The sequence below is a fragment of the Oncorhynchus mykiss genome, chromosome 1, assembly GCF_013265735.2.
Source record: "Oncorhynchus mykiss isolate Arlee chromosome 1, USDA_OmykA_1.1, whole genome shotgun sequence".
Taxonomy (NCBI): Eukaryota; Metazoa; Chordata; class Actinopteri; order Salmoniformes; family Salmonidae; genus Oncorhynchus; species Oncorhynchus mykiss.
Window position 1 is genome coordinate 67,644,507 of NC_048565.1, and position 288,358 is coordinate 67,932,864.

The following is a 288,358-nucleotide window of genomic DNA, read 5'->3' on the forward strand; positions in this document are numbered from 1 at the left end:
AAGGTAGCCGGCTAGTGACAGGGACTAAGTTCAGGGTAGGGTACTGGATGGAGGCCAGCTAGTGATGGCTATTTAACAGTCTGATGGGCTTGGGATAGAAGCTGTTTTTCAGTCTCTCGGCCCCACCTGTACTGGCCTGGCCTTCTGGATGATAGCGGAATGAACAGGCCGTGGTTCGGGTGGTTGATGTTCTACCTGTCCTGGAGGGCAGGTAGTGTTCCCCTGGTGATGTATTGGGCAGACCTCACTACCCTCTGGAGAGCCCTGCAGTTGTGGGCGGTGCAGTTGCCGTACCCGGCGGGGATACAGCACGACAGGATGCTCTCAATGGTGCATCTGTAAAAGTTTGTGAGGTTTTAGGGGCCAAGCCAAATTTCTTCAGCCTCCTGAGGTTGCACCTTCTTCACCACACAGTCTGTGTAGGTGGACCATTTCAGATTGTCAGTGACGTGTACGCAGAGGAACTTGAAGCTTTTCACCTTCTCCACTGCGGCCCCGTTGATGTGGATAGTGGTTGGCTCCCTCTGCTGTCTCCTGAAGTCCACGATCAGCTCCTTCATTTTGTTGACGTTGAGGGAGAGGTTATTTTCCTGGCGCCAATCTTCCAGGGCCCTCACCTCCACCCTGTAGGCTGTCTCGTTATTGTTGGTAATCAGACCTAGTACTGTTGTGCCGTCTGCAAACTTGATGATTGAGTTGGAGGCGTGCATGTCCATGGAGTACAGGAGGGGGCTGAGCACGCACCCTTGTGGGGAGTTGAGGATCAGCGTAGTGGAGGAGATGTTTCCTACATTCACCACCTGGGGGCGGCCCTTCTGGAAGTCCAGGACACAGTTGCACAGGGCAGGGTTCAGACCCAGGGCCCCAAGCTTAATGATGAGCTTGGAGGGTACTATGGTGTTGAAGGCTGAGCTGTAGTCAATGAACAGTGTTCTTACATAGGTATTCCTCTTATCCAGATGGGATAGGGCAGTGTGCAGTGCGATGGAGATTGCATCGTCTTTGGATCTATTGGGGCGGTATACAAATTGAAGTGGATATAGGGTGTCAGGTAAGGTAGAGGTGATATGATCTTTAACTAGCCAGTCAAAGCCTTTCATGATGACAGAAGTGAGTGCTACACGGCAATAGTAATTTAGTTCAGTTACCTTTGCTTTCTTGGGTACAGGAACAATAGTGGACATCTTGAAGCAAGTGGGGACAGCAGAGATTGAATATGTCTGTAAACCCTCAAGCCAGATGGTCTGAGCATGCTCTGAGGACGCAGCAAGGGATGCCGTCTGGGCCGGCAGCCTTGCGAGAGTTAACATGCTTAAATGTCTTACACACATCGGCCAAGGAGAATTAGTGCCCACAGTCCTTGGGAGCGGCACTCGTTGGTGGCACTGTGTTATCCTCAAAGCAGGTGAAGGTGTTTAACGTGTCTGGGAGCAAGACGTTGGTGTTCGCGACCTGACTGGTTTCACATTCGTAATCCGTTGTTTTCTGGAGTCCCTGCCACATACAGTGGGGCAAAAAACTATTTAGTCAGCCACCAATTGTGCAAGTTTTCCCACTTAAAAAGATGAGAGAGGCCTGTAATTTTCATCATAGGTACACTTCAACTATGACAGACAAAATGAGGAAAAAAATTCAGAAAATCACATTGTAGGATTTTTAATGAATTTGTTTGCAAATTATGGTGGAAAATAAGTGTTTGGTCAATAACAAAGGTTTATCTCAATACTTTGTCATATACCCTTTGTTGGCAATGACAGAGGTCAAACGTATTCTGTAAGTCTTCACAAGGTTTTCACACACTTTTGCTGGTATTTTGGCCCATTCCTCCATGCAGATCTCCTCTAGAGCAGTGATGTTTTGGGGCTGTTGCTGGGCAACACATACTTTCAACTCCCTCCAAAGATGTTCTATGGGGTTGAGACTTGCACAATTGGTGGCTGACTAAATACTTTTTTGCCCCACTGTATATAAATATATACAGTTGAAGTCGGAAGTTTACATACACCTTATCCAAATACATTTAATCCGAGGTAAAACTTCCCTGTCTTAGGTCAGTTAGGATCACCTCTTTATTTTAAGAATGTGAAATATCAGAATAATAGTAGAGAGAATGATTTATTTCAGCTTTTATTTCTTTCATCACATTCCCAGTGGGTCAGAAGTTTACATATACTCAATTAGTATTTGGTATCATTGCCTTTAAATTGTTTAACTTGGGTCAAACGTTTTGGGTAGCCTTCCACAAGCTTCCCACAAAAAAATTGGGTGAATTTTGGCCCATTCCTCCTGACAGAGCTGGTGTAACTGAGTTAGGTTTGTAGGCCTCCTTGCTTGGACACACTTTTTCAGTTCTGCCCACAAATCTTCTATTGGATTGAGGTCAGGGCTTTTTGATGGCCACTCCAATACCTTGACTTTGTTGTCCTTAAGCAATTTTGCCACAACTTTGGAAGTATGCTTGGGGTCATTGTCCATTTGGAAGACCCATTTGTGACCAAGCTTTGACTTCCTGACTGATGTCTTGAGATGTTGCTTCAATATATCCACGTAATTTTCCATCCTCATGATGCCATCTATTTTCTGAAGTGCACCAGTCCCTTCTGCAGCAAAGCACCCCCACAACATGATGCTGCCATCCCCGTGCTTCACGGGTGGGATGGTGTTCTTCGGCTTGCAAGCATCCCCCTTTTCCCTCCAAACATAACGATGGTCATTATGGCCAAACAGTTCCATTTTTGTTTCATCAGACCAGAGAACATTTCTCTAAAAAGTATGATCTTTGTCCCCATGTGCACTTGCAAACTGTAGTCTGGCTTTTTTATGGTGGGTTTGGCGCAGTGGCTTCTTCCTTGCTGGGCGGTCTTTTTCAGTTTATGTCGATATAGGACTCGGTTTACTATGGATATAGATACTTTTGTACCTGTTTCCTCCAGCATCTTCACTTGCTCTGGGATTGATTTGCACTTTTCTCACCAAAGTACGTTCATCTCTAGGAGACAGAATGCATCTCCTTCCTGGGCGGTATGACGGCTGCGTGGTCCCATGGTGTTTATACTTGCGTACTATTGTTTGTACAGATGAACGTGGTACCTTCAGGCGTTTGGAAATTGCTCAGTCAGGCACACTCAGGCACAGTCAATTTAGTGTATGTAAACTTCTGACCCACTGGAATTGTGATACAGTGAATTATAAGTGAAATAATCTGTCTGTAAACAATTGTTGGAAAATTACTTGTGTCATGCACAAAATAGATGTCCTAACCGACTTGCCAAAACTATAGTTTGTTAAGTCATTTTGTGTGCAGTGGTGTCATTAATTTGTGAGGACACATTTAAAAATAAGGGGGGGAAATGTAACTGGGTGGAACCGTCAACCTATTTTGACCACACCCTTGTTGGTCTGCCAGTGCCAGTTGTATGTGATTGTTAATTAAGGGCTTGGCCTTTTGTATAAAAGCCTTCCTGTGTGCCATTCTGGTTTTTGCCTTGCTATGTGCTGGTCAGTGTGCCTTGGGAGGACGGGAGTGGGAGTGGGAGTGGGAGTGGGAGTGGGAGTGGTGGTGGTGGTGGGAGTAGTCGTGGTGGTGGTGGTTTTAATAAAGTAAGTATAAGAAATAGGAATGAACTGAGAAATAGGATTGATCGTACATGCAGTGTTTTTAGGCGTTGACGCCCATATTCCACCTAGACCTGCTGTCCTTTTCCCTGGGCACACCCTCCGTGAGCGTTGCAACACGTTATTGTCTGTTTGATTATGTGAATGACATGTATGAACCAAGTGATATTTTGCTTGTTTCAGGTCCTGCCAAAACATCTCAATCAGGTTAACACGGAACCCAAACCTGCTGTGCGCGTGCGCAATCGTGCATAAATGTATTTTGTCTCCCCACACCAAACGCGATCACGACACGCAAGTTAAAATATCGAAATAAACTCTGAACCAATGATATTAATTTGGGGACAGGTCGAAAAGCATTAAACATGTATGGCTAGCTTGCACTTGCTAGGTAATTTGTCCTGGGATATAAACATTGAGTTGTAATTTTACCTGAAATGCACAAGATCCTCTACTCTGACAATTAATCCACACATAAAACGGTCAACCGAGTTGTTCCTAGTCATCTCTCCTCCTTCCAGGATTTTTCATCTTTGAACTTATATGGTGATTGGCATCTAAACTTTCATAGTATTACCATGACTACCGGCAACACAATTTGTCTATATATCACCCTTGTGGGTATAACCAATGAGGAGATGGCAATGGGGAACCTCCACACGCGAGCGGTGTGGTCAGCCTGTTAGGTCTGGACTTTGACTAGGCCATTCCAAAACCTTTCAGACATTCTGATGTAGACTGCTTGTGTTTTTTGGATCATTGTCTTGTTGCATGACCCAACTGTGCTTTAGCTTCAGCAGACACACTGATGGTCTGACATTCTCCTTTTAGAATTTACTGATGCAGATCAGAATTCATGGTTCCTTCAATGGTAAAGGGGATACCTAGTCAGTTGCACAACTGAAATGAGTCTCTTTTTTGGGGCCCAACACTCTTAACCACTAGGTTACCTGCTGACCAATGATGGCAGGTCGTCCAGTCCTGAGGCATCAACGCATCCCTAAACAATCGCACTACCACAAACACAAGGCCAACCGTTGGTAAGAAGTTCTTACTGTGGAAGGCAGTGGTTGGTTTTCGCCAGACATAACGGGACCCATGTCATCCAAAAAGTCCCACTTTTGACTCATCGGTTCATAGAACATTCTTCCAGGAGTCTTGACGGTCATCCAGGTGCTTCCAGGTGCTTAATGGCAAACTTGAGTTGACTTTTTAGATTACATTGGTCACGTTATGACAGGGGAGCAAGTTGGAGAGAAACTGGATATCAAACTTTAAATTATACTTAAAAAATGGAATGAAACTGAGATCTCTAATCACCAAAACCAAGAGCTCTCTTTCCCTCTCACCTACTCCTTCCTCTTTTTTATTTTTGTATTTCAACTTTATTTAACCAGGTAGGCTAGTTGAGAACAAGTTCTCATTTGCAACTGCGACCTGGCCAAGATAAAGCAAAGCAGTGTGACACAGACAACAACACAGAGTTACACATGGAGTAAACAATAAACAAGCCAATAACACAATAAACAAGTCAATGACACAGTAGAAAAAAGAAAGTCTATATACATTGTGTGCAAAAGGCATGAGGATGTAGGCAATAAATAGGCCATAGTGAATAATTAAAACTTAGCAGATTAACACTGGAGTGATAAATGAGCAGATGATGATGTGCAAGTAGAGATACTGGTGTGCAAAAGAGCAGAAAAGTAAATCAAATAAAAACAGTATGGGGATGAGGTAGGTAGATTGGGTGGGCTATTTACAGATGGACTATGTACAGCTGCAGCGATCGGTTAGCTGCTCAGATAGTTGATGTTTAAAGTTGGTGAAGGAAATAAAAGTCTCCAACTTCAGCGATTTTTGCAATTCGTTCCAGTCACTGGCAGCAGAGAACTGGAAGGAAAGTCGGCCAAATGAGGTGTTGGCTTTGGGGATGATCAGTGAGATATACCTGATCGTGACCAGTGAACTGAGGTGGAGCTAACAACTAGCATAGACTTATAGATGACCTGGAGCCAGTGGGTCTGGCGACGAATATGTAGCGCGGACCAGCCGACTAGAGCATACAGGTCGCAGTGGTGGGCGGTACAAGGTGATTTGGTAACAAAACGGATGGCACTGTAGTAGTCGGCAGGATCAGGGATCGGAGCATGGGAATTGGTTTTACTGGTATGGGATCTTTAATTAGTATATATGTATCGGTGCATTTAGTTTTGGTATGCGGCCCTGGTTGGCCTTGGGTTTTAGTGGAGCCTTAATGCTTTTTGGGGGGAGTGGGATGGCGGTGTGCTGACGGGCACTCGGCCGGCACTTTGTGCATTGAACGTTTTGCTCATCTTTATTTATTTTGCCAAGACCTTCATTTTTTCATGAAGAAAAAAACATTTACAGTTAATAGCAAAAAAACAAGAATGGCTTCAGATCAAAGTCTACGTTGAAAACATAGGGAGCAAGGGTCTTTAAATGTAAGACCCAGGCAGCCTCTCATTTTAACAATAAATTGTCGGTCCCCCCTCTCCTGTGTTCAATGCCGAAATAACGTAGGGATGAAATCGAGTGGTAAGCTTCCAAAAAGTGGTCCACAACTGGGTAGGTCGATTTTGCACCTAATGGTGCTACGATGCTCCGAGATTTGTACTCTTAATTGTCGTTTTGTTTTACCCCCCCAAAAAATGTACACAAGGACAAGTTATAAGATAAATAACTGCCTTAGTGGAGCATGTGATAACACCTTTGATTAGGATCTGTTTCCCTGTTTGGGGGATGTTTTTGAAGGATGTACATTTGTAAGTGCCATTGTATTGAGCGCAGCCATTTCACTTGTAGTTTCCATCCGGTAGAGGTCCAAATAGACATTGTGCAGGGGTATTTTGGGGTGGTAAATCAGTTTACCAATTGATCTCTGAGATTTATGCCCCGTGAGAATAGGACCAAGGGAGAGTTTAACACATTACCGATACTGTGATCGGAGCTTAGAATGTGCCAATGTTTGTGAACAATTCCCTTAATTCAGAGCACTTAGAACAGCGGGTATTAAGACTGCAAGAACGATTATTTTTGTGAGACAGTCCTTGAAAGGGATGTCTAGATTTGTTTGGGATTTTCTCAAAGCGGGTGTCAGCTATCAGCCCTTAACATACTGTTATGATAGTAGGTTTCCTGTAAAGATCAGTGTATAGAATATTCTCCTCACACAAAATCAGAAGATCAAGGAAACTGATTTGACGTGTGTCAGATTACATAGTAAATCTCAGGTACTGAGAACAAGAGTTAAGAAAAGCATGGAATGCCTGGAGCTGTTTTGCATCACCCCTCCATAGGGAAAAAAAAATCAATGTACTGTTTCCAAATAATGTTAGGCAAGAAAGCATTTGAGAGGACTGAGAATGGACTGTTTTCTAACTATTAGCATAGTTTGGAGCCACGGGGATTCCAAAGCAGTACCCTTTGTCTGAATAAAGAGAGTGACGTTCATAAGGGTAACGTTGCAGAAGAAAATGCTCCATGGCTTCAATACCGCCCTTGTGTGGAATATTCATGTATAACGACTCAACATCAAAAGTTACCAACGAAGTATTCTCAGGGAGAGGATCAAGAGATTCACTTCTGAGTTTTTTGTAAAAGGTGTTGTCAAGCTGTTGTCTATGACTCAATCACATAAACTGTCCTATCCATGAGTACAACCAACCCACCCTTGTCAGCAGGGTGGGTAAGGACTGACGTATCAGATCGTAAATCAAGCAAAACTTGTTTTTCATCCATAGGTAAATGATGGAAAGATATGTACTCATGTTTGTTCTTTAGCATGAGCTGGCGCACACCCAGAGATGAGTTTTTAATTTAGAGGTGCCAACATCTTTTGTGTAGAGATTACCAACATATTTTTCAACGAGTGTGCATTATGTCTCAATAGTGATTGCGATTGGCTGGAAGTTTACCTTTAAGTAATTTAGTGTCCAGTGGTTTAATTTATTTTGTGTCAAATGTGAGGACACAATGAGGGGGGAAAGTGCCATTCAGGGGTTCCCCTTACTATGTGCTGGTCATCGAGCCTTGGAATGACTGGCGCGATTGTGGTTAAGAAAGTATGTATGAGAAACAGAAACTATTGTACAGTGTTTTTAGGCATTGGCGCCCATATTCCACCTAGACGTGAGGTCCTCGGGACTAAGCTAAACATAACAGGCTTGTTGCATCAAGGAGTAGAGCATTGGAATCGGACAATATCAGGATGCAACAACCAATTTATTTTCAGCGTAACAAGGCCCAATCTCCATAGGCTTACATCATTTCCATACATCATTTCCATACATCTTCAGCTCCAGGAGCTTTGTACAAAGGTACTAATAGACAGACTTCAACAGATAGTAATATTAGATTTCACAAACAAATACCACTAGGTTTATATGTTTCATTCACATGAACACAATGTGTTACAATGCTCACAGAGGGTGTGCCCAGGGAGAAGAGCAGGTCTTGGTGGAATATGGGTGCCAACGCCTAAACACATGTACAATCATTCCTATTTCTCATACATATAATGTCAGACATTTCAAACAGAAAGAACAAGAGCCCAAAGGTTGCCTTGTTAAATAATTTGAAAGGCTGCAAACGGGAGATTGAGGGATTTTTACAGCCATAACCCAGTACGACCCAAGTGACCGCAGTGAAATATTGATCTGTGATGAGGTATTGAAAATTGTTCTTTGACTTGCAAAGTTTTATATTACCTTTTTTTAAGGGCCATCCAGACCAAGGGAGATAACGGTAACTATATAATGATAAACTATACACAACTATAAAATGTTGGCGAGCATCCACACTACAGGACAAGATGTTTTTATATTTTACCGTAACCTACACCTGTCAATCAACTGATCAACGCATTCTACTGCATGAATGCACGCTGTACAGTGCCTTCAGAAATTCATACCCCTTGACTTTATCCACATTTTGTTACAGCCTGAATTTAAAACTGGATAAACTTGAGATTTGTCACTGGGCTACACACAATAACTGCCTTGTTCAGGGGCAGAGCGACAGATGTTTACCTTGTTATCTCTGAGATTTGATCTTGGATCAACAACATTGTTACTCCACAACACTAACCTAATTGACAAAGTGAAAAGAAGGAAGCCTTCCTGTCCGGCAACTGTGTTAGGATGGACGCCTGTATCTTTGTAGTGACTGGGTGTATTGACACACCATCCAAAGTGTAATAACTTCACCATTCTCAAAGGTATATTCAATGTCTGCTTTTTTTGTGTACCCATCTACCAATAGTTGCCCCTTGCGAGGTACTGGAAAACCTCCCTCGTCTTTGTGGTTGAATCCGTTTGAAATTCACTGCACAAATAAGGGACCTTACAATTTTCTGTGTGTGTGGGGTACAGAGATGAGCTAGTCATTCAAAAATCATGTCAAGCACTATTGCACACAGTGAGTCCATCCAACATATGTGACTTGTTAAGCAAATTTTTACTCCTGAACTTATTTAGGCTTGCCATAAAAGCGGTTGAATAGTTATTGACTGACTTATCGACTCAGCTTTTAATTTAACTCCACTTTGACATTGTGGGGTATTGTGTGTAGGCCAGTGTCGCCAATAGGATGGAAAGCTAGCTACTGTAGCCAGCCTGGCTCCTGGTAGCCCACTTTTCACAGTTTCCAGCAAGTTCGAATCCCAAGTGAGATATTGTTGTTTCCTTTGAAATTTAGATTCACATTTATTGTGATAGATTCGCGAAAGGAAGCACAACCAAAATCGTGTAAATGAAGATTACAAATATATTTAATGAGGAGCTTCTTGTTGTCCCTCTTGCGCGCATGGGAAACTTACTCAAACGTGTTCTCAGAGCAGAAATTGATTATGATTGGTTGCATCAGGCAACCAATGAAAATGGAGAGGAGGCGGGAATACCAAACAGCAGGCGAGGCAGTGGACATGTCATTAGACGGGTTTTGAAAACATTTGAGGGATTTAAGTAAGGAAGAAGAGGAACAAGCAGCAATAAATAGTGAAACATTGAGCATTTCCAGCCAATTGTGTCAAATAGGGTCATTAATAGAGGCTTTGATCAACACATTGTACACTAGTGGCACATGCTGATCAAAATAATTAAAAATAGCCAAATTAGTATTGATGACGTCACACGCCGCAACGCGTGTCCAGGGTATCCTTTTTGTCTTCAACCGAAACCAATACCAAACCAAGCAGGTGGTAGTTCAACAAAACGAAGCTTCGGACGTCATTGATCACGTGCTTCTAATGAAGTGATTCAAGCATAGCCACACTGCTTCGAAGTAAACTGCTTAGTGATTTCGACACATGCCTCTGAGCTCCGGTATCAAACGTAACATTACTAGCAAGAAAGAAAAACAAGGTACATTGGCCACGACTTGTACTTTTTTCAAATAATGCACCATTTCTTGCTGAAACTGTTGAAATGAAAAAAATATTTTGGTATCCACATATGTATGACTTTGGTTTACAGTTGGAAAAAAAATCATAAAATGGCCCAGACAATATTATTGGCACCTTCTATAAATCATTTTATTTCAAGCAGGTGGTTCTCCTTTACTTTGGAATTATACTCACCTGTGGTGAGTTGCAGGTGCCTGCAATATAAAAATCATTAAACCAGTCTGAACGATGCTGGGCCAATCACAGCCGGATGTGATTCAGCCTGGATTCAAACTAGGGACTGTAGTGACACGTAGACCACTGAGCCACTCAGGAGCCCATATAGCTCTTCTTAGAGCAGTTTGAGTTAACTGGGTCCCCTGCTGTTTGGATGTTAAATTACGAGACAGAGGCATTGATGCAAGTAACCAGTCTTGTTCAGTACATTGCAATACATCCAGGTATCTCAAACACCGGTAAAAACACTGGAGATGCAGTAATTAACATTTACCAACAGATAGCATCACTGTGCCATCTTACACCCATAACATCTTCCCTTTTATAAAATAGGACAGGAGCTGTCAATTCACTAACAAAACAAACCTAGTAATCATTTCCAACATGAACAGTTTAGTTTTTTTTTCAGGTATCAATTTAACACATTTTGATAGTCTCTTAATTTTTCTCTATTTTTTATATCTCTGTCTGTCAATAATCCCTAATGGGAAACCTACAGATTATGTCGAGCAAAACTGTACTGTGTTATCTTGATGCTGCTGCTCTATGAGCATTTTAGGTTAACTAGCAGCGCTGCTGCTGAACTAACCCTGTTTTAGTCAATTTTCTTCCGTTTGGTGCCTAATGAATATGACCCAGGGCTCAGATCCAAACTAACGACATTCAGATCTTACATAAGGATATTTTTGACCAAAATCCATGCCACCACGCTCATGATAATAGGTGGGCTGGCAGCACACACCCTTCTCATTGTTGGCCGCCACCAGCAGGGGTGGAGCAGGGACACAGATTAGTACACTGCACAGCACTGAGAATTAACCAACATCTTTTTAACCTCTATAGCAGTAACTTGTTTTTATATACACTGAGTGTACAAAAAATGAAGGCCCTCCTCGAGCCTTATTGCTTAAGTATAACGTTCCTGTACTTCATTTCTTATGTGGGCTAAACTTACGTTTTATTTGCATTATTATGATCATCCACTTCATCAGATATGCGTTATTTGTATTCCTTGACAAAAAAGCTTGATGCAAGTAGGCCTCGAATCTGTGATTAAAGTGCATTGATGTTTACAAGTCAAGTGCTTTAGTGGTATGTGGCAACGGGAAAGCAGTGATAGACGTAGTAGGCTACATGACAGCTACTTGACAAGTCCATAAGGCTCTTTTGACTTTTTAAAATGAATGATGTAGGATGAACTTATATGTTGTATAGACCTCTATCTTTTCTCCTTAAAATGTATGTGAAACGAATAAGCAAAGACGTGGGATTTTGTCACGTATGTGAAAACGATCTTTGTCAAAATGTAAATTTGCTCTGGCTATCTACTCCGATTTCAGAGCACTTTCGTCTGTGCCTGCAGAATAACTGCACCCGTTGTATATGGCCGGTGTCAGTAAACGCCCGCAAAAAAATAATTAAATTGTTGCCAGCAGCACAGTTGGTACACCAACGCTCTGGATAACATGAGAACAGCCTAACCAGCTCTGCTACGGCGAGGAAAAAAGGTCAGAGTGAGGTGTTCTCTCATTTATGTCTGGAAGTCTGGAAGCTAGCTAACTTTAGCCACTTAGCTTGGGTGCTTGACTGCAGCTGAGGTCAGAACGCTCAGAACGCTCGTACCAACCCTATCAACCCTAGTGGGGTGGCAGGTAGCCAGCAGGGGTGGAGCAGAAGGTATAAATCTGTCGTTCTGCCCCAGAACAAGGCAGTTAACACACTGTTCCTAGGCCATCAATGTAAATAAGATTTTTTCTTAACTGACTTGCCTAGTTATAAAAGTTCAATAAAATTATCCTTGCCAGAGCGTCGTGTGCGCTCTGAATGCTATGAGAATGAAATGCTCTGAATTTAGGAATGGACAATCTGACAAAGCTCTGGTACTCCAGAGTGAATTTACAAACGCACCCAATAGTAAGCAGCCTTTCAACGATGCGTTGAGCATGCAATATTGACACTCTATACTTGAGATAGACCAAGTGAGAGGGAACAAAAGTAAACCTTGAATTTGGAGGTTTAAATAAATCCGGTTGCGGTGTTGATCTATTTAAAGAAATATCATTGGTTTGTGAATAAAAAGTTTAAGATCTTTCATAGGCTGATGCGGAATTTGTTACAGGAAATAATCACTGCCACCTTGCTAGGTTAGCATAGGGCTAAATGTGCCAAGGAATGTAATGGGATCTGCTACTGTAACATGTAGTCTTTGAATACGTGCAACTACGTCAACAATTTTAATTGGCTGATGCTTAAACGAAAACAACGTTTTTCTTTTGTTTGCAAGTATGGCTGGCATGTGTTGTGCTAATTTTACCATTGATATGTTCTAGGCTATTTTGAGAGCATCAGATACTTGGAATGTCTACAAATGTCATGTCCATCTTTTTCTTAGAAATTACACTGATCACTCAAAACATTTATAAAGTATAAAAAGCCCTCAATTTAGATTAGATTATGCAAAAATGGTTTACTTATGATTAGTAAATGGTTTATAAGGACCTATCTTATGAATCATTATTACCTAATTTAAAAGTTATTTATAAATGTGTGAATAACTTGCTTACTAACATGTACAAATATGGGAGTAATGATGAATAAATTAGTAAACTAGTTTCTAATCCATTAGAAATGCTTTAGTACAATGTGTTATTATGAAGTACTAACAAAAAAGTTACCAGAATATGAAATGATAGGTGGATCATTCCACGAAATGAGTCCCTTTTGTGTAGTGTAACTTGGTGAATTATTTATTTTTATTTCACAATTTTAACATTCTATCATAACCCTTACAACAATGGACCATGGTACTACCATGGTACTTTCATTCATACATGGTACTACTATGGTACTTTCACTCATAGCCTTGAAGTATGATGGTACTGCCATTGTACCTAAATATCACCACGGTATGACATCATTTATACCATGGTATAGATCTGAATCATGGAAACGTACAATGACTTTAGCTTTGTAGTGTGATGGTACTGCCATGCATCTAAATAATATCAATGGTATTGCCTAGTTTATCTAGAAGAAAAAGAAACGCACACCTATTAAGACGAGGTGCTGGCTAGCGGAGTAGAAACTTGAAAATAAAAGAGAGCTGCACACTCTAGGAGCTCAGATGCAAACATTTAATACCAACGTTTCGACAGCCAAGCGCCAAGCTGTCTTCATCAGGGTATAATCACAAACACTGCGGGATGACTCGTTTATATAGTGTCAAAAGACACAGGTGTCTGTAATCATGGCCAGGAGTGGCCTAATATCATTGGTTAATAATCAAATATTAAAATGTCATACAAAGAACAGCATACAAACAAATGGATAGCATACGATCATAGATTAATTTGACTATACAAGTTTACAAACAATTAATGTAACAGTACTCTTCTTGCGTTGTGTACAATCAGTCATCGACACGGAACTCCAACATGTAGCTTTATTCTGATAAGAACGACACAAAATTGCACGTCATGCAATGCACGTCTCACCATCCAACTCTGCACTCACGCACGCTGGTTTGGTGCTTGTTCACTGGGCTAGTTACCAAAATAATACAATTACAATATACAATATAATATCTTTAACAATGTACCTGATAAGAACGACACAAAATTGCACGTCATGCAATGCACGTCTCACCATCCAACTCTGCACTCACGCACTGTACAAAATATATGAACCCCCCCCACCAGACACAGTAAGTTGCTAGCTAGTACTGGCGGGAATTCTCTACAACAAAATGCACAACAAATATTATGCAAAAACCGCTGCATCTTATGTGTGATGTTCGAATAGCATTTACAAACAATTTGATATAAATTGTACATTTAAATCATCACTTGAGAGTATAAAAATCACTTTTGATGTACAGTGCTTTGCAACCAAAAACTCACCGCTGGTTTGGTGCTTGTTCACTGGGACGATTCTAACTGGAACATCCCCCCTCGTAAGCAAGCTACGCAAACCAGCCAATAAGATGCCATGTTGAGTAGGTGAAGGCAAGACAAACTCAAACCAAAACCCCATTGGCTTAACAATAAAGTGGCAAGAGGAATCACCAATATAACCCTGTTACACAAAGTCACAATAATCACAAGAATGGCTTCAGATCAAAGTCTACGTTGAGACCGAAGCGCGCAAGGGTCTTTAAAATTAAAGATCCAGGCAGCCTCTCGTTTTAACAATAAATTATCAAGTACAAGGGTGACATGTTCGATGCCAATATAACGCAGAGACGAAATCGAGTGGCCTGCCTCCAAGAAGTGGGCCGCAACTGGATAAGTAAAGTTTTTACACCTAATGGTGCTACGATGCTCTGAGATACGTACTTTTAATTCGCGCTTTGTTTTACCCACATCATTTTTACCACAAGGACAAGTTATAAGATAAATAACTGCCTTAGTGGAGCACGTAATAACACTTTTTATTGGGATCGATTTCCCTGTTTGTGGGTGTTTGAAGGATCTACATTTATAAGTGCCATTGCATTGAGCACAGCCATTACATTTGTAATTTCCATCCAGTAGGGGCGCAAATAGACGTTGTTCAGGAATATATTGGGGTGGTAAATCAGAGTTTTACCATTGGTCTCTGAGATTTCTGCCCCGCGAGAATACGACCAAGGGAAGGTCCGAAAACACATTACCGAGACTATCATCGGATTTTAGGATGTGCCAATGTTTGTGAACAATTCCCTTAATTTGTTCAGAGCACTTTGAATAGCGGGTAGTTAGAACGCAAGAATGCGTCTTTTTGCGAGACTGACCTTGAAAAACGTCATGTCTCGTTTTGTTTTGAATTTTCTCAATGGCAATATTAATCTGACCATTCTTGTAGCCCCTCTCCTTGAACTTTCTTTGCGTCTCAGCCATATTTCTGTCGAAATCGGATTGTTTTTTGCAAATTCTTTTGATTCGACAGAATTGGCTGTAGGGCAAACTATTTTTCAAGGGAAGTGGGTGACAACTATCAGCCCTCAACAAACTGTTACGATCAGTAGGCTTCCTGTAAAGATCAGTGTATAGAACATTATCTTCACACAAGATCAGAAGATCAAGAAAACTGATTTGACGTGTATCAGATTGCATAGTAAATCTCAGATGCTCAGAACAGGAGTTAAGAAAAGCATGGAACGCCTGGAGCTGTTTTGCATCACCCCTCCATAGAACAAAAATATCATCAATATACCGTTTCCAAATAATGATGTGAGGCAAGAAAACATTTTTGAGAGGATTGAAAATAGACTGTTCCTCCATGTAACCCACATACAAATTAGCATAGTTAGGAGCCATGGGGGATCCCATAGCAGTACCTTTCGTCTGAATAAAGAAATCAATGAGAAACATGAAATAGTTATGCGTGAGTACTATTTCAGCCAATGTTACAATTCATGCACTGGAAGGTAGTTCATTAGGGTCACGTTGCAGCATAAAATGTTCCATAGCCTCAATATCGCCCTCGTGTGGAATGTTAGTGTATAATGACTCAACATCAAAAGTAACTAACAAGGTATTCTCAGGGAGAGGATCAAGAGATTCAATGATAGAGATCATACTGCTGGTGTCCTTTGCAAAGGAGGGGAGCTGTTCTGCGAGTGGTCTAATAAAACAGTCAACAAAAGTAGATAGAGGGGCCGTTACTGCATCAATGCCCGCTACAATAGGGCGCCCTGGAGGTTGTGTAACATTCTTGTGTAATTTCGGCAAAGTATAGAAAGTGGCAATGTTAGGGTGTTGAATAGCCAAAAAAGCATGTTCTTTTTTGGTTATCTGACCAGAACTTAAATACCCATCTAGGACAGACAAGATAGTATTCTGAAATTGGGAAGTGGGGTCACTTCTGAGTTTCTTGTAAAAGGTGTTGTCAAGCAGCTGTCTATGACATTCATGTACATAAACTGTCCTATCCATGAGTACAACCGACCCACCCTTATCAGCGGGACGAATAAGGACGGACGTATCAGATTGTAAATCAAGCAAAGCTTGTTTTTCATTCTTGGGTAAATTATGGAAAGATTTGGATCCCTGTTTATTCTTAAGGAGAAGTCCAACATCACTTTCCACACGTCTGCAACATGTCTCGATAGAGTGTTTGCGATTGGCTGGAGGTATAAAATAACTCTTGCTTCTAAAAGGAGTCGGAGTATGTGCCTAGTTTATACCATGGTATAGATGTGGATCATGGAAATACCATGGTTTTAAACTGCATTATGCATTCTACCATGGTAATGGTAGAATTATGCTAAATGGTACCAAACATTATTATACTGTCCCATTTTATTAATTGTGTTACCATAGTCCAATGTCAGTATAATGCATTAAATAAATGAACACCCCAAGGTTTGTATTATATTGATTAATTTATACACCAGTATGGGCAAGTTTCTATTGTTGGTCCTAGTTTGTTACATGGAAGAAAAAGGGAAATTGTTGGTATGATAAAGGTGTAATTAATAGTACCGTTTTTTTTCTCATGTTTGGGTTCCCTGTGTTGCCTACTTGAAATGTGGGAGAATGTGCGATATATTGTAGCCTAATCTTTATCATTTTGTAATAATTTACAACATTTAAAGTCAAGGGGTGTTGTGCTTGTTTCGGACAGCAGAGAGAGCCGCTCACTCTAGTGGTTGCTTCATCCGCTTACTCTACAGTGTCGCTAGCCTGCCTAGTCGGTGTCAGTTGAATGAGAGAGTCATGCCAATTGAACTGAAGAGAGAAGCACCAGATAAACTAAATATTTTCAACGTTATCATAACGGTTGTCATAGAAGCGAACGTCAGCTAAAGTTAGCTCAAGTCAAGCTAGCCTGTCATAGTCATGGCGACAGAACCAATGAACGTTCACACAGTGTAACTTGCTGTTTTTAGGGATATTTTGATAATTACATGATACATGTATCTATGAGAAGATAATTTTTTTTATTATGGCTATTTTTATAATTGTATAAGAGAAGCCAAGTCAGAGCCAACTGATAACTGTATTGAAGGGATGCACCAGATAAACATCACTATTTAAAATATTCAGTGTTTCAGATCATTCATTATTTTCACCAGTGGCTGTTCTCCCCCCCGCCCCCCCCAAAAAAGCACCATTCTGCACTAACTGTAATTTTTATTCAGACATTTGGAACAACACAAATAAATGACCATAACATTTAAAACTATATAAATATACAAATATATACAAAAATAAGACTCATAAATATAAAAAAGAAGTAACAACGACAAATAGAAACAAATGTGTTGAATTGGCACTTGAGCATCAATACATTACCCATCCCCCAACACTGTCAACCAAGAGTCAAGACTAAACCAATTCACCTGGGTGGTGTGTAGACTGGTTTTATATTATTCTTAACAATTTTACACAAACCAGAAAAAAATGCAACTATGTCTTGAAACTATATATTCACAGTTATGAATGAATTGTGGTTTATTTGGTAGCATTTCGTAGCCTGACTGATTTTAATAATTGCATCAGTACAAAGTTAAAGGTGTGCTATTTTATAGATTCCCCCTACCTTGGGCTTTCAGTGGGGAGACCTAGGTCAACCTACCCCTGCCCCATCTCGTACTTCTGAGTGGGAGACCTTTCCAGGCAGTAGCCTGCCTATCTCACAAACTAGAATCAGGGCGCCCACTCCAACAAGGTTAATTGACTCACAGTCCAACACGGTGACATGATATCATTGACGTAGCGTGCAAATGAGTGATAGAAAACCGATCGTGCAAATGTCAGCATTCCCCCCCAAAATTGTCCGGGTGTCCCATGCCGCCCACAGCAAGATGCCGCCCTGGGCGGCTGCCCATGTCGCCTATACCTAAATCAGCCACTGTTTCTCACCATACATTAGTAAGGTCTCAAGCAAGGTTTATGAGGGTACACTACTAGACCATGTGTGTTGTGGTTTTTCACGGAGTTAAAGGGATTTAAGAGGGTACTAGGCCTATGCTTTGCCATTGCAGAGCAAGTATATTACCTGAAAAAGGGTGGGACACGGACATCATAATACATTGTAAACAACTACCATGATTTCATGTTTCACTACATGCTGCTAGTACAAAAGCATGATATTTGTTTTATTGTACTGCCACGGTTGATTTGTGTACCATGGTAGTACAATGGGTGAAACATATGTTTTTTTGGTCACTACCATGGCAAGAAAATACCATGGTATTTGCACCAGTACCATGGTATTTTCCTGTGATTGTAGTGACAAAAAAAACATGGTATTCGTTTCAATGTACTACCATGGTACATGTTTGTAAGGGAAAGAACATATGTTAAATTTAAAGAGCAACTGCCCCTAAAAACCAACGCCTCATTTATAAAACAGCCTGTGGCATCGATATGAGTTAAACATTTATTCTGTCAAAATTGACTACAAAGTGTAAATAGGATAAGTTTGGTCATAAAGTGAGTCTTGTCCAAAATGAGTATGTCAAAACGAGAAAGGAAGGTTGGGTTTATTTCAATCCTGCCCACAGCTGGCCGCACACAAGTAATCATCAAGTCAGAGTGCAGCTGCACGAGACCCGATGTTAATGCCTGTGGTAAATGTGGAATCAATTTGGATATCCCTAAGGGGCTAATTAGGGACCATTGGTAAATTACACTGTTAAAATGTCAATGACTTAAAGAGGGACTGTTTTTCCTGATTTGGCCTTGTTATAGATTTGGTATATAAGAAATGTTAGCGGCCATGGCTGAATTCAAACATCAGTCGGGTTCCATTCATTTTTTGAACTGGTTCCAGGGGACCTTCAGACGAGTCTGGTGAGACCTGTGGGCGTCCTAGAGAAGTGTGTACGTAGTCAACTGTTTGGATGCTCCAGACAGAAGTTGGCAGATCCGCTGCACCGAGTCCCAAAACACTTGTGGGCATCGTAGAGCAATACAGAGAACACCATCGTGTTCGTGAGACTCATCTGTCCATAGAGGGGTCATAAGTTTGTAGGCCAAACCATTCGGACGCTACAGACGATTTGGTGTGAAGACTGATTTTTGGGATGTCTCATGGTCTGACAAACACAGCTCTAGCTCTGTCACCTTTCTCCACAGATCCAGAATCGCGACATAGGTGGATGCAGTTGTTTGAGACGCATCCAATGCCAAATAACATATCTAGCTTAAACTGACATTTTTATGGGGATTTTTTCAATTTCTGCTGGGGCGTGGACATTGACCTCAGGGTTTTAAAAATAAAAAACGCAGTCGCCCACTCAAGAGGTTAAATAAAACTATTACAATATTAAGTGCCAAATAAAGTAACAGGGTTGACGATTTCATCTTAAATCAGCCATAAATCCCCTTGTGACAGGGGGAATGGCAGCTTGTTGCGTGCAACAGGGAGTGGCAATTGAATGCCAGCTTCACCATTAAAAACAAACCAAAATTCTAGCCTGTCTATCTCTGGGTAACAGGGTTAACATGTTATGCTTGAACTGTTCAGCTTTCCACCACAAAACACAAGAAAATGGCCAAAAGATATAACCAGCTCACCTGCTATTACAATATGATTTGACTATTAGAATTTCTTTAGATTGTTATTTATTTTTTATAAAAGTTTCATCATAGTTGCCCTTTCCTGCAGTCAATGACCAAAAGTTCCCTCTTTGGCCTCATGGGTGGAATGTTACTATACTGAACAAAAATATCAAGCAACATTCATTGATTTTGATTTTGAGTTACAGTTCATATAAGGAAATCGGTCAATTGAAATAAATTTGTTAGGCCCTAATCTATGGATTTCATGACTAGGCAGGGATGCAGCCATGGGTGGCCCTGGGAAGGCATAGGCCCACCCACTGGGGAGCCTGGACCAGCCAATCAGAAATAGTTTCCCCCCACAAACGGGCTTCATTACAGGCACAAATACACCTCTGCACCCCCTTTCCCCGCTGACAATCCCACAGGAGAAGAAGCTGGATGTGGAGGTCCTGGGCTGGTGTGGTTACAGATGGTCTGCATTTGTGAGGCCAGTTGGACGTATTGCAAAATTCTCTAAAATGACGTTGGAGGCGACTTATGGTAGAGAAATTAGCATTGAATTATCTGGCAACAGCTCTGGTGGACATTCCTGTAATCAGAATGCCAATTGCATGCTCCCTCAACTGGCGTTGTGACAACTGCACATTTTAGTGGCCTTTTATTGTCCCCAGCACAAGGTGCACCTGTGTAATGATCATGCTGTTTAATCAACTTATTGATATGCCACCTGTCGGGTGAATGGATTATCTTGACAAAGGATAAAATGCTCACTATCAGGGATGTAAACAAATGTGTGCACAAAATTGTAGAGAAAAATATATTTGTCTTTATGGAAAATTTGGGGGATCTTTTATTTCAGTTCATGAAACATGGGACCAGCACTTTACATGTTGCGTTTATATTTTTGTTCAGTGTAATTTTTGAAAATGTCATAATTAATAAAAAATATATATAATTAACAACAAATCTGGTGTTTCTATGTCAAACAGTTTTGTTATATTTCAGTCTTCTGTGATGTACATAAAGTGTAATATTGGGACGGTAACTCAAAATTGAATACATTTCAACTCTATCTGACATGGTACAGGTCTTATTTTTTTAAGCCCATAAGCATGTGAGATGTATACTTTTTTCCCCAAGACTACCAAGAATCACTCTGTGACCCTGATTTTAGCCCAGTGCAGTAAAAGGTTAAAACGAGAGTTAAGTTCACATAAACTTAAAATGGGGGACAGTTTTTTTTATTTTTTTTTGCCTTCAAATGAATCACTAATCACTTTAAATAAATAATCATCAATAACTAGGCCTTTACAATGGTGGTGAAAACATGGAGAAATGTTGGGGTTAAGTGGGTTAAAATCTTCCTAGAATTCACATAGGGTGCACATGTTGGCACTTTAGCAAGTATTTATTCATATTTAAAATGAAATGTATAACATTTTCCATGTGGTCAATATTACTGGGAACTTCATTTGCAGTTTTTTTCAATTGCTAAACGACAGTGGACACAACTGGAGTCACATGTGCAAAACTCTAACTACAGTCTGCACAGCAGCAGTTCATGTGGACCAAACTCTAGTTCGTTTTTCATTGCTTGAACACAGTTTTCAAAACTCTACACACTTATCCCATGACTTTAACCACAACCTGCACAACACTGTGGATTTACAGCACTTTGTTCAAATGCTAACACACTGCTGTCAAAACTGTGAACCACACATTCAAAACGGAATAGATTTCAGCCTTGTGCCTTTCAAACACTGCTGATTGCAATTTCAGCTGAAAGGCTAAGCAGGTGTCTTGTTTTAGACTTGTTAGTGAACACACACACATATTACAGTATATATAGGTAGAGCTCAGAAAGACTCATTTTGGAAATGGAACAAGGAAGATGGGTTCGTGGAGGGAGAAGGGTGACAGGGAGAGGGCGGATGCGTGGAGGAAGACAAAGAAGACAAAGAGCTGTTATTTCAGATGAAATAAGGGCTACACTTATAGACCATGTCGTGAACCATGGTCTCTCATTGAGAGAGGCAGGGTTGAGGGTGCAACCCAATCTGCAAAGATCCACAGTGGCATCTGTAATGCGAATTTTCCATCATGCAAACAGGTGAGAGTTACATCCTTACAGTAAATGAAAACATTACAGGAATCTATTTTGTATTGCAATTATAGAATATTTACACAGATATATATTACAGTAAGTTTGACTGTAAAATATATTTTTACAACAGGACCGAAAGGCTGCCCCCAACAGGGGGAAGAGGAAAAATATTTTCAGATGCGCAGGAAAATGCTATTGTTGACATGGTTGTTGTCAACAATGCAATAAAACAGTGGGAGATTCAAGATAGAGTGCTGGCTGATAATGATATATTTGAAAATGTGAATTCTGTCAGCACAACAACTATTGCTCGAGTCCTAAAGAAACACCAAGTTACAATGAAACAGTTATACACTGTACCGTTCGAGAGAAACAGTGAACAACGGGTAAAAGAGCAAAGATACCAATATGTCCAGGTAAGACGTCTGAGGTTACGTACACAGCTATACAAAATATTTACAGTAAAAAAAAACACTAGCATTTCTACAGTAAAACTGTGCACTTACTGTTTTTCAGAGAGTAATGGAGGTGGAAGCACTGGAAAGACCACATTCATTTGTATTTATCGATGAAGCTGGATTTAACCTTGCCAAAACACGGCGCAGAGGAAGGAATGTTATAGGTCAAAGGGCCACTGTGGAGGTTCCAGGCCAAAGGGGGGGAAATATCACCATGTGTGCTGCAATGGCCAATGATGGTTTGCTTCTCAACACACCACTCATTGGCCCATACAACACAGAAAGGCTTATAGCTTTCCTAGAACAGCTCTATGCTCAGCTAGTGCCAGCAGAACAGGGGGAGCCAGTAAGAAACCCCCAAGTTTTTGTCATAGTTTGCGATAACGTTGCTTTTCACCACTCTGCAGCTGTCACAGATTGGTTTGCAGCACATCACAGATTTATGGTTTTGTACCTGCCTGCATATTCACCCTTCCTCAGCCCAATAGAGGAGTTTTTCTCTGCCTGGAGGTGGAAAGTGTTTGGTCAACACCCACATGACCAAATGTCTCTTTTGGAAGCCATGCGTGCCGGATGTGAGGACACGAGTCCAGAGGACTGCCAGGGATGGATAAGGCACTCCAGAAGGTTCTTCCCCAGGTGCATGGCAAGAGAAAACATTAGATGTGATGTTGAAGAAAACCTGTGGCCTGATACTAGAGAGAGGCAGGATTAGCCCCTCAATTATTTGTTCGAATTACGGTATGTACTTTTAGTTTCTACCTTTTTTTTCTCATTACTGTAATTCCGTAAATTACTACAGACTATTGAAGCAAACTGCTAATTTTCATTTACCTTAAAGAATTGTTATGTTCTAAAAAATTTAATAAATCATGTGAAAGAATGTCACTCTTTTCTTTGAAGAAAATATTACTTTGTATGAAGTCACTGAAATTGTTCAAACTGTAAAGATGAAAAGTTTGTATTTTCTGTATTGGTGTTTGATGCTAGTGTTTTTACTCTCAGTGTGTTCTGAGTGACAGTGTGTGTTATCTCAGTGGGGGTTGTGCATAGTGTTTGGCTGCACTGAGCGTGTTTTGAGCCATGTGTTAAGAGTTGTGTTGCTTGGAATGAGTTTTGCAGGTGATGTGAACTGTTTAGCTCAGGTGACTGTTGGTAGTGCAGACTGTAGTTAGAGTTTTGCACATGTGACTCCAGTTGTGCCCACTATTGTTTAGCAATCGAAAAAAACTGTAATATATTTGTAATATAGTCAACAACTAATTCTAAAACACTGAGAAATATAGACATTTCATTGATTTAGACATGACCCTCCCCTGGACTAAATAAAAAAAATACTAAACCTTGCCCCAGACTGAAATGACTCTCCCCAAAATTCCTCCATGTACCACATTCCGTGAATTATGAAAGGTCCCTAAGAATATGAACACTTTCTAATATGAAGCCAGTATGATGAAAGCGCATTAAAATGCCTCTCCAGTTTAATTTCCTTGGAGCCCAGTAAACCCTGATTTCCTGCCAGTGTCATGTTGGAACATGTAAATTATGTGCAAATGTTATCGACCAAGTGAACACACTCTACAATCTCTGGCTGTGAGAGCTGTACATACTCTGTGGCCTGTTTATTAGGTACACCCGCCTAGTACTGGGTTAAACCCCCCCCAACCCTTTGCCTACAGAACAGGCTGAATTCTTTGAGGCATGGATTCTACAAGGTGTCGGAAACGTTCGTTGCTCAATTGGTATCAAGGGACCTAACGCTTGCCAGGAAAACCTTCCCCACACTAGTACACCACCACCACTAGCCTGTACCATTGACAACGGGCAGGATGGGTCCATGGACTCATGCTGCTTACACCAAATCTTAACTCTACAGTCAGCATGACGCAACAGGAACTGGGATTCGTCAGACCAGGCAATGTTTTTCCACTCAATTGTCCGGTGTTGGTGAGCGGGTGCCCACTGGAGCCGCTTCTTGCAATGTTCTTGGTAAACTATTGTGCAAGAGGTTGGCCGTTTCTGAGATGCTGGATCCGGCGTGCCTGGCACCGACGATCACACCACGCTCAAAGTCGCTTAGGTCACTCGTTTTGCCCATTCTAACGTTCTCTCAAACAGTAACTGAATTCCTCAATGCCTGTCTGCCTGCTTTATGCAGCAAGTCATGGCCACATAATTCACTGTAGGACATTTTTTGTGAACGGGGTGGTGTACCTAATAAACTGTATAGTGTATGTTTAAACGTGAGTGCATCGTGTGTGTCCATGCCTCCTTGTGTGTGCACGAGTGTGTCCATTCCTCCATCCGTATGTGCCGGTCTATGTACTGTATGACACATGTTTGAGGTATATGTTCATGCTTTGAGTGGTGAAGGTGTGTTTGCTTCTTCTCCTATCCCTGGCGAATCACTCTGATGCAAATGGAAGTGCAGGCAGGACATGTGGTTTAAATAAGTTATAGCTCTGTGGCTGTTACTAACAAAAGCCAAGCGCTCTGCTTTCACCACTCAACACCAGGTGGCAGTTGGGAGAGCGTGTGACGTCTATTGCTGCCACTGCTCCTTTGCTGTTGGTCTCTCTGCAGATCAGCACAGCAGCCAGCAAGTCAATAGAATAGCAGAATGATCATCCAGTTTACACTGTATGGTATTATTTATAGAGGCCGTAATTATGCTCCACTGCACAGATGTGTGTGGGGTGGGTGGGCTGAGAATAATAAAGGAGTAGCCAAGAATATCATGCAATAGAAAGTGTAAATAATTCAAATGAGCAGTCTAGGTATGTTTGCCTCAATTTGGTATTGTCTCAGGAAATTATTATGCCACAGTGAAAGATAATAAAAACAGAAAAAAAGTATTTTGGATTTAAACATTTTTATTTCAGTTCAGTTGTACTGTTTATAAAAGAGTCTGCTTTGATACCAACATATATTTGCATGTCTGTGTGAATGTGTGTCACCTCTAATTCTTGGATAAATGTGTGATATGTGCATTTTAATTTGTGAGGTTGTTTTTTAGTACCAATGAATGTGTGTCTGAGTATGTGTCTGAGTATGTGTCTGGTTGTTAGTAAGGCAACATGCAGTCTCGTTTCAGATGGCTTCAAAGGGCAAACACTGTAATGGTTTAAAAGACCTGTTTTAGCCAGGAGAGCAGACACAGGGGAGGGGCCAGGGCACATTGTTGAGTGACAGGAGGTGTGTCTTGTATGACTGAGCAGTAAAAGCATGACGAATGGGTGGAGAGATTTGTTTCCTCTGAGACCAGATGTATGGGATGTCAAGCAGTGGAGGCTGGTGGGAGGCGCTATAGAAGGATGGGCTCATTGTAATGGCTGGAATGGAATAAATGGAATGACATGAAACCACATTGGACTCCGTTCCATATATTCCATTCCAGTCATTACAATGAGCCCATCCTCCTATAACGCCTCCCACCAGCCACCACTGATGTCAAGGTATTTCACCTGGCGACTACTTGCATCCACTTCTGAGGTAGGCCTACATACTGAATCTGTTGGGCACTTTATCTTTAATCTGATCACATGCAAAAACACCTCAACAGATCTTATTTATTGCCTTTCATTGCAACTAGTGAAATTATAAAGGCCATTGCAAACCCCCCATGTAACCGTTCTCTCTTTGATAACGCTATAATTGCAGACCCAGGTTTGAGTGGAAAGACAGCTGGAAACACCAGACAGTATCTGTTTATGAGATACATAGTTCCCTGTATGTACTGCAGCCCCATTGAAGGTGTGAGACTGGGTAACGTGATCGGTCATGTGAATATGGGGAGTAAAACAGACAATATGATACTGTTAACCCATAACTCCACTTTCACTCCGACCCTGAACCCCGATCTGTCATAATAAGGGGATTTCAGGCATTAAGACACAAGGGGTTAAATATACACAGGCTTCAAACACATATTAATCAACAAACCTGGCTAAAGCATACACTGATATAAGTACATCTACAGTATAAGTACAGGTGTTACGTTAGCTGACAGCGTGAACACTACCAGTAAGTCTCACATTTCCGAAACTCTTGGGGAGAAAAAATATATATTGTTCTGAGAAGTCTTTCTCAACGTTGTGGTGTATATGCGTGTGTGTGTATATGCGTGTGTGTACTGTATGTGTGATAAGGTGATCTTGAGTGGGCACAGGGGATGGTGGGTGAGGATGGTCACAGTGGTAAGGTGGGTAAATGTCGGGGATGAGGTATATGGACGGTAAAGGCATTAGGGTAGGAATGTGTAGAGTGTTTATGGTTGAGGGTTGTTTTGGCTGGGGAGGATCTTTTTGATTTTTTGTTGTTGTTTCCATCGATTCACACAAAGAAAGCATCAGAGAGGAGACGCTGGGGGCAGTAAGGTTCCCCAGGACCCATTGGGTGACGATGGGATACGCAGGACAAGCAGCAGCTCTTCTAAATCAGAAGACGAGGGAGACCGCTGCTAATCACTGAGGTCAGGACCAACACTCCTGAGAGAGAGAAAGAACATTTTAAATATTGTGAGTGAGAGAAGCAGAAGTAACAGATTTCTGCTGCAGATGTATTCATCAAAATGGACTTGCCAACATGTGCGTTTTGGCAGAGTAGTGGATTATCTGGCATCTTTGGTGCCACCCTAATTTTCAGTCCCCATGTATTAAGAGGTGTGCTTTCAATATATGAGAACATGTAGTTCCTGCATTAGGATATGGTTGACTGATACCCAGGTGTAAAACATCCCCTAGCTCACACCTAACCCCATACCTCACACCTAACCCCATACCTCACACCTAACCCCATACCCCACACCTAACCCCATACCCCACACCTAACCCCATACCCCACACCTAACCCCATACCTCACACCTAACCCCATACCTCACACCTAACCCCATACCTCACACCTAACCCCATACCTCACACCTAACCCCATACCTCACACCTAACCCCATACCTCATACCTAACCCCATACCTAACCCCATACCTAACCCCATACCTAACCCCATACCTCACACCTAACCCCATACCTCACACCTAACCCCATACCTCACACCTAACCCCATACCTCACACCTAACCCCATACCTCACACCTAACCCCATACCTCACACCTAACCCCATACCTCACATCTAACCCCATACCTCACATCTAACCCCATACCTGTCACTGTATGTCCATTTTGACTCTGTGCGCTGAGGCTTTTTGCCATGGCCCTTCAGTTAAAGGCTTTACCTTTACATATTAGTAGATCGCCTGCTGTTATTTGGATACTGCATCAAATGTCACAGCAATTTTAGGACTGCCTCAAGCACATCAAATTGACATATCGCTATTTCAAGAGGATATACCACCTTGCTCCCTGACTATACGCAAACACTTGCACATAAATATGACCACACACACACACACCTCCATACAAGTACAAACACACACTCACCTACTGTCCGGCCTGCTCAGCTCCCTGTGAGAAGTCACCCTGTGTGGCACAAACAAAGAAAGCGGATTAGCAAGAGAACTAATATATACATAATCTCTACTACTACTACTTCTGCAGCCGCCCATGCTGCTACAGAGGAGAATGGTGATGACAACTTCCTCTGATGTAATCTCCAGCTGAGCATGTGAGTAATGATTGGGAGGAGGGTTAAGCTGGAGAGAAAGAGAGATGTTAGTGTTTTCAAACCACGGTTCTGGTTAATCGACATGCACAGGCATCTCTTTAGTAGGGTAGTTATGGCTTCAATGGCAGACAATGAATTGAGATATCAGGGGCTCAGGCACTCAGGAAAAAGATCCTTGATAGTTTCCTCAGTTGATTAATGCCCAACAATTACCATGGCAATCATCTGTATTAGGGTAGAAATTATCATTCTGACTCCTGGCATGGAATTAGGATATTAGTTTGGTGAATGGTGTGGAGTTTGATTGTGATTATTCATGGAAGTAGCAATATCCCCTGATTTGGTTATAAAAATGTTAATATGATGTTATTGCTGTGGGAATAATTATGAGCTCAATCACTAATATAATTATTCCTCTGATTAGAACCGGTGGGTAATAATTCTAGCAAGAAGATGCCGCAATCATGTCCTTACCACATTCTATAACAGTGACGGAAAATTTGATAATGAGGATGATTTGTGCCATATCATAGTATGTCTACGGTTGTTTACTCTGACCTTGCCTCTACTGTACTCTCCTACAAAAGGCTTTTTAGTGCCTTTGAAAATGAACATATAATAGAGCCGGGAGAGAGATGGAGCGATGGGAGATTGAAAAAGGAAGGGGGTTGATTGCCTGCTGCGGTGAGGAGCGATGGAGAGATTGTTAGGGCTGTGGATTTAATTACAGATGGATCTTGCTTTATATTACAAAGAGCCTGAAAGAAGAAAGGACACACAGATGTGCACACACGCACACCGGCATACGTACACTCACGCATGCCTGCATGTTCACCCACACCCACAAACAAGAACAAAGAACATATTTCAATTGAGTGGAATTAAGTAATGCTATCAATATGCTGCGAACAAACAAAGATGTTGTCCCAGAGTACACTCCATCTGTCCTGCAGCCATAGAGCCCAGCCTGCTGGGTCAGAGGCAGGAGACGCATGTTAATGTAGCGGGGACACCGCCATCTTTACTGCACTACAAATGACCACAACATACTGGCGAGCAGCTTTTAAATTAACCTTCATCAATGTCATATTTGAAAGGGATCTATACTCTACCTTTTAAATTCATTACATCTTTTCAATGGTGTGTATTCCTTTGAATTCATTGTATGATTTGGGATTGGGGGCTTGTGTTCTTGCAATGTTTTTCTCAATGGGGCCGATTCAGATTTAGGACATTTATTATTTTCCTACACACTTCTCTTGTATTTGATATTCAGACTCTGCAGGTGTGGCAAACCTTGCGCGCTCTGAATACATTTCATTCAATCGCTAAAAATCCATTTGCTGGCCAACAGATCTTCTCATTGAGTTTTCATTCAGTAGGGTTTTCAGTACATTTATCTTAAGCCATCCTTTAAATATGATGTACCTTTTTAAGTTAGATTTTTTCGACACTCACTGGAATATATAGAGAGAAAGGGTTCTGAATATTAGAGATCATTGCTGGAAAGCCATCTAAATATATGCATATTCGTCTTAGTTTCAGCACCAATTGGTAGATTAAAAAAAGACTCATTTTGTAAATTATTTTAGGTTTAGGAAATTATTTTTGAAATCAAACAGGGGTTGAAGAGCCTTTACGCACGAAAAAAAAAAGTTTTGATTCATTCTGAAAATGTCCACATTCAGTTCTTCAACCCATGGTAATGTAGGAAGAATAGTGTACAAATGAAGGTAAACGAAACAATGTAATTAAATGGACTGATAATGCTGGCTATACCAACTGAAGGGAACTAACAGTAAATTGGCAGTTGAATATGCGGTTATTAGGCCTGCAGACGGTCGATACTGATAGTGGTTCATATTTAACATGATAATTAAGACAGTAATGCCAAAAATAAACATAAATGACATTTGAGAGTGCCCATCTCTGCAAGGTAGAAGGCCATACAAATTCTGCATAATGGCACAGCGTTTCTTAAACTTTACTGTGGGAAAGTTGATATCCTTCAGTTTTCTGCCACATAACAAGTGTCATTTGTATGTATAATTCCCTTATCCAAACGCATTACTCATTGACCTCTTATCAAGTTGTAAATTATAGTGCATGTAGAATGGTGTTCTCTCTATCGGGAAAAAGAAAAGAAAGGAGATACTTTTTCCACATGGACCCGGCAGGTTCGCTAGACCTTATTCATGGTTTCCTTGCGCGTAAAAGATGGTGGAATTAAGTCAAGGTCAGAATAGGGTGTAGCTGTAGACACACTGCATTTATTCCATCTCCACCCCAAACTAATAGCGTTTGAATAGCATGCTATTCTCATGCTTAAATTCAAGGTCAGAAAACGCAGAGAGAGAAAAGTGCATGAAAAGGAATTTACGTTCCATATCCCCACGTTTCACGTAGGTTGGAATTCTACCCAGTGTGAACATACACTAGCAGCTTGAGGAAATGTTGACTCATTTGGAGCTGAGCAGTCGCACATCCATCTGTCCTCCTTCAAGCCAACCAGCACCCAAACACCACTGTAGCCTACCAGCCAGCATCCACCTTGACTGCTAATTACTGCATAAAGTCATGGTGCTTCAATCACAAGGCAATAAAGGCAGCAAGCATCATGCAGTGCATTCATTTATTCGTTTGTTCTACTAAACTCTCCACCCACCCCCCCTTCCAAACCAAAACCAGAACCAGCCACCTCAGTTACAGCTTCTTCCTGTCCCTGTTCCTGCCAGACACCCCAGTTATGGATGGAAAGAGAAGAAACAATACAAGTTACCAACAACACTCACAGACACAAAAGGTCCAAGTAGGCTTTGATCCTTTAACTCAGCATTCCTTATATCTGACAAGACATTTGCACACAAGTCAACTTCGAACAATCAGTGTTTTTGACCAGGATTAGATTGTTGATAGAAGGACATGTTGAAGACTCCTCTCCTGGAATCCCAAGGCTGATCTCAACTCTGTTATAACTAGGGTTGCAAAGGGGAGGGTATAATACTGTAAACTTCTGAAGTTTACCAGTAAACTACCAGAATTTTGGGAACGTTCAAGGAATATGACATTTTATCAGATGACATCTAGTGGCCTTTTTGGGTACTTCAGAGCGTTTTGGGTCTTATAAAACCATACCAAACGTAACATATCGTACTAATTTGAATGTCCCCGGATTTATATTTACTGTTATGTCTAGTCAGGCTCTGGGGTCAAACCAGGCTGTGGGGTCGAACTGGTGAGAGTTGTGAAAAAAGACAATAGTTAGAAGAGTACCATTGTTGATTATATGCTTTTCTCATTCATTAGGCTATTTTCTCTGGAACCCTACAGTCTATCCACTAGAAACACATGGACAATATGGACTCATATGTATAGAACATAAAAAATAATACTATAAACTAATGCATTCGGTATACGTTATTCAAGTATAATTTACCAAAGTTACCATACATGACCTGTTAATTACCGATAGCTTTGCAACCCTTGTTATAACTGTATATGGCTTTAATTCAACCACCTCTAACCGACCAGCCCACAGTTCCCTGTAGAGGAAAGGAGTTTGTCATCTTCACAATATGAAAAGGCAGGATGTGACGCACCTGGTTCACCAATCCGGAGTTCACTGCCACATTCTCCAACCCCTCCACTGTTTGCTGAGACAGCTCATTGGCCCCGGCGACCGTTGCGTCCCCGACAATATTGGCCTGGTCAGTCGTTCTCTGGGCCACTGGGAAAAGGGGACAGGGAGTTGTCATACTCTGTCCTTGGACCAATGTTTCTCCTCAGAATTTGGTATGTGAAAAAACCTGTGTGAGTCTGATCCCTGTATAGTTAGAAATGTAATGCAGTGTATTTTCTGTGGGTAGTGTTGCACTGACCTGTGTTCACACCTGCTACCATCCCGTCCTTTGTCTTGTTCCCTGTAAAAGAGAGAAACAACCTTCTTAAAAAGAGGTAGATGATTTATGTTTAAATAGCGTTTCTCAAACTCAAAGAGCTTAACATTGGATGGGGGGTAACTCACCCCTTCCACCATCAATGCAGCTTCAAAATCATTTGATAACATGGAATAGCTCAGTAAGGACACCAAGTTTTGTACAATATACTATACCATCCACTACCAATTTATTTGGACAGTGAAGCTAAAACGTTTAATTTGGCTCTATACTCCAGCATTTTGGATTTGAGATGTTTCATATGAGGCAAGAGTACAGAATGTCACCTTTTATTTTAGGGTATGTTCATACAATACACAAAGTTTAGTATTTGGTCCCATATTCCTAGCACCCAATGACTGCATCAAGCTTGTGACTCTGCAAACTTGTTGGATGCATTTGCAGTTTGTTTTGGTTGTGTTTCAGATTATTTTGTGCCCAATAGAAATTAATGGTAAGTAATGTATTCTGTCACTTTTATTGTAAATAAGAATAGAATATGTTTCTGATCACTTCTACATGAATGCTACCATGATTACAGATAATCATGAAGGAATCATGAATAATGATGAGTGAGAAAGTCAGAGGCACAAAGATCATACCTCCAAGACAAGCTAACCGCTCACCATTACCAATAACAGGGGAGGTTAGCATTTTATATTATACCTCCAAGACATGCTAACCTCTCACTATTACCAATAACAGGAGAGGCTAGCATTTTATATCATACCTCCAAGACAAGCTAACCTAACCTCTCACCATTACCAATAACAGGGGAGGTTAGCATTTTATACCATACCTCCAAGACATGCTAACCTCTCACATTACCAATAACAGGGGAGGTTAGCATTTTATATCATACCTCCAAGACATGCTAACCTCTCACCATTACCAATAACAGGGGAGGTTAGCATTTTACATCATACCTCCAAGACAAGCTAACCTCTCACCATTACCAATAACAGGGGAGGTTAGCATTTTCTGGCGTATGATATTTATGCCTCTAATTTTCTTACTCATCATTCTTCATATAAACAAACTGTAAAGGAATCCAACAAGTTTGTAGAGTCACAAGCTTGATGTAATCATTGCGTGCTAGGAATTAATACACATGCGTTCATTTGTACAAATACTTAAAACACTTTCAAATGGAGGGGAAAGGGGGATACCAAGTCAGTTGTACCGATGAATGCCTTCAACTGTAATGTGTCTTCCATATTTAATCCAGCCCCTTTGAATCAGAGAGGTGCGGGGGGGGGGGGCAGCCATAATCGACATCCACATCTTCGGCGCCCGGGGAACAGTGGGTTAACTGCCTTGCTCGGACTATGTACATAAAAATGCTTTCATATCTAAATAACAAATATGTATGAAAATACCCTCAAAGAAAAGGTGACATTCTGTACTGCCGACTCATGAAACATTTGATCGCAAATCCAAAATGAGTACAGAGCTAAATTAAAAGCTTTACCTTAACTGTCCAAATCAATATGTAGAGAAGTGTACAAGCCCGATCAACATCTACAGGCTTCCCTAACACTTCAATACTTAATGATTTGGGCACAGAAACAGTCTCCCTCTCTCATGGTTATTTTATAGGGCCAGATCCTTGGTGTCTGTTTAAAGACCAATGGGTTCTGCTCAGCTGGTCCAGTACTGTCTGTTCTCTCCCATTCTCTCTGGGCCCTTTGGAGCTCAGCCCATCTCTGCCTCACAAAGAGTCCTTGAGGGAAGATAAAGGTCAGTCATTCCACCAGACACAGAACTGTATGGGTCGAGTCCTGCTGGCCAGCCAAACCCACTCAACGTCCTCAAAACAACTGGCATGGAGCATTGGAGTGGGTTTCCCCCTCCCTCCCACTCAAATCACCAACACAACAAGCCTTGCTCTGTTCTCCCTTCTGACCCTTTTGAGCCGGGAGACGTGTTTGAAAGTCCCTCCCAGTCCCTGCACAAAAACACATTTCTCTTGTCAAGCGTGTCATTGTTATTGTACTCCTTACACGACAATGGGCTAATTTAGTACTGGGGATGTAGAAATTGCCATGGGCTAAAGTCCTCCTGTCCTATGTAGAACACAGACAGACACAAGAGCCAGGCTATTGTATTGTCAATGCTCTAATCAATACAGAGGAGGTAATATCGCCAAGCAACTATCGACGTTGTAACATGGTCAGTTTTTGTGAGGAATCGAACAATCTGTGGTTACAAATACTTCCCCTGCAGCTAAGATGGTAGATACTGATACTATAATACACGACTACACACCCACAAAACACAATGTTAGAGTGATAACGAGCGAAGATAACTGAAATACAGCACCTCATTGTCTCATAAGAACGTGATAGCATCTTTGATTTTGTATGTAGTAATGTCTGCACCCAGAACCAGATTTCACATGGACGCTGGCAAGTTAATTGTTTAGTCTGTCACGAGAGAGATATTTAGCATCACATGAACGCCACTCTGCACAACAATTATGTGTTTAGGGTGTTCATTTGAGGTGGGTTCCATTGCATCTCTCTCTGATTAATTTACACCGTCGTAGTCTAGTTTCCTCACATCCTGCTATGATAAGATGACACTTCTGTCAGAGACAGAAGAGGAAGCGAGACCAGAGGGAGGGAGAACAAAATGGCTAAGTGAATGTGGTGCTGAATGGAGAGCGGCACAATCCAAACAGAATGGGATGATTACGTGTGCATACATATAAAGGTAACTCTGACCTCTCATCTGTGATTTTACCTCTCTCCCTCCCCTCCACACACTCACCATCCTGTAGCACTAGGCCTCGTGACTGTCTACCACCCACCCAGGAGCAGCTGAGCATCGGACACACACACACACACACACACACACACACACACACACACACACACAGGATTAGCACTCAGTGTAGATAGAGAGGCAGCAGATCAGGGACAGGGGGGGATTTGAGACGGTTCTCCTCTTTAAAAAAAAATCCTAATCCATTCTCTCTCATACCGTAGATGACTCAGACAGTAAAGTGCTTGATGCCTGGTGGGCCTTTGCTGTGTGTCAGTACGCTCAGCACGCTCCACTGCTCCGACCGCACTCTCAGGGCACTCCCTCTTTTCTTAGTCCCGCAGCTAGCTCCCCTGGTAGGGCACTGGGCTCTCTCTATGGCTGTCTGTCTGTGTGTGCATATCTGCTTGCCTTTCCGGAGTAGAATGCTGCCACTCTTTTAGCAGTCACTCCAATCTCTGCCACCCCCACCTCCTTCACCCCACCACCACCCCACAGTCCACTTATCAGTGCTACCTGTCTGTCAGGATCGCTCACTGAGAAGAGATGCAGGCAGTGAAGGAGAGCCACTGTCTCAAGACTGACAGTTGTTTGATCATAGAAAGGCAGATCTGACTGTCCCAGCCACAGTAAGTCCAGTGATGAATTTGGATGGATATATAGGGATTCACACTGACAGGGATGGGGGGGGATTGGTACGCTGCATTGGCATTCAGACGAAGAGGAGAGAACCACAAAGATTTTAAAAAGGAGACAAAAATGAAGCTGATGATAAGATATGACTGAGCAGTAATGTTAGAGGTCAGATGATCTCTTTACAGCTCTGTGAAGATCAATAAACCAGTGAAATGTGATGGGCCCTGCCCTCTGTGGCTGAATGGCTCCACGAGGTCCTTCAGCAGAACAGGGTGGATCCCCTGTGGTGGGGATGATTTTGGATTAATGGATAAGGATTATCCCACAGCCTCCTCCTCTGTCTCTGCTTATTGACAGCCAATGAATGAGAAACTGTAATTATTGGAATCTGAGAGTACGCCACCCATTCATTCATTGTCTCGTTACCTCATTCTCATGATCTCTTTTTCTTCTCTCTCTCTCTCTCTCTCTCTCTCTCTCCCTTTCTCTTCTCCCCTCCTTCTACCGGAAATTAAACCAGGAATCAGATGACACTCAAATGTTTCATTCATTTGTTTATCGTTGCCCTCTTTCTCTCCTTCCCTCTCTTCCCTTTCCTCTTCTCCAGGTTGTCATCGCTGTAACAGAGACAGTGACAGAGTCATGTTTCAGCATTCTGTATGAATCTGTGTATGATTCAGTGTTGTAATGTGTCAGTGTTCTCTCGATGTCTCAGTGTTCTGTATGTGTTAGTGGTGCTCAGGGCTGTTGAACTGGCCTGTGCTGAGTTGGGTGGGGTTGGGCTGACGGGGGTGGGGGTGGGGGGGGTTCTGACCATGGGGCGAGCTGCATTAGTCACGCTCCGAGACGCCCATGATAAATCTCACTGCTGCAGCGGACAGACAGGCAGGTGGGTGGGTGGCATAGCAGATACAGAGACCCCTCCCTCTCACCCCGGTAGCACCATATTGTACTATCACACATACAACCTAACAAGCACATACACACCCATCTAAATATGTGAAAAAACACACATCTATTCAGTTTGATAACACTGAGCAATATTATAGTACAATCACCTCCCCCTGCTCTAAAATGTGTGTGTGTCACATGTAGAGAGATAGATTGCATTTAATTTAATTGACCATAAATATTATTGACAATATTTTGTTGGCCAATATCCACTACATAATGAATAGAATACCTCAGTACTGCTCAACCAGACTTTTCCCTCTTAAATTAGAACATCTTGTGCCTGAGGCATGTGCAAATAAATAAATATCTTCCTCTACCTTTCTGCCCCTTTTATCTGCTCTTCTCCATTCTCTTGCCCCTCTCCTTTGGTCCTTTGTCATCTTTCTCTTTTTCCTTGTTCTAAATTCCCTCCAGCTCTCTACAGTATCTATGTTTCCATCACAAGTAAGATTTAGCACATGCACTGCCTGGATGTGGATCCCATTTTATTCAAACATCGCAGACAGACCAGTGCACTCACCCATCAAAAACAAGCACAGCAGGCAAGCGTCACAGGATCAAAACGGAAACCAGATTATCCCACATAAAAACTGTGATGTACTATTTTCAGCTAACCACCTCGGTCTATCCTCCACACCCTTCACCATCATCACCACTCCTGTACTCACCCACATACATGACTCCCTCCTTAGTTTTGGCAGCTGCCTCCTCCACCCCTGCCTTGGTCTTCTCTGCTGCTGCCACGACGCCCTCCTTGGCAATTGAGAATCCTTTCTTCAGTGCATCCATGCTGGTCTGCTGTTATGGGGCTGTGTCTTTTAGCTGGCTCTGGCTGCGTCTTGGAGCTGGTAGATTAGGCTGCTCGGTGTGCCTGTCTGCGTGTGCGTCTGTGTGTGTGAGTGTGCCTGCGAGTGTGTATCTCTGCGTGTTGGGTGTGTGAGTGTGCGAGCATACGTTTATGCGCTGCTCTTATGAGAGAGCGGGGCTGGACTGATCTGTACTGCTGAGGCAGATTGGAACACCCTCAACAAGGAGAGCAGCTGAGTGAATGAGAGGGAGGCGGGGGGGGGGGGGGGGGGGGGGGGGGAGAGATGGAGAGGCTGGGAGAGAGGGATGGAAAGAGATGGGAGAGAAGAGGTAGAAAAAGAGAGAGCAAGTGGGTGAGGAGCAGAAATGCAGAGATGGATTCCACAAGACACTGCTGCATTTCTCAGTTATGATACCTACCCCATTTCTTCTGCTATCGTGCACACAGAGGCAAATACAAATAGGATTAGTGGATTATTCAAGACTGGATTTATCTGTGTGTCAACCCTGGAATCACACCTTTTCCATTTTATTCAACACCAAAACTGCAGTTCTCTGCTCTCCCTCACGACATTTAAGATTCACCAACCTGCCATCCTCAACAATATACTATACAGGCACTGATATATTGATATGATACAATGCAGTATATGATGATTCAATGAGATACAGTACTTTACACTTTATTGCCCATTTCCATGAAAATTCATTTTATGAAGTCAGCAGCATCTCGAACATACAGATTTAGGATCTCAATTTGAGCCAGTTTGCTACAGCAGGAAAATAATCCTCCAGCAACAGGAAATGTGAATTATTATGTGGATTATAATTAATGGTACTTTTTGTAGGGGTTGAACATTTTTTTTGTGAGGGAAAATCAAGTCTGACATTTCAAAGTGGAAATTGCAAACTTAAGCCTTTTTAAACCTCTAGTAAACTACAAGTAAAACATGTTCTGCATTGTAGGAATGTTCTCCTGCAACAGGGTGATCAAATTAAGATCCTACATCTGTATTGTACATACCATACATCCCACTATGCATAATTCATAGACAGTACATATGTAGGATCTTAATTTGATCACTGATTTGTTGCTTAGAATTTACCTGGAGATGAGCTTCTTGATTGACATAAATTCACTGAAAACCCACACTAACACATGGTTATATTAACAGTATTGCACTTTTCATGTAGCCTATTTTTGGCCAGCTAAAAGCCTAACCACTGATCAAGCAACATTATGGACCAAATATTCAAATACTGTTGCTGCAGGATTATTCTCGCTGTGACAATATGTCAAATTAAGATCCTACATCTGTATATACACCACACTCACTCGTACGCAGGTTTCGTACGCAGGTTTCTCCCTGGAAATTGAGATTCGATTCCACTTCGATCTCTCGTAGCAAGAGGACTGGGAGGGGGAATGGATCATAAAAAAAAAAATATTTTACCTTTATTTAACAAGTCAGTTAAGAACAAATTCTTATTTTCAATGACGGCCTAGGAACAGTGGGTTAACTGCCTGTTCAGGGGCAGAACGATAGATTTGTACCTCGTCAGCTCGGGGGTTTGAACTTGCAACCTTCCGGTTACTAGTCCAACGCTCTAACCACTAGGCTACCCTGCCGCCCCATCATGAAGCCCAGAGCTATAATTAGCGCTTGTGAAGCTAGTTACACATGGCTGCTAAAGCACATCCATTCAATACACACAGCATCCCCCCACTCTACATCAAAGTGAATGGCAGAGAGCCCTTTTAGATTGCCTGACCTGTAAAAGCTATCCAAACTAATGGTAATACTAAATGGTGGTGCAGATAAAGTATTTTTAGAGATATAGCTAAATAAATATACAATAGTATCATTGTATATGTACGTATGCTTCAGTTTAATAAAGCTCAGGACTTTCTATAAGGAGAGTGCTGTAGTGCCATTGAGGGAAACATTCAAACAACAGGGTCAACATTCAAACAGGTCATCATGACTTGATGTTCTATCAGAGAAACACAACTTGTTATTGATGTCGGCTGCACTCGTTTCCACTCAACATTATCCAGCAAGAAATAGAGAACCAGACACCGTGTCACTCCCTTATGTATCAGTAAGGAAATAGAGATCCAGACACCGTGTCACTGCCCTCTGTATCAGTAAGGAAATAGAGATCCAGACACTGTGTCACTCCCCTCTGTATCAGTAAGGAAATAGAGATCCAGACACCGTGTCACTCCCCTCTGTATCAGTAAGGAAATAGAGATCCAGACACCGTGTCACTACCCTCTGTATCAGTAAGGAAATAGAGATCCAGACACCGTGTCACTACCCTCTGTATCAGTAAGGAAATAGAGATCCAGACACCGTGTCACTCCCCTCTGTATCAGTAAGGAAATAGAGATCCAGACACCGTGTCACTACCCTCTGTATCAGTTAGGAAAGTAGGATGGGGATATATCCTGAGGTAGCATGGTATTACTAATGAAGCGGATTAATGTCCGAATCTCTGTACGATGCATGTGACGTGAATGTATGAACGAAACAGACATCGAATGAGAATCACATGGAAAGGAGGGGCTAAGAGAATGCTAAAATATGTTGAGGTCAGGTGTATGGGAGATTGGGGACTTAAAGTCTGCTGTGTTAGGGCTTATTGGGATGAGAGGGAATCGGAGACGTAGAGTTTTAGTCCCAGGGGTGTGGATGTCCATTGGAGTGTAAAGAGGAACCAACATCAGGAGTAATGAAATGGTTCTATGGACCCATTCAGACAACCAATGACCTCATCTATTAATGAGAAATGGAGGATTGCCTACACTGTGATAATGGGTTTTACAATACAGCCACTGCTACTTTGGCCTTAGATACACAGTGGTGGTACAGAAGGGGGGGGGGGGGTCATCCCCTAGCTCCATATGCGACCTCATATTATTAAAAGGTAAATATTATACAATTGAAAATAATTATCCCTTAATATGTAACAAGATAAAGCACTTAGAATGTGAGAAAATATCTTCCCAGATGATATTTATATTCAGGCTAAGTGGCCAATTGGAAAATTAATGAAGAGCTGCAAATGGAGAGTGATAATTGGATAATTTTTTGCACCATTATCTCTGCTGAAAATCAGTTTGTTGTCTGTTCGGTTCCCCTGGAGTTATCCATTTCAACCCTGAACAGGCTGAAAAAGGCAGACGTTTCACCCCTGTGATCGGGTTTGTTGGCCAGACACCTTGCACAGTCCCAGATTTGCAGCTGCCTCAATCCCCTTGTGTCCTGAATCCTGGGCAGAAAACAGAGTGACTCAGAGAATAACCTCTAGCAGGCAGACAACATGGCAGCCTGCCTGCAGCCCCAATACCCGACCAGCCTCCTCCAGCCACCTTTCTCCCTCCTCCCTGCAGCCTCAGTCTCTCCTCGGATTGGCTAAGGGCCAGCGCAGGGCTATTTTTAGAGGAGCTCACTTCTCGTATAACAAGGAGAGAATGCATAGTGGATCAGCTCCTATGGGTAGCTGTGATAGCAGATCGCCCGCCCTACAGGAAGGGGTGGAGTGATACGATGGTCAGAAGAGCAGTGGTCAATACAGATCACGAGAATGTCTGTGAAATATCTCCCTCTTTACACCCTCCCTTCCCTATCATGTGCCATGGCACATGACCATGTTGGGAGTGGCAGCAGGAGGCAAGGCCTATAGACCAGGAAAAGGAGAGTGATGGATGCCTACAATCTCCACATTCACCGCAGGCTGAAATCAAATCAAATTTATTTATATAGCCCTTCGTACATCAGCTGATATCTCAAAGTGCTGTACAGAAACCCAGCCTAAAACCCCAAACAACAAGCACTGCAGGTGTAGAAGCACGGTGGCTAGGAAAAACTCCCTAGAAAGGCCAAAACCTAGGAAGAAACCTAGAGCGGAACCAGGCTATGAGGGGTGGCCAGTCCTCTTCTGGCTATGCCGGGTGGAGATTATAACAGAACATGGCCAAGATATTCAAATGTTCATAAATGAACAGCATGGTCAAATAATAATAATCACAGTAGGTGTCGGGGGGGGGGGGGGGGGCAGAAAGTCAGCACCTCAGGAGTAAATGTCAGTTGGCTTTTCATAGCTGATAATTAAGAGTATCTCTACCACTCCTGCTGTCTCTAGAGAGTTGAAAACAGCAGGTCTGGGATAGGTAGCACGTCCGGTGAACAGCTCAGGATTCCATAGCCGGAGGCAGAACAGTTGAAACTGGAGCAGCAGCACGGCCAGGTGGACTGGGGACAGCAAGGAGTCATCATGCCAGGTAGTCCTGAGGCATGGTCCTAGGGCTCAGGTCCTCAGAGAGAATTAGAGAGAGCATACTTAAATTCACACAGGACACCGGATAAGACAGGAGAAGTACTCCAGATATAACAAACTGACCATAGCCCCCCGACACATAAACTACTGCAGCATAAATACTGGAGGCTGAGACAGGAGGGGTCAGGTGACACTGTGGCCCCATCCGATGATACCCCCGGACAGGGCCAAACAGGAAGGATATAACCCCACCCACTTTGCCAAAGCACAGCCCCCACACCACTAGAGGGATATCTTCAACCACCAACTTACCATCCTGAGACAAGGCCGAGTATAGCCCACAAAGATCTCCGCCACGGCACAACCCAAGGGAGGGCACCAACCCAGACAGGAAGATCACGTCAGTGACTCAACCCACTCAAGTGACGCACCCCTCCTAGGGACAGCATGAAAGAGCACCAGTAAGCCAGTGACTCAGCCCCTGTAATAGGGTTAGAGGCAGAGAATCCCAGTGAAGAGAGTGGAACCGGCCAGGCAGAGACAGCAAGGGCGGTTCGTTGCTCCAGAGCCTTTCCGTTCACCTTCACACTCCTGGGCCAGACTACACTCAATCATATGACCCACTGAAGAGATGAGTCTTCAGTAAAGACTTAAAAGGTTGAGACCGAGTCTGCGTCTCTCACATGGGTAGGCAGACCATTCCATAAAAATGGAGCTCTATAGGAGAAAGCCCTGCCTCCAGCTGTTTGCTTAGAAATTCTAGGGACAATTAGGAGGCCCGCGTCTTGTGACTGTAGCGTACGTGTAGGTATGTACGGCAGAAAGATAGGTAGGAGCAAGCCCATGTAATGCTTTGTAGGTTAGCAGTAAAACCTTGAAATCAGCCCTTGCCTTAACAGGAAGCCAGTGTAGGGAGGCTAGCACTGGAGTAATATGATCAAATTTTGGGGTTCTAGTCAGGATTCTAGCAGCCGTATTTAGCACTAACTGAAGTTTATTTAGTGCTTTATCCGGGAGCTGAAAGGAGCTGAAGTCCTTCATTAGGATTCAGTTTTGGCATAAAGGATGTGTCAGATGACCTACAGACAAAGTCTGCTAAATCTTAAAAAGCTCCTATTCTCCCCACCATGTATTTTGTTTTCAATGGAGCATTTCAGATACAGTACAACATCTGTGTTGAGAACCACAGCACCCCTACCACGGCCAACAGCTCTTCACCCCCCGCAGCAATCTGCCCAAGCGCCCCCGCTTCTCCTTCACCCAAATCCAGATAGCTGATGTTCTGAAAGAGCTGCAAAATCTGGACCCCTACAAATCAACTGGGCTAGACAATCTGGACCCTCTCTTTCTAAAATTATCCGTCGCAATTGTTACCACCCCTATTACGAGCCTGTTCAACCTCTCTATCATATCGTCTGAGATTGGAAAGCTTGGAAAGCTGCCGTGGTCGTCCCCCTCTTTTAAGGGGGTGACACTCTAGACCCAAACTGTTACAGACCTATATCAATCCTGCCCTGCCTTTCTAAAGTCTTCGAAAGCCAAGTTAACAAACAGATCCCCGACCATTTTGAAACCAACCGTACCGTCTCTGCTTTGCAATCTGGTTTCCGAGCTGGTCATGGGTGCACCTCAGCTATGCTCAAGGTCCTAAACGATATCATAACCACCATCGATAAAAGACAGTACTGTGCAGCCGTCTTCATCGACCTGGCCAAGGCTTTCGACTCTGTCAATCACCTCATTCTTATCGGCAGACTCAATAGCCTTGGTTTCTCAAATGACTGCCTTGCCTGGTTCACCAACTACTTCTCAGATTGAGCTCAGTGTGTCAAATCGGAGGGCCTGTTGTCCGGACCTCTGGCAGTCTCTATGGGGGTACCACAGGGTTCAATTCTCGGGACGAGTCTTTTCTCTGTATGTATCAATGATGTCGCTCTTGCTGCTGGTGATTCTCTGATCCACCACTATACATCTGAGCCTTCTTTGGATACTGTGTTAACAAATCTCCAAATGAGCTTCAATGCCATACAACACTCCTTCCGTGGCCTCCAACTGTTCTTAAATGCTAGTAAAACTAAATGCATGCTCTTCAACCGATCGCTGCCCACACCCTCCTGCCCGACTAGTGTCACTACTCTGGACGGTTCTGAGTTAGAACATGTGGACAACTACAAATACCTAGATGTCTGGTTAGACTGTAAACTCTCCTTCCAGAGTCACATTAAGCATCTCCAATCCAAAATTAAATCTAGAATCGGCTTCCTATTTCGCAACAAAGCCTCCTTCAATCATGCTGCCAAACATAACCTCATAAAACCGACTATCCTACCGATCCTTGACTTCGGCGATGTCATTTACAAAATAGCCTCCAACACTCTACTCAGCAAATTGGATGTAGTCTATCACAGTGCCATCCGCTTTGTCACCAAAGCCCCATATAATACCCACCACTGCAACCTGTATGCTCTCATTGGCTGGCCCTCGCTACATATCCGTCACCAAACCCACTAGCTCCAGGTCATCGATAAGTCTTTGCTAGGTAAAGCCCTGCCTTATCTCAGCTCACTGGTCACTATAGCAACACCCACCAGTAGGTCCAGTAGGTATATTTTACTGGTCATCCCCAAAGCCAACACCTCTTTGACCGCCTTTCCTTCCAGTTCTCTTCTGCCAATGAATGGAACGAATTGCAAAAGTCACTGAAGCTGGAGACTTGTATCTCCCTCACTAACTATAAGCATCAGCTGTCAGAGCAGTTTACCGATCACTGTACCTGTACACAGCCCACCCAACTACCTCATCCCCACATTATATTTTTGAACTCCAGTATTCTCTACTTCCACATCATCATCTGCACATCTATCACTCCAGTGTTAATGTTAAATTGTAATTATTCTATGGCCTATTTATTGCCTTTCTACGTTTGCATATACTGTATATAGATTTTTCTATTGTGTTATTGACTGTAGGTTTGTTCATCCCATGTATAACTAACTCTGTGTTGTTGTTTTTGTCACACTGCTTTGCTTCATCTTGGCCAGGTCGCAGTTGTAAATGAGAACTTGTTCTTACTGGCCTACCTGGTTAAATGAAGGTGAAATTAAAAAATAAATGAACAATGTTTTTCCCAGTCCAGTCAGGGCAGTAGATACATGTGCTTTATTAAGATCAGGCAGCTTTTGTTTTGAGCTCTCTCTTGACCCAATTTAAACATGTATTTTTACCATATATAGACACACCCTATGTGTTTAAATCAAATCAACTATATGCACTGAGCTTGACTGATCGTTTAAGCACACTGCTCCATTAAATAATTAAGACACACAAATGACTATAGAGGGAGTATGACCACAATTGATTTGATTGTATTCAGACTTTTTCTGCGCTGTGTTAAAAAAGAATGACAGCGAGTGACTTTGACTAGCACCGTTGTCGCTCTCGCACCTCCACGTGCTGCAGCTACCATTACAGAACGTGGTTATCGCGCTGAAGCTGCAACATAATTAGAGCCATTTCTGACGGAACATTTCTGTTACCGAAATCCCTCATTTGTTTAGGATAAACATGACCCATTCCCTCAACCCTTGTTCTCCATATGACACATGTATGCATCTCATGCACGTGACCCATAGGGCCTGACCTACAGAACCAGTCAAAAGTTTGGACACCTACTGTACTCATTCAAGGGTTTTTCTTCGTTTTAATATTTTCTACATTGTAGAATAATAGTAAAAGACATCAAAACTATGAAATAACACCTATGGAATCATGTAATAACCAAAAAAGTGCTAAACAAATCAAAATAAAAGTATTTGAGTAGCCACCGTTTGCCTTGATGACAGCTTTGCACACTCTTGGCATTCTCTCAACCTGCTTCATGAGTTAGTCGCCTGGAATACATTTCAATTAATAGAGCCAATCAGTTGTGTTGTGACAAGGTAGAGGTGAATTACAGAAGATAGCCCTATTTGTTTAATGACCAAGTCCATATTATGTCAAGAACATCTCAAATAAGCAAAGAGAAATGACAGCCCATTATTACTTTAAGACATGAAGGTCAGTCAATGAGGAACATTTTTACTTCAATCTTCTTCAAGTGCAGTCGCAAAAACCGTCATGCGCTATCATGAAACTGGCTCTCATGACGACTGCCACAGGAAAGAAAGACCCAGAGTTACTTCTGCTGCAGAGGATAAGTTCATTAGGATTTCCAGCCTCAGAAATTGCAGCCCAAATAAATGCTTCACAGAGTTCAAGTAACAGACATCTCAACATCAACTGTTCAGAGGAACTGCGTGAATTTTTATATTTTTAATTTATCCGTTATTTTACCAGGTAAGTTGACTGAGAACACATTCTCATTTACAGCAAATTACCCGGGGATTAGTTACAGGGGAGAGGAGGGGGATGAATGAGCCAATTGTAAACTGGGGATTATTAGGTGACCATGATGGTTTGAGGGCCAGATTAGGAATTTAGCCAGGACACCGGGGTTAACACCCCTACTGTTATGATAAGTGCCATGGGATCTTTAATGACCTCAAAGAGTCAGAACACCCGTTTAACGTCCCATCCGAAAGACGGCACCCAAGTCAGGGCAGTGTCATCACCAGAGGAAAGAGTGCCTCCTACTGGCCCTCCAACACCACTTCCAGCAGCATCTGGTCTCTCATCCAGGGACTGACCAGGACCAACCCTGCTTAGCTTCAGAAGCAAGCCAGCAGTGGTATGCAGGGTGGTATGCTGAGGTAGTCGCCTGAATCAGGCCTTCGTGGTCAAATTGCTGCAAAGAAAACACTACTAAAAGGTCACCAATAAGAAGAAAATACTTGCTTGGGCCAAGAAACACAAGCAATGGACATTAGACTGGTGGAAATCTGTCCTTTGGTCTGATGAGTCCAAATTTGAGATTTTTGGTTCCAACCGCCGTGTATTTGTGAGACCATTACAGGTAGGTGAACGAATGAGCTGCCATAGTTTGAAATTAGGGGATTACAGACAACATCCGCACTGAGCTAAAGGCTAGAGCTGCAACTTTCAAGGAGCAGGACACTAATCCGGACTCATAAGAAATCACGCTACACCCTCCGACGAACAATCAAACAGGGAAAGCGTCAATACATTATAAAGGAAAAGCCAGCCGCAAGCTGCCCAGTGACACAAGCCCACTAGATGAGCTAAATGCCTTCTATGCTCGTTTCGAGGCAAGCAACGAACCATTCATGAGAGCACCAGCTGTTCTGGACGACTGTATGATCATGCTCTCCATAGCCGATGTGAGTAAGAACTTTAAACAAGTCAACATTCACAAGGATTACCATGAAACATACTCAGAGCATGCGCTGACTAGCTGGCAAGTGTCTTCACTGATATTTTCAACCTGTCCCTGACGCAGTCTGTAATACCTATATGTTTCAAGCAGACCATCATAGTCCCTGTGCCCAGGAATGCCAAGGTAACCTGACTAAATGATTATCACCCCGTAGCACTCACATTTGTAGCCATGAAATGCTTTGAAAGGCTGGTCATGGCTCACATGAACACAATCATCCCAGGCACCCTGAACCCACTCCAATGCACATACCGCCCAAACAGATCCACATATGACACAATCTCTACTGCACTCCACACTGCCCTTTCCCACCTGGACAAGAGGAACACCTATCTGAGAATGTTGTTCATTGACTACAGCTCAGAGTTCAACACCATAGTGCCCTCCATGCTCATCACTAAGCTAAGGATCCTGGGACTGAACACCTCCCTCTGCAACTGGACCCTGGACTTCTTGACAGGCCGCCCCCCAGGTGGTAAGGGTAGGCAACAACACATCGCCATGCTGACCCTCAACACGGGGGCCCCTCAGAGGTGCTTGCTTAGTCTCCTCCTGTACTTCCTGTTCACCCACGACTGCATGGCCACACACGACTCCAACACCATCATTAAGTCTTCTGATGACAACGGTTGAGCTGAACCAAGTTATCGTTACTCATTGCGTATGTATTATTACTTATATTATTACGTGTTTTACTTTTCTATTATTTCTAAATTTTCTTTCTCTCTGCATTGTTGGGAAGGGTCCACAAGTCAGCATTTCAATGTTAGTCGACAACTGTTGTTTACAAAGCATGTGACAAACACAATTTGATTTGATTCAGTTAAAAAGGTTGCCCTTCAGAGAGGAGAGGGAGGATAGAGCTGTGATACAGTACATCTTAGTGTGACGACCACTGCTTTATCCAAAAACCTGAAGGTGAATGACTGCTGGAGTGCTGCCTGAAAACCTATTGTTAACGTGTCCAAGATACATAACAAAACATTTGCTACGAACACATCTGCTGTGTAGATTTGTTACTGCCAAGAAGAAGAAGGGGGGGTCAATCATGTAGCTAAAAAGTCCTGTAAAAGTTTGCTGTCCGGGTTAGGGTTGGGTTGATGTATTTTGGGTCACTGTTGTCATGAAAACAAAACAGGCGCATGGAGGGTCATCAATACAGGACCCATGCACGTGACCTCCCCCTCATTAAATGTCAAGAGAGGACCTATTAGCAAGGGGGTGCTAAATTACACATGGTGGTTGGTTGAAGCATGCCACTGTCTGATGTCCTCACCTAGGGTTTACTACAGTACATAGGCCTACACACTGTTACGGGCCAAGTGTATTGCACATGGAGACTGATACATCCATCCAATGGACTGTATCAGTCCCCTAAGTCTAACAAAACAAAGGCTATCAATGAAAGAGTTATGAAAATATGGTGTAAATCTAGTTAAATTATGATCTTGCAGCAGACATTAACAGATTGGCCAGCAGGATATCAATACTGATTCCATTTGGATTAATCATACCCCTTTACACTGGAGCTCCCCAGGGGTGTGTGCTCAGTCCCCTCCTGTACTCCCTGTTCACCCATGACTCCATGGTCAGGCACGACTCCAACACCATCATTAAGTTTGCAGATGACACAATAGTGGTAGGCCTGATCACGAACAACGACGAGACAGCCTATAGGGAGGAGGTCAGAGACCTGGCCGGGTGGTGCCAGAATAACAACCTATCCCTCAACTTAACCAAGACTAAAGAGATGATTGTGGACTACAGGAAAAGGAGGACCGAGCACGCCCCCATTCTCATCGACGGGGCTATAGTGGAGCAGGCTGAGAGTGTCAAATTCCTTGGTGTCCACATCAACAACAAACTAGAATGGTCCAAACACACCAAGACAGTCGTGAAGAGGGCACAACAAAGCCTATTTCCCTTCAAGAAACTAAAAAGATTAGGCACGGGTCCTGAGATCCTCAAAAGGTTCTACAGCTGCAACATCGAGAGCACTGGTTGCATCACTGCCTGGTACGGCAATTGCTCAGCCTCCAACCGCACGGCACTACAGAGGGTAGTGCGTACGGCCCAGTACATCACTGGGGCTAAGCTGCCTGCCATCCAGGACCTCTACACCAGGCGGTGTCAGAGAAAGGCCCTAAAAATTGTCAAAGACCCAAGCCTCCCCAGTCAGACTGTTCTCTCTACTACCACATGGCAAGTGGTACCGGAGTGCCAAGTCTAGGGCAAAAAGGCTTCAACAGTTTTTACCCCCAAGCCATAAGACTCCTGAACAGGTAATCAAATGGGTACCCAGACTATTTGCATTGTGTGCCCCCCCCAACCCCTCTTTTTATGCTGCTGCTACTCTCCGTTTATCATATATGCATAGTCACTTTAACTATACATTAATGTACGTACTACCTCAATTGGGCTGACCAACCAGTGCTCCCGCACATTGGCTAACCGGGCTATCTGCATTGAGGCTCACCACCCGCCCACCACCCGCCAACCCCTCTTTTACGCTACTGCATGTTCATCGTATATGCAGTCAGTTTAACCATATCTACATGTACATACTACCTCAATCAGCCTGACTAACAGGTGTCTGTAGCCTCGCTACTTTTATACCCACGCTACTGTATACAGCCTGTCTTTTTACTGTTGTTTTATTTCTTTACTAAACCTATTATTCACCTATTACCTTTTTTGCACTATTGGTTAGAGCCTGTAAGTAAGCATTTCACTGAAAGGTCTACCTACACCTGTTGTATTCGGCGCACGTGACAAATACATTTTGATTTGATTTATGACTGTACAGGCTGCTAAACAGACCCTCTCACCATTCTCCAATGTTATATCAACACTAATGGATCAACACTAATGGAGTCAACTATAGCCTGTTAACCCCAGCTCCAAGTGCCAGAATCCATAGAGCAATATTATTGTGGTAGTAATCGGCTAACCACTTCATAGCTGTTACTCAAGGCTCTCCATATCATTCTCCACTCTCTGCTCCTCTTCAGGCTGTGGGAGAGGACAATCCAAGTGTCCTAATGTCCGTTAACCCCAGAGTCTAAGCCCTGTACAAACCGGGGGGCTTACTGTTATTAGCCAATAGAAACACAATGAATAAAAGATTCACTACATGGAACAACAGTCCCCAAAGAAATCTAAAGGAAGTTTGTTCTGAAGTGTCTGTCCTGTATCTGAGCGAAATAAGAAATATCAGGAAACTATATATATATTTTACATGTATTTATCCCCATTATTTGTCTTCTCCCACTGCATTATTTTAGGCACTGGTACTGGGTGAGTCTTCAGATGACAGAACGGAGAAAACCATAGTGTCTGTGAGAGTCTCAGCTTCAACAGAGTGGTCATAGTTTCTAGGCCAACCTTTCAGACGCTACAGACGTATTTGTGAGAAGACTGATTTTCGAGACGTCTCCTGGTCTGACAAACACCGCTCTAGCTCTGCCATCATTAACTGCAGATGTGGATGCGCGATATCGGCAGAAATAATCCTCCACCTATTTCTCCACCAAATGCCTCCATTCAGGGCAAATGATAAATAAAGTGCCAAATAGTGGGCCTGCTGCCAGTTAGTTCCAGACAGACCCACCATGCAAAGGCTGCTGCCACCACACCTTGCAGATCAGTGCATCGCTGCAGTCCGTCCCATCATGCACCTGTGTATAGTCATACAGTTGGGGCCAGGCAGGAGGAGTAACGAGGCCATAAAAATAAGAAATCTATGACGCGAGACACAATAGATATTACCTCAGAGCAGCCAGCCGTGGCACCAATACAGTCTGCTGCCGGCGTCCCACTGTGCCACACAGCAACATGGAAAGGGTCATGTCGCCACTATAATATTGATATGGCTATTGGCCGAAGGACTATTATACAGCACTCCCTGTGAAACAGAAGTCTAATACACCCTCAAAGAGATATTACGGTTTTCACCAATTCTCTGATTAGATTTCCTCCCCCTCAACCCTTTTTGTTGCGTCTTAACTAACACTACAGTTCTATTTGAAAACTCCTCATGTGCATAATTTGACTGTTGTTTCCTTGTATTTTGACAATAATGGTCCAGTACCTCACATGGCCTCCTCATCCAAACAGCAAGAGGATGCTTTTATCCAATGAATGTGGGGCCCAGAATTTACAGTATCAGTATGGGTGGTGTGTGTGTGTGAAACAAAAGTATGCCTGTTACAAAATATCTTGGAAGTTGGCCATGGGCCCGTGACATTTAACTCGTCAGCTTTGTTAGAAAACTGTTGGGTGAGTCACAGCCTTGGGTTATTTCAAGAATCGCCTGTACCAGGTTACTGATGTTTTCCTTTAGGTACTCAGAGTCCCCACCGGGGTCCCACAGTAAAAAAAAGCTGCCTATTTCTCTCTCATTGTCTTTCTCAAGGAAAATCAAATCACACTGCTTCTCTTTTGGAAAAACAAAAACACAGCACTAAATTGACAGTGTTGGAGTCCAGCTTTGCCAACTTTGATGTTGAGCTTGGTCTAACGCCACAGAACCCTCCAACCCCCCGCCCTCCCTGTCCCTTCAACTATGGCCCTGTGCTCTGCTTGACCTTTTGACATTTAAGACATTCATCATCGGGCCGGAAAAGCTCTATTCCTATGTCAACTTTAAACTTCAGTCACAGTTTTTTCTCCAAACGACATCAATTTCTGTGATTTAAGAGGAAACTCATGCATTGGGCCTGCTGGGTAAATAAATTAGCTATATACCCTCCCCGCTAAAGCCAATACATCATTTGCACAGTATGGGGAACTACTGTTGGATGCATTCCACTTGAGTTTTGAAACCAGCTGGGTCCCGTATATGTATGTGTATATATACAGTGGGGAGAACAAGTATTTGATACACTGCCGATTTTGCAGGTTTTCCTACTTACAAAGCATGTAGAAGTCTGTAATTTTTTATCATAGGTACACTTCAACTGTGAGAGACGGAATCTAAAACAAAAATCCAGAAAATCACATTGTATGATTTTTAAGTAATTAATTTGCATTTTGACATAAGTATTTGATCACCTCCAACCAGTAAGAATTCCAGCTCTCACAGACCTGTTCGATTTTCTTTAAGAAGCCCTCCTGTTCTCCACTCATTACCTGTATTAACTGCACCTGTTTGAACTCGTTACCTGTATAAAAGACACCTGTCCACACACTCAATCAAACAGACTCCAACCTCTCCACAATGGCCAAGACCAGTGAGCTGTGTAAGGACATCAGGGATAACATTGTAGACCTGCACAAGGCTGCGATGGGCTACAAGACAATAGGCAAGCAGCTTGGTGAGAAGGCAACAACTGTTGGCGCAATTATTAGAAAATGGAAGAAGTTCAAGATGACGGTCAATCACCCTCGGTCTGGGGCTCCATGCAAGATCTCACCTTGTGGGGCATCAATGATCATGAGGAAGGTGAGGGATCAGCCCAGAACTACACGGCAGGACCTGGTCAATGACCTGAAGAGAGCTGGGACCACAGTCCCACAGAAAACCATTAGTAACACACTACGCCGTCATGGATTAAAATCCTGCAGCGCACGCAAGGTCCCCCTGCTTAAGCCAGGCCCGTCTGAAGTTTGCCAATGACCATCTGGATGATCCAGAGGAGGAATGGGAGAAGGTCATGTGGTTTGATGAGACAAAAATAGAGCTTTTTGGTCTAAACTCAACTCGCCGTGTTTGGAGGAAGAAGAAGGATGAGTACAACCCCAAGAACACCATCCCAACCATGAAGCATGGAGGTGGAAACATCATTCTTTGGGGATGCTTTTCTGCAAAGGGGACAGGACGACTGCACCGTATTGAGGGGAGGATGGATGGGGTCATGTATCACAAGATCTTGGTCAACAACCTCCTTCCCTCAGTAAGAGCATTGAAGATGGATTGTGGCTGGGTCTTCCAGCATGACAACGACCCGAAACACACAGCCAGGGCAACTAATGAGTGGCTCCGTAAGAAGCATCTCAAGGTCCTGGAGTGTCCTAGCCAGTCTCCAGACCTGAACCCAATAGAAATCTTTGGAGGGAGCTGAAAGTCTGTATTGCCCAGCGAAAGCCCCGAAACCTGAAGGATCTGGAGAAGGTCTGTATGGAGGAGTGCGCCAAAATCCCTGCTGCAGTGTATGCAAACCTGGTCAAGAACTACAGGAAACGTATGATCTCTGTAATTGCAAACAAAACTTCCTGTACCAAATATTAAGTTCTGCTTTTCTGATGTATCAAATACTTATGTCACGCAATAAAATGCAAATTAATGACTTAATGACGTTCTCCCCACTGTATATATACTGTACATATACACTACCGTTCAAATGTTTGGGATCACTTAGAAATGTCCTTGTTTTCCATGAAAATATACATGAAATGAGTTGCAAAATGAATAGGAACTATAGTCAAGACATTGACAAGGTTACAAATAATGATTTTAATAGTAATGGTGTCCTTAATAATAATAAGTGTCCTTAAAACTTTGCTTTTGTCAAAGAATCCTCCATTTGTAGCAATTACAGCCCTGCAGACCTTTGACATTCTAGCTGTCAATTTGTTGAGGTAATCTCACAACAGCTCAATAGGGTTGAGATCCGGTGACTGTGCTGGCCACTCCATTATAGACAGAATACCAGCCGACTGCTTCTTCCACAAATCGTTATTGCATAGTTTGGAGCTGTGCTTTGGGTCATTTTTCCTGTTGAAGGAGGAAATAGGCTCCAATTAAGTGCCGTCCACAGGGTATGGCATGGCGTTGCAAAATGGAGTGATAGCCTTCCTTCTTCAAGGTCCATTTTACCCTGTACAAATCTCCCACTTTACCACCAAAGACCATCATATTGCCTCCACCATGCTTGACAGATGGTGTCAAGCACTCCGGCAGCATTTTTTCTGCATCTCACAAATGTTCTTCTTTGTGATCTGAACACCTCAAACTTAGATTCGTCTGTCTGTAACACTTTTTTTCCAATCTTCCTCTGTCCAGTGTCGGTGTTCTTTCGCCCATGTTAATATTTCATTTTTATTGGCCAGTCTGAGATATGGCTTTTTCTTTGCAACTCTGCCTAGAAGGCCAACATCCTGGAGTCGTCTCTTCACTGTTGATGTTGAGACTGGTGTTTTGAGGGTACTGTTTAATGAAGCTGCCAGTTGAGGACTTGTGAGGCATCTGTTTCTCAAACTAGACACTAATGTACTTGTCCTCTTGCTCAGTTGTGCACTGGGGCCTCCCACTCCTCTTTCTATTCTGGTTAGACAGTTTGCGCTGTTCTGTGAAGGGAGTAGTACACAGCGTTGTACGAGGTCTTCAGTTTCTTGGCAATTTCTCGCATGGAATAGCCTTCATTTCTCAGAACAAGAATAGACTGACGAGTTTCAGAAGAAAGTTATTTGTTTCTGGCCATTTTGAGCCTGTAATCGAACTCACAAATGCTGATGCTCCAGATACTGAACTAGTTTGAAGAAGGCCAGTTTTATTGCTTCTTTAAATCAGAACAGTTTTCAGCTGTGCTAACATAATTGCAAAAGGGTTTTCTAATGATCAATTAGCCTTTTAAAATGATAAACTTGGATTAGCTAACACAATGTGCCATTGGAAGGACATCAGGGTGGTTGTTGATAATGGGCCTCTGTACGCTTATGTAGATATTCCATTTAAAAAAAAAATAGAAAAAAGTCGTTTCCAGCTACAAGTCATTTACAACATTAACAATGTTTACACTGTATTTCTGATAAATTTGATGTCATTTTAAAATGGACAAAAAAAGTACTTTTCTTTCAAAAACAAGGACATTTCTAAGTGACCCAAAACTTTTGAACGGTAGTGTACGGTCGTGGCCAAAAGTTTTGAGAACGACAAATATTAATTTTCACAAAGTCTGCTGCCTCAGTGTCTTTAGATATGTTTGTCAAATGTTACTATGGAATACTGAAGTATAATTACACGCATTTCATAAGTATCAAAGGCTTTTATTGACAATTACATGAAGTTGATGCAAAGAGTCAATATTTGCAGTGTTGACCCTTCTTTTTCAAGACCTCTGCAATCTGCCCTGGCATGCTGTCAATTAACTTCTGGGCCACATCCTGACTGATGGCAGCCCATTCTTGCATAATCAATGCTTGGAGTTTGTCAGAATTTGTGGGTTTTTGTTTGTCCACCCACCTCTTGAGGATTGACCACAAGTTCTCAATGGGATTAAGGTCTGGGGGATTTCCTGGCCATGGACCCAAAATATCAATGTTTTGTTCCCCGAGCCACTTAGCTATCACTTTTGCCTTATGGCAAGGTGCTCCATCATGCTGGAAAAGGCATTGTTCGTCACCAAACTGTTCCTGGATGGTTGGGAGATGTTGCTCTTGGAGGATGTGTTGGTACCATTCATTATTCATGCTGTGTTCTTAGGCAAAATTGTGAGTGAGCCCACTCCCTTGGCTGAGAAGCAACCCCACACATGAATGGTCTCAGGATGCTTTACCTTGGGCATGACACAGGACTGATGGTAGCGCTCACCTGGTCTTCCCCGGACAAGCTTTTTTCCAGATGCCCCAAACAATCGGAAAGGGGATTCATAAGAGAAAGTGACTTTACCCCTGTCCTCAGCAGTCCAATCCCTGTACCTTTTGCAGAATATGAATATGTCCCTGATGTTTTTCCTGGAGAGAAGTAGCTTCTTTGCTCCCCTTCTTGACATCAGGCCATCCTCCAAATGTCACGTTCTGACCTCTATTTCTGTTGTTTTGTATTTATTTAGTATGGTCAGGGCGTGAGTTGGGTGGGCAGTCTGTTTGTTTTTCTATGTTTTGGGGCATTTCTATGTTTTCGGCCTAGTATGGTTCTCAATCAGAGGCAGGTGTCAATAGTTGTCTCTGATTGAGAATCATACTTAGGTAGCCTGGGTTTCACTGTGTGTTTGTGGGTGATTGTTCCTGTCACTGTGTTTGTTGTCACAGGATAGGACTGTTTTGCGTTGTCACATTTCTTGTTTTTGTTAGTTTGTTCATGTGTAGTGATTTATTAAAACATGAATAACCACCACGCTGCGCTTTGGTCCGCTTCTCTTCCTCCTACAGACGAACGCCCTTACAGAATCACCCACCACAACAGGACCAAGCAGCGTGTCAACAGGCAGGAGCAGCAGGAGAAGCAACAGCGGCTGCAGGAGATACGTAGTAAGGAATTCTGGACATGGGAGGAAATCCTCGAAGGGAGAGGACCCTGGGCTAAGCCAGGAGAATATTGCCGCCCCAAGGCCGAGCTGGAGGCAGCAAAAGCAGAGAGGCGGCATTCTGAGAAGCAAGCACGGCGGCGCGGACGGAAGCCCGAGAGTCACCCCCAAAAATTTATTGGGGGGGGGCACAGGGGGAGTGTGGCAGAGTCAGGAGTCAGACCTGAGCCAACTCCCCCCGTTTATCGTGAGGAGCCAAGGAGGAGCTCAGAACCAGAGCTGGTGTTGGAGGTGAGCGAAGCAGAGACTGTGAAGGAGTTAATGGGGAAATTGGAGGAGAGTGATATGAGGGACTTGCTGGTTTGGTGCATGAGGCACGACATTCGCCCGACGGAGCGTGTCAGGGATTTAATGGCACCGGGGTCAGCTCTCCATACTCATCCTGAGGTGCGTGCGAGGGGTCTGGTGAAGACTGTGCCAGCCTCACGCACCAGGCCTCCTGTGCATCTCCCTAGCCTTGCACGTCCTGTGCCATCTCAGCACTACAGTGCTCCTAGCAGTGCTAACTGTGGCGGGCGTGGTGCTGGTCAGGCACCGTGTTATGCAGTTGTGCGCACGGTGTCCCCAGTACGCGTGCTTAGCCCGGTGCGCTACATCCCAGCTCCCCACATCTGCCGGGCTAGGGTGAAGATCCAGCCAGGGCGGTTGGTGCCAGCCCTGCTCTCAAGATCTCCAGTACGCCTTCACGGCCCGGTCTATCCGTCACCACCTCCACGCACCAGCCCTCCGGTGGCAGCCCCCCGTACCAGGCTGTCTCTCCGGCCCATCCTTACAGGGGCTTCCTCCTCTCCAGCGCTGCCGGAGCCTCACACCTGTCCGGCGCCTCTGCCGGAGCCTCTCGCCTGTCCGGCGCCGCTGCCGGAGCCTCTCGCCTGTCCGGCGCCTCTGCCGGAGCCTCCCGCCTGTCCGGCGCCTCTGCCGGAGCCTCCCGCCTGTCCGGCGCCTCTGCCGGAGCCTCCCGCCTGTCCGGCGCCTCTGCCGGAGCCTCCCGCCTGTCCGGCGCCGCTGCCGGAGCCTCCCGCCTGTCCGGCGCCGCTGCCGGAGTCTCCCGCCTCTCTGGCGCTACCAGGGCCTTCCTCTTCTCCAGCGTTGCCGGAGCTTCCCGTCTGCCCAGCGCCAGCTGAGCTTCCCGTCTGCCCAGCGCCAGCTGAGCTTCCCGTCTGCCCAGCGCCAGCTGAGCTTCCCGTCTGCCCAGCGCCAGCTGAGCTTCCCGTCTGCCCAGCGCCAGCTGAGCTTCCCGTCTGCCCAGCGCCGCCCGTCTGCCCAGTGCCGCCAGCGCCGCCCGTCTGCCCGGCGCCGCCAGCGCCGCCCGTCTGCCCGGCGCCGCCAGCGCCGCCCGTCTGCCCGGCGCCGCCAGCGCCGCCCGTCTGCCCGGCGCCGCCAGCGCCGCCCGTCTGCCCGGCGCCGCCAGCGCCGCCCGTCTGCCCGGCGCCGCCAGCGCCGCCCGTCTGCCAGGGGCCGCCAGCGCCGCCCGTCAGCCAGGGGCCGCCAGCGCCGCCCGTCAGCCAGGGGCCGCCAGCGCCGCCCGTCAGCCAGGGGCCGCAAGTGCCGCCCGTCAGCCAGGGGCCGCCAGTGCCGCCAGTCAGCCAGGGGCCGCCAGTGCCGCCAGTCAGCCAGGGGCCGCCAGTGCCGCCAGTCAGCCAGGGGCCGCCAGTGTCGCCAGTAAGCCAGGGGCCGCCAGTGCCGCCAGTCAGCCAGGGGCCGCCAGTAAGCCAGGGGCCGCCAGTGCCGTCAGTCAGCCAGGGGCCGCCCGAGCAGCTGCCCCTCTGTCCAGAGCAGCTGTCGCCCCTCTGTCCCAAGCAGCTGCCGCCCCTCTGTCCCGAGCTGCTATCGCCCCTCTGTCCCGAGCTGCTATCGCCCCTCTGTCCCGAGCAGTTGTCCCTCTGTCCCGAGCAGTTGTCCCTCTGTCCCGAGCAGCTGCTTCACCTCTGTCCCGAGCTGCCCCTCTGTCCCGAGCAGCCCCTCTGTCCAGTGGGGTCATTGAGAGGGGTGGCCATGGTGAGTAAGCCAGGGAGGCGGACAATAAGGCGGACTAAGACAATGGTGAAGTGGGGTCCGCGTCCCGCGCCAGAGCCGCCCCCGCGGACAGACGCCCACCCAGACCCTCCCCTATAGGTCAAGGTTTTGCGGCCGGAGTCCGCACCTTTGGGGGGGGGGGGTACTGTCACGTTCTGACCTCTATTTCTGTTGTTTTGTATTTATTTAGTATGGTCAGGGCGTGAGTTGGGTGGGCAGTCTATGTTTGTTTTTCTATGTTTTGGGGCATTTCTATGTTTTCGGCCTAGTATGGTTCTCAATCAGAGGCAGGTGTCAATAGTTGTCTCTTATTGAGAATCATACTTAGGTAGCCTGGGTTTCACTGTGTGTTTGTGGGTGATTGTTCCTGTCACTGTGTTTGTTGTCACAGGATAGGACTGTTTTGCGTTGTCACATTTCTTGTTTTTGTTAGTTTGTTCATGTGTAGTGATTTATTAAAACATGAATAACCACCACGCTGCGCTTTGGTCCGCTTCTCTTCCTCCTACAGACGAACGCCCTTACACCAAAAGTCTTCGCCTCACTGTCCGTGCAGATGCACTCACACCTGCCTGCTGCCATTCCTGAGCAAGCTACCGCAGCTGAATCAACTTTATGGACTTTCTTGGGCGCCCTGAAGCCTTCTTCACAACAATTGAACCGCTCTCCTTGAAGTTCTTGATGATCCGATAAATGGTTCATTTAGGTGCAATCTTACTGGCAGCAATATTCTTGCCTGTGAAGCCCTTTTTGTGCAAAGCAATGATGACGGCACGTGTTTCCTTGCAGGTAACCATGATTGACAGAGAAAGAACAATGATTCCAAGCACCACACTCCTTTTGAAGCTTCCAGTCTGTTATTCGAACTCAATCAGCATGACAGAGTGATCTCCAGCCTTGTCCTCATCAACACTCACACCTGTGTTAACGATACAATCACTGACATGATGTCAGCTGGTCCTTTTGTGGCAGCGCTGAAATGCACTGGAAATGTTTTTGGGGATTCAGTTCATTTGCATGGCAAAGAGGGACTTTGCGAATAATTACAATTCATCTGATCACTCTTCATAACATTCTGGAGTATATGCAAATGGCCATCATACAAACTGAGGCAGCAGACTTTGTGGAAATTAATATGTGTGTCATTCTCAAACCTTTTGGCCACGACTGTATATATAAACAATGGTGTAAAGCACTTACGTAAAAATACATTAAAGTGCTACTTAAGTAGTTTTTTTAGGGTATCTGTACTTTACTATTTATATTTTTGCCAACTTTTACTTCACTATATTCCTAAAGAAAATAATGTACTTTTTACTCCTTACATTTTCCCTGACACCCAAAAAGAACTCATTACATTTTGACAGGAAAATGGTCCAATTCACACACTTATCAAGAGAACATCCCTGGTCATCCCTACTGCCTTTGATCTGGCGGGGTCACTAAACACAAATGCTTTGTTTGTAAATGATGTCTGAGTGTTGGAGTGTCCCCCTGGCTATCCGTCATTTTAAAAAAAATTGTGCCGTCTGGTTTGCTTAATTTAAGGAATTTGAAATGGTTTATACTTTTGATACTTAAGTACATATTAGTAATTCCATTTACTTTTGATACTTAAATATATTCCAAATCAAATACTTTGACTTTTACTCAAGTAGTATTTTACTGGGTGACTTACTTTTACTTGAGTAATTTTCTATTAAAAAGGTATCTTTATTTTTACTCAAGTATGACAATTGGGTACTTTTTCCTACCACTGTATATAAACTACTATGCTGCATATACAGTTACACAGTTCTAATAAAATAACAGAGATCAGTAACGACCAGAGCTCTCCTCCTTGCCCGTCCCATCTGTGTGAGGCAACCTCTCTCCTGGTGGGATGTTGATCCCCAGCCCCAGCTAGCCATAACATCTGAGGTTACCTCTCCGCCCATAAAAGCTGGCAAAACAAGGCCCATCAGCTTTCTACGTGTAAAACTAGCGCCACCTGCTGATGATCCAGTGAACACTAATTTATCTCTATGCTCATAATTTACCCTGGGGTCCCCCCGCTGCTCCGGCTGCAGCCAAGAACACAAAATCAAGTCCACGATCACACAGACCACCCGCAGGGAGTGACCCCACTGCTAGAGCTACATCTGGAAGAAAACAAGTAAAGCACAACGCAGAGGATTAAGTTCTTATGGAGAAGAAGAAAAACATTTCCTTTCTTTTTGTTTTCCTTTCCACAGTCAGAATCTAGGGCAGCAGACCCTACAGTGTCCCAGCCTGTTACTGTACTGTATATGATCATGGTAGTCTGTCTATTTTAATGGGCTTCCACAGTCTGTCTCTCCTTGTATATAAGGGAGGCACTTCAGATGTCCCCAGGTCCTGCTGCTACTAAAGAGTTACAAGGCCATCCATGTTTAGGAGCACAGTAAATTATACCATAGTGAACAAGTCTGTCCTAAGCACTGGGGAAGATAAGCACAGCAACAGCACACATTCCAAGTCAACTCTTAAAGTTAATGTGACAATAACACTGTCACTGAGACTTATACAGAAGTGTTACCATGGTAGGTGACTTTCACTATAACCACTCCACTATTGGAACATCTGTCGCCATGGCGATACAATTTCAACTCAAACACTGACTCATCCTGAAGCTAAACAACGTATCGTCATAACGTCATTCATCTCCTCTTTCTCACACTGCTGCCAGTGACATGGGGAATCCCACTAAATATTTAATAGGCGATTACTCATATGGGCCAGTTTGTGATCCTGATGCATAGAGACAGAGATAACCAGAGGGGAAGTCTTGAAGTCTCTCCCATGCAGATACATTTGACTGATTCACTATATCCACTGGCTAACACCCCTTTACACTCCTTTAAAAAACACGTCCAATCCCTCGCTCTCTCCCCTAACATCCTTTTCCTGCACTATGCCAATCGGAGGAAGAGAGACAGAGGCGAGGTGATAAGAACATTAGAATTCCAGTGACCTGCCAACTTGCCAAGAGAAATGGGCTGCTTCCTCACCGGCCCGGCTGGTGTGTGTGTGCTGCGTTTGTGCTTGTGTGTGTGGTGGTGGGGGGGGGGGGATCCTAATAACACCTCCAGCCTGTGGGCCTGAGAGAGGGGAGAGAGACACAGCCAGGCTCATTGTTCCAGGGCCTGCGACCTTTCCATAGGGAACTGGCTGGTGGGTGGGAGGCTCATTTCCGAGGATTGTTGGAGAGCTTTGAAAACTTCAGAAGGAGGGGAGATGTGGTGTGAGTGCATGTGTTCTGCGAGTATATGTGAGTGAGGGGAACAGGGGGAGGGGAATCTGAGACTGGGGAGGATTTTTGGAGATGGGGCGGGGTATTTCCAAAACCAACTCTTAAAACAAATAGCAGTCCCGGAGAGGCCTCAGATGCTTTTGGCAGCTAGCTAGCGTGGATAGATCAGGACCAGGCAGGGAAGCAGACATGACAGCCGTGGGGGAACTGATGCTGCTGGTGCTGGGGCTGATGGTGACGGCCCACTGTGAGGTCAGGGCTAGAGACCCTGAGGTGGAGGAAGAGGACCAAGGTTTGCCTGTGGAGAGAGGAGGCTGGGATACCCAGGGGGTGGGTGTCCACCCTGGACCTGGGAAGTTTGACATCCCCCACATGAGGAATGGACCCCATGGCCGCAGACCTGACATCCCTGGCTCTGCCCACCACCCCGTAAGGCACGGACCACATGGGCAACCCCATCAGGCTGGTCCTGGACAACACCCCCTGGGTCTGCTGCCCAAGGAGACTGCACCAGCACCAGGAGAGGGAGGGAGCTACCCAGCCCGCACCGGGTAAGTTTGTTCACAGTAGTCACTTCTCAGCTGATAGGCAGCCAGTGCAGACAAGTATCTATAGGAGTCGAAAAACACACCACCTGTGGATCTACAAACATGCACTTTCTCAGTATGCACATCTAACAGAACATTCAATGTTTGGTCTACCAGCATGTATGTAATAGCAGCAACTACCCAGGTTGAGAACCTGGGGTAGCACACAAATGCCTAGAAATACGTATTTTATGAGGGCTGGGTTTCAAAAGGGGGTGTCAGCCTGCAGGCTTTTCCCCTCTCAGCACATTCAACTCTTTCCGACCTCTCCTATGTGGAAACATTTGGTATCTCTTCAATCTTCCTCTGCAATCAGCACGAAGCTTGTGCTCATGGGGGAAACTAAACAAAAGGCAAAGTGGTTGAGCAAATATTTACATGTGCCCTCAGCAGAAGGAGTCCGTAAACAAACTGCTACGGTTTCACTGGCCGGGTGTGTCATAACTAGGCTCATGGTTTTCCTTCGCCAAGCCTAATCAATAGCAATTCATCTTAATGGCAGAGAAAGCCATAAGACAGCCATAGGTTTCCTGTACTTTGTGCTCAAAGCCCAAGCTGCTGGCAGAGCCTGATCTTTGCTCCAGACAGTTACTGGACACCGTCATTCTTCTAACCCAGATACATACATTACACCCCAAATTGTCTGATCTCCCGATAATGTGCTCCCTGGGGAGCTAGCCCAAACAGCAAGCGATTAGCCCTCCTTAAGAGCAGCCACTTAAACGTTTACTTTCCGATGTTGTTCAAAGAATACCTTTTTCTTGTGTGTCACCCCCATTACTGTAATGGAGTGCAGGTTTGGGCCGGGGAGTGTGAGGTTGTGACCCGTGATATCTCTGATGGACAATTTTAATTGGAGGCTCTTCTGGCGGAGGAGGCTGGGGGGGTCAATGAGAGGTTCAACTTGTGAATAGAGGTATATTCAGTCAGTGTGTGAAGAGCTCTTACTCTGCAATGGAAAAAGTATACTGTATTTTGCTACCTCGGAATTCAACCCAGGTTCATGGTTAGACTGGATATGTGAAAAGGTATTCAGGAGAGTCCTTCCTCTTCATTGTTAAAAAAAATCTATGCACTTCGGCCTTGTAATCTGTAAAGGGAAAACACATTGGTTGTTAAGAATACAAATAAATAAAACATTCTGTAAACTGAAATGTCAGAGTGAGCACCAACTATGCAAAGGAAAAAGCGTTTCTTCTTAAAATGTCCATTTTTTGTTGTTACAAACTTATATTTGTCCTCCAACAGTGTCGGAGTACCTTTTAGCACATGAATAACACTGACTAACAGATCAGATCTCAGTGTATTTTAGTGCTGAATGGTTTTCAGTACAGTGTTATTGGCATCCCCAGGGTGTAACAGATCCGGTTGTTTTGGTGTGTATACCGCCTGAGAGAGTGCTCAGGGTCTAGATGATACGTATGTGTGTGTGCTACGATGCTAGGATAATTCCCTCCGGTAGTACAAACATTGTGCTTCACTGCTGGGTCTGAGGAGGTTTCATTCTGCACACAATGCATGTGTAAGAACCCAGGGGGTGGGGCGATGAATGTGGATATGCGAGGGGCGTCGGGATGGACGGCTCACGGCTGACCTGAGGCTTTGGGCCATTGGGAGCTCTGAAAGGCCACAGACAGGGAGGGAATGTACTGTAGACCTGTGGGCTACTACATTGTAGCTAGCAAACAGAACTGTGTGGACGCAAAGTGGAGCAGGCCCAGACAACAGGCTAAGCAACTCAATACAAGAACCCATGAACAAGGCAAGTATGAGGGAGGAGTAGTTTAACTGCTTCAGCTGTTTTAATTCATTCTGCTCAGATATTTAAATGCAACGTAGAGCACTCTAGTGTGTGATGGAGGTACCATCTGTAGCATCATCGCTAATGGCATTGCATGATTAACTGTCCTTTTACACAAATGTATTTCATTACGCACTATCATTACAATCAACATAATAGGAAGAAAAGCTAAAATAATGAAATCAAGACATGTTCAAGTCTAAAACCTGACGCTCCGGCTGGGGTCCGTAGAAGGGTTCTGAGGCTGTACTTACCCCCCTCGCGGGAGGCTCTGCCGTGGGCTCCGCTGATTACATCTCCCAGCTCCAGGTTCCAGAGCGGAAACTCCGTCCCATCCGCTCCCTTCCTCTCTCTCAGCCGGCCGTTCCGGACCACTCGGAAAAGGGCCTTCCAACCCACCACCGACGCAGCACGAATGGCTTCGTGTCTGGAATGGATGTGTGGCAAATTCTGCTTTGTTGCTGCTATGCGCTTACTTTACACTCAACCTCTGACTCACAGTCATAAAATATGGCCTAAGGGAATCAGCTTTGATTCTCAGTGTGCTTGGCCTTGCTGCTCTGCCAGTGGCATTGGCACAAAGGCCTTTTGTGTACAGTCGGGTTTCAGAGTCCATGTCGACTCAATGGCTAACAGGGCCTCCATAATCATCTGGTTATTTTCTCTTTTGTTTCTGAATCAACATCTGCAGCAGTCAGGGTCCACACTTTGAACACTCTCCGACACAATGTGGCTTTTCTTGAACTAAATAAAACATGTAAAAAAGGCCACGGCGCAGTATAAAGGGGACAGTGTTATCCAGGCCAGCTGTACTGTATAAGCAACAAGCAAAGAGGAGTCTGGGCTTTGAAACCAAAAACAAAGCTCTTCTGTTAATATTAGTTCTTCACTTATCTTGCAAAAGGAGTATCTGGGTCTGGTGTTGTTAGTACTATAAAAAATAAAAAAACGGATTTAGCGTCATGACATGACTCTTCAACCTTGAACAAGACTACAGAGCCTCTTAGCTAACTTGATTAACCGGGGCGGCAGGGTAGCCTAGTGGTTAGAGCGTTGGACTAAGGTTGCAAGTTCGAATCCCCGAGCTGACAAGGTACAAATCTGTCGTTCTGCCCCTGAAAAGGCAGTTAACCCACTGTCCCTAGGGCGTCATTGAAAATAAGAATTTGTTCTTAACTGACTTGCCTAGTTAAATAAAAGGTAAAAAAAAAAAAACTGTTTGGCAACCTCGGCTCTCCTCCCAGCCAGAGGCCTAATCAACCCCACTGACCTCAATGATTAGACTGTGGGAGAGGCCGGTGTCGAAGTGTGAACACAGCTCTAGTATCATATCACCATGATAGAGAAACTCCCCACCAAAGCTGTGTGAGGGTTTGCCAAATGCATTTGCAGTGGAAAGTGACTGGGGGAAAGGATTTGAGATTCTCACATCTTCCCCAGAGTGTGTATGTTGTCTGTGTTTGTTGATATGCTGCGTGGGGGAGTGTCCCAGGATAGAGTAGGTTACGATGTATGAGAGCGTCAGAGACTTCCTTCCTGGTTGAAGCCAGAGATGGGAGCCGTAGGCCTACAGGAGGTAATTACACAGCTATTGTGCTCTCCCAGGAATGGCCCTCCCATGATGTCACAGCAGACCAGGAGTAAGTGACATGGGGCAGATCTGACGCAGGCCTGCCAAGCGAGTAGCATGCCGGTGGGGTTGAAGGGAAAGGGGCAAGTAATCGTAGAGGTCAAGAGGACATTGACAAATTGGAATTCATATTGAGAAATGTGAATTTCCAATGAAAATGTTCAACTGTTCAAGCAAGCAGTATGTGAGAAACCTAATTCCTAGAATTTTATGAACCACATTGCCACTGCTGGGGTCTGGTAAGAATCCAGTCTCCACTTTTTTTCTCTGCCAGCAAGTTAGTGCACATTTCACTTGGGATAGCAGAAAGAGCAGGGGCCACCAGACCAACGTTCCCATATTGTAAAAAATGGCATAATATTGTTCTATTGTGTAATATCAAAAGACGAGCTCAAGCGCAGAACACCGTTTGTGACACACTAGAGGCCAAAACAAACTGTACGGGGACAAATAGTCAAAGTATCAGTGACCCTCCAGTCATTCCACCAAACATTCCACACTGAGTTTACATTCAGTCCTGCTGAACAAGGATATTGCTCAAGATTTGATCTGTTTGGCATCGGAAGGGAAACAATCTCCTTGTATTTGCTGTCTTATGGCGATCCTCACGTACTGAACATTTATTAGAGGAGCTTGTTTGTTGTGGCACTGTTTAGTCTGTGTGGAGGTGAACACTGTGGTAGAGCTGGAGACTGTTCGAGGGGAATCTCTCAGTTTATGAAATATGAGATTAGTGCTGGGTTGTTGTGACACCCCTCCCACTAACTCTTTATTCAGCATGAGTTCCCCTCCTACAGAGCCCACGCATGTATAGCTATCCTGGCCAAGAGAAAGACAGGCTTGGATCGGAGTGAGGGAAAAGGTGAACCCTCTTGTTCTCCTCATCAGTAGAGGTCCAAATGTCTCCGGTCTCTACACATTCTCGGGCTCTGCAGTCTAGAATAATTCTCAAACGAGCCGTGGCGGTACGTGTGTCTGTGCAATACATGAAGGACTTTGGCCACACTCCAATATCAGGGCCACAACGATGCGGTCACTTGCTTGTTAACCACCTGTTGTCTTGGAAACAGAGGAAGTATTTTGGTTGAATCCTCTCCACTCCTCTGCAGCTGCACCTCTGAATACTTCAAGGGTCTTTGTTTGGTGTGGCCCGGACACAGAGGTGGTAGATTAGAGAGCCAATGACACACTCATGTTGAGGATCTTCCAATACAAGGTCCTGGTACCATGACTGAGGAACAGAGAGGGGGGATAAGGCTGAGAATGGCACATGCATTCATATCTATGTCTAAAAGGGATTCTTAACCTTGAACGGTTGAGCTAGGTCAGATCGAGGTTTTCCTGAGTAGGAAAACCTCGCAGTCAAACGCACATAAACACACACACGCAGAGTTAATTAACCCTTGACCGGCGTCCCCTCCGTACAATGCTACAGACCACAGTGGGAGGGAGTGGTTTGGCAAAACATGACAGCCACTTCACTTCGCCTTTCCATCCCCGTCTCTGAGTCACAGGTTCAGCAAGGTGAGCCAGAAAAAAAACACTAAAAACCAGATCTGACGTGTCACACTAACTGCTCCCCCATCACACGCATCAGTTCGAGGGGCCCCAGGGCGCCTGCTCGCCTGGTGTTTACAGTCAACTCTTTCCCTCGTTGATGACCTCACGTCTGATCGTGTCTTGATTGCGAGGGACAAGGGGGCGTGGGGTTCGTCTCAGACAGGGCCACCCAGGAGTGGTGAAATCCATCCCCCCTCCACACCTGTTTCACCTGGGTCAGGGGCCGGTGGAGAGATGACCCCTGCTGTGATGTAGACTGACCCCTGGCTATCTTTCATCTTCTCTAATGGGATGTTTGGACAGTCGGTCTGGAACAGGTTAGCACAGATCAGTGACGTGCTGGTTAGGCAGGGTCAGAAGGGGAGAGCCGCTGTAGCAAATTAAGGTCATGGGGGTCAAATGGAATACGACGGCATAAGTCTCCAGAAACCATCTGAGATAGATAAATACTTGTGGAATTCATTGAAATCAAACAATTCTGCTGGAAAATGAAAGGGAATACCATTTCCCTGATTAGATATGCAGACAGCGGTGTGAAGGTCCTGAAAAGAAATCCAGCCCATAGATGTCTTTGGCCGGTCATTAGGCGCTATGTACGTGCTGAGAAGGCAGAGTTGTAAGCAGGGAATCCTTGTTTCAGCGCTACCCTTGGGAGGAACCAGGTGGGTGAGTCACCATGCCAAGGCTCTGAAGCGGACTGTAAAAGTGGGGGGTAGATAGGGGTCAGGAGGGAGACCGCACTAGGAGCGATAAGACAACTCAACAACAAAGCCCCGGTAAAACTGAAAAATATTTGTGAAACGCCTTTTGAAATGCAGGCCACCCAAACAATACATGCTTCAAGAGTCTAACAGCACCCAAATAAGGATGAATGAAAAGGCAGATGCTGCCGCATGGATTTACATTTTTAGCCCTGTTCACAATGAATCAAGATAAATGAAAAGGAACACTATGAATTATAACTGTTAAGTTATGGGAAAGTCCAGTGGTCGGTGCCTCTCTGGAGCGGATGTTATGTTTGTAGCCCTGACCTGTAGAAACAGGAAGGATAACCACAGAATTGCAAACAAGCAAACTGTGAGACAGCAGCAGCAGCAAAGACGGAGAGAGCTGTAAGTCCAGGAGGAAGATGGACCTTCACCCCTGGCAACCTGATTATCTCAACCGTCTCCCGTCTTCCTGTTTCATTACACATAGATATTGCACAGTATCAATGGAATGACGCTGTGTGCTTGTGTGCTCTTCCAGAAACTGGTGTGCATTCGTGCACCGCCGCATTGAATCCATTGTTGAATCCTGTGGCACAGAAAAATACACCATCAAGTCCCAGAGCCCCTGTCCCAATGGCACGCCTGACTGCCAGCTCGTCATGTGAGTTCAGCCCACTGTGCATTCAAACGTCAACTTCAACCACATGTTAACAGCACACTGCCTTACATTACAGATTGACAATGCACACTCAAATTCCCCACACACTGCTCGATCCAGCATTCTCATATAATAACAATGATAACACAAATATCTCCAACACACATCTTATTTACGATCCATCAGTTCAATTTGCAGGCAAAATCCAATGTGTGTGTGTGGTTGTAACCTTGTTTTCTGTGTTTAGGTACAAGCTCTCTACCCGGCCAGTGTACAGAGAGAAGCAAAAGATCTTCACAGCCCTGTTGTGGAGGTGCTGCCCAGGACACGGAGGGGAGAACTGTGAGGAAACAGGTACTGAAACAGAGATGCACACATGCTGTATACTTTAGGACCCCTAGTAGTGGCGATTTTAGCATGTACATCTTGGTGGGGCAAACAAACAAAATATGTTCAGATGCATGCCAGAAAAGACACTACACTAAACAATACATTAATTGCACTATAATGGTGACAAGCGGTGCCCACATACTGTTAGGGCCAACATAAAGCTGTCCCAACAACAGAGCTTTCTTTCCAGTGCAATGGAGTGAACCCTTACCACTGCTACACCTGGCTATCAGCGCAGCCTTGTCTGGCAACGAAACAGTTCATTCAGTCTTCTTTACTGCCTTTTTAAAAACATAGTTGATATGGCTGACTTGCTTAAAGAAATGTGGGTTCTACTGACAATTGAGATGTAGAAACTATGGCATAAGGGAAAGATGAGCGGATAAGAGGCATTCTGTAATTTCGATTAAAACATTAACGAGCGAGCTACGATGGACGTAGTCAACATGACTATGTGTTCAGCACTTGAAAAGTACAGCGACAGAAGGCAGAACATGGTCTGCTCTTACAGTATTTTCCCTGTACACCAAGTCAGAACCGTTGGTATAAATAAAGGGGGCATAAAAGCAGACAATGAAAGCTCTTACAATATTAGATGACATTTCTCAAACAGGTTATAGGCTACATGTGCAGCACCACCGAGTCAGAACAGTAACGTTAGGCGAAATTAAGAGGTGAAAATACACCAAATTATTAGGGTGAGGCACATGGGCTACTAACAGCTTACTACACAAGAAACACTTCTTTGGACTCACCTTGGCTTGTGATGTGCTCACTTAAACATGAAGGTGGTTTTGTTATCAAACTTTGCCATCAAAGTCTGTCATTCTCTGGATTTATGGTGGGAACTCTGGGGAGAAAAAAAAACACAGGCTTGAATAGCAGGCTACTGTTTGCTTTGCAGTGCTTGCAGTTGGCCACTGATTCCTTCCAAACGACTCATTGTTGAATTTGCAATTTCCAACCTGTTGTGTAATCTTCATGGCCGATGAGCACCGATACGTTTTATCTATAATTTCTCATCATATGACAATGATTAAAAAGGATTTGCCAGTAGATTGTTGACTTGATTCATGATGACTGCTAGCTAAGACTTGGAAAGTAAGATGTTGACATGATCAGTCCAATCAAAGCTACTGTACATGTAACGTGATTTGATGTAATATTATCCGTGGCCAATGACCTGGAGTCTTCTTGGAAGGCCACTTGTAATATAAAACTCTATGGCAGGACCCAAAGGGCTGACATTTTGGATGTATACTCTTACTAAGGACATAAACTTGGCAATGACGTAGTGTCCCCATGAGTGACAGAACCCTGAGCCAATCACGGAAATATGATCCTATTTTTTGCTGGCTTGCCCCACCACCACCACAGAAAGCTGAAACACCTGCATTTTGGAGCTTTATATGCAGCTTTATTAACTGAATCATTTTTTTTATTTCTACATTGCTTTCAAACTGATATGTGACACATATTAATGCCAAAATAACATGCAAAACAGGCAAGACCCCCCCCCCCAATTTTCTGCCCTGAATGATGGGCTGCCACGGCCCCTAAGTCGACGAGCATCAACACGGTTGAGTGTTAGAAATTGCATTTTGGCATAAGAAGTAACCTCATGGTGCAATATGTTTCCACAGGCCTACTCTAGACTTTCTCCTGGATTAGTTAATGAGTTTGGCTCTGACTCTTTGTACTAAGAGCAAGATTTAGGTTAAATCTCAAACAGATTTCCCATGCGTGAAATGGCCCTTAACTCGCCGATAGACACCGACTGAGAAAGTCATGTGTTCACGAAAGCTGGTGGAACCAATAAAAGTAACATCCACTCCCTGCTATCCTGCTATCCTCTCACTTCCTCTTTCCCCCTCTTTTCCTCAGTGTCTGACCCTGCGGACCCTACGGTGGCAGGACGACCACATTCCGGAGACACTGAGCCTCACCACACAGGTAGGTCTGCTCATCTGACCCGCCTGTTTACATGTCGGGTGGGGGGGGTTGACTGGGTAAGCTGGCCTTCAATCAAACGCCCCGTGCCGCCCTCTCTGCCTCAAACAAACTGAGGAAACGCTAGTGCGCCAGAAGAACGTGCATTTGTATAAAAGCTATAGCAGGCCGTGGGAAGTTCATCTCCCAGGGGAGGGAGGAAAGGGTGTGTGAACCGTTCTCAGGGCATCAAGCAAGGCTGTAAAGGGGGTGTGACCTAGAAATAACTAGGGACCTAAAAATAACCATCTGCCCTTTTGGGCCAATTCTAGGCCAAAATAAAGACGTAAAGTCCCCCGTTATTGGCTGGTCCGCTTTCAGTACCTCCACGCCCCTCATAGAGAGGGCTTCCTAAACCGCAAAGGTCTCATAACTAATTATTGACCACTACTGGAGTCGAATAGCCATTGTGTTACACACACCAATCAAGCACACACACACAGGGTTGGCTGAAGTGGGGTCAGAAGTGGGGGGACAGAGAGCTAACCCAATGCTATGGCTCTCATGGTCAGGGAAGAGAGACACAGCTACTACTCTGTGCCACTGTGTTGAATGAAAGCCTCTCCTAACATCCCATCAATCTGTCTGTTGTCTGTCGGTCTAGGTGCACAGTCTAGACTCACCCACCAGGCTGAGAGGGAGCAGAATGACTTCCAGGTGTCTGAGAATCCTCTGCACGAACTCCATGCCTCAGAGGCTGACAACAACAACAAACACACAGAGTCCCGAGAGTCCCCCTCATACCCTCGACAGGCCCAGGAGCACATCCCTCACCATGGCTACGACCACCCCCACAACCCTAACCACCACCAGCGGGATTTCAACCATGGAGGTAAGTTGGGACCTTAGAATCACCAGTGCTGTACTAACATCATGTTAATCACAGTGGGAAAACGTTAGGATGCCTGGTTAAATAAGCTATAAGTTAGGACCACCAAGGCCAGGATTGTGACTGTGCTTTAGGAGGTAAATCAGGGCCATGAAAAGGAGGCAGGGTAATCATCAACACCCCTAAAATCAGGGCCATGAAAAGGAGGCAGGGTAAACATCAACACCCCTAAAATCAGGGCCATGAAAAGGAGACAGGGTAATCATCAACACCCCTAAAATCAGGGCCATGAAAAGGAGACAGGGTAATCATCAACACCCCTAAAATCAGGGCCATGAAAAGGAGACAGGGTAATCATCAACACCCCTAAAATCAGGGCCATGAAAAGGAGGCAGGGTAAACATCAACACCCCTAAAATCAGGGCCATGAAAAGGAGGCAGGGTAAACATCAACACCCCTAAAATCAGGGCCATGAAAAGGAGGCAGGGTAATCATCAACACCCCTAAAATCAGGGCCATGAAAAGGAGACAGGGTAAACATCAACACCCCTAAAATCAGGGCCATGAAAAGGAGACAGGGTAAACATCAACACCCCTAAAATCAGGGCCATGAAAAGGAGGCAGGGTAATCATCAACACCCCTAAAATCAGGGCCATGAAAAGGAGACAGGGTAATCATCAACACCCCTAAAATCAGGGCCATGAAAAGGAGGCAGGGTAAACATCAACACCCCTAAAATCAGGGCCATGAAAAGGAGGCAGGGTAATCAACACCCCTAAAATCAGGGCCATGAAAAGGAGGCAGGGTAATCATCAACACCCCTAAAATCAGGGCCATGAAAAGGAGGCAGGGTAATCAACACCCCTAAAATCAGGGCCATGAAAAGGAGACAGGGTAATCATCAACACCCCTAAAATCAGGGCCATGAAAAGGAGACAGGGTAATCATCAACACCCCTAAAATCAGGGCCATGAAAAGGAGGCAGGGTAAACATCAACACCCCTAAAAATCAGGGCCATGAAAAGGAGACAGGGTAATCATCAACACCCCTAAAATCAGGGCCATGAAAAGGAGACAGGGTAATCATCAACACCCCTAAAATCAGGGCCATGAAAAGGAGACAGGGTAATCATCAACACCCCTAAAATCAGGGCCATGAAAAGGAGGCAGGGTAAACATCAACACCCCTAAAATCAGGGCCATGAAAAGGAGGCAGGGTAAACATCAACACCCCTAAAATCAGGGCCATGAAAAGGAGGCAGGGTAATCATCAACACCCCTAAAATCAGGGCCATGAAAAGGAGACAGGGTAAACATCAACACCCCTAAAATCAGGGCCATGAAAAGGAGACAGGGTAAACATCAACACCCCTAAAATCAGGGCCATGAAAAGGAGGCAGGGTAATCATCAACACCCCTAAAATCAGGGCCATGAAAAGGAGACAGGGTAATCATCAACACCCCTAAAATCAGGGCCATGAAAAGGAGGCAGGGTAAACATCAACACCCCTAAAATCAGGGCCATGAAAAGGAGGCAGGGTAATCAACACCCCTAAAATCAGGGCCATGAAAAGGAGGCAGGGTAATCATCAACACCCCTAAAATCAGGGCCATGAAAAGGAGGCAGGGTAATCAACACCCCTAAAATCAGGGCCATGAAAAGGAGACAGGGTAATCATCAACACCCCTAAAATCAGGGCCATGAAAAGGAGACAGGGTAATCATCAACACCCCTAAAATCAGGGCCATGAAAAGGAGGCAGGGTAATCAACACCCCTAAAATCAGGGCCATGAAAAGGAGACAGGGTAATCATCAATACTCCTAAACCCATGTATGACCCCTGCTCTAACCTCTGAGACACTCATGCAAAGACACATACTGGACACACCTGCTCACTCACCATCTCAGTCAATAAAAAAAGTAAATTCAATGTTAATACAAAACTGACAGTGAAATACTCCTATTTCTCTAAGCTCCTGTCTGGCATGTTAGAACTCCCAGCTGTTATTTATGCACTACTGTCTGGTCAACTGCCTGTCTCATTCACATCCTCAGAGAGAATCGACAGGCTTTAGAATAGTGCTGTAAAAAAAAAACAGTTGAAAGGGGGAAGGCTTGACCAGGAAAAATACACGTACATCTATGGGGAGCATTTCCACGACTCCATCCCTCCACAGTGACACCTCTAGCTTAGTGCCCCCCCCCCCCCCCCCCCCCCTTATACTCATTACAGCTTCCTTCTCAGGAAATCCTCTCTTTCTTCTGGTAAAAATGCCCCCCCCCCCCATTACATTGTGTGTGTGGATGATGTAATCCGCAGTGGGATGGTGATATAGCGTGAGGTCTCATATTACAGCCACACACAGTGAAGGGTGCCATAGTTTTGCTGCTGTGGTACATTCTCACTTCCTGTGACATATTATTCTTGTTTGGGAAAGACTCAACAGGCTAAGGCCATGACGTAATGTCTGGCTGAATAAATTACCGATCAGACTTCCATCAACTCAGACTAAAGACAAATCGGCCTACATGTTATTGTTAAAGTTTCTCTTTAACATAGCAGGGAAATTAGTGAAATTATTTGAAAACACTAATTTTCTACTTCTTTTGATCGGTGGGATTTAAAAAAAATAGAGAACCTCTTCCAACTTTGTAAAACTCTCATGGCAGGGGGCGACCTGATTTCCTCTCTCAGTATGACCTCACTGTATCTGACCTCTTAGAGGGAAAGCATGAGGGAACAGTGCTTTTCTCCCTGAATTAATGGAGGGTCTTTCCAATGTTATTAGAAAAACAAGCCCTAAATGACGAAAGGCCCTGTGATCACACTTTAAAGCAGAGCAGCTTGGGGGTCTGGACTCTGTCCAGATACAAGGGTGACAGTGTCAGAACTGGGACTTATTCCCAGGGGGCATACATGTGTAGCCTCGCAAGTTGCCTGATCTCGTGAGTTTACATCAATGTTCGCTGCACAGCAGTAATCAGTCTGGTAATTAATACATGTGGGTGGGGGAATTCAATGTCAGACATAGACACTCACACAGACAGTTTGTAGGAAGATGTGAAAATCCCTGGAGCCTGTACCATTGTAAAAGGAACTGCGTCCATTAGGGCCGTCTCTGGGGTGCAAAAGCACGGCCATGAAACAAACCAATCCAACAATTATTCACTGGGCTTTCTTGTAACAAAGGGGTTCAGTCAGGAAGACCAATACATAAGGGAAATTAAATGTCCAAATATAGGTCTGAAAATGTTATTATTCCTATTTTTGGCAGCTTGCCATTTGACTTTGAAAACAATTTTTGGGGATAAAACCAAACACATGTTGAAGATTTCTTGAGAGACAAAGGGCTCTCATAACTGTTCCTAAAGAACTAATGGCACAACTGATATGAATGGCCTTTACAAGATAATACATTCTGACAGGTATTGAAAAGGAGCCTTGCTCTGTTCCTATACACATTGATGTGTGTGTACAATTGTTGAGGTGTCATCTCAGCCTTGTGCAGTTACAAAGTGGATATGTCTAAAACTGAAAATATGTCTAGTTCTGATGCTTTAAACCGATTGATGTGAGTAAATATTGTGCTCTGACTTCCTGGATTATCTCCCAGATCCAATCAGGGATGAGGTGGAAGCTGTCCCTCTACTGCCCTACCAAGACTCCCAGTCTCCCCTCCCTCTGCTCCACATGATGGCCCTGCTAATGTCCCAGCTCCAGCCCATGTTGGATGGCTTCAACCGCACCTTGGAGCACCTAACCCAGGAGGTTGAAGGTCTGTCCCGGGATGTGGCTCTGCTCCAGAACTCTCAGTGGGAGGTAGAGGAGGCAGCCCTGCGCGGAGCAGGGGCTGGAGAGGGTCCCGAGGCCTTGGAGGTTAAGCTGGAGCAGAGTTTCCAAGACACCAAGGAGGTGAGGAGGGAACTGGAGAGACAGAGAGCTGAGATGGCAGACAGGCTACACTCCCAGCATGCCATGCTGCACTATAACATCACCAATTTCAAGACAGACATTGATGGCAAGATCAAACGCAACCACAAGATGTTACAGGTCAGCGAATCCCTCATTAATGTATCTCATGGCATGGTAACGCAACTATTTCATAATTAAAAACTTTTAGATTTAGTTCCTCACTTTTGCGTTAGTAACAGACTTTTAGACTTGCACATTATGGGCATTAAGTGAGAAAAACATTCTTCATGTCTTTCATGGCTCCTGGGTAGGTTAATCTCCAGTCCATGAATGCCACCCTGTCAGACATGAAGCTGGAGCAGGACCGTCTGAGTGAAGTGCTCCAGAGGCACCTGACCAACCCAGGGGCCAGGAGAGAACCCAGCCAGGTCCATCCCAGTCAGGTCCAGCAGCCTCCAAAGGACTCAGCAGTGTGGGAGGCTATCGCCCGTCTGGACAACAAGGTGGTCAACAACACAGTGAGGGTAAATGCCCTGGTGGAAGACCTTGAGATGGCCAATGACAACGTCCTGGACCTGAAGAGGGGCTTCCGAGACCTTGAGGAGAACATTGCCCAGACGGGGAGGAACAGCCAGATCCAGTTCATGGAGACGGGCCTGGAGGTGGAAGCAGCTAAAGTAGCCGTGCTGAACCGTGTCAATGAACTGGCCAGCAACCTGACCATCCACTCAGAGCAGCTGCAGGAGATGGAGACTGACATGGACTACCTGTACACACAATTCTACCAGAACGTCAGCGCTGCCGGAGACTGTGACTGCAAGGCATTCACCGCCTCCTTCTCCCGTCTGGAGCAGGGCCTGACCAACGTCACCGAGCTGGCCAACGACAATCGGCTGGCCCTGGATGGAAGCACCGATGCTGGGTCGGAGCACTGGGGTCCCTCTGTGGACGACGTCATGGCCTCCCTGGCCTTCGAGCAAGAGAAGAGCAGAACTCTCCAACACAACCTGACTCAGCTGATGACCTCAGTCCTGGGCAGCCACAGGGACGTGCTCAGCCTGCAGGAGAGCGACAAGAGGTTGGAGGCTGAGATGCGCCACCTCTCCAGCTCCTTTTACTCTTTGTTGAAGGACGCCATCCGCCACACTGAAGTGCTGGAGATGCTCCTGGGGGAGGAGGTGATGGGGTTCATGGACTGGCCCCTCCACAAACAGGAGGCTCACTCCATCCCCGCGCTGCAGAAGAGGCTCCAGCACATGCAGCACCAGATCAGGGGCCAGAACCTCAGCCTCACCACCCTGCTGGACGCTGCCCGGGCAGAGGAAGTCCCATCCTCAGACGAGCCCTCCGTGCTAGTAGACTTGGCCTCCCGCGGGCTGAAGAGGAGGAGTGGAGACCAGAGGAGTGACCACCTCATGGACTCAGCAGCCTCTGAGGACCGGCAAGACTACTCGGACAGTGACCTGCAGAGCCTTGAGAAAGCAGTGGAGGAGCTGGGGGAGAAGGTCAACAGGCTGGAGTACAGGCCTTGCCCTGCCAGCTGCAACATCACCAAAGACAGCACCTCTGGTGGTGTGGAGGCCAAAATGCAGGTGGAGGTGGCCTGGCTGAGGAAGGGTCTAGAGAATCATCTGCGGCTCTTTAAGAATGTCTTCAGTAACTCAGAGGGGCTGGCCGAATCAGAGAGCACCCTGGACCTGGACCAGCTGTGGGCCCTGATGAAGAGGAAGGAAAGGAAGAGAGAGAGGAAGCGCAAGGACAAGAAAGAGGGGATAAAAGATCATATTGGAGAGCGTGCTAACCTTCGCAGCAGGAGGGATACATCAGGTAGGCATCAATCTATAAAAAAAACAGGGAACTGCCAAAATAAAGGAAACACTTGAGGAATGCAAATTATATTGAAAGCAGGTGATTCCATACAGGTGTGGTTCCTGAGTTAATTAAGTAAGTAATGTCCCATCATACTTAGGGTCACGTTTAAAAATGCCCAGTTGCTCATTATTTTGCCTACAGTGGCTAAATCTCAGTGGCCTTTCATCTACTGCATACTCCTCATGTCCTCTCCTTGCCTCCTTTTCAAAACCCATTGGAAGAGAAGGTCAGAGGGGAGGGATCTCTGGCTTTCTCATCCAATGGATTTTGAGGAGGCGGAGAGGAGAGAGGACGTGAGGAGTATGCAATTGAGATTCTAGCAAAGACTTTGAAAGAGGGGTGTCATAGGAGCATAGGGGGTTAAAAGGGTGTGTGTGTGTTTGTCAGTCACCAGATCGCAACCCAATTGGAACACTTATGGGAGATTCTGCAGAGGCAGCTGAGACAGCGTTTTCCACCACCATCAACAAAACACCAAATTATGGAATTTCTCATGGAAGTAGTGTCGTATCCCTCCAATAGAGTTCCAGACACTTTTAGAATCTAAGCCAAGGAGTATTGAAGCAGTTCCCCGTCGTGGTGGCCCAACACCCTATTAAGACACTGTTGGTGTTTCCTTTATTTTGGCAGTTATCGGTACCTCTATCATGCTGGGCCACATCTTTCTAAACCTCCCTTAAGACCAGAATGCACTTTAAACAAAGAAAGATCCTTGGGGATCTATACAGTGCAACACCCTCAAGTAAGTGTTAGCAATGGGTTAAAAGGAGCTGTTAGCATGACTGAGGGTATCAACATTACCAGCAACACTAACAGACAACACAAGACTGCCCCCTGGTGAACTTTTTTTTTTTAAGTTCAAGCTTATAAAGTGATCCAAGCATAAGTATACTGAGTGTCTATCACAAGGGTTCATATGAACAGATAGCAGAGAACAGCTGACAATTCCCTGTCTCTTCTCTTTCAGTTCTATCCAAGCTGAGGGACAGTCCCCTGATGTTTCTGGCCAGAAGCATACAGCGCAGCAGACCAAGTGACAGCCTGCTGGTGTCGGGGGACACATCCCTAAACCTCGGCCAGATGTACTCCACTCACACTGGGATGTTCCAAGCACCTTTAGCAGGGGTCTACCTCTTCGTGCTGACATTGAACTTTGAACCTGGTCCCTCGCTATCTGGGCTGAGGAGAGAGAATGGGGAGCTGGCTGCCACTCTGCATCAGGACAAGATGGCATCGTATGGCCCCGTCACCCGCGTGTGTCTCCTACAGCTGCGGCAAGGAGAGGAGCTCCGCCTCGAACTGTTGGGAGGGAGTCTGGTGACTGATGAACCTAACGACAACATCTTCGCTGGGCTTCTCCTTCATCACACCACCTGAGGGAGCTGTGGCCGGTCTGCAGTCAGAGGAGAGACGTTGGACTGAGCAAAATCAAAATCACTAGACTAACAGCTGCTATCCCACCCGTGTTTCGATCTCTTACATTGATACTGGGAGGAGCGTATATAAAAAGGTTGAGTGAGTATAAACATGTTTCCTGTGTCATACAGTATACCACTTAGAAGCGTTGCAATACAACCTCCCTGAAGTTATTGTAGGCTGTTATAAGGGGAACGGGAGCATCAGCATTCTGGACCATAAAACCATATTCTATAGGAAACACTGACTCAGAATAGAAGGTGGGATCGTTAAGATATCACATGCTACCATAATATAGTGTGCCTTCAGTGCTTTATGACTGCAACATTGCTTATACATGTATGAGGACCCAGGTATAGAAAAAAACATTTTCTACAAGACACTGGCTCCATACAGACTACAGTGAACATAAATCAATTAAGTGAAGGGACAGAGGAATTGATTGTGTGAAGAGGTGAACTCTATATTACAGTACATCAATATGCTGTATGTTTCTCCTCCAGTAGACGGACGTGCTAGACACCTTACTAGGTTAAGCCTCATCAAAAAGAAAGCGTAAATAACCCAAGGACAGACCAAAGAGTTGTGTACTAAAATAAGGTTATTTACTTAAAAATGGATACATTGGACAGGCTGTATAGAGAATAGTTTTCTTTCCTTGGTAAACTCAAAGGCCCGATGCTGTACAAAAACACATTAAAGATTTACACATTGAGATTATTCTAGATGGTTTTCTTGCATGTTACAAACGACAGGAAAACACTAGTTACTGCTTGGGTGAAGTATTTTTCTTAAATATCTACCATGTACTGTTAGCTTAATTCACAGAGAAACTGTCCTGACACACACACACACACACTAGGATTTCAGCGGACATGCACACAAACATAAGCACACATTATGAGCGCAAACCCACAAGCACTGCTAAAGCTATGCAGCATATATGTTGTTTTACGCATTTGTATGGACAAAAGTGAAGCAAAAGCCAACATTAGATAGAAGAGACAGCAGACACAATAGGACCAGGGACTTGAAAGAGAACGTTTTAAGAATACACTGGCCAAAACATAGAGCCTATGCAAGAGGTTGAACCATAACTTATCAGGGGCACAATCTCTGACGAGGCTTCCTCGTCATCATCACACCGGCAATACGAACTGTCAAGAGGTAAGGACAGTGGTTCAGATGAGGGGACATTAAGTTCTCACTTCATATTCCTCCTTTCTGTCCTGTATGAAAAGTGAAAGATCTAAAAATGCAGTTCCTCTTGTGGTAAATGGTAATCAATGGGCTGGCTCTACCCTCTGCACTGGCCCACAGATAACGGCACTAAGGAAACCTGTGGATTTGTATATACAGTTGAAGTCGGAGGTTTACATACACTTAGGTTTACAGACAGATTATTTCATTTATAGTTCACTGTATCACAATTCTAGTGGGTCAGAAGTTTACATACACTAAGTTAACTGTGCCTTTAAACAGCTTGGAAACTTCCAGAAAATGTCATGGCTTTAGAAGCTTCTGATAGGCTAATTGGCATCATTTGGAGGTGTATCTGTGGATGTATTTTAAAAACTACCTTCAAACTCAGTGCCTCTTTGCTTAACATCATGGGAAAATCAAAAGAAATCAGCCAAGACCCCAGAAAAAAACTTTTAGACCTCCACAAGTCTGCTTTATCCTTGGGAGCCATTTCCATTTGCCTGAAGGTACCATGTTCATCTGTACAAACCATAGTACGCAGGTATAAACACCATGGGACCACGCAGCCGTCATACCGCTCAGGAAGGAGAGGCGTTCTGTCTCCTTCTGATGAACGTACTTTGGCGCGAAAAGTGCAAATCAATCCCAGAACAGCAGCAAAGGACCTTGTGAAGACGCCGGAGGAAATGGGTACAAAAGAATCTATATCCACAGTAAAACAAGTCCTATATCGACATAACCTGAAAGGCTGCTCAGCAAGGAAGAAGCCACTGCTCCAAAACCGCCATAGAAAAGACAGACTATGGTTTGCAACTGAACATGCGGACAAAGATCATACTTTTTGGAGAAATGTCCTCTGGTTTGATGAAACAAAAATAGAACTGATTGGCCATAATGACCATCGTTATGTTTGGAGGAAAAAGGGGAAGGCTTGCAAGCCGAAGAACACCGTCCCAACCGTAACGCACGGGGGTGGCAGCATCATGTTGTGGGAGTGCTTTGCTGCAGGAGGGACTGGTGCACTTCACAAAATAGATGGCATCATGAGGATGGAAAATTATGTTGATATATTGTAGCAACATCTCAAGACATTAATCAAGAAGTTAAAGCTTGTTCGCAAATGGGTCTTCCAAATGGCCAATGACCCCAAGCATACTTCCAAAGTTGTGGCAAAATGGCTTAAGGACAACAAAGTCAAGGTATTGGAGTGGCCATCACAAAGCCCTGACCTCAATCCCATAGAACATTTGTGGGCAGAACTGAAAAAGCGTGTGCGAGCAAGGAGGCAAACAAACCTGACTCAGTTACACCAGCTCTGTCAGGAGGAATGGGCCAAAATTAACCCAACTTATTGTGGGAAGCTTGTGGAAGGCTACCTGAAACATTTGACCCAAGTTAAACAATTTAAAGGCAATGCTACCAAATACTAATTGAGTGCATGTAAAGTTCTGACCCACTGGGAATGTGATGAAATAAATAAAAGCTGAAATAAATCTGACATTTCACATTCTTAAAATAAAGTGGAGATCCTAACTGACCTAAGACAGGGACTTTTTACATGGATTAAATATCAGGAATTGTGAAACACTGAGTTGAAATGCATTTGGCTAAGGTGTCTGTAAACTTCCGACTTCAACTGTACTCGCATGTGTCTCGGAACAGTCTAAATTCAGTGTCGCGATCTACTGCAAGTTCACTTTACTTGGCTGTAATTCTGTCTCACACACCTGAGGAAGCTTGATGGATCAACAAACTTCATTGGCATTACAGCTCTAAAATGTTTTTAGCACAAGTAACTGTCATTTACCATAGCATTGAGTAAGCTATATATTTGTACTTTAAGTTAATAAAATATGGCATATTTTCCAAACTAATGTGGACTTCTTCATTACTGCAGTCCAATGGCCGAGCTCACATGATGTTTGGCAATATGAAAGTTGGCCACTCATAGAATATCTATAACTCAACATGGAATTAAAAGCAATAGAGAAGAGCTGGAGGGAAATTCAGCTTATAATATCTATGAACAAGACTCAATGTTTAGTGTTCTGGACATTCCTCCCAGAAGACATACCGTATATACACAAAGGAACAAATACGAAGAAGGGGTAAGCATAGCGACAGGACGGGACACAGATTGACTTCCTATTTACACATTTCCTTCTGAATAGAATTATGCAGAACATATTTTTCTCCCCAGTTGTCCTTTTCATGTCAAATGTGACAGGAGAAGTTACTGAGTTGAACTTTGTTATAGGAAGCACAGTGAGTTGTTGATTTAAGGCAAGTCGAGTATCCCCTCTTACAATGTCCTTGGTTGTCTGGATTGCTCGTAGCTCTTGAAGCAGGTCGCATTTGAAGCCCACTGGACGTGAATACCATTGCAGTATGGTTCTTTTTTGTAGGCACAGCATCTATCGATCCAATATACATTTACATTTAAATTCACATAATTATAGTACCTTATTTCATAATTACTCTACTTAAGAGTCAAGAGTTATATTTCCATATGGCAGGAGAAGACTGTCCTGAAGAGGGGGGAAAAAAATTGGCATAAAACATTTACAGGCAAAAATTGAACATGATTGGCGGGAGGTGACGATTGCGAGGGCAGTGTCTTGGTTTGAAGTGTGGCTCTAAAGTTCCTACATAATATATGACTTTGTCCATCAACATGTGAGCAGACACATGTCCTTCCCCCTCCTCACACCATGTCCTGTTTTGGCTTTCACAGAAAGCGTCAAATCGCAGGACGTTGCTTCCTACAACCCAGAACTCCTCTGGTCAGGGAGGGAATAGGCGGGAGAGTGAACCTATACAGTTTCCTTTAGTCAAAAAACACCTCTGCAGCAGCGTCTGTCCATTGTGGTTATAGAGATTCATGAGGGTTGAGGCTCAATGTCCAAGGCCCTGTGGCAGGGTCCCCCCTCCCCCCATCCACTGTTTCTCCTCCCCCGCCTCCTGAACAGAGGTGACATATTCTGCATCATGACATTGGGACACACTGGGGAGTTCGGGCTCTCGATCGGGCTGTGTTGAGTACGTAGGGGTAAAATATCACATTTTGATGTCCTGGGATTCCACCATTTTGGCCAGGGTCTTCTTGACTCGTAAGATGGTGAGGCGTGAGGCGGGGTTGTGGGCCCAGCACTCAGACATCAGCTTCAGCATGGTTCTCAGACACTGGAGAAAACACACACACACACACCATTGTAGGAGTTGTTTTTCCTTCTGCTTATGCATTTTTTTTAAAGTGCTGCTAAGCTTGCATATATACCACTCTGAAAAAGCACTACTTACGCTAATAAAGACAAATGCATTCTCTAAAACACTGCTACATTTGGATAATCGCCTTTGTGTAAATGCCAAGTATACGCTCTTCACTTTCTTTCTGAAGGTTGCGTGCAATCAAAACAATATTCCCCTGATAAATCATGTCCCCGCAGTGACGCAGGTGTTGACATTCGTGGCTAGCTCCACTCTCAGACTCACCTCGTCACCGTTCCACCTGTTGGACACGGTGGGCCGCAGCCCTTTCACACACACCACCTCCAGCATGTCCTCGAAGGACGGGTCTGACGGCACCATCTCATAGTATGGCAGCTGATGATCCTCCACTATACCTGAGAGAGATGAGAGAGAGAGAGAGATAACGGCGTGCGACAGAACACTGGTTCAACAATACCGTGTGTAGTGCTTTTCATAACCAGTTGAAATCTTACGCCCATTACTGTTTTCGTAGTGACGGGTCTGGATTGCCAGTATCACGTGTACACAAATACCGGTATGCCTGTAGATTCAGAACAATAATGTGTGTGTGTAAGCGTCTGTGTGTGTCCGTACCTCCTGTTATACAGCGGCGGGCAATCTCCCAGATGACGAGGCCGTAGCTATATATATCAGCCATGATGTAGGCCTGGAAGTGGTTCTTGTTCAGGGTCTCGGCCAGCACCTCTGGGGCCATGTACCTCCGGGTCCCCACCCGTGTACTCAGAGGGACGTCTACCTCGTTGGTATCACTGAGGACAAGAACGGGAATTCAGAATAATCTACAGGGAAATGGTCAATGGTGCTCCAGAAACAACAGTTCAGAACTCTTCAGAGGAACGGCCATATGTGAAAACATGGGTTGTGTACATTAGGGCACACCGTAGCAAAAGCGTTTTATAACACAAAATGATTGCTGCTCGTCGGACAAGCTCAGCTACTCCCCCTACCGATTTGTCAGTTTTCTTTATTTTGGTGGCTAATAAATAAAACCTTGATTAAAATCTCCATTGCTGAGCAGCATCCTACCTGTTGAACTTGACGGCCAGGCCCAGGTCAGCGATGCAGCAGGTGCCGTTCTTCTTCATCAGGATGTTCTTGCTCTTCAGGTCTCGGTGGGCGATGGCCGGCTTGCCCTGGGTGCCGTAGATCTCCGTGTGGAGGTGACACAGGCCGCAGGCGGCGGAGTAGGCCAGTCGCAGCAGGCTCTGGGTGTCCAGCGTGGTGAACCTCAGGTAGTCGTACAGGGAGCCGTTCTCGTGGTAGTCTGTGATGAGGAAGAGCTGGGTGAAGGCCCCGGTACCCTTGATGTCTGCCGCTATGAAACCTGCAGACGTGAGAAGAGAGGTGAGGGGTGTTTAGTGCTGCAGTGAGATGTAGGCCTTGCCCTGATACATGACTGTTGACCTCAGCCATGTATGTACAAGGGCAAATGTAGAGCTAAGATCAAAGTCAATCAAGGCTCTCTACATTACACTTAGATTGAGACTAATTTAGATAAATTTAGAAAAAAAACGGCAGTATATGGCTTAGATGGAGGCAGAGATAGCCGTCGTCTTTGCAACATGCGAGTGATAGGAACGGCACTTACCCAGTATGTTCTCGTGCCTCATGAGGACTGTCTGGTAGATCTCGGTCTCTCTGAACCAGCTGGCCTCCTCCCGGGTGAAGAACACCTTGACGGCCACCTTCTCTCCCCGCCAGCGGCCCAGCCACACCTCGCCGTAGCGCCCCTTGCCGATCTGACGCACCATCTGGATTTGCTTGGCAATGGTGCGCTGCACCTACAAGACACATCAGGGAGAGAGGCACTGAGCATTCATATCAGATCAACAGTAGCTTACCACAGATCATACCTACTACAACCTTCACCATTTGTTAATTCGGTATTCGCTGTTGCAAGCCAGATATGCACGTTTTGCTTCGTAAGGCCCATGATGTTATACTTAAGCAATAAGTCCCGAGGGTATATGGCCAATATACTACGGCTAAGAGCGGTTGTTAGCACGACGCAACGCGGAGTGTCTGGATACAGCCCTTAGCCGTGGTATACTGGCCATATACCACAAACCCCCAGAGGTGCCTTATTGCTATTATAAACTGCTTACCAATGTAATGAGAGCAGTAAAAATATGTTCTGTCATAGCAGTGGTATACGACTGTCAGCCAATCAGCATTCAGAGCCCGAACCATCCAGTTTATAATTTACAAATTCACTTAACCTAATATAACCTCCCTATGGACAAAGACACACACATAACCGCTGTTACTCTTTCCTGGAAAGCAGAAGTCACGTTTTGAGTCACCTATTATGTAACCATAGCTAAAGGCTTTTCACCCAGGTCACATGCTCCAAAGCCCCTCCCTGTGCAGTGAGGGGTCCTTACCAGCAGGGGGAGCCCAGAGCCACTGCCAGAAGACTGGCACTGGTTGATGAGGTCTTTGAGAGACTCTCCCACAGGGATGAAGGCCTCGTCCTGCTCCAGGTCCCGGTGGTACTGCTGCCGCTCCGTCTGCCACTTGTACCTGACAGGAACACATACAGATCAGTACAGGGCACACATGCTAAAGCTACAATAGATGAATGTCAAGCGCGGTACTGTAGCAACAATCTGCCTTTGTCCCCAAACAGTCGAAAACAGTCCAACTTAGTCACAGACCCATGAAAGTATTCATAGAAATGCTAACTGACACCAACATGTGACTGACTAATATTCTCCCACAAGTTAAGTTAACCAGGACTGAATTCCCATATACATATGGAAATAAAGTTGGAATCTCGCTTTGTGTCAGCTTTTCTCTGGAGTAGTCCTACCTGTAGTAACAGACTACTGTGATGCAGATGAGAGTGCAGCAGCATACGGTCATTGATATAAGGAACGCCAGCCAGTGGGCACTGCCAAAGTAGGAACCTGCAAAACACCACGAGTCTGAGTCACGAAATTGAGTATCAGACCCTGACATACCAGCACAAGAATACTCTTCTGGGGCCACTATACAGAGGAACACCAGCAGTAGAGTAACATAGTTGGCCCTAAGCCTCACCAGTGTCCATTGGGGGAGGTAATGTGGGCTGCAGGTCCCGATTACAGAAGTCTGTCCCGCAGCATTCAATCGTTCGCCTGGTCTGAGCCCTGGGCGAATCCTGAAAATAATTCAACGAAACTATGTTTTTTGTTGTTGTTGTGGCACTCAATTCAAAAAAGGGTTATTCAAACAATAACTCAAATATGAATAATAGCTATATACACACACGTATAATAACTATACTAGAACATGTTACAACATATAATTGACACCCCTGTATCACGGTCCTGCCCCCTTCCATACAGACCACGACACACGCTTACCTTGCATTGAAAATGTGAGCCTTCATACTTCATGCAGCCAGAGGTCAGAATAGCTTCTCCGTTCTCATCCTCCTCTATGATGGCAAAACATTGGCCATTCGTCCTGCAATAAAAAAATACATTATTCAATGAGTACAGTTCCCAAACACACTTACGCCTCGATCACACCTTCAGTCATTGCACAAAATGGTACACAGCATCATCTGGATGGGTGTGCAACAAAAGTTCAACATTCACCCTCTGCTACCATTTCTGTCAAGTCGTCTACGCATACAGTTTGATGCATACGTTCAATTATTCCAACACACCGAACGCACTGCAACGCAGCGAGGCAAACAAATCGTTCCATTGGATATGAATGTACTTCTGGTGTACCAAAAGGCAATGACGCCGAGATCGAGGAGTTAAGTCAGAGTTGACATTCATCACAGACCCAAAAGTCAGAGTTGGAACAAACATATCAATTAAGAATTTGGCCTTGGTTGGTTACTCACTCGCAGGTGTTATTTTTGTGGTCCTCTGGACAGTAACCCGAGCAGTAGCAGCTCAGAAAGCGGGCGGCGTCCTCTGGGGCCACCGTGGTGTCGTCCCCGGGCTTCCTGGACTCATGCTTGTGCCCGGTGCCGTGGAGCATGTGGTCTGGATTCTGACCAGCTGGATGGACGGAGGGAGAGAGAGAGAGAGAGAGAGAGAGGGGGATGGTTTCGTTTTATAATGACAGTGAAAATGTCACAATCCATCCTTTTTTCCCTCCATCTGGGAGACACTGTCTGCCGTCGCAAAAACACAGGTTTTCACTGCACACGTCACTGTTGCCAGAAATACAGAACATAAACACATTGTGTAACATTTTCATTCCCCCGCCTAACACAACATCTGGTTTGAAGAGTTAGAGTAGTCAAATACTAGGCTATATATTCATAGTAAACACAACTGTTCTATGGTGGGTTTGATTTATCCCCCCCCCCCCCCTATTTGTTTTTATATGAGAGCGGTCCGCTCCTAATTGTGTGTGCATGTGATAAGTCTGATCCATATATGGCCAGAGGGCTATTTATACTCTGTGCTAGTGTCCAGTTAGAGCCATCACATGCATGAGCGTAAGCAGAGCAGAATACTGGCGGGCCAAGCCAACATCTGTTGTTCGCTACATTATCACTGTTGTCAATCTGATTGCAGTTACATATGAAATTGAAAACAACGGCATGGTTTTAACGGAGGAAAAACCTAATATTCATGCAGGCCATTATGTTGTGGTTCTTTATAATGGCAAGGTTTAGTACACAGCAAATGTTCACTGCTAAAATCAGTGTACGCTGGTTAAACGAGCCGAGAGCGCACTGCCAGGACTCTGTATTAACCGCACCTAAAAAAGGGGCCTTGGCAACAAATCTACTGACATCTTAAGGAGCCAGTCAGAGCCATTAAGACTAGATACATGGCACCATGGATACAAAGCCAGGAAGAGGACATTTTACAGAGGCACACTAATATACGTTAAGTCCCTAATGCTGCATTAAAATGTTGAGTATGAGCTCACTGTGTGACTACTCCTATCCTCACATTAGTGTCTGGTACTCCCTCCACCTCTTCTCATGCCCTTTCTCCTGATCTCTTTTCCTCTCCCCTTGCAATGCCCTGACCCACTTTCCTTATCAGTCCTCCTCTTGCCCGCTTCTTTTTGTACAATCTTTTTGCTTCTCCTGTCTGTTGTTCCTCCATTGTCCTCCTTGTTCCATATCCTTCTCTTCTTGACTTATACCTCGTCCAAGCCCCTCCTTTCTCTTCCCCTCCCCCTCTCAGTCTGCTGCCCCCCCCCCTCCCTCAGGAGAGTGGACCTGGGCTGTGGGGCTCCTGTGAGTCGTGAGCATAAAGCACAAAGTGATGTCTGTGTGCAGCGCTCGGCGCGGCTTCGGCACTTCCTCTGGAGCATGACGCGACTCGAGCCTGCTCCAGTTCAGACATGTCTGCAGAGAGCCAATCACCTGCAAACCTACACTTTGAAACGTCTCGGCAGCAGAACGGCACCCTTTTTTCCCTCTTCCCTCTCCCGGCTGCTTGTCTCCAGCTCCGCATTCCTTCCCGAGACCCCATTACTGGCTTCAGGGTTGCTGTTCTTGTTTTCCTCAACTTTTCTCTTTCCTTTTACAGCCCTGGTGGCTCTAGATTCAGGCTGCATTCTCAGAGTAATTTTACTGGTAAATTACCATTTAAAAGGAGAGCCCGAGAGATAAAGGAGCTCCTGTTGGGCTTCGGCTCCTTTTTTACAGTTCATTTGTACGCTGATCATGTACTTACAGACTCACCGGCTTACTGACGTCAGACAGCCTAACAGTCGACCAGGACCACTACTTCTACGAACGCTTCACTTTTAGTGTTGTACTTCAGCCAAAACGATGGAACCCCACAGGGTGGCAGACAAAAGTGTGCCAGTCTTAACTTAGTTTTGGGATCCTTTAGAATCAAAAGCTATTATGTAAAAACATAACTGTATCAAATTAAAAGCAACTGTTAGGCCTCTGTATAACAACTAAAGCAAAGCAGACCAGAACTCTTCAGTAATATTTTAAGACAACCAGGCAAGTGACTCACTACAATCCTCAATGTGGTCAACAGTAAGGTCATATCACCAGAGCAGAGAGAAATCACTGTGGCAGGGGGTTGTGAGATCATAGCCGTATGCTTGAGCTGGGGTCCTCGGGGCATAGAACAAACCCTAATCTGTTGTACAAACAAGGGTGGCAGGAGTTATCGGTGGCGGAACTGACGGCAACACCCTGAAAGAAAAAAAGAGTCCCGAGCAGTTCTCGAGTGAGATAGCAGAGCTGGTCTCAGAAGCTGTGAAACCCGGGGCTTTTGATGTCCGCCTTCTACCAGTGAAGAGGAAAAGAACACACCGATTACAGGACTCCAGAGTTCCAACCAAACACTCAGACCAACATCCTCCTGGGGGGGGTAAATTCAGTCTCTTTACTCTACATGCGTCACACACACACACACACACACACACACACACACACGCACGCATCCAAAGAAATAAAGCTCCTAAAAGGAGGCAGATAGTCTAGACCTCTTGCCGTTGATATTACACACAGGAGATTTAATCAAAATAATATCTGAAATTGTTGCACTAATAAACTATACTTAAGTGGTGGCATGGCCCAGGGCCCAGTTTGAGCTGGGCTGTCCCCTGGCGAAGTCAGATTGGCACAGAGCAGTGTTGGGAGGCAGTGTGGAAACTTATAAACACACAGCAGACTGGAACCAGATCAAACGGGCCAAGCCCCAAATAGAAACCAGAGAGCTGAGGGTAGATGGCTCTCTTTCTCCCTCCCACACTCCTTCTCTCTCCGCTCCTTCGCTCTCCCTCTGGGAGCTGTGCTCGGTCTCGACTGGCTTGAGTCATGTTTGAGGGATGGGGAAAGGGATTCAGGAGGCTCCCGGATGCTTTGATGAGGTGATGAAAGCCTCTTTATAGTCCCTGAGTAAGCACATAAAACTCGGGACACGTTTTTACTGTAGTGACTGGGAGCGTCGAGGACTTCTGAGGCCTCTCTCCCACTGGAGTCTACAGAGAAAGCCATGTTGACAATACAAGACTTAAAGTTCACCATCAAACCCCCAAAGAGCCTCAAGGCCCTTTTTGTTTCTATTTGGCTGGGTCTCGCTAGTGAAGACACAGAGTACCTCTCTTCACCTCTACTAGGAGGCTTGTGATTGGCTGGGGGCCGTGATTGATGGAGAGCAGCGGCTGTCAGTGGGGCTGGAAATGGCTGCTGGTGCTCTCTCTGCCTCCACATGTGTGCTTAATTCTGCCGCCAGTCACGGCGGAGTCTGAGGTCTGGCAGAGCACCCCCAGTAATGAGCCTCTCCATCTCCAGTCAGCCACATGTTGCACTCTTAAAGGGCCAGCACACTCCAATGCTAACGAGCCAACCCATCTACTGGCAATGGAATGCAGTGCTCTTAAAGGGCCAGCAGCAGAGCATGTTTTTGTCAGAGCCAGCCATAAGAGTGCAGCGACATGAGATACAGTGTTCTGAACTGGTTGTTCTTCTAACAGGACACACTGTGGAGGTGAGGAGAGTCGTATATCTGCATACAAACACAGTCACTGAAACCTGCCCTCTCCTAAAGTCTCAGGCGAAATTGAGTAAGAGTGTGTGTGTGTGAAGAACAAGTGAGAAGAAAATGAGAGAGCAAGGTAGAGAGAGAGAGAGAGAGAGAGAGAGAGAGAGAGAGAGAGAGAGAGAGAGAGAGAGAGAGAGAGAGAGAGAGAGAGAGAGAGAGAGAGAGAGAGAGAGAGAGAGAGAGAAAGAAAGAAAGAAAGAGAGATCAGTTCACAGCAACAAACCCCAGAGACGATCAACCTTCCTCTCTGACCTTGGGGGGGGATCTGGACGGGGAGAGAAAGCTACCTGAAATTACAACTCTTGAAGCGGGTGAGTCGGCAAGTAAATGAGAAGTTTGGAGGTATTAGCTGACAAGTATATACATCCTTGGTAAAGATGAGCAAAAATGACTGCATTCAATAAATAATAACAAATACTGAGCTATATTGTATTCTCAACAAAATAATTTATACTAATACAATTGCTCAGAGAAAGATTTGTTTAACAAGTTGTAAAACATTCTCAAAAAAAGGTAGGGGGTCCACGTGTTTGGCACCCCTGTTTTCAATGACAATAACAGCAGAGCCTTTTTCTAAAATGTTTTCTGAGTTGGAGAACCCATTGGGAGGGATCTTAGACCATTCCTCCATACAGAGTCTTTCCAGATCCTTGATATGTAGGCAGTCATTGTAAATAAGAATTTGCTCTTAACTGACTTGCCTCGATAAATAAGGGTTAAATAGATAAATAAAAAGCATGTCTGAGTCTATGGACTGCCCACTTCAATTCAAACAGGTTTTCAATGGGTTTTGTCTGGAGACAGATGGCCATTGCAAAATTTAGATTTTGTGCCCAATTAACCATTTCTTTGTGGATTTGATGTGTGCCTGAGGTTAATGTCTTGCTAGGAGATCCACCTGTGGCCAAGTTTCAGCCTCCTGGTAATGGCAACCAGGTTTTTGGCTAAAAATGTCCTGGTAGTGGGTAAAGTTCATTATGCCATTGACCTTAATGGCCCCAGGACCAGTGGAAAAGAAATAGCCCCAAACCATCAAAGAGCCACCACCATATTTTACAGTAGGTGTGAGGTTATTTTCTGCTTATGCGTTCTCATTTCAACACCAGACCCAACACTGGTGTGTGTGGTCAAAGACCTCTATTTTCATGTCATCTGACCAAAGTGCCGGTTCCAATCCAAAGACATTTAGCAAACTCCAGGCGTTTACATTTTTTTTGGATGAAATGAAAATAGTGCTCGTTGGTGATGTAATGAAAGGTATTGAAAACAGGGGTGTCTATCGTTTTTACCCCTACCTTTAAGGGGGGAAAAAGTAGTACTTGTTAGAAAAAATCTATTTCTCTGAGCAATTATATTCATATAAAATAATATACATTTTCCACTTTTTGGAGCATACAATATAGTTCAATATTAAAAATTATTTTTGCTCATCTTTATCAAGGGTGTCAATCATTTCAGACCCCCACTGTAAGCCTTACAAGTGAACCCAGAGACTTCGATGGCTCCCCCTTTCAGCTCCATCACCACTTTCCCAGTGGCAAAGGACAGGATACAGAGAAGATATTTATACTTCTTGCGTTGTTCCTCCGGTTTGTGATGACAATAGAAAAGTGACAGCGGCTGTTACCAAATCTCCTCCTCGCAGGTAGTGTTACTGGAACCTCTTCACCACAGCACAAATCCAATACATTCTGTTCATCTTAGTCAGTGATTCACTACAAGGCTTTTGCCCAAGATGTAGGACAAAAAGAGAAAAAAACCCAGTGTGTGTTCTTTGAATGTTATTGGAGAATTTCCTGAGAAGTTCATTCAACAACCTCGGTTACCTGGCAACAGTTAAATACCTTGAAATAGGTATTTAACAAGCTGCTACAGCCTCACGCTAATTAAAACTCCTCACACATGGAAAACAACAGCAAATTAAAAAAACTAGACCTATAAAACATGCGCCTTTTCCCCTTGGTGAGACAAAAGTGGAATTCTAATTGGTTTGTTGACACTTCAGGAGCAAAAAAAGTGAGTGTGAAAAGAGCATTCATGAGCTATCACAGCAGGCCCCTTATACAGCCACTCTGGCAGCCTCTTGCCCAGCGGGCACCTCTGTCCCTGCCCCCTCTCCCCATAACGCTTGGCATATGCCAGGCCCAGGCCCCACACTCCCTTACTAATCAGCAAGCGCAGCGGGGGAGAAAAAAAAGCACAAAAAAAAAAAGTGAGAGAAAAACCTCTCTCGTGGGATTGAATTATTTCCGGAGAACAATGAATGTTTGGAGTATTTTTTGCCCTGTAACGACTGACAGTATTATAGAGGAAATGGTTCACGTGAAAAAAGGAACCCAGAGTGCCAACAATCATTTCAACAGCTTCCTGTAGTGAGAGGGGGGGGGGGGGGGGGGGGGGCATCAATGACTGAGCTGCTGGCGGGAAGGAAGGAGAGAGGCTAACCTGGCCCTGCCTGGGTATAGAGGCACTGTTTCACTGTACAGTATGCCTGGTACAAGGTAGACATGGGAGACCCAGAGTTAACGGAGACTAATCAAAACAATAGCATGGGCTCTTTGATAACAAAACAGGGCCCCAACCAGTCTCAGAGAGCGACGCTCTGATTTAATCATCCCTAAGACTTGGACCGGCCTTGCCTTCCTCTTATCAGGCTGCGTGTGGGTGTGTGTGAAGGAGTGCTAAAAAGCTCTGCTTTTAGAGTAATCAGATCCTGATATTTGCCTTCACATCTCATTGGCTGGTTAAAGGTGACCTTTTACGAGCCTGAGAGCTCCGTCTTTATGGCCCTGGTTGGCTTTATGGCTGCTGGTTGGTTCACTGTGGAGGCCCCGCCGGGCAGGCAGTATGAGAGCAACAGTAGGAGCAGCTAGAGGGAGGCCCTTTTATGAGGCCCCAGCACATTAAGATCCATATCCTCCCGGCATCAAACATGTCCGGGTGAAACCAACGTTATACTTGAGGCCTGCGTGTGCCCGGTACATAGAAGAAAACGATCTTGGTGACTAAATTGTGCTGTGATCAGAGCGTATTCAGTGTCTCTTGCATACATCGTTCACTCACATAGCATGATCTCTCACGACACAAGGCAAATATCATCAGAACATCACATGATATTCAACATGGTCTAATCTCATTGAGAACAGGGCATTTCCCAAGTGGGAAATGGGTGTTTCTGCACATCACGGTAACCTTGATATTGAGAGAAAGGACTGAGTTGGTCCCCTAATTAGCATATATGCAAAAGTTCAATGTCATTGCCATATTATCCTGTTAGGACCACAAGGAGGTTTTGTTACTATTATTTAACTAGGTAGCTTACTTAGGTCATGCATTTCAAAAGGCATTGCATCACCAGCTAATGAATTCCATCACGGCCATTACAATGGCTTAAAATACTGATCTCTCCATAGTGGGGGATGGGGGACTGTGGGTCACATAAGGGCCTTGCTTAAACAAAAGCAGAAATAAGTATTTATTCTAATTTAGTTGAACAACATTTATCATGCCCCTCCTCCATATGCAATAGATGGAGTGTTTCAAAACTTCTTATTTTGTCTTGGCGTCCCCCTTCGTAACGGAGATCAAATTGAAAGCAAATATTTCAAATCCTGTATTTACAATATTCGTCACGTGCCCACACACCTCTAATTCTGAAACGTAAGCATACCTCAGAGGGGTTGCCCTGGTAGTAATTGTAGGTTTTTATAAAGCACCCAAGACCAATCTGTAAATTCATTTGAAAATTGGAAAAAGAGCTACAGTGTAAATACTGCAATGCGGGTTGGATTGAATTGAGCCCCTAATCTTAATTTTCAAGGTGATGATAGCATGTTTCTCCCCAAAACAATATCGCAATAAATGTGAGTCCACGTTCCAAATATCATTTTTCTTGCGCCCCATGGGGAATTCGAACTTAGACCGCAAGTGGTAATAGATGTCAGGAACTCGATGCCTTACAGCTGTAAGCCAATGGTCCAGAGACGTATTTGCTCGCGATGCAGATCATCTTATTATCAGAGCCTGCCAGTGGACTTCTGGTTAGTATGCTTTACTGAGAAAGTGTTGGTATCATGTTAGGGCTGACCACATTTAGTCGACTGGTTGATTGTTTGGTTGATAGGCTGTTGATCGTCCGAGATTTCTTTAGTCAAGCAGTAGCAAAAAATATATAGAAATAAATTAATGGTGTACAAGACACCTGTCTGATTGGCGCCTTTGAGTGGACTGATCCATTGTGGAGGACGTTCGAATGGCACAGTCCATCACTCTAAGACACGTGCTACTGAAATTGCATATGTTTATATTATGTAAGAACAACAGTGCAACACTAATAAAAATATGATTATTTTATAACAAAGACTCTTTCTCCTGAGTTGGATAGTGGTCGCTGTCCGCGGTTCTGAAACACATCATTGCGCTGTTGAATTGATGCCTTTTACTAGGCCATGTTGCTTTGTGCATAATAGCAAAGTTAACCAGCATCTTGGTGTTGAGAACAATGCAGCGGGGGCAGCAGCAGAGATAGGAGACAAAAAGAAAAGTGAGGCGGGAGGAAACCAACTTAATTAGGTCTATAATCAATAGACTAACTTAAAATGTTATATACACATTGCATTAGGAAAGTATTCAGACCCCTTGACTTTTCCCACATTGCTACGTTACAGCCTTATCTAAAATGGATTCAACGGTTTTTTCCCCCTCAATTTTACACACAATACCACATAATAACAAAGCAAAAACAGTTTGGAAATGTTTGCTAATTTATTAAAATACTGAAATTACATATACATAAGTATTGAGACCCTTTACTCAGTACTTTGTTGAAGCACCTTTGGCAGTGATTACAGCATCAAATTTTTTGGGGTAAGATGGCACACCTGTCTTTGGGGAGCTTCTCCCATTCTTCTATGCAGAGCCTCTCAAGCTCTGTCAGGTTGGATGGGGAGCATTGCTGCACATCAATTTTCAGGTCTCTCCAGAGATGTTTGATTGGATTCAAGTCCAGGCTCTGGCTGGGCCACTCAAGGACATTCAGACTTATCCTGAAGCCATTCCTGCATTGTCTTGGCTGTGTGCTTAAGGTCGTCCTGTTGGAAGGTGAACCTTCGCCCCAGTCTGAGGTCTTGAGCGCTCTGGAGCAGGTTTCATCAAGGATCTCTGTATTTTACCCCACTCATCTTTCTCTCGATTCTGACTAGTCATCCCTGCTGCTGAAAAACATTGCCACAGCATGACGCTGCCACCACCATGCTTCAACATAGTAATGGTGCCAGGTTTCTTCCAGATGTGAGGTTTGGCAATCAGGCCGAAGAGTTTATTCTTAGTTTCATCAGATCAGAGAATCTTGTTTCTCATGGTCAGTCCTTTAGGGGCCTTTTCGCAAACTCCAATCGAGCTGTCATGTGCCTTTTAATGAGGAGTGGGTTCCGTCTGGCCACTCTACCATACAGGCCTGATTGGTGGAGTGCTGCAGAGATGATTGTCCTTCTGGAAGGTTCTTCCATCTCCACAGAGGAAGTCTAGAGCTCTGTCAGAGTGACCATCTGGTCCTTGGTCTCGAGTCTCATAAGGCATTCCTGTTTTGAAAATATTTGCAAACCTGATTTTGCTTTGTCATTTAAGTTAGTGTGTAGAATGCTGAGGATATTGTTTTTTTAAAATACATTTTAGGGTAAGGCTGTAACGTAACAAAATGTGGAAAAAGTCAAGGTCTTGAACACTTTCTGGAGGCACTGCATATCTACAGAAATAAGACAGATCCTGCCTCTGTTGGCTGCTTGGTTGATAGCCTACTGATTCCATGAGCACCAATCCTGATTCCATGAGCACCAATCCTCATGCAACAATTTCCCAAATTCAGCTATTTGGGAATTAAGTAATAAATGCTTTACACTTTATTTTTTATAATTTATTTAATTTTGTTCAAATTTTCAAAATGGTCATACAAATTCTATTTCTAATAACCCTCTTTCCTCAATCTCCTTATTGTTGTTATTATGATCATCATTCAATCAAATTTGATTAAATAACATTTTATTCGTCACATACATGTTTAGCAGATGTTATTGCGGGTGTAGCAAAATGTTTGCGAAATGGATAAGTAATGTCGTAATTAGTAGGCTTATACCCTGACTACACCGCTCGCGTCATGTGCGCTAGCGTTTCAAAATAAGTTTAGAAATCTATGTTATTCAATTATTGCACCCGCACTGCTCGCGAGCGTCACCAAGGGTTAAAATAGAAGTCCTATTTCTGATGCAGATCGCGCTGCAAGTCCTGCCTCTCCCATCTCCTCATTGGTTTATAGAAGCAGGTACCCACGTGCCATCTCCTCATTGGTTATACCCACGTGGGCGATTAAAAGACGAACTGTGTTGCTGGTGATTGTGGTAATACTATGAAAGTTTTGATGCCAATCACCATACAAGTTCAAAGATGAAAAAGCCTGGGAGGAGAGATGACTAGAAACAATTCGGTTGACCGTTTTATGTGTGGATAAATTGTCGGAGTAGAGGACCTTGTGCATTTCAGGTAAAATAACAACTCAATGTTTATATCCCTGGACAAATTTACTAGCAAACAGCAAGCTAGCTAAATAGGACAAATTAGCCAGCAAGTTTAAGCTAACTAGCTAAATTGCCATAAAGGTGTAATGCTTTTCTACCTGTCCCCAAATTAATGTAATTGGTTCAGAGTTTGTTTTGATATTTTAACCTGCGTGTTGTGGTCGCGTTTGGTGTAGGGGGACAAAATAAATGTATGCACGATGGCGCACGCACGCAGCTGGTTTGGGTTCCGTGTTAGTATAGCAGCCTTGTATAACCACCATCGAGCTGTAGGCCTTAGAGCGCAACCAGTTTAGTCGTAGTACCGTAACTTACTTTGGCCTATAATTTAAATACTTATATAGGCTACTGCATCAATAATTTATTTGTTCATGTCATGACACAGCATACTAGTCATTAATGACGTGACATGCAATCAAGCGCTTTAGTTTTAAAATAAAATTAGCATAAACAATAAATAGGCCTAAACCATTCCATTTCGGAAATTGCATTCACAAATTAATGACTTTTCTAGTCTTTGATGTAATAAAGACCTTACAAAAAAAAACTTATGTATAAAAAGAAAATACTCTAGTACGCTTATAATTTATTCAGTGTTGTTTACATTGTTCCAAATGGTGAGAAAAATATTGTAATCTAACAGCACCTGTTTGGCACACATAATATGCACACAGCGCTTGCTCCATACCTTATTTTACCTTTATCTCCAATATTTTCCACAACTAGTCATATTTATTCATTCCACACATCTGACTTCCCCTTTACCTCCTGAGCAACCAGTAAACACATTCCCCGTTTCTAGTTTTTCACATCCTCTGCATCTGTTTTGCTTTCACATGTGTGACAGTGTTCAGTGTTTGTTATAACCAATTTATTGATGTGATTATGATATGCCATAGGTCAGGCCCGATTGGTCGCGTGCATGCGACGCATACATGTGTCACGTAAAGAGAGCAAGAGGTGAGGAAATGTTTTTTCCTAAACAAATGAGAGATTTCTGTAAGATACCTTTTCAGTTAGAAATGGCTGTAATTATGTTGCAGCTTCAGGAACAGAGCTATACACACACGTACATTCTGTGGTGGTCACTGCAGCAGGGAGGAAGGAGACAACGGGTGCTAGTCACAGTCAGGCGCTGTAAGTCAGAGCCTGGCGGCACAATCAAATCAATTGCGGTCGGACTCCCTCTAGTCATTTATGCGTCTTAATTATTTAATCAAACAGTTTGCTTAAGGCATCAGACAAGCTCAGTGCATACAGTTGATTTGATTCAATTACATAGGATGTGTCTATATATGGAAAAAGGTTAAGCAATTGGTCAAAAGAACAGACGACTCTTGGTCAACCAATTTTTTTGGGGTCTGGGACAGTCCTAGATCAGGTACAACTATTAATATTTATGAGCAATTCCCCCAACACACAGTTACCCAATAACCTTACATCAAAAACAGCATATTAGAGTATCCTTCCAACTAAAGAGAGTGGGAGGCACAGACAGTTGTGCGTAGCAATAAGAGAGGTGGCGGGGGCAGTGGGACAACAACAGAGGATTACAATAACAGAGGAGCCAGTCTTACTTTGAATACCTTCAGCTCTGATCACCAGTAGGATCCAGACTCCCACCGCAGCATTGAAAAAGGGAAGCACTGTCATCTTGGCACAGTGACTTGCTGAGTGGGCTGGACTGCGCTCTGTGGGAGCTTGTTGGTCACTGGTGGTCACCCCTGTGGGCTCTGATGGTGTGCCTCGTCCTGTCCCTTCCTGGTTCAGCGCAGGGAGAGCAGAAGCATAGTTTTCCCCCGTTGGGGGAGTGGAGGTACGGGTGAATATGTACAGGGAGGGTGAGGCAAGTGGGTGAGGGAGGATGGGTAAGATGGCACAAAAACAAAAATCTTCCTTCTCACAGGCTACCTCGGTTGGAAACCCTGGAAAATTAGAGAGAAAAGGGAAATATTGTTAGAGAGGAAGTACAGTATAAAACACAGCTTCTAGAACACTAACGCCATTTTACAACCTGGATTTTCCTTGCATGTGTCACTGCAAAGTGGCAGGCCCTTGCACAGCAATGTTGTGATCAAGTTTGGAGGCCAGCGGGTTGACACTGACAGTCAAGCCCTATTGTCTTTGTAAGCCCTCGGCTGCATGTGATCAGATTTGCTGAGCAATTTAGCACAAATTGGGAGCAAACATACCAGACTGTGGTGGATAAAAACAACAATGTTCACTGGAAAATTAGAAAAAAAAGCGTCAATAGTACGGTTGGTCCATTTTGAGACGCCATAGCCAATGCATTTGGAAAGTATTCAAGGCCCCTTTACTTTTTCCACATTTTGATGTGTCACAGCCTTTTCCTAAAATGTATGAAATAAATAAAAATCCTCAATCTGCACAAAATACCCCATAATGACAAAGCAAAAACAGGTTTAGACGTTTTTGCAAATGTATTATGCACAAACTATTCCAAACTGTTTCTGTTGGAAAGCTTGCAGTCACCTTAACACTCCTCCCAACTAACAAATGGATTTTCCACTAGAGGATGTTACTCTGACAGAACAAAATGACGCAGCAGCGGCTTCCCAACCGATTAGATCAGCTCCTTCGGAATAGGTATTGGGGAAAAAGGTGCTCTGCTGTACAATCTTTTAACAAAGCAGAAAACTTCCTCTGTCGTTTGAACAGGTGATTCCATTGTGGCATTACATGGCTGATGCAAGAGGTGCTTGGGGCTAATGGTGCTTTCAAGACAACACGGAAACCAAGGTAAAACTTGGGAATTGTTTTTGCGGAGAGCTTCCTATTGGTTGATTCTGATACTTTTTAAGTGGGAAACTGAGCTCATCTTTCTACAACGAGTTTCCAAGTCAGAAATGTCAGGGTTTCCAAGTTGTCTTGAACGCGGCATAAATGGTAAGAAGGATATAAGGCTGATATGACCCTGCTGACTTCTAACCTTACACTTTAGTGATCAGAGGGACTAAGCCAATGGGGCAAGGCAGGGCTCTCTGTCGCTCTAATAGCTAACGAACATGTGGGGTGACAACCAGCCTCGGATGAGAACCCCTCGAGAAGCCAAAACTGCACTTCATTCTCCCCTTTTTAATTCTCCTTCTATTATTGTGTGTGTTGTCCATCTTTGCCGGCTTGACCCCACGACCCTGGTCAGGCTGGCGCTACTCTTGAATGGCTAAACATGCCCAAATTATTTGTTGAAGGATGTTTCGCAATTACCCGTGTTGGCCTCGTCCAGCGTTAATAACGAGATGTGTCTGTTCCCTGCGCGTCTCACTGCAATTAGCGGCCCTGAGAAGTGCCCGTTCCGAGGGGGGACGACAAATTAGTGGCGGAGCGGCCGGTGTCTGTCACTTTTGATTTGCCCGAGGGGGACAAAGAGCCCCGACCTGTGCCCCACTTTTCACACATCCCTGACTGGGTAATGAGGGAACAAAGAAGGCCTCCTCAAGGCTGGGGGACAAGACAGCCAACCAGGCACCTTTAAAGAGGGAGAGCAGCAGGACACACCGTGTGTGTGAGGGATTAGGTGGGATGGAGAGAACGGAAAGAGAGAGCGAGAGAAAGGGAACAAGTGTGTTAAGGGGTGATGGTCAGGACGACAACTGTAGCTAGCCGTTTGTATCTCTTCGAATGACTAAGAGTTTTACCTTTCTTTTATAAACCGGTGTGCAGACCAAACATTAGACAAATCAAGGTTAGAACTTTACCAAAGTGGTAGTCTAATCAAATGTATATGCAATCTCCATTACTTTAAGCCAAATGACAAAACAATATTGCAATGCAGACATAATACAAACAATCTCAGCCCTGGGAGAGGAGTTGTTACTATTTATCCTTAACGTTAAGAAAAGGCACTAAAGGAAAACAGTTGTGCCCCCCCCCAAAAAAAAGAAATGCTCTCTTTTCGCTAATTATGCACGTGTGTGTTCAGTCTTCGATCTGTTGGGTGTAGAATATCCTAGACTATTTCTTGATGATAGGCCTTGCTTTACTGAAGTTACGAGACATTGCAAGCCAAGAAATACGGCATTCCATTTCGAGAAACCGCTTTTGATTGCCGATGGATAGGCCTAGTTCACGATTCCGACTGTCTGTACATAGCAAAAGATGTGTGTTGTTTCTACTAAATGTCTTGGTAAATCACAGTATTTAAACTTAAAAAATAATTTCTTAGGAGAGTGGTCTGCGAGCAGGGAGTTCAAGATTATTTGATTGACAGTTTTCAGGGCTGGACATCAACTTTTTTTGCCATGTAGGACTCAAGTCACTTGTCCTTGTCACTTGTTCACATCAATATATGATGCAAGGAACCACTTTATAAAATACCATAGATAATCATACAAAACTGTAGGCTACACCCTGCCTATTGGCTTCTTGCACAGTCAAGCCTGTCTCAAAATACAACACTGCCCCTTTAAGGCTCTCCTGGAGGATGGTTGGCCACCATTGCTACCCTATAAAATATTGCAACATTACAATTACAACCAAATAATTGTCGTTATAAAATAATTCCCAACCAGGGTTCAAAATGAAGGGTGTCCCGTCGTCCTTCAGACAAAGAAAATGTATACGGTTCAAAACAGACTCTGGGACAGTTCAGAGAGCAATGAGGCTGAAGCGACACATCAGACTGTTTAGCTTAAAATGTTGATAACGTCTTATTTCTTCAACAATGCGCACATGGCTGTAAACTATTATAGGCCTATGCATGTATATAGTAAAATGCAATTAGTGGGAAAACACCATTCTCAAAAGCGCACCGCGAGTGGTTTCATGTGACAGAGATGATAATCTCAATTAGAAAAACATAGAAAGAGGGGAAATCTAACAACAACTAGGATGAGTTCCTAATAGGACTAGGATTCTGCCTTTGGCTGCAGAACAATAAAAGTGCTTTTAGAAGTTAATTATCCTTCATTCCATTTGTCAAACATGACTGGCGCTTAGCCTATATCTATGTAATTAAAAGTATCATTAAGGTTTGGCTACATTTTCTGGCGCCTCACGTCAGCATCGTTTGGACAAGGGTGTAACCTATTCCTACCACGTAGACTTTAGGATTTATGAAGGCCTAAATGAAAAATAGATTTGAATATTATTCCAAAGTTGACCTCTGATCTAATTCTGATCGGAGTAATTGTTTGATAGTGAAGTGATTATTATTATTTTTTTTTTTCAATTGTTCATTCGGACAACTTAAGCCTATATTAATCTTGTCCGACTACTTTTTATGAGCAACGCGGGAAGTAAAATGTGTGCTAAAATAAGTGCTATGATTTGTTGATTTAACTCAACTTACATTACAAAACATACATTCAATTAAATAAGCCACATAATTTTGAACATTCTAGAAGTTAATGTCGAGCCCTGGTTCCGGTCGCCTAGTGATGAACGTTAGTCCCGCTTCAGAAGCAGCATTCCTTTACAAAAGTAAAACACCTGTTCAGTGGCGCTTCAAAACCATCTCTAGAGAAGGTTTCGTGTCGACATTTCAAAAGTCGTAGTGTACCCTTTACAGACAAACAAACATGCTGTAGCCGAGACTCTTTAAAGGGTATATGACTGCGGTAGATAAAACTTTATTGCCCGACTCTAGCATCATACATGCATAATAGGACCATCATTCTGCATTATGAATACATGTGGAATTATAGATTTTTTGTTATTTGTCTTTTTAAAAGGAAAACCAGAAAATAAAATTGCAGTTTATACTTTAAGCAAAATTGTCAGTTTGTCACCTCCCTAGTTTCTACCCCTATCAGGAGGCAAGATGAGGTATGCAGAGAAAAAGCCTGTTGTGAGTAGGGCTGTGACTGTCATGGAGCTTTAGAAGACGATAAATTGGCCAGCCAAATGACCGCGGTCACCGTAATAACCGTTAGAATAGCATGCATTATTTATTTACACAAATGTTCTCCTCCTGACTGCATGTGCTACCATAGAAATAGAATGAATAGAACGGGCGTCCCCCCCCCATTCGAGTCAATTCTGGCATAATGGATGGACTGGAAGCCATTGTGAGTGTACCCACAGGAGCAAAGCGGGAAGCTGTCCCCATCACCCCTGACACATACACTTCCCTTCCTAAACATGAGATGAACAGGGCACAAACATAACAGCTGGGGTTGCTGATTGACATGGAGACACACTATCCCTTCAAAAACAGTCGCTAGATACTAGCGTAGCTGCTGGCTTTTCTCTGAGATTAACAGAAGCCAACAAAAAGAGGAAAACTGACTAGTAAAGTAACCAACAAAGGGCATAGCCTACAGTTAAGACAGGCAACAACTGTTAAAAAAACACCTACAAACAAAAGGAGAATGAGACTAACATTGAGGTACTAAAAAAAAGTGGGCTTGGGCTTAAGAGGCTTAAGATCGTCATCCTCTAGTCTCTGCGATGGTGTCAGGTAATTTTTAGCTGAGTACTAACGCCACCTCTACATGGCTCAGGACTCCGCAATATCTTCTTATGACAGAGAGAGCTAGCAGACTACGCTACATGACCAACAGGTCTGTGGACACCTGCCCGTCAAACATCTCTTTCCAAAATCATGGGCATTAATATGGAGTTGGTCCCCCTTTGCTGCTATAAACAGCCTCCACTCTTCTGGGAAGGCTTTCCACTTGATGTTGGAATGTTGCTGCGGGGACTGGCTTCCATTCAGCCACAAGCATTAGTGAGGTCGGGCACTGATGTTGGCAATTAGGCCAAGCTCAAAGTCGAAGTTCCAATTCATCCCAAAGGTGTTCGATAAGGTTAAGGTCAGGGCTCTGTGCAGGCCAGTCAAGTTCTTCTACACCGATCTCGACAAACCATTTCTGTATGGACTTTGCTTTGTGCAAGGGAGCATTGTCATGTTTAAACAGGAAAGGGCATTCCCCAAACTGTTGCCACAAAGTTGGAAGCACAGAATTGTCTAGATTGCATGTTATGCTGCAGCGTTAAGATTTCCCGTCACTGGAAGAAAGGGGCCTAGCCCGAACCAAGAAGAAAACAGCCCCAGACCATTATTGCTCATCCACCAAACTTTACAGTTAGCACTATGCATTCAGGCAGGTAGCGTTATCCTGGCATCCGCCAAACCCAGATTCGTCCGTCGGACTGCCAGATGGTGAAGCATGAGTCACCGCTCCAGAGAACACGTTTCCACTGCTCCAGAGTCCAATGGCAGTGAGCTTTACACCACTCCAGCCGACACTTGGCATTGCCCATGGTGATCTTAGGCTTGTGTGGGGCTGCTCGGGCCATGGAAACACATTTCATGAAGCTTCCAACGAACAGTTCTTGTGCTGTCGTTGCTTCCAGAGGCAGTTTGTAACTCGTAGTGAATGTTGCAACAGAGGACATACTATTTTTACGGGCTACAGCACTTGGTGGTCCCATTCTGTTAGCTTGTGTGGCCTACCACATCGCGGCTAAGCAGAAATTTTACGAACTGACTTGTTGGAAAGGTAGCATCCTATGACGGTACCACGTTGAAAGTCACTGAGCTCTTCAGTAAGGCCATTCTACTGCCAATGTTTTGCTATGGAGATTGCATGGCTGTGTGCTCAATTCTCAACTCACGGTGCTGAAATAACCGTATCCACCTCCACCTCATTTGAATGATTATAAAACATACTTTTGTGTGTGTGTGTGTGTGTGTGTGTGTGTGTGTGTGTGTGTGTGTGTGTATATATATAGAGTAGCATTACAAAATAAATCCCCCATCGTCTGGGTGGGAGCACTTGTGTTTGGGTTGATGTGGTGAAGCAGAATTAACACTGCATACATGTTTACCTGGTATTGCTCATTTTAATCTCAAACCTTGGTTGCGACCATCCAGGAAATGTACCTTACCCTAAAGCCGTGGTGTAGTGGGGGCTTTACGCGGGGATATGGCGTTTACACACACCTTTTTTTTCTTCTTCAGTGGGTATTGCGTATACTCACTTCTTAATCCCTGATGCCTATCAAAGTAGTGTAATGGCGAAATCATGCACAAAGCAGCCTACACAAAAACGCAAAGCACCGTGAACTATATTTACCCGGGGCGCACATATAGCCTAGTTTCAGCAGAATATATGGCATCAAGAGCACACAGCTCTCAAACCACATCGGTAGCCGGTACGGTAGGATAGATGTTTCAACTTATGGGCTCTACCAGCTAACTAAGGCAACACATTTTTTATTTTACCTTTATTTAACTAGGCAAGTCGGTTAAGAACAAATTCTTATTTTCAATGACGGCCTAGGAACAGTGGGGGCAGAACGACAGATTTGTACCTTGTCAGCTCGGGGGTTTGAACTTGCAACCTTCCGGTTACTAGTCCAATGCTCTAACCACTAGGCTACCCTGCCGCCCCGGTTATGCAAACAAATGGGTATGCAAACCAGGTATTGTAAAAGTTTGGTCTGAAGACTTAATCGGTGATGTGCAGTTCAGTCATCACGGGCTGTTTCAATGAACATCTCTAAATGCTGCCCCCGCCCAAAAAACCTTCCTAATTAAATGTTGACTAAAAAGTAGGCCTACCCCTACGTACCTGTAGTAGGCCTGTATGACTCAGTTTGTAGAGCACGGCACTTGCAACGCCAGGATTATGGTTCGATTCCCGGGGCCACCCATACGTAAAATGGTTGAGCGCATGACTAAGTCACTTTGGATCAAAGCGTCTACTAAATGGCGTATGTTATATTTTACCCGGCGCAAACTCTGCCCCCCCCGCCCGAGTCGACCTACATTGCTGTACAGTACAGAAACACCGCTAGAAAAACCGTCTCATGCTAGGTGGGCAACTGAATGGAAGGGCAACTACCCCCTCCCAAAAACATTTATATTTTTCCCCAGACATCAAAAAGGGTCTCCTGATATGGTTTAAGCATTGTTGTCGACTTAAAAACACAAAAAAACAAATAACAACTCAGATGTTCTAAGTGATTTTGAACTTGAAAGAAACCCTGCAAACTTTATCCCGCCGGGCGGGACGACGTCTGGTACATTTTGGGCAAAATGTGAGTATGCAGACTTCTCCAGGCACCCCTATACCACTGCCTTAAAGGAACACTTCTACCAAGAGGCCTACTGAAACATGTATAGGTAGCTGGAAAATTGCATCACTGCTCACTCTTCCCTCAGATGAAGAGAATGAAAGGGGGCATTGTCATGTGAAAACGGTGGTGCCACCTGTATAGAATAATCACTCTTATAGCGAACCACTGATGCATGGTCATCCCCCTAGGGAAGGAATTCTGGGTCGCACCACTCAATGGATGCCAGGAAATTCAATGGGCTGGAAATCCAAGGAGTGGCTACAGACAGGAAAACACTGAGAAAACGCTCCCAAAGAGGTCTTTAAATCCCGTCTGGAGACTGAGGTGAACTGATAAGAGTCAAAATCACTCCATTAGGTCAGAGACAACAATGATGGAAATGAAATTGGCATCGTTTCAGAACACCGCAGGGTGCATATTATTAGGACAAGTGGGAGCACATCTAGAAAAGGGTTTAACCTGAGGTGAATTTGAAATGGTAACTCATACCTCTGACACATTTAGATTTGACTGAACAATCCCTTAAAAGCTGCATATGGCCATATGGTAGAGCCAGAGTTGGGAATGATCTTCATATGTCCAACCCCTCAAAATGTATATAACTAATAGGCCTATTTTACAAACGTTAATCTCTAAATTCTTCTCTTACAGGTCATCTTTTTCATTAATCCACTCTTCAACTGAGATATGGTTTAGACGCTGCTACACCCATATTGTAATAAAGCGCTGTAAAATGAGCCTGGGGGGGGGGGGGGTTGTGTCCGTCGCCACTTCCTTCTCTGGATAGCTGCAGAGAAGACAGACATCTATAACCAACCTTCACGCATCTGCATTTCCCGCTCTGGAAGGCTGCAGTCTGAATAAAAACAAAGCTTCCTGATTGACTACAATGCTTTATTTGTGCTTTTATATATATATATATATATATATATATATATATATATATATATATATATATATATATATATATATATATATATATATATATATATATATATATATATATCATACAGTGGGGCAAAAAAGTATTTAGTCAGCCACCAATTGTGCAAGTTCTCCCACTTAAAAAGATGAGGCCTGTAATTTACATCATAGGTACACTTCAACTATGACAGACAAAATGAGGAGAAAAAATCCAGAAAATCACATTGTAGGATTTTTAATGAATTTATTTGCAAATTATGGTGGAAAATAAGTATTTGGTCAATAAAAGTTTCTCAATACTTTGTTATATACTGTATTGGCAATGACAGAGGTCAAACATTTTCTGTAAGTCTTCACAAGGTTTTCACACACTGCTGCTGGTATTTTGGCCCATTCCTCCATGTAGATCTCCTCTAGAGCAGTGATGTTTTGGGGCTGTTGCTGGGCAACACAGACTTTCAACTCCCTCCAAAGATGTTCTATGGGGTTGAGATCTGGAGACTGGCTAGGCCACTCCAGGACCTTGAAATGCTTCTTACGAAGCCACTCCTTCGTTGCCCGGGCGGTGTGTTTGGGATCATTGTCATGCTGAAAGACCCAGCCACGTTTCATCTTCAATGCCCTTGCTGATGGAAGGAGGTTTTCACTCAAAATCTCACGATACATTCTTTCCTTTACACGGATCAGTTGTCCTGGTCGCATTGCAGAAAAACAGACCCAAAGCATGATGTTTCCACCCCCATGCTTCACAGTAGGTATGGTGTTCTTTGGATGCAACTCAGCATTCTTTGTCCTCCAAACACAATGAGTTGAGTTTTTACCAAAAAGTAGGTTTCATCTGACCATATGACATTCTCCCAATCTTCTTCTGGATCATCCAAATGCTCTCTAGCAAACTTCAGACTGGCCTGGACATGTACTGGCTTAAGCAGGGGGACACGTCTGGCACTGCAGGATTTGAGTCCCTGGCGGCGTAGTGTGTTACTGATGGTAGGCTTTGTTACTTTGGTCCCAGTTCTCTGCAGGTCATTCACTAGGTCCCCCCGTGTGGTTCTGGGATTTTTGCTCACCGTTCTTGTGATCATTTTGACCCCACGGGGTGAGATCTTGCGTGGAGCCCCAGATCGAGGGAGATTATCAGTGGTCTTGTATGTCTTCCATTTCCTAATATTTGCTCCCACAGTTGATTTCTTCAAACCAAGCTGCTTACCTATTGCAGATTCAGTCTTCCCAGCCGGGTGCAGGTCTACAATTTTGTTTCTGGTGTCCTTTGACAGCTCTTTGGTCTTGGCCATAGTGGAGTTTGGAGTGCGACTGTTTGAGGTTGTGGACAGGTGTCTTTTGTGGACAGGTGTCTTAGATATCCCTCTAGTGGTGTGGGGGCTGTGCATTGGCAAAGTTGGTGGGGTTATATCCTTCCTGTTTGGCCCTGTCCGGGGGTGTCCTCGGATGGGGCCACAGTGTCTCCTGACCCCTCCTGTCTCAGCCTCCAGTATTTATGCTGCAGTAGTTTATGTGTCGGGGGGCTAGGGTCAGTTTGTTATATCTGGAGTACTTCTCCTGTCCTATTCGGTGTCCTGTGTGAATTTAAGTGTGCTCTCTCTAATTCTTTCTTTCTCTCGGAGGACCTGAGCCCTAGGACCATGCCTCAGGACTACCTGACATGATGACTCCTTGCTGTCCCCAGTCCACCTGGCCGTGCTGCTCCTCCAGTTTCAACTGTTCTGCCTTATTATGTGACCATGCTGGTCATTTATGAACATTTGAACATCTTGGCCATGTTCTGTTATAATCTCCACCCGGCACAGCCAGAAGAGGACTGGCCACCCCCACATAGCCTGGTTCCTCTCTAGGTTTCTTCCTAGGTTTTGGCCTTTCTAGGGAGTTTTTCCTAGCCACCGTGCTTCTACACCTGCATTGCTTGCTGTTTGGGGTTTTAGGCTGGGTTTCTGTACAGCACTTTGAGATATCAGCTGATGTACGAAGGGCTATATAAATAAATTTGATTTGAAATTTGATTCATACTGATAACAAGTTCAAACAGGTGCCATTAATACAGGTAACGCGTGGAGGACAGGGGCCCCTTAAAGAAGAAGTTACAGGTCTGTGAGAGCCAGAAATCTTGCTTGTTTGTAGGTGACCAAATACTTATTTTCCACCATATTTTGCTAATAAATTCATAAAAAATCCCACAATGTGATTTTCTGGATTTGTTTTCTAATTCTGTCTGTCATTGTTGAAGTGTACCTATGATGAAAATTACAGGCCTCATCTTTTTAAGTGGGAGAACTTGCACAATTGGTGGCTGACTAAATACTTTTTTGCCCCACTGTATAATATTGGGCTTTGCTGTTTTAGGGGAGGGTAAAAGTGTAGACTTGACCAATAAGGGCCTGGTGAATGGGGGTATTCTGGAAAAAGGGGTATAAATGAAAAAAAAAAAAAAAAAACAAGTACAACCGAACACTCTCGCTACGACTCTCACACAGCCTTGGAAGGAGCTCTTCACTGCAGCCCTGCTGCCTATAAAGTGAACAGTGATGTGGTATGTCATTTGTCTCCTTTCTACCTTTCACCCCCCTTCTTCCAATCTGCTCCCCCACTCGCTCTCCATGCCTTGGCCCAGATCCATGGCCTCTCCTGGGGCCCCTCCTTGCAGGCAGCCCTCTCCGTGCTGCAGGCAGCCTTCTCCCAGTGTCGGCGCCCCGACCAACATGCCCTTCAAGGCCTGCTAGACTGCAGGGCAGACTTTCTGGCTCCACCGCCATTGTTTGCTTGGCTGCTTTGCGCCTCATCCCGGGAGTGGATTAGCATAAGAATACCCATCCACACGGAGCTGCCTCCAACCCACACCCTCTCCTCTCATTCCCCATCCTTGACTTCTGCATTTTCCACTTGACTCCCTGAGCCATACTCCAGTGCTGAGTTTCCACCCAATACTTACCCCAGTGTTTTACCCAAAAGGCTCAGACTTTTCTGTTTACATCTCTATGGACCGGTACCCGTGCCTCACTGGGCCATGGCCTCTGCGGACCTGCTCTGACTTGGGGCCAAGGCCTGGCCACTTACGTTTCAACCGTCATTTATATAACAATGGCTAAGTTTGAACATGGGTTAACATCCTATGGTTAGCACCTACTCACAAAGCAACTGTCTTGATGATGCACAGGTAGATGATACTGTCATCGATAGTTTACTCCATCCTGTCTTTAGCAAGTCTTTAGTGTTACACTAGATCTTCTAGTGGTTAGAGCGTTTGGCCAGTAAACGAAAGGTTGCCACTACGAATCCATGAGCCGACACTATGAAAAATCTGTAGATGGGCTGACGCTGGTCGTGACCCCACTCTCCAAGGCTCTTACAAAGTCAATAATAATTTTGTTAATTAATACTAATATATATTTTTAAATGTGAATTATAGGTGGTTAACTATTTTATCAGGAATATCTGCATTGCCCCTTCTTGCACTAATCTCTTTTCACTCCTCACATAAGTGAATGAAAAGATTTTGGTGGTTATCAGCCTTGAAATCAGTAGATTTGCATTATGGCTTGCATATTATCACAAAGTACAACGGTAGTGAATTGATGTTAGCTCTAGCTGTCAGCTAGCAAGAAAAGTTAACCTACAAAGCCGGAAGATACCGGTATCTTCATATTGAAAAGTATTCTAGCTTGTACGGACATTGTTTTGCAAACAGTAATGAACAGTGTCAACACTTCTACATGCCGTGTCACATTATTCAAGTGAAGGGGAGCTAACATGACGCAGCCCAGACTCCTAGTGATGCAGCCCAGAATCCCAGTGCAGGCTAGCAATAAGTAAGTGGAGCAGGCACGGTTAGCGCTATAATAAGGGGTCGGCTGTGCTGATACAGGCTTGATCAGTGAGATGCATTTAACAGAGGTACAGAAAGTTTTTTTTTTAATTAGTACCGAACAGTTTGTGTTCTAGTATCGAAAAAGTACAGACGTTTCGGTATACCATACAGCACTAGCTTACAATATATTTGATTTAGATTGTGAACCTGAACAATCAGCAATAGTTTTGTTAACTTTGCTTTAAAACAAATCAGCATACATGGTCATTTTTTGATATACAGGGTAAAGTTAACAATTTCTAAACGAGTAATCACTTTTGGGAGGCATACTGCATGACCAAAGTGGGAAGAGACAGTTAATCTGCAAAAATGACATGTTAATTAGTTGGTGGGGGTGATTTCAGAACCATAGTGGGGTGGTAGATGTCTAGTCTCCCTTACGGCTCAGATCAGGTGCCTACAAAGAATAAGCACCCGCATATACTTGGGGGTAGAAAACCAATAGATTTGGCTTGTGATAAAAATAAATTGTTAGGTCACCCTCATAATTCAAGCCAGTCCTCAATGAAAGCAAATCAGTTTGTCCTTTTTTTTTAATACACTTAATCTGTATGCAGGAAACGGCCCCTTTGTGTGTAGTTTATTCCTTTCATTAAGGTCTGGATTAGTTACCATTAGACCATTCCTGGTAAACAAGCAAACCATTAGGCTACAGCAGTTCTAATGGTCTTCAATGGTAAAAGTCCCAAAAACACTATAGTGTTTTGCAATTGTAATAGTATTGGGTTGCATTGGGTTTAATAGTAAATGCCACTAATCACAATACATTGCCCAGGTAAATAAAGGTTCAATAAAAATGATAAATCCCTATTGTGTTTGTTGGCGTTCATTAATATTATTATTCCTCTTCTTCCGTAAGGCCAACTTAAAATGCAAATTCACGTGACATGGTGAGGCCTAGGAAGGTGCAACCTTGCATGATAGTAAAAGACCAAAGGCCACACTCTTTCATGCAATGCCATGCCAATTGGCGGCGCTATATCCGCCTATGAACCCGAGTTATACTGTTAGCACTGAGGCGGATTGCCCTAGTAGGAAGTCCACTTTGTGCAGCTCAGCCTGCACTATCAGCTCAAACACAAATATTACTGTCATGTCTACCTCTTATAATCACAGCCGTATATATCCCCCCCCAAGCAGACACATCGATGGCTCTGAACGACCTTTATTTAACTCTCTGCAAACTGGAAACAATTTATCCGGAGGCTGCATTCATTGTAGCTGGGGATTTTAACAAGGCTAATCTGAAAACAAGACTCCCCAAATTTTATCAGCATATCGATTGCGCAACCAGGGGAGGAAAAACCTTGGACCATTGTTACTCTAACTTCCGCGACGCATATAAGGCCCTGCCCCGCCCCCCCTTTCGGAAAAGCTGACCACGACTCCATTTTGTTGATCCCTGCCTACAGACAGAAACTAAAACAAGAGGCTCCCACGCTGAGGTCTGTCCAACGCTGGTCCGACCAAGCTGACTCCACACTCCAAGACTGCTTCCATCACGTGGACTGGGAGATGTTTCGTATTGCGTCAGATAACAACATTGACGAATACGCTGATTCGGTGTGCGAGTTCATTAAAACGTGCGTTGAAGATGTCGTTCCCATAGCAACGATTAAAACATTCCCTAACCAGAAACCGTGGATTGATGGCAGCATTCGTGTGAAACTGAAAGCGCGAACCACTGCTTTTAATCAGGGCAAGGTGTCTGGTAACATGACCGAATACAAACAGTGCAGCTATTCCCTCCGCAAGGCTATCAAACAAGCTAAGCGCCAGTACAGAGACAAAGTAGAATCTCAATTCAACGGCTCAGACACAAGAGGCATGTGGCAGGGTCTACAGTCAATCACGGACTACAGGAAGAAACCCAGCCCAGTCACGGACCAGGATGTCTTGCTCCCAGGCAGACTAAATAACTTTTTTGCCCGCTTTGAGGACAATACAGTGCCACTGACACGGCCTGCAACGAAAACATGCGGTCTCTCCTTCACTGCAGCCGAGGTGAGTAAGACATTTAAACGTGTTAACCCTCGCAAGGCTGCAGGCCCAGATGGCATCCCCAGCCGCGCCCTCAGAGCATGCGCAGACCAGCTGGCCGGTGTGTTTACGGACATATTCAATCAATCCCTATACCAGTCTGCTGTTCCCACATGCTTCAAGAGGGCCACCATTGTTCCTGTTCCCAAGAAAGCTAAGGTAACTGAGCTAAATGACTACCGCCCCGTAACACTCACATCCGTCATCATGAAGTGCTTTGAGAGACTAGTCAAGGACCATATCACCTCCACCCTACCTGACACCCTAGACCCACTCCAATTTGCTTACCGCCCAAATAGGTCCACAGACGATGCAATCTCAACCACACTGCACACTGCCCTAACCCATCTGGACAAGAGGAATACCTATGTGAGAATGCTGTTCATCGACTACAGCTCGGCATTCAACACCATAGTACCCTCCAAGCTCGTCATCAAGCTCGAGACCCTGGGTCTCGACCCCGCCCTGTGCAACTGGGTACTGGACTTCCTGACGGGCCGCCCCCAGGTGGTGAGGGTAGGCAACAACATCTCCTCCCCGCTGATCCTCAACACTGGGGCCCCACAAGGTTGCGTTCTGAGCCCTCTCCTGTACTCCCTGTTCACCCACGACTGCGTGGCCACGCACGCCTCCAACTCAATCATCAAGTTTGCGGACGACACAACAGTGGTAGGCTTGATTACCAACAACGATGAGACGGCCTACAGGGAGGAGGTGAGGGCCCTCGGAGTGTGGTGTCAGGAAAACAACCTCACACTCAACGTCAACAAAACTAAGGAGATGATTGTGGACTTCAGGAAACAGCAGAGGGAACACCCCCCTATCCACATCGATGGAACAGTAGTGGAGAGGGTAGCAAGTTTTAAGTTCCTCGGCATACACATCACAGACAAACTGAATTGGTCCACTCACACAGACAGCATCGTGAAGAAGGCGCAGCAGCGCCTCTTCAACCTCAGGAGGCTGAAGAAATTCGGCTTGTCACCAAAAGCACTCACAAACTTCTACAGATGCACAATCGAGAGCATCCTGGCGGGCTGTATCACCGCCTGGTATGGCAACTGCACCGCCCTCAACCGTAAGGCTCTCCAGAGGGTAGTGAGGTCTGCACAACGCATCACCGGGGGCAAACTACCTGCCCTCCAGGACACCTACACCACCCGATGTCACAGGAAGGCCATAAAGATCATCAAGGACATCAACCACCCGAGCCACTGCCTGTTCACCCCGCTATCATCCAGAAGGCGAGGTCAGTACAGGTGCATCAAAGCTGGGACCGAGAGACTGAAAAACAGCTTCTATCTCAAGGCCATCAGACTGTTAAACAGCCACCACTAACACTGAGTGGCTGCTGCCAACACACTGACACTGACTCAACTCCAGCCACTTTAATAATGGGAATTGATGGGAAATGATGTAAATATATCACTAGCCACTTTAAACAATGCTACCTTATATAAATGTTACTTACCCTACATTATTCATCTCATATGCATACGTATATACTGTACTCTATATCATCGACAGTATCCTTATGTAATACATGTATCACTAGCCACTTTATACTATGCCACTTTGTTTACATACTAATCTCATTTGTACATACTGTACCCGATACCATCTACTGTATCTTGCCTATGCTGCTCTGTACCATCACTCATTCATATATCCTTATGTACATATTCTTTATCCCCTTACACTGTGTACAAGACAGTAGTTTTGGAATTGTTAGTTAGATTACTTGTTATTACTGCATTGTCGGAACTAGAAGCACTCGCATTAACATCTGCTAACCATGTGTATGTGACAAATAAAATTTGATTTGATTTGATTTAAGCCTCCCAGTAAAGCAATACAAACAAAGAATCTGAGAAAAGTGCTAAAAATAGGCTACATACATTAACGTGGGCTAACTTGCTAGTAATGGATAACATTCATATACTGACTATCTCTGAATCTCACTTTGAAAATACCTTTGATGATACAGTGGTAGGCAATACATGGTTTCAACATCGTCAGAAGAGACAGGAATCCAAATGGTGGAGGTGTTGACGTTTTTGTTCAGAGTCATATTCCCGTAAAGGTTAATGCAATGCCATGCCATTTGGCAGAACTATAACACACATTGCTGTAGAAGTAATATGGCTGCAGGTCCAACTGCCTCACCTAAAAACCATTCCTTTTGGGAAGCTGCGATAGACCTCCAAGTGCTAACAGTCAGTGTCTGGATAATGTGTGAAATGTGATATCAACAGAGGCATATTTTCTGGGTGACCTAAATTAGAACTGGTCGATTGTTTGGTCGACAGAGATTTCTTTAGCCGAGCAATAGTAATACAAATATTTCATGGTGTACAAGACACCCGTCTGAGTGGACTAATCCATTGTGGAGGCAGTGGGGATGCACAGTCCATCACTAAGTCATGTGCTACTGAAATTGTAGATGGTTGTTACGTAAGAACAACAGCGCAACACTAATAAAACATTTAATAACAAAATGCACTTTCTCCTGCTTTATGTGCATCGTAGCAAAGATACCAGCATATTGGTGTTGAGAACAGTGCGACAGAGGCAGCAGCAGAATGAGGAGGTGTGAAAAAGAGCCCGTGTCTCATTGTCTAAGAAAAGCGAGGAGAGGAAACCAACTAAATAAGGTCTACAATCAATAGCCTAACTGTTAAATATGGCTTTATTTATCATCCGTATACCGTACCAGTCAAAAGTTTAGGCTACTGTATCAATCATTAATTCGTTCATGTCATCACACAGCATACGTGATTTGAAATGTAATCAAGCATTTAGTTTTAAATAGGCCGAACCCGTTCCATTTCGGGAAATTGCATTCATGAATGTGACTGTTTTTAGTCTTTGCTGTAATAAAGGCTTAAAAATCTGCACAGCTTCTTTTTTTTTTTTGACAGACTCTCTGGTACGCTTATAATGTATTTAGAGTTGTTTACATTGTTCCAAATGGTCAGAACACATAATATGCACACAGCGCTTGCTCCTTAACTTATTTTTCTTGATCTCCAGTATTTTCCACAACTAGTCACATTTATTCCACACATCTGACTTCCCCTTTACCTCCTGAGCAACCAGTAACATTCCCCCGTTTCAAGTTTGTCACGCCCTCTGCATCCATTTTGCTGTTATGGTGTTCGGAGTTTGTTATAACCAATTTATTAAGTGAGTATGATATGCTATAGGTCAGGCCCTATTGGTCACGTGCATGCGATGCATATCTGTCGTTCTGCCCCTGAACAAGGCAGTTAACCCACTGTTCCTAGGCCATCATTGAAAATAAGAATTTGTTCTTAACTGACTTGCCTAGTTAAACAAATAAAAAATGACTTTTGTACATTTATAAAAAAAGAAAAAAACGGAAATCACATTAACAAATATTTCAGACCCTTCACTCAGTACTTTCTTACAGCACCTTTGGCAGCGATTACAGCCGAGTCTGTTTGGTTATAACGCTACAAGCTTGGCACACCTGTATTTGGGGAGTTTCTCCCATTCTTCTCTGCAGAACCTCTCAAGCTCTGTCAGGTTGGATAGGGAGCGTCTCTGCACAGCTATTTTCAGGTCTCTAGGAAGTGTCTTGGTGGTTCCAAACGTCTTCCATTGAAGAATGATGGAGGACACTTTGGGACCTTCAACGCTGCAGAATTTTTGTTGGTACAATTCCCCAGATTTGTGCCTCGACACAATTCTGTAAAGGAGCCCTACGGACAATTCCTTCGACCTCATGGCTTGGTTTTTGCTCTGACATGCACTGTCAACTGTAGGACCTTATATAGACAGGTGTGTGCCTTTCCAAATCATGCCCAATCAATTCAATTTACCACAAGTGGACTCCAATCAAGTTGTAGAAACAAAAGGGTGATCAATGGAAACTGGATGCACCTGAGCTCAATTTTAAAGTCTCATAGCAAAGGGTCTGAATAATTATGTAAATAAGGTACCTTTGGAATTTGTAATAAATTCGCAAACATTTCAAAAACTGTTGTCGCTTTGTCATTATACGGCTATAATGTAACAAAATCTGGAAAGAGTCAAGGTCTGAATACACTGTATATATATGGAAAAATAAACCGGGGGGGGGGGGGGGGGGGGGGGGTGCTATAACTCTGTTCCATCATTTACTGAATCAAATGGCTCATTCATCACAAAACCCACTGATATTGCCAACTATTGGCAAGACTAGCAAACTTAGGCATATGACATGCCAACACCACATTCTGAGCCTATACACTAATGTTCCAAATGTTGGGGTCACTTAGAAATGTCCTTGTTTTTGAAAGAAAAGCATTTTTTGTCCATTAAAATATCAAATGGATCAGAAATACAGTGTAGACATTGTTAATGTTGTAAATGACTATTGTAGCTGGAAATGGCTGATTTTTATGGAATATCTACACAGACATACAAAGGCCCATTAGCAGCAACCATAAACTCCTGTGTTCCAATGGCATGTTGTGTTAGCTAAGCCAAGTTGATCATTTTAAAAAGGCTAATTGATCATTAGAAAATCCTTTTGCAATTATGTTAGCACAGCTGAAAACTGTTGTGCTAATTAAAGAAGAAATAAAACTGGCCTTTAGACTAATGAGCATCGGCATTTGTGGGTTCGATTACATGCTCAAAATGGCCAGAAACAATGAACTTTTCTTCTGAAACTAGTCAGTCTGTTCTTGTTCTGAGAAATTAAGGCTATTCCATGCAAGAAATTGCCAAGAAACTGGAGATCTCATTCAACGCTGTGTACAACTCCCTTCACAGAACAGCGCAGACTGGCTCTAACCAGAATAGAAAGAGGAGTGGGAGGCCCCGGTGCATAACTGAGCGACAAGAGGACAAATACATTCGAGGGTCTAGTCAACAGTGAAGAGGCGACTCCGGGATGCTGGCCTTCTAGGCAGAGTTGCAAAGAAAAAGCCATCTCTCTGTCCAGTGTCTATTCTCTTGACCATCTTAATCTTTTATTGGCCAGTCTGAGACATGGCTTTTTCTTTTTTTCTCTGCCATTAGAACAAACTGAATTGCATTCATGGAAGACTGGCTTGAATTGTGAGGATGACCTAGAGCTGGGCGATATGGACAAACATCCATATCACAATAAATTGCCTGAATTGATGCGATAATGATAAACAGAACAATACATTTATAATTTTAATGTGCAAAGAGAACCAACTACTAGTTTGATGCATGTAGCCATCAATTGCCCCATTAACAAGCACCCATATTAGCAAACGTATTTCATTTAAAAACTTCACATCTATATAATATAAGCTAGTTATTGTAATGAACAACATCAGATAAATGCCTGCGATAAGTGATCGGTATGGTTGCTAATTTTCGGTTTGTCATCCCAGTTCTAGGATGACCACACAATTTATTTCAATGAAACAAATCTATTAGTTTTCGACCCAAATTGTAAACATCTATTCAATAAACATGTATAAAAGATTGTGGCGGTATAGCAGAAACAGCGACATCTAGAGGTCAACACGTTACTGTCACAATTTATGGCAAATAATGCAAGCGGCTTCAATGACAAATTCTCTCAAAGGTGAAAAAAAACAGATTCACAGGGAATACACTGCATAGTATGGAGAAGCAATACTCCAAGCCACAGCTTCATACTACTTAAACATAGAGAACTGATACTGGTTCTTGGTATGGGATTGGCATGGGGTGTGGGGATCTGTGGGTGTCTTACTCATTGGTAAGAAGAAGTTTGGTTCAAATTGGATGTTGATTACTATCTGAATCTCATAAATGTAAATGGTCAATTTGGGTGAAATCAATGAAGAGTAATTTCTCAGATATAATTTCAAAACAAAATGTATCAGCACTGCTAATCTTATCTGTTACTAACTACAGAAACAATCTGTGATGGTGGGTGTCAATCCTCGTGTTTTTTGTGGAACGACACATGCTAACGGTTTTTACAGACAAAGTAAAACTACACAAAATGACTTTGTAAACAGGTAAACACTGAGGTGAGAAGATATGGTGTTGAATAGAGTCCTCTCGCTCTCTGGAGTGGAAGGTTTGTGAACGGAGCCAGTGTTCCTGACTCTGACCAGGCCTCCCAGGATCTGAGGTTACCCTCCATAGACACAGTCAATTACTGCAACCACGGCTTGAGTCTCTAATAGGCATGCTTACACACACACGGACACAGACACAGACACAGACACACACACGCCACAGTCCACACGCATAGGACACCCATGGAAGAGTAGGCCACCCTCTTATCAAACCACACAGTACATGGTAGCTGGCGTTTTACAGCACTGTTTGGCATAATATTTTGATAATACTATCTGAACTCAACTGAACACCCTCTGATCTAAACAGTGTTGGCACCCTTGTTGAAACAGAGGCCCTCTTCAAGAAGGCAGCGGAAAAAAAATAGAACGTCAAGCAGGCCAATTCAAAACCACTATTTTTTAATTGACTTTCCTTTGACATGGGCTTTGCTCCGGCAAGGTGCCCACTATCACTCAAATTTCCATGAGCTGAGATTTTCTGCCAGTTTATTTTCCATTACCTGCTCACACATTCCACTAGCGGGGGGGGGGGGGGGGGTGCTGCTGCTGATAAGAGCTGGGGCCAGGCAGTGCTCCAGAACTGCAATCCTCCTGAGAGAAACCATCCCACACGGAGACACAGGCTGAATCCCAAACCACATCCTTAATCCCAAACCACATCCTTCCCCTAGCCCCTCCATTTGCACGTTCACGCACGCCTCCTCCATTTGCTATAGTGTCCCAAAGCTGAGGGAGTGAAAATTATTGATGATGGTGTAGGGGCTAATTAGTCCCTCGATAGCCACTTTAACCTAGCCAGCACAGATGCAGGCTTCAGAGCAAAGTGCTACCCCAACACGAACTGCAATATTTTTGGGGCCACGTGCATTTTTTTTTTCCTGATTTTGAGACTTGACACATGTAACAGATTAAATACTCACAAATAAATAAATAAAAACACTGAGGTTTAAAACAGTGGGTATTTGTTCATTAGAATTTCATACTTGTATCATTTAAAAGTGGAACATGAATTGCATCATTCAAGTCACAAGTGTGTCCTGCAGTTGATGGGTTTATTGATCCCCTCGCCACTCTCTGGAAGCCACCCTCTAAGTTGTCAGCAACATGTGACAACAGAGGGCCCTCCGAGCCAGTTAGGGTGCGAGGGGATAGTTTGGGATTCACTGACAGATCCCTCACAGAAGATGGTCTGAAATAAGGCTTTGTCAGGACTAGGGATGCAAATTTCGGTCAATTTTGCTGCCGACTAACCAACCCTCATTAACCGGTCAACAAACAGCAACATTTTTTCTAAACAGTTAAATGAAGTGAGCAACAAAAAAAACTATGCATGCAAGGAACGGACATATTTCATTAAGAGCTTAATGAAAACATGCAACAAAAGCAAGCCTGTAATCTTAGTCAAAAGACTGTGGCCTATTATTGAATATGCAACTACTGTAATGAAGCAACTAATAAAACCTAATTCAAGCATTTGCCAAAATCCAATTGGTGGGTCACCACCGTTCTAAACAGTGCTCCTAATGCAAGTGGTTCCATATGTGACAGATGAAAATCTCCATTAGAAATTTAGAAAGAGGGTTGACTAGGATGGGTTGCTAATATAAACCACTTTTTTATATGAAAACCAATAGAACAAGAGAGAAACGCAACAGTAATGGCATGAGGAAGTCTTCATAAAATAATTGAAGCAACGTAAGACATTCCTCATTATTTGAAGTAAAGTCAAACATCCAGGTTTCAAACAATTACACTGCCTCTAGCGCACATTTCAAGTGTGCCTACCGTTGACTATAGCCTATGCATTCCGATGGCGAATGGGAGACGCGTTTTAATTACGAGTTGAGAAAGAAAAAAATAGCTCTTTTTAATCTTGGTCATCAAAACAGTTTAACACGCAGTTGCATTTAGAATTGTTATTTGTTGCGCAATGACTGGGCTTACAAAAGCATGTTTCACTCCAGGTGATAGGTGATAGGCCATTCGGCTCCTCAAACTAGCCTCTGTATTCTGTGCGCATGACGACTAAGATACATGACGACTAATGAAAATACACACGGGCCAATTGAAATGATCCACTAACATATGCAAATTAACCTAGAGACCGATAAGTATTTTTGTAATTCTAAGTATTATTTCTTACACTGTCACCCCAGGAAATCTTAAGTCTTATTACATCCAGCCGGGAGGAACTATTGGATATAAGAGCAACTTCAACTTATCAATATTACGACCAGGAATACGACTTTCCCGAAGCGGATCCTCTGTTTGGACCACCACCCAGGACAATGGATCGGATCCCAGTAGGCGACCCAAAACAAAGCCGCCGCAGAAGGGGCAGACGGAGCGGTCTTCTGGTCAGGCTCCGTAGACGGGCACATCGCTCACTTCTCCTGAGTATACTACTCACCAATGTCCAGTCTCTTGACAACAAGGTAGACGAAATTCGAGTAAGGGTTGCCTTCCAGAGAGACATCAGAGATTGTAACATTCTCTGTTTCACGGAAACATGGCTCACTCGGGATACGTTGGTCGGTACAGTCACCCGGTTTCTTCGCGCATCGCACCGACAGAAACAAACATCTCTCTGGTAAGAAGAAGGGTGGGAGTGTATGCCTTATGATTATCGAGTCGTGGTGTGATCACAACATACAGGAACTCAAGTCCTTTTGATTCACCTGACCTAGAATTCCTTACGATCAAATGCCGAACGCATTATCTACCAAGAGAATTCTCTTCGATTATAATCACAGCCATGTGTATCCCCCCCCAAGCAGTCACCTCGACGGCCCTGAAAGAAATTCATTGGACTCTGTCAACTGGAAAACACATATCCCGAGGCTGCATTTATTGTAGCTGGGGATTTTAACAAAGCTAATCTGAAAACAAGGCTCCTTAAATTTTATCAGCATATCAAATGCGCGACCCGGGCTGGCAGCATTCTGGATCATTGCTACTAACTTCTGCGATGCATACAAAGCCCTCCCTCGCCCTCCTTTCGGCAAATCTGACCACGACTCAATTTTGTTGCTCCCAGCCTATAGACAAACTAAAACAGGAAACGCCCGTGCTCAGGTCTGATCAACGCTGGTAAGATTCCACACTTCAAGATTGCTTCAATCACGTGGACTGGAATATGTTCCGGATAGCCTCAAACAACAACATTGATGTATACGCATTTGCGCAAAACTGAAAGCACGAACCACTGCTTTTAATCATGGGAAGGTGACCGGAAACATGACCGAATACAAACAGTGTAGCTATTCTCTCCGCAAGCCAATCAAACAAGCTAAGCTTCAGTATAGAGACAAAGTATAGTCGCAATTCAACGGCTCAGGCACGAGAAGTATGTGGCAGGGTCTACAGTCAATCACGGATTACAAAAAGAAAGCCAGCCCCCACGAGGACACCGATGTCTTGCAGCCAGACAAACTAAACAACTTCTTTGCTCGCTTTGAGGACAATACAGTGCCACTGACACGGACCGCTATCAAAACCTGTGGGCTCTCCTTCACCGCAGCCAACGTGAGTAAAACATTTAAACACGTTAAGCCTCGCAAGGCTGCCGGCCCAGACAGCATCGCTAGACGCGTCCTCAGAGCATGCGCAAACCAGCTGGCTGGTGTGTTTACGGACATATTCAATCAATCCCTATCCCAGTCTGCTCTTCCCACATGCTTCAAGAGGGCCACCATTGTTCCTGTTCCCAAGAAAACTAAGGTAACTGAGCTAAACGACTACCGCCCCATAGCACTCACTTCCGTCATTATGAAGTGCTTTGAGAGACTAGTCAAGGATCATATCAATTCCACCCTACCGGACACCCTAGATCCACTCCAATTTGCTTACCGCCCCAATAGGTCCACAGACGACGCAATCACAATCACACTGTCCTAACCCATCTGGACAAGAGGAATACTGATGTAAAAATGCTGTTCATCGATTACATCTCAGCATTTAACACCATAGTACCCGCCAAACTCGTCATTAAGCTCGAGACCCTGGGTCTCGACCCCGCCCTGTGCAACTGGGTTCTGGACTTTGACGGGCCGCTGATCTTCAACACTGGGGCCCCACAAGGGTGCGTTCTGAGCTCTCTCCTGTACTCCCTGTTCACCCATGACAGCGTGGCCATGCACGTCTCCAACTCAATCATCAAGTTTGCAGACGACACTACAGTGGTAGGCTTGATTACCACCAACGGCCTACAGGGAGGAGGTGGGGGCCCTTGGAGTGTGGTGTCAGGAAAATAACCTCACACTCAACGTCAACAAAACAAAAGGAGATGATCGTGGACTTCAGGAAACAGCAGAGGAGGCACCCCCCTATCTATCCACATCGACGGGACAGTAGTGGAGAAGGTGGAAAGTTAAGTTCCTCGGCGTACACATCACAGACAAACTTAAATGGTCCACCCACACAGACAGTGTGGTGAAGAAGGCGCAACAGCGCCTCTTTAACCTCAGGAGGCAGAAGAAATGTGGCTTGTCACAGAAAACACTCAAACTTTTACAGATGCACAATTGAGAGCATCCTGTCGGGCTTGATCATCACCTGATACGGCAACTGCTCCGCCCACAACCGTAAGGCTCTCCAGAGGGTAGTGAGGTCTGCACAAAGCATCACCGGGGGCAAACCACCTTCCTTCCAGGACACCTACACCACCCGATGTCACAGGAAGGCCAAAAAGATCATCAAGGACAACAACCACCCGAGCCACTGCCTGTTCACCCCGCTATCATCCAGAGGGCGAGGTCAGTACAGGTGCATCAAAGCTGGGACAGAGAGACTGAAAAACAGCTTATATCTCAAGGCCATCAGACTGTTAAACAGCCATCACTAACATCGAGTGGCTGCTGCCAACATACTGACTCAAATCTCTAGCCACTTTAATAATAAAAAATTGGATGTAATAAATGTATCACTAGTCACTTTATACAATGCCACTTTATATAATGTTTACATGCCCTACATTACTCATATGTATACTGTACTCTATACCATCTACTGCATCTTGCCTATGCTGCACGGCCATCACTTTTCCATGTATTTACATGTACATATTCTTATTCATTCCTTTACATTTGTGTGTATAAGGTAGTTGTTGTGAAATTGTTAGATTACTTACTAGAAGCACAAGCATTTTGCTACATTCACATTAACATCTGCTAACCATGTGTATGTGACCAATAAAATTTGATTTGATTAATTTGGGCACAGGTCGAAAAGCATTAAACATTTATAGAAATTTAGCTAGCTAGCAGTTGGTAGCTAATTTGTCCCATTTAGCTATCTAGCTGGCTGTTGCTAGCTAATTTTTCCCTGGAAAAACATTGAGTTGTTATTTTATCTGAAATGCACAAGGTCCTCTACTCTACTAATCCACACATAAAATGGCCAACTAAATCGTTTCTAGTCATCTCTCCTCCTTCCAGGCTTCTTTTTCTTATTTGGACTTTATATGGCGATTGGAAACTAACTTTCATATTAAGGTGCATTACCACAACTGACCTCAGTTCATCTTTCAATCACCCACCTGGTTATATGTTCCTAAAAACCAATGAGAAGATGGCACGTGGGTATACGTTTCTAAAAACCAATGAGGAGATTGGAGAGACAGGACTTGCATCGCATTCTGCGTCACAAATAGAGTCAACTTATATTTTAGTGCCTGGCAACGCAGACATTCGTTGGCGCGCGCGAGCCGTGTGGGTGCAATGATTGAATCACATGCGTGTGTACATTTATTTTGCAATGCTCGCGCACGCGACAAGTCCGGTTTGGGCATTGCTAACGTGCGCTAATGTGACTAGAATGATGTAAGTAACATCAACATTCCAGGACATAGACATGTCTTATATGTGCAGAAAGCTTAAATTATTGTTAATCTAAGTGTGCTGTCCAATTTACAGTAGCTATTACAGTGAAAAAAAGACCATGCTATTGAGGAGAGTGCACAACAAACTTTTCTCAAGGCACTTGATTTGACACATTCACCTCTGAATTCAGTAATCTTGCTCTGATATGTCCTCCTGAGGGTTCCAGACATAAAATGTAGCATAGTTTTGTTTGATAAAATCTATTTTTATATTCAAAATGTAGGTACTGAGTTCTAAAGTTTGAACCCCTGCTGTTTCTGGGCAGACTTGATTTAAAAAAAAAGTGTGCAGTATTGCCATGCTTCACTGGATCAGTCTGAAACTGCATACACTGCTGCCATCTAGTGGCCAAAATCTAAATCGCGCATAGACGGCAATATTATATTATGGCCTTTCTCTTGCATTTCAAAGATTATAATAAATAAAAAAAAAACGTGTTTTTGTTTGCATGATCTTTTCCCAGATCTTATGTGTCATTTCACATTTCCACAAACTTCAAAGGGGTTCCTTTCAAATGGTATCAAGAATATGCATATCCTTGCTTCAGGTCCTGAGCTACAGGCAGTTAGATTTGGGTATGTCATTTTTAAACACCCTATGCTCCTTTGAGACCCCTCTTTCCAATAACAGATCTCTTCTCGCTATGGTAGCCAAAAGAATGGGCAATTGGGAATTTTTATACATGAACCTAGGCATGATGGTATGTTAATTGCTTAATTAACCCAGGAACCATACCTGTGTGTTTCAATATACATTGTGTCCCTCATTTACTCAAGTGTTTCCTGTATTTGGGCAGTTACCTGTATGCCCCCCTCCTGTTTTCTTATGCATCTAGAACTGTGCTGGATTGGAACTCTGCTGACACATACCAGAACAATGGAGCAAGGCCGAAAGGCTCTCAACTGCACAGAGCCAAGTTTGGCTAATCTGTCAGGATAACTGCTAGCTTCTTCCGTCAATAAGCCAGGAGTCACACAGTTAGGCTACTTCTGTAATTAACGGTCCAGTGGGAGTGCAAGCTTCCCACAATAAAAGCCTCACATTATCCCTGTCAACCGGACCCCTCCCCCCTATTCCAGAGACTAGACCTGTGTCACCCTCAACCACTACCTCTATAAGGAGAGAAGATCCCGGTTGGTTTCTTAAAGTCACACCACTCTTCCGTCTATGAGTGATGATTCAGGAGAAAAAGCTGGACACAAAAGTAGACCGGGAAAAATTGGGAAACTCACCAACTCGCCTTAAGTCGTGTTTAAAAGTGAGGACGTGAAATACATTGGGTTCAACATCCTCTGAGAACATATGGTAGCAATTTGCTCGAGTAGACTCCCTGACTCTGTTTGAAGGTCTGCCGGCGGAGTGCGCAAACTCAGGCTCAGTGTTTTTGTTTTTTTTCCTCAAGCAAAAACAAAAGAGAACATCATCGATCACTTCATTGTCGTCTCATCTTTTATACATGTTTAAACTGTGAACTAAGATGGTGACTTAATGACAAGGAGATACCTCTTTTAAAAAAATGTATTTTATAATAAGAGAACGTCCCCCGCCCAAAAATAACCCATTCTAGATGTTCTCTCATGGTGGGAGTCACTCCACCCATGAAAAACTCACAGATGTGTAAGCCTCCGGGAGCATGTGCAATCAGGTCCTTTCCTGCTCTTATTCCTCTAGTTATTAATCACATCAGCAGACAGCTCCAATGACCCAATCTGCGCCGACAATTAAGAGCCGGGTAACCACCCGCTGATTGGCCAGCTCTGTCTGCCGGGAGAGGTCAGGGTTTAATCTCCTCAGAGGGGGAGGGGTATAATCAGGTTGTGTGGTAATCACCGGTGCCCTCCGCAGAGAAACAAACAGTTGTTAGGTTAAAGAAAAAGGCTCAGAGAAGGAATCCAAACAGAGATGCATTCACCAACCAAGCATGTGACCACAACACATCTTGCACAAATTACACACCGTATGGGGTTGAACATGTATCATCACAAGTATAATCTAAAGCAGGAGTGATCACTCTGATTCACTGTAACAGCCAGAGAGAGCAGCCTTACCTCACTGGGGGATCCATGGTGCAGGGGCATGTTGAGGAAGCTTGTAGAGAGACCAGAGTTGGTGCTGGGGGTCATACAGATCCATGGGGAGAGAGAACATATTGATGGTGGAGACAGAAATCCAGCATGGCACCATGGAGACCTGAGCAGGAGAGAGTGTGAGCCTCAAGTTAGTCACGCACCAAGAAAATGGGACGTTGTAAATGGACCAAAGTGTGTCAATAACAGGTCGGGAAGGACTGCATATCACCAGTCTTGATATGTCTGCATGAAAATAAAAAGTTTTGATTTAGCCAAACATTTCCATTTTATTTCTGCCTTTAAATTTTGCACACAACCCCTATAGTAAAATAAAGCAGGCCGAGGGGGTTGCTGGGCAACCCAAGCTGTGCGGAGGTATCAGATGACGGGGCAGGAGCCGCAGCACAGCGCTGCAGACAGACTGTCACCGAGGCCTAGAGCCCAGGGACCCAGCCGCAGTACACTACGACCTACACTGATGGAAAGACATTACACATTACTGCAGCCCACAACTAACATCTTCCAACTTTAAAAGTCATTAGCAGAGCCGGATCGGTGTGTGTGTGTGCGCGTGTGTGTAATTACCGCCACTTCAGCATCACTGTCTTCAGAAGGACACCACCTCAGAGAAAGAGTCAAGTTCAAACAGGAATATAAGAGCTGAAGCTCTTAGAGGCCTTATCAAAGTGTGATTTCTGTGTCTGACAAATTAATGCTGGATACTCATACATTGACTCACTTGTATGATTAGTCAAGTCTGTAAATAACAAAAATGAAAGATGTAACTTTTTGGGCGACCCAACCAAATTCATTAGAAATCTGCATTATAGATCTGTCATTTATTGAACGCAAGTCTAAGAAGCAAGCGGTAGATCCGATCTATGTGCCTTATTTCTATGCCTCACGTTTTTAAGTTTTACATTCGGTTTTGTACACCAGCTTTAAAACAGCTGAAAATACAATATTTTTGGCAATGGAAAATATATTTCCCAGCTGTTTACAATGATTCTCTACACTACTTGATTGTTGTCACAACTGAAGTTAGGCAAACTACTAGAATTTTAGCAACCAGGAAATGGCAGAGGGTTTTCTTCATAGTTGATTTTTAGGTTTAGCCTTTCAAAACAGCTTTGGGCCTTGCCTACATGAGCCTGAAAACATACTAGGGGCAAAGAGTGTCAGTCACTTCCCTGTTCAATACCAGGGAATCCTCATTTAGCTCACAGTTTTAGATATTTCAGCTCAGATACCCCAACAGCACATTTGGACACACAAACATCTGATTTTAGACCCGAGGGATGTGCTATTCCAGGGGGTGGGAGAGGAGGTTGTCCATGGTGTACCCATAAAGCCTCCTTTGAGTGGGCAACTGCAGGCCAAAAGCCCCTGCTGTGGCAGGGAGATAAGTGGAGCAGCATGGTCTGGATGTGGCCCAGCAGCCTGAGAGCCAGGCACTGCTCTCAGCACCAACACAGGGGCTATTCTTCCACATGGGAGAGCTCCTTGTGACTCAAAGGGCCTTTTAGTCCATGAGCCAGACAAATTTGGGCCATCGGGCTCACTTGGGCCAACGATGTCTAAGTAATTTTATTGAAGCTCTGTCCCTAGAGTTGAAAAATGTGTGATAGAATGCTACCATTTGATGTAGTGCTCTGTGCTACTCTTTTTCATCCCTCCATCCATCCCATAGGGTTCAGTATACAACAAGCTATGGCTCACATCAATAATATATTATTGGAAAGCTTAGATTCACAGCTATCAGACAAATTTTTGGAATGTTCAAGTCAACAGAACCTTGACCTCTAGCGTACATAACTCATATTTACAAAAGTATGTGGACACCCCTTGAAATTAGTGGATTCTGCTTTTTCAGCCACACCCGTTGCCGACAGGTGTATAAAATTGAGCACAGAGCCATGCAATCTCCTTAGACAAACATTAGCAGTACACCGACCTTACTGAAGATCGCCGTGACTTTCAACGAGGCACCGTCATAGGATGTTATCTTTCCAACAAGTCAGTTCGTCAAATCACTGCCCTGTTAGAGCTGCCCCGGTCAACTGGAAGTGCTGTTGTGAAGTGGAAACGTCTAGGAGCAACAACGCTCAGCCGAGAAGTGATAGGCCACACAAGCTCAAGAACAGGACCGCCGAGTGCTGAAGCATGTAAAAATTGTCTTTCAATGAAATGGGTTTCCACACACAAGCAGCCACACACAAGCCTAAGAGCACCATGAACAATGCCAAGCATTGGCTGGAGTGGTGTAAAGCTCACCGCCATTGGACACGCGTCCTCTGGAGAGGTGAATCACACTTCACCATCTGGCAGTCCGATGGACGAATCTGAGTTTGGCAAATGCCAGGAGAACGCTACCTTCCCCAATGCATAGTGCTAACTGTAAAGTTTGGTGGAGGAATAATAATGGTTTGTGGCTGTTTTTCAAGGTTTGGGTTAGGCCCCGTAGTTCAAGTGAAGGGAAATCTTAACCCTTAAATCTTAGCATACAATGACATTCTAGACAATTCTGTGCTCCCAACTTTGTGGCAACAGTTTGGGGAAGGATCTTTCCGGTTTGAGCATGACAATGATCCCGTGCACAAAGTGAGGTCCATACAGAAATGGTTGGTCAAGATCGATGTGCAAGAACTTGACTGGCCTGCACAGAGCCCTGACCGCAACCCCATCGAACATTGATGAATTGGAACACCAACTGCGAGCCAGGCCTAATGCACCAACATCAGTGCCCGACCTCACTAATGCTCGTGGCTGAATGGAAGCAAGTCCCTGCAGCAATGTTCCAACATCTAGTGGAAAGCCTTCCCAGAAGAGTGGAGGCTGTTATAGCAGCAAAGGGGGGACCAACTCTTTATTAAATGATTTTGGAATGAGATGTTCGACAAGCAGGTGTCCACATGCACTACATGACCTAAAGTATCAGAATTAGCTGTTGCTTTAAAAAAGGAAACCCCCGATACATTTTAACATTTGACAAGTGGATCTGGAAATGTCACTGAAAGCACACCAGCTACAACTCTTGTTTAAAAATAACCCATATTGTGCCATTGACGTTAGAATGTTGGAAGCTTAGCCATAGGATTCCATGTGGTGGGGCAGTTTTTGGAATGTAACTTTGGTGATAAAGGCACCACATTTGACACTCACAGCTAGAACAGGGTTTTAAAAAGATTTCTAGATACAGAGCCATCACAGGATTCACATATGCGCAGGCGTTATTATTAAGGCTATGGGAGTGGATATAGACCTAGTCAGTGCCTAGATTTCAGTTTCCATTTAACCGATCTAAACAGCAGGCTACAGTTCGCTTGAAGGCCTCATCTTGTGACTGTGGAATTTGTATAGCGCCTCACAATCACACATAACATAGCTATCATCCTCTTTTACCACTTCACCAAATAATTTTTGGGCCCTCCCATTATGTTCAACTCTCCATTTCGTAGCATTTCTCTTAATGAAATTAAGTTCGACATTGTCCTTCTTGCCTCCGTGGGTCTACGCTAACTTCTTCTGTCTGTTTCCAAAAGCAATTGGTGTGTAAGCTATTTGGTGCGAGTACAGTTAGGCCCTCAAGCTTACACATAAATGCCAGAAAGCCTAAAATAATGAAAGAAAAAACCTCTATATAGCCTATAGATATAAACTACACAAGAATGAAACCTTTATTCATTTTATTCAACCCCACACAATATTTAATGACCCCAAACCCACCTGCTCCGCAGATATAACCGCAGGGACAGCGGGTTTTAAATGAACCTGCTCATCACTAACATAAGCCTTCAAGAAAATCACTGTGAGACATCGTCTGCCCAAGTGAGCCTGACCGCCCCCCCCTGACTCATGGACTATTTATTAGCCAGAGACAACAATGTGAGTTTACATTCAGCGACAAACTCTTTTGCAGGGAAAATAAATGCAGTACATCAAATAGAAATCTTAATTCCTGCAAGTGGGAAGCTTTTCTGCTGGTGTAAAGGCATTTGAGGGCCTTATAGCCAAGTCAAAGTGACCTTGTAAAAGGACATAAGTGCAGTCGGCATTCCATGCGGCAACTATTTTTTAGGCCGAATGACAAGAAAATAGCCATTTGAAAGTGCTAGTGGTTAGTATGAGCAAATACAAAACAAATCGAAGAAAATAGATGAACACAGTGAGCACGTTCATGACACTGAAAGGCAATAGAGGGAGATCAGCTGTGCTCATCTGTTTACAATACTGCCTCAGTGTCTCCTCACCAGGCCAAGGTCACTCAAGGGTGCAGCCAATAATTGGCAACTAACTGCGCTGGCTATTTATAAAGTCCTGAGAGCATGCAGGAATATATTCTGAGGTTGCGAGCTGTCACAGTACAGGGGCATGGCTTCGGGGAGATATATTTTGAGTAAAAGCAACAATGCAGAGAGAAATAAAGGAACCGTGTTAAAAGGGAGGACGAAAGTACTAGACATCTTGTAGTTCTACTCAAGCTTCAAAGCAGTCAGACAGATGGACTCATGTTTTAAGTTGGAGAGTTAGCCTATCGCATACTGTGATCTGCAAAACAGACTGAAGGTTGATGGACAGACCACTAACACGATATCTGTTGTGAAAAGGGAAAAGCATCTAGTGCCTCGTAGCTTTATTATGCAAAATCCTCACAACACCAGGTGTCAGTGAGGTGTTCAACTTTACTGTCTGACGGGAGTTGTGTAACCAGTTTTTGGAAGAGAACTATGTCAGCCATGAGAGAACACCGCGTCCCAAAAGAGCGCAGAGAGGATCCCCGCGGCACTGAAAAAACTAAAGTCAACAAACTAAAAATAAACATTATTGGGCTGATATGTGTGAGCTTGTGTATGTGACATAGGCTTGAAAAGTGGAAGTCAAGCATTTGGCGATTCCATCGCTGAAGTTAATTCCGTCGGCTTTAGCAAAACTAACAGAGTGGCACGAGAGCAGAGGGAAATGTGTCGAGGCTTGGAGGAGCGACTAATGCCATCAAAGTGAACGATCAGCCATAGCTAATTGAAATTAAAGACCATAGGGGGGGGGGAGCTCCAGTCCGTTCACAGGGCCCGTTCTGTGGGAATGTGCTACCCTCACCAGGGCCAACACCAGATTCCCCGCTTCGCTCTCAACACCTCCAGTCCAAATGCCTCCTTACAGGAAAAACAGCCTACTGTCAACTAGATACTTTTTCATGAAGCCCTAACCTATATCTTACATCTGCTGTTTGGCTTTTAGTAATACATTTGCTGAGTTAGCAAGTAGATCTGTTGCTAGCTAGCCGAGCAAATAGCTTTATGACTAGCTACCATGTCATTCCGGCACAGCTACCAGTTTATTCCAAGTAATCAAGGCAGGACCCACTAAATTCATCCATACTGACAAATAAGAAAATGGCACATTATCCCTGTCAATAGTTGGAGTAGGATGATTGAAGAGCACCCTGCCTCAGAGTGGCGGGATGTTCATTTTCTAGCTGCCAAACTACATTCCTTTGCTGTGATGATTTATTTTTTATTAATTCTCGTCCCTCACTTTTGTCTCACATGATCTCCTCCGCTCTCCAGTGTCCTGCTCCCAGAAATCAACCAAGTGCTATTCACTCACCTGTGAGGAGAACCATCCTACTGCAGTTTGAAGTTCTGATTGGTTACAAGTTTAGTAGTTCGGCATATTTGCCTGAGCAGACCGTGTTGAAATATACTTATGAGAAAATGTGTAAGAATTTAAGGTGTCAACAAATGTTATAGTCATCATAAGAATGTTTTACGGTCATACACAAAATGTTTTTTTTATGTTTTATTTTTTAAACATCTCCTTCGACAGGGATCAAGCAACTACACGTTTTTCATTTTTGGCCCAAGTCCTAAGCATTTTGAACTAGCCTACATTTTTTCTTGCTCCTTAATCTGTTTTTATCCAACTTCATGTGTCATATTTTAAGACTGAGGTATTCTGATTGGGGTGGAGATGAGTCTTGTGGGTTGGAGTCGTCTTCCCACCTCATTGGGCTCCCAAGTGGTGCAGCAGTTGAACCTTTCTAGCGAAGGCGTTCCGCTACCGCAACCCCTCGACAACATTCCGCTAAAAAGGCAGCGCAAGAAATTCAAAAATATTTTTTTTTAGAAATATGTGACTTTCACACCTCTTAAGGCCACCCCCTACTTTTTCGAACATTGTTAAAAATCTCGCAACATTTCAGCGTCCTGCTACTCATGCCAGGAATATAGTATATGCATATGATTAGTATGTGTGGATAGAAAACACTCACGTTTCTAAAACTGGTTAAATCACGGCTGTGACTATAACAGAGCGTGTGTTTCATCAAAAAGCGCAAGAAAAACTGATCACTGAAAACTGGAAAAAATATAAAATGCGCCACTTGCATGTATTGTTTAAGGGACACCAAATTAAATGGTGCTGAGATTGCAAGTCCTACAGCTTCCACACGATGTCACCAGTCTTGTCAATTGCCTTGGAGTTGTTTCTTGGTCAAACGAAGAAGTAAGAACCCATTCCATCCGGTCTCCGACAGGAAGTTTTGAAATAGAGATTTCCGACCATGATTTGAAGACGTGGAGCTATTGAATACACATCGCCCCGTGATCAATTTGATAGATTATTAACGTTTACTAATACCTAAAGTTGGATTACAAAAGTATTTTGAAGTGTTTTGTGAAAGTTTATCGTCAACTTTTTTAATTTTAAAAAAATGACGCTGCGTTTTGAAACAATGTTTTTTTCTGAATTACACAGTTTCCATAGATGGCTATTTTGGGTATATATGGACCGATTTAATCAAAAAAAAGACCCAATAGTGATGTTTATGGGGCATATAGGAGTGCCAAGAAAGAAGCTCGTCAAAGGTAATGAATGTTTTATATTTTATTTCTGCTATTTGTGTAGCGCCGGCTACACTAATTATTTTGTTTACGTCGCCTTCAGGCATTTTGGAGTGTTGCATGCTATCAGATAATAGCTTCTCATGCTTTCGCCGAAAAGCATTTTAAAAATCTGACTTGTTTGCTAGATTCACAACGAGTGTAGCTTTAATTCAATACCCTGCATGTGTGTTTTAATGAACGTTTGAGTTTTAACGAGTGCTATTAGCATTTAGCGCAGCGCATGTGCATTTCCAGGTGGCTAGATGAGACGTCTGCGCGTCGGGTGGGCTTAACTGGTTTTAACAAGTCCAATACAGCAAATGAAAGATAAACATCTTGTTAATCTACCCATCGTGTCCGATTTAGAAAATGTATACAGCGAAAGCACAACATATGATTATGTTAGGTCATAGCCATGTCAAAAAAACACAGCCATTTTTCCAGCCAAAGAGAGGAGTCACAAAAATCAGAAATATAGATCAAATTAATCACTAAACTTTGATGATCTTCATCAGATGACACTCATAGGACATCATGTTACACAATACATGTATGTTTTGTTTGATAATGTGCATATTTATATACAAAGATCTCAGTTTACATTGGCGTGTTACGTGCAGTAATGTTTTGATTCCAAAACATCTCATGATTTTGCAGAAACTCATAATAAACATTGATAAAAGATACAACTGTTATTCACAGAATTAAAGATAGACGACTTCTCCTTAATGCAACCGCTGTGTCAGATAAAAAATAAAAAAAACTTTACAGAAAAAGCATAATCTGAGAACGGCGCTCAGAGCTCAATCCAGCCAGAGAAATATCCACCATTTTGGAGTTAACAGAAGTTAGAAATAACACTATAAATATTCACTTACCTTTGATGATCTTCATCAGAAGGCACTCCCAGGAATCCCAGTTCGACAAAAAAAAATGACTGATTTTCTCCATAAAGTCCATAATTTATGTCCAAATAGCCACTTGTCGTTCAGCCCAGTAATCCATCTTCATGAGGCACGAGCACTTCGTCCAGACAAAAACTCAAAAAGTTCCATTACAGGTCGTAGAAACAAGTCAACTGATGTATGGAATCAATCTTTAGGATGTTTTTAACATCAAAACATCAATAAGCTTCCAACCGGAGAATTTCTATGTCTGAAGAAAAGCACTGGAACAAGAGCTAACTCTGTCGGGAGTGCGCGTCACAAGCCTGAGACACTGCCAGACCACTGACTCAAAACAGGTCTCATGAGCCCCTCCTTAATAGTCGAATCCTCAAACCAGTTTCTAAAGACAGTTGACATCTAGTGGAAGCCGTAGGAAGTGCAACTTGACTCCATAGACACTGTGTATTCAGTAGGCCAAGCTTTGAAAAACTACAAACCTCAGATATTCATCCAAAACTGAAAATGCTGCCCACTATCCTAAAAAGGTTAAAACACTGCATCTCAGTGCTAGAGGTGTCACTACAGACCCTGGTTCGATTCCAGGCTGTAGGCTACCATCCATTATTACTCAGCTGAAAAAAATATAAATGTATGCAAAAAGGATACCACTGCACTTACCTTAATTACCTTAAAGTATTCTCATAATTGTGAGCATACCAGTTAACATTGAATAGCATGGCAAATATTAATGGATGGCACACACCAGACATTACACAGCCAAACAGGTCAAAAGGAAAAACGAATAACAGCCTGCTGTCATTTGAAAATTAATCTGTGAAAATGCAGGCCTATAGTAAACTTACTCAGCCATGTTTTTCATGAGTTAATCTATTTTAAAACACTTGCCAGCCTATCCTAAATCTTATAAAACAAGGGCCTAGGTTATGTACTGCAGTGGTTCATGACATAGCAATTAAAATACTTGTGTGCATTTAACTTGTGTCAAAAGAGGGGTAGAACAAAGAAACAATAATAAGAACAAAGAAAGAAGAGGCTAGTGTGGGTGCATGCTTTTGTTCCAGCCAAGCAGTAACACTGATTCAACTAATCAAAACATTGGACTTGGCAGTAGGCCAGTTGGGTGGGGGGTTAAGTTGTTGGGGATATTCTGGGGATTACTGGCTCCGGGTTTTCACTGATGTAGTAACGGCAGCTGCTGTAGACTACGGGCACAGCTAGCACAAGGAGCAAGTTATACAAATCTTTGCAATGGATGCATCAAAAGTAATTAACCGGTAAAAAAATAAAAACATCAGGTCTTCTGTTTTTACAGCAATTTTTCTACTCACCTACACTGGATGCTAGCTAGATAGCTAAATATTATAGCTAAAAAAGCTTGCTGCCAAAGAGTTTGCCAAGTCTATGTATATAATGTGTCAAATAAATGTTATTTCAAAACATTAAACAGTTAGCAATGTTTTATAACTATAATAAAGCAAACATTAGCTAGCTAATGAGAAGCTGATATCTGCGGGATGCTTTCACATTTAGCTCGTCTGGGTTTGTTGCTGTTAGCTAGCACATGGACAAGCAGTAACCTACTGCAGTAGTCAGATATGACACGAATTACCAACATAGTTGGATCTAGGGCAGACCCGAGTCTGTTTTTACATCCATTGAGAATGACATTAGTTCCTCAACGTAGCCCGTTTGATAAACTTCTAGCTGTCTTTCGATAACCTCTCAGCATGAAAGGGGGGGGGATGCTCTGATTCGGTGGAAACGTCATCAAATAGGCCTACCTGATTACTTCTTACCCTTGCGCAAATAGCCTACAGCATTGTCTGTCCGGAGCTCACTGGCAGATATATATTTTATACAATGTTGCAGGTTTGCTAGCATGAGGTTCAGGCCTGAGCCAAGTTAATAGTTGATACAACGTTTCAAGTTCCTTGCAGACAGGCCATGCATTTCAATGTGATTTATACTATTTATTTTTAAAACCAGGATATTTTCTACCTGCAGGCTGCAATGTTTTTATTTTTTGGCTTTAAGTAGGCTATTTTTTATAAAGTTGGCAATATGCATTACTTTTACAATTTCGATTAACCACAATGATTTTGAGATACGAAGACAATTATAAATTAAACTGTTCCTCGAAAATGTGCATATAAAAATCATAACTGGGAAGCAGATCGGTAAAAGCAGTATTAGGATTGTAACAGCAGAATCTGCGAAGGCCAGCAGCAGTGGGAGGAAGATTTATTTTTGTTAGGCTATCTTTCCCTGAAATATTTGTATAACGTCACAAACCCTGCTGCTGACGTTATTCAGTGGCAATTGCATTGGCATATGTTCTTTAAAGAGAGGACGCCGTAATGAGAGAAAGAATGTAGCCTAAGCTACTGAAAATAGACCTTTTACAAGATTACATCATGACAGGAGCGTTTGATTCTTCTTAAAAGAGATGGAGCCCAGTCAGGGTACTTTAGGAAACTTTCTGAACGGACAAATAGGCCTATAGAGAGAATGAGGGAACTCACACGCACACCCTGTAAATGCGCCCGCCAATCAAAGCCACCAGTGCTTGTCAGAAGAGCAAATATTTATTATCCTTTCCTTAAATATTTAAAAACCTTACTGCATCGGAGCTCCTAGAGTGTGCGGCTCTTCCTTTTCAAGCGTTCTACTCCGCTAGCCAGCACCTCGCCTAAACAGGTGTGCGTTTCTTTCACCTCCAAAAAAACCGAGGCCTACCTTAGATGGTAAATTCTACTTTTGGAAAACCTATTATCAGAATGCTAACAAAATTAGCTGTAGTAATAGCAAATGTCCCCTGGAGGCTGCTAGCTAAATATGCTAACGAACACAAATTAAAATAAACGAATTGCAAAAACAGGCAATCCAGCTCATAAAGTTACACATTTTGGTGAGTTTGGACTTTTACAAGCGATTGTGAATGAGAGACATTGTGCAAATGAACAAAGTTGACGCACGCTTGTCTGAAGGAAGAACAGTTCTGCTCTGGAGCAGCATGTGTTCACGCTGTGTCTGTGTGGAGTCTGGAGTCGCTAGGGCAACAGGCCGGCCTGCGCTGCTTGAAGAGGGGGAGGAGCAGACGGGCCGAGAACAAAGAAGAAAAAAAACCCACAAGGAAACAAAGACAGCAGTGGCAGAGAACTCATCCTAAGGGCTTTGCCTGTTCAAACACAGCAAAAAGCTAAAACACAAAAGAAACATCTTGTAGATCTAAAATGCTTCTTATTGTAATTACTGCTCGGCATCAGAGAAATTCTGTGCTTCAGTTGCACTTCTCCACTTGGATGAGAATTCACGAACGAGCATTCAGCTATCTGACTGATGTGTAGTTATTTTTCTTGGTGTAGCAGTAAGCTTCATAAGGTTACAGGTGAAATGAAGTATGAGACCTGCTTTATCTCCTAATGTATTGCACAAGTTGACTTCAGGCGTTTACTTACAAAATAGCTACAATGTATTAAAAAAAACATCCTGTGGCTATTTCCAAAAACCCCAGTATACCACCCAAGCCTAGAATTGACAAGGAAAGTATGAAGGGGACAGATATGCTTTAGTATAAAGTTGTAATTGACAAACATTAAGATAGACGCAACATGTCCACAGCCTATTTATCAGCAACGCCGATTACCGAGGGGGAGAGCGCTGGAAAGATTTTCAAATACTGTGAGGAGCCATTATAAATATGAATGGATGTAAAAATGTATATATATCCATCTTTGTTGAATTACTGTGTGAGGTGAGAAGCTCAGCTTATTAGTGGTGGTGAGTTAAAAGACAATAAAATAAAAAAACTAAAACATTTAATAAAAAGCCAAATGGACACTTCCCTACATTTGAGGCCAGGTACTTATGCGTGCTCAGAAACGCGGGCTCCATTAGCATTAAAAGGACAGAGAAACCAGACACATGTTCATTGCTGACATGAAGCGTGTAAATGGTATGAAATAACCCAAAATGGGGTTTCTCACAAGTGTTGCAGGTTGTGAACTCTGCAAACAGCATTTCCTCTCTGAGAATGAGGACAGTAAAATTACTAAATGCATCAACAGAAATTAATGTAACCAAATAACAGGAATTAACAGTAAATGTCCTGTTTTATAAACGATAAGCTACTTACCACATGAACATTCATAAAATTGCATTATGGGCCGACACTGTACAGCTCCCCCCCCCCCATTCCAGCATTGGGGAAACTGACTTACTCAGTTGAATAAAAGGTTAAATAAAAAATATATATACACGGCTCAAAAAAATAAACACTTAAACAACACAATGTAACTCCAAGTCAATCACACTTCTGTGAAATCAAACTGTCCACTTAGGAAGCAACACTGATTGACAATAAATTTAACATGCTGTTGTGCAAATGGAATAGGCAACAGGTGGAAATTAATGGCAATTAGCAAGACACCCCCAATAAAGGAGTGGTTCTGCAGGTGGTGACCACAGACCACTTCTCAGTTCCTATGCTTCCTGGCTGATGTTTTGGTCACTTTTGAATGCTGGCGGTGCGTTCACTCTAGTGGTAGCATGAGACGGAGTCTGCAACCCACACAAGTGGCTCAGGTAGTGCAGCTCATCCAGGATGGCACATCAATGCGAGCTGTGGCCAGAAGGTTTGCTGTGTCTGTCAGCGTAGTGTCCAGAGCATGGAGGCTCTACCAGGAGACAGGCCAGTACATCAGGAGACGTGGAGGAGGCCGTAGGAGGGCAACAACTCAGCAGCAGGACCGCTACCTCCACCTTTGTGCAAGGAGGAGCACTGCCAGAGCCCTGCAAAAAGACCTCCAGCAGGCCACAAATGTGCATGTGTCTGCTCAAACGATCAGAAACAGACTCCAAGAGGGTGGTATGAGGGCCCGACATCCACAGGTGGGGGTTGTGCTTCCAGCCCAACACTGTGCAGGACGTTTGGCATTTGCCAGAGAACACCAAGATTGGCAAATTCGCCACTGGCGCCCTGTGCTCTTCACATATGAAAGCAGGTTCACACTGAGCACATGTGACAGACGTGACAGAGTCTGGAGACGCCGTGGAGAACGTTCTGCTGCCTGCAACATCCACAAGCATGACCGGTTTGGCGGTGGGTCAGTCATGGTGTGGGGTGGCATTTCTTTGGGGGGGGCGCACAGCCCTCCATGTGCTCGCCAGAGGTAGCCTGACTGCCATTAGGTACCGAGATGAGATCTTCAGACCCCTTGTGAGACCATATGCTGGTGCGGTTGGCCCTGGGTTCCTCCTAATGCAAGACAATGCAAGACCTTATGTGGCTGGAGTGTGTCAGCAGTTCCTGCAAGAGGAAGGCATTGATGCTATGGACTGGCCCGCCCGTTCCCCACACCTGAATCCAATTGAGAACATCTGGGACATCATGTCTCGCTCCATCCACCAACGCCACGTTGCACCACAGACCAGGTCTGGGAGGAGATCCCTCAGGAGACCATCCGCCACCTCATCAGGAGCATGCCCAGGCGTTGTAGGGAGGTCATACAGGCACGTGGAGGCCACACACACTACTGAGCCTCATTTTGACTTGTTTTAAGGACATTACATTAAAGTTGGATCAGCCTGTAGTGTGGTTTTCCACTTTAATTTTGAGCGTGACTCCAAATCCAGACCTCCATGGGTTGATACATTTGATTTCCATTGATAATTTGTGTGATTTTGTTGTCAGCACATTCAACTATGTAAAGAAAAAAGTATTTAATAAGAATATTACATTCATTCAGATCTAGGATGTGTTATTTTAGTGTTCCCTTTATTTTTTTGAGCTATATATATATATATTAGATAGAAATAAGCAGTCCCCCTAGTAGGTATAGTTTATCTATATGAAAATGGTTTTTTTTATTTTTATTTACCAATCCTAAAATCAATGTAGGCCCATTTAAGAACGGTTTTGACAGTTATTTTATTTTCACAATGGTCTTCATCCATAACCGGCAGTTTCCCGGTTATTCTAGTAGTCAGAACGTTGGGCCATTAACCAACCGAATACCCGATATGACAAGGTCAAAATCTGTCTTTCTGCCCCTGAGCAAGGCAGTTAACCCACTGTTCCCCTCTCTGATTCAGAGGGGTTGGGTTAAATGCAGAAGACACATTTCAGTTATGTAACTGACTAGGTATCCCCTTTCCGTTTTATTCGATTACTGTCACAGCCCTAACATACATTTTATTCCCGTATTCTAAACAGAGGTACACTACAACAGGACTTTCTCTTGGTTTGCACCATCTCTATTGCAAAAAGACCATTTGCCTTAGACCGGATATAGGATTTCCCAGATTTCCCCCAAAACAGATGTCCCAACCCGGAAATGAGAGAAAGGCCCGTTGATACCCACATCGGCCACCCATGCTCGAAAGGATGGAAGACTCACTAAAAAAGCTATTCTGCAAATGTATGGTCAAATCCAGGTGGGAAACGGATGACAGGGTCAGTTTACAGGGGTTAGGAAAGGAGCTGGAGCCATACTAACTTCAAAAGATTAAAATCACAACTCAGGCAAAATAATTACCCCAAAATAAAATGCAAACCCTCCAAGAGAAAGAATGATGAACACTATAAACTTGACCTCCTTTCCTTTATCTGGGTAATCCAGTATTTACAATCATGGCACAGTTTGAAAAAGAAAGCAGAACATAGGATAAACTGCATCATATCATAGGCATTAACTGTTTATCAACTTTTCTTCTTTACAAAGACAAAACAAGACAAAAAGATTCAGAACCCCCCCAGTTTTCTGAATATTCCAGCATTTGAATTCTCCAGGAATGCTATTCTTTTAGTTGCCTTCAACATTTAAAAACACACAAAACAGCATTCTTTCACAGAAGCATTAAGGTCTCCATCATACAATGCTTGTTTTTATAAATCACATTGCTCAAAATAAGAACATTTTCTTATTTTTAAACTAAGGTATTTCCCAATATAAAACCGACATAAAACAAACTCCCTGGCCTTTTCTACTTTACCCATTAAAAGATACAAAATAATTTCCGTTGCCATCCACACAATCTCTGTCCCTCCCTCTGTTCACATTAGCGTAAGCTCTAAATGATTCACTCGGATGGCTCAGTGTATTTAAAGACAGATCAATACCATTAAAGGACAACTGAAGCTCGCATGGTAAATATCGTCAAGGCCAGTCATTCTTAAACCAATCATGTAGAACAAACCTATACCATGCCACTAAACTCTTCACTGCATGTCAATGAAAGGCTGTTGAATCGAAATGGATGGAAGACAAACGTTTGCACACCTGAACCCTTCTAAGTCAATCACTATTCAACAAGTGAAGGGAAGATGTAAACATTTGAAGACTCGATAAATGGCTTCTCGCACACTGTGTGTATATATTGGAAAAACTAAAATGGGCTATTCCTTTACAGGCAACATGTTGAATTAGGGCTGGGTGATATCGTTGTTTAAGGTATACCGGTACGGATCCACAAACAGCCTAAAATGTTGATACAATGCACACAAAAAAGAAAGAAATTGGATTACTTCACTAGCTAGGTTTCCATCCAATTGGCAACATTATCATGTGAATATTTTAAAATCTGCATAAAACCTAAAAACGCACATATTCCCACCAGATGTTTCCACCAACTGACTTGTTGCCGATAAAAGGCTGTGCGTGATGACGTAGTGCACATCAAATTAGTTTTGCAGTTAAATTCCAATGTACCAAATAAAAAAAATAATACATGTTAAATGGGTTTCTATTGCATTTAACTCTACTGATGGTTTGCACCAAAAAAACAATTGCTTTATATAGCGACTGTGCTCACTCTGGTATTGGCACGTGCGCTCTAGCCAACAGTGCTGTCTGTGAGCTGCTGGCTAGAGTGCACGTATAGCCTACATGAGATTATATGGACAAAAGTGAGATTTCTATTTTTCCAAATGGCAGCCAAATATTGATTATCAACAGAATAAGACTAGATATTTATTGGAAAGGAACATCAAGCTCATCCCCCCCCTTGCACTTTCACCACCCTGTGAAGTTCATAATTTATTTCATCTTTAGTTTAATAAACTGCATGCTTTCCCAGCAAGTCCTAATGGGAGGACCACACAACGTGACATCGAATTTACTTCGATATGATGGTTATTATATCAATATTTGCCCATAGAAGCAGTTCCATAGACATTGCTCGCATAATTCATTTTACCGACACAAAAAGAACACCTTGTCTAGCATATTTTGTTTCAACATTTGGAAAGTTTACCAAAATATATTCAGTTTCCATCAAGCCTGTCATCCTAGAGTCACGCACTACTCATAAAACGTATTTAGAACTTATATTGTTCAGAAACATAAAATAAAACGCCATATCGGATTTTTTTCCCTCTTTTTTAAAAGTGATATAGCCTAATATTTTGGTCATATCGCCCAGCCTTATGTTGAATTGTTACATATGTAAATAAATCTTCGCCACAAGAAAACAAAGTGTACAGAATGCAAATGGATGAAATGTCAAGAGAATAAAATGTGCAGCATGTTTTCAAAAGCCAGTGTGAATTGCTACAGGTTTATACAGCCTACGGGGAGCAGAGCAAACTTAGGCTGTAAACTGTATATTGGGGGTATTTGGAAAGAGCGACAGGGTGTTTTTTCAATACAATCTAAACAATTTATTCGAAGTTTAATACATTGAATATGTGTAGCTTTCACCTGTCAGATCATTTTTCATTATGAAGCTTACCGGTAGTACCCAGGCACGTGGTGTTTATTTACAAGCACACAATGAAGAGAGACCGTGGCCTTGAGTCACTCAATGTTGTGCGGCACGGGTCAGGTGATCAAGTTACAGACTGGAATTCACAATTAAAATGTTTGCCAGCAAGACATCTTATAACTATTAAGTTAACTGTCTAAAATGTGCTAAATTCTCTGCAGTTCTACATTTGATTTGATAATTTAGTAACTAAATTCTCTGCAGTTCTACATTTGATTTGATAATTTAGTAACTAAGTTCGCTATCTAGCTAAGTGTTTTGCTTGCCGGTAACAGCAGAGAATCCCCTACTTGTTAGCGTTGCTAACCTTAGGATTGCAAAAGCTCAGAGGAGTTTGAAAATAGCAGCCCTTGTATTCAGTGTTGGTATTACCAAATATCCCAGTATGGCACAAAGTCGGTATGAAGGTATGACAATCTGGATACCGCCCAAGCCTAGAGCACTCCTAAACTCCATCGTTCTCTGGCTGAAACAGTGCTCGGTGTACATTCTAATGGTGATGGTTTAGATTTAAAGTCTCTATTTATCTGCTTCTCTACGCTCCAGAGAGGCTGCTGGAGTCTGAGGTGGATGTATGGAGAGAGAGTAGGATTGCATGTTTTCTTCCGCCATCTCAGCCACTCTGTCTCCAGGCTAAGGGGATGGGGAGGGGGGTTATGGGAAGGAGAAGGGGGTTGGCTGGGGGAGGTGCAGCAGAAAGAGGAAGGCGTTGGGATGTGAAACTTGATCCGTGCGCTGCCCCTTCCCTCCCCGCCTTCATCTCCACCACCTTCCCACTGCCACCTCGCCAGAAAGCCTTTGAGACTCCCCGAGCAATCTGATCCCTCACTCTGCCTCAGATTGGAAACGCTCTCAGAGAGGGGAGAGAGGGCTGCAAGACAACAGAAGCAAGGCAGGGGGAAAGACATTCTTAAACATAAAGGGAGGTTAGAAAAACAAGCATTGTGGATTTAAAGTGCTTGAGAAAATATATGAGCAGGAGAATGTTTTGCTTCCCTCTTTCCCTGCACTAAGAGCAAGCAAGAGCAGGCAAGTTCTGGTTTATGTTAGACTTTAGTACTGAAACAACTGTATTTCGAGGAAATAAATAGTCCTATCAATACACACACCACATACTAAGAATGGACTTCATGAAAACAATGTAGGTTATTTAATGAAAGTACATTCATAAGCATATTTTGATTTCCCACATGTAGGCTATGCCCATTTCAAAGTTCAACTGCAATGGCAGCTGTCGAGCAGGAGCATGGGAGACAAAACAAATGGCCCATGCGTGATAATCATTCTATTAAAAAGATGATACTTCCATCTAGCTATATCCTCCTGATAAACAGCAAACCTCTGATCTGTACATCATGTGCATATAAATCATATCGGAATTATGTACCAGTTACTGAATCCATGCCCATTCCTGTCTAAACTCCATTACGTTCACAGTAACAGAGCTCTGGCTAATGAATCACCCTCCGCTGCAGAGCAGGGCTAGACTCCTGCTATAGTCACTGTGTCAGATCAAGATACTGGGTACACAATTACTGTTAGAGACACTAGGCTTAGGTCTATATGAACTATGAAGACTTTCAGCTATGTCTAAATATTGACATTTCTTGTCATGTGCTTATGGTTTGAATACCTGGAACAATCCTCACCATGAGATTATTAGCCATTCTTCCTCTACCTCTTCATCCTCGCCTAGTCTCCCTCCCCAACTACTGGCCTGTGTTATTTCAGTAATGGAGAGCCCCGGGGTAAGCCGTAGAATGTTCAGCTGTCTGGCATATGTATAACGTTAGACTTTAGATTTAATTTATTTTTCCTCCCCCTTTATAAATCTACTTCTCCTACCCCATGCCTCTCCTCCAGGCCCCTTAAAGTAGACAGTTTCACAGTCAGGTCCTCCATCTGGTTTTTGACCTCCCTACGTTCCGGACCCCTTTCACTCCAACAGCATTGGATTGTGGGTAGCACAATGCAGTGCCATCGAACTCCAGGCTCAGATTAAAACCAGCTTTTCACTTTGTACAGATGAGAAAAGCATGGCCAAAAATGTTCCATTCAGATGTGACTGACACCCCATGAGAGAGAGGAGACACTGAGTATTTTCCCTGTGAAAAGCAGACCTCTACTGAAGTAGTGTGTGTATGAGTGTTGAGTGTGTGTATTACCAGATTTGAAGGTGTCTCACTAACAAGGTTCGCTGATTGAATGTGGTGTGTATAATTGAGGCCTACAACATTAGATTAAATATTGTGCCATACAACTGTAATTTCAATTTAGGCCACATAGCACATCCAGACAAATGAACTAGCAAGGGACCAAAAACCTGAATTAATACTTTCATAATCCCTGAGGACTTTATCACATTACATGTTGATGATGGAACAATTTATGATGAGCAATGATGATAGTCCACAGGGAATTCAACCATTGACCTGGCACCATTTTATGGGCTCCTAACCAACTGTGCTATATTTTTATATTTTTTTTCGCAATGTTTGTAACTTATTTTGTACGTAATGTTGCTGCTACAGTCTCTTATGACCAAAAAGAGCTTCTGGACATCAGAACAACAATTACTCACCTCGAAATGGACAAAGATTTTTTCTTTAATGAGTCCTACGCAAAGGATATACTGCTTTCCCGAGACCAGGCCCAAATCAGTGTCATTCGCGTGAAGACGGAAATACAGGGAGCGGAGTTCGGGGCGCCTTGCGAGAATTCGTCGGCGAGTGGGTAAACCGCCACTACCATCCGTCCTATTGGCCAACGTGCAATCACTGGAAAATAAACTGTATGATCTACGATCAAGACTATCCTAGCAACGAGACACTCAAAACGGTAATATCTTATGTTTCACCAAGCCGTGGCTGAGCGACGACGCAAATAATCTAGAACTGGCTGGGGTTTCCGTGAATCCGCAGGACAGAGCAGTTACGTCTGGTAAGACGAGGGGCGGGGATGTGTGTCTATTTGCCAATAACAATGTCTAATATTAAAGAAGTCTCGAGGTATTGCTTGCTTGAGGTAGAGTACCTCATGATAGTGTGGTCTACAGTTTATCTATATTATTCGTAGCTGTTTATTTACCACCACAACCCGACGCTGGCACTAAGACCGCACTCAATGAGCTGTGTAAGGCCATAAGCAAACAATAAAATGCTTATCCAGAAATGATGCTCATAGTAGCCTGGGACTTTAATGCAGGCAAACTTAAATCAGTTTTACCTAATTTCTACCGGCATGTCACATGTGCAACCAGAGGAGAGAGAAAAAATAAAACTCTAGACCATCATAATTCTATCCTCCTGATTCCTGCTTACATGCAAAAACTAAAGCAGGGTGTACCAGTGTCTCGGTCAATGACGCAGATGCTACAGGACTGTTTTGCTAGCACTGACTGGAATATGTTCCGGGATTCATCTAATGGCATTGAGGAGTATACCACCTGTCATCTGCTTCATCAGTAAGTGCATCAACGACATCGTCCCCACAGTACAGAGATATACATTTTAATGTATTTATTTTAAACTTTATTTTGTAATTATTTTCTTAACTATTTATTGAAGTGCATTGTTGGTTAAGGGCTTGTAAGTAAGCATTTCACGGTACCTGTTGTATTCGGCGCATGCGACAAATAAAATTTGATAGCCTACCCAAAACCCCTTCATTCAAACTACGTGTGTGCTTATAGCTAGCAAATTGAGAGCTGATGTGAAGTCTCATTATTTAAATAGCGCTGCACATAGGATTAGTGTAGGGAATTATTGTACCATATAAAAAAATCTATGTAAAATATATTTTCAATTAAACAGTTGTTTTTACAGGTGTTTGTAAACTGTTGGACCAAATCCCAAAGTAAAAAAGGCTCAACTCCTGCTTAAAAAATATAAATAAGGGGGTTGGTACAATGATTAGCTATACTATTCAGTGCTTGTTTTCTCACAGACTGAAATTGAGCAAATTTAAATAGAATTAACAACCAGAACATAACAGAGCAATTTCCACTAAATAACACAGCCAAAGTCAGAACAGCTTTCCCATTTTGTCAGATGCGCGCCCCCCCAGCGGAAGAAATCAATAGGTAAATATCACAGCCAATCAACACTGGGGGGTTAGAAATAGTGTGAAACACTATCATTCCACTATTAGCAACATGTTCTGAAATGCAAAAAGAGTATCCTGTGTGTAACACCTTTAAATAAGCATCAATGCCCACTTGGATGATTATTTGTTATCAGTACTTGAGGTGGTAACATTATGCCTTCTTCAATCTTCTGGACCGTCAGCACTTGTTACAAAACACACTCACAACGACAGAACAATGAATTGGCCTACTTTGAGACAACTGACCGTTTTTATCAGTGAACAACTAAAGTTACTGTTAGCAATGTATAATCAATACATTTAGGAACGTTAGGCTATAGCCTACTGGCTAGGCTTGTAAGTAAGTAAATTCAAAGATAGTCTAACGTTACTTATCAACAATGTTGACTATTAACTAAACGCAGTCAACCTCCGCAGAAAGGGAAAAATACTTGATTAATATCATAATTTGATACAAATGGTTCCAACCTCATGACATTCACTCTGTACAATTTGTAACACATTGTTGCAATGTCTCCGGAAGCGCAGTAAGTACAATAATTGTTGCTGGCTAGCACCGCTCTGTGCTAACTAGCAAGACAACTTTCATTGTGTAACGAGTGAATTAATTTATAAAACAATTTAAACTGGAGGCAAAAAATAAACAAATAATACTCTGGATAACCAATTCTGTAAATATCAAAGTTCAGTGTTAGGTTTGCTAGTCGAAGTAACGTTACTAGAAAACGAGTTAAGTGGCTAAGCTAACGTTAGCGAGCTAGCGCCAACAATCTAGTTCACTTATAGTAAGCTCTGGCAAACAAGTGGCTACATTCAAAACACTGCCAACATAGACTAACAAAAATAAAACTACAGCAACTTTTATAACGAATACAACTTTTCTTTAGCTATGTTCTGTTATTTTTCAGAAGCTAAAACAAACTTTTTCCACAAAGTCAGAACAGAATTCACAGGTTTATGATGTAGCCTAGATGTAATCCCACCTCACCTTTTTCTCCAGCAGATGTGGCCAATCCTTTTGGTTCCGGGCGATCACTCCCTTATATCTATATATTTCGTATTGAAGTTGTGTATATTTTCCAAAAATTCTGTTTTTACCTCGGCCCAGCTCTCCTTGCTATGTTTCAGGCTCCGACTATGTCATTTGATCAAGCGCACATACCCAGTCCTGCGCGAGAAGAGATAATTCCAGACCAAAACCTTCCAATCACTGCAGCGAGTGCGCAACCATTTGAGGGGGAGCGGGTCGCGGTGGGAGTATTTCTGTGGATAATTCAAGTATGTCCCAATTACTTCTAACGCCCCCTGGCGTAAAATGGACAGATCTACTGTATTCGTATTTCTCTGACATGAAATTAGACACATGCATGCAGTATTTTACTCACAAATAGAACAGTCTGGAGAGTAAGAGACATATGTCAGAGAAGAAAGGTGGCGTGGAAGAGGGAGGAGGCAATGGGCTGGACAAGTATTGCAAACTGAAGAAGCAAAGAGAGGGTGAAAAAGGAGAACAAGGTGGAAAGGGCGAGTGAGGAGATGAGGGATTCAAAAACATGGATAAAGGAGATTAAGAACTAAAGGGTGGAAAGGATAGTGATGAGGAGGATAGGAGATGAAGAATAAGGGAGATGAGGTGGAACAATAAATCAAGGTGAAAGACATTCACGCTGTGAGATAAAGTGTTTATTGACCAATTTCAAAGATTCAACCTGTCCTAGAGATACCAGCAGCCTTTCAACATTGACTCCCATAATACAGGCAAACGTGTGGTTGTAAAACAAAAAAATGTAATTGGTAGTCTTTACTGAACAATATACAGGACATTAAGATCATGGTATTCAATACACAGCATGCATAAATTAAGGCCATCCCTCTAACACAGTCCATTCAGGATGTCCTCAATAGAGAGGAAATCAAGCCCATTTCCTTCCCAAGATTGATACACACACGCACAGATTCATCTCATACAATTATATATACCATGTCACAGTAGACTACTGTTCAAATCTAAAATCTTCAATGTATATCCTTTCTCCATGTAATTCTGTTCTGATAGCAGTCAAATGCAGTTCACTAAAAGCAATGCATAAAACATTTCCCTATTTTGATGCATAGTCAGTGTTATCGCAGGCCAGGCATGGCAATACATTTGAAATATGGGGTTTTACACTCCAAATACATCAATGTTCCACATAAAAATACCTTGTTTATAAAGACGATAGGGTTCTAAGTACAAATGCAGCAAGATATGAAACAAGGTAATGTGTTATTGATAATATACAATAGAAAAATGACAATCCTATTCCTCCAACACAGTCCAGCCCCCCAAAATAAAATCATACAACTACTCAAAGATCAAGGCCATATTTCAGTTAGTGCTTCAAAAACAAATGAATGTAAATAAGTAAATAAATTATCAGATTTAAGTGGTTGTTATATCATTCCAAGTATGTCTATTTTAAGAAAAAAAACTACTCTAGAAAAATACTTTCCCCCATCAAAACACAGAACATGGAAGAAGAAGCGATCCCTTTTACACACTGGATATACATCTTGCAGCCTTACAAGTGTTTAATATACAGCAATACAGAAATAACATGTGAACCAAAATCAGAAAGACCACTCAGCAAACTAAAACTGATATTAAAAGGGATCATCTTAATACAGTGTCATAGCAAAGTAACATGTGTGTCATAGATTGTTTAGGGAGAACTAGCCAGGAGGGAGGGAAGAATTGAGAGTGAAGTGAATGAGGAGGATACTTATGGTCTCTCTATACAGAGGGCAGAGATGCACCAGAGTGCAGAGTGCAGAGTGCACCAGAGATGCACTCTTACCTAAATGGAATGAATGACTAACAGCAGAGAGAAGTTATGGTCATATTTGGGAATGGACTGTGAAATTATATAAAACTGTAATATATGTGATACACTATTGTTTTATAGTGTTATTGCCAATGTTGACTACAGAAGTGAGCATTGGAACCACATACAGTACCAGTCAAAAGTTTAGACACACCTACTCATTCAAGGGTTTTTCTTTATTTTTTACTATTTTCTAAATGGTAGAATTCAGCAATATGGCACGAGGGTGTGTGGTATACAGTCTGATATACCACAGATGTCAGCCAATCAGCATTCAGGGCTCAAACCACCCCGTTTATAATAACAGTGAAGACATCAAAATTATGAAAAAGCACATATGGAATCATGTAGTGACCAAAAGTGTTAAACAAATCAAAATATATTTTATATTTGAGATTCTTCAAAGTAGCTACCCTTTGCCTTGATGACAACTTTGCACACTCTTGGCATTATCTCAACCAGCTTCATGAGATAGTGACCTGGAATGCATTTAAATTAACAGGTGTGCCTTGTTAATCTGTGGAATTGCTTTCCTTCTTAATGCGTTTAAGCCAATCAGTTCTGTTGTGTCAAGGTAGGGGTGGTATACAGAAGATAGCACTATTTGGTAAAAGACCAAGTCCATATTATAGCAAGAACAGCTCAAATAAGCAAAGAGAAACGACAGTTCATCATTACTTTAAGAAATTAAGCTCAGTCAATCCGGAAAATTGCAATCGCAAAAACCATCAAGCGGTATGATGAAACTAGATCTCACAAGGACCACCACAGGAAAGGAAGACCCAGAGTTACCTCTGCTGTAGAGGATAAGTTCATTAGAGTTACCAGCCTCAGAAATTGCAGTCCAAATAAATGCTTCACTGAGGTCAAGTAACAGACACATCTCAACATCAACTGTTCAGAGGAGACTGGGCCAAGAAACACAAGCAATGGACATTAGACCGGTGGAAATCTGTCCTTTGGTCTGATGGAGTCCAAATTTGAGATTTTTGGTTCCAACCGCCATGTTTTTGTGAGACGCAGAGTAGGTGAATGGATGATCTCCACATGTGTGGTTCCCACCGTGAAGCATGGAGGAGGAGGTGTGATGGTGTAGCGTTGCTTGGCTGGTGACACTGTCTGTTATTTATTTAGAATTAAAGGCACACTTAACCAGCATGGCTACCACAGCATTCTGCAGCGATACGCCATCCCATCTGGTTTGCGCTTAGTGGGACTATCATTTGTTTTTCATTAGGACGATGACCCAACACACACCTCCAGGCTGTGTAAGGGCTATTTGACCAAGAAGGAGAGTGATGGAGTGCTGCATCTGATGACCTGGCCTCCACAATCACCCGACCTCAACCCGATTGAGATGGTGTGGGATGAGTTGGACCGCAGAGTGAAGGTTAAGGAGGCAACAAGTGCTCCGCATATGTGGGAACTCCTTCAAGACTGTTGGAAAAGCATTCCTCATGAATCTGGTTGATATAATGCCAAGAGTGTGCAAAGCTGTCATCAAGGCAAAGGGTGGCTACTTTGAAGAATCTAAAATATATTTGGATTTGTTTAACACTTTTTTTTATTACTACATGATTCCAACTGTGTTATTTCATAGTTGTGATGTCTTCACTATTATTCTACAATGTAGAAAATAGTAAAAATAAACCAAACCAAACCTTTCACTGGTACTGTATATTGACAGTTTGGGCTGATGACAAGGTCCTTCGGATACCAGGTAACACAAAATCGCATTGCCTAAAAATGGCCTTACTGGGATGCACAGCCATTTTATCATCAACTTTCAGTTCTACACATCTTGATTAAGCATTATGTCCTCTTCCTCTTGGCAAAATTCACAATATAGATTATGTATCTGATTATGGAGGAAGTGTCAATACAGTATATGGCTGACACATGGGGTCTGTAAAAAATATTGACATTGAGCTGTTGCGTATGATCAGTGTACAGGGGTGACAAATGGCTTTGCAGTGTTTGCTGGGGTGGGGCCAAGGGAACATACAGTGAGTGTACGATGTATAAATAGTGACTAGCGTGTGAGGCATACCAAGTAGCCAGCATGGTTTCAACACTCTGTTGCACTCTAGTGGTTGGAAACTATATAACTAGTTTCAATATGCTGAACTTTAAAAAAACGAGTTCCTTAAACAACTATTTAGCAACAATTCAAGTCTTCTTTCATTTCCCTCAATGGTACCATGTAAGGTTTATTCTGAACTGGCACTGACTATGCTTTCCTTACACGTTGATCTACATACATACGCATATCAAAGGTACTTAGTCTAGTGTTCTCAGAGTTATGTCAAATCAAAATAAACCTTGCTATTCCAGTGGCACAAATACATACAGTAACTAATACTGATGTTGCCTCAGTAGACATGCACTGACAATCATGTACAAACTCTTGCATGCATACATACACAAACACAGAAAATACACAGATGTACAAAATAAACTCAGTTAAGCATCTGTACACAAGCACAAGGTCACAACTGACCTTTAAGGTGTGTGCTAGTGAGAGCGAAATGATTGTGAATGGCTGTTTTTGGCCTTGACAGATATTTCCTATAAATTCTTGTTTAATTGTAGCGCTTCATACAGAGGATGCATAGACTTTTGCTGCGTAAAATGTATTTGTAAGACCCCAGGCCAGTGCTCGTCTCACTTACATGCTGTAAAAAGATCCAGGGTACTTCCTCGATTTCCACGTTTATGAGACACATTCCAAAACTCCTAACTTCCCTACCCCATAAATAGAGGTTTCCTCATCTTCTACCTGTATCCCTAAATATGTATGTTAATACTGTATCATAATGTAACATATTGCTATCTTTGTATTGTTTTTTGACTGGATCTCAAATGAATCCAGGATGAAAAAGTTTGAGTGATGTACTTCATATAATACTATGAACCTCTGTATCATGCAGCTGTCAACAAAAGGCAATATAACTTTTTTTGCTTTATCAGCAATATAAACATCCATGGATGTTATGCTTTCATTTGATTCTATGTAAATAAATACTTTAACGGTCAAAGTTGCAATAAATATCACCTACTAAACTATAATGTATAATAATAGCTCTGTGAAATCCAACAGTATTAGTAGGCTTACATGTGTCATGATATACTGTAACAGTTCACAGTGTGAGGCATTATCATGTTAAATCTAGTGTATACAATCCTAAAACGGTCTTACTACATTCACTGCAAGCTATCTGTGTTTCGCTATTTGGGGTTTTACATTCAAAACAAAGCACACAGTGTTGCTGTGAAATAAGGCATCTTATTTACTGAAGAACCCTGCTACTCCACTCAGTCTGCATGTGTCTGTAGGCTGTAGCTCCAACCTCCCTGGATTGAGGCCCTCTAGGAACTCAGTGGAATAGCAAAGGGTTTACATCAGAATTCTCTGATATAAAATATACATTAGAATTCATTTGTCAGTGAAATTAATAAACCCAAACCTAACTAATATTTTGTCACGACTGACGGTCAATCCTGCCGCTATCATTTTCAGCTTGTATTTTTCATAATTAACACTGGGATCAATGCCCCCTCTACAGAGCTCATTGCCAAGGCTTGGGCATAGCTACGTAAGTACCTGCCCACCACCCAATAAGGCTGCAGATGGAGCATTTACACGTTGATGGCGTGAGCGTGCTTCTTGCACAGGGGCTTGTCTTTCTTGGAGTAGAAGGGCTGGCCCTCCAGGTTCACATTGCACACCTGTGTGAGACAAACAGAATTGTGAATCTCACAAACCATCCATTTTTGTTACATTCCCAGAGATCTTAGTTATAACAGTTTTATACATCAGGAACATGTACAGCTGTGTAGTCATTCTTACTGCACAGACAAAGCAGGTATCGTGCCAGGTATGACCCAGTGCTTCAATAAACTTGTCTCCCGCTTCTACTGGGAAGTCACAGCCATGGCATTTGGTGCTGAAAAGTGAAATGTAATCTGAAAGAAAGAGGATAGACTGAAAACACTAGCAAATGGTGAAAATAGTAACAAAGTTACATGCATAAAAAATGTGTCTTTATGTGTATAATTCAAAATGTAGTTCAGTTGCAGAAGCTGCTTGCACAGAGTACATTATGGCAAAAATGTCTGCAGAAGCTGGTTTGGGCTCTAAAGGAAACATTTAACATTTGTGGCTTTTCATTATGTGCCATTCCATTTACGTAAAGTACCTTTCTCGCAGTAAGGCTCCCCATCCTCCATGTGGAATAGGCTGTTTCCAAAGGCATTGCCACAGGCAGCACACACAAAGCAGGTGGTGTGCCATGTCTGTCGCAGAGCATGCATCACCTCCTGCGCAGGGACAAAAGGTTATTGTCTGGGTGCATTTGTGGTTATATGCTGCATAGGCTAAACAAAGCTTCTTTGTGTGTGTCGTACATGTCTGTGTGTTCGTATCTGACATCTCACCCCCATGATCTTGGTGTTGCAGCGTGCACAGGTGGGGGCAAAGAACTCTCCGTAGCAGTTCTCACAGTACACTGCGTTCTGCTCCTCCACAAAGCTGCAGTCTGCCAGCGATGTGTGGCAGTAGTGACAGTTGAACTCTTCTGGGTGCCAGGAGCGACCCAAGGCCACCAGGAAGGGTCCCCTGTAACGACAGATAGCGAATGAGGACAAAGGGGGTGACAATGACCATTTCTGAAGCCAAACACTGTGTTTCTGTTTGAGTGGCTGTGTTTCCACTGACGGTGTATCGTTGTTGTTACCGGATCATGTTGTTGCAAGCACCACAGAGGGGTGCTCTGCTGCTGTTGGCAGCAAAGCGCTCCGCCCTTTGGGCTACGCCCCGGGCAATGGGAGGGAAGGGGGCAGGGGCGGGGTTGTAGGGGGCGGGGCTGGGATTATAGGCAGGGCTTGGGGCAGAGGGAAGGGCGTGGGCGGAGCCAGGGTGTGGGATATAGGCCGGTGCTGGTGGGGCACTCTGAGGTAGAGCGGGCACTTTCATGCTGGTGCTGGTGCTCTTGCTGGGGTCAAACTTGTTGGCAAAAGAGTTGTCCGTGATCCAGGGTGGCCTGCTGGAGGGGGGTTCAGGGGCGGCCGGGGCTGTGGCTGGGGTTGGAGCTATGACCCAAAGAGACACACGGTTAAGTCAACACTATCCATACTTACCATATTATTAACACAAACAAACGGCCACACAGCACCACCTGCTGTAACTACCTGGCACAATGCAGGCTGTGCTGACCACCTTGGGTGGAGGAGGGCCCACAGGGATCTGGATAGAGCTTTGCTGCATGGGAGGAGGCTGCTGCATGGGATGTCGCTGCATAGGCGGGGCCTGGTGCATGGGGGGCCCCTGGTACATGGGTGGTCCCTGGTGCATTGGAGGCCCTTGGTACATGGGAGGTCCCTGCAGCATAGCAGGCCCCTGGTACATGGAAGGTCCCTGCTGCATGGAAGGTCCCTTCTGAATACAAAGCCCCTGGTACATGGATTGCCCCTGGTACATGGGAGGGGCTTTTTGCATGGGGGGAGCCTGGCCATATAGGCTGCAGAAGGATAAAAAAGAAGCTGAGTGACATCATCACCACCTAAATTCAAACATATCTCTACTAGTCTTATTACTTCAGAAGTTTTCTGAACTGTCATTGATAGTTTATATAATATATCTAAATTAGGAAACTGTACTACAAGTACCAGTTACTCATAAGGATACTGTTAAAGGGATACTTCAGGATCTTGGCAATGAGGCCCTTTATCTACTTTCCCAGAGTCAGATGAACTCATGGATATCATCTGCGTGTAGTTTGAAAAAAGTTGCTAACTAGCGCTAGCACAATTGCTTACTAGCATTGGCTCGAAGTCCTTGCGCTAGTTAGCATTGGTTCGCAAAACTACCTCTAACTTCCTTCATACTGGATCCAGAGACATAAAAATCATATCCACGGGTTCATCTGACCCTGCCAAAATCCTGACGTATCCCTTTAACACTAATATGCCTCATGATAAAACCTAGTATGCTGAACAGCCACCTATCTCCTTCCTGACTCTGTGTCCACATATGTTTTGAGTCTTACCTGGATCTCCTCCACTTCCCCAGACACGTTTAACGTAAAGGTTAGTGGGAGTTTAATATAGCAGAGACCCACAGAGAGAGAGAGAGAAAGAAAGACAGCCTGGTATCAGAGAGACAGTGTTAGAACAGAGAGCCTCGGTTATAGCAGTGAGAGAGATTCACAGAGCCGCCAACCGAATTCATTTGAAAGGAGAGAGAAACAGGTTGATACATTTGTAAGAAAGGGGAAGGTTAAAACGCAGGTTAAATGAACACTGTCAAAGCATGATTATCATCCTTAGAGCTATAAATAGAGGGAGGGGAATAAGTGTGTGTTATTTCAAAGGTGAAGTCGACAATAAGGGAAGGAAGCACACTATCCAGATGTTCTATGAGCAGTGCCATCTGGATAAGCTTCCCCACAGAAGTACCTGGAGACGGAGGCAGACTGTTGCAGACTGTAGCTATAACGCAACAGAAAAGGGTCTGGGGTCAAAAACGGGTCAAACACAGTTTTTTGGATTAAAGCCATGTACACCTATACCTGCAAGATGCCGTTTATTACCAATAATGGCATCCAGTTTTTCAATATTTAATTTGCAGATTTTTCCATCTAACTTTTCTCCACTGTTTACTCTAAGATGGGGTGTAAATCAATAATCATCCGATTTCTCATAAATTGTAACATTATCAGATCGCACCTGTTTCATGCTAACTGCTAGTCAGTCAGCCTAGTTTGACCACATAGTCAGCTGTGTAGCTTTTGAAGAGGGCAGCACCCAATCAGCAGTCCCTTTGAGGTATAGGTGAACTTGGTTTCATAGTAATACCTTTGTGCGAGCACACATTCTCTCAAAGGAAAAATGTATGTCCTAAAGAGACAAATAAAACAGGTTCTGAAAATTCAAGATCCTAACACTGCCAAACCAAATGAAATTGATACACAGCTCTGCTCCTATATACCATATTTGTATTCATCACCATCAATCAAGGAAACCATATATGATACTGCACACACACACACACAAAACCTCTCATATTCTACACTCTGCACACAACCACCACAACTGGCTCCATTGCAAAGACCAACACGCCTTGCAACATTAGTTAACACATCCAATCCACATTAAAGAGAAAACAATGACATCATTATTAGGAATCTGTAAGGTGAGCCAGAGGACCCACTTCTCACAAACACACTAACATGCAGGCGAGATAAATTCACTTCAAACCAGTGGTGTAAAGTACTTATGTAAAAATACTTTAGTTTCATGCCCTGATCTATTTCACCTGTCTCCACCCCCTCCAGGTGTCGCTTATTTTCCCCAGTGTATTTATCCCTGTGTTTCCTGTCTCTCTGTGCCAGTTCGTCTTGAATGTTTCCGAGTCAACCAGTGTTTTCCCCATTCTCCTGCTTTTTGCATTCTCCCTTTTCTAGCCCTCCCGGTTTTGACCCTTGCCTGTTTCATAACTTTGTACCTGCCTGCATGACCATTCTGCCTCCTGTGTCTGCATTTGGGTCTCGCCTTGTGCCTTGATAAAAAAAATACTACTTAAGTAGTTTTTTGGGGTATCTGTACTTCGCTATTTTTATTTTAGACAACTTTTACTTTTACTTCACTACATTCCTAAAGAAAATAATGTACTTTTTACTCCATACATACATTTTCCCTGACACCCAAAAGTCATTGTTACATTTCAGATGCTTAGCAGGACAGGAAAATGGTCCAATTCATGCTCTTATCAAGAGAACATCCCTACTACCGCTGATCTGGCAGACTCCCTAAACATAAATGCTTAGTTTGTAAATTATGTCTGAGTGTTGGATTGTGCCCCTGGCTATCCATAAAATTAAAAAACAAGAAAATCGTGCTGTCTGGTTTGTATATGGTTTGCTTAATATAAGGAATTTGAAATGATTTTTACTTTTGATACTTAAGTACATGTTATCAATTACATTTACTTTTGATACTTAAGTATATTTAAGACCAAATACTTTTAGACTTTTACTCAAGTAATATTTTACTGGATGACTTTCACTTTTACTTGAGTCATTTTCTATTAAGGTATCTTTACTTTTACTCAAGTATGACAATTGGGTACTTTTTCCACCACTGCACATCATAAGTTGATATAACGTTCACAGTTTTAAGCAACTGTGGCCACCACACTGGCTCCAGGAGATCCCTATAAAGTACCACTATTACATTAAAACTAAAGGGTGGATGGATGTGTTTCCTTATTTAAGCCCGCTGTTTATACAAAACAAAAATGACAATGGTTGGCTGAACGACACAAACTGAGGGAGAAATATGTACCATACTCCTTGTTATGCAAAACTAACCAATGATTTAATATTATCCTCACTAGACACTTACAAATCGGAAGAGGGTATTTTACGAGCATGTACAATTATTTATACAATAGTCCTCCTTTGTGTTAGTCCCATTTAAAATGTTCACGTGAGTACCAAATTCTACATCATTTGACCTTTTCAGCCATTGCACTTTTAAGCAGTACATCTATCAACAGCTGCTATTGCCTGTTGTCACTAGTTAGCCATTTAGTAGTTGATTAGAATGGTGCATCACAGCCATATAAACTCAGCAACAAAAAAAGTCCCTTTTTCAGGACCCTGTCTTTCAAAGATCATTCGTAAAAATCTGAATAACTTCACAGATCTTCATTGTAAAGGGTTTAAAAACTGTTTTCCATGCTTGTTCAATGAACCATAAACAATTAATGAACATGCACCTGTGGAACAGTCGTTAAACCATAACAGCTTACAGACGGTAGGCAATTAAGGTCACAGTTATGAAAACTTAAGACACTAAAAAGGGTCCTGACATGACCCTCCAGCATGACAATGCCACCAGCCATACTGCTCGTTCTATGTGTGATTTCCTGCAAGACAGGAATGTCAGTGTTCTGCCATGGCCAGCGAAGATCCCGGATCACAATCCCATTGAGCACGTCTGGGACCTGTTGGATCGGAGGGTGAGGGCTAGGGCCATTCCCCCCAGAAATGTCCGGGAACTTGCAGGTGCCTTGGTGGAAGAGTGGGGTAACATCTCACAGCAAGAACGGGCAAATCTGGTGCAGTCCATGAGGAAGAGATGCACTGCAGTACTTAATGCAGCTGGTGGCCACACCAGATACTGACTGTTACTTTTGATTTTGACCCCCCCTCTGTCAAGGGACACATTATTCCATTTATTTTAGTCACATGTCTGTGGAACTTGTTCAGTTTATGTCTCAGTTGTTGAATCTTGTTAAGTTCATACAAATATTTACACATGTTAAGTTTGCTGAAAATAAACGCAGTTGAAAGTGAGAGGACATATTTTTTTCTTGCTGAATTTATCACTGATTTGCAGGATACAAATTATTTTGATTGACATTCAAGTGTCACGCACTTCTGCTGTTCTATGACAAACTACCCCCCAAAATCATAATGAGTCCAGCCAGTGTGTGAGCTCGCAGTTGAGCAGCGACATGCAGAGTGAGCGTGGAAGAGTGTGGGATAGAGGAGCTACCATCATCACTCGATGTGGTGCGATCTCCAACTGTGACTACTAGGTGCTCAACCAAGTGAGCTACTGTCATATCACTAATTGTGTGGCCTTCACAGGGTGAACAGTCCCCATAAATGCCAATTCCAAGAGTATGCTTCTCCTTATTATGGAATGTAAAGGTCCAGACTTGAATGGGCCTGTAGGGATTTTGTGCGTTTGTTCATTTAAGAAACTGGTTGACCTCCAAATTCAAGATGAGAGATGGAATATCAAAAAGACTACTTCAGAGTAATGTTAGCTACATTCTGCATTAAACAGGCATTTTTATATTTGGGTCAAACATATCTATCTCACCATTAATGCTGTGAAGGGACTATTGACATTGTGGAGGAAGAGGTGCAAATTAGTCAAACAAAAACTTGAGTCAGCAATCGCAAATGCTGCCAAACCCCCACGAGCTTACACAGTGTACTTAAGCAGTCTGCAGTGTACATTCTGCACATCAAACCTCGTGGACCTTTTCCTTTCCATTCAGCTGTGATGGAGAGAGCTAATTCAAAGAGCGTTGGAAAGAAGTTTGTCCCTGTGCAGGCAAGCAAAACAGTTGCACAGACCTAATTGCACTCAATAGCATGTTTCCAATTGGGGGCTGTTGCAGTTCATTTTGCACCACTTTTCAGATATAATTATTTGTATTTTCTTATGAAACATAGCCAATGTGAATAAAGCAATGCTGCAGTCATGGCCTTGCTCTTTTGATCCGGATAGTGTCCCCTATCCCACACGTAGCCAAGCAACTCCGCACACTACCTGTCTGTGATGTGGTCAGTCTGTCTGTCACTGTGGCAGTCTGTTATGTTGCGTGTATACCTCAGGTGCTCGGTTCAGAACCCGAGGGCAGGGCTTTCGTTTGGGCAAAGTGCGGGTTCGAAACAGGGTGGGAGGTGGCCCTTGCTTCTAAACCTAGTTTCTTGACGAGAGTCAACAAGAGAGGTTTGAGAGACGGTTTAGGGCTCACTCCATATACACATTGATTACTTTGAATTTCTTATACAATCTTAAACCCTCTCTGAAATACTACACTGTAATGGAAAAAATAAGGCAACACTATTTGGATAGTCCCTAATAGATGTGTTAGATACAGTACCAATCAAACGTTTGGTCACACCTACTCAATCAAGGGTTTTTCTTTATTTTAGAATAATAGTGTAGAATAACAGTGAACACATCAAAACTATGAAATAACACAGTTAGAATCACGTAGAAACCAACAACAAAAAAGTGTTGAACGAATCTAAATATATTTTAGATTCTTCATAGTAGCCACCCTTTGCCTTGATGACAGCTTTGCATGCTCTTGGCATTCTCTCAACCAGCTTCATGAGTAATGCTTTTCCAACAGTCTTGAAGGAGTTCCCACATGCTGAGCACTTGTTGGCTGCTTTTCCTTCACTCTGCGGTCCAACTCATCCCAAACCATCTCAATTGGGTTGAGGTCAGGTGATTCTGGAGGCCAGGTCACCTACTCTGCATCTCACAAAGACACAGTGGTTGGAACCAAAAATCTCAAATTTGGACTCATCAGAACAAAAGGACAGATTTCCACCGGTCTAATGTCCATTGCTCGTGTTTCTTGGCCCAAGCCAGTCTCTTCTTCTTATTGGTGTCCTTTAGTAGTGGTTTCTTTGCAACAATTTGACCATAGTGGCCTGATTCAACCAGTTTCCTATGAAAAGTTGATGTTGAGATGTGCCTGTTACTTGAACTCTGTGAAGCATTTATTTGGGCTGCAAACAGAGGTGCAGTTACAGTTGAAGTCGGAAGTTCACATACACCTTAGCAAAATACATTTAAACTCAGTTTTTCACAATTACTGACATTTAATCCTAGTAAAAATTCCCTGTCTTAGGTCAGTTAGGATCACCACTTTATTTTAAGAATGTGAAATGTCAGAATAATAGTAGAAAGAATAATTTATTTATTATTTCGATATAGGACTCGTTCTACTGTGGATACAGATACTTTTGTACCCGTTTCCTCCAGCATCTTCACAAGGTCCTTTGCTGTTGTTCTGGGAATGATTTGCACTTTTCGCATCAAAGTACGTCCAGCTCTAGGAGACAGAATGCGTCTCCTTCCTGAGCGGTATGACGGCTGCGTGGTCCCATGATGTTTATACTTTCGTACGATTGTTTTTACAGATGAACATGGTACCTTCAGGCGTTTGGAAATGGCTCCCAAGGATAAACCAGACTTGTGGAGGTCTACAATTTTTTTTCTGAGGTCTTGGCTGATTTCTTTTGATTTCCCATGATGTCAAGCAAAGAGGCACTGAGTTTGAAGGTAGGCCTTGAAATACATCCACAGGTACACCTCCAATTGACTCAAATGATGTCAATTAGCCTAACAGAAGCTTCTAAAGCCATGAGATCATTTTCTGGAATTTTACAAGCTGTTTAAAGGCACAGTCAACTTGGTGTATGTAAACTTCTGACCCACTGGAATTGTGATACAGTGAATTATAAGCTAAATAATATGTCTGTAAACAATTGTTTGAAAAATTACTTGTGTCATGCACGAAGTAGATGTTCTAACCGACTTGCCAAAACTATAGTTTGTTAACAAGACATTTGTGGAGTGGTTGGAAAAACAAGTTTTAATGACTCCAACCTAAGTGTATGTAAACTTCTGACTTCAACTGTAACTGATGAACATATCCTCTGCAGCAGAGGTAACTCTGGGTCTTTCTTTCCTGTGGTGGTGCTTATGAGAGCCAGTTTCATCATAGCACTTGATGGTTTTTGCAACTGTGCTTGAAAAAAACTTTCAAAGTTCTTGAAATTTTCCACATTGAGTGACCTTTATGTCTTAAAGTAATGATGGACTGTCATTTCGCTTAGCTTATTTGAGCTGTTCTTGACATAATATGGACTTGGTCTTTTACCAAATAGGGCGATCTTCTGTATACCACCCCTACCCAACTGATTGGCTCAAATGCATTAAGCAGGAAAGAAATTCCACAAATTAACTTTAACAAGGCACACCTGTTAATTGAAATGCATTCCAGGTGACTACCTCATGAAGCGAGTTGAGAGAATGCCAAGAGTGTGCAAAGCTGTCATCAAGGCAAAGGGTGGCTACTTTGAAGAATCTCAAATAACATATCTTTTGATTTGTTTAACACTTTGTTGGTTACTACATGATTCCATGTGTTATTTCATAATTTTGATGTCTTCACTATTATTCCACAATGTAGAAAATAGTAAAAATAAAGAAAAAACCTTGAAAGAGTAGGTGTGTCCAAACTTTTGACTGGTACTGTATGTTCAATTAACTCTCAACATTATATTTGTCCTATGTCAATACGTATGGCCTTTCTTGGTCCCCTAGATGGGAGACAAAACGTTTATAAACATTAGACATCCTACTGACAAACTACCATTCATCTGCTGTGAATGCCAAAACATTGTCATCTTTGAGGGTCCAAAAAATGTGTATAATCACAGCTCGGAATGGTCCACAAACCAAATCCAGGATTCCAAGGCAGTGGCAGTGATGACCAACTACAGAAGCAACAGCCTGCACAGGCCCAGGGCATATGTTGTGTTAAGGCTGGTCAAAAAAAAAAAAAAAAAAAAAAAAAAAAAAAAAAACGGATTAAGATGGATGGATGGTTATGATGATGAGGACGTTAAGGGTTAAAGGATGATGTTTTTTGCAGACTCGCTCTGTATGACTACAGCACTCCATTGAGGCTCTCTGTTCTCACACCGCTCACAGACATGGGAGGTCAGGTCTTCCCAGTGTCTCTCTCCTCACAGGTTCCACACAGTCCAGGTGATCACAACATCAGACTGTTTGACTTACCTTGGACACTGAATATGGACACTCTCCCTTGTGAATGTACTAAACCCAAAGCCCTAGCCACTTACACATGTCATACTGCTCATGAAACCTTTTACCGGTTTAGCATGAAAACAAAAACATACATTTCAATCTATGTTCAATCAATCACGAACCAGATGACAAAAGGGGAAAACATCAGAACAAAACAGTCCCCCTCAACGAAGGTACACACACAAATATAGCTACACACCAATTAAAGGTGAGAGCACCCAGTTGGCGGAGGACAATAAAACCACAACAGGCAAAAATGTTCAACCCACACAGAATTACCTCTCAGGGGTGGGTTCAGGGTCTACGGGGGCAGGCTCTGGAGACTGGTAAGCAGCAGTAGGCGAAGCTGCCTGATTGGGCGAAGCAGCGCTAGCAGGGAGAGCGACATGTGTGGGGCTGGTGGAAACTGGAGCATGCTCAACAGGGCTACTGCATAAGAGGTTAAATTGCATTGAGAGAAAACCATCAGCAGTCTGGGGCCGAAATCCATATGTAGGGCTGTGTATATATGAACTAGAGGGTTAATGTCAGAACAAATAGACCTGTAAGGTTATATGGCCTCAATCACATGCAAAACCAAAAGCCTTGATATTGCTCAGCCCAAAGCAAGGATGTCCATCAAGGAACAAATGGAGAAAGAGTAGGAAAATAAATCAATGACAATTATTCACAAGTCTTATCTTTCAATATCAGGATTTAGTGCCAGAGGTGAGGAAATAAACCCTCTGCGGGGAAAAAAAACCCTCATAATCTGCTCATAATAAGATAAAAACGAATGTTTGAACTATCGATTTTGGGTGAGTCACTGGAGAAAGCGCAGAGACTGGCAGGGGTGAGTGGGGTGATACCTGGTTGTATTTCACTCTTAATGGAAAGCTGCCTAGCTGCTACTGCAGGAATCGATTGAGCAGAATGGGGAATGATTAAATAACTGCGTCAAGACAAGCGCTTCATCAACCATGTCCAGGGTCAGAGGGAACCACCTCACTATATGCTTGATATGCACAGTCCTTACGCAATTAACACAGTGTATTACACATTGATTTGGAACTGTATAGTGTATCATACTAATATAATATAATCAGAGACAATCTAAGGTGTTGGGAGTTTCAGCCATAAACTCTGTTGGGGAAAAGGATTAAACAGAGTATATACAGAGTATATATAACAGCAAAAAGGAGAGAAAAATGAACACACTCAGTGAGCATGGCCTAATCAATGAGTGTACGCTACAGAACATTTGTGAATTTACTTTTAAACATGAGTGAAAATGAACAGTGACGGCTCCCCAGATCTTGACATTTAAACACAGCTGACTTTGACATGAGGCCAAAACATTGAGTGAATGACTGTGGGAGAAGGTGGGGTTGAGGACTGGGGAGAACGGAATTAATGCAATGCCCAGGGGGAGCTGCCCAGGCTGGTGCAGGTTGGGGGACAGAGAGGGTGGCAGGCATCTAGCAGCAACAGGCCTGGTGGTGGTAGACCGATGGCTGACCCCTACTCACTTCCAGCACCCTGACCTCCTCTCCTGGACATCAATCTGACCAGGAAACAGTGGTCTCAGGCGGTCATTTAACCCTTCATCACTTTCTGTGGTGAACTTTGGAGGTTAGCAAGTGCTCCTAGGTTGTAGTGATAGTGGGTCTGTCTATGGTGTGTCTCATAGCTAGATGTGTGGAGCGAGGAGTGGAGTGTTGGCAAGGGAGGTGGGAGGATCAGCACAGATAGACAGGTGGTAGATGCTCTCAGTTTGAGTGACAGTTAACAGAGGAAGTGCCTTTGAGGCTGGGTACAAGGACAGGACAGGCCACAGTCACACAGATACAAAAGCCTCTATCTTCAATTACTTCTGAATCCAACCAATGAAACCTATTACTAGGATAAAGTATTATAATCTAGAACACCTGATTTTAATTATTAGCTGGTTGATAAGCTGAATCAGGTTTGTTACAACAGGAGTTGGATTGAAAACCTACAGGAGGGGGTCTCTCCAGCAACTGGGTTGAAGAGCCCTGCTCTAGAGAGACCTCAACAAAGTCCCTTTTAGCAGATGGGAGTGTAGGAAACCCCTCTCAATTGTGTTTCAACTGGCCATCCTTGGGTATAAGTGACATTAACTCATCTGACATAGTTACAGACATCTAACTTCAATACTACTGGATCTCTATTTGAACGCAGACAGCCATGTACACAGACACACACACAGACACACAGACTTGCCTCACAAGGGGTTTACATAAATGGGCATTCTGTGCAGGTCATTAGGTACACACTGAGGACACTGGCCTTCAAAACGCATTTACCCTCTTCACGCATTTACCCTCTTCATGCAGGATTAATAGATTGCATTGGCTGAATTGCTGGGATGTATTTCCAGATGTTTCCGAGGGAATGACAGTTTCAAGTTGGGGGCAGATTAAGGATAGTGTGCTTTGAAGGCTGAAGTCAAAATCTGGTGCCTCAGATTAACAACACAAGGGGAACTATGTTCAAAATAGAAGATTGCATACATGCACCACTCTTTCATATGCCAATGATCTATAAACAGTTTGGAATTTGAAATACTTGATCCGTAAACTAAATGAAGCCATTTCATTTCTCACTTTATCTCACTGTGGAAGGGAAAAACTTGAGGACACTAATTTGAGGATAGTTTTAAAGGGTAACACATGTATAGCGCCCCCCACTGGTAACATCTGCTTGGCACAACTGTCAACAAAGGGAAATTGTGATATCGCCCACTAAAGCAGCTGGGTTAGTAAGGCAGCTCCATGGGCAGGCAACCTGACACCTCGCCTACCATTTCACTCTGCTCCTCATTCTCTGGGAGAGAGAGACCACTCCGCGGTAGGTAGGCAAACACTGGCGTGTGTTTGCATGATACTGGTGAGGTGGGCAGACAAGTGCAAGGGCAGGGGAGTCTTTAGCAAGGGGGAGAGAGAGACCGGTGCATGCTCTTACAGGCAATTAGGAGGATGAGAATTGAGATTACAGATAGTCAAGGCAGGAGCAATGGGTCTAGTACTAGGTGGTTTAGAGACATCAAACAGGTATGTATTTTACCATGTTCAGCTGTCTACTGTACATCAAAGCAGTAGTGCGCTTTAACCATGGAGGTTAGGATTCGTGGGAGGGGGTTGAGGGAGGGGCATGGATGGGTTACTGGAGACCTGTCGTAGATGAGGAAGACACTGACTGACAGGTGATCCAGGCAAGACTAAAGACAAGGAAACACAATGATTCAGACACACAACATGAAGACAGACACAAACACATAGCTGTCCACAGGTACCCCTCACCCTCTGTGCCCTTTACCTGGTTCTCAAACGGGACGTACAGTAGGTCTACATTAACTCTACCTTCTTGATTGCCAAAAACTGTCATTAGTCCCATGAATTAAACCTACAACATAACTTCTTATCGCCTACTGTCACAAGCTCCTCTATAATATTGAGACAACCAGTTGGGTCCTTGAGGCTTTTGAAAACATTATAAGGTCCCGAAAATGAGCCCTAGGTCCCGAAAATGAGCCCTAGGTCCCGAGAAGTCACAAACTGCAAAAACACAAATCCTGCCGGGAACTGAGCACACACACCAAATTACTTTCCACTATTTTGGACTTGAGGGTGGCTTGAGATAGCTATGGAGTGATGTGCCGAAATTTGATGCGAAGCAATGGCGCAGGTCCTGATGTTTTTGGATTGTCTGGTGTGTCAGTTCTAGAATCTGTGATGAAAAAAAAAGAGGGAGTGAGGGATAGGAGGAGCAGAATACTGAATGGAACTGAAGTGTAGAAGGAGATCTTGTATGTGGGGCGGAGACTGAGGCCTGAGTATGATAGAGGAGGAAGAGGAGGCGTGATGAAGGGCGAGAGGGGGTCAGCCACCCAGAGGCACTCCAGTGCAAACACACTGTCTACCCAGCATGCATTGCATGCAGGTGGAAATATCCCTCAGGGGAGGTGAAGAAGAAGGGGGAGGAGGAATGATGCCAAGGAGCATGTCCAGGCAGGGAAGAGGCAGTTAGCAGAGATTTCCAACAGTTACAAACGGCCAGTAATAATCCACTCATCAGCCCACAGCAGAGCTAAGTAACACCAGTTCCCCTAATGTTACAACCAGACAAGCAGAGTTATCTTTCAAAGGGCTTTCAACACCTTCAAACATCGCCTCGCCGACTCTCACTACTCACATATTTGACTTCCTGTTCGCCTTTCTTATGCAGGAGGATGGGACGAAACCCAACAGGGTGTTGTCTGACGGCTGTGCTTGAATCCTGATATGATAGTCCCTAACTTCAGCCACATCTGACCTCCTTATAGTTAGCAGCTACAGAGACTCTTGCCTCATGGACAGACCATTGATATAATACTGCTTCTACGTAATAACAGACGATCAACAATTGCTAACAATTGATGGCATGATTATACTAGAGCTAATGATGGCTGAGTTCAGTACAATAATTACACAAAAAATGGCCCTGTGGAACAGACTAAATGGCATGTGTGGAGAAGAACAAAGCCCTGTTTTCTAAAGGTGTACCAATGAAGCACGTCAGTTCATCCTTCTGTGAGTCATGTGATAATTAGCTTGGTTTATTTTTACAGTGTTTCTAAAGAACTTTTCGGGATAACATTAAACAATCGCTTTGAGATTGTATTTGTAATAGATATCTTACAAAACACTTGACATGATGCAACATACAGTAGGTTGGAATCATGTATGGAAAAGGTTTTGCAAAGCCACCTGCTTTATATCAAATCTCTCCGTTTCTTTCTAGGTCAAGTTGTGTATATAACAGCTCAAATGCCAAAAGGACTTTATCAGGAGCTTCTGTGAAAAAAAAATCCTTGACCAACTTGCTTAAATAGTGAATAGCCCTGCCCTTGGTAGCTGAAAAGAAAACAGCTATTCAAACCTTTTCAATTACCAATGATGAAATTGAAAAGATACCGTCAAAGAAAATGGGTGAACTTCTCTCATTGATGTCGAAAGCAAGGTCATGGTCAATATGGAATCCAATCATTTTCCTTCTGATTGAAGTCATACTCGTAATCACGTGGCCATCTGGCCATGAGCCAGATTGGACCCTATCCTTTTCATATGTTTAAAGATCAGTGCATTGCACAATGCAGGCAGCACTCCTAATTATCCTTAGTTTACTTTATGCCATTCATCTTCTCTGGGAAAATCTCAAATTCCTCACTTTCTCATAGGCTGCAAGGGTTTGCTGCTCTCCACACATTCCAATGAGTCAGAGCCCGGGGATAAGGAAACAAACACGCCATGTTTCATCGGTGAGGGATTCATCTTGAGATTCAATACGACGTTTGCTGATATGGGGGAATTGTTTATCCTTAACTGGACCCTTGACATCTTGTTTAAGTTCTATTTAATGGTTCCTTGGTGAAATGGTTCCTGTGAAAGTTAAGTTTGTGATGACTCATATGTATAATTGTTTATTGTCTCTAAGAGGGTGTTGGGTTGCTATGCTATAAAGGTAGGCAACTATTTCCTCCATAACTTCCATTTAAAGCCTGTAAACTGCTACATCAAAACATAATCTCTTCTCTTTTCAGAGTAACAATCTGATATGAAAGCAACTAAAGGAAAAACATTTTATTTAGTGGCATTGTTTTTATTCATACTTATCACAATGTCAAACTCAAATAGTGATAATTTACGGTTGAAATACAATACAACTTTCTTATACAGCTGCAATTACTTTAGAAAGCTAGCATCAACTTAAATAGCCAAAATAAGGAGGGAATATGACATTGGGCTAAAATCTTCACTACAACATGTGATCAACAAGTATTGAACAACCCTCTTTCCACGAACTCACATTCCAGTATCTTTAGCCTGACCTTCTCCTCACTCACAGTCCAACTGTTTTACCTGCTCTGCACTTCTCTGGTTGCTACAGTTACGTTCGGTCTGACACATATTTTAAACCACGGCTTTTTCTGGCAGGTTTAGGATTTGAGCAGACAGGCCATTGTGCCAATTTTTCAATTTGGCAAAACGTGGACCTTTAAATTCCGTGTCAAACTTTTCCCTGTGGCATGAGGAAAGAGAGAAAGGAAAATGGGGGGAAGAGAGAGAAAGGAAGAAAGGGGGGGGGGGGGGGGGGGGGGGAGTGAGAGACGGGTTAGGGACTGTGGCCTCCACTCCCCTGCCTGAGTCATGTGAGGGTCAGAGTGCACTGGGGGCTCCCAAATCCTCAACAAACACAAATCAACACAACCCCACTGGGTGGCACTATGATGTCATGCACCATACTGTATCAGGGAATAAGCCCAGGCTTGAGAAATCCCTCATGAAGAAACAAAAAGGGATATTTCTGCTCTGTGTGTGTGGCAGCAACACGTTACGTGGCATTTCAGCTAGAGGAGTCTAACAGACGGCTCATCATGAGGGCTATCCGTAATCCATGTGAGGGGGACTGCAGCGTCGAAACACCTCATGCTATTCTCACGGTTGGCTCAGCAGGACATGACTCACACTCTAACCTTCAAGTTCACCACAGAGAGTGGTGTGGAGCTGGGCCGTTTGGTAGGGCTGAGTGACTCAGTGATCCTTGACCACTAGCTAACAGCAGAAACTCTGCTCTGGGATCATCTGGGGCAATGACCAAATACAGCCTTTTTGCTAGGCCACACCGGTCGCTGCTGCTAGCTGCCTACCTTGATTTCCTCAGATGTTCCACATCTGGGTCTTGCACTAAACGGAGAGGGAGAGAGAGAGAGAAGAACCATCAGTAACTGAGTGTGTGGCAGGATAAGAGGGGTAGACTAAACTAAATTAAACAAGAACAGAATAGAAATAGAAAAGCAGCACTACTTACTGAACTCCGTTCCCGTGATGTGGGCGAGGAGGCGGAAGGACTTGGACTGCACCTGGGAGGAGCTGCGGGCCCAGTCATTCAACTCCGTGTCCCTGTCTGCAGTCTTGATCACAGCCTGATAAACTGGGGAGGCACTGTCTACCTGAGCATCTTTTACTGGGAGCGAACTGGAACCACAGAGAGAGAGCTGGCTCATCACACTGGCACTAATTCATGCCCACCATAGCCTGACAGCAATCAGGGCGAATAGGAAATGTGGGGTGTTAATCGAATTCTGATCACAGTGTTACAAACTGCAGTCTGGTGGTGATTGTTTATTACTGGGGTATGTCTGAGTGTAGACATATAAAGTACTATAACTAACCTTTGTAGCCTACTTAGATGACTAAGGAGCATTTAGGAGAATGGGGAGAGGATCTGTTTCAAAGGCTCCCTCTTCACTTTTAATTTGAGATGTAAAAAACAGGCTCGGTCTTGCATTAGGGGAGCTGCAAGAGAGGAGCTAAAAACTGGACATTGAAAAGCAGCATCCACCAGCATCTGCTCACACAAACCAGTGATAAAATGGTAAAAAGCTGTCAAATAGTTTCCTATTTGCAGAAGCTTGCACGCAAAGCACTATGGCTACATAACGAACCCTGTGGCATCTTTTCTCAACAGCATATTTCAGAAATCTAATTTCATAAAATAAAAACACACATACTGTACCTCTAGCAGGAGGAAAGAGCTCAGAACATTCAGTTTAGTGTCATTATTAAACTAGTATAGTTCCTGGTATATGGCATAGCTAGTGCTGGTCAGTTGCACATTACTGATTGGGAGGTTCAGAGTATTGAGGCCGGCACTTAATGTGTTCGTCCTCCGTTCATTTCCTTTTTATATCCATATAAATCATGCAGTTCTTTTGCAATACAAGAGACTACTGACCTGTGATAATGTCGCAGCTGACAATAAAATCTATTTTACAGAGTGCCTTGAAACATAAATTATCCCTGTGTAGCCAGCAGGGCAGTGGACTCCACCTAAGAAACGGTTTGCTATACCAAGACAATAATAATACTTTAAAAAAATAACAAAATAACAAAATTATGATTCTGTGGTTGACCTGTTGAGCAATATCGGTTTGCAACACACTCTGCTTTTCTAAAAACAAAATCTTTGTTTGGCAGGGAAAACTACGAATCCATGTCTGTTTTCCATGCATTTCAATCACAATACAATTTCAGCACAATTTTCCAACGGAATGAAAAATTGTTTGTTAGTAATCAGTCATTGATAAAGACCCACAATCCCTGAATATCAAAACACCATACTTATAGTGATGTCCTCGACAAACAGCTGCTCTGCAATCGACTCCCGTCAAACTATGACGTCATCGTTGCATTACGGTGCAGAGGCAACATCCGGGCAATTTTAGACATCATTCCATCAACCCACAAACCACGCCAATTGGTGGCGTGTAGAAAATTGCCATGGGTAACAAAATGTCCAATCAGAGTGAGGATGTAGTGGGTTAGCAGTGAGGGGAACGGACGTAAGGAGGGAGGAGACAGCACACAGGCTGTGCTTCGTAGGTTGTCACAGAGCGGTCTACTTACGCCAAGGGGGAGCCGGCTGGGACTTCCTCTCTGTTCGGCAGGGAAGGGGTGGGGCGGGGTGAGGTGGGGCAGTGGATGGATGGAGAGGGGTGGGGGGGAAGCAGCATGGCATGGTGGGTGGGATGGACAGTGCGGTGATTGGGTTTGTTGAGGAGGAACCGAGGAAGTGAAAGAGGGAGGATTAGATATGGGTCCCGTAGCGGAAGGAAGGCATAGAGTGAGACCCTCAGCTTTCGTTAATCTCACCAAGAGAAATTTCCCTTTTCTCCACATATGAACAAAACAATGTGTCTGGTTATCAATTTCTAAAGAAAGTTCTCTGTTTCCATGAAGCATGTGTGTCTATATATTTACATACAATGATACAAATCAAGAGTTTACAGTCCCTTTCATTAAACTATACATTTTGTACTGGGATGTCTGTACTGGGATCTTCAGGTATTTGAAAGGCAATTATGAGTGTGGGTGAGGGTATGTAAAAGGGTGGCAGGTAGCCTAGCGGTTAAGAGGGTTGGGCCAGTAACCTAAATGTCGCTGGTTTGAATCCCAGAGCAGACTTAGCGAAGAATATGCAGATGTGCCCTTGAGCAAGGCACTTAATCCTAGTTGCTCTGGATAAGAGCGTCTGCTAAATTACTAAAATTCAAAAAGATCAGGGAAGGCTTGGTGACTAAAGGTGATTGGGTGGCTTTATGCTTGAAGGTGAGCAGCATGAAGACATTCATAGAATGGATGGAATCTAACAAATATACTTGAATATTGCAACAGGTGACCTGCATTTGTAACAAGGAATATAGATTGGTTAGCTGATAACGTCACGCAAACAGAAGTCAGCATATTGTTGTGATTCTGGATGGCCAGATAGCTACCAACAATGACAAGAAACTGCAATGTCGGGAATCGTAAGTGGCTCGTTTCAACTTGTTCTTGATACCAGGTCATGTTTTGAGGTGTTGACTGATTTCATGACAATGCTAAAATGGCAAAAAAAATTCGCTAGCTAGCTAACCAACAACTGTAACAATGAATTTGAGAGACAAGAAGTGTTCATTGCGCAAATGTACAGTACCAGTCAAAAGTTTGGACACAACTACTCATTAAAGTATTTTTCTTTATTTGTACTATTTTCTACATGGTAGAATAGCAGTGAAGACATCAAAACTATGAAATAACACATATGGAATCATGTAGTAACCAAAATAATTGTTAAACAAATCAAAGTGCAGTCGCAAAAACCATCAAGCGCCATGATGAAACTGGCTCTCATGAGGACCGCCACAGGAAAGGAAGACCCAGAGTTACCTCTGCTGTGGTATGATGAAACTGGCTCTCATGAGGACCACCACAGGAAAGGAAGACCCAGAGTTACCTCTGCTGTGGTATGATGAAACTGGCTCTCATGAGGACCACCACAGGAAAGGAAGACCCAGAGTTACCTCTGCTGTGTCTTTGTGAGACGCAGAGTAAGTGAACGGATTATCTCCGCATGTGTGGTTCCCACCGTGAAGCATGAAGGAGGAGGTGTGATGGTGCTTTGCTGGTGAAACTCTCTGTGATTTATTTGGAATTCGAGGTACACTTAACCAGCATGACTACCAAAGGATTCTGCAGCGATACGCCATCCCGTCTGGTTTGCACTTAGTGGGACTATCATTTGTTTTTCAACATGACAATGACCCAACACACCTCCAAGCTGTGTAAGGGCTATTTGACCAAGAAGGAGAGTGATGGAGTGCCGCATCAGATGACCTGACCTCCACAATCACCAGACCTCAACCCATTTGAGATGGTTTGGGATGAGTTGAACCACAGAGTGAAGGAAAAGCAGCCAACAAGGGCTCAGCATTTGTGGGAACTCCTTCAAGACTGTTGGAAAAGCATTCCTCATGAAGCTGGTTGAGAGAATGCCAACAGTGTGCAAAGATGTTATCAAGGCAAAGGGTGGCTACTTTGAAGAATCTAAAATATATTTTGATTTGTTTAACACATTTTTGGTTACTACATAATTCCATGTGTTATTTCATAGTTTTGATCTATTCACTATTATTCTACAATGTAGAAAATTGTTAGAATAAATAAAAACCCTTGAATGAGTAGGTGTCTAAACTTTTGACTGGTACGGCATTTATTTTTTCAATAAACATAAATATACAATTGAAGTCGGCAGTTTACATACACCTTAGCCAAATACATTTGAACTCAGTTTTTCACAATTTCTGACATTTAATCCTAGTAAAAATGCCCTGTCTTAGGTCAGTTAGGATCACCACTTTATTTTAAGAATGTGAAATGTCAGAATAATAGTAGAGAAAATTCTTTATTTATTTTATCGCATTCCCAGTGGGTCAGAAGTTTACATACATTCAATTAGTATTCGGTAGCATTGCCTTTAAATTGTTTAACTTGGGTCAAACGTTTCGGGTAGCCTTACACAAGCTTCCCACAATAAGTTGGGTGCATTTTGGTCCATTCCTCCTGACAGAGCTGGTGTAACTGAGTCAGGTTTGTAGGCCTCCTTGCTTGCACACGCTTTTTCAGTTCTGCCCACAAATATTGTATGGGATTGAGGTCAGGGCTTTGTAATGGCCACTCCAATACCTTGACTTTGTTTTACTTAAGCCATTTTGCCCCAACTTTGGAAGTATGCTTGGGGTCATTGTCCATTTGGAAGACCCATTTGCGACCAAGCTTTAACTTCCTGACTGAGGTCTTGAGATGTTGCTTCAAAATATCCACATAATATATCCACATAAAAGTGCATCAGTCCCTCCTGCAACAAAGCACCCCCACAACATGATGCTGCCACCCCGTGCTTCACGGTTGGGATGAGGTTCTTCGGCTTACAAGCCTCCCCCTTTTTCCTCCAAACATAACGATGGTCATTATGACCAAACAGTTCTATTTTTGTTTCATCAGACCAGAGGACATTTCTCCAAAAAGTACGATCTTCGTCCCCATGTGCAGTTGCAAACCGTAGTCTGGCTTTTTTATGGCGGTTTTGGAGCAGTGGCGTCTTCCTTGCTGAGCGGCCCTTCAGGTTATGTCGATATAGGACTCATTTTACTGTGGATATAGATACTTTTGCACCTGTTTCCTCCAGCATCTTCACAAGGTCTTTTGCTGTTGTTCTGGGATTGAGTTGCACTTTTCGCACCAAAGTACATTCATCTCTAGGAGACAGAATGCATCTCCTTCCTTAGCGGTATGACGTCTGCGTGGTCCCATGGTGTTTATACTTGCGTACTATTGTTTGTACAGATGAACGTGGTACCTTCAGGCGTTTGGAAATTGCTCCCATAGATGAACCAGACTTGTGGACGTCTACAATTTTATTTTTGAGGTCTTGGCTGATTTCTTTTGATTTTCCCATGATGTCAAGCAAAGAGGCACTGAGTTTGAAGGTAGGCCTTGAAATATATCCACAAGTACACCTCCAATTGACTCAAATTATGTCAATCAGAAGCTTCTAAAGCCATGGAATTTTCCAAGCTGTTTAAAGGCACAGTCAGTTTAGTGTATGTAAACTTCTATCCCACTGGAATTGTAATACAGTGAATTATAAGTGAAATAATCTGTCTGTAAACAATTGTTGGAAAAATTACTTGTGTCAAGCACGAAATAGATATCCTAACCGACTTGCCAAAACTATAGTTTGTTAACAAGACATGTGTGGAGTGGTTGAAAAACAAATTAATGACTCCATCCTAAGTGTTTGTAAACTTCCGACTTCAACTGTCGCTTACATGTCAAGAATCTAAGCCAACCCCGTCTGTTTTGCCCCATATTTGCGCACACGTTGGTTTTGTTGCTAAACAACCAAACCATCTATGCCTTTGTAAAAAAAATTAAAAATACAAATCTACATGTGTGCCTTAGAGCATCAAACCAAACCCCTCCAGGCAATACAAATAGTAACACACCACAAACACCACCCTTAAACAAACAGATCTCACTGCTACCTACTTGAAACAGTCGGAGTTGTATGTTCCGTCTTGACACATACAAAATACACTTAGGATATACAGGCCTGTAGAAATATTTTAAAGGATGGTAACTATCCTAGATCATCAGGACCTGAAAAGACATCCTGACGAAGTAAGTCTGCGGCTTTAGCTTCTCCAGCACAGCGCGGCTACACTACACTGTAGTGCTAGGCTAGTTCAGCACAGCCAGCCAAGGAGAGGAAAGGAGGGGTACTACTTAGGTCATGCAGGTTGGGGGAAAGGTAGAAAGAGAAGGAAAGTGAGGGAAGGAGTGCAGAGGAAGGGAGGGTCTTACCCGGCCTCGTGGCCCTTGGACTGTCCGGCGATGGCGTCCATGATGGCGTCCTGGGAGTACATGCTAATGGGGGTGTTGTACTGGGCATGGATTATGGTGGCCTTGCCCCCAGGACCCTTCACCTCGATGGGCTTGTGGGTGGACAGGGCAGTGTCCTTCAGCGCAATGGGGTTGAAGCTGGGCACATACTCGTTGCTGTCGTGGAGCGGTAGAGGGTTGGAGGAAGTTGTCAGGATAGTGATGATTAGGGTGAAGAGGAGAATAAGTAAAGACGGAGAAAGAGGGAAAAGTGAAGGAAAGTGAGGAAGGAGGGTGGCAGTGGAAGGAGAAATGGTGTGAGATGTTAAGTGAAACAGTGTAATAGCCTGTTAGCAGATCTGTTTGTGCTCTAGCCAACTCCTCTGTTGTGTATAATGCCATGCGGAACATCAACATGTACGGCACACAACACCGGGTGGCACAACAAAGGAGTTGGCTAATGCACAAAAGGGGACAATTAAGACTGGGGACATTCACACCTTTTCTATGCACTTCTCAGTATTTGCTATACAGCCGTACCTTATTCACCTACGTAACGTGCTCTGCAGGTGTGGCTACCTTGCTCTGAATGAATTGAATTCAACCTCTGAATACGTGCAGAGAGAAAATGGTGCATAAAAAGGGAATTAAGTTCCATTTACTCGTGCTTAACACGGGTCAGAATTCCCCCCATAGAGATCTGCTACTACAACAGCGTGGGGTTTTGAAAAGAAAGGCGGATAAAGAGCCATCGAGGCGCTGTATGTTACACAGCAAACATGCTCTGTAAATCCCCCAGTAGAGCAGGCACAGCACAGCTCACATATCTGCACACACACACACACTCAGGTTTCCCTCCAGATACAGGTCAGCCCTCCCAGGTATGTGGGTGCCTACAGGCTCAGATGATGTTCTACAGCTGGCCCACAACTAAACTGATCAAGATGAAGAGCAAATGGATGTGTTAATATCAACATGCGCTGTCATCTAAGTTACAAAAGCACAAAGGCTAACTTATTGAACCACTGCATCATCATTCAAATCCCACAAATAAAACACAGTTGATCAACGCAGTAAATGCAGTTTCAAAACGATCAGCAAATGACAGTTTTTTGTTTGTTTTACATTATATTAGCCATCTATCCAATAAAAGTCAATTACACAAGCAAATACTTCACACATCCACACGCTCCACCTAAATGCCATACTGTATGTACATGGCTGATGGCTCATGGGAGAATTTAGCATAATGCCAGAAAGGGACCTTTATTCTCTCATACAAAATATCCCAAAACCACTGTTAATGAACAGGGATCTCGTCTGCGAGGGGTTTTCAAGTTAATGATCACAGGCAAATTTGTTTTATGATAGGTTAGGATTTATTAGACGGTCACTCCCCTTTTTCTCTGGGACTTTGACAACCATTACAGACCAAACCAAAACTATCATTATCATTACCAATCCTAGAACTGCTCATCTGTCTCAAAAAAGGCATAATCACTACACAACAAGCCAAGACGATGCACATCCACTTCACACCACAGAGCCTGACACGATAACGTCAACGTGACACACTACACCATGCAGCTGAACCGCGGAACCGTTCGGGGGCGAACGCTGCTACGCCACATGCAGGGTAGGGTACTAACTTGGCAGGAGTGTTGGAAATAACCTGAGTCGGCGGCAGAGGAGAGAGAGAGAGAAAGAGACAGTGATTAACAAGGCAATTACACTCTACCACCCGCCACCGTCGAGGTCGCTTATTCGGCGTGAAAGGAGAAAAGATAGATGGAAGAGGGTGAAGGTGAATACTGAGAATCACACAATGCAACAGTGAAAGCCATCAGTGAAAAAAAATATGTTTTCACCTTTGTTGCCGTTCATTCTTGATTATGATCATTACTGAGGCTTGTCCATCACTAATATAAAGCCGTGGCATTGCAGGCTCTTTAAATCTATAACGTGGAGCTAAAATACTATTTTTACGTCAGAGCAGTGGTATGAAGTGATAAAGAAAGTGGCAGAGAGAGTGCAACAGACCAAAGAGAGAACTTTGTACTGTATGTTTTGTAGACGAAGGTAGAAAGCGAAATAGAGAAATAAATAAAAGGGAGAGAGGTGAAGAGAGAGGGTCAGACCAGACAGAGGCAGACATATTGGGGTGCTGTATGTTTAGAGATGGGAGCAGAGCAGAGCAGAGAGGAACCTGAACCTAGCCATTCCATGGCCTTTTAAAGAGACAACAAGAACAGGTGCTGGCCCTGAACCATAGTCACGTTGTCTTATAGCACTCCGCAATTATTGTGGGAACCCCATGCCTCAGATGTGTGTGAGGTTTTTTAATTAGGTCACGCGACTGCTTTCTGTTTTAGATAAAACTAGGGGAATGCTAGTTCCCTGTATTCATCACAAAGACTGATATAGCAAACCCTGCTATTAGCGATTCACCTCTTTTAGCGATTCACCTCTTTTAGCGATTCACCTCTTTTAGCGATTCACCTCTTTTAGCGATTCAACTTTCTCACATTAAAGAAGTTCTGCTATTAGCGCTTAACTGACACATCAGACACATACTAAAAACAAATCTCCATGTCACTGTGCAGTCCATCCTGGCCACGTTTAAAGCAATAGTTAGCTCTTCATATACACAAGCACTGTAAGGCTTGCCTGGGACGTCACATGTTCACATTTTGGCAGAGGGGACACCTAATCTCCCGGGGGCTCTTCGTATTACCTGGAGAAGGGCCACAGCCTGAGCTAGGGGCCTTTACTGTGCTGCCTGCCCTGCACATTCCCCTCTGGGGGAACCTAAATCACTAGAACCCATTAGGGTCACCAGGCTGTCTAGAGCCCAGCTCGGGATCAGAATACACAGCTAAATCTGAATGTTCTGAGGCTTTCTATCCTTCTGCCCCACGAGGGCCGGTCAGCAGAGCAGCAGGGACTGGGTGGAGTAGGGTGAAGCCCCTTGGAGTAGGGTGAAGTTGGCCATAGGCACTGATCTATGGTAAGTTTTGAGGGGGGGGGGGGGGGTTCTCTCTGAATGTTGAAGGTTAGGCTTTGGAGAGGGCTGGCTAATACGACACCAGAGCCTATAGGCAACTTCCACCCGGAGCCGGAGCTTCTACCCCACTCCCTCCTCTTCACTATGGGGTTCACCAGGCCTGGCCACCCCTGGCTGGTGCTGCTGTTACTACTGTCTGTTCCACTTGGTTACATACCCCACTGAGAGGCCTGCTGCAGAGCCCTTTCCTCTGTGGCTCTCCTGGAGCTGAGCCATCTCTTGCAGGGTCTCAGCTGAGTACAGCCCAATAGGAGTGTTATACTGTGCCTTCTTTGTGGGGGTCGTCTTGCCCCCAGGGCTTGGAGTTTGCCTCTTGGTGGGCGACCCCGAGTAGGAGTTTTTCTCGCCAGACGCCTCTAGTGACACGGAGGAGGTATTGCAGGCCGAGAGGCCGCCATTTATTTTGGTAGTTTGAGCCTTCAGGAGGGAAGAGACGTGGGTGAGGTGGATAAGGGGGAAGACAGATAGAGGCGTGGTCAGAGAGAACAACGCAAAAGGTACTATATGATACTCAAAAATATAGCTGTTTGAACTTAAACTTGGAAGGCAAGGAGGGTGCTGCATTGTCCCCAGTATCTCCAGTAGAGGGCAGTGAGAGACAACATAGACCGTGCCTGAGCGGATCAGCCCAGCACGGCCCAGGGCTGTTCTTACAGACCTCAGAGCTGGATGTGCTGTGCTGCCTCTATGGCTCCTGACACCCCTAATTGAGGAACTTTGCATGGAGCCTCCTGAAGCTCCCTATGAAGCCTCCGGTCTGGAAGGAAGAAGTGGTTTCACTGAAAGTCCTCAAACCACTTCGATCCCATATGAGTGTGACTGAAGAGTGTGTGTATCTTTTATTTATAAGTGCGGGCAACAAATTCTACAACTAGGGAAGTATGAAAACGTAGCATTCGGTGTGCTGAATGTGTTGGGAGAGTGAGACTGAACAGAGTGTTGCTGGCTGCGGTCATGCTTACCTTCTGGTGAGGGATCTGTTGCATGGGAGAATCCATTCTTTGGGTGGATGTGGAAAGTGGAAATGGGCGCTTTGACCTGCAGCAAAACAAAAAAACAGATACATTAGAAGATGTTACAGTTATTAGAGTGTGACTTGGAATTCTACCACATAACAAGTGGCTGCCAGAAAGATGTTCTGCACTGAAAGCTTTTTCATGGTTTATGAGAGAGATCGAGAGAGGCAAAGTCTACCGGAGAAAGACCAGTGTCCAACAAGCCCATTACTACTTGGATACAAGGAGCAAAAAGGTCAAAGGTCCCAGAGAGAGGCCCACAGAGAGCTAGGCTAAACCTGAAACCTTCACAGACCACTCGGATACAAACGGTGTACACTCCTTATCATAAGTGGTGGTGAGCCATTTCAACGAGAACAGAACATAGATTCCAGAGCCAGAATAAAGTCAATTCCATACAATTTTAGACGAGAAATTGCATATTCTCCAAGCTCAGCAAGAGTCAATCCACCATATTGTTCGCACAGCTAATGTTTACTTGAAACAACAATGAGGTGGGGTCTAAATCAGAGAATAAGGTGAATGTTTACAGAATACTTCAGAGATTGATCACCGATGTTGTTTGTCTACACTCTTAGAAAAAAAGGTTATCTAACAACCTAAAAGGGTTCTTCGGCTGTCCCCATAGGAGAACACTTTTTGGTTTCAGGTTAGAACCCTTTTGGGTTCCATGTAGAATCCATTCCACAGAGAGTACATGATATTCAAAAGGGTTCTACATTGAACCTAGGTTCAAAATATTTAGGTTAAAACAAGAGGATTTGAATATTCCATAACTCTTTGGGACCAGCACTCCTAATTTAGAAAAAAGCGCTAGAAGGATATCAATGGAGTTGGTTCCATGAATTTGTTTATTTTCTAACACTTCCAAATGGAATTACTTCATTGTCTTCCCCTTCCCATCTTCAACCCAGCCTTGAACCAAAAACGGTTCTACTTGGAACCAAAAAGGGTTCTCCTATGTGGACAGCCGAAAACCCCTTTTGGAGTGAACCGTACTCGTTGTAGACCCTGACCTAGATCTATGGAGGTGGTATAAGAGTATGCTCAGGCTCATGGGTTGAGAACGTTCGGTTTTAACACTGTTGGTCAAGTTCAGATACACAAGTGAAATGGAAAGAAAACAGTACGTGGGTGCTTCATCTTTTGAGTGAGTCAAGACTTGGGAGTGCTTGCCTTTCTGCACTTATCAAGCCCCGAATGCATCTTGAAGGACACATTCATTTATTTTCTTATTGACATTCCGGCACAATGCACACAGATGACGCATAACACACAGTGTTATATGACAGTTGAGGACGAGGTTTCCTAACTTCAAATAAATTAGTAAGTGCATATTGTAAGTGTCCAATGTTTTAAGTCTTCATTGTAGAAGGTTGTTAAATCTCTGCATTGTGTTCTTCTGTGCCGTACAGTGGTAATCCAAATAGTGGTTATTTATACTGAACAAAAATAGAAATACAACATGCACCCCTAATCTATGGATTTCACATGACTGGGAATAAAGATATGCATCTGTTGGTCACAGATAAAATGGGTTTCACAATGGGCCTCAGGATCTCGTCGCGGTATTTTTTTTTTTTGCAATTGTGTTCGTTGTCCGTGGCTTATCAAATCAAATGTATTTATATAGCCCTTCGTACATCAGCTGATATCTCAAAGTGCTGTACAGAAACCCAGCCTAAAACCCCAATGCAGGTGTAGAAGCACGGTGTCTGGGAAACGTTCCCTAGAAAGGCCAGAACATAGGAAGAAACCTAGAGAGGAACCAGGCTATGAGGGGTGGCCAGTCCTCTTCTGGCTGTGCCGGGTGGAGATTATAACAGAACGTGGCCAAGATGTTCAAATGTTAATAAATGACCAGCATGGTCAAATAATAATAATCACAGTAGTTGTCGAGGGTGCAGCAAGTCAGCACCTCAGGAGTAAATGTCAGTTGGCTTTTCATAGCCGATCATTAAGAGTATCTCTACCACTCCTGCTGTCTCTAGAGAGTTGAAAACAGCCTGCCCATACCATAACCCCACCTCCACCAGGTGTCACTCTGTTCACAACATTGACATCAGCAAACCGCTCACCCACACGACGCCATACACGTGGTCTGCGGCTGTGAGGCCCGTTGGACGTACTGCCAAATCCTCTAAAACGATGTTGGAGGTGGCTTATGGTAGAGAAATGAACATTACATTTTCTGCCAAAAGCTCTGGTTGACATTCCTGCAGTCAGCATGCCAATTGCACGCTTCCTCAAAACTTGAGACATCTGTTGCATTGTGTTGTGACAACTGCACATTTTAGATGTGCCTTATTTTTTTCACCAGCACAAGGTGCACCTGTGTAATGATCATGCTGTTTAATCATCTTCTTGATATGCAACACCTGTCAGGTGGATGGAATATCTTGGAAAAGGAGAAATGCTCACAAACAGATGTAAACAAATTTGTGCACAATCTGAGAAATATGCTTTTTTTGCACATTGAACATTTCTGGGATCTTTTATTTCAGCTCATGAAACATGGGACCAATACCTTACATGTCGCATTTATTTTTGTTCAGTGTATAAAGATAGACATGTCTGGCTTCTAAAGGTAGAATCAGTGGCGTAGCGGTCTAAGTCACTGCATCCCAGTTTTGTCTGGGGTAGGCTGTCATTGTAAATAAGAATTTGTTCTTAACTACCTTGTGTAGTTAAATAAAGGTTGAATACAGTGCCTTGCGAAAGTATTCGGCCCCCTTGAACTTTGCGACCTTTTGCCACATTTCAGGCTTCAAACATAAAGATATAAAACTGTATTTTTTGTGAAGAATCAACAACAAGTGGGACACAATCATGAAGTGGAACGACATTTATTGGATATTTCAAACTTTTTTAACAAATCAAAAACTGAAAAATTGGGCGTGCAAAATTATTCAGCCCCCTTAAGTTAATACTTTGTAGCGCCACCTTTTGCTGCGATTACAGCTGTAAGTCGCTTGGGGTATGTCTCTATCAGTTTTGCACATCGAGAGACTGACATTTTTTCCCATTCCTCCTTGCAAAACAGCTCGAGCTCAGTGAGGTTGGATGGAGAGCATTTGTGAACAGCAGTTTTCAGTTCTTTCCACAGATTCTCGATTGGATTCAGGTCTGGACTTTGACTTGGCCATTGTAACACCTGGATATGTTTATTTTTGAACCATTCCATTGTAGATTTTATGTTTTGGATCATTGTCTTGTTGGAAGACAAATCTCCGTCCCAGTCTCAGGTCTTTTGCAGACTCCATCAGGTTTTCTTCCAGAATGGTCCTGTATTTGGCTCCATCCATCTTCCCATCAATTTTAACCATCTTCCCTGTCCCTGCTGAAGAAAAGCAGGCCCAAACCATGATGCTGCCACCACCATGTTTGACAGTGGGGATGGTGTGTTGCTTTTACGCCAAACATAACGTTTTGCATTGTTGCCAAAAAGTTCAATTTTGGTTTCATCTGACCAGAGCACCTTCTTCCACATGTTTGGTGTGTCTCCCAGGTAGCTTGTGGCAAACTTTAAACAACACTTTTTATGGATATCTTTAAGAAATGGCTTTCTTACCACTCTTCCATAAAGGCCAGATTTGTGCAATATACGATTGATTGTTGTCCTATGGACAGAGTCTCCCACCTCAGCTGTAGATCTCTGCAGTTCATCCAGAGTGATCATGGGCCTCTTGGCTGCATCTCTGATCAGTCTTCTCCTTGTATGAGCTGAAAGTTTAGAGGGACGGCCAGGTCTTGGTAGATTTGCAGTGGTCTGATATTCCTTCCATTTCAATATTATCGCTTGCACAGTGCTCCTTGGGATGTTTAAAGCTTGGGAAATCTTTTTGTATCCAAATCCGGCTTTAAACTTCTTCACAACAGTATCTCGGACCTGCCTGGTGTGTTCCTTGTTCTTCATGATGCTCTCTGCGCTTTTAACGGACCTCTGAGACTATCACAGTGCAGGTGCATTTATACGGAGACTTGATTACACACAGGTGGATTGTATTTATCATCATTAGTCATTTAGGTCAACATTGGATCATTCAGAGATCCTCACTGAACTTCTGGAGAGAGTTTGCTGCACTGAAAGTAAAGGGGCTGAATAATTTTGCACGCCCAATTTTTCAGTTTTTGATTTGTTAAAAAAGTTTGAAATATCCAATAAATGTCGTTCCACTTCATGATTGTGTCCCACTTGTTGTTGATTCTTCACAAAAAATTACAGTTTTATATATTTATGTTTGAAGCCTGAAAAGTGGCAAAAGGTTGCAAAGTTCAAGGGGGCCGAATACTTTCGCAAGGCACTGTATATATATGGACAATACCGAAGTAGCCGTTAACTGCGTTACATTAAAGTGGCTGGTGAGAAATTACATGAATGCTAAATAAGGATTTCTGAGCTGCAGAAAAAAATGACACTGACGTAATCCATTTGCATCGTAGGGCACTGCAGGTAGGCAGGTAGGCACTGCAGGTAGGCACTGCAGGTAGGCAGGTAGGCACTGCAGGTAGGCAGGTAGGCACTGCAGGTAGGCACTGCAGGTAGGCAGGTAGGCACTGCAGGTAGGCAGGTAGGCACTGCAGGTAGGCACTGCAGGTAGGCAGGTAGGCACTGCAGGTAGGCAGGTAGGCACTGCAGGTAGGCACTGCAGGTAGGCAGAATTCAATGCTGTTCTTTGAAAGAATTCTCTGGCCTTTAGGCCTCTGTCGGCCTGCTACACAAAAGGCCCAAATGGCTCTGGCAAACAAATTGAGCACAAAGAAAAGGATTCAATGACCTGACGACTGAGTGTTCTTACCAAAAGTTCCAATTTACCAAAAGGTTTTGGCATTGGATTAGAATGGCTTCAGAATGTAAGGGGTGATAAAACACTGACAAAATGCACATTTATAATAGATGCTTTGTGTGTTGACTACCTGCATTGCTCATCAACTCTTGACTGTCTTCACTCGTCTTTATAGCTCTTAGTCTTATGGACACTAATACGCTGTTCTTGTGGTGTTGGAAATGAAAGCCACAATAGCCCATGTAGAAATACTGACACATTGTTTATTTGGTTGACGTCGTTATGAGTGACCTTCCTTAAGGCATTACTTCAGTCTCACACACCATCACCTCAACACGTGGCAGCACTGGACCGCAAGGCACTGTGGAATAGCAGTGCCCTGCTGGCCTGAAGAGTGTTAAAGACAGGGGGTTGACCACCCCACTGCTAATCTCCCACAGTACGCAAACCAAGTAGAGGGGGGTGAAGCGGCTCCTTTTTAAGCTCCTTTTTCTACGACCGACTGAACCGCAGGTAAACCTCTCTTGATTGATTTCGGGAGTAGATTTATTGGTATTGCACACAGCAGTATGAGAAGATTAAGGTCGTTTTGAGGAACCCATCATTTGAGGATTAAAGGACTATCTGGTGCAGGTTCCTTCCATATGGTGGTAGACACAGTGAACCTGGCATGCCTCCCCTGTTTATGCACTGCTTTCACATCTCCACACATTATACAAGCAGAGGTCAGATCCATCCACAACATCCTCCTCTTATCCGAGCGGGATTCTTCTCTGTCTGGTGGTGAGAGTTTGTTTTCAACCCATTTTTTAAAACAAGCTCTCTCTGACAGTTGTTTTTTTTTCGGCAAAAGAAAAACTAAACAAGAGGAAAAGTGTTTCTTGGGAAAAGGGAGAAGAAGAATTGAGGAAGAGGGGAGACGATGACAAGCTCTGGAAAGGCACGGCGGAGTGCCTCCTTGAATCAATCAACCAGGGGGAGGACAAGCACTTCATCCATCCAGCCTATGCCAGCCTTTCCTCCCCGTTTTACAACAATCAGACGGCTGATGAAAAGCGGCCTGTGAAACCACAGGAGATGAGGGGAGGGAGGTTGGGGTGGTTGTGGTGGGTCTCAGCTGTGCAAGCCGGAGTGGGTGGAGTACGGGGGGGGGGGGGGGGGGGGGGTTGAAGTTGAGGAGCAGGTGCAGATGTGAGGAGATTGGAGGGACACTTAGGACCCTACTCAAACCCCCCCACTAAAACGGAAACAACCTCTTCTTAAAAATGCACTGTACTGTATGTGTGTGGTTGTATAATATACCCATCAAAACAAGGAATCACCACATTCCTTTGACATTTGTAATGAGACAAACCGAATTGGCCCCGAGTGTAAAACACTGTTACTGAGAGCAGCCCGACTCAGACTCTTGACATCTGCCACAGTACAGAGATGGCTGGGAGTGACTCTTAAGTAAATTGTCAAGTTCCAAAGCAGAGCGCAGGCCATTTATGGCTCCTCTGAGTGTCCCAATGGAAAACAAACTATCAGGCACCTCTGGTCTGAGGTGAACAAACACAAATCTCCCAAAATAAAGTAGAGGTAGAGTCAGTGGGGATTAAAAAGTGAGACCTAGCATGCTTTAACCCCTGACCTGAGTGAGTTAGTTGTTCAGCCAGTTAAAAGACAGGGTAAAAGCAGTACAAACAGCTACCAAAGAGCCACGAGATAGTTAGGCTACGCAAACGTCTCCCTAAGGGTTACAGTCCGGTAAGAGGGAGAGTGTCCAATGTAATACCCATCTGTCATGATAAATACCATAGCCTGTCACTTTGCTAATTGACTTGGAGATGAAACAGAGAAAATAAAGTGCCTTGACCTTTTCACTGCCCCCCTCTGACAAAGGACAGGCCAATCAGATTAGGAATAAGAATAACATGTAATTGAATAGGATCTCTAAAGGACAGACAGTCTGGTTTTATGTAGGGGTGCATTAAGGGATTTAGCCTTCAAAGGTTTATGTAACAACAACACTGCCAGCAGACTTAGAGAGCCCTCAAACACAACAAACAGGTCCACAATTAAATACCAGAGTTAAAAATGGTAAAAAAAAAAAAACAGTTATGAGATGGTAGGTTGAAAGGAAATGTCACCCTGGACCCCAACATAGTCTTCATTTCAGCGACCCATTCACTGTAGAGACGAAGGCTGTTGCCTTATAGAATCCATTTTGATTAGTATGTCAGAGTCAGGGAAGTTCTTCAAATTATAATAAAGTGATAGAAAGTGAAAAGGGGCTAGAGCTCGAGAAACTGGCCCATCACTAATGATTAACCAGAGAGGGCCAACCCAACCCAACCCAACCCAACCCTACCCAACCCTACCCAACCCAACCCAACCCTACCCAACCCTACCCAACCCAACCCAACCCAACCCTACCCGCCACTCCTTTGTGATTTTTGAAATGAGTTTTATAGTTGAGACGTAATTTAACTGTAAATGTGCCATGAACACAACCACTCATGATGTTGTCATCTGATTGTCAAACAAATCACTACCTTCACACATTTAGCCAAAATAATTCCAGCATCCGATGAGTGCACGTGTGTTCTTTCGTTCAATTCGCAAGTGGATGAAACTACCTCAACCGAGAAAGCTTCCGAGTGAGCGAAACAGCCCCCCTCTGTCTTACTATACGAATCCCATGTATCTGATGCTGTCTAGACAAAATATATATAAATTAAAAAAACGGTATGACATGCCATACTCTTTTTGGTCAGACAGCATCAGATACATGGGCTACATATATTTTACTACAGAAATGCGTACTGTTTCCCCCTAGAGTCTAAGGGCCCGAGGCTGGGTTTCTACTAAGCTAGCCATGTCAAGAACCAGGCTTGCCTAGTTCATGGCAGAAAAATAGCTAAAAAAATGGGTGGGTCCCAGTGTAAATCAGTGACACCTCACTACACGTCAAACCAATCAAATGCCTTGCTTGGGCGGAGCACCAGTAGTGCTCACTAGATTAGTGTCATAGGTGCAACAGTGAGTGACGATTATTTTTTACAGTCTATGGTGAGGATGGCCGGGAAATCGCAGATTAAAAACCCATCAAAATTGTGTATAGAGCACACTTCTGACAAAACACAATTAAGCTTTTCGTCCATTTTCTGCAATGGTGCAAAATAGCATACGGAACAACTCTTTGCAAAATGTGTCAATCCCTGTCTGAAAACAGTGACAAACATAACACGTAGCACCAACAGGCATGTGGTAGAAAGGTTCTTGAAATGTAGCATCCAATCAAAATCTTGTCGCTGGGAGTCAGCGGACCATTCTTAACCGTTTTTGCAATACAAAATTCTTTAGACTTCCAGGCGTGACAGTGACGTGACTAAGCTAGCATATGGAATTGTTTTAAGATGGTCATACCAAGGATAATTTAGCTATTTGATTCAGAATTGTATGTATAAAAAATTATATTGAAAAATATTATGTTGAAACATTGAATTTGGCCTTACTGCTATTAGCCCAAAGAAACGCAATGAATAACTGATAGTCAAGATGTTTATCAAAAGGAAGTATGTTTTGAAGTATTAGTCCTATATCTGAGTGATATAAGAAAGCTTATTTTACCGTGGAATTACCAGTATACCTTGAACATGGAAATGCGCTATTCACTTCTAGAAATGTTTCGGCTTCGGTGCCGCCTTATTAGCGTTCGGACGCTACAGACGTTTTAGTGAGAAGACAGATTTTTGAGATGTCTCCTGGTCTGACAAACACCTCTGTTGCTCTGCCACCTTCCACCGCAGATGCAGAAGGCCGATTGAGTTTGGATTGAGACGCAGCCCGTGCAGATATCTCTATCTTAAACAGATTTTGATGGGGATTTTTTTATGTATTATGCCTCGAGCAGAGCCTGGCGGCACCTCTAGCCCCTTGATGATGTGAGGCCTGAGGCAATTGTCTCTTCTGCCTAATGGCAAGTCCGCCAGTGCTAACATCTCACCCTAGACATTCAGCAGTCTATCATTAGGATGTAATTGGCTGATTGTATGATATAGGAAGCATTCATATCACACATGCACACTACAGCTATATTGCGGTGATTTTTTTCATTAGCACTTTATCTGGTCTCTGCAACCTTGGAAGTCATGTGTGTGTGTGTGCACGTGTAAGTAATTGAAGGCATCCACTGTGTTTGCCGTAGTTTAAACGGCAGGTGGTGAATCAGCAGTAGTCACGCCTTGCAGCAAAGCAAATTCAAATGAATGAAAAGACGACATGGTATTAAGGACACATGGTTTCACCTACAGTTGAAGTCGGAAGTTTACATAAACCTTAGCCAAATACATTTAAAGTCAGTTTTTCACCATTTCTGACATTTAATCCTAGTAAAAATTCCCTGTCTTAGGTCAGTTAGGATTACCACTTTATTTTAAGAATGTGAAATGTCAGAATAATAGTATAAAGAATGATTTATTTCAGCTTTTATTTCTTTCATCACAATCCCAGTGGATCAGAAGTTTGCATTCACTCAATTAGTATTTGGTAGCATTGCCTTTAAATTGTTTAAATTGGGTCAAACGTTTCGGGTAGCCTTCCACAAGCTTCCCACAATAAGGGGTGAATTTTGGCCCATTCCTCCTGACAGAGCTGGTGTAACTGAGTCAGGTTTGTAGGCCTCCTTGCTCACACACGCATTTTCAGTTCTGCCCACAAATGTTCTATGGGATTGAGGTCAGGGCTTTGTGATGGCCACTCCAATACCTTGACTTTGTTGTCCTTAAGCCATTTTGCCACAACTTTGGAAGTATGCTTGGGGTCATTGTCCATTTGGAAGACCCATTTGCGACCAAGCTTTAACTTCCTGACTGATGTCTTGAGATGTTGCTTCAATATATCCATCCTCATGATGCCAACTATTTTGTGAAGTGCACCAGTCCCTTCTGCAGCGAAGCACCCCACAACATGATGCTGCCACACCCGTGCTTCACAGTTGGGATGGTGTTCTTCGGCTTGCAAGCCTCCCCGTTTTCCCTCTAAACATAACAATGGTCAATATGGCCAAACATTTCTATTTTTGTTTCATCAGACCAGAGGACATTTCTCCAAAAAGTCTGATCTTTGTCCCCATGTGCAGTTTCAAACCGTAGTCTGGCAGTTTTGGAGCAGTGGCTTCTTCCTTGCTGAACGGCCTTTCAGGTTATGTTGATATAGGACTCGTTTTACTGTGTATATAGATACTTTTGTACCGGTTTCCTCCAGCATCTTCACATGGTCCTTTGCTGTTGTTCTGGGATTGATTTGCACTTTTCGCACCAAAGTACGTTCATCTCTAGGAGACAGAATGCATCTTCTTCCCAAGCGGTATGACAGCTGCGTGGTCCCATGGTGTTTATACTTGCATACTATTGTTTGTACAGATGAACGTGGTACCTTCAGGCATTTGGAAATTGCTCCCAAGGATGAACCAGACTTGTGGAGGTCTACAATTTTTTTCTGAGGTCTTGGCTGATTTCTTTTGATTTTCCCATGATGTCAAGCAAAGAGGCACTGAGTTTGAAGGTAGGCCTTGAAATACATCCACAGGTACACCTACAACTGACTCAAATTATGTCAATTAGCCTATCAGAAGCTTCTAAAGCCATGACATCATTTTATGGAGTTTTCCAAGCTGTTTAAAGTCACAGTCAACTTAGTGTATGTAAACTCCTTACCCACTGGAATTGTGATACAGATACATAAATGAAATAATCTGTCTGTAAACAATTGTTGGAAAAATGACTTGTGTCATGCACGAAGTATATATCCTAACTGACTTGCCAAAACTATAGTTTGTTCACAAGAAATTTGTGGAGTGGTTGAAAAACAAGTTAATGACTCCAACCTAAGTGTATGTAAACTTCCGACTTCAACTGTATATTCATTTTGCAGCGATGGGCCTTCTCTGCTAAATTATTGCCACCACTCCCCAAAAAAATACGATTTTTTTCAGGATGGTAAAAATGTTTTCAGTTTCAACTTAAAACAACTACAACACATAGTGCCTTTAGAAATAATTCACACCCCTTGACTTGTTCACATTTTGTTGTTACAGCCTGAATTGAAAATTAATAAAAATATAAAAAAATGTTGTCATTGGCCTACACACAGTACAACATAATGTTGAAGTGGAATACAGTTTTTCGAATTATTTTACAAATTCATTAAAAATGAAGAGCTGATATGTCTTCAGTCAACTCCTTTGTTATGGCAAGCCTAAAGTTCAGCAGTAAAATTTGATCTCAAAAAGTCACATAATAAGTTGCATGGACTCACCCTGTATGCAATAATAGAGTTTAACATGATTTTTGAATGACTACTTCATCTCTGTACTCCACACATGCCGATAATTGTAAGGTCCCTCAGTTGAGCAGTGAATTTCAAACATATATTCAACCACAAAGACCAGGGAGGTTTTCCAATGCCTAGCAAAGAAGGGCACCTATTGGTAGATGGGTAAAAAATAAAATTTTCTGTGAGATATGGGTCAGTACACAAGCATTTGTTCCAAACTAAATCAATTCAAGCATGGTCCACAGACCGATGCTGCATGCTAATAATATTGTTACACTGATTTTCTTTTTCCTATAGTAACATTGACAAAAAAAAATTACTAAGTGCACTTCTGGTTATTTCTATGGGGAGCACACTGTGTCAGAGGGAAAAATAGTGACATTGTATTATGTATATCCAATGATAAAAGTATACCAAAGCCATCTTTGGTTCTCTAGTTTTAGCCAGGACAACAGGTGTACAAATATAATTATTTATATTCCCTCCCTCCATACATTCCCTCTCTCCTCAGATGACAGAAAGGCCACATCTCTACCTCTAAAAAGATCTGAGGCAGCCCACTCTGTCTCCCTGTGCGTGTTTAAAACGACACCTAATATCTCTGTCTGATCATCAATTATGCCACTATAAGAGTTGGCCCTCAGAGAGGAGAGGGTGTGTGTGTGTGTGTGTGTGTGTGTGTGTGTGTGTGTGTGTGTGTGTGTGTGTGTGTGTGTGTGTGTGTGTGTGTGTGTGACGTACTTCTGCATGGTGAGGGCCAGGTTGAAGCTGGCAGACTTGATCTTGTTCTGGGCCTCTAGGTGGGTCATGCCTTCAGTGCTGACCCCGTCGATGGCCACGATGATGTCACCCTGGATCAGGTTTCCCTGCTGTGCCTTACTCCCTGGGGTGATCTGTGGACGGTCAGCACACACATAGGTCAATCATAATGTGCTTTGTCAAATGGACACTAGTGCTAAGCGATTAACCAAAATGTCTAAACATAAAAAATAAAATACAAAAAACAGCTAATTGACAGACATCAGTTCAATTATTATAATAACATTTAGTTCTGTTTTATTCTGTGAGCTTGATGGTCAGTTTCTATAGAGATAAATTAGATCAACCCCGAACTTTGAAATTTAGTAAGGAGTTGTAGTTTCCAACAGGCCAATATTCTACATAGTTTAGTGCAAAAAATGTGGTGATTAACTACAATGACCATAATCCATTGTCCGCCCGCTTACTTGCACAGTCTCGGTCTGTGTGGAGCAGACACTAAGAGCTTGTTGAATGAGAGACAACGCACGAGAGGGATAAAATCAGTTGCATTGCAGGACTTCCTCTACCTGAAAATACATGATGTAAGTGATTGATAGTTGGTATTCAACAGTCATAAAAGTATGCCTTATTTACTACCACTTAATCACAGCAGAGAAGTAAATATCTTAGGTCAATGAAATGGGAATGGAATTGATCAATGGTGTTATGAGTGAGCTGCCTGTCACGTAGGGCTCGGCTTAAGTCTCTCAGAGGTGCAAAGCCTCCTGCCAATCACAGTCAGGTGGAGCCCGACAACCTGTTTACACTGGACACAATAAGAGGACACAAGTGTACAGGCAGGCCTCCATGTCTAATCTTTGACAGCTGACTACATAACCTAACATGCGGAATATTCTGTGATTATTACATTATCTCAGTTGTAGTACAGTATGTTATTATGGGTGTAGAAGACAGAACTTGGACGATCAGTTCATCAGTAATCACGGTCACACTTTATTTGGATAGTCCAGAAAGTCCATCTGTAGATGCTCAATAGATGGTCATACTATCACCAAACTATCTGTTGATAAGCAACTGCGTGCTATGGTTCGGTTTAGAATAAGGGTTACGTTTAGGGTTAGGATAAGGGTTAAGGTTAGGGTTAGGGTTAGTAGATACACTATATATACACAAAAGTATATGGACATACCTTGAAATTAGTGGACTCGGCTATTTCAGCCACACCCGTTGCTGACGGGTGTATAAAAGCACACAGCCATGCAATCTCCATAGACAAAACATTGGCAGTCAAATGTCCTTACTGAAGAGCTCAGTGACTTTCAATGTGGCATCATCATAGGATGCCACCTTTCCAACAAGTCAGTTCATTAAATTTCTGCCCTGCTAGACCCGGTCAACTGTGTTGTTATTGGGAATTGGAAACGTCTCTGAGCATTTAAAAAAAAAACTACTTTTAGTCATTTAGCAGATGCTCTTATCCAGAGCAATTAGGGTTAAGTACCTTGCTCAAGGTTACTGGCCCAACCAGCAACAACGGCTCAGCCGCAAAGTGGTAGGCCACACAAGTTCCAAACTGCCTCTGGAAGCAACGTCAGCAAAATAATTGTTCGTCGGGAGCTTAATGAAATGGGTTTCCATGGCCGAGCAGCCGCACACAAGCCTAAGATCACCATGCGCTCGGCTGGAGTGGTGTAAAGCTCACCGCCATTGGACTCTGGAGCAGTGGGAACGCGTTCTCTGGAGTGATGAATCATGCTTCACCATCTGGCAGTCCGACAGACGAATCTGTCCCCGCGGCAATGTTCCAACATCGAGTGGAAAGCCTTCCCAGAAGAGTGAGGGCTGTTATAGCAGCAAAGGCGGGGACCAACTCCATATTAATGCCCATGATGTTGGAATGAGATGTTCGACGAGCAGGTATCCACATACTTTTACATACTACATTACATGTAGTGTAGTTAGTTGAAATGTTAATGATACTCCATCTGTAGATGCTCTACAGACTAATCTAAATAAAGTGTTAGCGTAGTCACCAATGCGATTCATGCCTCCGAACAAACCAGGAAACATCTAATTAAGTGCCCAGGATCATTGGTACACTGGAAACTATCTGTAATGTCCACCATTTAATGATGAAACTAGGGGAGAAAGGATGGGGAGGCTTCCAGACCACTCATTAGCCGATTTATCAGAGGCAGGGTTTTATTTATTTTTATTTTTGCCTCCCCCCTCTTTAACCCTCCAGTTTTGACACCATCTGCCCTCGTTTATAAAAACCACCCTCGCCCCAAAATATCCCTCCTGATAAAAACCCTTACCTCACCTAATCTCATGGTCTTTATCCCCATATTTTACTCACAGAAGTAGTACACAGTAATTGGCTGCTTCCTGTTCAAACTGCCTGACATTTCTTACTTACCCACTTTTCATATTCCCGCAATAATTTCCATCATTCAGGAAGAGAGGAATAAAAGAGCGAGAGAAGTGAGAGAGCTCTCATAAAGCAATCTAACTGACCTAATCCCTTGAGTGGAAAATGAAAGTCAGGGTGGCTTATTCATTATTACTGTTAAAAGAATATGGAATAACATTGCAACAATAGGGTCTGTGTGCACTTTCATCAAAGTGAAGAGAGTGAGTCGGCTGTAGACCGAGACACACTTCATTCATTAGAATGAGATTTGTATTTATTTTATTGAACCTTTATTTCACTAGGCAAGTCCGTTTAAGAAAAAATCTTATTCACAATGACGGCCTACCCCAGCCAAACCCGGACGATGCTGGCCAATTGTGCCTCGCCCTATGGGACTCCCAATCACGCCCGGATGTGATTCAGCCTGAATTCGAACCAGGGACTGCACCTCTTGCACTGAGATGCAGTGCCTTAGACCGCTGTGCCACTCGGAAGCCAAGATGAATGGCACAGACTTCACAGAGAAGAGAGAAATGCAAATGAGGAACAGAAAATGGAGAAGTGAATGGGCACTGACTTCAGAGAAGTGCAAATAAGATTTCAAAATCAAAGTAAACTTTAGCATTAAGGGGTTTAGTATCTGTGATTGCTACAACCATTTATGGACTGTTAAATTAATGATATATAGCTATAGAAGTTTTTAAGAATATAACTTATAACTGTCTATGAGTTTGAGAGTGGATACATTTCTCCCGCCCCATCCCTCAGCTGTTTACCAAAAATACAAACAATTGAGTAATCACACACTGTTGCAGACCCGTTTGAGTGTGTTGTTGAAATTTCTCCACTAATCAGTTACATCCAGGGGGGCTTTTCAGCTGTGCATTTCGGGAAACAAGCACCCCCCCTCTTCCTTGTCACTCCTCACAGTTCTATGAATGAAACTAATTCAAATTGGCCTACACCTCATTCCGGTAAAAAACAGACTGTCCCCACAGCGGTGCAGAAGGCTGTCTGAGGCTGGTATCAAGCTCCACCAGCCATCTCGGTCTGTTGCCTTCACATATATCCCTCTCTCGCTATCTCTTCCACTCTCCCCCTCCTTTTCCCTCTTTAATTCCCTTCTTCTTACTCCTTCTCTCTATCCCATTATCTCGCTCCCTTTCTCACACCCCGCTCTCCCTCTTTTTCTCTCCCTCTACTCATCACTCTCTCTTTCCCTCCCTCCATCCCTATCCATCTCTCTCTGAGTGAAAAAATTAAATGGGTCCCTGTCTGTATCTCCCTGGGGAGCTCAGTTGTCACTAGGCACGTGCAAGACAGCCTGCAACTAGCTGGTGAGACCACTGTGAAGAGCTCATTTAAAACACACACCAACAGGGAACTGGAAATAACCGGTGTTGGAAAATATATTCTCAGGGCCTTCAGAAAGTATTCACACACCCCTTGATTTTTTTTTACATTGTTGTGTTACAAGGTTGGATTAAAATGTATTTAATTGTCCCTTTTTGTCAACGATCGACACAAAATACTCGAATGTCGAAGTGGAAGAAGAATTCTAACATAGGTAAAAAATGTATAACAAATAAAAACACTAATATATCTTGATTACATAAGTATTCAACCCCCGGGGTCAATTCATGTTAGAATCACCTTTGGCAGCGTGAGTCTAAGAGCTTTGCACACCTGGATTGTACAATATTTACACATTATATATTTTTTCAAGTAGGTTGTTGATCATTGCTAGACAGCCATTTTCAAGTCTTGCCATAGATTATGAAGCTGATTTAAGTCACAACTGTGACTAGGCCACTTGGTACGCAACTCGAGTGTATGTTTGACCTTGTGTGTTTTAGGTTATTGTCCTTCTGAAAGGTGATTTTGCCACCCAGTGTCTGTTGGAAAGCAGACGGAACCAGGTTTTCCTCTAGGATTGTGCCTGTGCTTAGTTTATTCTGTTTATTTTCATCCTAAAAACTCCCTAGTCCTTATCGATGACAAGCATACCCATAACATGATGCAGCCACCACCATGTTTGAAAATATGAAGAGTGGTACTCGATGATGTGTTGTGTTAGATTTGCCCCAAACACAACGCTTGGTATTCAGGATAACAATTTATTTTCCACAATATTTGTATTTCTGTTCAGGCTTCCTCTTAGCACTGTCATTTAGGTTAGTATTTCAGGGCAAATACAATGTTGTTGATCTATCCTAAAAAAATATATATATCACAGCCATTAAACTCTAACACCATTTGCCACATAGTGAAATCCCTGAGCGGTTTCCTCCCTCTTCGGCTACTGAGTTAGGAAGGAGGCCTGTATCTTTGTAGTGACTGAGTGTATTGATACACCATCCAAAGTGTAATTAATAACTTCACTATGCTTAAAGGGATTTTCAATGTCTGTTTTTTTTCCACCCATCTACCAATATAGTCCTTCTTTGTGAGGCATTGGAAAACCTCCCTGGTCTTTGTGGTTAAATCTGTGTTTGAAATTCACTGCTTGACTGAGAGACCTTACAGATAATTGTATCTGTGGGGTACAGAGATGAGATGGTGTTTAACATGATTTTGAATAACTATTTTTTGATTTATTTTTTCACCTTTATTTAACCAGGTAGGCCAGTTGAGAACAAGTTCTCTATTACAACTGCGACCTGGCCAAGATAAAGCAAAGCAGTGCGACAAAAACAGAGTTACACATGGGATAAACAAACGTACAGTCAATAACACAACTGCACACAGAGTGAGTCCATGCAACTTATGTGACTCGTTAAGCAAATCTTTACTCCTGAACTTATTTAGGCTTGCCATAACAAAAGGTTTGAATACTTATTGACTCAAAACACGTCTGCTTTTTATTTTTTAATCATACATTCTTTTTTTTTAAAGAAATCCACTGACATTATGGGGTATTGTGCGTAGGCCAGTAACAAGAAAGATTAATTTATTTCAGCTTTTATTTCTTTCATCACATTCCCAGTGGTTCAGAAGTTCACATACACTCAATTAGTATTTGGTAGCATTACCTTTAAATTTGTTTAACTTGGGTCAAACGTTTCCGGTAGCCTTCCACAAACTTCCCAAAATAAGTTGAGTGAATTTTGGCCCATTCCTCCTGACAGAGCTGGTGTAACTGAGTCAGGTTTGTAGGCCTCCTTGCTTGCACACGCTTTTTCAGTTCTGCCCACACATTTTCTATGGGATTGCGGTCAGGGCTTTGTGATGACCACTCCAATGCCTTGACTTCGTTGTCCTTAAGTCATTTTGCCACAACTTTGGAAGTATGCTTGGGGTCATTGTCCATTTGGAAGAACCATTTGCGAACAAGCTTTAACTTCTTGATTAATGTCATGAGATGTTGCTATAATATATCCACATAATTTTCCTCCTCACGATGCCATCTATTTTGTGAAGTGTACCAGTCCCTCCTGCAGCAAAGCACCCCCACAACATGATGCTGCCACCCCTGCTTCACAGTTGGGATGGTGGTCTTCGGCTTGCAAGCCTCCCCCTTTTCCCTCCAAACATAACGATGGTCATTATGGCCAAACAGTTCCATTTTTGTTTCATAAGATCAGAGGACATTTCTCTAAAAAGTACGATCTTTGTCCCCATGTGCAGTCGCAAACCGTAGTCTGGCTTTTTAATGGCGGTTTTGGAGCAGTGGCTTCTTCCTTGCCGAGCGGCCTTTCAGGTTATATCGATATAGAACTCGTTTTACTGTGAATATAGATACTTTTGTACCGGTTTCCTCCAGCATCTTCACAAGGGCCTTTGCTGTTGTTCTGGGATTGATTTGCACTTTTCGCACCAAAGTACGTTCATCTCTAGGAGACAGAATGCGTCTCCTTCCTGAGTGGTATGACGGATGCATGGTCCCATGGTGTTTATACTTGGTACCATGTTCATCTGTACAAACAATAGTACGCTTCAGGCGCTTGGAAATTGCTCCCAAGGATGAACCAGACTTGTGGGCGTCTACAATTCTTTGATTTTCCCATGATGTCAAGCAAAGAGGCACTGAGTTTGAAGGTAGGCCTTGAAATACATCCACAGGTACACCCCCAATTGACTCAAATTATGTAAATTAGCCTATCAGAAGCTTCTAAAGCCATGACATCATTTTCTGGAATTTTCCAAGCTGTTTAAAGGCACAGTCAACTTAGTGTATGTAAACTTCTGACCAACTGGAATTGTGATACAGTGAATTATAAGTGAAATTATCTGTCTGTAAACAATTGTTGGAAAAATTACTTATGTCATGCACAAAGTAGATGTCCTAACCGACTTGCCAAAACTATAGTTTGTTAACAAGAAATGTGTGGAGTGGTTGAAAAAAAGAGTTTTAATGACTCGAACCTAAGTGTATGTAAACTTCCCACTTCAACAGATAGATAGATAGATATAAATCTAAGACATTAACAGAATGATTAAGTGATTTGTATTTCCTGCAGCTTCCTGAAGAGGCAATGAGAATGCCCCTGTCTGTGTATGATGTGCGCATCTACCGCTTTGTGTAACCGTTAGCGAAAACATTCAATTAAAATGTTAACTTCAACGTTGCCCATGCTTACCTGGCAGAATGGTATCATGATTATTTGCATCAATCCAGTGAGTATTTGCAAACTCTACCATCACATATGCACTACAAAAACACTGATAAACAACAGCCTCTTGCTAGGTGTGCACTTGAATTAAAGGGTAACTACACCCCTAAACAAATATTATCAGATTTTTCCAAGACCTCAAAAGGGGTCTCCTCATGCGGCTGAAGCATTATTGTGGACTTAAAAACATGCAATGTTGTTGTTTTTCCATTGCAAAAAAAAGGGAAAAACAGCCCCCCCCCCCCAAGAAATACACATTTATTTTTCAAAAATAAAATACATAATTGGAAGAACAATGGCATTTATTATATTGCAGTGATCCTGTACATAAGACTTTAATCTCAAGACAGGTTCAAATATTAAACACGGAGCCTGCTGCTGTATTTAGTGGGGAGTCCTGAGTACCGCAGAGGAAACTAACCATTGGAACAGGGAATGTAACCGATGACAATCTCCTCTGTGAACAGAGGTAATAAAGGACATTCCTGGTGTACACTACATTTTTATAGATGGGTCACTGCTAAACCACAATCTAAGGCCCTTCAAAAGCCTTCGATGGCCATTAATGGCTATTGATTGCCCCACACTCAATTGGTAAAACTGACTTTCTATTCTACTGCCAAAACCACTGCTGGATCACAGAGTGGTTTGTCATAAAATCCTGTCCCTAAATAAAGTGTTTCTTGATCATGGTAAAGGAAAATCTCCTGAGCCAGTCATAATGTATTACTGGAGCTCCTAGACATTGTGTCCGTGCTGTTTCTCAGATTAATATTGAGGGAAAAGAATGATGACAGTCATCGTTTATGACAGGGTCCAGGACAATTGACAGGAGCTTATTAATATAATTTATGCTTTGCTATATAAAAGGTTGTGATTAAAATAATAATTTGAAAAAGAGACTAAAACGCCACAATGTTTTAACAAAAATAGTTTCTCCCCCCCCCAAAAAAATCTGATCAAGCCCCTCTAAATATTTATTATTATCATCATCCATGAATAAATCAAACTGTACTCAGTGAATGTCCGAAAATGTGTCATTAGTCTGAGGGGACAGACTATAGGGACAGACCAAGGAACCGAGAGACTGGCAGGTTCTTACTGCTAACCTACAAAGCATTACATGGGCTTGCTCCTACCTATCTTTCCGATTTGGTCCTGCCGTACATACCTACACGTACGCTACAGTCACAAGACGCAGGCCTCCTAATTGTCCCTAGAATTTCTAAGCAAACAGCTAGAGGCAGGGCTTTCTCCTATAGAGCTCCTTCTTTATGGAATGGTCTGCCTACCCATGTGAGAGACGTAGACTCGGTCTAAAACCTTTAACTCTTTACTGAAGACTCATCTCTTCAGTGGGTCATATGAATGAGTGTAGTCTGGCCCAGGAGTGTGAAAGTGAACGGAAAGGCACTGGAGCAACAAACCGCCCTTGCTGTCTCTGCCTGGCCGGTTCCCCTCTCTCCACTGGGATTCTCTGCCTCTAACCCTATTACAGGGGCTGAGTCACTGGCTTACTGGTGCTCTTCCATGCCGTCCCTAGGAGGGGTGCGTCACTTGAGTGGGTTGAGTCACTGACGTGATCTTCCTGTCTGGGTTGGCGCCCTCCCTTGGGTTGTGCCGTGGCGGAGATCTTTGTGGGCTATACTCGGCCTTGTCTCTGGATGGTAAGTTGTTGGTTGAAGATATCCCTCTAGTGGTGTGGGGGCTGTGCTTGGCAAAGTGGGTGGGGTTCTGTCCTGCCTGTTTGGCCCTGTCCGGGGGTATCATCGGATGAGGCCACAGTGTCTCCTGACCCCTCCTGTCTCAGCCTCCAGTATTTATGCTGCAGTAGTTTATGTGTCAGGGGGCTAGGGTCAGTCTGTTATATCTGGAGTACTTCTCCTGTCTTATCCGGTGTCCTGTGTGAATTTAAGTATGCTCTCTATAATTCTCTCTTTCGGAGGACCTGAGCCCCTAGGACCATGCCTCAGGACTACCTGGCATGATGGCTCCTTGCTGTCCCCAGTCCACCTGGCTGTGCTGCTGCTCCAGTTTCAACTGTTCTGTCTGCGGCTATGGAACCCTGACCTGTTCACCGGACGTGCTATTTGTCCCAGACCTGCTGTTTTCAACTCTCCAGAGACAGCAGGAGCGGTAGAGATACTCTTAATGATCGGCTATGAAAAGCCAACTGACATTTACTTTGTGACATCGGCTGATGTAAATACATTTGATTGATAAATATACGTTGTATTTACAATGGTGTTTGTGCTCCACTGGTCAGTCAAGTCAACTCTATTACAATTGGTGCCATAGAGGACAAGATAGTTTGATCAAAGAGTTACTAGTGACCCTCTCCATCTTACAGTCAAGGTGACCATCAGGGTCACGCCGTAATAATGCAGGAAATGAGATAACACAGAGATTACATTGCTACTGGAGTAAAACATGCAACAGGTGTTGCTCCATTTTTTAGACAATCTTTCCCCCAATGATGACTAAAATGGAAAACGTCTTCCATCAATAAATGAGTAAAATCCCCCCCGCTGGCTAAATAAGCTACAAAATCCAAGTTCATTGAAACTTCTGTTTCTCACTGGAGCCACCAAGCAAGTAAGAAGACGATGTTGGGGCAACCAGGAAAAACAAAGGGCTTGAGAGAGAGGGTGAGGAGTGGATTACCAACTGGCTCACAAAACCTGTACCAACCGTCCACCCCGACTCTGGTCTATTGATATCTGGGTGAATGGCTGGCTGATATGCCAGCTCAAATCTCCTGTGCACTCACAACACACAAAGGACTGGCCTGTTCTATGGGCCAGGCAAAGACCATGGGGGAAAGTGGGGGCACAGAGAGAGAGAGGAGAAATATATAGCCATAATGACATTTCAAATGTCTCTATTTATGAGTGTTTACTGTTCCTCTTTTATTTCACTTTTGTTTATTATCTATAACATATGTTGCCAATAAAGCCCTTTGACTTGAAAGAGATAAATGTAAAAGGGAAGCAAATAGAGAGAGAAAGAAAGAGGGAAATCAGTAAAGAGTCAGAAGTACAGTAGCTAACTAAAGAGTGATCGCCAGCCAAAGAGCTACAGTATCGACATGCTGAAATGAGGCCCCACACTCTTGTATCACAGTTTCACTGGCCTGCCACGATGTAATCGCTTCATCAGATCATGGTTTGATTCATATTTTATTCATTATGGGGTTGTCCACTTATCATGACACAGAACTTCTGATTTGATTCATCTATGTGTCCCCAACACATTTGATTCAATACGTATTAATTCAAACTGCTCTTTCACAAGATCATTCTGTATTAATTCAAACTGCTCTTTCACAAGATCATTCTGTATTAATTCAAACTGCTCTTTCACAAGATCATTCTGTATTAATTCAAACTGCTCTTTCACAATATCATTCTGTATTAATTCAAACTGCTCTTTCACAAGATCATTCTGTATTAATTCAAACTGCTCTTTCACAAGATCATTCTGTATTAATTCAAACTGCTCTTTCACAAGATCATTCTGTATTAATTCAAACTGCTCTTTCACAAGATCATTCTGTATTAATTCAAACTGCTCTTTCACAAGATCATTCTGTATTAATTCAAACTGCTCTTTCACAAGATCATTCTGTATTAATTCAAACTGCTCTTTCACAAGATCATTCTGTATTAATTCAAACTGCTCTTTCACAAGACCATTCTGTATTAATTCAAACTGCTCTTTCACAATATCATTCTGTATTAATTCAAACTGCTCTTTCACAAGATCATTCTGAGGTTTCAAAAGTACACCCAATGCTTTTACATAAATTAACATAAATTAACAACAGGTTTATGAGAGGGAAACACTTAAAAACCCAGAAGTTCTCTTGCTAGTACGGTATTCATTTCAGGGGAAAATAAGGTCTACACCATATTTACACAGAATAAAGTGTTTCATTTGTCCAAAATATGTGTCATTTTACAAGTCACATACTTGAAGACCAAAGCTTGAGTCTTAGGTTAGTTTCTGCTAGCAAGCGCAAAAAGAATCAGGGTGACCCGATATCCTATCCCCCACACCACTGCTCTACCCAGCAGTCCTAGTCTGCCTTGGGAAAGCCTCAATGCTTCTTCACAGGTCAACAGTCCAGATTACCTCTCAGTAACAGCAATTAAACCCCATGAGAACACAGCCATCATAGGCTCCAGGAGACATTAACCCACCGCTGACACCAATGGACAGCTAAGAGAGGCTGAGTTAAGTCCCAACTCGGTCCCCTGACCCCTGAAGGGGTGGAGGTGGGCACTGTTGGTATATATAGCCCTCACAATCTGCCGAGCAGCGCTGACCTTCAGTGGCTTGCTAAAAACAGCCTTGCCTGTCAGCAGCCCCAGTCACTGGCTCTCGTACCACAGGCCTGGGGGGGGGGGGGGGGGGGCTGGAATGCAGAGGCCTGTGAGACCCGGGCTAACATCACAGACACATTATCAAACTGAGTCAGCAGCCTACTGACTGCTCAGGACCTCAATCTTCAGTCTGCTACTGTGGGGGGAGGGTTGCATCTTGTTTAGAGTTGCAGCGAGCTTGATTGATAGGAAGAGGGAATTTAACTGGGGAGGAAGATACGGCCCATAAAACTATTTAACTGGGGAGGAAGATACGGCCCATAAAACTACACATAAACCCGTATGGATTCGGAGAAGTGGGGGAATTCAGACCGCACAGTAAATTGAAAGGGTACAAACTGCATCAAGCAGACCTTGTTAAATCCTGGGGGCAAGGGGAGGAGTTTGACATTCATCTAATGTACACCAGATGGGTTTAGAGGGTGTGCCTTGTCTGCTGGTTCTAAGACAGGTACAGTATTTAAGTCTAGTGTATGACACTGATTTATGGCAAATCTACAAGGCCGACGCTCTACAAAGGTTTAACAACTCAGCGGTCCAAGGGTAAAACAGACAGTGCTATTCTACTAGATATTGCCTATAAACATGATGTGCTTCACCCTCACACAAGGTTGCATTTAGCCTACGTTAAGATAATTAGACGCGTTTAGTGATGGCTGGATGGTGTACTGTATTTACTGATTTGAATGAACGAATCAGCTCGTCAAATCCACCTTGTCACAGACAGGGTCACATACCCAACATGAGGATCAGTGTATGAGAGGCAATGACTCTAAAGTTTGAAAGCATGGCCCCATTTGCCCTCGATCTCGGGCCGACACTCAAACAGAAAGAACATAATCACCCGCATCCACTCAAGGGGATGTGTTCATCTGTCAATATCAAGTCTCACAGCCAGACTAAAGGCTGTAAGCAATGACCACTTTACCGCAACATACTATAGCCAAGAAGCTTTAACTAAAACTGTCAGATGAGCCCTTCTGTGTTGGATAACCAGCCCTCCCTCAATTGAAACAAATACTATTGCGGAAGGTAAGAAGACACTCGAAACTCAACAACCTAGGCCACTGCCCAGGGGAGGAGAAGAGACACATTTTAATAGCAACATGACACAGCTGAGCCCGCAAACTGCAAACAGAATTTCCGTAAAGGATGATTACAGATCAGATTAAAGCCTGTTGTAAAACGTGATCTTCTGAGGCTTTATTGGAGGACAGTCGAAGAAGCTCAAATAAATTACATTTTGTTTTAATCACTTTCATGAGTCCCATAAACTTCTTGATAACATGAATTGTTGCGAGCCAAGGTGTCCTAACAGGCAACGCAGAATAGAAAGGATCATATCACAACCAGCAATCCTGCATGTGCCTCTCAATAGCGTGGGTAGGAGCGTTGGGCCAGTAACCGAAAGGTTGCAGGATCGAATCCCTGAGCTGACAAGGTAAAAAAAAAAATCTGTTGTTCTGCCCCTGAGCAAAGCAGTTAACCCACTGTTCCCCGGGCGCCGATGACGTGGATGTCAATTAAGGCAGCCCCCCGCACCTCTCTGATTCAGAGGGGTTGGGTTAAATGCAGAAGACACATTTCAATTGTACAACTAACTAGGTATGCCCCTCTTCCAATTCAGTGCTATTCTCCTTACTGTACCCCAGAGATTTGCTATGTACACATTTTGCATTCCGAGATAATGGATTTCCTTGCTGACATTTCTCTCAGACATCTTATGAAGGCCACATTAGTTTTTAATCGCAGTCCAATATTAAAAGGAAATGTCATAGTGCTCCCTCATAACTATGGGGAATTTATAATCCAATAAAATGGTGACTCACATCCGAGGAACTACAGGAAAAGGCGGGCTGAACAGGCCCCCATTATGATTGACGGGGCTGTAGTGTAGCGGGTCGAGAGTTACAAGTTCCTTGGTGTACACATCACCAACAAACTATCATGGTCCAAACACACCAAGACAGTTGTGAATAGGGCACGACAACACCTTTTCCCCCTCAGGAGACTGAAAAGATTTGGCATGGGTCCCCAGATCCTCAAAAAGTTCTACAGCTGCACCACCGAGAGCATCCTGACCGGTTGCATCACCGCCTGGTATGGCAACTGCTCAGTATCTGACCATAAGGTGCTACAGAGGGTAGTGCGTACTGCCCAGTACATCACTGGGGCCAAGCTTCCTGTCATCCAGGACCTATATAATAGGCGGTGTCAGAGGAAAGCCCATAAAATTGTCAGAGACTCCAGTCACCCAAGTCATAGACTGTTTTTTTTGCTACCGCATGGCAAGCGGTACTGGAGCGCCAAGTCTAGGACCAAAAGGCTCCTCAACAGCTACTACACCCAAGCCATAAGACAGCTGAACAATTAATCAAACGTACACCAGACTATTTACATTGCCCCCCCCTACATTTGTTTTGAACATTGCTGCTCCTCGCTGTTTTTATCTATGCATAGTCACTTCACCCCCACCTACCTACCTATGTACAAATGACCTCAACTAACCTGTAGCCCCGCCCACTGACTCAGTACCAGTACCCCCTGTTACTTTTTATTATTATTAATTTTTTACCTCTGTTTATCTGGTAAATATTTTCTTAACCAATAGTGCAGTTCAAATAGAGTTAAGGGCTTGTAAGTAAGCATTTCACTGTAAGGTCTACACTTGTATTCAGCGCATGTGACAAAAAAAGTTTGATTTGATGAGTCGTTCTCTTGAGGACAACAGAGACAGCAGCTGATTTTTCTCACACAAAGAAGCCAAGTCACATGCAAGCCAGCCAGGACCGGAATGTGGACAAATGAAGTGCCCCACTTGAAAACAGAGGACATTTTTTTTGAAAGGCCCCTCTTCCAACAAGGTTTATTTTCATCCCAACATCACAGTGTCCCACTTGAAAACTGCAGAAATATTTTTGAAAGGCCTCTCTTCCAACAAGGTTTATTTTCATCCCAGCCTCACAGTGAGGTATTTATCATGGTCTGCTGCTTGATATTATAGCAGGGTTTCAAGTTCATGCTTCCCATGTGGTATCTGCTTTAGCATCACTCCTGTTTTCACCTCTACACCAGGGGTGTCAAACTTACGGCCCGGGCGCTCCAATCCGGCCCGCGGGTGGTTGGAGTCATTTTTTTTTTTATTAATTGAAACTGTGTAGAAATGATAATGGACCTACATTCATACAGTTTATTGATGGTCCAGCACACTAATAATCATTAGACAGTCAGAGAGCATTAAAAATTCCAAAAACAATAGAGAGAGGACAATTTTTTGCAAATGTTTGCAAATGTTGATGGCAAGGAACCGGGGCGGCAGGGTAGCAACAGACTGAGCTCAAATGCTTTAAACTTGAGCCAAGAATTGAAATTGCATTTCACATGCAAAGGTGATGGTATCTAATTCATAGCCCATACATGAATAAAAATATATGTTTGAAATGTAATGAATTAGCACCTTTTGGAAGAGAGGTCATTGAACCAGGTATTTTGTATAACGTTAGACAGAGCTCTTAACCCGTTTCAGTATACCCAAAGCCAGACCTAGAGTTTAAGACATGCTCCAGAACATTCGCGACTACCAAGTATTTTCAAAACCTCCCGCTTTGGGTTGGATGTGTCAATGTGTAGTTCATACTTTGAGCACAATTACGGTCTTCCCTCAATTAGCCACAAAACCCATAGTTTGAAAGAAAATGTTTTTCTGGATGCTGTACTGCGCCATTTTCCCTACATTTTCCCCCCACGTGGGCCAGCCCCCTAGCCATTCCAGTTCAACCAATGAGCTTCAGTCCCTTGCCATATGAGTGACAGCTAGCAAGATGCACATGATTCATCCATAGCAGAGAGAGCAATGATGTGGTGCACATACAGTGCATTCGGAAAGTATTCAGACAACATTGACTTTTTCCGCATTTTGCTATGTTACAGCCATGTTCTAAAATTGATTAAATTGTTTTTTTTTACTCATCAATCTACACACATGACAAAGCAAAAATAGGTTTAGAATGTTTTTCAATAAACTGAAATATTCCATTTACATAACTATTCAGACCCTTTACTCAGTACTTTGTTAAATCAGCGATTACAGCCTCGAGTCTTCTTGGGTATGACACTACAAGCTTGGCACACCTGTATTTGGGGAGTTTCTTCCATTCTTCTCTGCAGATCCTTTCAAGCTCTTTCAGGTTGGATGGGGAGCGTCACTGCCATGTCCGGGCTTTGGCTGGGCCACTCAAGGACATTCAGAGACTTGTCCCAAAATCACTCCTGCGTTGTCTTGGCTGGGTGCTTAGGGTCGTTGTCCTGTTGAAAGGTGAAATTTTTCTCCAGTTTGAGGTCCAGAGCGCTCTAGAGCAGGTTTTCATCAAGGATCTCTGCTCTTCGCTCATTTTCCCCCTCGGTCCTGACTAGTCTCCCAGTCTCTGCCACTGAAAAACATCCCCACAGCACACCCACACCACTATGCTTCACTGTAGTGATGGTGCCAGGTTTCCTCCAGATGTGACGCTTGGCATTCAGGCCAAAGAGTTTAACCTTGGTTTCATCAGTCCAGAGAATCTTGTTTCTCATGGCCTGAGTGTCTTTAGGGGCCTTTTGGCAAACTCCAAGCGGGCTGTCATGTGCCTTTTACTGAGGAGCGGATTCCCTCTGGCCACTCTACCATAAAGGCCTAATTGGAGTTCTGCAAAGATGGTTGTCCTTCTGGAAAGTCCTCCCATCTTCACAGAGGAACCCTGGAGCTCTGTCAGAGTGACCATCGGTTTCTTGGTTACCTCCCTGACCAAGGCTCTTCTCCCCAGATTGCTTACTTTGGCCGGGTGGCCAGCTCTATGAAGAGTCTTGGTGGTTCCAAACGTATTTAATTTAAGAATGATGGAGGCCACTGTGTTCTTGTGGACCTTTTAAAAAATATATGTTTTAGAGTAACATAACATAACAAAATGTGGAATAAGTCAAGGGGTCTGAACACTTAGCTGACTTGCAGGGGCGACAGGTAGAGCGTTGGGCCAGTAACCGAAAGGTTTCTAGATCGAATCCCTGAGCTGACAAGGTCAAAATCGTTCTGCCCCTGAACACTGTTCCTAGGCCATCATTGTAAATAAGAATGTGTTCTGAACTGACTTGCCAAGTTAAATAAAATAAAACAACTTTCTAAATGCACTGTATCTGCACATATGTACGCAATTTTCGAGGACCACTTTTGGCTCGTGAGCTCTACTTTCAGAACTACTGGCTAAAAAGTATACAAAAGTACTCGGAAAATCCATTTAACTATTCTAACCCTGATAAACCCAGCGTAATATACAGTAAAGCATGCAGACAAATGAGAAGAATAATCTACAGCGTCAAAAATGGAATGTTACTTGTGCCCGCATCATGGAAGTTTACTCAACCTTCATAGCTATACTGTTATAATAATGTTTCAGATTTGAATTTTAGTAATGTTTTAAGTCGCTTGAGATGTACTGCACACAGAGCATCTTATAACACAACACATCTTTTTACAGCCATAATCCATCCAACCAGACCTCGCCCCTGGGGATCTGTCTCACAGTGCTAGATCTTATGTAGCCAGCTATATCACGGACATACTGTAACATGACATGGGTAATTGGAACCACCACAGTAGCCGTTGCAGTATGTGTGTACAGGGCTGAGGTTGTGCAGTCCAGGCCGTCACATGTGAGTGACACGAGCAGCAGCTTGGTCATCAGCAATTTAACAGCAATTTAACAACCCAACCCCCCCACCCCCTTAACTTCCCTCTCTATCATACAGTGCATGCAAAGTATGTAGGCTGCAACACAACACACATTCTCTCCCTCTGTCACACCTGGCTATGGAAAAAAAAAAAAGACAGCAGTCATGGACCACCCAAACAAACAGCATGGTCCACCGGTGGGACAGGAACTATTTATAGGCGGGAGCAGGAGCTCTAAGCAGGCGGAAGTTCCTCTCCACCTGTCAGAGTGCTGAGTGACTGAGCCTTGTGCTCCTGTGCTGCAGACTGGAGAGCCCAGCTTGAAGGCCTCCTTCAGATCCTGTAGATCTGAAAGGACTGTATTAATAATAGTAATAGCTATACTACTTTGCCCTTTGAAATGCTACAGTAGGTGGACTTTTTACTGTGTGGCTTACACTTCTCCAATCCTTTCAGATCAAGTAAGGAGAAGGGGCAATAGGTTGATTTGGAAATAGCTGCATTCTCCATGTCAACTTCTGCCTCTCTGATGTGCAGAGACAGAGCAAAGACAGAGACATTACTTTGACAGGCACGGCATCTGGCTGTGCATCTTTCTATTCTGCGGTGTGGGTGCTGAAAACCAGTCCATGTCAGGGAGTCTTCATCACCGTAGAGGGATAAATGGAGAGCCTGTCCAGTGAACATTGTTCTGTGGCCACAATGTATGAGTGGATGGGTGACGGAACGCCATTGAATCCTTTCAGTGTGGAGCACATCCAACTGCCACTGTTTGACACCCCTGGGTCTAATTATATGCCTCTATTTTCTCCAACCTCAGGTTCCTCTAATGCCAGTCAGTCACACAACTGAGTGGAGAGACTTTCCTCACCTGGGGCCTAGGAATAGAAAAGGATCTGTGCGTGCGTGTGCGCGCGCACACACACACACACACACACACACACACACACACACACACACACACACACAAGTCCTAACATAGGTAATGTCAAGGTAATCTACAAGTGAGTTATGCACATATATCCAAAGATGCACCCGTCATGAACACATATGCTTCAGGAATACACACCAGAGCACACATACCAGACTCCTGTTATTCCAGTTTCCTCGTTTCTTCTAAGAAATATCTCTTCTACAAATATCTGTTTGAATGGCACTGATAGATTGATGTTCTTAGAAGAGATGTTCATCGAAAATGGATTTTTTTCTTCCCAGAAAATAACTTGTAATATTCAGGTCACAACACCTCTTACAACACCTCTTACTAAAACAAAGTGGGGAAATACACCTCGAAACCTCAAAATTACAGGGTGAAAAAAAAAACTATTGGTTCAGTTTTTGGAGAGGAAATGGCAATGAACCCACATATCGGGTTGTGACAGCACAAACGCAAAACACTCAAAAAGGCATAACCACAGCTGGAGTAGCAACTGAAGTAACTATGTACGTCGTGCCACGATTCCAGACTGAAAATACACAAGTTGGCCGGCATCCTCCCCCATCCACCAATTTCGGTTTCTATGTTCACATGGCAGAGTTTTGGCATCATTTTATGCATGGCCTTTACAATGTGTAAGGTGAACATACTACTACAGAAAAAAGTCAAACACAACAAAGCCTATTCTCAGACTTCAGCAAATGCCAAGCTTTAGCACTGGATTGTCAATACCACACAATGATACCAACCAATGAGACAAATGTATTGAAACTACTACAATAAACACTGCATCCCAAACAATCTATCAAATCAACCAAACTTCCCAAAAAGGACCACCATGTTTAACATACCCACAAGTACTGTACTAGTACCGTAGCAGTAATCCAATACTTGACGTCATACAAGGGTTTGGTGACTGCGTCAAGCACCGACCGTCATGTAAACCACAACATTGAGATTCAAGCTTAATGCAGGACAAAGGATCGTCTCATTGGTCAAAAGACACATGGGCTATGGGATGGAGAAATATCTTTGTGTGTGTGTGTGTGTGTGTGTGTGTACACAAAGTATGGTTATATGTACTTTGAATTGGTTGAATCAAGATCTTACCCTGGAGATGGTCAGGGGCATGTTGAAGTCCTTGCCTCCCTGCAATCGGAAGCCCCATGGGGCCGGCCCACTCAGAGAAATATTGTAGCTACTCATTCTTCCAAAGGCTTTGATTGCTTGTGTGGTTTAATCTTCCTGCAAAGTGGTGTCCAAAAATGGAGGTAGAGGGGGTGGGGCAGGAGCCAAGTAGCCTCTGAAAGCAGAAAAAAAGGTGCAAAAAAAAAGAAAAGTACAGGTGAGGACAAAAAAAAAGATACAATATCTCCCCGAAATGTCAAATGAGACTGGGAGCACAGCAAATTAAAAACCAACCCAGTTCAGCCACAGACAAATATGTAATTCACGCCTAACCCTTTTTAAATAATGACAGAAAGAGAGACAGAAGAGAGTAGAGAGCCAGAGGAAGAGAGGTCTTGCCTGTTTAGATGAGCTGAAGTGACAGCCTAAGAATAGTCACCCCTCTACAGAAAGCAATAGCACAGTGGCAGTGGGAGGGGGGGGGGTCCCTTATATGGCATGTAAGGGAACACCCAGCACGCCAGGCATGCCATGTTTCACAGGGCTAATATAGCCTCTTCCTAGGCCAACTCCAGACTAGGGTCTTCCCAAAATCGTGTCTCGTCAACACCTCACAATGTGGGTGGTTTCAGGAAACATCTCGTTAATATTACAGTAACAGTACACAGGTAGCAAAAGACAGTCTTGATTGTTAAGTCGAGGCTAAGGTTTGATCCTGTTTGATTTCTCCATGTGCTCCACTTCCACAACATTCTACCCCAGTTTAGATTCTCAACAGTTGAGCAACAGGTTAAAAACTGACCACCATCCGAGTCCATTAAATTTGGCATTTTGGCAAAAAGACACTTCTTGGTATACCATACAGTACCAGTCAAAAGTCTGGACACACCAACTCATTCAAGGGATTTTCATTGTTTTTACTATTTTCTACATTATAGAAGACATGTAGTAACGAAAAAAAAAGTGTTCAACAAATCAAAATATATTGAGATTCTTCAAAGTACCCACCCTTTGCCTTGATAACAGCTTTGCACACTCTTGGCATTCTCTCAACCAACTTCATGAGGTAGTCACCTGGAATGCATTTCAATTAACATGTGTGCCTTGTTAAAAGTTAATTTGCGGAATTTATTTCCTGCTTAATGTGTTTGAGCCAATCAGTTGTGCTGTGACAAGGTAGGGGTGGTATACAGAAGATTGCCCTATTTGGTAAAATACCAACTCCATTTTATGGCAAGAACAGCTCAAATAAGCAAAGAGAAACGACAGGTCATCATTACGTTAAGACATGAAGGTCAGTCAATGCGGAACATTTCAAGAACTTTGAACGTTTGTTCAAGCGCTGTCGCAAATACCATAAAGCGCTATGATGAATGATTCTCATGAGGAACGCCACAGGAAAGGAAGACCTGGAGTTACCTCTGCTGCAGAGGATACCAGCCTCAGAAATTGCAGCCCAAATAAATCCTTCAGAGTTCAAGTAACAGACACATCTCAACATCAACGGTTCAGAGGAGACTGTGTGAAATCAGGCATTCACGAACAAATTGCTGCAAAAAAAACACTACTAAAGGACACCAATAATAAGAAGAAGACACTTGCTTGGGCCAAAAAACCCGAACAATGGACATTAGACCAAATCTGTCCTTTCGTCTGTTGAGCTCTGTGAGACACAGAGTAGGTGAAAGGATGATCTCTGCATGTGTGGTTCCCACTGCGAAGCATGGAGGAGGTGGTGTGATGGTGCTTTGCTGGTGACACTGTCAGTGATTTATTTAGAATTCAAGGCACACAACCAGCATGGCTACAACCACATTCTGCAGAGATACGACATCCCTGTGTAAGGGGTATTTCACCAAGAAGGAGAGTGATGGAGTGCTGCATCAGAAGACCTAGCCTCCACAATCACTAAGGCAAAAGGTGGCTACTTTGAAGAATCTAAAATATATTTTGATTTGTTTAACACTTTTTTTGGTTACTACATGATTCCATGTGTTGTTTCGTCGTTTTGATGTCTTCACTATTATTCTACAATGTAGAAACCAGTCAAAACAAAGAGAGGCCCTTGAATGAGTAGGGGTGTCCAAACTTTTGACTGGTACTGTGCGTTCAGAACCCAAAGAGGATCTAGGTAGTGTAGTTCTGGGAAAAGAACAAGCCGGATCATGCGGCCATGCCCTGCCACGATAAGAGCAGTGTTCTGATACAGGCAGGCAGGCAGGCAGGGTAGTGTGTCACAGAGGCTGTGTACTGACACAACACAGGACAAGAGATAATAATTAAGGGCTCGCTCCCCAATCTGAAACCCAGCCTAATTTGGTTGACACCCTCCTAAAGAGACGTCACATGCACTAAGTTTAGCTCTCATTGTCAACGGAGGAATACGTTGGAAAGAGTGAAGACGGTGAAAGAAACCTTTGGTTATGTTTGGCAGTCATTCACTCCACTGAATGACTCTCCTGGGAGTCTGGCTGGGATAAGTGAGAGTCCAACCTCTGATATGATGTGAACTACAGTGCAGCATCATCTAATACAGGGATGGGCAACTGGTGGCCTACCCCGTGGGCTCGATATCAAACACCTGTCAGCAACGGGTGTGGCTGAAATAGACTAATCCACTAATTTGAAGGGGAGTCCTCATACTTTTGAGTGATATTATATTATATATATATATACACACACACACACATGCATACACACACTACCGTTCAAAAGTTTGGGGTCACTTTGCACCTTGTGTATTCTACTATTCTAACTCTCAACAAGTTGAGACCCCGACTGAGTTACCCCAAAAATAATATATATATTCACTACCGTTCAAAAGTTTGGGGTCACTTAGAAATGTCCTTGTTTTTGAAAGAAAAGCAATGATTTTTTTCTCCATTAAAATAACATCAAATTGATCAGAAATACAGTGTAGACATCGTTAATGTTGTAAATGACTGTTGTAGCTGGAAATGGCAGATTTTTTATGGAATATCTACGTAGGTGTACAGAGGCCCATTATCAGCAACCATCACTCCTGTGTTCCAATGGCACGTTGTGTTAGCTAATCCAAGTTTATCATTTTAAAAGGCTAATTGATCATTAGAAAACCCTTTTGCAATTATGTTAAGCACAACTGAAAACTATTGTGCTCATTAAAGAAGCAATAAAACTGGCCTTCTTTAGACTAGTTGAGTATCTGGAGTATCAGCATTTGTGGTTGGTTTCTGGCCATTTTGAGCCTGTAACAAATGCTGATGCTCCAGATACTCAACTCGTCTAAAGAAGGCCAGTTTTATTGCTTCTTTAAATCCGTTAGTCATTCTCACTCAGATGTATTAAAAACTGCAAACGTTTCTCTCCGTCCCATGACAAAATGTGTAGAATTGAAGTAAAGAACTCCAAAACTTATATTTCTCTCCGTTGTCAATGTTTAGCCCAAACGGCTGCATGTGTGGGTACGGATGTGGGTACGGAGACCTGTGAGCTACTGCGGCCCCTCATGATGGAGTTCGTATTTTTTGTGGCCCCAAACCCCATCAGTGATCTAATACATCTAATTTAGAGTGACCTTTCGGGAAGAGTTATCCCTAAGAGACATGGTTTCTCTCTCTGTGTGTGCTTGTGTGTTTATTTGTAGCTCACCGTTGTCCTCAGCAGTAGAGTCAACTATATTGTGATGGGGCGTGTCTATATGTCCTTTGAATAGCCATGACTTAATGTAGGATCAAAAGGAGGGATCCGACTGGGAGTCTGCACATGCCATTGTGTTATTAAACCCACTCTCACCGTATCTCCCCAGGATCCCAATCCACACACACAGCCAGGCTGACCCTCCATCCAGGACAAACACAAAAGGGAGGTTTAATCCTAGTGTGTTGGGTGCCCTCCCTGGAACTCACGCTCCCGAGAGGGCAGACTAAGTACCAGTGGTCCAATTCCTGCCAATTCAAACAAGCTCAGAGCTATAGTCTCATCAGCTGCGGGTCTCTGAAAGTTAGACCACCTGATATTTAGGCAAAGGTAATTTTGTCTTTGACAGACACTAAAACCATAAAACACACCATAAAAACCTGAAGCTTGCTATTATTGCTATTAGTATTTTCAGAGCAAACTGTAAAGCCTTTTTGTGAAGCATCCATCACATGACTACTACATCTGTTACTTAAAACAAAAAAAAATACAACCTGGGCTATTGTACTTAGCGAAGCTAATAATAAGAGACCTTACAGCATAATAAGTTTCTTGTTAGCTAGGCTAGAAAATCTCTCTTACATGGACTTTATGCTCAGGATATGATAGAAAACATGAGGAACACCTGCTCTTTCTATGACAGACTAACCAGGTGAATGCTATGGTCCCTTAATGATGTCACCTGTTACAATCAGTGTAGATGAAGGGGAGGAGGCAGGTTAAAGAAGGATTTATAAACCTTGAGTCTTTTGAGACATGGTATATGTATATGTGCCATTCAGAGTGTGAATGGGCAAGACAAAAGGTTTGAGTGCCTTTGAATGTGGTATGGTAGTAGGTGCTAAGAGCACCAGTTTGAGTGTGTCAAGAACTGCAACGCTGCTGGGTTTTTCACACGCAACAGTTTCCCTTGTGTATCAAGAATGGTTCACCACTCAAAGGACATTCAGGGGTGGTGCTCACTCTCTCTGGTCTGCCATCTCCTGAGAGAGAGCCTGGAGCGGAATGCTTTGAAAATGGACATTGGAAAACACTGGCAAAGGCTGTGGTCCATCTACCTACATCCAACTTTGATGTAATGTCCTTAAAACAAGTCCAAATGAGGCTCAGTAGTGTGTGTGGCCTCCACGTGCCTGTATGACCTCCCTACAACGCCTTGGCATGCTCCTGATGAGGTGGCGGATGGTCTCCTGAGGGATCTCCTCCCAGACCTGGACTAAAGCATCCGCCAACTCCTGGACATTCTGTGGTGCAACGTGGTGTTGGTGGATGGAGCGAGACATGATGTCCCAGATGTGCTCAATTGGATTCAGGTCTGGGGAACGGGCGGGCCAGTCCATAGCATCAATGCCTTCCTCTTGCAGGAACTGCTGACACACTTCAGCCACATGAGGTCTAGCATTGTCTTGCATTAGGAGGAACCCAGGGCCAACCACACCAACATATGGTCTCACAAGGGGTCTGAGGATCTCATCTCGGTACCTAATGGCAGTCAGGCTACCTCTGGCGAGCACATGGAGGGCTGTGCGGCCCCCCAAAGAAATGCCACCCCACACCATGACTGACCCACCGCCAAACCGGTCATGCTGAAGGATGTTTCAGGCAGCAGAACGTTCTCCACGGCGTCTCCAGACTATGTCACGTCTGTCAAATGTGCTCAGTGTGAACCTGCTTTCATCTGTGAAGAGCACAGGGCGCCAGTGGCGAATTTGCCAATCTTAATGTTCTCTGGCAAATGCCAAACGTCCTGCACGGTGTTGGGCTGTAAGCACAACCCCCACCTGTGGACGTCGGGCCCTCATACCACCCTCATGGAGTCTGTTTCTGATCGTTTGAGCAGACATGCACATTTTTGGCCTGCTGGAGGTCATTTTGCAGGGCTCTGGCAGTGCTCCTCCTGCTCCTCCTTGCACAAAGGCGGAGGTAGCGGTCCTGCTGCTGGGTTGTTGACCTCCTACAGCCTCCTCCACGTCTCCTGATGTACTGGCCTGTCTCCTGGTAGAGCCTCCATGCTCTGGACACTACGCTGACAGACACAACAAACCTTCTTGCCACAGCTCGCATTGATGTGCCATCCTGGATGAGCTACACTACCTGAGCCACTTGTGTGGGTTGTAGACTCCGTCTCATTCTACCACTAGAGTGAAAGCACCGCCAGCATTCAAAAGTGACCAAAACATCAGCCAGGAAGCATAGGAACTGAGAAGTGGTCTGTGGTCACCACCTGCAGAACCATTTCTTTATTGGGGGTGTCTTGCTAATTGACTATAATTTCCACCTGTTGTCTATTCCATTTGCACAACAGCACATACATAGGTTCAACTAGGCGAAGTGAACATCTGTGCTCGCAAACTCCATAAAGACCTTAGCTTGAAAAACAAAACAAACAAAAAAAGCGGCAATATTACACATGTTTGCCCCTCTTGAGCCACCGTAGCAACAACATAGAAATCTGTCATTCATTGAATTTAAGAATCCCGTCCATAGTTCCCACCGCTACTGTTGACCAAACACCAATGAAGGGTGCGTAGACGTCGGCTATCGAACTTCGACTTACCTCAAGAAACAAATACATCACAAAATGTCTTCATAATATATACACAAACTGTTTAGACTTGGAAGCATGTGACAGGCTTAAAGGTGCAAGCATATTAGGTTTGGTTTGCTCCTAGCAGAACTAGGCTAGGTAATGTGAATGTCTATGCCTTGCTTACTCCCTAAAGACCTTTGCTTGAAAATCTAGGAAGAAAAATTGCAAAATTACTGTTGTATGTCCTTATTGAGCCACCATAGCAACAACAGTCAGAAATGCATCCTTAATAGTCCAAATAAATCAAGAATCTGTAATTAATTAAACATTTTGCCAAGATCTTAGCCATTAAGATGTGTAGTATATCTTAAGTAAACAAAATGTTCATGAAAACTAATCTTTTACTGAATGCCAACAAACACTTCATTGAAGAATTCCGTGCCTATTTCCCATTCCTACTAGGAGTAGTAGACAACCGGAAAAAGAAACCTTGCCGAACACAAAAACGTAATAATAAACACAAACTGTTTCGACTGGGAAGCATGCGACATTAAGTCAACCCCGCCCACTAACTGACCACCACAAACACACAATTCGTCCTACACTGAAATTGCGTATTCAAAATAACTGGGAACTGGGAAATCTCCGACTTCAGTGTGTTCAAGACAACTGGGACACCAGGAAAAAAACGAGCTCCTACTGGGGAAAATTGTTTACAATGGTCATACAATTAAGATTTTTTTTTTGTTGGAAACTCGGGGATCTTGGGGATATTTAAACGTCTGAATTTCCGACCTAAAGATCACAGACATCGTGATTTGACCTCGTTATTTTCCGAGTTCCCGGTTGTCTTGAAAGCTCCAATTGTTAGAGACAACACTAACGCCATCCCGCACCTGACAGTGTCATTATGCAAACGAATTCCTTGATGAGATCCAGCATACCAGGCATAAATGAATGGAATTTTTTGATTGAATGGGGGTGTTGCGTTCAAGGTCCTCTATGCAAAACCGGTGCAAGTGCAGCTTTATAGCTGTTGTGACAAACAAACATGAGGTCCCGACCGTACAGTGAGCCTGTTGCATCCAATGGCGACCAACAAGGATTATTGTAAAGAACTACAATTGCTTTAAATTGCATTCAGTTCAGGGCTCACGGTAAGCGCTCTAAACAAGCTGACGGCTTTAACGTTACTACCTGCCGTTGTTTTTGCAGTTCTCCTTTCCGTCCAGTCTTGTGTTGCCGCTATGTTACTCGGGACAACATTATCTGATCCCCGGGACCCGTGGCTGTTGTTAACGGCGGATTTTCATTCAAGTGGGATTATTAAAGCGACAGTCGTCCTTTATCTATCTACAGGCCATCTCAGAGTTACATGTTGAAGCACCAAAACAGGAACGATATATATATATATAATTCCACACCTGTCAGCTGACTAGGCCTAAACTGCCAATCATAATAACACTGCAGATTCGCTGTATGCATGTTTTGGTGTCAATGTTGTCAAATGCACAGTAGGCTAGGCAGGTAGATTAAATAGCAGTTATTCACCTCATTTCAAGAGATATGACTGTCTGTTTGATGAAGATTACATGTCACAAATATGCTGAAAATGGCATATTTTGCTCCAGGTGAGACAATGAGAGAAGATAATGTCAGAATGTTTTCCTACATTCATTCTTAGCTGGTGTATAGGTCATGGACTGAAATACCAGCATAGCCCATATGTGTCAGTCACAGCAGGCCTGAGATCAGTGAGGGAAGGATGTGTCCAGGGGACTCCTTCATGTCATCTCCTCACCTGCCTCCCAGGCCCTGAGCTCTGAGCACACATACCCTCTCTGTGTGGGGAATCCAAATGGAAAAGGTTCTTCAAAGTTGTGAATTTATTTTTCCTACCTTATGGAGAGTGAGGGTGTAAATGCAGTGGTATGCTACATATACAGTACCAGTCACAAGTTTAGACACACCTACTCATTCAAGGGTTTTCCCATTATGTTTTACTCTTTTCTACATTGTAGAACAATTGTGAAGACATCAAAACTATGAAATAACACTTGGAATCATGTTGTAACCAAAAAAGTGTTAAACAAATCAAAATATATTTGAGATTCTTCAAAGTACACACCCTTTGCCTTGATGACAGCTTTGCACACTCTTGGCATTATCTCAACCAGCTTAATGAGGTAGTCACCTGGAATGCATTTCAATTAACAGGTGTGCCTTGTGGAATTTATTTCCTTCTTAATGCATTTGAGCTAATCAGTTGTGTTGCGATAAGGTCGGGATCGTTTACAGAAGATAGCCATTTGGTAAAATACCAAGTACGTATTATTGCAAGAACAGCTCAAACAAGTAAAGAGAAACAACAGTCCATCATTACTTTAAAACATGGTCACTCAATCTGACAAATTAAGAACTTTGAAAGTTTCTTCAAGTGTTGTCACAAAAACCATCAGGTGCTATTATGAAACTGGCTCTCATGAGGACCGCCACAGGAAAGAAGACCTAGAGGTACCTCTGCTGCAGAGGATAAGTTAATTAGAGTTAACTGCACCTTAGATTGCATCCCAAATAAATGCTTCACAGAGTTCAAGTAACAGACACATCTCAACATCAACTGTTCAGAGGAGACTGCGTGAATCACGCCTTCATGCCCGAATTGCTGCAAAGAAACCATTACTAAAGGACCTTTGGTCTGATCCAAATGTGAGATTTCTGGTTCCACCGGCCATGTCTTTGTGAGACACAGAGTAGGTGAACGAATGATCTCTGCATGTGTGGTTCCCACCATGAAGCATGGAGGAGGAGGTATGATGGTGTGGGGGTGCTTTGCTGGTGACACTGTCTGTGATTTATTTATGCACACTTAATCAGCATGGCTACCACAGCATTTGCAGCGATACACCATCTCATCTGTTTTGAACTTAGTGAGACTATCATTTGACAATGACCCAAAACACACCTCCAGGCTGTGTAAAGGCTATTTGACCAAGAAGGAGAGTGATGGAGTGCTGTGTCAGATAACCTGGCCTCCACAATCATTTGACCTCAACCCAGTTGAGATGGTTTGAGATGAGTTGGACCACAGAGTGAGGAAAAAGCAGCCAACAAGTGCTCAGCATATGTTGGAAAAGCCTTCCAGGAGAAGTCGGTTAGAGAATACCAAGAGTGTGCAAAGCTGTCATCAATACAAAGGGTGGCTACTTTGAATAATCTAAAATATAGTTTGATTTGTTTAACACTTTTTTTGGTTACTACCATATTCTACAATGGTAGAAAAAAGTAAAAATAAAGAATATCCCTTGAATGAGTAGGTGTGTCCAAACTTCACTGGTACTGTATAATCACAGTAGCGGTACACCAGTGCAAAAATATCCCAAGTGCTAGTACAATTATATAATCCCCATCACATGATGCATGTTTACCTGGCATTTTAGCCTCTGTCCCTTTCATGTGGACCTTTTTTGGGGTTTGCATGACCAGCCCCAGAGCTCTGTAAAATGTCCAAATAGACCCTGAAGTTTTTAAAACCTCAAGTCAGTGTGATAATGTGATAATCACAATTTTATAAGTGCCCTTGGATGAGAAATGGGGCTAGCTGGCTTACAACAACAGCGGCAATTTATGGAGCAGAAAGAGTCATTTCACACACTATATTTATCCATCTTTCTGATTCCATTGCTGTCATTAAACTGTAAATAACAGACCAAAGGGTGACTTTGGTGTGGCACAGATAAATATATAATTTAGGCTGTCTGGAGGACATACTGTGACTTTTCAAAACACCTAAAAAAGCATAAATTGTGTATGAAATAGCAAAAGGCCTCTCAGACAGGAAAACAACATTTGTTTCTCAGAACAACCTGTCTGTCCGGTGAATAACAGCCTCTATATGAGTTGTTTATTTCCTGTCATCAAAGATAGTGCACAGAGATTTCACCTGAAATTGCAAAACCATTATGATGAAACACAAAGGTAGTGTACAGAGAATGTGTAGTTTGTCAGTTGAGGCATGCACTTCAAGACCTTTGGACACTGTATAATCTTCTTGTTGATCATTCTTCATGTGTAGTAGTTGGAGCTATATCCTAGAGTAGCTGTCGTTCTCTTGTTCTTCTAGGCCTATGGGCACAAGCACTTATTACTGAGCATGCCACATGAATGTGGGAATGATTACTTTTATATAAAAGAACATCCCATTGCAGACGGATTTACATATATTATTTGTCAAGTGGTGTGTTCAATTATGGGCCATCCCATTCTTGCATATAAATGGACAGTTGATTGACAGGTTCAGCCCTTACGCAATCTCTATATTTAAAAAAAATATGTTGTTTTACATTTCACCTTTATTTAACTAGGCAAGTCAGTTAAGAACAAATTCTAATTTACAATGACGGCCTACCTCGGCGACGCTGGGCCAATTGTGCGCCGCCCTATGGGACCTCCCAATCATGGACTGTTGTGATACAGCCTGGAATCAAACCAGGGTCTGTAAAGACGCCTCTTGCACTGAGATGCAGTTCCTTAGACTTCCCATCCCATGTTCTGTAATGTGTGAATCCATTATCTGGGACATGACTAGGGTTGCAGTAAGCAAGCAATACCAAATCCCCAATGGAGCAGACATGTTGAAATACATTCTTTTTGCGTATTCAGTAGAGTTAGATGTACAGAATAGCATGTTACAGACTCACCATTGCAGGTCTGATGAAATGAGTGGTTTGTATAAACTGGTCTGTCCAGATAGCCTTAAAGTCAATATGGATGAGAACTCATGACTGCATGTCGAATGTTTGCATAACGTCTTCATAGTTGGATCCAGCTATGCTTATATATTTTATAAATGTTGTCGGTGAAAACTGCTGTTGGTAAAACAGCTTCCATTATTTGCCAGGAGATGGTATCTGACGTCAACACGCTCTTTCTTACTCACATGTTCAATTAGAAACATGAGAAGGTTTAGGATGCCAATGTCAAGTGCAATGGAAACTAATTGTATCATACGCATGTATGGAGCCCATGAGGTCATACATTCTTTTCAAACACATAGAAGTTGAAAAAAACCTTGTTGTTGTCATCAAAAATAAGTGACAGGAAGTCTCAGGAGGGAATACTGTAAAAATAACCTGCATAACTCTCTCTTTGAAGCCTACTAAAGTGGCCTACAAGTACATTATGACTCTAAGTATTGATGCTATAGGTGTTTTGCAGTTCAACCTCCTACCAGAGGAGGTCGGATCAATTCTGCTAGTGGCCAATGGCCATATACTTTGGGCTCTGGCGGTATCTAATGAGAACAAAGTGGATAACAAAGCATCCATAATTCTTCATTCCTAAATTCACTTTCTGACTACTGGGGCCATAAATCTGCTGTTTCACAAGGTCCACCCACCAGGGATTGCCCCTTACCTGGCTCAGGAGATCAGAGGTTTTAAAGGAAGGTGTGCGTGCGTGAGTGTGCGCGTCAGTATGCGCGTGTTTGTTCAAATGGCAGCCTCCTGAGAACAGCGTTCCATGCCGGAACCCCAGGGAGAGAAATCAATGAGGTAATGATGGCTGACAGGGAGCATGGCTGCTGTAGGAGTGCCAGGAGAATAGTTAGAAAGAGACTGCAGAAACCTCTAATGGTGAATAAATTACAACAACCATATACTGTACTGTGTTAGTAGACTAAGTGTAGAGTAGATTACTATTTTACAGTTGCAATCATAGTAATTATGATGTCGACGTGGACCTAAGCTGTCTCACATTTTGGATCTTTTATTATCTTTTATTTGCCTCTTGTTTGGACAATTCTTTAAAAATACTGAAGCATCACAAGGTAGAGGATACATTGAGTAATATATATATTTATTTACAAAAATAAATAACAATAACACTGATTGGACATACTTTAAGTAACAAATCTACAGTAAATCCTTTTTCATATTTCCAAACATATAGTCCTTTTCTGTACGATAGATGTCTCTCAATTATACAAATACACATAAACAAATTAATTAAACACCTGTATTTAAGTTAAACACTATTATACTACAGAACAACAAAATTAGATTACAACTTAGCATTTGATAAGACTGAATAACATTTATTTTGAAAACATTCGGCAAATGAATCCATTTTAGGAATACTTTCTCCTCTGAGAGTGGAGGGGGGGAATAACGTTCTCTTTCATTGTTAGAAATGCTTTTGAATCAACCTTTCAATCTCAGTCCATCTGAAATGACGCGGAGCTCTCAAATCTCTCGCCAAGAGACATTGGGAACACTATTTACATGTCACTGTGCGGCTCAATCATATATAATCACGGGCATGGTGACACGGGCACAATCGTCCCCTATGCACTTGTGTAGTTGGAGAGGATTTGACACATGGTAATCAATCTGGTAATAGCACCACCTTGCCCTCTGATAGGCTAGGTGGAAGTTTCACCATACCAAATCCTCTCAGATCTCCACAAGTGCATAGGGCTTAGGTTTTATGGGACGATTTTGGGTTGGCCCACAGTTTCCCTTTCCCAAAACATTATATGGATGACACTACCCACTGAGTTGCCAGTGAGATATAATAACCAAGCATGATCTGACAAACAGGCCGTCTTCATGATTGAGTGCCAATGCAATTGCCAAGCGGCAATTTATGGTCAATTTACTCTGATGTATCAGTCAACAGGAAGTGTGTTTTCCACTTCCTAGGGACAAGGCTCAGTGAGACACGTCCTGTACCGCAATGAGAAAGCTTTGTAAAAGTGTAGTTGGTCTACTCATACAGGCAGATAAATTGCAAACACTGGGGTGAGGTTATTTTATGTTCGTATTCTAACTTTCCAAATTACAAAACAACTTGTTGCACTTGACTCAATATTTTATGTTTCTGATCTTCAGACCTATTCTAGAGTATGATGCAGTCTTTCATACCCTATAATATCATTTTAGTCACATATATCATAGTGATGCTCTGTATTGAAACTCACTATAGACCCAATTTAGGGAAGGCTATATAACAGCTGAGGTACAATCAACAATAATGTTCCTTTTTGCCACCCATACAAACACAGGGAACATTGAATTCACATTCTACAACACTCCTCATAGAACTGTACTGTACAATGCACTTTACAGTTACTTCCAAAAGCTTGAATCACGAAATAAAAGCAGTACAACACAAATATACAGAAGCGAATAAGAACTGTTAAAAAAAAACTTAAATATACAGTATGTACTTTACAAAAAAATTGCTTCTGCAGATCATAACATTATAGGATGATTTAGAAGTTTGATTTTACAAGAGTGGAGTTATAATTAACCCTGATGCCGTTAGAGCATTAAGCTCCACAATGAATCTGCTGATACTGATTCTCTTACAAGCAGAAAGACCCCCATTGGACATACAAATAATACTTATGGTTATCTTGGTGTGGAAATATTTTTAGTATATTAAGCAGTGGTGTAAAGTACTTTACCATATTTTATTTTTTGACAACTTTTACTTCACTACATTCCTAAGGAAAATAATGTACTTTTTACTCCATACATTTTCCCCGACACCCAAAAGTTACATTTTGAATGTTTAGCAGGGAAATGGTACAACACACTTATCAAGAGAACATCCCTGGTCATCCCTATTACCTGATCTGGCGGATTCACTAAACACAAATGCTTTGTTTGTAAATTAAGTCTGAGTGTTGGAGTGTCCCCCTGGCTGTAAATTAGAAAATATGGTTTGCTTAATATAAGGAATTTGAAATGATTTATACTTTTACTTTTGATACTTAAGTACATTTTATTAATTACATTTAATTTTGATACTTAAATATATTTAAAACCGAATACCTTTAGACTTTTACTCAAGTAGTATTTTACTGGGTGACTTTCACTTTTACTTCAATAATTTTCTATGAAAGTAATTTTCTAGTCCATGAATACATGCCACTGGAAACTGATGAAACTCACCTCAGGAGGTTGTAGAAATGTGGCTTGTCACCGAAAACCCTCTAACTTTTACAGGTGCACAATTGAGAGAATTCTGTCAGGCTGTATCACCGCCTGGTATGGCAACTGCACCGCCCAAAACCGCAGGGCTCTCCAGAGGGTGGTGCGGTCTGCATAAAGCATCACCGGGGGCAAACTACCTGCCCTCCAGAACACCTACAACACCCGATGTCACAGGAAGGCAAAAAAGATCATCAAGGACAATAACCACCCGAGCCACTGCCTGTTCACCCAGCTTCCATCCAGAAGGCGAGGTCAGTACATGTGCATCAAAGCTGGGACCAAGAGATTGAAAAACAGCTTATATTTCAAGGCCATCAGATTGTTAAACAGCCATCACTAGCAAAGAGAGGCGGCTGCCTACTTAGACTTGATATCATTGGCCACTTTAATAAGTGGAACACTAGTCACTTTAATAACTCCACTTTAAGAATGTTTACTTATCTCGCATTACTCATCTCATGTGTATATACTGTATCCTACACTATCTATTGCATCTTAGCCGCTCTCACTGCTCATCCATATACATTTACAGTGGGGAGAACAAGTATTTGATAAACTCCCGATTTTGCAGGTTTTCCTACTTACAAAGCATGTAGAGGTCTGTAATTTTTATCATAAGTACACTTCAACTGTGAGAGACGGAAAATCCTGCAGCGCACACAAGGTCCCCTGCTCAAGCCAGCGCATGTCCAGGCCCATCTGAGGTTTGCCAATGACCATCTGGATGATCCAGAGGAGGAATGGGAGAAGGTCATGTGGTCTGATGAGACAAAAATAGAGATTTTTGGTCTAAACTCCACTCGCCGTGTTTGGAGGAAGAAGAAGGATGAGTACAACCCCAAGAACACCATCCCAACCGTGAAGCATGGAGGTGGAAACATCATTCTTTGGGGATTTCTGCAAAGGGGACAGGACGACTGCACCGTTTTGAGGGGAGGATGGATGGGGCCATGTATCGCGAGATCTTGGCCAACAACCTCCTTCCCTCAGTAAGAGCATTGAAGATGGGTCGTGGCTGGGTATTCCAGCATGACAACGACCTGAAACACACAGCCAGGGCAACTAAGGAGTGGCTCCGTAAGAAGCACCTCAAGGTCCTGGAGTGGCCTAGGCCAGTCTCCAGAACTGAACCCAATAGAAAATCTTTGAAGGGAGCTTAAAGTCCGTATTGCCCAGCGACAGCCCCGAAACCTGAAGGATCTGGAGAAGGTCTGTATGGAGGAGTGGGCCAACATTTCTGCTGCAGTGTGTGTAAACCTGGTCAAGAACTACAGAAAACATATCATCTCTGTAATTGCAAACAAAGGTTTCTGTACCAAATATTAAGTTCTGCTTTTCTGATGTATCAAATACTTATGTCCTGCAATAAAATGCAAATTAATTACTTAAAAATCATACAATGTGATTTCTGGATTTTTGTTTTAGATTCTGTCTCTCACAGTTGAAGTGTACCTATGATAAAAATTACAGACCTCTACATGCTTTGTAAGTAGGAAACACTGCCGATTTTGCAGGTTATCAAATACTTGTTCTCCCCACTGTATATATTCTCATCCCATTCCTTTGCTAGATTGTGTGTATTAGGTTTGGTTGTGGAATTGTTGATATTACCTGTTAGATACTGCTGCACTGTCAGATCTAGAAGCATAAGCATTTCACTACACTCTTAATAACATCTGCTAACCATGTGTATGTGACCAATAAAATTTGATTTGATGCTGGAATTCAAATCTGCCATAGACCATGTTTACACATTGTCTTTGTTTACCAACTAAGCTACTGCCTATGGACCAACCACTAATTATTTGGTAAACTGGATGCATCTAGAATAGCTTAAACCATTCTGTGATTTTTTTAAAGAAAGAAAATGGGGCTGATTCGATCCAGGTTCAAATGTAAAGTTAATTTCCGATTGAGCCGAACGCGGGAACGTTGCCTTTAAATTTCAATCGCGCCATAACGTGAATCTTCTGCAATACGGATTGAATCTATACTGCATAAATACAGCAACAGAATACTGTATTACAATGCAGGTTCTATCAAATTCAGCGTCTTACACATTCTAATGGCCAATTACATTTAAGTCTCTCTTTCTCAAGGCCCACGGCTGTGTGACGGAATCTGAATTGACTACAACCTGGATCCACAATAAGGACAATATCCTAAAAAGCCTGATATTTCTCCCAGCGAAGATGCTCTACATGACCAAAAGTATGTGGACCCCTGCTCGTTGAACATCTCATTCCAAAATCATGGGCATTAGTATGTAGTTGGTCCTCCTTTGTTGCTATAACAGCCTCCTCTCTTCTGGGAAGGCTTTCCGCTAGATGTTGGAACATTGCTGCGGGGACTTGCTTCCATTCAGCCACAAGCATTAGTGAGGTCAGGCACTGATGTTGGGCGATTAGGCCTGGCTCGCAGTCGGCGTTCCAATTCATCCCAAAGGTGTTTGATGGGGTTGAGGTCAGTGTTCTTCCACACAAATCTTGACAAACCATTTCTGTATGGACCTCGCTTTGTACACAGGGGCATTGTCATGCTGAAACAAGAAGGGCCTTCTTTACACCACTCTTTACACCACAGCTTTACACCCCTCCAGCCGACGCTTGGCATTGAGCATGGTGATCTTAGGCTTTTGTGCTCCTGCTCTGCCATGGAAACCCATTTCATGAATCTCCCAACAGTTCTTGTTCTGACGTTGCTTCCAGAGGCAGTTTGTAAGGCCATTCTAGTGCTAATGTTTGCCTATGGAATTGCATGGCTGTGTCCTTGATTTTATACGCCTGTCAGCAATGGGTGTGGCTGAAATAGCCGAATCCATTAATTTGAAGGGGTGTCCACATACTTTTGTATATATAGTGTAGATCACTCAGATGGCCATCTCCAGCTCAGATCAGTGCTGCCTGTTTCAGTCACAAATGCATTACTACACACAACAGTTCTATATCATCTGTTTCAGCCATCTTCCTCTTGCAGCTCTAAGAGGAGGGGACCTGAGCTAGGGGAAATGTTTGAAAGGGATTTGAAATGGCTGGGCTTCTTGTATGATTGTAGCTCACTCAGATGACCTGGTGAAAGTTTAGCAGACAACACAACCTATCCCATTTGCTTACAGTAGATACCAAACTGCAATTCTGTACTTTGTCACCTTGCACATTAACAAAGCAACAAAACAAAAACGTTTTAATAAAGAACATATTCACATGGGGGTTAACTTGACTTTTAGAAAAGTTGCATGTTGAGTACAGACCCTGGCATTTACTATAAATAATCAAGTGCTGTACATAAAAACTGGGTGGTTGTGATCAGATGAGTGGTGTAGAGCCATCACTGTTAGAGGGAAGTGTTGACCCCTGCTGGACACTCCCGTGGCCCCTTGGTTACAGATCCTACATCTACACTGCCACTGGCTGGCCTACTACTGGAACCATGAGAACTGGCCTTAAGGACAGGTAAGAAGGGGCTGGTCTCAGAGGTGATGACGATGCTGGGAATCCGGCCAATCATTCCTCTAGTTATGGTGCCTTCTGGCGAATCACCTGCCTATCGATGTCAAACAGAAGGTGAGATGAGAAACAGCGAACATAAAATGCTAAATGATTGACTTTCACACCCAATTGTCTAGCTATGCAGCATTGCAATTTAAGACAAAGATTGGATTTATGGTTTGACATTATTTTCACTAAAAGACAGTCCTTGAAGGATACAAGACTATCTAGACCTGGGATGGTTAACTTTAATGGCGGTGGGGGCCACAAAGAAATTGGGGGTCTGCGGTGGCTTGTGGGTCTGCATACCCACATCAATATCCACATGTCGTCAGAACCAGCGGCCCTAAGCAAAATTTGGTTTGGATTTATTAACTACAATCAGGTAAGATGTGTTTTTAATTGTGGTGCCGCTCTGCACACACCGACATGTTAGCCAGCTAGCTAACGTAAGCTATGGTCCAACTCTAAGCCAACTCTCGTAAATCCATAGATTTCAGAGGTTTAAAAACGGAATGATATAAACCAGATCTTTTTTGGAGTTGAACCGGTCCAGAACTTTATTTTGCTCGTCAGAACAGTGGAACAAAAAAAAATGTATGGCTCTGTTCAGAACAAAACGATTGGGAAATTATTTTGGTTCCAACCCCTGGCAGGGCGCTAGACTAATTTACCAATCTAAAACATTTTAGCTGTCATGGGCCAATTGAGTGACTGTCAGTGACTGACATAACAAGAGAAAAACTGCTGATACACAACCAGATCTTGTGTATTTTACTATACAGTAAGTTGAGACCAGACTGAGTAACCCCCAAAAATAATATATATATATATTTGTCTTTGGAAATTGATCTGCGGGCGTACAAAAGGGGGTTGCCCATCCCTGAACTAGACCATTAGATTTATTTTCCTTTGTCTTTACAGATCAGTGTCAATATAATCAGCCACTGCCGTTCCTACCCTGACATTATCAGCACTGACTACAAATGAAAGGGAAAGTGGCAATATTTCTCCCCCGTTGGCTTAGCCTGCCACCAGGCATGTCGCAGGACAGTTAATTGTGTCTCTCATTCATAAACCTGGTTAGTCCGCTGCGACATTTATTAAGATTAAACTGCAGTGATTTATCAAGGCCACTTGTTCTGTGCCATCTGCATGCCTGCTGTCTGCTCATGGCCAATCCTTGTCAGACTGCACAGGAACGCATTCACATCAGTCATATTTGGCTAAGGCAGAGACTATAGAGAACGGTTCCCCGAATTTGGCCCGCGGGTGATTTATTATTTTATTTTTTTATTGTTGGACATAAAGTACTTTTAAAAGCAGCAACTCAGCTCCAAATGATTTTCATTTTGAAAATCTGTTCCAAAGTATTTCCACGCATGAACGAGAGATATATGTGATTGTTTACAATTGTAAGCAAGGTTTGACATTGTTACGTTTTAGTCATATATTATATCTGGGCTTCTTGAAGTCTACAAATTATTTGTAATTATGTTCCGGGCCCCTGACCATCCACTCAAGAAAAAATCTGCCTGCGGCTGAATCTAGTTGATGATCCCTGCTATAGTGCCTTCTCTATATGGGAAACTGGGATCCATATTACGTAGATGGGATCAACAGGGTAGAAAACAGGGGGAAACATGTTGTGTTATATTTCAGAGAGAATATTAAATAGGGCACCAGTGCTGCTTTGTTTTTTTATTGGAGGTAGGTAATGGCAAGCCACACTAGACGATACAGCCACGAGGAATTAACTGACACTAATTATGGGTACTTACACTTGGAGGGAAGCCGTGGTCACTGTGGCCCACGCCTGTCATGGAGATGTTGTCCATGGCATTAGAGCTCTGGAAGATACAAAATACATGACGTAGAGGTTGGTTCCTGCTATTATAATAAGTGACAACTCTGAGTCATTTCAATGTAAAACTCAATTAAATTCCAGTCACACAAAACACATTTGTTGGGTCACATGTAAGTAAAGACGTACAAATAATTGTAGGGATTGGTCACTCCTTATATTAAGAGGAGACACAACAATTGAGGATCTTAAATTTTCACCTGAAATTACATACTCAAATCTAACTGCCTGTAGCTCAGGCCCTGAAGCAAGGATATGCATATTCTTGGTACCATTTGAAAGGAAACACTTTGAAGTTTGTGGAAATGTGAAAGGAATGTAGGAGAATATAACACAATAGATCTGGTAAAAGATCTTTGAAATGCAAGAGAAAGATCATAATGTATTATTACAGCCCAGTTGCAATATACATTTTGACCACAAGATGGCAGCAGTGTCTGTGCAAAGTTTTAGACTGATCCAATGAAACATTGCATTTCGGTTCAAAATGTTGTATCAAGACTGCCCAAATATGCCTAATTTGTTTATTAATAACTTTTTATGTTAAAAATTGTGCACTCTCCTCAAACAATAGCATGGTATTCGTTCACTATAATAGCTACACTAAATTGGACAGTAAATTTAGATTAACAAGAATTTAAGCTTTCTGCCAATATCAGATATGTCTATGTCCTGGGAAATGTTCTTCTTACTTACAACCTCATGCTAATCGCATTTGCCTACTTTAGCTCAACTGTCCCGTGGAAGGGACACCAAACCGAAGAACATTTTATTTAAGCCTTCATAAAATATTTGATCTTGAATGGGCGAATATTGACATCAACAATCAGGCTTGAAAAGTCAGTGTTACAGTCCATAGTGAGGTTACACACACCTTGCACAGTCTTCACATTTTCCTGGCTTAAAAAGTAATATAAAATAAATAGATTTAAATCTGATTTTTTTCCCTACAGACCTATACAACCTACTCCACATTTTCAGATAAAATTTTAATTATAGACGATTTTCCAAATTATAAAAAAATGAAGATGTCTTCACACCCCAGAGTTAATACTTGGTGGAAGCATTTTTGGCAGCCATTACAGCTGTGAGTCATTTTGAGTAATATTCTACAAACTTGGCACAACTTTTACGGCAACAAATACTGACTGTATCCATTGTTTTGTCAAAATTAATCATGCTCAGTAAATTTGGTTTGGAATCGTTGATGGACAGCTGTCTGATTTTCAAGCAATTCTACAGTGCATTAAGAAAGTATTCAGACCCATTGACTTTTTCCACATTTTGTTTACGTTACAGCCTTATACTAAAATGGATTACATTTTTATTTATTTCACCTTTATTTAACCAGGTAGGCAAGTTGAGAACAAGTTCCCATTTACAATTGCGACCTGACCTGATAAAGCAAAGCCGTTTGACACATACAACAACAGAGTTACACATGGAATAAAACAAACATACAGTCAATAATACAGTAGAAAAATAAGTCTATATACGATGTGAGCAAATGAGGTGAGATAAGGGAGGTAAAGGCAAAAAAGGCCATGGTGGCGAAGAAAATACAATATAGCAAGTAAAACACTGGAATGGTAGATCTGCAGTGGAAGAATGTGCAAAGTAGAGATAGAAATAATGGGGTGCACAGGAACAAAATAAATAAATAAATACAGTAGGGGGAGAGGTAGTTGTTTGGGCTAAATTATAGATGGGCTATGTACAGGTGCAGTAATCTGTGAGCTGCTCTGACAGCTGGTGCTTAAAGCTAGCGAGGGAGATAAGTGTTTCCAGTTTCAGAGATTTTTTTAGTTCGTTCCAGTCATTGGCAGCAGAGAACTGGAAGGAGAGGCGGCCAAAGGAAGAATTGGTTTTGGGGGTGACCAGAGAGATATACCTGCTGGAGCATGTGCTACAGGTGGGTGCTGCTATGGTGACCAGCGAGCTGAGATAAGGGGGGACTTTACCTAGCAGGGTCTTGTAGATGACCTGGAGCCAGTGGGTTTGGTGACGAGTATGAAGCGAGGGCAAGCCAACGAGAGCGTACATGGTCGCAGTGGTGGGTAGTATATGGGGCTTTGATGACAAAACGGATGGCACTGTGATAGACTGCATCCAATTTATTGAGTAGGGTATTAGAGGCTATTTTGTAAATGACATCGTCGAGGATCGGTAGGATGGTCAGTTTTACAAAGGTATGTTTGGCAGCATGAGTGAAGGTTGCTTTGTTGCGAAATAGGAAGCCAATTCTAGATTTAACTTTGGATTGGAGATGTTTGATGTGAGTCTGGAAGGAGAGTCTAACAGTCTAACCAGACACCTATTCTAAGTCAGAATCGTCCAGAGTAGTGATGTTGGATGGGCGGGCAGGTGCAGGCAGCGATCGGTTGAAGAGCATGTATTTAGTTTTACTTGTATTTAAGAGCAATTGGAGGCCACTGAAGGAGAGTTGTATGGCATTGAAGCTCGTCTGGAGGGTTGTTAACACAGTTTCCAAAGAAGGGCCAGAAGTATACAGAATGGTGTCGTCTGTGTAGAGGTGGATCAGAGTCTCACCAGCAGCAAGAGCGACATCATTGATGTATACAGAGAAGAGAGTCGGTCCAAGAATTGAACCCTGAGGCACCCCCATAGAGATTGCTAGAGGCCCGGACAACAGGCCCTCCGATTTGACACACTGAACTCTATCAGAGAAGTAGTTGGTGAACCAGACGAGGCAATCATTTGAGAAACCAAGGCTATTGAGTCTGCCGATGAGAATGTGGTGATTGACAGAGTCGAAAGCCTTGACCAGATCAGTGAATACGGCTGCACAGTATTGTTTCTTATCACTTTGTACAAAACTGGAGATAGTTTTTCGGAAAGGATAGTTGATGACCATCAACCGTGGTTAGCTGAATATTAACGTTAGCCAGTAAACTGGCTAGCTTCTGCTTAGCTTCTGCTTAGCTTCTGGCTAGCTTCTGGCTAGCTTCTGGTTAGCTTCTGGCTAGCTTCTGGCTAGCTTCTGGCTAGCTTCTATTTTGGATTTCAGATTTGTGGTAAATAATACTTTTTTTAAAAATTGGTGAGGTGGGTTGAAGGAGAGTGTTTTGAAGTTGAGTTTTTGGAAAAGAAAATACATAAAAGATATGCGAAGAAAGATGTAAATATATATACGGGACACGACAAGACGAGGACAAAGGACGTCTGACTGCTATGCCATCTTGAAGAATAGATAAATCAATATAAATAAATAAAAAATAATGAAAAATACATAAAAAAAATTCTTCATCAATCTATACACAATACCCCATAACATCAATGCGAAAACAGGTTTTTAGAAATTCTTCAAAATGTATTAAAAATAAAAAACAGATAGCTTATTTACATATGTATTCAGACCCTTGCTATGAGACTCAAAATTTAGCTTAGGTGCATCCTGTTCCCTTGATCATCCTTAAGATGTTTCTACAACTGGATTGGAATCCACCTGTGGTAAATTCAATTGATTGGACATGATTTGGAAAGGCACACACCTGTCTATATAAGGTCCCACAGTTGACAGTGCATGTCAGAGCTAAAACCAAGCCATGAGGTTGAATGAATTGTCCATAGAGCTCAGAGACAGGATTGGGTCAAGGCACAGTTCTGGGGAAAGGTACCAAAACATTTCTGCAGCATTGAAGGTCCCCAAAAACACAGTGGCCTCCATTCTGAAATGTAAGAAGTTTGGAACCACCAAGACTCTTCCTAGAGCTGGCCGCCCGGCCAAACTGAGCAATCGGGGGAGAAGGACCTTGTCAGGGAGGTGACCAAGAACACGATGGTCACTCTGACAGAGCTCCAGAGTTCCTCTGTGGAGTTGGGAGAACCTTCCAGAAGGACAACCATCTCTGCAGCCCTCCACCAATCAGGCCTTCATGGTAGAGTGGCCAGACGGAAGCCACTCCTCAGTAAAAGGCACATGACAGCTCGCTTGGAGTTTGCCAAAAGGCACCTAAAGGACTCAATATTCTCTGGTCTGATGAAACCAATATTGAACTCTTAGGCCTGAATGCCTAGAGTCACATCTGGAGGAAACCTGGCACCATTTCTACAGTAAAGCATTGTTGTGGCAGCATCATGCTGTTGGAATGTTTTTCAGCGGCAGGGACCGGGAGACTAGTCAGGATCGAGGGAGAGATGAACGGAGCAAAGTACAGAGAGATCCTTGATGAAAAACTGCTCCAGAGCACCCAGGACCTCAGACTGGGGCGAAGGTTCACCTTTCAACAGGACAACGACCCTAAGCACACAGCCAAGACAACGCAGGAGTGGCTTCGGGACAAGTCTCTGAACGTCCTTGAGTGGCCTAGCCAGAGACGGACATGAACCTGATCGAACATCTCTGGAGAGACATGAAAATAACTGTGCAGCGATGCTCCCAATCCAACCCAACAGATCTTGAGAGAATCTGCAGAGACGAATGGGAGAAACTTCTCAAGGAGAGGTGTGCCAAGCTTGTAGCGTCATACCCAAGAAGACTTGAGGCTGTAAACGCTGCTAAAGGTGGTTCAACAAATTACTGAGTAAAGGGTCTGAATAGTTATGTAAATGAGATATTTAATTGTTAATACATTTGCAAAAGTTTAAAATAATCTGTTTTTGTTTTGTCATTATGGAGTATTGTGTGTAGATTGATGAGGAATAACAACAATTTAATCAATTTTTTAATAAGGCTGTAGCGTAACAAAATGTTAAAAAATTATGTTTTTTATTTTTTATTATTGTCTAGCCAAATCAATTGTAGGCAGATCTTTGGATCTGAGCTTCTGTTGTCTTTCTATGAGGTTATTTTTTATTCATATTGACCCTGACCTCTGACCTGACCCTAGACGGCGTTACTGCCTTCTTGCTTGGTACACCCATTGGAAGATGTTTCCATTATGATTTTTTTTATATAAAAAAACTTGTGTTAATATAATTATTTGTATGTGGCTGTCAGTGCCATATCATTTTATACTTGTATCAGCGAAGAACAATACATAATACCAAGGTAAGTCCAAAGGTAAAAAGCAGTAACTGAGGTTAGTGATGGCAGCTGCTGCCTTTTTCCTTGATTTCACTGTAACTTTTTGCTGTTACTGCAAAATATATAATACAGAACATGGACACAATGCAATTGGGATCAAGAAGAAGGTAAGGATATGTTGTAGGACAGCTGCATTTGAAGTGTGAATTTAACCTACATAGCAGTCAATACAAACTGACATCTATTAGCATAACAATGGCATTCAAATGGGACAACAAAGTGTCTTTTAGTTGGTTTTGGGTCATTTCATGGGTATTCCGGGACAGGGTATGTAGTGCCTTTGCATAGCCTAACTGGACTCCGGCATGAAACCTGATTTTGTTGTTTATTTTCAGAAATTCTGAAGTATCTGGATGGTCAGTGGAGGATGTCTGCCAGTGGCTTCAGCAAAATCAGTTGGAGGACTACATCTCTCCTTTCCAAGGTTTTACATTTAAATAAAACAATCAATTGCATGCTAGGTCCAACCAAAACTTCACTTCTGCTTTTAACCCAACTACCATGTAGCTCTTGTTGTGGGGGTGTTATAACTGCTATGGTCAAAGACCAAATGACAGATTTTTTCACCTTGTCGGCTGGACAATTGGAATGCTTTAAATGCTAAGCTACCTATCAGTCAAAACCAGTCAAAATGCCTGCTAACTGCCCAATATTGCAACAAGCATTTTTTGAGGAATCATAAAACGGATTCGCCACATTGGTCTGTATCAAGGGTTCCTGTTAACATGTGGACTTGGAGGTTACATGTTTTCATGCAAATGCTTTGCTTCATATAGGACACATATATACAAAAAACACAATCATTTGCTGACAAGTAGGCCTAATGGTTCTGTAATCCCTGTGCCTGACTACATTAAGGAAAATGTGAATGATGACGACTGATCTCGCGCGGGCGCCTGCAACTAATGTTGTTGAGTCCATGGACTTCAAAACTGAAGACCTAGAGGCCTTATGAGAAACCTCTGCATGTTTATGATGAAGATCAGAGAGAAGCATTGTGTGACTGTGCAGAGCAGTATAGTGGAGGATCATAATATTTGTTAAACTAGGAAAGTCAGTTAAGAACAAATTCTTATTTACAATGACGGCCTACATCGGCCAAACCCTCCCCTAACCTGGATGACGCTGGGCCAATTGTGCGCCGCTCTATGGGACTTCCAATCACATCCGGATGTGATATAGCCTGGATTCGAACCAGGGACTGTAGTGACACCTCTTGCACTGAGATGCAGTGCCTTAGACCGCTGCGTCACTCGTTGTTACCTACCTTTACCACCTGGGGGCGGCCCGTCAGGAAGTCCAGGATCCAGTTGCAGGGTCCTTAGCTTAGTGATTTGAGGGCTCTATGGTGTTGAACGCTGAGCTGTAGTTAATGAATAGCATTCTCACATAGGTGTTTATTTTGTCCAGGTGGGAATGGGCAGTGTGGAGTGCAATGGAGATTGCATCATCTGTGGATCTGTTGGGGCGGTATGCAAATTGGAGTGGGTCTTCACTGAAAATGTCAGTGAAGACACTTGCCAGTTGGTCAGCGCATGCTCGGAATACACCTCCCGGTAATCCGTCTGGCCCTGCGGCTTTTGCACAGCAACCAAGGACGAGAGCTCACCATGCGCGACTCAACAAATTACAGCTACCACCTGCAGGCAGTCCAAGAAAACCCAGAAAATGCCAGAGTCTATGGTGTTAGAAGTCCGTGCTACGTCTCTGAGATGACATATCTTTACCCTTTATGTATTTATTCCCCTCGATGTGATGCATGAGATCCTTGAGGGCATCATGCCTGGATGGTGTTACACGAGCTTGTGAAGACGAAACAAATCACCGTGGCTCCGCTAAATGACGAGATTGATGACTTCCCGAATGGCAACTATGCCAGGTCATCCAGACAAACACCACTATCTGAGCGCGCCCTGAGGAATAATGGACATCTGGTTGGGAGTGCATCTGAGAAATGCTAATGATTGGGTGGCAAATAGCCAGCTGTGATGCATGGGAAGTGTGCCTGTTACTGAGATAACTTGGGGACATAATAATGGCACCTACTATCAAAAGGTCTTGGGCACCATACCTGGAAGAGAAAATAATGGAATTTAATGCTTTTTCAATTTCATGCTTTTCCCAAACAAGCAAACACCCAAGATGCACTTTCCGAACCATTACTACCGACTGCTGATGGCATAAGGACCACTTATCCATCTGTCGTGTATGTGCTTTGAAGCCAAACATCAGCACTTCAAGAGAATTGCACATGTCATCTGTGACTACAAAAACATTGCAAAGACACATGCCAAAAGACACCAGATGAGACAATGCTGGGAGCAGTCAAAGAACACCTGCTTAGGAATCACAGTACCACTCCAAAAAGACCAACCCACCACAATTTGCTACAAGCCAACAACCAACCAATAACCAGCATCCACCAACCAACACAAAACTGTGGCCCACAATATGCACCCTTCCTGAGTTCCCCACAGCCCTGCAGTGTAAACTCAACCAACAGAGTGAAGAGTTCCAACTTTCCCACTGATTGGTCCAAGTGGAGGAGACAAATCATCCAGATTTTAGTTGATACCAGGTATATGTGCACGTGATAAGTTTATACATTTGGTACATCATGTGAGTTTGTGTGTGTTTAGATATTACTGCACTGTTGGAGCTAGAAACACAAACATTTCACTACACCCGCAATGACATCTGCTAAATATGTGTATGTGACCAATCCGATTTGATTTGATTTGTGTGCAGTCATAGGATGTGTTATGCTGTAATGGAACACCACATTGATCTACCCTTTTCAAAGGTACCCTACAAGCAGACTATATAGTGACATCATTGGTGGCCAAGTACCCATTTCTAAGGGACTGTACAGGACAAGGATATGTGAGTGATATTTTTATGACATTTTTGTACACTTGGTCATTACTAATTACTCAACCTCAATTCTCCTTTACGAAGGAATCGTGGCATGGGATGATTGAAAAAAAAAAGTTTACAAAAAAAGAAAGGCAATCTCTTGTCTGCAAATAAGAGGTTGCAGTCATCAGAGTTAAGTTCACACAGAATAGGAGTTCTGATGGGAATGCAGGCCCAGCATCAAAGGCAGCCAGGGTTTATGGTTAACCTTACCCCTACCCCTAAACCTAACCTTAGTTCCAGCAAGTGTTTGCTTGTCAACAAAGTTGCAGCTAATCGTTTTGAGTACATATGGACCATGCAGTATATGCGACTATCCAATGAAGTGGGAACCTAATATAAAAATCAAGTGCTTTACCTGTGTACATGTGTATTTGTGTCATAGGTGACGAATGGCGAGCATGACGTAGAGCTACTTGGGGGGCCTGTCTGCTACACCACTTTTGACCCAAGTAAGTAACAGTCATTTTATTGTCAAAATATGCTCACTGGATCATGAATATGAAACAAACTCTCACTTTATTTTAGTTCGGTTACACACTTTTTCAAATCTATGTGAATCACGTTAAACCTCCAGAAATAAAAAATATGTGCAAATGATCTTTTCAGATCTTCTCAGAAATGAATCAAGTCCATGGAATGGATATAGACAAAAAGATAATTCAAGGACTTTGCAAGGCTAGTGGCAAAATAATAGCAGAGGTAGAGAGGCGAGGCATGGGTGAGGACCTGCTATTCCGACAGGCCCTGAAGGACAATACAGAAGAGGCACACAGGTATTTGCTCTTATTCCTTCCCTTTCTCTAATGTAGCCTATACAGTACATAGTACATACAAAATATGGATTTTGTAATAGAATTGTAATACACATTTATTTTTTTTGCAAATGTAGTAAGATCATTGCTTTACTTTTCCCCAGGACTCGAGACCCTAGCAGCGATCCTGCTCTTGCCCTAACGCTTCAATGAGGACCAGAGTGGCCTTTATGTCCGTGACAAGGTATATCTCTCCACAAATAATCTGTTTCTTCATAAACATAAGTGTGCATGCTTATATAAAACTACAGCTGAACATTTGTGATGTTCTTAAGTTGCGGTGTTCTGGGTATAAGGGAAGTTGGGGTAAAGTTACCAGGGCCGGTCATAAAGATGGCAAACTTCCTAACATAAATAAGTGGTTGTTGGGCAAGTGGTTGTTGGACACACACACACACACACACACACACACACACACACACTAAAGCAAAAAAAATCCAATCTGTATTTAGCATCAAGTCTACAATATTGTTAGTTTACCTTAATTCATTTTTAAAGTATGTTGTTTTTATTGTATTTTATATTTTCACCATGAGAGTGAAAAGCACTATACAAAGTAAATGTATTATTTATTATGTTCTGACATGTCTGCAGACATGTTGCAATGTTTGTTTTTGTGTTTTGTTTGGTAAATTGTTCATTCACATTTGTGGTGCCACTAAATTAACAATTAATTATTTAAATCAATATGGTCATTATTATTAAAATATGTTTGTATAATGGGGGAGGGTGGACAGGGAGTAAAACAAATTAACCCCAAAAAGTTCTTAGAGGAACCATTATAACCTTTGAGAAAAGTTTTCCGAAGAACTTATAGGGGTTCCCCCACACAACCTTTTTTCAAGGGTTCTTTGAAGAACTAATAGGGGTTCCACCACAAGGTTCTTAAAATAACCTTTTTTCGAGGGTTCTTTAAAGAGCTAATAGGGGTTCCCCCACAAGGTTCTTCAAATAACCTTTTTTCAAGGGTTCTTTGAAGAGCTAATAGGGGTTCCACCACAAGGTTCTTCAAATAACCTTTTTTCAAGGGTTCTTTGAAGAGCTAATAGGGGTTCCCCCACAGTTTTAATTTAAAGAACCCCTAAAGGATACTCCAGGAACCTTTTCTTTTTAGAGTGCAAAGGGGGACATTTAATTAACTGTGAAATCTAACCTCTCAATAAAGATTATAATTGTATCACAATATGTTGTAAAGACACATTTAAAAGACAATTTTACTTGTAATGAGACACATCCGCTATCTCTATATATCTGCTTTACAGAAATATGTCTGCTGACCCCTATACAATTGCTCATACATTTAAAAAATAGATTCTTATCCTCCGATACAGATTGCCTCTACAAGTACTGTGCTCCATAGAGCTAGCTTGTGTTCTCATGGGGGCACCCTATACCACAGTTAATAAAACACTGCTTTAGCAGGTGACATCACATTTGAAATAGTAACACTGAAAGACACCGTAAAGATGAACACGTTTCAAAAATGTCAAAATTGGATTAGACGTCTATGGTACAGCAAAGCCCTCCTAAAGCTTCCTCCCTGGAGTGACCCCTCTGCTGTGGATTCATCTTACCATCCTGTCTGTAACAAGGTGCCAGATTAATTTAGGAGCCATGCGATTGGCTGACACAAATCCAGGGGTGCTTTCCAGGCCAATAGTTGGTTTAATAGATTCGTGGCGGACTACACAGAAGAATCCTTTCTGATGGAAATGTGTACTTAGTTCTTGCCTAATTCTCCTACGAATCTTGTTGCATTACAGTACAGCAAGTGTGTTACTGTTTGATTAGGTGCTTCTCAGGTAGAGGCACTGAATGTTAGGTATCATTGTTGGCATTAATGTGTATTGGTGTTGGGAGATGAGCACATAAGTGCAAGTGGGATTTTTTTTTAAACCCTAAATTGGCTTACTTACTGACCTTTACTGTGTTAGACAACGCATTCACACTGTTCTGCCTCTAGAGCCCAAAATATCCTCCACACATTCGCTACATTGTCACACATGTGAAAGAGGACAGGGAGCAGGCTTGACCTGACCTTGCCTTGATGTGTTAGTTACCTTCTCAAAGATACCAGAGTCGTGGATCTTCATCTTGGACTTGGAGCTGGAGGGCTTGAAGTGTGGGAGCTCGGTGGTGTCCTTACTGATATCACAGGACACCTGGCGGCTAGCCGGCCAGGAGCCCATACTGGAGAGGTCAGCCTCAGTATCTGTCCAGGCCTGGGGGGATGGAACCATTACATAAACGTCAGACACACACACACACACACACCCACCCATCTCATGATTTCATTTTATTTATTCATACCGATTCGCTGTCGGAGGCGGAAGAGAGGCGGGACTTGACAGTGCTGGTGCGGTGTAAGCGGTCGCCGATGTCGGATGTCTGGCTGGTGACAGTGGATCGTCGGGTGGACATGAAACTGCTGTTGGTGGATTGCAGGTCGCGTCTACGTACACACAGCAAAAACCCCAGGCATGGGATGTACTTGGCTATGGCCATCCTGAAGACCAAGAGTGCAGGTTGCAGATTTAGGAGATGTAGGTCCAGAGGCTAACTGATATATTTCCTCTAGCATAAGACAGAAAGGCAAAGTACCATACAGTACAAGGCGACACCATAGGCAGTCTGATGGGACAGAACATGGCAGGGACTTGGCCTGATGTATCATGTCAGAGGAAACAGTCTAGGTGCCCTATACAGTTTATTAACCCTTGGCATCCTTCCTGTGTGGTGAGAATAAAATAATGTCCAGTTGTATTAACATCCAGGTTAATGAGTGATTGTAGAGAGGAAAGTTTAGTCTGATCTAGAGTTGCACGGTGTATGAAAACAATGGTAGTTTTTAAATACTAGAACATGAAAAACGGTCCAGTATTATAATTTGTTACTTTCGGATCTTCTACCAAATGTGTCTCAGATTTTGAAAATCAACTTAATGGTTTGAATTTATTCTAAAATGTATTAAGTTTATGGTTCTGATTTAAATTACGTTCAGCTTATAAAGGCCTCATAAAGCCTTCATAATGCCTTCATAAGCACTACATAAATGTGTTAAAGTATCTATAACCGTATGTCATGCTTTAAAAAGGGTTCATAAATGTGGCATAACTGTGTGACATAAACACCAATGCCAAATGTGACATAACCCATTTTGTGCTTTTCTGGTAACTAATTTCTGTGTTCTATTCATGTGCTGTTCTATAAACCAATTTCTGTGTGTTCATGCAAGTGGCTGACTGAGCGAATCCTCACTATCAGTAGCTGCAGTTTGGCAGTACACCTGGACCTTGTTTTGAGAACGAAAGATATCTCAGTTTCAAGGTCTCAGGTTAGAGAGTAGAAGCCTCGTGAGGTATTGGTCTGAACCAGTATTGGTCGGTAATTCATAATTAATTATGGTAAATCATGCAAATATAAATTGTCTGTGTATAGTTGTATATAAGACAACTGCTGTGTCTGCCTTGGCAGAGTTCCTGATTGACATGTATATATTGGTGCATTGAGTTGGTTGGAACCTTTCCAGCGTGCTGACAAATAAAGGATGATTAATTTAAGATTGACTTCGAGTGTCCCTGTGTAAGAATGACCACGACACCCACTATGTCAAATATGATCTAAACGTGCTTTATAAAGGGTGACATGTTGGGTCGAAGGATTGGAATGCGCTCCAAAGTGAAGTCATGGTAGTCACATTACACCTAATCTCGTTCCAAGACACTCCCCCCCAAATGTGCTGAAGGCCTGGTGGACCAACGCATCAAACTTGGCCTTCATTAGTTAGGGTTATCTTTAACAAGTCACATTTTTGCCATAATTAGGACTTTGTTACTGTGTTAACTAGTGACGATGACAATAACTTTACTCAGTAAGGTCACTCCTTTAGAATTCTATGGTCACTCCCACCTACTGTAGGCCAACTTTGAATAGTTGATATCCCAGGCTTCTTTCTATGTGCTGTGTGTGCAATGGCCTGGGGGACGAATGGAATGTGAATAGTGTAGCTTGTCCCTGAGCTGGCAGAAAAGTGTTGAACAAATCAAAATATATTTGAGATTCTTCAAAGTACAGTGGCCACCCGTTGCCTTGATGAAGGCTTTTCACACTCTTTGCATTCTCTCAGTCAGCTTCACCTGGAATCCTTTTCCAACAGTCTTGAAGGAGTTCCCACACATGCTGAGCACTTGTTGGCTGCTTTACCTTCATTCTCTCAACCAGTTTCATAAGGCATTTCAATTAACAGGTGTGCCTTGTTAAAAGTGAATTTGTGGAATGTATTTATTCTTAATGCGTTTGAGTCAATCAGTTTTGTTGTGATAAGGTAGGATTGGTATACAGAAGATCATAAGTCCATATTATGGCGAGGACTGTCAAAACGACAGTCCATCATTACTTTAAGAGATGAAGGTCAGTCAATCCGGAACATTTCAAGAACTTTGAAAGTTTCTTCAAGTGCAGTCGCAAAAACACGAAGTGCTATGACGAAAGAAAGACCCAGAGTTACCTCTACTGCAGAGGATAAGTTCATTAGCATTAACTGCACCTCAGATTGCAGCCCAAATACATTCTTCACAGAGTTCAGGTAACAGACACATCAACATCAACTGTTCAGAGGAGACTGCATGAATCAGGCCTTCATGGTCGAATTGCTGCAAATAAACCCCTACTAAAGGACACCACTAAGAAGAAGAGACTTGCTTGGGCCAAGAAACACAGGCAATGGACATTAGACCAGTGCAAATATGTCCTTTGGTCTGATGAATCCACATTTTAGATTTGTGGTTCCAACCACCTTGTCTTTGAGAGACGCAGAGTAGATAAACAGAAGATCTCTGCATATGTGGTTCACACCGTGAAGCATGGAGGAGGAGGTATGATGGTGTGGGGGTACTTTGCTGGGATCACTGTGTCAGTGATTTATTTAGAATTCAAGGCACACTTAACCAGCATGGCTACCACAGCACTCTGCAGGGATACGCCATCCCATCTGGTTTGCGCTTAGTGGGACTATCATTTGTTTTTCAACAGGACAATGACCCAAAACACACCTCCAGGCTATGTAAAGGGCTATTTGACCAAGAAGGAGAGTGATGGAGTGCTCCATCAGATGACCTGGCCTCCACAATCACCCGACCTCAACCTAATTGAGATGGTTTGGGATGAGTTGGACTGCAGAGTGAAGGAAAAGCAGCATATGTGGGAACTCCAAGACTGTTGGAAAAGCATTCCTCATGAAGCTGGTTGAGAGAATGCCAAGAGTGTGCAAAGCTGTCATCAAGGCAAAGGGTGGCTACTTGGAAGAATCTAAAATATATTTTTTTGGTACAACATGATTACATATTTGTTATTTCATAGTGTTGATGTCTTCACTATTATTCTACAATGTAGAAAATAAGAAAAATAAGAAAAACGTTTGAATGAGTAGGTGCGTCCAAACTTTTGACTGGTATTGTAAGTTTCGTAGATTTTTCACAGACCTCAAAAGTAATCCCCGATGTGGTTCAAGCATTGTTGTGAACACAGAAAGTCAAATGTTGTTGTTTTTCTACTAAAAAAGTTTGAAAATAATTGGGGAAAATCTGAAAAAATGGGGGAAATCGAAACCTGGAAAACAAAACTGAGAAAATGGAATTTGGGGAAAAAAACTGAAGTAATCAAAAAGTGTGAATGGATTTTAAAAGGTCTCACTAAGGTTTTTTTTTTGCTGTGCATGACTGCACTTTAGAGTGTGAGTCATCCTGCAGCACAACATTTTGGGGAAAGTTGAGGTTAGGTCCAATATTGACAACGCACCTAAGAGGGAAAGAATTTCGGCCACCCTAGAAATGTTTTAGAGTAATGTAATATATACAATTTAGCAGACGCTTTTATCCAAAGTGACCTACAGCGATTGGTGAATAAATGTTTACATATGGCGTGGTCCCGGGAATCAAACCCACTACCCCGGCATTGCAATGAGTGTTATAAATGCTTTGTGAAGCCTCCATTTAACATGATTTATAAGGCTTTTTTTAAGTGGTGCTTATGCCACCCTTTATAAAGCACAGGTTTATGTCATATTTGATATAGTGGGTTATGTCACATTTGACATTGGTGGTTGCCACATAGTTAGGCCATATTTATGAACCCGTATGACATACGGTTCTAGATGATTTGTAACACATTGTTGCAGTGTTTATGCAGGCTTTATGAAAGCTTTAAAAAGCTGCACATCAATTACCAAAGTGGGACCATGTTGGGTCAAAAGACATGACCAGAATGCATCAGTGATTCATATTCCCTTGCCACTTTCTGAAGTCTGTATGTGGGCAGTGCGCATATTTCTACCGTTTTGTGTAGCCGTTAGCGATGCTAATGATAACCTTCAGGTAAGTCTTCAGGTAGATGGAAAGGCTTTTTCAAAAACCTTCTCTGTCACGCCCCTGATCTGTTTCACCTGTCCTTGTGCTGGTCTCCACCCCCCTCCAGGTGTCACCCATCTTCCCCACTTATCCCCTGTGTATTTATACCTGTGTTTTCTGTCTGTCTGTTGCCAGTCCGTCTTGTTATTTCAAGCCTACCAGCTTTTTGTCTCAGCTCGTGTTTTACCCTAGCCTCTCTATTTCTCATCCTGGTTTTTGACCTTTGCCTATCCTGACCCTGCACCCGCCCGCCTGACCACTGCCTGTCTCTGACCCTGAGCCTCCCTGCCGTCCTGTACCTTTGCTCCACCTCTGGATAACCGACCTCTGCCTGACCTGACCCTGAGCTTGCCTGCCGTCCTGTACCTTGGCCTCTGCTCTGGCTTATCGACCCCTGCCTGCCTTGACCTGTCGTTTGCCTGCCCCTGTGGTTACAATCAACATTGTTACTTCAAACAGTCTGCATTTGTGTCTTACCTTGATTCCTGATATTCTCAATTAAAAGTTAAAGCTAGAATCCTTGGTTGCTACATCCCTTTTTGGACTAATAAATGTATGTTATATACCCAAAATGTAAACAAAACCTGTTTAGCCTCAAACATGATTACAACTATAATTTTGATATCATGGATGTTCAGTCCTTGCATCCATAGCTCTGTCTGTGAATTTGAGTTATATTTCTCCAGGCCCATCGCACAGCTTTTTACCAAAGCAAAATCTGGTTGAATCAACGTTGTATCCACGTCATTTCAACCAAAACATATGTGATGCCGTTGAATCAACGTTGTATCCACGTCATTTCAACCAAAACATATGTGATGCCGCTGAATCAACGTGGAAAACTGATTGGATTTGCAAAAAGTCATTAAATTAAGGGAAGTGACCATTTTCTTCCAACCATCTTTTAACCTACAGTTAATCCAATGACATGGTGACAGTTTTTCACATTGATTTCACATGAGTTGACAACTCAAACAAATGTAAATCAAAACGTGATGTTTAAATGACGTCTGTGTCCACTGGGAAGGCGGGTGAATGCTTTGTTATTGTTTCAACTGTAGAATCTAGCCAAGTACAAAGTAACCTACTGTACAGTATGCCTACTGGGCAGAATTATGATTATTTGTTGCAATCCAGTGTGCGACTCCAAACTCCAACACGTACACAACAGAATCACCACTAACCAAACAACAGTGCTAACTGGGTGTGATCTCCTGATGTAAGACTTGTTTGGAACTAAGAACTACTGTGGCAGCAAGACTACAGTACCTGTACTTTGAGTGGCAGCAAGACTACAGTACCTGTACTTTGAGTGGCAGCAAGACTACAGTACCTGTACTTTGAGTGGCAGCAAGACTACAGTACCTGTACTTTGAGTGGCAGCAAGACTACAGTACCTGTACTTTGAGTGGCAGCAAGACTACAGTACCTGTACTTTGAGTGGCAGCAAGACTACAGTACCTGTACTTGGGGTGACAGCAAGACTACAGTACCTGTACTTGGAGTGACAGCAAGACTACAGTACCTGTACTTGGGGTGACAGCAAGACTACAGTACCTGTACTTGGGGTGACAGCAAGACCACAGTACCTGTACTTGGGGTGACAGCAAGACTACAGTACCTGTACTTGGGGTGACAGCAAGACTGCAGTACCTGTACTTGGGGTGGCAGCAAGACTGCAGTACCTGTACTTGGGGTGACAGCAAGACTACAGTACCTGTACTTGGGGTGACAGCAAGACTACAGTACCTGTACTTTGAGTGGCAGCAAGACTACAGTACCTGTACTTTGAGTGGCAGCAAGACTACAGTACCTGTACTTGGAGTGGCAGCAAGACTACAGTACCTGTACTTGGAGTGACAGCAAGACTACAGTACCTGTACTTGGGGTGACAGCAAGACTACAGTACCTGTACTTGGGGTGACAGCAAGACCACAGTACCTGTACTTGGGGTGACAGCAAGACCACAGTACCTGTACTTGGGGTGGCAGCAAGACTGCAGTACCTGTACTTGGGGTGACAGCAAGACTAAAGTACCTGTACTTGGGGTGACAGCAAGACCGCAGTACCTGTACTTGGGGTGACAGCAAGACTGCAGTACCTGTACTTGGGGTGACAGCAAGACTACAGTACCTGTACTTGGGGTGACAGCAAGACCGCAGTACCTGTACTTGGGGTGGCAGCAAGACTGCAGTACCTGTACTTGGGGTGGCAGCAAGACTACAGTACCTGTACTTGGGTTGGCAGCAAGACTACAGTACCTGTACTTGGGGTGGCAGCAAGACCACAGTACCTGTACTTGGGGTGGCAGCAAGACCACAGTACCTGTACTTGGGGTGGCAGCAAGACTACAATACCTGTACTTGGGGTGGGTGATGGCATAGATGATGGGGTTGTGAATGGCTGAAGCCTTGGCGATCACAGCAGGTACTGAGTTCATGTAGGGGGTCAGAAAATCTGTATACCTACAGAGGACATGAAGAGGGCAGAGAGAGAAGGCTGTTAGGCTTGAAGGTAGAATTATACAATATAAATTGTACCTGAATGGTCAAGGTATGAATGTTGTGGCTGCGTCAATGCTTTTAGAAGTGGGTGTGTATTGTGTCTATATAGGCTAGTATAGTATATCAAAACCACTCACCCTGAAAATGCGGTCAGGGCAACAGCAGAGTAGGGGGACCAAGAGATGACATAGAGGAGGATGACAATAAGAGCGATCTTAGCCATCTTCCACTCATTCTTCAGCCGATGGAAACTCTTAATGGAGTCTCTGGTGCTCCCAGTGCCGTTGATCTTGGTTACAGCCCTATGACACACACACACACACTGATTTTGTTTTTCATGCGAGAAATTAGAAATGCTTAGAGAATCCAATGCAGTAACTTAATTTGACTCTTCCAGTGACATCTCTAGACCAGCTCTCTGGTGTCAAACCCACTCACTTGTTAGTTGTGCGTATGGCTCTGAAGATGAAGAAGTAGCAGTACATGATGATGATCAGGGGGATGAAGAAGACAAAGGTGAAGAGCAGCATGGTGTAGGCACGCACGGACGGGGTAAAGGTCACATAGTCCCATGTACAGGAGGTCAACAGACCCTCAGGAACATAGGCACCTTGGGGAGGGAGAGGGGTAAGGGGGTAAGGGAGAGGGGAGGGGAAAAGGGAAGGAGAGACAAGGGGATAGAGAAAGGCGGAAAGGAGGGAGGGAGAGGGGTAGGGGGAGAGGGGAGGGGAAGGAGAGACGAGGGGATAGAGAAAGGAGGGAGGGAGAGGGGTAAGGGAGAGGGGTAGGGGGTAAGGGAGATGGAAGAGGAAAGGGGAAGGAGAGACAAGGGGATAGAGAAAGGAGAGAGAAGGTGATAGAGAAAGGAGAGAGAAGGGGATAGAGAAAGGAGAGAGAAGGGGATAGAGAAAGGAGAGAGAAGGTGATAGAGAAAGGAGGGAGGGAGAGGGGTAGGGGGTGAGGGAAGAGGAAAGGGGAAGGAGAGACGAGGGGATAGAGAAAGGAGGGAGGGAGAGGGGTAGGGGTAAGGGAGAGGGAAGAGGAAAGGGGAAGGAGAGACAATGGGATAGAGAAAGGAGAGAGAAGGGGATAGAGAAAGGAGAGAGAAGGTGATAGAGAAAGGAGAGAGAAGGTGATAGAGAAAGGGAACAGAGAGGGGGAAAAGGGTAACATATAAGGAGAGAGACAATGTTCTTTCTTCAACACCACTTCAAAGGCATCTATCTACAAGTTGTTCATCATGCATCATCCATTGAAGCTCTGCTATGGTAAAACAATCAGGGAAAGCAAAGGACATTCGCATCAATAGGAAGACACAAGAAAACCAACGTTTGGAGCACTCCTGATTAACTAAATGCTCTGGACGATCAAAGCCTCAAATTGTAAAACGGCACAGTTTTGTTTTGCTTTCATGTTATTAATGTGTTTTCCCCAGAGGGGATGAAAGGATGTGGTAATCTGTGGAGACGGGGCAAAGATGGGGACGTCAGATGGGTTTAAGGAGACAGACGCCCTTCGTGTTGTCAGATAGGACATTTGTGTTGCGGAACCATGTCTGGGTTGGCACGCCTGCATGAAGAGCCCAGCCCCAGACTGCTGCAGGAGGTAGCCAGTCCATGATCTCCTATCCCTCTCCCCAAACCCCCTCCACATTGTCTGAGTTAGTGTCACCCCAAGGTCCTTTCCAGCATATCACCCATTAACGTGCTGGACAGAATCGGGCTGGATACATTTGTTATTTGCCAGAGATACACACAATGATGGGGTGCGAGTAATTCCGAGGACAGCATACTGTAAGGCCAGGCCCATGTGAGGCTTATGAGGGGCCCATTCCAGCCAGTTCGCCCACTAGTTTCATTTAATTCCTTATCACTGAAAAATCTCAGGCAGCTCAGAACACCTGATCCAATGCCTAAATCCTCATTCCTAAACTAAGCTACTGCTAACTGGAGTTCAAAGAGAGAACACAGAGCCAGGGGAGCACTCGTTCTCGCTGTCTTTCTATCTTGCTGTCTTTTTTAGCTCTTTCTAAGACATGCATACACTGACACAACCACAACTCTCCCATACAGCGTGTACAGCCCTGGCATACTGGATCTCATCCCAATTTGTGTGTATGTGCGGATGCGTGCGAGCGTGATGATCATGTTTGTGTGGACTTACTCCAGCCGAAGAAAGGGGGCAGGCTCCACCCCAGTGAGTAGGCCCAGGCAGCCATGAGGACGAGCAGGGCTCGTTTCTTGGAGAGCACCCCAATGGAGGCCAACGGACGCGTGATCACAAAGTAGCGGTCCACTGCTATCACCGTCAGAGTGATCATAGAGCAGATCCCAAATAGAGCCCCGCAGAATGCATAGAGCTCACAGCCTAGAAGACACAGAGACGGAGAGAGTACAGTTAACTACTGAGGTGCGTCACCTGAGTGGGTTGAGTCACTGATGTGGTCATCCTGTCTGGGTTGGCGCCCCCCCCCCCCCCCCCCCTTAAGTTGTGCCGTGGCGGAGGTCTTTGTGGGCTATACTCAGCCTTGTCTCAGGATGGTAAGTTGGTGGTTGAAGATATCCCTCTAGTGGTGTGGGGGCTGTGCTTTGGCAAAGTGGGTGGGGTTATATCCTTCCTGTTTGGCCCTGTCCGGGGGTGTCCTCGGAGTGGGCCACAGTGTCTCCTGACCCCTCCTGTCTCAGCCTCCAGTATTTATGCTGCAGTAGTTTATGTGTCGGGGGGCTAGGGTCAGTTTGTTATATCTGGAGTACTTCTCCTGTCCTATTCGGTGTCCTGTGTGAATCTAAGTGTGCGTTCTCTAATTCTCTCCTTCTCTCTTTCTCTCTCTCGGAGGACCTGAGCCCTAGGACCATGCCCCAGGACTACCTGACATGATGACTCCTTGCTGTCCCCAGTCCACCTGGCTGTGCTGCTGCTCCAGTTTCAACTGTTCTGCCTTATTATTATTCGACCATGCTGATCATTTATGAACATTTGAACATCTTGGCCATGTTCTGTTATAATCTCCACCCGGCACAGCCAGAAGAGGACTGGCCATCCCACATATGCTCTCTCTAATTCTCTCTTTCTTTCTCTCTCTCGGAGGACCTGAGCCCTAGGACCATGCCCCAGGAATACCTGACATGATGACTCCTTGCTGTCCCCAGTCCACCGGACTGTGCTGCTGCTCCAGTTTCAACTATTCTGCCTTATTATTATTCGACCATGCTGGTCATTTATGAACATTTGAACATCTTGACCATGTTTTGTTATAATCTCCACCCGGCACAGCCAGAAGAGGACTGGCCACCCCACATAGCCTGGTTCCTCTCTAGGTTTCTTCCTAGGTTTTGGCCTTTCTAGGGAGTTTTTCCTAGCCACCGTGCTTCTTCACCTGCATTGCTTGCTGTTTGGGGTTTTAGGCTGGGTTTCTGTACAGCACTTTGAGATATCAGCTGATGTACGAAGGGCTATATAAAATAAATTTGATTGATTGATTGAGATAAAAGGTGGGAATAGAAAAGAAACATACAGTGGGGCAAAAAAGTATTTAGTCAGCCACCAATTGTGCAAGTTCTCCCACTTAAAAAGATGAGAGAGGCCTGTAATTGTCATCATAAGTACACTTCAACTATGACAGACAAAATGAGAAAAAAAATCCAGAAAATCACATTGTAGGATTTTTAATGAATTTATTTGCAAATTAACTCTTGAATGAGTAGGTGTGTCCAAACTTTTGACTGGTACTGTACCTCAATCAAAACCTCAATGTCTCGCAAAATATAGATATTGTGCAACATATTGTTTGTATATATGTCATGATAGACCACTCCATAGCTGTGTTAATACAAATCACACACTCCAGGGGTGATGTCTTGCCTGGGGTAATACCACACCTTGTGTTAGTGTGGTATGGCAGTAGCCTAAGGCTGTTACACACCCTCATTGGTGGGTGATGCCAGGGAAGATTTGACGCCTTAACTTACTGGAGTAAGTTGGGTTTACCAATGGCAGAACTGGGAATACACAGTACAGTGCCGGTTCTGGCTATTTCAACTGAGCAAAAGTAGATAAAGATATTAATACTCTTGAATATATCAATGAAGAAGCAGATTTGGCACATTGATTTTCAATATCAAGCTTGAGCCATCTGTAATCACCTAAATTGCAGGTATTGAGTTGTATATGAGCGCTGCCCACCAGGACACAGGAAATACACTAACACAATTTCCAGTTTATTTATTTTTTCCCCCAGTTAATTTGGACGACAACAATAAGGTAGGAGGGTAGGTGGGGGTTGGGGTTGTTAGGGATATATGATATGAAGATCACTATGACTTATAAAAATGGATTTGGTTCAAAATAATTCCTCATGATGTCAAATGGTCTGTATTTCAATGAGAATAAAACTATCTTCCATGCTCCTATAAATAAAAATCGAGATATTCTAGCACTTGCTATTTATAATACAGAATGAGAATAAATCAGCTGTGCCAGTTAAGGCTTCTTCTTTCTCCCACAGCTATTGTACACTCTTAGAAAAAAAGGTGCTATCTAGAACCTAGAAGGGTTCTTCGGCTCTCCCCATAGGATAACCCTTTGAAGAACCCTTTTCGGTACCAGGTAGAACCCTTTTGGGTTGCGAGTTCCGACATGAAATCAAAAAGGGTTCTACAAGGAACCAAAAAGGATTCTCCTATGGGGACAGCTGAAAAACCCTTTTGGAACCCATTTTTCTAAGAGTGTAGTGATGTTGTGTGAGGTGTTTGCAGAAGTAAGTCGCCTTTCCCTGTATCTCTAGGCAACATCTCATTGAGAGTTTTCCATTCATATGTTCTTTAATTCCATGACTATGGTAATAAATAAACACATTCCTTTCATAGACTTCTCCCTCTTTCCATCCCCCGCCTTTTCTGTCCAACGTATTAACCTTGTAAGACACAAGCTTTGCTCAGAGCTCAGTCTGAGTCAATTCCTTCATTCCACCTCCTTCCAGTCAATTATAGGAAACGGACGCAATTCAAAGACTGAATTTGTCCACACAATTCTATGCTATTTTCTATGTTTTTGGTTTGAAGTCAATTATAGTTTTTGTGGAAAATATTGTGGAAAATATTGGCCTCAGACGTGTTCGGAGATGGGTGTTGAGTACCTTTCTCCCCGAAGATCCATCTCCTGTGAATGGAGGTGGTGAAGAAGATGGGTGCCTGTGTGATGCACATCATGAAGTCAGTGATGGCCAGGTTAATGATGAACATGTTGGCTGGAGTCCTCAGTGACCTGCTCCTGTCGAACACAACACATACAGCACAGGGAAACACAAGATGATGTATTCTGATTCAATTTGATACACATACTTAAACACCACCATAATTCTGTAACATTCCCCCAAATGGTAGCTCAGTGTAATCAAATGGTTATTGTTCTGTAATTGCGTACAGCAGTTCCCCTCTTTTTATGGTGAAGGATGTATTATTGTTGACAACTTTTTAGCTAACTTTTTAGAGCTTGTGCCATCAATTTGTCCAACACGTACCACTTATATCTGCATATGATTGTGTGTGTATGCCTGTCTATATTCAGAATGAGTCATCATAGTGGGAGAGAAATGACACCTCACAAAGCATTGAAAGTGAAGCATGGCATGGACGCTAGTTACAGTACATCATGTTTGGGCTCAGGAGGGAGGATGAATACCCTGATCTCTCGACTCACGATGCTGATCAACTGAGACACACTGATGAACAACTGAGACCACAATGCCACATATGACAGATGGAGGGATATTGAGACGAGATAAACCTCAGCATTAACTGTACATTTTCTTGCTGCAAGAAACTCCAATCACATTTTAACTGATAAGATTATCTGCTCTTCTTTAAAAAATATATATATATATTTATATATTATTTTAGAATTTTACCCCCTTTTCTCCACTATTTCGTGGTATCCAATTGTTTTAGTAGCTACTGTCTTGTCTCATTGCTACAACTCCCGTACGGGCTCGGGAGAGACGAAGGTTGAAAGTCATGCGTCCTCCGATACACAACCCAACCAAGCCGCACTGCTTCTTAACACAGGGCAACCTTGGTTAGCGCGCACTGCGCCCGGCCCGCCACAGGAGTCGCTGGTGCGCGATGAGACAAGGATATCCCTACCGGCCAAACCCTCCCTAAACCGGACGACGCTAGGCCAATTGTGCGTCGCCCCACGGACCTCCCGGTCGCGGCCGGTTACGACAGAGCCTAGATTATCTGCTCTTCTAAAGTGGAGAGAGAGAGTTACACTACCATAGGGAGCAACTGTCCCTTACCTGCTGAAGGCATAGATAACCAGGAAGTTGCCCACCATGCCGGTGATGCCGATAGCCAGGATGACGGCCCCTATAGTATAATGGGCGTGGTCAGGTACATCCACAGTGGGGAAGGGGTGACGAGGGGCCTCGTGCACCATGGCCACCTACAGGTAAACCAAAATAACTGCATTTAAACAGGAACCTGTGCAACAGCCACAGTTGGCATTACTAAATTGTGATTAATTAACCGTATCCACTTGTCCACTTGTTAATGTGCACTCTCAAACTTTTTGCATAATTTCAGCCAGTAGTTTTGAAAGTGGTGCTCACGAGCCAAAACGGTCCTTCTTTTAGTCATCCATTTCCTGTGATATGTTATGAATTTAGCAATTTGTATGATATGTGAATTTTGCAATTCATGTGATATGAATCCAATTTGTGCAATATGTTACAAATCTCTCTTCAAACTGACTTTGACAGTTCACAAATAATTGGGTTTTAAATCAAGTACTTTGTGAAGGATCAAACAATGCATCCTGTCTCATTCTAATTCTTAAATCCCTTGATTCATGTTGGCTTTTCAAAAATAAACTAACCAGTAAACTTGTTTCCCCTCTGGTTTGTATTCTTTTAAAACAAGGATTTAGTTTCTTAATTTTGTTCTTGAAACCTGCCCCCGGAATCCTTATGCAGGATAGAGCAATTGTAAAATGCTGGCTTGCACACTTGCATGAGCCTATTTGATAGTCATTAGGATAGGATGTACCCAGGAAATGTGATCCCAGGGGGCCAAACAACTGGGGGAAGCTGTACACGTTCAACACATGACTGGACTGAGACCAGAATCCTCATTTGAGATTTGCATGAGTCTACTCACAAGCCACATGGACGATATTTTTTTTATTTTTTTTATTTAACCTTTATTTAGCTAGGCAAGTCAATTAAGAACACAATTCTTATTAACAATGACGGCCTACCGAACTGCCTTGTTCAGGGGCAGAACGACAGATTTTTACCTTGTCAGCTCGGGGACTCGATATCAAGTTTTGAGTTTGACGCCAAACTCCACACTGTTGTCACTGACTAAGTACAATGTCTGTACTTACAGCGTTCATATAATGTTTTTACTTTCGCTGACCTTGTTTTTTTAATCGACATTTGTCAATAAAACTCATGAATGCAACTGTTTATGTCACATAGTTTGGGTGTTTAACTTGTAGAAATGGTTGTCCTGAAAAGAACATGGGGGAAGAAAACAAGTGCTGGACATGTAGATAAATGAAAGTCATAAAAGGGTTAAACACCATCACATTGGAAACAAATGACAAAAATATGCTAATACACATAACAATAGGGCATATTGTAGCGTACAGTGCCTTCGGGAAGTATTCAGACCCCTTGACTTTTTCCAAATGTAGTTAGGTTAGAGCGTTATTCAAAAATTGATAAAAAAAAAACAATTCCATCATCAATCTACACACAATACCCCATAATGACAAAGGAAAAACAGGTTTTTCAAAAATAGTGTAATTTCTTACGAATAAAAACTGAAATATCATATTTACATAAGTATTCAGACGCTTTACTCAATCCTTTGTTGTAGCACCTTTGGCAGCGATTACAGCTTCGAGTAATCTTGGGTATGACGCTATGAGCTTGGCACACCTGTATTTGGGGAGTTTCTCCCATTCTTCTCTACAGATCGTCTCAAGCTCTGTCAGGTTAGATGGGGAGCGTCACTGCACAGCTATTGTCAGGTCTCTCCAGAGATGTTCGATTGGGTTTAAGTCTGGGCTCTGGCTGGGCCACTCAAGGACATTCATTGTCCTGTTGGAAGGTGAACCTTTGCCCCAGTCAGATGCTGAGCACTCTGGAGCAGGTTTTATCATGGATCTCTCTGTACTTTGCTCCGTTCATCTTTACCTCGATCCTGACTAGGCTCCCAGTCCCTGCCGCTGAAAAACATCCCCACAGCACAGCGACGATCCGTCATTCAGGGCAGGTGGGGAAGAGTCTAAGACCATGTCTAAGAGTAGAGCTTGGAAATTCAAGCCCCTTGGGTGCTGCCATAGAGTTACATTAGAAGTGCCCATCCAAGAAGGCTCAAGGTCATTGGCCACAGATAAAATTACATCACGTTATATCGACAGTAGCTTTGATTGGACTAATCATGTCAACATCATACTTTCAAAATCTTAGTTAGCAGCCATCATCATGAATCAAGTCGACAATCTACTGGCAAATCCTTTTTAATCCTTGTCATGTGAAGAGAAATAAGGAAGAGAAATGGTAGAAAAAAACGTATCGGTGCTCATCGGCCATTGGACATACACATTACACAACAAGTTGGAAATCGCAAATTCAACAATTAATGGTTTGGAAGGAACCGGTGTCTAACTGCAAGCATTGCAAAGCAATCACTAGCCTACTATTCAGTGGAGTGGCTGTGTGGTCCCAAGTCTGAGATTAAGGGTCTCTTTTCTAAGCCTAAAATTATAAACATTCAACATTGGCCATGATGTCAATGAAACATGATTTGTGCCGCGCTCAAAACAACTGTTAACTCGGAACTGCAACATTTGACTTCAGTGAGTTCAAGAGAAAAGGGAACTCTGCAAAAAAAACGAGCTCCGACTGGGAAAATACGTTTTGAATGGTCATCCAACTCGGAATTGTAAATTGGGAACTCGGGTCTTTTTCTATTTTTATTTTATTTAATCCATTTTAGAATAAGGCTGTAACGTAACAAAATGTGGAAAAAGTCAAGGGGTCTGAATACTTTCCGAAGGCACTGTATCTCCCTTATCACCCCTGACATATGATATGCTGGTATTCTGTCCAGGACATATCTTTTCCATTATTCACCCCGTCTGTATGATGTAGCTAGCACCTTTTACTCTTCATCCTGTTTGTTCTGTAGTGTGGGCTTTAGTCTAAGCCCATTCCCACCATCCTCCTAGTGCTGTCAAACACTTCCATCTAGGGGATGCATCACAGACAGGTCTGTTTTTCTCTGAAGTTATCAGAGGAATTCAAGGTATTTGTCTACAGAGATATTGGCCTTGGACTATTTGTCTGGGTGTATTTGTGTGGATGCAGTGAGAGTGGGAGCCATTATCACCATCATTGTCCTCATCTTTTTCCTTCTCAGCTTCCTCACAATTGTCCTCTTCTTTTTCTTCCACCTCCTCCATTTCCTCCTCATAATTGTCCTCCATCTGCTCCTTCTCCTCTTCCTCCCCATCATTGTATTTCACCATGTTCTTACCTTCACTAAACATGCTTTAGCTATCTCTGTTAGACTATGTTAGAGTGAGGTAGTGAGACAACCATATGTACATTCCACTCAGTCTGAAATTACTGAGATTTTAAATGACAGAGGGAGATGTTGCCTGGTCTTATTTATTCCATCACGCCTTTGTTGGTGGGGACGCTTATCCCTGTTGATTTGTGTTCTCCTGCGGCGGCTTCAGAGCAGTCGAGCAGGAAATTGGCCCCTGCGTGCCCCGAGTTACTAACTCAAACAAATGATCTCTTCATTAAAGACATTCCGGAGAGACTCCAGAGCAACATGACAGATGGAGAGTATTTCAAAAACAACGTGTGATGTTTGTATGTTGATTTTAACTGGTGTGAGTTAATGGGGAAACTGGCTTCAAGCCTTTGGATGCAAATGGGTCTCCATTCATATTGAAGCTCAGAGAAGTTCATTTAAATGTGCGACTCCAGATGATTATTATCAGAGTTAGTGTGCTTGGTGCTTTAAGGTTGGATAATCACTTCATCTTTCTATCTGTTTCCAGCCTGTTAGAGAAAAGGAAAAGGTTGAAAACAGCGTCATATGGTCTAAATCTAGTTGTCTACAGTCACAGTCCTGCTAGTTTTTATTTTCCCCTGAAGCCTAGTTGATGAATTAATGTCACTGACTGCCCAAAACTGAGTTAACCGCTAATTTAAAACGGCAAGAGCGGAAACCTAGCTTGCACCAGGACCTTCGTCTAGATAAAAAAAAAACTGAAATAAACTCTCCCTCTTTTATTATGATGTGAATATGAATGCATCCATCCTGTGAATTGTAATGAAATGGAATCCTCTCCTGAATGTTATATATATATAATTTGCATATGCATGAAAATGAAACATGGTGGGAAGAGAAATGTCAGTTTCATCTGTTTCACAGTTGTACCTTTGCTCCCAGTAAAACACTTTTTTTTTTGTTGCTCCCAGTAAATTGATGAAGTTGGTAACAGCGGATTATGACTGTCCTGTGGGCTTTTGGCGCCAGTTCTCAGCATCCCCTTTATCAACTTTGGATTGTTGTGGAATGAGTTAATGATTTACATTTTTCTATTTCTATTTGTCTCATAGGGTAAAATCCCAACTTCCTCAATAAGAGCAGAGAGAAAATACATGTTCAAACTTTAAGATCACCTAAAAGCCCTTGTCAATAAACTATTCTCTGAGGAGATCTGTTTTAAATTGTTTCACCTCACCTTGTCTGCCAGATATCATTCTGGGGCCATTATGGGTCCCGTGGACATCTTTTCTACAGTTTAACTGACAAAAGGTTGTACGGAGTGACTTAGGGATTCTCACAGTTGGGACTTTTCACATAGAGGACTTACTGAGCTGTAGGAGGCCCCTACACAATAATTACCGAACACAGACATTGAACCTGGGTTGTCTGTGCACCTCAAGATCACGTACAGCAGCATCTCTGTGAGCTAACAACAGTCAATAGGAACAATCTCCACTAGACATCTGAAAATAGGTCATCTTCTTTCCCAGTGATCTAAAAAGGCCTGCCGTGAATGACTCTCACCTAGATGACCACGCTGTATACACTGAGTATACACACATCATGACATATACTGACTGACCAGGTGAATCCAGGTGAAAGCTATGAACCCATATTGATGTCCACTTCAAATCAGTGTAGATGAAGGGGGAGACAAATAAAATAGAATCACATTTTATATTTCACATACACATGGTTAGCAGATGTTAATGTGAGTGTAGCGAAATGCTTGTGCTTCTAGTTCCAACCATGCAGTAATATCTAACAAGTAATCTAACCTAACAATTTTCACAACAACTACCTAACAAGTGTAAAGGAATGAATAAGAATATGTACATAAAAAATATATATGAATGAGTGATGGCCGAACGGCACAGGCAAGATGCAGTAGATGGTATAGAGTACAGTATATACATATGAGCTGAGTAATGTAGGGTATGTAAACATTATATAAATTGGCATTTTTTAGTGATACATTTATCACATACATTTTTCCATTATTAAAGTGGCTAGAGTTGAGTCAGTGTGTTGGCAGCAGCCACTCAATGTTAGTGATGGCTGTTTAACAGTCTGATGGCCTTGAGATAGAAGCTGTTTTTCAGTCTCTCGGTCCCAGCTTTGATGCACCTGTACTGACCTCGCCTTCTGGATGATAGCAGGTTGAACAGGCAGTGGCCCGGGTGGTTGTTGTCCTCGATTATCTTTTTGGCCTTCCTGTGACATCGGGTGGTGTAGCTGTCCTGGAGGGCAGGTAGTTTGCCCCCGGTGATGCGTTGTGCAGACCTCACTACTCTCTGGAGAGCCTTACGGTTATGGGCGGAGCAGTTGCCATACCAAGTGGTGATACAGCCCAACAGGATGCTCTTGATTGTGCATCTGTAAAAGTTTGTGAGTGTTTTTGGTGACAAGACAAATTTCTTCAGCCTCCGGAGATTGAAGAGGCACGACTGCGCCTTCTTCACCACGCTGTATGTGTGGGTGGACCATTTAAGTTAGTCCATGATGTGTACGCCGAGGAACTTTAAACTTTCCACCTTCTCCACTACTGTTCCGTCAATGTGGATAGGGGGGTGCTCCCTCTGCTGTTTCCTGAAGTCCACGATCATCTTTGTTTTGTTGACATTGAGTGTGAGGTTATTTTCCTGACACCACACTCCGAGGGCCCTCACCTCCTCCCTGTAGGCCGTCTCATCATTGTTGGTAATCAAGCCTACCACTGTAGTGTCGTCTGCAACTTGATGATTGAGTTGGAGGCGTGCATGGCCACGCAGTCATGGGTGAACAAGGAGTACAGGAGAGGGCTGAGAACGCACCCTTGTGGGGCCCCAGTGTTGAGGATCAGTGGGGTGAAGATGTTCTTACCTACCCTCACCACCTGTGGGCGGTAGTCATTTAGCTCAGTTACCTTAGCTTTCTTGGGAACAGGAACAATGGTGGCCCTCTTGAAGCATATGGGAACAGAAGACTGGGATAAGGATTGATTGAATATGTCCGTGAACACACCAGCCAGCTGGTCTGCGCATGCTCTGAGGACGCGGCTGGGGATGCCGTCTGCGCCTGCAGCCTTGCGAGGGTTAACACGTTTAAATGTTTTACTCACCTGCAGTGAAGGAGAGCCTGCAGGTTTTGGTAGCGGGCCGTGTCAGTGGCACTGTATTGTCCTCAAAGTGAGCAAAAAAGTTGTTTTGTCTGTCTGGGAGCAAGACATCGTGGTCCGCGACGGGGCTGGTTCTTCTTTTGTAGTCCGTGATTGACTATAGACCCTGCCACATACCTCTTCTGTCTGAGCCATTGAATTGCGACTATACTTTGTCTCTATACTGACACAGCTTGTTTGATTGATTTGCGGAGGGAATAGCTACACTGTTTTTATTCGGTCATGTTTCCGGTTACCTTGCCCTGATTAAAAGCAGTGGTTCGCGCTTTCAGTTTTGCACGAATGCTGCCATCAATCCATGGTTTCTGGTTGGGGAACGTTTTAATAGACGATGTGCGTACAACATCACTGATGCACTTGCTAATAAACTCGCTCACCGAATCAGCGAATTCATCAATGTTGTTGTTCGACGCTATGCGGAACATATCCCAGTCCACGTGATCGAAGCGTGGAATCCGATTGGTCGGACCAGCGTTGAATAGACCTGAGCGCGGGTGCTTCCTGTTTAAGTTTCTGTTTATAGGCTTGGAGCAACAAAATGGAGTCGTGGTCAACTTTCCGAAAGGAGGGCGGGGGAGGGCCTTATATGCATCGCGGAAGTTAGAATAACAATGATCCAGGGTTTTGCCAGCCCAGGTTGCGCAATAGATATGCTGATATAATTTATGGAGCCTTGTTTTCAGATTAGCCTTGTTAAAATCCCCAACTACAATAAATGCAGCCTCAGGATATATGGTTTCCAGTTTACATAGACTCGAATGAAGACAGGATAAAGAAGGATTTTTAAGCCTTGAGACAATAGAAACATTGATTGTGTATGTGTGCCATTTAGAGCGTGAATGGGCAAGACAAAATATTTAAGTGCCTTTGAACGAGGTAATGTAGTAGGTGCTATTCGCACCGGTTTGTTTCAAGAAGGGCAACGCTGCTGGGTTTTTACACTCAACAGTTTCCCATGTGTGTCAAGAATGTTCCACCACCCAAAGGACATCCAGCCAACTTGACACAACTGTGGGAAGCATTGGATTCAACATTGACACCTTATAGAGTCCTTGCCCCGACTAGTTTTTCGGGCAAAAGGGGGTGCAACTCAACATTAGGAAAGTGTTCCTGTTTTGTACATTCAGTGTATATAACAGCCCTACTGGACAAGAAATGTACAATCCTGAAGTGTACAGAGGTGTACAATCCAGTGCTTCACATTATTCACAGAACATTGAATGGCATTCTATTCTATTCAATGATGGGGAATGTTTGTCTGTTGGCAGTGTTGTAAATGCATCCGTGGTAGTGGACATGGGAGGGCAAAGCAACAATATTGAATTTTGAGATACAGACTGGCAACTTATGTCTGACAATTTGGCAGGGGTGAAGGCACGGCAGGACCTGGCAGGGCACCTGAATTTGAATCTTGTCTCAGCCAATCAGGCTGGCTATTTTTATAAATATTTATATTTAGTAGCCTATTCGCCAATAATACAATAGGTGCACTTGATTTAGCTGCCCTGCATGCCGGGTAGGTGAAGTGTTCCCATTTTGAACCATTTAATTTGTCTAAAGATACAAACTCCTCCTATTGGCAGGCCCAGAGAGCTAAATCAGGTTCACCTGTAGGCATATTGCTGGCCAATCAGATAGGTGCATACCACTGGCCAATCGGATAGCTTAGATCACTGTCTTCAGCAGCTTCCACGAGCCCACAGCAAAGTTGTTACTGACTGTAGAGCATGCTAACCAGGGCCGGCCCCAGGCATAAACAACACAAGCGGTTGCTTAGGGCCCCCAGCCACTAAGGGGCCCCCAGTGATTGGAGATGATTGTGGACTACAGAAAAAGGAGGACCGAGCACGCCACCATTCTCATCGACCGGGCTGTAAGGGAGCAGGTTGAGAGCGTCAAGTTCCTTGGTGTCCACATCCCCAACAAACGAACATGATCCAAGCACACCAAGACAGTCGTGAAGAGGGCACAACAAAACCTATTCCTCCTCAGGAGACTAAAAAGATTTGTCATGGCTCCTCAGATACTCAAAAGGTTCTACAGCTGCACCATTGAGAGTATCCTGACTGGTTGCATCCCTGCCAGGTATGGCAACTGCTCGGCCTCCGACGGCAAGGCACTAAAGAGGGTAGTGCGTACAGCAGAGTACATCACTGGGGCCAAGCTTCCTGCCATACAGGACCTCTATACCAGGCGGTGTCAGAGGAAAGCCTTAAAAATTGTCATAGATTCCAGCCGCCCGAGTCAGACTGTTCTCTCTGCTGTACCGGAGGCTTCTAAACGGTCTCAGAGGCTTCTAAACAGCTTCTACCCCAAGCCATAAGACTCCTGAACATCTAATCAAATGGCTACCCAGACTATTTGCATTGCCCCCCCCCCTCTTTTACACTGCTGTTACTCTCTGTTATTATCTATTCATAGTCACTTTAATAACTCTAACTCATGTAGGCCTACATATTACCTCAATTACCTTGACTCTGTACCTGCACCCCCTGTATATAGACTCACTATTGTTATTTTACTGCTGCTCTTTAATTATTTGTTGCTTTTATTTCTTATTCTTATTTTTTTATATATTTTTTTACTGCATTGTTGGTTAGCGTTTGTAAGTAGCATTTCACTGTAAGGTCTACCTACACCTGTTGTATATCGGCGCATGTGACAAATACAATTTGATTTGATACATTGTAGGCGCACTTGATCTCTCGCATCCAGCAGAGAATTGTTTCTAGCTCTAACAGTGCATAATACCTAACAATACAAAACAATACAATACACACAAATCCCAAAAATTAAGAGAATGAGCAATGTCAGAGTCAAGAATATAAATATATATATGTACAGTATTTTAGTGGTGTGCGGGTCAGCTGTTCACCCGCTCCAGCCCGCAATTGCTAATAACCCATCCGCCTCCACCCAGCCCTAATCAGAAAACATAGAAAATGCACCATCGGATATGCACAGTGATTTTTTTGACAGGGGTTGGAGGATATTTTTTTGGTCTGATTTAGATATGTTTCTGCTTATAATTTCTGACATTTTGGTAGGCTATTTGTTACTCAGCTTGTCTATAATTAGATACATGTAGTTTCTCTTTTGTCATTATATGTTGCCCTAGAAGAGTACAAATAAACCCTTTCTCCACAGAATAATGTAATGGATCGATCAAATTAATCCTTCAATCTAGTTGACATAGGTAAAGTTTACTCTGTCATCTTTCACCGAGCAAAGACATTTAGGGACTGGGGAGAAAATACAATTGTTGTAAGGAAAAAGAAAGCTGTGAAAATTACCCAAAGTGTTTCTGAAAAGATTTCAGTTCGGGTTCGACGCATATGTTATGTAGTTAAAATACTATCAGCTTTCATGACGAAGACAACACCTCTACAGATGGTATCTAACTGACCATGGCATTCTCTCAAGATGCAGAAATAAATCAATCATATTTCTCCACTCCTGTGGAGTCCAAATGCCTACATTTGGTATATCATTTTATTGCAAGAAATGCCTTATTCTGCAGGAGTTATTATTAAGGCTATATGAGAGATTATAGACCTACAGTCAGTGTCCAGATTTAAATTTCCATTTATCCCGTCTAAACAGTAGGCTACAGTTCCCTTGACATGCCACAGGTATATTTTGAATTCCCATCTTGTGACTGTCAAATTTGTATAGCGCCTCATTATCATCAAACATAACTGCTATCATCCTCTTTTACCACTTCACCAAATCTTTTCCAAACATTACTTTTCAGCCCCTCCCTTAACATTATTTTCAATTCTCCTTTCACAGCTTTTGTTTATGGAAATACACGTTGACATTGCCCTTTTTGCCTCCATGTATTGACGCAAACTTTTTCTGCCCATTCCCAAAAGCATTATTTGCCGATTGGCTGTGTAGGCTATTTGGCACCCGCACAGTTACATCTTGAAGCTTAGGCTCATGCACAAATACCAGACAGCCTAATATAAATGAAAGAAAAAACGAATTGTAGCCTATATAATTTCCACAAGAATTATAAAATGTATGGATTTTTTAAAGTTATTGTTTCTATTACGCACGCCACTCACCCGCCCCTCAGCCACACAATATTTCATGACCCTAGCTAGACCCGTCTGCCAGGTGGATATAACCGCGGGGACTGCGGGTAATGAGTCAACCCGCAAATTACTAATATATATACACAGTACCAGTCAAAAGCTTGGACACACCTACTCATTCAAGGGTTTTTCTTAATTTTTTACTATTTTCTACATTTTAGAATAATAATGAAGACATCAAAACTATGAAATAACACATAGAATCATGTAGTAACCAGAAAAGTGTTAAACAAATCAAAATATATTCCATATTTGAGATTCTTCAAAGTAGCCACCCGTTGCCTTGATGACAGCTTTGCACTCTTGTCATTCTCTCAACCAGCTTCATAAGGTAGTCACCTGGAATGCATTTCAATTAACAGGTGTGCCTTATTATAAGTTAATTTGTGGAATTTCTTTACGACTTAATGAGTTTGAGCCAATCAGTAGTGGAAAGGGAGGTATACAGAAGATGGCCTTTTACCAAATAGGGCTAAGTCCATATTATGGCAAGAACAGCTCAAATAAGCATTACTTTAAGACATGAAGTACAGTCATCCAAAACAATTCAAGAACTTTGGAAACTTTTCCAAAGTGCAGTCGGAAAAACTATCAAGCATTATGATGAAACTGTCTCTCATGAGGACCGCCACAGAAAAGGAAGACCCAGAGTTACCTTTGTTGCAGAGGATAAGTTCATTAGAGTTACCAGCCTCAGAAATTGCAGCCCAAATAAATGCTTCACAGAGTTCATGTAACAGACACATCTCAACATCAACTGCGTGATTAGACTGGTGGAAATCTGTCCTTTGGTCTGATGAGTCCAAATTTGAGGTTTTTGGTTCCAACCGTGTCTTTGTGAGACGCAGAGTAGATAAATGGATGCTCTCTGCATGTGTGGTTCCCACGTGAAGCATGAAGGAGAAGGTGTGTCGTGGCTGAATCAGAATTAGTTAGGTAACATAGATAAATAAGATGTTTTATCTTATTTTTGGACCATAATATAACTCTGACTTGTGTGTGGTTTGCTCTCTCAATGTTTAGTAATACAGGAAATTACCACGACAGGTGTGATGGTGCTTTGCTGGTGACACAGTCTGTGATTTATTTAGAATTGAAGGCTTAACCAGCATGGCTACCACAGCATTTTGCAGCTATACGCCATCCCATCTAGTTTGCGCTTAGTGGGACTATCATTTGTTTTTCAACAGGACAATGACCCAACACACCTCCAGGCTGTGTAAAGGCTATTTGACCAAGAACCAAGAAGGAGAGTGATGGAGTGATGCATCAGATGACCTGGCCTCCACAATCACCTGACCTCAACCCAGTTGAGCACACAGCCATGCAATCTCCGTAGACAAACATTGTCAGTAGAATGGCCTTACTGACGAGCTCAGTGACTTTCAACGTGGCACTGTCATAGGATGCCACCTTTCCAACAAGTCATTTCAGTTTTTGCCCTGTTATAACTTCCTCGGTCAACTGTAAGTGTTGTTGTTGTGAAGTGGAAACCTCTAGGAGCAACAGCAGCTCAGCCGCGAAGTGGTGGGTCACACAAGCTCAAAGAACAGGACTGCCGAGTGCTAAAGCGTGTAGCGAGTAAAAACCTTTGTCCTCAGTTGTAACACTCACTACCGAGTTCCAAACTGCCTCTGGAAGCAACGTCCGCACAATAACTGTTCATTGGGAGCTTCATGAAATGGGTTTCTATGGTGAAGCAGCTGCACACAAGCCTAAGATCATCATGTGCAATGCCAAGCATCTGGAGCAGTGGAAACACGTTCTCTGGAGTGATGAATCACGCTTCACCATCTGGCAGTCCGATGGACGAATCTGGGTTCGGCGGATTCAAAGAGAATGCTACCTTCCCCAATGCATAGTGCCAACTTTAAAGTTTGGTGGAGGAGGAATAATGGTCTGAGGCTGTTTTTTATGGTTTGGGCTAGGCTCCTTAGCTCCAGTGAAGGTAAATCTTAACGCTACAGCATACAATGACATTCTAGACAATTGTGTGCTTCCAACTTTGTGGCAACAGTTTGGGCAAGGACCTTCCTGCTTCAGCATGACAATTCACTGTGCACAAAGCAAGGTCCATATAGAAATGGTTTCTCGAGATCGGTGTGGAAGAACTTGACTGGCCTGCACAGAGCCCTAACCTCAACCCCATCGAACTTTTTTGGGATGAATTGGAATGCTGACTGCGAGCCAGGCCGAATCGACCAACATGAGTGCCCGACCTCACTAATGCTCTTGTGGCTGAATGGAAGCAAGTCCCCGCAGCAATGTTCCAACATCTAGTGGAAAGCCTTCCCAGAAGAGTGGAGGCTGTTATAGTTTAGCAGCAACATGGGACCAACTCCATGTTAATGCCATGATTTGGAATAAGATGTTCAACGAGCACGTGTCCACATACTTTTGGTCATGTAGTGTCACTATTCCTCTTGTCCAGATGGGATAAGGCAGTGTGCAGTGCGATGGCGATTGCATCATCCGTGGATCTGCTTGGGTGGTATGCAAATTGTAGTGGGTGTTGGTTTAGGTGAAGGTAACATGATCCTTAAATAGCCTCTCAAACCACTTTATGGTGACAGAAGTGAGTGCTACGAGGCAATAGTCATTTAGTTCAGTTACTTCAGTTACTTCAGTTACCTTTGTTCGGCTTGCATTTTGACTCTGAAAGTGATCTCGACTAGGAAAATGTTGGTGAGGACTGTTCTAGTCTCTATGCAATGCCTTTGGAAAGTATTCAGACCCCTTGACTTTTTCCACATTTTGTTACGTTACAGCCTTATTCTAAAGTGGATTAAATTAAACAACGTCCTGAGAAATCTACACACAATACCCAATAATGACAAAGCGAATAAAAGTTTAGAAATGTTTGCAAATGTACTAAAATCAAAAAACAGAAATATCTTATTTACATAAGTATTCAGACCCATTGCTATGAAACTCGACATTTAGTTCAGGCGCATCCTGTTTCCATTGATCATCCTTGAGACATTTCAAAAATGTGAGTCCACCTGTGATAAATTCAATTGATTGGACATGATTTGGAAAGGCACACACCTGTCTATACAAGGTCCCACAGTTGACAGTGCATGTCAGAGAAATAACCAAGCCATTTTTCCGTAGAGCTCTGAGACAGGATTGTGCTGAGGCACAGATCTGGGGAAGGGTACCAAAACATTTCTGCAGCATTGAAGGTCCCCAAGAACACAGTGGCCTCCATCATTCTTAAATGGAAAAAGTTTGGAACCACCAAGACTCTTCCTAGAGCTGCCCGCCCGGCCAAACTGAGCAATCGGGAAGGGAGGGCCTTTGTCAGGGAGGTGACCAAGAACCCCATGGTCACTCTGACAGAGCTCTAGAGTTCCTCTGTGGAGATAAGAGAACCTTCCAGAAGGACAACCATCTCTGTAGCACTTCCCCAATCAGGCCATCATGGTAGAGTGGCCAGACGGAAGCCACTCCTCAGTAAAAGGCACATGACAGCCCGCTTGGAGTTTGCCAAAGGGCACCTAAAGACTCTCAGACCATAAGCAACAAGATTCTCTGGTCTGATGAAACCAAGATTGAACTCTTTGGCCTGAATGCCTAGCGTCACGTCTGGAGGAAACCTGGCACCATCCTTATGGTGAAGCATGGTGGTGGCTGCACCATGCTGTGGGGATGATTTTCAGCGGCAGGGATTGAGAGGCTAGTAAGAATAGAGGCAAAGATGAACAGAGCAGAGTACAGAAAGATCCTTAATGAAAACCTGCTCCAGAGCGTTCAGCACCTCAGACTGGGGCGAAGGTACACCTTCCAACAGGACAACGACCCTAAGCACACAGCCAAGACAACGCAGGAGTGGCTTTGGGACAAGTCTCTGAATGTCCTTGAGAGGCCCAGCCAGAGCCCGGACCTGAACCCGATCAAACATCTCTGGAGAGACCTGAAAATAGCTGTGCAGCAACACTTCCCATCCAACCTGACAGAGCTAGAGGGGATCTGCAGGAAGAAGGGGAGAAACTCCCAAGATAAAGATGTACCAGGCTCGTAGCGTCATACCCAAGAAGACTCAATGCTGTAGTCGCTATCAAAGGTGCTTCAACAATGTACTGAGCAAAGCGTCTGAATACTTATGCTATTTCAGTTTAGATTTTTTATACATTTAGAAACATTTCTAAAAAACTGTTTTTGCTTTGTCATTATGGGGTTTTGCGTTCAGATTGATGAGGGGAATTATTTAAAAAATGAATTATAGAATAAGGCTGTAACGTAACAAAATATGGAAAATGTCAAAGGGGCTGAATACTTTGTATGTCTGGGATAGTTTGGGCTTCTCCAGGGAACTGACAACTTTCAAAGAGAACAATGGGTTCCACGTCCAACTCTCTGGGCCAATGTTAAGCTGAAGATCTCAACTTTTAAGGCAGTCAATCTTATTCTGTCACTATCACACCATCTATTTGATCCATTGATACCTTGGAGAAGTCCACCGGAATGATTTTACCTGGAGTGATTACTATGGGGTATTAAGACTTTCTTTTCCCCATTATGACCGTGGTATTGGATGAGACGTGGGCCGCCAATAAGATACTTAATAACAATCCAATTGCACAACCTTAGACATATCACCTGGGAAACCTCAATATAAAAGGGAAATATTTGGAACAATACACATCTGGCAACCACTTTCTTTCTCTAGTTCCTTTTATTTCATTTAGTTGGGACAGTTTCCATCATTCATATTATTCTATGTGATTAGATGACTCTTATGATATAAACTTTGTCTCTGGCTGCACATTTGTTCGAAATCTTTTTCTATAGAAGACACCCTGATTCAACAAAAATGTGTTTGGGTCGGCCATGAGGTTAAATCAATGTAGGTAGTAGTCGGAATATTATCAAAAGGCGCTGGATCACAAGAGTGGATGAACAAAAAAGGTCATTATCTTAAAAGCTTTGCCCTTTCAATTAACAAATAAGCAGTGATACATCAAGCTTGAAAAAAACATTGAAGATAATACCCAACGTGGTTTTTGAAAAGGCAACTGTTTCTAGCTTTGCTCTCTGAGCTATACATTTTTTTTTTTACATTTCTCTGCCCATATTTTGGTATGCATGCAGGTCAGCTATTAGACCATTAGGTACCAATACACAGCACAATACAATCTGGTGCTACTGGGTTGCAAAGAGATCAGAGCACTGGTCATTATCCCCAAAACAGGGCTGGCTTTTCCGAACAGAAAGTGTACAGCGTTCAAATGAGCATATCGATTGGGAATTGTTCAAAGGATCGCAGTGAAAATCTCAAAATAATTTTTGACATTCTGGCTGATGATCAGATATGACATGTGCTACTACAGTACATCCATGAGTTTCTCAAGTATTGGGACAGTGACCATTTTGGGGTTGTTTAGGCTCTGTTCTCCAGCACTTTAGATTTAAAATGATACAATGACTGAGGTTAAAGTGCAACGGTCAGCTTTAATTGGAGGGTATTTTTGTCCATATTGGGTGAACCGTTTAGAAACACTTTAGGTGACAAAAGGTATTGGGACAAATTCACTTATGTATATTAAAGTAGTAAAATGTTAAGTATTTGGTCCCATATTTAAAGCAGGCAATGACTATATCAAGCTTGTGACTCTACACATTTGTTTGTGGTGGTTGTATTTCAGATACTTTTGTGCCCAATAGAAATTAATGGTAAATAATGTATTCTGACATGTTGGAGTCTCTTTTATTGAAAATCAAAATTGAATATGTTTCTTAACACGTCTTCATTAATAATGTGGATGCTACCATAATTACGAATAATCCTGAACTAATCGTGAAGAAAGTTACAGAGGCATACTGTACATATCACCCCCCCCCCCCCCAAAACAAAAATGCTAACCTCCCCTGTTATTGTAATGGTGAGATGTTAGCATGTCTTGGGGGTATCAATCACATTCAATCAAATGCATTTTTTTATATCAGCAGATGTCACAAAGTGCTACATAGAAACCCAGCCTAAAACCCCAAACAGCAAGCAATGCAGATGTAGAAGCACGGTGGCTAGGAAAAACTCCTTAGAAAGGCAGAAACCTAGGAAGAAACCTAGAGAGGAACCAGACTGAGGGGTGGCCAGTCCTCTTCTGGTATGATATTTGTGCACTCATCATTATGTGTCAAAATGTGTCATTGTCCCAATACTTTTGGAGCTCACTCTATAGCCCAGGAGAGGGACTTCTGACATAGTGACACTAAAGACCAACTGAGATCTGGATGACTGACTACTGAGAGTTCCTTCCTGACACCATGTTGTTGAGATGTATAATTTCTGAATAGATTTGCTTATTAAAAAGCAAATGATAATGTCATAGAGATCCTCAGGGGCTCTTTTCCCTGGTCTCTCTCTCTGAGAGTCATCTCTGTCTGATGGCAGATGCAGTGCTTGTTCATTAGTGAGGAGGCTACACTGCTGCCTCACTCGCTTTTTGTGCTGTGTGTGCCTGTGCGTGTGTGTGCCTGCGTGTGTTTGTGTGTGTATTTGTGTTTGTGCATGCGTGTGTGTGTGTGCGTGCTAAAGGCAGTCAACCCTCTCTTTGGGAGCAACAGATTGCACCATCATACTGCACCTCGAGATATACTAAATACTGTACATCAGGGTATACAGTATTTGGGTCATTGTCTCTCCACAGTTTAATCAATTCTAACGCAACATCAATTACATCATGGACTTAATCATTCATGTTTCATCCTTTATCGTGCTTTTACAGTCTAATTGTCAGATCTAAGATAACATTATGTCTCGTTCTGTCTGCTTGTGGAGGATATAATTGTGCTCGTATGATCTCTCACCATAATAATAATCCCCGAGGGGATTAATGATACTCGTATCTAATTGAACCAAACCAGTTCTGACTCTAATGCTACATTCCAAAACTTGCTAATGCCAACAAAATCTGAATACCATTTGCATTAATTGATAGCTTTAAAGCTACTGAAGTCCTGCCATCTTGGCACATTAGCTTAATTAATTTAATTTGGCATTAATTAGGAGCAGGGATAGTTCAGGTCTCCCTCTTTAGAACAGTAACTACAAGGTTTCGCTATCAGAGCCAGCGATCAGTGGCGTGGTGGGTGGTAATAAGTGAGAGAGGCATGTAAGAGTCAGTGGGAGTCTGTGTTTTCAAGGCCACCAGACAGGAAACAGAGTGTTGAATAACTGTTCAATCTTCCCTCTACTCCTCGTCCTCCAACCGTGAATTCCAATGTTCTTCTGAAGATGGAAGGAATTTAAATAAACTCCAGACCTGATGTCACAGGAAGGACTGCATTGTTGGAGCTAGAAAGCAGGTTGCTACACATGCAATAACATTGGCTAAACAAGTACATGTGACCAATACAATTTGATTTGACAAATATGAGCTCATATGAATTCATGTATGAAGCTGACATCCAAAATGAGCAATATGCTTACTGTCTGAGGACATACTACAGTAGTCAGCTAAAAAGCATGTGGGAGGTATGGCAACAATTCTGCCGTAGCTTCACTATTTCAGTTATCTGTGGACACTTTTTCCTGGCCCTCTCCCTGGCCTGTGAGATTGGGATTGTGACGCTCTGTTAAGAGATAAAGCCGTGTTGGCCAGTCATGCTAACAGTACGCTAGTCATCCAACTCACTCATCTGAAACATTCCTACCCCTTTTGGAAGAGCCTGTGGTTGATATTTGCAGCATATTGTTGTCCTTCTGGGTGCATTTTTTTCACAACGCTTCAATTTCTGTGAGGGGAGAGAAAAGTAACACAGTGATCAATCCATACAGTACATACCCTCCCATCGGCACCCGGGCATGTATTGTTGAGACTAAATCTCGTGCTAATTAGAAAAGGAGAAAATAACAAAAATAGCAATATCATATCAGGCTGCTCTAATATTCCCTTCGCACACTGAGGATTTCAGGCAAATGAGTTTGCACATTCTTAAGACGCTAGGGGACACTTCATTCGATACAACTAATATAGCTGGGTTGAGATCAGTTACAGAGCACATATGATACGAGGGCAGAGAGCCAACATCAGAGGATTGACAGAGTCTGCTGAGATAGGGAGATTGATGAGAGGGAAAAAACAATTTCATCAATCTACACACAATATCCCATAATGACAAAGCAAAAACAGGTTTATGTATTTAAAAACAAATGGAAACATCACATTTACATAAATATTCAGACCCTTTACTCAGTACTTTGTTGAAACACCTTTGGCAGCGATTACAGCCTTGAGTCATCTTGGGTATGACGCTACAAGCTTGTCATCCATTTATTTGGGGAGTTTCTCCCATTCTTCTCTGCAGATTCTCTCAAGCTCTGTCAGGATGGATGAGGAGCGTCGCTGCACAGCTATTTTCAGGACTCTCCAGAGATGTTCGATCGGGTTCAAGTCCAGGCTCTGGCTGGGCCACTCAAGGAAATTCAGAGACTTGTCCCGAAGCCACTCCTGCATTGTCTTGGCTGTGTGCTTAGGGTCATTGTCCTGTTGGAAGGTGTACCTTCGCCCAAGTCTGAGGTCCTGAGCACCCTGGAGTAGGTTTTCATTAAGGATCTCTCTTTACTTTGCTCCGTTCATCTTTCCCTCGATCCTGACTAGTCTCCCGGTTCCTGCCGCTGAAAATCATCACCACAGCATGATGCTGCCACCCCCATGCCTCACCGTAGGGATGGTGCCAAGCGTGCTCCAAGCATGGCCACTCTACCATAAAGGCCTGATTGGTGGAATGCTGCAGATATGGTTGTCCTTCTGGAAGGTCCTCCTATCGCCACAGAGGACCTCTGTCAGAGTGACCATTGGGTTCTTGGTCACCTCCCTGACCAAGGCCCTTCTCCCCACGATTGGTCAGTTTGGCCAGTTTGGCCAGTTCCAGCTCTAGGAAGAGTCTTGGTGGTTCCACCCTTCTTTCATTTAAGAATGATGGAGGCCACTGTGTTCTTAGGGAACTTCAATGCTGCAGAAATGTTTTGTTGTCTCGCAGCTCTACGGACAAGTCCTTCGACCTCATGGCTTTGTTTTCGCTCTCACATGCACTGTCAACTGTGGGACCTTAAATAGACAGGTGTGTGCCTTTCCAAATCATATCCATTCAATTGAATTTACCATAGCTAGACTCCAATGACGTTGTAGAAACATCTCAAGGATGATCAATGGAGACAGGATGCACCTGAGGTCAATTTCGAGTCTCATAGCAAAGGTTCTGAATACTTATGTAAATAAGATATTTTTGTTTATATTTTTAATAAACTTGTAAAACATTCTAAAAACCTATTATCACCTTGTCATTATGTGGTATTGTGTGTAGATTGATGAGAAGAAAACATATTTAATACATTTTAGAATAAGGCTTTAACATAACAAAATGTGGAAAAAGTGAAGGGCTCTGAACTTTCCAAAAGCACTGTGTATGCTAACACACATAACCTTTCATGCTGAGAATGTACAGCACACATACTGACAGGCTTATCATCTATTATAGGACGAGGATACTTTGTGGAAACAGTGTGTCTGTGGTTCTTCACAATCCATTTTCTAAATGGACCCCCATGCTTCTAATCTGGATATTTTAATTGGAAGACCCCCATTTGAAATGGTTATGGTGGGGTAGAAATAAGAATCTCAGTGAGTGAGAGCCTGACTTTGCTTGCCAGGATTATAGTATTACATTGTACACATGGCTGAGGATGAGACGACCACGACTGTAGTGAACTTTCCTCCTGTTTTCTGAATTTCTCTCTCACTCTCCAAGCCTTGAAAACTTGGGGAGCTTATTTTCAGAGTTTCTCTCATTTTCTCTCGATAATTCTGAAGGCCTCTGGCTGGGTTAGCTGGGTGTTTGGTTGTCTATCGTGTGTCTACAGCTCAGTGGGGGAGAATCGATTCCGACAGGCGAGACGCTCATCCATCACCTGCATGTAAAGACAACGCCCCAGCGTCAGCCTTACTCATGTGCTGAACCCAGTCACAAGGCCTTCTCCGTGGGAAGATCTGTTGATATGGGGACTTAAGGCCGTTATTTGGAGCGCTCCTCATGTCATCACGGTCTTTCAAAGCTTGGATTAAATACCACACAAGAACTTGGTGTGGTTTTGCATCATGCTTAAAAGAATTACTAAAAACAGAGGTTAAAGGTTAAAACAATTAAAACATGACTTTGACCTTGAAAATCAATTAATTCACTAATTGAGTATTTAGAGTGTGAAGAAGGCACGTGAGACTCATATAGAAAGATATGAAGGGTTTTCGATTCAAAGAAGCAGCCACAGTGATATTCTTCAACCAGCCAAGCGATTTCCTCATTATTAGTGATCATAAACATTAATGAGTCCATTTTACAGTCCAGTGATCAACTCTTGATGTTTTCCCTCAGAACAGCCTCGATTTGTCAGGGGCATGGACTCTACAAGGTGTCAAACGCTTTCCACAGGGATGCTGACCCATTTTGACTCCAATGCTTTCCACAGTTGTGTCAATTTGGCTGGATGTCCTTTGGGTGGTGGACCATTCTTGATACACATGGGAAACTGTTGCGCGTGAAAAACCCAGCAGCGTTGCACAAACTGGTGCGCCTGACACCTACTACAATATCCCGTTCAAAGGCACTAAAATCCTTTGTCACAAACACAATCCATGTCTCAATTGTTTCAAGGCTTAAAAATATTTTTTGACCCTGTCTCCTCCTTTTCATCTACACTGATTGAAGTGGATTTAACAAGTGACTTCAATAAGGGGATCATAGACTGACAAGGTGAAAGCTATGTCATGGAAAGAGTTAATGTTTCTAAATGTTTGTACACTCAGTGTATATCATTAAATCAGTGGTGATTTTAGAATGTTAATCTTGGTTGGGCAAAAACAAAAAAATTGCGGATGCATGCCAGCAAAGCCACTACACAACACTAAACAATACATGAATTGCACTATAACGGTGACAAATAGAGTCCCAACACCTTACCACTGCTACACCTGGCCAACAGCGGAGCTTTGTCTGGCAGTGAAACAGTTCATTCAGCCTCATTTACTGCCTTTAAAAAAAACATAGCTGTTATGGCTGACTTGCTTAAACAAATGTGGTTTCTGCTGACAATTGATATGTACAAACTATGCCATAATGGAACGACAATCGGATAAGAGGCAATCCGTAATTTCGATTAAGACATTAATTAGTGAGCTAGGACGGACGTAGTCAATATAACTATTTGAAATGTAGCCTACAGCGACAGAATTCAGAACATGGACCTTTCTTACAGTGTTCTCCCTGTACACCAAGTCAGAACCGTAGGATAAATAAAGGGGGCATATAAGCAGACAATGAAAGCTCTTAGAATATTTTATTAATACATTTCTCTAAAACAGGTTATAGGCTACATGTGCACCACCAAGTCAGAACAGTAGGCAAATTGTATTATTAGGGTGAGGCACATGGGCTACTAACAGCTTACTACACAACGTGCATTTAGTATTACTTTCTTAGCTACAGTATAGAGTACATATCTCCCTGGCATATTACATAATTTATGCAGCAGCATACAATACATTTTTGGACTCACCTTGTCGTGCTGTGCTCACTTGAACAGGAAGGTCCTTCGTGGGCAAATTTTGTCATCAAACTTTGTCATTCTCTGGATTTATGGTGCTTTCAAGACAACTGGGAACAAGGTTGATTCATGAAAGCGCTAGAAAAGAGGCCCAAGTTCCAGATTTACAATTTCGAATTGGATGACCGTTCAAAACTTATTTTCCCAGTCGTAGCTCATTTTTTTCCCTAGTTACTAGTTGTCTTGAACTCAATAGTCAGATTTTGCAGTTCCAAGTTAAGTTGTTATGAGCGCGGCACAAATCCTCTTTCATTGACATAATGGCCAATGTTGAATGTTTATAATTTTAAGATTGGAAAAGACACCATTAATCCTAGACTTGGGACCACACAGCCACTGCACTGAATAGTAGGCTAGTGATTGCTTTGCAGTGCTTGCAGTTAGCCACTGATTCCTTCCAAACCACTCATTGTTAAATTTGCGATTTCCAACTTGTTGTGTAATGTTTGTCTAATGGCCATTGAGCACTGATATATTTTTTCTAAAATTTCTTCATTATTTCTCTTCATATGACAAGGATTAAAAAGGATGACAATGATTAAAAATAATTTGCCAGTAGATTGTCGACTTGGTTCATGTTGATGGCTGCTAGCTAAGATTTTGAAAGTATGATGTCGACATGATCAGTCCAATCAAAGCTACTGTCGATATAACGTGATTTGACGTAATGTTATCTGTGACCAATGACCTTGAGCCTTCTTGGATGGGCACTTCTAATGTAACTCTATGTCAGCACCCAAGGGGCTGGAATCTTTTAGCTCTACCCTTAGACTTGGTGGTGACGTAGTGTCCCCATGAGTGAAAGAACACTGAGCCAATCATGGTGCACGCTCTGTATTTTCCGCCGGATGCCCCACCATCACAGAAAGTACTGAGCTACAGTAGGCTGAAACACCTGCATTTTGGAGCTGCCTTACTCAAGAAAACAAAAAAGAGACCATGTTTGTATGTGGCTTTATTAACTCAATGGTATATATTTCTTTTTACATTGCTTGCAAACTGATATGTGAAACGTATCAATGCCAAAATAACATGCAAAACATGCAACATTTTAGCTAAAAATGTGGGTCGCCACTGTCATTAAGTCAAAAAATGTATGTAGCAACCAAGGATTCAAGTTTTTTTTTTAAATTATTATTATTATTTTTTTTTAAACCCCTTTTTCGTGGTATCCAATTGTTTAGTAGCTACTATCTTGCCTCATCTCTACAACTCCCGTACGGGCTCAGGAGAGACGAAGGTTGAAAGTCATGTGTCCTCTGATACACAACCCAACCAAGCTGCACTGCTTCTTAACACACAGCGCCATCCAACCCGGAAGCCAGCCGCACCAATGTGTCGGAGGAAACACCGTGCACCTGGCAACCTTGGTTAGCGCACACTACGCCCGGCCCGCCACAGGAGTCGCTGGTGCGCGATGAGACAAGGATTTCCCTACCAGCCAAACCCTCCCTAACCCAGACGACGCTAGGCCAATTGTGCGTCGCCCTACAGATCTCCCGGTCGCAGCCAGTTACGACAGAGCCTGGGCACGAACCCAGAGTCTCTGGTGGCACAACTGGCGCTGCAGTACAGCCCCTTTAACCACTGCACCACCTGGGAGGCCAGGATTCAAGTTTTAATCTCTGGCCTGTTTTATGAATCAACAACCCTAGTCCCTCTGGAACAAGTGTTAGTGGATTCATATTTTTTTAAATTCATGTTTATATGAATGAGACACAGTGATTCTCGAGTGCCACTAACCCATTTTTCACCAGCCTCCAGTGATATCATTATGTCTGGCTACAGATGCAGAAGTGCCACAAAAAAAAAATCTGACCTGTCAAGTGCCTATGGGGTATAAGGATAGTATTTCAGTCTATTAATATACATGTCATGTCTTTTTATTGCACAAATCATCAACCTCCTGCATTCAGTGCCTGACTTCCTTCAGAAATAAAGTGTGATGGGTACATTTCCCATGAGCACATCTTATCAAACTGACAGTTCCCTTACAAAAAATAATTTGTTGGGTCAAACCTCCCCAAGTTTGTGGCAAATTTGCTGCAAACTAAATAGTGTCCTACAAAAATGTTGCCCGAAGTTTGCAAAGGTTTTTCCACTAGTGGTAAATCTGCAACAAACCTTAGGCACAATAAAATGTATTGCCACTAGTGGCAAAAAGTTCACCATAGGTTTTTTTGAGGCATACAATTCTCTCAAGATTCTATTTGAATCTGTGGCAACAATATTTATTGCCAGTAGTGGCAAACAGTTTACCAGAAGCCGTTTCTGGTGATCATATGAGTTCAAAGACCAGTAACCGTTGAAGACCAGTCAGGGGAGAAGAAAAATCTGTTTGAAAATGGAAAACAAGTTGATGGATTGATTTTATTTGCCAGTTAAAAAAATATATACTCACAGTACATACATTTTTAAAACGTGACAGGGATATCACAAAAAAGTCAGAGACATTGATATTGTGGTCCCTAAATTCCATAGTGCAAAAACATTACAACATTACATAGATGTAGATGCAGAGATTAAACAATTGTTATATTCTTTGATCATTAGCCAGCTTTTGACATTCTATTTAATATAAGTTATGGTTGGCATAGCTTTGAGTTGCTGTGGTAGTTTGTTCTACTCCACAGCGCTGGTATAAAAAGGTGCTCTTACCAGATAGACTCTTAAATTTAAAACCGGCAATATCAGAGTCTCTGGCCCTGGTGTTGCATTTGTGGACATCTCTAATATTAGTGAAATTATTTGAAATGTACCTGGGGGATGAGTCTGTAAAAATTCTGTGGACCAGACCGAGTTAATTAATATTACACTTTTTTTCTACAGAGAGCCAGCCTAGCTGCTTAAAATGAGTAAGAGGGGGGAGTTTAAGTACAATTCTCACCAGCTTGTTTGGCATGTAGCTTATTATTTTGATATTTGGGCCTGCTGGTGAACCATGATGTGCAGCCATAATCAAAGTGACACTGAACTAGCGCACCTGCCAGAGTCTTTAGGTGTCACTATCAAGTTATTTTGAGGTCCGAGCTACTGTAGGAATTGCATTTTTTGGTTTTCTTTGTTAAAACATTCAGGGCCATAGTCTCACCAGTCAAGTACCTATCCAATTCAAACCCAAGGTAGCTGACTGAATTACCCACGTCAACACTAAAACCAGGGGACCTTCCAAGTTTTACTCTGGAACCAGGACTGGATAAAGAAATCATAGGCCCCTGAAGGAAGAACAGTACTCGCGCCAAAGCAGCATGTGTACATGCGGTGTCTGTGTGGAGTCTGGAGTCTGTAGGGCAACCGGTCTGCCTGCTCTGCTAGCAGAAGAGGGGGGAGGAGCAGACAGGCTGAGAACAGAGAGGAAATCAAGCAGTGGCAGCTGTACAGAACTCATCCAAAGGGCTTTGACTTCTCAAACACTGCAGAAAGCGAACACTATATGACACTATATGACCTTATTAATTCAGCCACTTGCTTAGATAACGCAAGTTTAACGCATAATTATGCGTTTTTCACACAGGGAAAAATGATAACCCAAATTGGACACACTTTAGGAGCCCTGCCTGTAAAAAATAATGAGTCATTGGGAAGACGTTTTTAGGACATTCTTGGGACGTTGAGTAATGGTCGCCTGGGGGTTTTGTCTAGTTCCCGGTTTGTCCCGGGGATGTTCAAAGGACTTTTTATGGACGTTCTTGGGACATTGTGTCATGTTCCCTAGAGGTTTTTGTCTAGTATCTAGGTTTGTCATGGGGAACGTCTCAAATAAAACTGAAGGACCTCGGCATTACTCTGGACCCTGATCCCTCTTTTGACGAACATATCAAGACTGTTTCAAGGACAGCTTTTTTCCATCTACGTAACATTGCAAAAATCAGAAACTTTGTACAAAAATGATGCAGAAAAATGTATCCATGCTTGTCACTTCTAGGTTAGACTAATGCTCTACTTTCCAGCTATCCGGAAAAAAAAAATCACTAAATAAACTTCAGTTAGTGCTAAACATGGCTGCTAGAATCTTGACCAAAACCAAAAAATTTGATCATATTACTCCAGTGCTAGCCTCTCTACACTGGCTTCCTGTTAAGGCAAGGGATGATTTCAAGGTTTTACTGCTAACCTACAAAGCATTACATGGGCTTGCTCCTACCTATCTTTCCGATTTGACCCTGCCGTACATACCTACACGTACGCCACGGTCACAAGATGCAGGCCTCCTTACTGTCCCTAGAATTTCTAAGCTGGTGTAACTGCGTCAGGTTTGTAGGCCTCCTTACTCGCACACTTTTTCAGTTCTGCCCACAAATTTTCTATGGGATGGAGTTCAGGGCTTTGTTATGGCCACTCCAATACCTTGACTTTGTTGTCCTTAAGCCATTTTGACACAACTTTGGAAGTATGCTTGGGGTCATTGTCCATTTGGAAGACCCATTTGCGACCAAGCTTTAACTTCCTGACGGATGTCTTGAGATGTTTCAATATCCACATGATTTTCTTTCCTCATGATGCCATCTATTTTGTGAAGTGCACCAGTCCCTCCTGCAGCAAAGCACCGCCACAACATGCTGCTGCCACCCCCGTGCTTCACGGTTGGGATGGTGTTCTTCGGCTTGCAAGCCTCCCCCTTTTTCCTCCAAACATAACGATGGTCATTATGGCCAAACAGTTCCATTTTTGTTTCATCAGAGCAGAGGACATTTCTCCAAAAAGTACGATCTTTGTCCCCATGTGCAGATCCAAACCATAGTCTGGCTTTGTTATGGTGGTCTTGGAGCAGTGGCTTCTTCCTTGCTAAGCGGCCTTTCCGGTTATGTCGATATAGGACTAATTTTACAGTGGATATAGATACTTTTGTACCGGTTTCCTCCAGCATCTTCACAAGATCCTTTGCTGTTGTTCTGGGATTGATTTGCACTTTTCGCACCAAAGTACCATATCTCTAGAAGACAGAACGAGTCTCCTTCCTGAGCGGTATGATGGCTGCGTGGTCCCATGCGGTTTATACTTGCGTGCTATTGCTTGTACAGATGAACGTGGTACTTTCAGGTGTTTGAAAATTGCTCCCAAGGATGAACCAGACTTGTGGAGGTCTACAATTTTCTTTGAGGTCTTGGCGGATTTCTTTTGATTTTCCCATGATGTCAAGCAAAGAGGCACTGAGTTTGAAGGTAGGCCTTGAAATACATCCACAGGTATCACTCCAATTGACTTAAATTATGTCAATTAACCTAGTAGAAGCTTCTAAAGCCATGACATCATTTTCTGGAATTTTCCAAGCTGTTTGAAGGCACAGTCAACTTAGTGTATGTAAAATTCTGACCCACTGGAATTGTGATACAGTGAATAAAAAGTGAAAAAATCTGTCTAAACAATTGTTGGACAAATTACTTGCGTCATGCAAAGTAGATGTCCTAACCGACTTGCCAAAACTATAGTTTATTAACAAGAAATGTGTGGAGTGGTTGAAAACAAGTTAATGACTCGAACCTAAGTGTATGTAAACTTCCGACTTCAACTGTACATGCATATTGACACCACACACACACAAGTCAACATTTCAAGGTAAAGTCTACATCTGTTGTTTTCAGCACAGGCCTTATACACAAGTCAGGAAGAAGAGACAACTAGTAGACAATTGTCTCTTAATGATGAAATCCCCCGTCTAGATTGATTATCATAATTAGTTGATTAGTTTGAACACATTGAAACCATGTTTTTGATGAATTTGATACCATTCCACAAATTCCGCTCCAGCCATTACCATGAACCCGTCCTCCCCAATTAAGGAGCCACCAACCTGTGGTTTGAATCAATTATGTTGAGGTTCTCCAGGAACAGTTGGCCACACATTGCAAGATAGATTTACGGTGCATTCGGAAAGTATTCAGACCATGACTTTTTCCATATTTTTTTACGTTACAGCCTTATTCTAAAATTGATTAAAAATAACTAGATTTCCTCAATCTACACACAATACCTCATAATGACAAAGCAAAAACAGGTTACATTTTTTTGCAAATGTATTAAAAATACCTTATTTATATTTGAATTCAGACCCTTTGCTATGAGACTCGAAATTGAGCTGTTTCCATTGATCATCCTTGAGATGTTTCTACAACTTGATTGGAGTCCACCTGTGGTAAATTCAATTGATTGGAAAGGCACACACCTGTCTATATAAAAGGTGCCACAGTTGACAGTGTATGTCAGAGCAAAAACCAAGCCGTGAGGTCGAAGTTAAATCGAAGAAGTTTGAAACTTGGGGGAGAAGGGTCTTGGTCAGGGAGGTGACCAAGAACCCAATGTACACTCTGACAGTGCTCCAGAGTTCCTCTGTGGAGATGGGAGAAGCTTCCAGAAGGACAACAATATTTGCAGTGCTCCACCAATCAGGTCTTTATGGTAGACTGGCCAGACGGAAGCCACTCCTCAGTAAAAGGCACATGACAGTCGGTTTGGAGTTTGCCAAAAGGCACCTAATGGACTCTGATCATGAGAAGCAAGATACTCTGGTCTGATGAAACCAAGATTGAACACTTTGGACTAAATGCCAGGAGTTACGTATTGGAGGAAACCTGGCACCATCCCTACGGTGAAGCACGGTGGTGGCAGCATCATGCTGTGGAGATGTTTTTCAGTGTCAATGACTGGGAGACTAGCCAGGATTTAGGGAAAGATAAAAGGAGCAACGTATAGAGAGCTCCTTGATGAAAACCTGCTTCAGAGCACTCAGGACATCAGACTGGGGCTAAGCTTCACCTTTCAACAGGACAACGACCCTAAGCACACAGCAAAGACAATGCAGGAGTGGCTTCGGGACAAGTCTCTGAATGTCCTTGATTGGCCCAGCCAGAGCCCGGACTTAAACCCCCACAGACAATGCAATTGCAATCACACTGCATACTGCCCTAACCCATCTGGACAAGAGGAATACCCATTTAAGAATGCTGTTCATCGATTATAGCTCAGCATTTAACACCATAGTACCCTCCAAGCTCGTCATTGAGACCCTGGGTCTCGACCCCGCCCTGTGAAACTGGGTCCTGGACTTTGACGGGGCGCCACCAGGGTGCGTTCTCAGCCCTCTCCGGTACTCCCTGTTCACCCATTACTGCGTGGCCATGCACACCTCCAACTCAATCAAGTTGCAAACGACACTACATTGGTAGACTTGATTACCAACAACGATGAGATGGCCTACAACCACCCGAGCCACTGCCTGTTCACCCTGCTATCATCCAGATGTGAGGTCAGTACAGGTGCATCAAAGCTGGGACCGAGAGACTGGTAAACAGCTTATATCTCAAGTCCATCAGCCTGTTAAACAGCCATCACTAACATTGAGTGACTGCTGCCAACATACTGACTCAAATCTCTAGCCACTTTAATATTTATAAATTGGATGTAATAAATGTATCACTAGCCCCTTTCAAAAATGCCACTTTATATAATGTTTACATACCCTACATTACTCATCTCATATGTACAGTGAGGGAATAAAGTATTTGATCCCCTGCTGATTTTGTGCGTTTGCCCATTGACAAAGAAATGATACGTCTATAATTTTAATGGTAGGTTAATTTGAACAGTGAGAGACAGAACAACATGTCAGAAATGTTATAAATTGATTTGCATTTTAATGAGGGAAATAAGTATTTGATCCAATCTCAATCAGAAAGATTTCTGGCTCCCAGGTGTCTTTTATACAGGTAACGAGCTGAAATTAGGAGCACACTCTTAAAGGGAGTGCTCCTAATCTCAATTTGTTACCTGTGTCGTGTCTTTGGCTATGCCGGATTAAGTGATATGACATGCTATTCTATAAAATCCTTTCTCCGTAATTAATATTACCTGATTGAGCTAATCATGTAAATGTAATTACCTAGAGAGTCGGGGCACCACTAAATAATATTTATAGAGCCGTTATCTTCAGAATAAACTCTTAAAGACCTAGTAATATTTTACATCAATAGCAGTCAATATTAAGTCACTTTAATTCAGTCTCAACCAAGAATTTACAACTTTCAGATATCTTCACAAACCCTGGCTAACAATTTGAATCAGCAATAAAAATTGGGGTTTAATTATTTATTTACTAAATATCTAATCACACAGAATTACATATACACATAATTAATCATACCTTGATTGCAAATTACATCATAAAGGAAACGGTCCCTAGCGGATGGAACAGATATGACAGCTGGTTACACAAAAGAAAAGGAGCTGGGTTTGAGTGAAAGAGCGGGAAGACTGAGGGACAAAGGGAGAAGCTGTGATATCGTAAATACAGTATTTTATGCATTCCAAATTACCGCCCATTTGGAAAAGGAAAAGTAAATAAATATTTACTCTGAGCTGCGCTTTGGTAGGTTGGTGGTAGATGGAAAGCCGTGTTGCCAAACAGAGTCCTTTGAAGAATGTCTCTGGTGGTCAATTGGATACATTGTAGTAACGTTGTTGTGTGATAGACAGGATACTCTGTTCTTTCCTAGCCCGCATTTGCAGCTGCTGTTGCTAACTCAACGGCTAGGAGGTATCACTTCTGTAGTGAACAAGAGTTTAAAGTTCATACCATTCGCAACCAAAGCTCACGCTGGGGTTGGCTTAGTTCTGTAGTTAGTGTTAGTCCTTTTTACACAGAGGCTGCAGACCTCACGTACTTGGAACAGGAGGTTATATTGTCAAAAAGGCTTTATATAGGAAGGGAGAGGAGAACATGTTTGACAATTTTGTCACGTGTCTTTGGCCCATCCCTTCACAGGGGCTGGCCACTGATTGAGCAGAGCCCTAACCTTATGAAAACCCAAATATCTCATTTGGAAGCGAAAATTACATTTAATCTCTTCACCAATAATTTTATATTCAAACATTTAAATTGAACAACAATTGCATGTGAATCCGATAACTACAATGTGCAGACTTTCCACTGTAGCGTTTGTCATCTTATCATTGATGAGAATGTCTCAGATGACAACCGAACTGACATCATATTCATGAAGTACCACCGCATATGTTCAATTGGTCAGATTACCAGAATATAGTTAATTTCCCCCCCACCTTCTGATGTTCCCAGAATCTCTGTTAACCAAGGGGTTTTCAAATGTCACATCAGTAGGGTAGAGAGAGGAAACAGTGGGGAAGAGGTATTTATGACTGTCATAAACCTACCCCCCCAGGCCAACGTCATGACACCTGTATAAAAGACCTGTCCACAGAAGCAATCAGATTCCAAACTCTCCACCATGGCCAAGACCAAAGAGCTCTCCAAGGATGTCAGGGACAAGATTGTAGACCTACACAAGGCTGGAATGGGCTACAAGACCATTGACAAGCAGCTTGGTGAGAAGGTGACAACAGTTGGTGCGATTATTCACAAATGGAAGAAACACAAAAGAACTGTCAATCTCCCTCGGCCTGGGGCTCCATGCCAGGTCTCACCTCGTGAAATTGCAATGATCATGAGAACGGTGAGGAATCAGCCCAGAACTACACGGGAGGATCTTGTCAATGATCTCAAGGCAGCTGGGACCATAGTTACCAAGAAAACAATTGGTAACACACTACACCGTGAAGGACTGAAACCTGCAGTGCCCGCAAGGTCCCCCTGCTCAAGAAAGCACATATACATGCCCGACTAAAGTTTGCCAATGGACATCTGAATGATTTAGAGGACAACTGGGTGAAAGTGTTGTGGTCAGATGAGACCAAAATGGAGCTCTTTGGCATCAACTCAACGTGTTTGGAGGAGGAGGAATGCTGCCTATGACCCCAAGAACACCATCCCCACCGTCAAACATGGAGGTGGAAACATTATGCTTTTGGGGGTGTTTTTCTGCTAAGGCGACAGGACAACTTCACCGCATCAAAGGGACGATGGACGGGGCCATGTACCATAAAATATTGGGTGAGAACCTCCTTCCCTCAGCCAGGGCATTGAAAATGGGTCGTGGATAGGTATTCCAGCATGACAATGACCCAAAACACACAGCCAAGGCAACAAAGGAGTGGCTCAAGAAAAAGGTCCTGGAGTGGCCTAGCCAGTCTCCAGAACTTAATCCCATAGAAAATCTGTGGAGGGATCTGAAGGTTCAAGTTGCCAAACGTCAGCCTCAAAACCTTAATGACTTGGAGAAGATATGCAAAGAGGAGTGGGACAAAATCCCTCCTGAGATGTGTGCAAATCTGGTGGCCAACTACAAGAAACGTCTGACCTCTGTGATTGCCAACAAGGGTTTTGCCACCAAGTAAGTCATGTTTTGCAGAGGGGTCAAATACAAATTTCCCTCATTAAAATGCAAATCAATTTATAACATTTTTGACATGCGTTTTTCTGGATTTTTGTTGTAATTCTGTCTCTCACTGTTTAAATAAACCTACCATTAAAATTATAGACTGATCATTTCTTTGTCAGTGGGCAAACCTACAAAATCAGCAGGGGATCAAATACTTTTTTCCCCCCTCACTGTATATACTGTACTCTATACCATCTACTGCATCTTGCCTATGCTGTTCGGCCATCGAAGTATTTATATGTACATATTCTTATTCATTACTTTAAACTTGTGTGTATAAGGTAGTTGTTGTGAAATTGTTAGATATTACTGCATGGTCGGAACTAGAAGCACAAGCATTTCGCTACACTCGCATTAACATCTGCTAACCATATGTATGTGTATGTGAAATCCCGCTATGCCCTCCGACAAACCATCAAACAGGCAAAGCGTCAATACAGGATTAAGACGGAGCCCCTGTAGTACGACTCAGATGCTCGTCGGGTGTGGCAGGGCTTGCAAACTATTACTGACAACTAAGGGAAGCACAGCCACGAGCTGCCCAGTGACACAAGCCTACCAGACGAGCTAAATTACTTCTATGGTCGCTTCGAGGCAAGC

At 43.2% G+C, this 288,358-nt stretch overlaps 6 protein-coding genes across 13 annotated transcripts; 1 reads left to right on the plus strand and 5 right to left on the minus strand.

Moving 5' to 3' along the window:
- Positions 1-25,166: 25,166 nt before the first annotated feature.
- On the minus strand, positions 25,167-37,269 carry LOC110527687 (synuclein). Of its 2 annotated transcripts, XM_021609131.2 has the most exons (6): positions 36,890-37,269; positions 31,809-31,850; positions 31,530-31,657; positions 30,629-30,658; positions 27,747-27,785; positions 25,167-26,798 (listed from the first exon to the last, which is right to left on the minus strand). In XM_021609131.2, the coding sequence occupies exons 1-5, from the start codon at positions 37,008-37,010 to the stop codon at positions 27,747-27,749; spliced, it is 360 nt and encodes a 119-aa protein (XP_021464806.1). In that variant the 5' UTR covers positions 37,011-37,269; the 3' UTR covers positions 25,167-26,798. The 2 variants fall into 2 exon arrangements, with proteins under 2 accessions (XP_021464806.1, XP_021464813.1); XM_021609138.2 differs by lacking the exon at positions 30,629-30,658.
- A 24,015-nt stretch (positions 37,270-61,284) lies between these two features.
- On the plus strand, positions 61,285-79,854 carry mmrn2a (multimerin 2a). Its single transcript, XM_021609153.2, has 8 exons — positions 61,285-61,727; positions 68,003-68,125; positions 68,370-68,476; positions 70,397-70,465; positions 71,106-71,333; positions 74,948-75,384; positions 75,558-77,073; positions 78,086-79,854. The coding sequence occupies exons 1-8, from the start codon at positions 61,366-61,368 to the stop codon at positions 78,493-78,495; spliced, it is 3,252 nt and encodes a 1,083-aa protein (XP_021464828.2). The 5' UTR covers positions 61,285-61,365; the 3' UTR covers positions 78,496-79,854.
- Positions 79,855-81,631: 1,777 nt separating this feature from the next.
- Positions 81,632-148,844, minus strand: LOC110527713 (bone morphogenetic protein receptor type-1A). Of its 3 annotated transcripts, none has more exons than XM_021609179.2 (13): positions 148,601-148,844; positions 126,933-127,074; positions 98,641-98,979; positions 86,849-87,008; positions 86,355-86,457; positions 86,050-86,149; positions 85,820-85,916; positions 85,392-85,530; positions 84,596-84,788; positions 84,034-84,331; positions 83,581-83,756; positions 83,230-83,360; positions 81,632-82,920 (listed from the first exon to the last, which is right to left on the minus strand). In XM_021609179.2, the coding sequence occupies exons 3-13, from the start codon at positions 98,705-98,707 to the stop codon at positions 82,795-82,797; spliced, it is 1,590 nt and encodes a 529-aa protein (XP_021464854.2). In that variant the 5' UTR covers positions 98,708-98,979; positions 126,933-127,074; positions 148,601-148,844; the 3' UTR covers positions 81,632-82,794. The 3 variants fall into 3 exon arrangements, with proteins under 3 accessions (XP_021464854.2, XP_021464847.2, XP_036839288.1); XM_021609172.2 differs by having other exon boundaries at positions 98,632-98,979; XM_036983393.1 differs by lacking the exon at positions 98,641-98,979 and having other exon boundaries at positions 148,601-148,843.
- A 3,604-nt stretch (positions 148,845-152,448) lies between these two features.
- LOC118965293 (LIM domain-binding protein 3-like) lies at positions 152,449-169,238 on the minus strand. Of its 2 annotated transcripts, XM_036983402.1 has the most exons (8): positions 164,193-169,238; positions 156,933-156,965; positions 155,667-155,995; positions 155,213-155,567; positions 154,914-155,094; positions 154,676-154,796; positions 154,327-154,442; positions 152,449-154,205 (listed from the first exon to the last, which is right to left on the minus strand). In XM_036983402.1, exons 1-8 carry the CDS (start codon positions 164,363-164,365, stop codon positions 154,116-154,118), a joined length of 1,398 nt encoding a protein of 465 aa, XP_036839297.1. In that variant the 5' UTR covers positions 164,366-169,238; the 3' UTR covers positions 152,449-154,115. The 2 variants fall into 2 exon arrangements, with proteins under 2 accessions (XP_036839297.1, XP_036839306.1); XM_036983411.1 differs by lacking the exons at positions 156,933-156,965; positions 164,193-169,238 and adding an exon at positions 156,524-156,882.
- A 294-nt stretch (positions 169,239-169,532) lies between these two features.
- Positions 169,533-212,183, minus strand: LOC110527725 (LIM domain-binding protein 3). Of its 4 annotated transcripts, XM_036983425.1 has the most exons (10): positions 212,081-212,137; positions 211,769-211,961; positions 192,586-192,737; positions 180,683-180,758; positions 178,306-178,328; positions 176,639-176,833; positions 172,361-172,390; positions 170,763-170,929; positions 170,602-170,638; positions 169,533-169,973 (listed from the first exon to the last, which is right to left on the minus strand). In XM_036983425.1, the coding sequence occupies exons 2-10, from the start codon at positions 211,862-211,864 to the stop codon at positions 169,865-169,867; spliced, it is 885 nt and encodes a 294-aa protein (XP_036839320.1). In that variant the 5' UTR covers positions 211,865-211,961; positions 212,081-212,137; the 3' UTR covers positions 169,533-169,864. The 4 variants fall into 4 exon arrangements, with proteins under 4 accessions (XP_036839320.1, XP_036839317.1, XP_036839323.1 ...); XM_036983422.1 differs by having other exon boundaries at positions 211,769-212,174; XM_036983428.1 differs by lacking the exon at positions 172,361-172,390 and having other exon boundaries at positions 211,769-212,175.
- A 16,269-nt stretch (positions 212,184-228,452) lies between these two features.
- On the minus strand, positions 228,453-255,467 carry LOC110532592 (melanopsin-A-like). Its single transcript, XM_036983431.1, has 10 exons — positions 255,328-255,467; positions 254,167-254,300; positions 251,196-251,399; positions 249,471-249,642; positions 249,170-249,334; positions 248,886-248,993; positions 242,435-242,630; positions 242,185-242,346; positions 231,264-231,332; positions 228,453-229,537 (listed from the first exon to the last, which is right to left on the minus strand). Exons 1-10 carry the CDS (start codon positions 255,465-255,467, stop codon positions 229,328-229,330), a joined length of 1,560 nt encoding a protein of 519 aa, XP_036839326.1. The 3' UTR covers positions 228,453-229,327.
- Positions 255,468-288,358: the final 32,891 nt, after the last annotated feature.

Bases quoted from the DNA above. Each gene is read 5' to 3' on its own strand.
- LOC110527687 (XM_021609131.2), bottom strand. From the start codon at position 37,010: ATGGATGCACTGAAGAAAGGATTCTCAATTGCCAAGGAGGGCGTCGTG. The intron at 31,658-31,808 runs GTCAGTGCAACA...CCCTTTTCCCAG, and splicing joins GGTAGCAGGTGTGAACACAG to TGGCCCAGAGAACGACTGAC. The intron at 30,659-31,529 runs GTGCGTCACATC...GGTGTCTGGCAG, and splicing joins ACTCCGGATTGGTGAACCAG to GAACAGGGACAGGAAGAAGC.
- mmrn2a (XM_021609153.2), top strand. From the start codon at position 61,366: ATGACAGCCGTGGGGGAACTGATGCTGCTGGTGCTGGGGCTGATGGTG. The intron at 75,385-75,557 runs GTCAGCGAATCC...GCTCCTGGGTAG, and splicing joins GCAACCACAAGATGTTACAG to GTTAATCTCCAGTCCATGAA. The intron at 77,074-78,085 runs GTAGGCATCAAT...CTTCTCTTTCAG, and splicing joins CAGCAGGAGGGATACATCAG to TTCTATCCAAGCTGAGGGAC.
- LOC110527713 (XM_021609172.2), bottom strand. From the start codon at position 98,707: ATGACAGTGCTTCCCTTTTTCAATGCTGCGGTGGGAGTCTGGATCCTA. The intron at 84,789-85,391 runs GTAAGGACCCCT...TGTGTCTTGTAG, and splicing joins GCTCTGGGCTCCCCCTGCTG to GTGCAGCGCACCATTGCCAA. The intron at 84,332-84,595 runs GTAAGTGCCGTT...TCACGTCTGCAG, and splicing joins GAGGCACGAGAACATACTGG to GTTTCATAGCGGCAGACATC.
- LOC118965293 (XM_036983402.1), bottom strand. From the start codon at position 164,365: ATGCAATTTAACCTCTTATGCAGTAGCCCTGTTGAGCATGCTCCAGTT. The intron at 156,966-164,192 runs GTAATTCTGTGT...GTTGCGTTATAG, and splicing joins CCTGAACCCACCCCTGAGAG to CTACAGTCTGCAACAGTCTG. The intron at 154,206-154,326 runs GTAAGAATGACT...TGTCTCACACAG, and splicing joins ATACCTGCTTTGTCTGTGCA to GTGTGCAATGTGAACCTGGA.
- LOC110527725 (XM_036983420.1), bottom strand. From the start codon at position 211,864: ATGAGTAGCTACAATATTTCTCTGAGTGGGCCGGCCCCATGGGGCTTC. The intron at 192,738-211,768 runs GTAAGATCTTGA...GACCGTCCACAG, and splicing joins TGCCCCTGACCATCTCCAGG to ATCACCCCAGGGAGTAAGGC. The intron at 170,639-170,762 runs GTAAGTAGTGCT...CTCTCCGTTTAG, and splicing joins CATCACGGGAACGGAGTTCA to TGCAAGACCCAGATGTGGAA.
- LOC110532592 (XM_036983431.1), bottom strand. From the start codon at position 255,467: ATGGTGCACGAGGCCCCTCGTCACCCCTTCCCCACTGTGGATGTACCT. The intron at 231,333-242,184 runs GTAACTAACACA...TGTATCTTCCAG, and splicing joins ACTCTGGTATCTTTGAGAAG to AGCTCTAATGCCATGGACAA. The intron at 229,538-231,263 runs GTAAGTACCCAT...TGACATCGATAG, and splicing joins ACCACGGCTTCCCTCCAAGT to GCAGGTGATTCGCCAGAAGG.